The following is a 262,130-nucleotide window of genomic DNA, read 5'->3' as shown; positions in this document are numbered from 1 at the left end:
TGGTGGTCTTCCATCTGAGCAACATCCTTGTTTGGACGGAATTCCACATTGGCTCCAAGCCCCGACCTCTCCTTCGGGAGCCAGTGCCCCACCAACTGAGTCACCTCGCGGAGATGCCCTCCGGCAAAATAGCATTTAGCACAGCTTGGAGGGGTTTATGTATACCCTTCACTTCTCTGCACTCTCCCACTGACCGGACACACCCTGGCGTGTCTTGTCGCCACCCAACGGCGGAGGTCCCCAGTGCAGGACCATCTACGGGGGTGTCCTCTCATTTTCTATTGGGGACCTGGGGTGGAGGGTGTTGCACGCAGCGGTCCCATACAACTGTAGGATGTGTCGGTTCACGGACTCCCAAGATGCCTGTGTTTTTTGCGGCCTTGTGGAGTCCGTGGACCACGTGTATGTTCGTTGTTGTAGGCTGTACTCCCTTTTAGTTACTTGAAAAGCCTTTTGCTTCTGTTTTGTTTGCACTTCAGTCCCACGCTCCTGATCTATGGGCACCTGGTGCGGAGAGGGGCCGGGATGACGGAGGACCTCCTGGTGAACCTGCTCCTGGGCCTGGCCAAGTTGGCCATTAACAGGCCCAGGCAGCGGGTGATCGAGGGGGTCGACAGACCTGACTGTTTGCCCCTCTTCTGTGGCTATGTCCATGGCCGGGTGTCCCTGGAGAGGGAGTACACTGTGTCTGCCGACACCGTTGAGGCCTTCCATGCTCGGTGGGCATTGCAGGGAATGGGGCGCTTTATTGACCCCTTTAATCACATTTTGGTTTGTTGTTTGTAAGTTTCCTTTACATTTTGTCTTTGTTTTTACAGTTTCCCTTTAAGGGGCTGCTTTTTAAATTAGTTTACTTGGCTGACTCAAAAGAGTTACTGTGCGATTAAGGGGTGTGGCCCTTCATTTTGTGAACGTGTGCGCTCTGCTGGGCGCGAAGCAGCAAGTGAGCTTCTTTGATGAAGTGTCCACTCATCTTGGCTTCATTGCGTGGGTGAGTGCATCGTCCTCAAGGGGGGTTTCAACTGTAACCTTGAGGCCAGGGACCGTCTCGGTGCCTAGCACCGCACGCTAGGTGTGCGTAAGTTAAGGGACTTGGTTGGGTCCTTCGACTTGATGGATGTCTGGCAACATCTCCACCCTGACCCTAGCGTTTTCACTTTTGTGTCACCTGGAGTTGGAGCGTGCAGACTCTACCGCCTTAACGCTTCCAAATCGCTCATGTCCTGCGTTCTGTCGGCTTCTGTGCGGCAGATGCCGTGCTCGGACCACCGTCCACCACCCAGCATGTCCCTGATCCTGGTCACCTTGGCAGCCACAGCCCTCCTCTCCACCAGCCACGGGAAAGGGCGGAACTCATTCTGTTCTGCACTTGGATGGGATCCGCGTCTGACACTTTAACAACCTGCTGCTGTTGGAGGATGAGCGGTTCCTGGACTCGTTCCACCGTTTCTGGGCCAGCTGGAGAAGGAAGCGGGGAGGCTTCCCCTCCTTGAGGCTATGGTGGGATATGTGCAAGGCTTACGTCCACTTATTGTGTCAGGAGCACGCGAGGGGGTTGACCAAGAGGAGGAAATCTAGGGTTGAGAAGTTGGGGAAGGAGGTGCTCGACCTGGAGGCACGTCTCCATCAGTCCAATGTGGACCGGGCCTTGCGGTCATTGTACGATGAGAAAAAGGGTGCGCTGCGGGACCTGCAACTTGTCGGGTCTCGCGGCGTACATGAGGTAGCGGATCCAGTTCCTCAAGGACCTGGTCCACGGCTCCCTCTTCTTCTACTCGCTGGAAAAAAGGCACGGGGTCCATCAGCAGCTCCTTACGCTGCTGACAGACGACAGAGCCCTTCTCTCAAATCCGGAGGGCATCAGGGCCATTGCTAAATCCTACTACACTACCATGATCTCTCCAGATCCGTCCAGCGAGGATGCTCGCAGAGTTTTGTGGGAGGACCTGTCGCAGGCCGGCCTGGAGGGCGCTGGAAAGCTTGACTCCCCTATAAGTCTGTGGGAGCTGACTGGCACCCCCAACAGCCTCTCCAGGGGCAAGTTCCCAGGGCTGGACGAGCTGACCGTGGAGTTCTTCAGGAAATTCTGGGGTGCCCTGGGGAACAACTACGCGGGGGTTCTGAGGGAGAGTATCGCGACCGGGGAGATGCCCCTCTCATGGCGCAGGGTGGTTATTGCCTTGCTGCCTAAGAAAGGTGATCTCCGCTAACTTAAGAATTGGCGCCCGGTCTCCCTCCTTAGCACGGATTACAAGATCTTTGTCAGGGCCTTATCTTCTTGCCTTAGCACCGTGCTGGACCACATGATCCACCCTGACCAGTCCTACATGGTCCTGGGCCACTTTATTTTTGATAACATCCATCTAGGCCAGGACATAATTTTTCCCAGAGGACTGGTCTGTCGAGCGCGTTCCTGTCTCTTGACCAGGAGAAGACATTCAACAAGGTGGATCATGAATATTTATTCGGGACTCTGTGAGCATTCAGGTTCGGGATGCATTTCATCGCCCGGATCCGACTTCTGTACGCTGCTGCAGAGTGTTTAGTTAAGGTTAACGGGTCCTTGATGGCGCCCCTTCGCTTTGGGAGAGGGGTATGTCAGGGCTGCCTCCTGTCTGGCCAATTGTATTCTATCTGCGTGGAGCCTTTCCTGTGCCTCTTGTGGAGGAGGTTGTTGGGATTGGTTCTGTGTGGGCCGGGCATCGGGGTGGTCCTCTCGGCTTACTCTGATGACATGCTCCTCATGTTTAGTGACCCCACTGACCTGCGGAGAATGCGCGAGTACCAGGAGGTCTACTCTGCCGTGTCCTCTGCCAGGATCAACTGGGGTAAGTGTTCTGGACTCCTGGTCGGTCCGTGGCAGATGGATCCCCTACCTGAGGAGCTCAGGCCTTTCACCTGGAGCAGGACCAGCCTCCTGTACCTGGGGGTCCATCTCTGCCCTGCTGAGGAATCCTGGCCAGTGAACTGGCAGGAGCTGGAGGCCAAAATCACCACTCGCCTGCAGCGCTGGACAGGACTGCTCCGAGTGCTGTCTTCCCGGGGTCAAGCGCTGGTTATAAACCACCAATTGCCGCCATGTTGTGGTACCGGCTGGTCACTTTGACCCCTCCCCGGGATTTTGTCACAAAAATCCTGAGAATGCTCGTTGGCTTCTTCTGGGATAAAAGGCTGCACTGGGTCGCTGCTGAGGTTCTGAGTCTCCCGCTTGTGGAGGGCGGTCAGGCGCTGGTGTGCCTACGCACCCAGGTTGGTGACATTCCACCTTCAGGCCCTGCAGCGATACCATTACGTCGAGCCCCCTCTGAGATGGTGTGCCCTGGCGATGTATTGCTTCCGCCAGGCGCACGGCCTGAATTATGACGTGCAGCTCCTGTTTATCGACCTGAGGGGCTTTTGTGGCTCCTTGCAGGCTTTGCCCGTCTTTTACCAGGGACTGATTAGAGTGTGGAACATTGTCGCCTCGCGACACAGCTCTCCACCGTCAGGTGTAGCGGCTATCGTCAGAGCTGCTGTTCAAGAATCTGCACCTCCACCCTTTTCAGTGGCTTGCGGAGAGGAGGGCAGTGGGTGCCGGGGTGACCAGGATCGGGGAAATGCTGGGTGGTGGAGGAGTGGGCTGGATGTTTCCCCAAGAGTTGGTGCAACATGTGCTGGTGGACATCCGGCTCGCTGCCAATGCCATTCAAGACCTTAGGATGGACGTGCTCGGCCCCGACGTCATACTGGGACTCAAGGTGGCACAGGTGGTCTCCTTTCTGAGCGTACCCCTGTTCGGACGGAATTCCACATTGGCCCCAAGCCCCAAACCCTCCCTCAGGAGCTGGTGCCCTGCAACCTCAGTCACCGTGCGGAAATGCCCTCCACGTCCTTTAGCACAGTGCGGAGGGGTTTCCTGTATGGGCTCCTGCTGCACACCCTTCTATTCCCTGCTCTGCCCACCGACTGGACGTGCCCTGGTGTGCCTTGTTGCCGTCTGGCAGCGGAGGTCCCTAGTAGGGTCCCTCTATGGAGGTGTCCTCCCACTTTCCATCGGGGACCTGGGGTGGAGGGTGTTGCACGCAGCAGTCCCATACAACCACAGGATGTGTTGGTTCATGTACTCCCAAGATGCCTGCGCCTTTTGCGGTCTTGTGGGGCCTGTGGATCATGTTTATATTGGGTGTTGTAGGCTGCACTCCATTTTCAGTTATTTGAAAAACCTTGTACTGTTATTTGTTCCCACGCTCCTGATCTACAGGCACCAGGTGCGGAGGGGGGCTGGGAGGGAGGAGGACCTCCTCATGAACCTGCTCCTGGGCCTGGCCAAGTTGGCCATTAACAGGTCCGGGCAGTGGGCGATCGAAGGGGTCTTCCAACCTGACTGTCTGCCACTCTTCTGTGGCTATGTTCGCGGCCAGGTGTCCCTGAAGAGGAAGCATGCGATGTCTGCTGGCACCATCGAGGCATTCCGTGCTCGGTGGGCACTGTGGGGACTGGGGTGTTTTATTGACCCCTTTGATCGCATTTTGGTTTAATGTTGGTAAGTTTCCTTTAAACTTTGTCTTTTCTTTCTGCAGTTCCCCTTTAAGGGGCTGCTTTTTACTTTGTCCCTGACTTTGTTAATTTAGTTTATTTACTTGACTCAAAAGAGTTACATCTTCTTAGCATTCCTAAACCTGCAGCTACGACTTGGTGCTTCCCTGACATTCATAGCAGAGGTGGAGGTAGTCTGCTGACTGCTATGCCCTGTCTGTGATGACCTTAATGGGGCGTACTCTGGAGGGCTGAGACTTGTGCCCCGGCCTGCTTTCGGGATCCTGCTGTGTGGCAGTGGCACCCTCCTCGACTTGTGGAGCTTGGAGCTGCTGAGGTCACAGGAAGAGGGAATTAAGATGGGCTGGGCACTCCCAGCGTCACCTGGTTCAATGGCCCCGGGGTGTGCACTTGCTGATCCTCTTCCCTATGGGTTTCCAAGGGCCCCTGGCTGGCTCCTTCAGGAGAAGGGGTAGCTGGAGTGAGATTGAGCTGCGCTGCACCCCTCTCGCATTGACACTATTGGAGCCCAACTATGGCATCAGCGATGGAACTCAGCCTACGCAGCAGTGCAGGAGCAAAGTCCTAGACCAAGGTCTCCATGGTGGCTGCCATCCTACCAGTGTTGACCTTGGTGCGTTGGCATCGCTATTACCTCAGGCTGAAGGCAAACGAGCTCCTCCATCGTGCCTTGCAATCTGAGGAGTGCAGTGGACATCCCTTCCTGATTTTCCTGAGCTTGCCTTTGCAGCTCCAGCAACTGTGACGTGACTGAGTCCAGAGGCTCGCCATCCGACTCAGACTCAACAAAGTTCTGGCCTCCAGCAGCCCTCCGAGTGCCGGACACCTGGGAAGTCCCTGCTGCCTCCTGCTGTGAATCAGAAAGTGTGATGTGCTCACCGGATTGTGATCCCAAGGCTACTCTGTAGCTGGTCACACCGAGGTGTGTGTCTCTGCGCTGGTGGAGGGTGTGGGTGAGCGCTGTGATGGAACTTCAAGGAAGGTACCTTCAGATTCATCTTCAGAGGTTTCTTCGGGGCTTGTTTGGAGGTCCTGGGTCATGGACTCGGTCAGCTGTTTCCCAGATGTACCTGCGGAAGCAAGGGGAGATAATTAGTGCATGGCAGTGACCTGTGAAACAGGACACATCACTCACAGCATGGTTTTCTGATGGATGTTGCACTGCTGGATCTTCACTTGGTAGAGCACCACTGACCTCACCATCAGCACAGGGCTGGTCCAGATCCTCGCCGGCCAGCTGGATGGCTCTGTTTTCAAAGTCCGTGAGAACCTTGATTTCAGGCATTCCTCCACCGGGCTGCAACCTCTCTGCCTTGTTGAGTGCCAGTTCGTTCCGAATCAATAGAGATGGAGAGAGTGTAAGCAGGACACCTGCCAGGCCAGATGATAAGTATGCCAGGCATGTGTGGGTGGTGAGTGGTCCCTTGAACTGGATGAGGACAATGAAGGTGTGTGTGAGAGAGTGAATGGTGATGTCCCTTGAACTGGCAGAGTGAGGGCCCAGTGGATGTGAGATGGGTTTGTGAGTGTGTGAGTTGATAGTGATGAAAGGAGTGACTTACCCTGGTGGAACGGAGATCATCATTCATCCTCTTGTGGCACTGGGTGGCTGTCCTCTTTTGCAGGGCGTTGACACTGACCACTGCTGCCACCCCCTCCAAAGCCAGATTGCTGATGTTGCTGCCCATCCTGAAGCCAAAGCGTGGGTAGAGGACATCATGGCGGGCCTGTACTGCGCCCAAACGGCGTCGTGGGACATGTCATTGGACCTGGGGGCTGCAATCTGCTTGCCTTTTGGGGCCATGTCTTCTGTGCAGCAGTCATGGTCTGGAAGCACTGAGAGATGTGTGCGTGGCTGCGTTTTAAATATGGTGCCTAGCGTGATGAAATGGCGTGTTCCCCAGGAGTGCATAATTAATGCAGTGGGATTGGGACGATACAGCGTGAGAAGCCGCCATTGCGGCCGGCGAGTAAAACGTCGCTTTTCCCACCCACTACCACAGTTAATGTAAATCTGGGATGATTCCACCTACTGATTACTTTTCCAAGTTTTCAATCATCCGACAATTGAAGGGTACCTCACGTTCATCCACGGTGGACACAATGAGTGCAATATTCACTTTGATCAGGACACTTGAAGAGATCATATCCGACAATGAGCCACAATATACTGGCAGACCTTTAAGGGACAGACATTTTAGTTTGCTAAATGGGGCATAAACCATGTGACAGCCTCGCCATGCTATCCCAGGTCCAATCGTCTTGCCAAGTGAATGGTTTGCCCTGTTAAGTTATTAATCAGGAAGTGCAGGGAAAGAAAACAAGATCTCCGTATTGCCATGCTTGCCACACTTGAGAGCCAAACCTCTAGATGTGGGCTTACCGTCACCAGCGGAAGTCATGTTCGGAAGGCAGGTCAGGACAACCTTGCCAAGCTATCACCTGTCCAATTTCTCAGAAATAAAGGATAAACTTCTCAAAGCAAGGTAGATGAAGATGGCACACGGCCAACATGCAGGAGCCTAGTCTGAGCGAAGGACAAAAGGTTTGTGTCATGCATTCTACCCAGGGAACCTGATCATCTGAAGAAGTATCCAAAGTTTGCAGTGAGCCTAGATCCTATGAGCTCACAACACCGAATGAGGCAATGTTAAAGAGAAACAGAAACCAGCTATAGAAATTGTACAACTATACAATACCCAGCAGTCCAATTGCATCTAAAACACATCCAAAGATGAACTCAAAGTAAAATTGCGGAATATCACCATGAAAACAACCAACACTCCATTAATATACAGGATGCCAATGCACCTACAAGTCAAAAACACCTAAGTGGCAAGTCAGATCTTAGGAAGGTCATACCATCATGAGATCCAGAAGGATTAGTAAACCACCTACACGCCATACAAGCTCTTAAACCGAGATCTATCTTCTGTGGGAATATTTTTTGCTAACACTCTACTGTGCATGTATTTTCTCTCAACGGATGTAATGTTTTCTTGGAAAACGGGGGTTGTTGTGATATCACTTTAAGGGAATATGCAAATGAGCAAGTAACCAGGATGTAAAACAGCATGTGACCAGCTAGTAGGAATTGTGCATGTCGGATTTTGCAGCCGTGCTGTCCCTGTGTGCAATGGTTGCTAAATTTCTAAAGTAGATCTGTCTGCTGAGCCATCTGTAATGTATCTTCAAATAAAGTGAATCTATGTATAGTTTACTAGTCCTAGTGTAAATTTGATGAATTTGTGTAAAGCAAACATAGAAATACACCAAAACTGACAGCTTGTAGTTGCTATGACTATCCTTACACCCTTTCTTGAATAAGGGTACCACATTTCCCACATCCCCAATCCTCTAGCACCTTTTCTTTACCTAGAGAAGACTGAAAGATTCTGAAGAACCCTTCCACGATCTCCAACCTTCCTTTAGCAACTTGGGATGCAAGCCATACAGATCCAACAACATATCTACTCTGAGCATAGCCAGCCTTGCTAGTACTGCCTAGATCTCAATTTTCACTCCATCCATTAAGTCTATTATCTCTACTTCTACCAATATTTTGTAAGACTCCTCTTCCTTAGTAAGCACCTATACAAAGTACTTTTTAGGTATTCTAGATTTGCTCTTCACTTCTAAGCATATATCACTCTCTTTTTGGACCACAGTTGGAGTGGCACCTCTCCCCGAACTTGTCATCTTGGGTGGCCCTACCAGGAGCAAGGAGCTCCTGACAGCATTGCTCAAAGGATCATCAGAACATACAAGCCTCTCCACAATGTCAAGGTGGTTATCCATGGAGGGGGTGTCTTTCATTTATAGAATTGGGGGGTTCTAGCAGCGCATCCAAGATCCTACTTTAAATGGCAAAACCAACTCCATGGAGTTGGGAGATGGTGGCTTCATGGTAATGTCATTGGACTAATAACCCAGAGCCCCAGGCTAATGTTCAGAGTTCAAATCCTACCATGGCAGCTGGTGGAATTTCAATTCAATTAATAAAAAAACTGGAATACAAAGTCAGTATCAATAATGGTGACCATGGAACTATCATCAATTGTCACAAAAACCCACTTGGTTAAATAATGTCCTTTAGGGAAGGAAATCGGCCATCCTTATCTGGTCTGGCCTATGTGTGACTCCAATACACAGCAATGTGGCTGACTCTTACTGTCCTCTGAAATGGCCTAGCAAGCCATTCAGTTCAAAGGCAATTAGGGATGGGCAACAAATGCTGGCCTCGCCAGCAATACTCGCATCTCATTTCTTGTGAAAGAATAAAAAATGGCTATTGCCATCTGGAAAAGGATCTTGAACGCATTGCCAGAACTCCCCAATTATATATGAAAGACTCATGATGCCTCACCTACCGCTCAGCTGTAACCAATAAGCCACCATCATCAGCATTTATGTCCCAACCCTTAAGTCCAATGAAGATATTAAGGAAAAGTTCTACTCTGACCTTGATGCAGTTGTCACTGCCATCCCAAAAGAAGAAAAGATCATCCTTCAGGGGGACTTTAATGCCGGGTTGGCCATGACTCCGATGTCTGGAGCGGAACCATTGGGAAAATGGGGTGGGAGAAACCAATGTCCTCCTGTTGACAAAGTGTGCTCAGCATAGCCTCATTAAAATAAACAACCTCTCCTGTCAGAAGGACAACTACAAAACCACAGGGAGGCATCCTAGATCAAAGCACTGGCACCTCCTGGATTACATAATTCTTCTGGTTAAAGATCTAAGTGATATCTATATCACTCAATCCATGAAGGGATCTGATGCTTGTTGGACAGATTGTATACTTGGTGATGAACATCCACCTAACACTAAGTCATTGCAAAGCCCAAAGTCCAAGAGGAAGAAGATCAATATCTCTGTAAAACAGTTTGACCAAAGAAAGGAATTCCAAGTGCAGCTCACAACCAATCTGGAAAATCTTTGCACATACAACTCAATTCCAGTACAGTAAGATCAAATAGAGTTAGCTGTACCAGACTCCTGTCCCCAGATCACTGGGCTCAAGCACTGTCATCACCAGGACAGGTTCAATGAAAAACAATGCTGAAATATGTGACCTCCTACAACAAAATCGAGCATTCTTCATTGTCTGGCAAATAACCCAAGGTCACAAGTCAAGAAGGCAGCATTCCAACAGCTCAAGACTGACGCCGAAAGACAAATCCAGAATAGAAAGAACATGTGTTGGAAAGAGCCTGAGATATCCAACAATATGCTGACCTCATGACAGGTGAAGCTTTTTTGAAACCACCAGGGCCATCTATAGAGCAAGATCAAATGGACAAAATCCCCATCGCCCACAGGATGGTGTTTCTCTTCTTAAAGATGGCAATGCCATTTGTCAACGCTGGAAAGAACATTTTCAATAACTGCTCTCTCGTGAATCCGCAGTGGCAGCTGATACTCTTCAGGCTATCCCCCTGTACCCTGTGGTAGAATCCGTGGGTGAACCACCATCGATGGGAGAGCTGTAGCAAGCAATCAAATGGATGAAAAATATTAAAGCTTGTGGCCCCAAAGGTATTGTGGCTGAGGTCTTCAAAGGTTTTGCTCACATCCAGACACCATGCACTCATTTACGGATTTGGGAGGAAAAAGAACTCCCCTGGCTTCAGGTATATAGCAATTGTCACTATCTTCAAGAAGGGAGTTAAATCATGCATAAAACACACGTGCTCCTGAATCGTCTACTTCCTATGACTGAGGAAATCCTTCCAGAGATGTAGTGTGCCTTTAGACCTTCCAGAGGAACGTCTGACATGGTCCTTGTTGCCAGACAAATGTCGAGAACAGCATTTGACTCAGTAAATCACAAGGCTCCTTGGATTGTGCTCCAAAGATTTGTTATGTCCAAGAAACTTCATCACAATCCTGCAATTGCTTCAAGGGCTGCAACTGTTTTGAGTGGGAGATCTGAAATAGATGCCTTCAAAATCTGGACTGGGGTCAAGAAAAACAATGTGCTAGCCCCTTTACCACTTACAATCTACCTGACAGTGGCCTCATCAAAGATCAACTGCCCTCTGGTGTCTGTATTAAATATTGTCTCGATGGAAAATTCTTCACCTCAGTCACCTCAGTGCCAAAACTAAATTTGGGCACAATAAATATACATGATCCACAGTTTGCAAATGACTGCAGTGTCGTTACCCACTCAGCACCAAATTTGCAATCCACTCTTGACCTCTTCAATTCTGCGTACAAGAAACTCAGCCTGTCCTTGAATGTTGTCAAAACAAACTTCATATCTCAACTCACACCTGGCCAGCCATATATTCCATCTCCCATATATGTTGAAGGAGAAACTCTGGAATATGTTGAACACTTCCTATACCTTGGTAGACACCTCTCTCAAAGGACCACATTGTGGAAGAAATCCAACAGAGGATCAGCTGTGCAGCTCAGCTGTCTACAAACAATGGCAGCAAGTGTTTGACAAGTCCTCTGCAAGTCATCAGGTGTCCTAGTGTACAGAGCAGTTGTCATCACCACACTTCTGTACTGCAGTGAGACCTGGACTGTGCATCAACGACACATAAGAATGCCAGAGAAATTCCATCAGCAATGCCTCCACCACATCCTCCAGATTCAATGAGAGAACCATTGAACAAACGCCAGTGTCCTTCTTGAAGCCAGCATCTCAAGTATTCAGGCAAAATTCCTGCAAAATCAACTTCGAGTGGACACTGTTTGGGTGGCTGAAAAGGTCACCCCCACCAGGTCCTGTTTTCTCAACTCTCGAATGGGCAACATTCCAGGGGAGGACAAAGAAAATGCTTCAAAGACACACTGAAGCTTTCCTTGAAGCATGGCAGCATTGACATTAGTGTCAGGAGGGCTAAAAGGGGTCATGAAAAGTCACTGGCAACCAGGATTAAGGAAAATCCCAAGGCCTTTTATACATATGTAAAAAGCAAGAGCCAGGGAAAGCCCACTCAGGGACAGAGGTGGGAATCTGTGTGTGGAGCCAGAAGAAATGGGAGAGATACTAAATGAATACTTCTCATCAGTATTCAACAAAGAGAAGGACTTAGCGGTTGATTTGTCTAGGGAAGAGTGTGTAGATAGCCTGGATCATGTTGAGATCAAAAAAGAGGTGTTAGGCGTCTTGAAGAATATTAAGGTGGATAAGTCCCCAGAGCCAGATGGTATCTAACCCAGAGTACTGAGGGAGGCAAGGGATGAGATTGCTGGGGCCTTGACAGAAATCTTTGTATCCTCAGTGGCTATGGGTGAGGTCCCAGAGGACTGGAGAATGGCCAATGTTGTTCCATTGTTTAAGAAGGGTGGCAGGGATAATCCAGGAAATTACAGGCTGGTGAGCCTTACGTCAGTGGTAGGGAAATTATTGGAGAAGATGCTTCGTGACAGGATTTACTACCATTTGGAAGAAAATGGGCGTATTAGTGAGCGGCAGCATGGTTTTGTGAAGGGGAGGTCGTGTCTCACTAACTTGATCGAGTTTTTCGAGGAAGTGACAAAGATGATCGACGATGGAAGGGCAGTGGATGTTATATACGTGGATTTCAGTAAGGCCTTTGACAAGGTCCCTCATGGCAGACTGGTACAGAAGGTAAAGTCGCACGGGATCAGGGGTGAGCTGGCAGGATGGATACAGAATTGGCTTGGACATAGAAGACAGAGGGTAGCAGTGGAAGGGTGCTTTTCTGAATGGAGAGCTGTGACTAGTGGAGTTCCACAGGGATCAGTGCTGGGACCTTTGCTGTTTGTGGTATACATAAACGATTTGGAGGAAAATGTAACAGGGCTAATTAGTAAGTTTGCAGATGACACTAAGGTTGGAGGAGTTGCAGATAGTGAAGATTGTCAAAGGATACAACGGGATATAGATCAGTTGGAGACTTGGGCGGAGAAATGGCAGATGGAGTTTAATCCGAACAAATGTGAGGTAATGCATTTTGGAAGGTCTAATACAGGCAGGAATTATACAGTAAATGGCAGAACCCTTAAGTGCATCGACGGGCAGAGGGATCTGGGTGTACAGGTCCACAGGTCACTGAAAGTGGCAACGCAGGTGGATAAGGTAGTCAGGAAGGCATATGGCATGCTTGCCTTCATTGGCAGGGGTATTGAGTATAAAAGCTGGGAAGTCATGCTGCAGTTGTATAGAACCTTGGTTAGGCCACACTTGGAATATTGCGTGCAATTCTGGTCACCACATTATCAGAAGGATATGGAGGCGTTGGAGAGGGCGCAGAGGAGGTTTACCAGGATGCTGCCAGGTCTGGAGATTATTAGCTATGAGGAGAGGTTGGAGAAACTTGGATTGTTCTCACTAGAGTGACGGAGATTGAGGGGAGACTTGATAGAAGTTTACAAAATTATGAGTGGCATGGACAGAGTAGATTGTCAGAAGCTTTTTCCCAGGGTGGAAGAGTCAATTACTAGGGGACATAGATTTAAAGTGAGAGGAGAAAACTATAAAGGAGATGTGCGGGGCAAGTTTTTTACGCAGAGGGTAGTGAGTGTCTGGAATTCGCTGCCAGAGGAGGTGGTGGAAGCAGTTACGATAGTGGTGTTTAAGAGGCAGCTTGATAAATACATGAATAGGATGGGAATAGAGGGATACGGACCCTGGAAGTGCAAAATGTTTTAGTTGACGGGCAATATGATCGGCTCAGGCTTGGAGGGCCGAAGGGCCTGTTCCTGTGCTGTACTTTTCTTTGTTCTTTGTTTGTTTGGAGGGGGCTTGCCATGGATTGTTCAAAATGGCAACAACTTGTCCATCAAGCTGCGTCATGCTTTGAGCCACAAGGTCTTAATGATAAAAGGCAATGAGATGGCAGAGAAGGAAAGAAAATGAAGCAATATCCTGAACTTGGACTACCTCATGGGACATCCTGCCAAAGATTGTGGGTCAAGAATCAGCCTGTTCAATCACATGAAGACCCATGGCAGAAACGCACAACCCTGAGCAGACATCATCCTCGAGTCAAGGAGTGGCCGCTGCCGACGATATCATCCTTTTTGTTCTTATAGATCCCACTCTATCTCTTCCTACCCACTTACTATTTACATGCGGGTAGAAGATTTTTGGGATCCCTTTTATGTTGACATCCATTCTATTCTCATACTCTTTGCCAGTCTTATTTTCCTCTTCACTTCCCCTCTCAACGTATTTTATTTGACTCGATTAAAGAATTCACCTGACATGTATCACTCACCCTCTATTTATGTTTCATCATACTCTCTATTTCCCTTGTAGCCTGGGAGCCCAGCTTTGATTCCCCTACCTTGCCCCTTTGGAATGTATGTAGCCTGTACCTGAAATATCTCTTCCCTTAAAGATCACCCATTGTTCTGTTACAGTTCTTCCTGTGGGTCTTTGGTTCCATTTTACCCTGGCTAGATCCCTTCTCATTCCATTGAAATTAGCCCTCTTTCAATTTTGACATTCTACTTTAGATCAGCATTGCAGAAGAGCAAGAAACAGTCTAAAACTTAAGGCATGAAGATCTCTCTTACCCAAGCGTTCACCCAGATACTTGGTCCACTTGGCCCATCTCATTTCCCGGCCCCAGATCTAGCAATGCCTCCTTCCTAGTTGAGCAGTGAACATATTAATCAAGGAAGTTCTCCTAAATACATTTCAGAAATTCCTCCCCTTCCTTACAGTTTATTCTAACATTGTCCCAATCAATATCCCCAGATATCACCATTCTAGCATATCTCTGTGATTTCCCTGCAGATTTGCTCCTCTATCTCTGTCGCACCATTTGGAGGCCTATAGAATGCCTCCAGTAGTGTGATCATACCCTTTTTGTTTCTCATCTCTAACCAAATAGATTCAGTTCTTGTCCCCTCAAGTACATCCCCTCTTTCCAACAATATAATACCTTCCCTAATCAGGACTGCCACCTACCACCATTTTACCTTCCCCATCTTTTCTGAGCACTTTGTAAGCTTGAATATAAAGCACGTAGTCCTCTTCATTTTTCAACCACAATTCCGTTATGTCACTACATCACATTCCCACACCGCTATTTATCACCATCCTTAATAAAAGATTAGTGCAGTATTGAACATTGTCACTAGATGACAGTATGCCTTTAGTAAAACGTGATACTTGGACCGTTATGAAAATGTAAAGATAATCCAGATATCACTTGCTTTGAAACCTTTGTATTCAAAGCTGACATCCTGAGCATTGAACATGAGTGTTTGTATGAATAAATCAGTTGGCCTCTCTTATAGTGTGAAGTTGTAAATCACAGACTGCAAATAATTGAGCTAAGCAAAACACTTTTTTTTATAACACCATATGAAATAACAGAAAAATTTCCTCATTAATATGGCCAAAATAACATAAAACAGAACTCACATTCAAACTACAAGTGTTTCAAGAGAACAATATTGGTTGACAGCAAGTCAACAATTCTTCCGATAACTTTAAAGAAAAGTGCTATTTACCAATCAATATGGCTTTTCTATTTTTGGAGAGATTACTTAGTCCAGTTTCTAAATCTACCTCCACTCCACCATGTAATCTTCCCTTTGGCACGGCAGCCAGAATCCCAGCTATATTTATGGCATATAAAGCAAGTCTGAAATAAAAGCAAAATACTGCAGATGCTGGAAATCTGAAATAAAAACAGAAAGTGCTGGAAGAACTCAGCAGGTCTGGCAGCATTTGTGGAGAGAGAAACAGAGTTAACATTTCAAGTCAAATATAACTCTTGTTTCCGAAGAAGAGTCACATTCAACTTGGAAACATTGGGTGGAATTTTCCATTTTTGTGACTAAAGGCGGAGTCTTCCCAGATTTGCACAAAGTGCGGTAGCGGGCGGGAAAAAGAATGTTTTACTTGCCGGCCATAATGATGGGGTTCGCGCTGTATCATCCCAATCCCCGCCTCATTAATCATGCATTCCCAGGAAACATACCGTTTCACTGGCAGGGGCCTCCGGTTTGCCCGCCACGCCATCACCTCGCCATTTCCTCACGCCGGGCGCCATATTTTAAGTGCAGCTGCGCGCACACCTCTCAGTGCTTCTCACCCAGGATTGCTGCACAGATGACATGGCCCCAAAAGGCAAGAAGACTGCAACCCCCCAATTCAGTGAAGCATAGCTGGCACACTTCCTGGACACCGTTGGAGCCCGCCACAATGTCTCTACCCCCGTCCTCGCCGCAGGAGGCCTATCAGTGTCACCACTCCGGTTTGGGGGGCAGTGGCAGTGGTGGTCAGTGCCAACGCTACAAAGAAGAGGTTCGCCATCCAATACAGAAAGAGGATGAATGATTTCATCCGTGCCATCAGGGTAAGGCAACCATCTCATCACTCTAATCCCACACACTCACAAGACCATCACACATTCACTGGCATCTCACTCACTGCCAACTCAAGGGACATCACCACTCAATCTCACACACATACCCTCACATCTCCATCTGGCCTCGTCTCCTCTGGAGACTACCTTGTCAGCCCTCACCCTCCTGAGACCACTTGCACAGATCAACACGTGTCCCCACAGACATCCTGGGATACATCCCTTCCCCAGTAATGCCCTAGCCCTGCAGCCATTGAAAACCTACCCTGCCTTACGGCTGCAGTGCTAGGGCATTACTGGGGAAGGGGGGTATCCCAGGCTGTGTGTTGATCTGTGCAAGCTGATCTTAGGTAAAGACCTGCCATGAGCCCCCCTCTAAAAGTGATGTGGCGCTGCCTGTGAAGCCTGGCACTGATGATTGCGAGTGTTGCCCTAAGCAAGGTAGGCAAACAGGCCTCAAAGTCCTGAGTGAAGTGCAGCTCGCCAGGTGCAAGTTGCTTATGTTCAGTTGTGAAACACACCGGCGTGCCTGGATGATCCAGCGTGTGGGGATGATTCCGGCGAGCAGGGCTCATAATGATATGCAGACATACTACAATGATGTTCCCGACATCCGGTGGCGGAAAACACGGCCCACCATTGACGAGCGGTGCGGACGATTGCAAACTGGTTTCATGACATCTTGGAACTGAATTTATGCCATCCCACCATATTGTCTGCTCACACCAGCCATAACACTCGACCCCAACAAGCATGGAAAATTCTGCCCTAAGTGCTGTGGCGGGCAGGTTCCGTGGTGCGTTTCTCGCTGGGCAACGTGGCAAGAATCGTGACAATTTTGCGCTCGGAATTAATTATGCTTGGCAAGTTTCTCTCCGAATCACATGGAGGGTCGGGAACTGATTTGTCCACCCTGCCATCGCCTAATGGAGTCGCAGGCTCGGGTGCCGTATTTAAACACCACCCTCACTCTTTCCAGCCCAGCTTTGAGAAGAGGACATTTCAAAATGGCTGCATCAAAGGAGAGCAGCAATACAGGGATGTTCCCTATAGATGGCTCAAGGAAGCCCACCAGCCTCACCTCACTGGCCTGGGAGGCCATTTCAAATGCAGTCAGCACATTGGCAACCACCCTAGAAACGCAATCCAGTGAATGATCTCATCTGCTCCATTAGGGTAAGTCAACCTTCAGTTCACTCCAATCTCGCATTCTCATTATGGCATCATGCACTCAAAGGGTTACACTGCTGGGGGATCTCACACAATATTTGTGGGGGACTCATCACTACTAACTGCCTCACAGACACTTTAACATCACCAGCATCTCATCTATCATGCTGCACACACTTCATCCTCAGCCCTTACTGGGAAGGGTTCAGCACACACAGTAGGCATGCATGCTTCCCAACCTCTCCTCCATCTCTTCTCATCACATTCCATCCACTTGTCTTCATCCAGGCCAAGCTTGCGCAAAACAAGAGGAAGAGATCCCAGTCCAGAGGAGGGAGGGCCGATATGGTGGAGCTCATGAAATTTGAGGAGGATGCAGCCGAGTTGTCAGGGGGAGACATGGACTGCTCCTGTGGGGAAGGTGAGATCGGCCTTTCCCAGCAAGTCATTGCAGATGAGCCCCCCATGAGTTGATCACATCCTGACATTCTCAGTGAGTGACATGCAACGTTGTATTCAGTCTGCTCATGAACAAAATCTATCTGCTCTCTCTTACAGGCACCAGTAGGTCTGGACACAGCTCCGCACCCAACATAAGCCCGAGCCCCTAGCTTGCTCAGTTTTGCAGCCATGGTCTTCAAATGGATTCACAATTCTATCTTTCAGGATAATGGGTCAAAGAGTTCTCATATTCAAAAGCTCAGGTCTGTGGAAACTACTCAGGTCTGTGGAAGCTGCTCAGGTCTCTTTCAGCTTGTTGACTTTAACATTTACATCTGCTGCTTTCTTTGCCTCTGCTTGTAACTGGAGCTTTAGCACAGCCCTCACCACTTGTGCACAGATTGGAGAGTACTGTATGTAGCTCAGGCCGGCCTGCCTCCAGAACGCCACCATCTTCACTTCGCTCCTTTCAGCGCCTCGGCCAAGGAAGCAAACAGTTAAAGGAGTTAATTGCTAGTTATTAGTTAACAACCTAAGTACCCATTTTGTTGTATAAAGGGGATAACAGGTGAGATAAGTTCTCTTGGTAGAGAGTTTTATGGACTAGAAATAAAACTCTATCCGAAGGTCTTGATTGCCTAATTGCTATTGGAGCTTAACAGTGATAGCAGAGGATGGTTGCTGCTTGTAAGTAAAAGGTTGGAAACTAAGCTTTCTTCAGACAAAAGACTGTATTTGGAGTTAACTTTAAGAGCAGAGTGATTTGGAATCACTCAAAAACGGCTGAATCAAAATGTAGAGTATCGGGGTATGACTACCCACCAATGTTTTTTGAGCATCAACCATATGACCAATGGAAAAATTAAGTATTTATGTGGACACAGGTTACAGCCTTGCCAAAGAAAGGACAGGGAATGGCCCTGGCACTTTCGCTACCATATGAAAACAAAATAAAATGCAAGTTGGAGCCTGAGCATTTGGACACAGATGAAGGTTTGGAAACGTTATTAGATTTTATGGATAAGATCTATCAGAAGTATATGTGCTTACAAAGCATGGTCAGACTTTGACAAATTTAGAAAGTTGGAGGATAGTTCCATAAAACATTACATAATGGAATTCAGTAGACTATATGCAAGATTGCAAAAATTCCATCTGGAAATTCCTCAATCAGTGCTGTCATTTAAGTTACTAGACTGTGCCAAAGTATTGAATATGGATAGACTTCTAGTTTTGACAGGAGTTAAATTTGCAGAAAGACACACACTGCTAAAACAGATGTCAAAAGCTCTTAAAAAAAAATTCCTCAGAAAATATTCCTTTCCGGCAGCGTTCATGGCACAAATGGGTCATTCAGCGGTAAAACAGAAAAAGGAGGATAAATTGTTAATGGGAAGGCAAGATTGTCTAGAAATATGATGCAGGCGTTGGTATGAAAGGAGGTTTGTAACTAGAAACAATGAGGACAGAAACACCTTTGACAATTACGGCAGGAGAAAAGAATTAGGGATTTACAACAAAGGATGAACCCCAAAAAAGCCCAGGGTTTGGTCAATCGATGTTTTAGATGCGATTCAAAATAACATTATGCAATGAACTGTCCTAACTGATATAAAAAGGTGTCTGAAATTAAACATGAGACAGAAGACTCAGGAGAAGAAGATGGAGATATTGACCAAAGAGAGGGCATTGTATTAGTTACAAGACGTTTCAGCCCGGTGATGAATGTCTTGGCTGCAGAGTCCTTCAATTGAACGGCGCTAGATAGTCTACAGTCTGTGGAATAGGCTGGTTAAAATGCAACCTGGACTCCTTAAATGACGAGGACTGGAATAATGTTAAGGAATTTGAGAGTTCCACCAGCTTTAGATTTGGAGATGATAATACCCTAAAATCTTTAAAAAGGGTAATGATTCCCTGTAAGATAACTGGAGTCGATCATTTCATCAGCACAGGCACAGTGTCCAGCGAAATACCATTACTGTTGAGCAGGCCATCGATGAAGAAAGCGCAAATGAAGCCGGACATGGAGAACGACAAGGTTATTGTATTTGGAAAATCTGTGGATTTGCAAATTATGCAATCTGGACACTATTATATTCCTTTAATGAAACCTAACTTTTCTACTAAGGAGATTACAGAAATGTTATTAGCATCAGAAGATAGGAATTTAGAAGACAAAAAGTTTAATTATGTTAAAATTGCAGCAGCAGTTTGCCCACCCTTCACAAAGATTAAAACTTTTGCTAAGGGATGGAGAATACACTAAACTTAGAAGATGAGCGATAGATGTGATATGTGAAAGAAATACAGGAGGACACTGTCGCAGCCCATAGTGAGTCTACCCTTGGCAAGGGATTTCAATGAAGTTGTGGCGATGGATTTAAAGGTGTGGGATAAAGAAAGGAACATTTTTATTTTACATTTCATAGACTTGGCCACAAGGTTTAGCCAGTCGACAATCATACACAGTAAAGAAAAGAAAATAATTGTGGATTAAGTAATGGAAAAGTGGATAGGGACCGGATTGGGACCACCGGCAAAATTCCTCACTGATAATGGGGAATTTGCTAATGATGAGTTTTGGGATATATGCGAAAACATGAATATAATCGTTATGAATACAGCAGAAAGTCCTTTTAGTAACGGAGTGTGTGAAAAGATTTATGCGATGATAGATATGCTTCGTAAAATTTTGGCAGATAGACCAAACTGTAAATTAACATCTGCTCTAGCAAAGGCTATCCATGGCAAGAATTCACAGCAGATGGTTGAGGGTTATAGTCTATATCAGTTGGATTTTGGTAGAAACCCTAAAATTCCTTCAGTCCTGAGTGATCATCCCCCAACTTGGGAGGGAACTATGATTGGCTCTACTTTTCTGAGCATTTAAACATGCAAAACACGTGGGGGGGAGAGTTTTCTTAAAGCCAAAGTTTCAGAATTCAAATGATCAACTCCAGCTATCTTACAGGGAATCACTACCCTTTTTAAAGATTTTAGGGTATTATCATCTCCAAATCTAAAGCTGGTGGAACTCTCAAATTCCTTAACCTTATTCCCAGTCCTTGTAATTTAAGGAGTCCAAGTAGCATTTTAACCAGTCTATTCCACAGACTGTAGACGTGCATCCGCTATCTCGTGCTGCACAATTGAAGGACTCTGCAACCAAGACATTCATTCTGACCTGCTGAGGTTGACAGGGTATCCGAAAATGGACACAGTAATTCGGACGAACGAGATGAAGTGATTCCTCCCAGAGGACAACTGCCAAAAGCTGGCACCAAAAATACATGCTTGCCAAAAGGGGCTAGCCAATGGAGGGATATGACGATTGTAGGCAGAGCAGGGAAGGCAACTGGAAAATATAAAAACTGGTTAAATGTATGAGATAAAGGACAGGGGGTTAGGCCTATGGATTAGGAACATGGAAGTACAAAAATGGAACAGAAACGCAGTACCAGTTCAGACAGTGGGTTTGGGAGTGAACATGCCTCTAGGAAGAGATCGAGAACTGTTGTAACAGTCTGGAGCAGGATAGAGGATGCAGCAAGGTCAAGGAATATGGCACAGGCTGGTAATGCTACAAGGAGCAGAAGCCCATGTGATCGGGAAGTCTTGGAAGCTTTAAACAAATTAGATGATAAATTAATAAAGGAAGCTAAACAACAAGAAATACATAGTTGGAAAGAATTTAGGGTATACACAGATGTGCCAGATAGGGGACAACCGCTCTATCTCATAGATGGATATGCATGGAAAAGGTGCTGCCCAATGGGACTTATAAAGCTAAAGCCAAGCTGGTGGCACGAATTTTTGAAGAAAAATTGGGTGGCCAGGATATGAGTAGATTCACCTATAGCAGGAAAGTTATTCTGAAGATCATCTTGGCTCTGTTAGCTACAAATGCTTGGGAATGCAAGTCCATTGATATTAAAGCTGCATTTTTTTTGCAAGGACACCAACTTCAAAGGAAAGTTTTTCTCCAGCAACCGAAAGAGGTGCCAAATGCTGAAGGGACACCCTGGAAGCTAAATAAATGCATATGTGGTTTAAATGACGCCTCCAGAGTTTGGTATTTCTCAGTGAGGTCAGTTTTGTTAAAGTTGGGCTGTCTTCAGTTGGAAGCAGACCTGGCAATGTTTCATTGGCACCACGGAGGGAAACTTGCAGACATCTTTATGATGCATGGAGATGATCTTTTTGTGGGGTGGTCGTAGTGAATTTGAAATGGTTGTCATTAATGGGCTCAGATCAGAGCTTAAAATTGGAAGTCGGGCTTCTGGGGGGTTTAAATACAATGGATTGGAAATCAGGCAGAGTGGATCACACATCAGCGATCCTACTTGGAGAACATCAATCTCATTGTAATTAGTTGTAGGGCCTCCCAGAAAGATACAGTGGCTTCTGAAATGTAAAAAGAGGAACTCGAAAGTCTAATTGGGCAACTCAATTGGCTAGGCATCGATTTTGACATTTTGGAATCAAGCACTAAAGTGAATAATCCCAAGGTTGAAGAAATCATTCGAGCGAGCAAAACATTGACAACATTAAAAATGGAGCAAGGTGTTTTGAAATTCCCATCTTTGGGCGATCTTAGAAAAATGAAATTGATTTGTGTTTAGTGATGCGTCTTATGCAAATCTTTGTGATGGATTTTCGAGTGCGGGACAATTTATAATATTTCTCATGGGGGAAAAAGGTAAATGTTGCCCTTTGGCATGGGAATCTAAAAAGATATGAAGAGTTGTACAAAGTACGTTGGTGGTGGAGACTCTCGCCCTTGTTGAAGTGGTAGATATGGCATTATTTATATCAAAGATGCTGGCAGAAATTTTAAATGGAGAGGGGTATTCAGGAACGGTACCTATCGAATGTCTTATAGACAATAAGTCACTTTGGGGAAAATGTTTACTCTGCGAAGTGTGTTAATGAAAAGAAATTGCGAATTGACATTGCAAGCTTAAAACAGATGCGTGAGAATAAGGAGGTTGCCAAGATCAAATGGGTTGATAGCAGCTACCAATTATCTGACTGCTTCACAAAGAGGAGTGAGCTCCAAAAAGTTATTAGAGGTCCTTAAAGAGGGATGTCTTTCTTTAAGAAGACAAAAGAGGAAAACTCATTTTGTGTGGACATATCTATACAGGTGTTCTTTTTTCCAAGGAGGAGGTGTGTTCATTGAATGAAAAATATATATTGATGTTTGTTTTTTTTTTGTGATTTTATAAACTTAAGGACTACTTTATTTTTAAGAGGGGACGCCGTTGGGGAAGGAAACAGTTAAAGGTGTTCAATTGCTAATTATTAGTTAACAACCTAAGTACCCATTTAGTTGTATAAAAGAGATAACTGCTTTATTGACCCCTTGAATCACATTTTAATTTGATGTTGTTAAGTTTCCTTTGAGATTAGTTTTTCCTTTTGCAGTACCCCTTTAAGGGGCTGCTTCTTACTTTGTTTATTTGACTGCTCAAAAGAGTAAAAGGGATAACAGGTGAGACAAATTCTCTTGGTAGAGAGTTTTATGGACTAGAAATAAAACTCTATCTGAAGGAGTCAGTCTTAGTCTCTGTCTTTATTGCCTAAAAGCTATTGGAGCTTAATACAGCCCACCTCAGAAGAGGACACCAAGGAGCCATTACAAGAAGACCCATCAATGCATTCAACTGCAACCTCTACCAGCTTAAACACATTCCCCAGTGGATCCTAGTTATAGAGTAGGCTCAGGGTCACGTTCTGAGGAACACCTCACTGACATTTTCACTGCAGTTGGGGGCAGTGATAGCCCAGGTCTCTGGAGGACTGCTGGAGAACAGGCACCCACTGAGTCTGTGATGATGTGCCTCTGCAAACGACCATGTCACACATGTTGGAGATGCAATGACAGGCAGGGGAAACATCAGGTAGAGTCGTGAGAGGCAGTCAACAGACTAGGGTGAAAGATGGAGGAGTCCGTCCACATTCTCTGATGCCATGGCTCTGATGTGCAAGCATCATGACGTCTCCATGGAAAGGGTGGTGTCCACCTTGGAGACCTTGATCAAGCAGGCTTGCCAGATTTGTACTCAGACCTACACTCCATCACTATAGGCTTTGGTGGGATCCATCAGTGGCTAGGCAAGAGTTGAGGGAGGGGCACCTTGACCTCCCTCCAGGTACCCCTTCTCCTCTGAGTCAGGCAGGGGCCCTTGGGCACTCACAGGGAGGAGGACAAGCAGATGGACACCCTGGGGCTATCCATCCAGGTGACTCCAAGAGTGTCCAGCTGATCTCAATCCCCTCTGCCTGTATTTCCATCATCTCAGGCATAGGAGGATGCAGGAGACCCAAAGCAGGCCTGGGCCCTCCAGGTCTCTGCCCTTGGATGACCACCAAAATCATCAAAGACAACAGGGTGTAACAGTTAGCAGATTGCCTCCCCTCTGCTGCGGAAGTTGGGGAAGCACCAAGATGTAGCAGTAGGGTTAGAAAAATTAAGAAGCTTTGGAATCACTTCTGGGTCATGGGTGTTCAATCACTGTCTATATCACGCACCTTTGTAAATACATTTGTCATTCATGAGAAATGTCTTGTCATTTGAAAGCATCTTGCATTTGCACCTATGTGCCCTCTTATTGTGAAGGTGATCCATGCTCCCAATCAGTGTTTGCCTCATTCATATGATTTGTAGCTGCCTCATGATTGTTATTCTACCCTTGTTACGTCATGGGGATGTGTGAAGTGTCTGTAAAATGCTCGCAACCATACTGCTTACAAGACAGCATGGAGTCAGGCGTCCTCACTAGCCTTGGAGGGGTAGCTATAATTGTCTCTGCAAATGAGAAAGCTGCCTTCATTGGTAATGCCAAAGCACAGGGTCTGCAGCCATGATGCTCCCTCCAACCATGCACGCATCTCAGCGTCCGCAAAAAGCTCCTCATAAAGGTGGCGACCACTGCGTCAAGACTTTTGACACAGCGTCTGTGTTGTTGTGGCGACTAGCACTTCCCAGAGTGCACCAATGGCAGGTTCACCACTGACCTTTCCAATAAATAAGGCCGAGTGAATCATGAGGTTTGAAGGTGCAAGGCTGAATGCTGAGATTGCTCTCGATGTCACTGCCACTGGTTGTAAAGGCCTTTCAGTTCACTGGCATGGCAGCAAGGGACAGGAGGAATGTGGATGTGTCCCCGTTGCCTGTACCTTAATCATCCAGGAATGGCTATCAGTGTGTCATAGGCACATCTTCCTTGTCGTGCTTCTTCGGGGCAACCACAGTGGAAGCAGACCCTCATCTCCCAATTCAGGTTCCTGCCCATCTGCTCTTCAACGTCCAAGGAGCTGTCAGGCTAATCCCCCCACCCCCCCTCCATGTCTCATTTCCTGCACAAGCCCCCCACCCTACCAACCCCACCATTGCCCATTGTACCACGTGCCTCTTTTCTCCTTCCTCCCCACCCCCCTGGTCGCAATGCTGGTCTATGTCTCGTTTGCTGCCCTGCCCCCAGATAACACCCTTCTGGACAACGGAGGAAGCCAGTGAGAGGAGCAACACTACACCACCACCAGTGTGGCATCTCACTGGCTTTGGTGAGAAGCTGGAGCGAATGTTGCACTCACCTCAAAGTCAGGAGCGAAGTGAGGGCTACTTATATCCAAATGTGTTTCAAAGTGGTCTAAGTTCCCGCTGGTGTGGCGCTAGATTGGGAGGGGCTATGTAATTCCAGCAAGTGGCATTTTTAATGAGCGTTCATGCGATGGGAATGGATGCAAATGGCATTCCCGACATCGATAAGCAGGAAACTGGACCTGCTATCAGCCCACCATGAAAGTGGTGAGTTTTCTCTGAAATCACGCTGCTTTCCTTGCTGTTTTTATAGCTTCTCTGCTCTCTGAAATTTGTTTGCTTTTAGAACCTCTCTGTTCTCCTATATCTCGCCGTACCTCTTACTGTTTTTATAACCTCTCTGCTCTCCGAAATCTTGCCGTTTCTCTCGTTGTTTTTATATCCCTTCTGTTTTCTCCACTTCTTTCGCTGTTTTTAGAATGTTTCTGTTGTCCGAAATCTCGCTGTCTTGCTCCCTGTTTTTCTAGATTCTCTGCTCTCCAAAATCTCACCACTTCTTTTGCTATTTTTATAGCCTCTCTGTTCTCTGAAAACTCACTGTTTCTCTCGCTGTTTTTGTGACTCCTTTGCTCTCCCTATTAGAGGGATATATAGCAACCTCTGCAGCTAAGAATGAGAATGCCGAACTACATGTTGACTACACAGTGCCAGGGTAAGGATTACCTCGTGGTGGCTGGAGAGTAACTTGGAAAGGGAGGGGTGTAAATCTACTTGTCATGGTCCATGTTGGAACAAACAGCAAAGATACGTGCAGGGAAAAGGTCCTTACGCAAGTGCATCAGGAGTTAGGTTCTAAATTAAAAGTCCCGACCTTGTAATAATCTCTGGATTATTATCTGAGCCATGTGCAAATTGGTATAGAAGCAGACAGATCAGGAGAATTAACACATAGCTAATTTGTGAAAGATGGGTTCTTTTTCATGGGATACTGGTACTTGTTCTGTGACAGGAAGGAGTTCCACCAATGAAATGGTCTCCACCTGAACTGGGATGGGATCTGTCTAGCAGAAAAGGTAAATAGGCAGGTGGCAGTGACTTTAAACTAGTAAGGAGTAGGGAGAGATCTGCAAGAAACCTGAGCTGCCTAAATGTAAAAGAACAGGGCAGGAGAACATAAGAAATAATAAAGCAAAGGAGGTCATTGATGGCAAGGGAACAAACAGTTCTAGAACAGGAGTGTAAAAAGATGGCTAGTCATAAAGTGAGAAGTCCTATTGAAAAAGTGAGAGGCAATTCTATTAAAAAATGAATTAAAATGCGTCTGCAACAATGCACACGGTGGTGGTGGTGGTGTGTTACAGCTCACTTAGGGAGTCCAAATTGCTGTGGCAACCTACACTTTTACATGCAGGTTGAAGTATGGAGCTATGGATAGTGATGGTAGAGGCCCAAACTTTCTTTCCATCACATTGATACTCAACCTGTTTGGTTATGTTACAAACACACCTTCCTTGGCTATCAAGTCCCGGGATGGGATTCAAATTTGAAGCGTCTGGCTCAGAGACAGGGATGCTACCCACTGCACCACAAAGTCTTCCAATGCACACAGTATTCATAGTAAAACATGGAAGTTAGAGGCACTCATGCATGGAGTGGGGTTGGGGGGGGTAGGGGGTTGATGGCAATCAAACGTAGTAGGGATTATTGAAACATGGTTACAGAAAAATCACGACTTTGAATGAAACATTGCGGGATAAAGCACATGCATAAAAGATAGAGGTAAAATGGGTAGGTGAACAGCTGTACTTATTCAGATTAACATAATGGCAATAGAAAAAAGGGACACAACTATCAGCAAGACAAAAATAGAACCATATAGATAGAAATAAAAGATAATAATCAGACTAATAGGTAAAGTCTATGGACCACCTAACAGTGAAAGGGAGGAGGAGGATGAAATATGCAGACGACTTAAGAAATTGAGTAAAAAAAGATAGGCCAAAATTTTTCCCATGACGGGCGGGAGCAGGTGGGTGTGGTCGGGAAGCCAACCGGCACCCACAATTGGCTCCGCTACGCAAGGCCCACCCTGCGTGTATCGCGAGCAGCAGCGCTGACCGCTACCTGTGCAGGTGGGGGGAGGAGGGAGACCGGGCCTGGTGCGCAGTTCATGCATGCACGCAAAAGAGCACTTCAATCTCCCTGAGACTGAGACTGGGCAGTGTTAATTTGATTTTAATTAGCTTGTTAATGGCCTTAATAGGCCTTTCAATTATCGGTGGGCGCGCGGCTGACTCCAGCGCGTGCCTGCCAAACGACATATCGCACGTCATATTACGCTCGGGAGTGTCGGGCATATGCCCACACACCAAACGTAAAATTCTGCCCATTGAATAATAATCATGGGGGATTTCAACTGCCCTGTTATTAACAGAACAGGTAGGTAAAGGGATGAGGGAACCATGTTCCTACTTGTGTACAGTCTCCTTTCTCACCCAATATAGGAACATAGGAACTTGGAAGAAGGAGTAGACCATTCAGCCAGTTGAGCCAAATGTAAAAAATATGTAAAAAAATAAGAAAAAAGGGAAGACTCACTATTGGATATAGTATGGGGAATGAACCAGAGCAGACAGGAGAAGTAAAAGTAGAGGAACATCTAAGCAATAGTGACCATAACATAACACACTTTAAGATGATGATAGAGAAGGACATAGGTATGATGACAACATTAACAAATAGCAATATAGAACAACAATGGCAAACATTTAAAATGATGTTCAACAGAGTGCAGAAAAATATATTCCTCCAAAAGGAAAGAGGAAATTAAATACTAGTGAAATTCCATGAATGATAAAAAGGCAGAGGAAAAATTGAAGGTTAGGAAAGAAGGATACATTAAGTACATAGACAGCCGGAAGAGTGCACGACAAGAGAACATACAAAGAGATTAGGAGAGAAGTCAAAAAACAATTAGGAAGGCAAAGAGGAGCTACGAAATTAAATTAGCAAGGAATATTAAACAAAATAGTAAATTATCCCACTTGTCCCAAAATTGGAAATTATCCCATTAAAGGATAATAAGATAATAGCAGAGGATACGATAGAGGGCTGAAATATTGAAGAATTATTTTGCTTTGGTATTTACCATGGAGATAGAACGGGTAGACATGACATTGAATGATGGATGAGTAATGAAATAAGTGCATTTAAAATTTTAAAAAGGGGATGTATTGAATAAACTAATTGAACTTAAAGGGGATAAATACCCTGGTCCAAATTGATTGCATACACATATTTTAAAGGAATCTAAGGAAGAAGTAGCAGAGGCATTACTATTCATATTTAATAATCCATTAGAAAAAGGTGTAGTGCCAAATGACTGGCAGATAACTAACTTAATTTCTATTTTTAAGAAGGGGGAACGAATATGTCCAGTGAGTTATAGACCAGTCTGCTTAACATCAGTGGTAGGAAAAGTAATGGAACCCTTATTAAAGGAGTGAACAAAAGAAATCTAGAAATGAGAAATAGAATGATGAATAGTCAGCAGGGATTTCAAAGGGGAAGATCTTGCTTTACCAATCTTATTGATTTTTTTGAGGATGTAACAGAGTGGGAGACCTTGTGGTACAGTGGGTAGCATTCCTGCCTCTGAGCCAAGAATGCTGGCTTCAAGTCCTACTCTGGGATTTAATGGCCATGGAAATGTGTTCATGGCATGGCCAAACAGATTATCAACCTGCAAATCCTTCCAATAGGCCTTTGGCAGGTGATAAGAGTGGGAGAGTGTCCTGGTCAGCCCCAGAACCTGGCAATGGCAAACCACTTCAGTTCCTTGCCAAGCATAACCATATACCAACACGTGGAAGTCCATTGTCCTCTTAGAGCATGGTATCTGAAGAATAAGAACAGAGAGAACAGATAATGGTAATGTAGTGGATGTAATTTATCTGGATTTTCAAAAGGCCTTCAATAAGGTATCACCTAATAGCCTAATGTGTAAGGTCAGAGAATATGCAGTCATGTGCCAGATTGCTAGCTGGGTTCAAGACAGTGGAGAAAAAAGTAGTAGTTATTCAGACTGGTAGAAGGTGGTAAGTGGTGTTTCACAAGGATCAATGCTGGAACCATTGCTGTTCAGGATTTGCTTGAATGATTTGGGCTTTGTAATCAAAAGTACAACATCTAAATTTGCAGAAGACACCAAACTGGGGCAGGGGATAGTCAATACTGAGAACAACTGCAATAAATTACAGGAGAATATTAACAAACTTGCAGAATGGGCAAATAATTGGCAAATGAAGTTCAGCACATATACATGTGAGGTAGTACATTTTGGAAAGAAGAATAGGAAGTTGCAAGTCTAGGTGAAGTGGAGGAACAAAGGGATCTCGGAGTACAAATACTTCAATCACTAAAAGTTGCTTTACAGGTTAGCAAGGCCATAACAAAAGTAAACAAAACACTGGCTTCATTTCTAGAGAGATAGAATTGAAAAGTAGATAAGTTATACTAAACCTGTATTAGACCTTGGTTAGACCACACTTAGAGTAACGTGCGCAGTTCTGATTGTCATTTTATTAAGAGGAAATAGAAGCGCTGGAGAGGGTGCAAAGAAGATTTACAAGGATGATACCAGAAAGGCATGAGTATACATATCAGGTAAGGACTGACAGGCTTGGTTTTTTCCCTCTTGAAAAAGAAGGCTGAGGGGTGACCTAATAGAGGTCTTCAAAATTATGAAAGATTTTGATAGAATAGATACAGATAGAATGTTTTCTCTTGTGGTGAATAGCATGTCTAGAAACCATGAACATAATCACCAAGTAATCCAATAGGGAATTCAGAAGAACCTTCTTTATTCAAAGAGTGGTAAGAATAAGGAACTCGGTGCCACAAAAAGCGGTTGAAGCGATTAGTCCAGATGTATATACGGAGAAGTTAGATAAGGGTATGAGGGAGAAGGGAATAGAGGGTTACGATGATAGATCTAAATAAGGAAAGATGGGAGGAGGCTCCAGTGGAACATACACACTGGCATGGACTGGTTGGGCCAAATAGTCTATATGTATATGGCCATACATCCTACATAATCATATGCAATTCTATAGCATTCGGTGTCCATGTAAATAGATCATTAAAATGTCATGAACAGGCACATAAAATAATCTAAAAAGTTAATGGAATGCTGGCCTTTATATTTAGAGGACTAGAATACAGGGGGTAGAAGCCATGCTTCAGCTATACAAGGCCCTGGTTAGACTTCACCTGGAATACTGTGAGCAGTTGTGGCCAACACACCTTAGGAGAGATATATTGACCTTGGATGGAGTGGAGTTTAGATGTGCCAGGTGATACCTAGGCACCAATGGTGTTATGAGATAGCCTTTTGGTAAACCTGAGTTATTTAAAAATCACAGAAACTTTAAACAACTGTCATAACCTATATTTTTAAGTGGTATGTTTGAGATGCAATTCTAAATTCAGGAATCAGACCACCAGTTCTCAAGAGGTTTTTTCTTAAACTAAATGAAACATTTTATTAATTTACACAAGTTAAATACATATGTATGGCTACAAATTACTGCTATCATAACTTTTAACAAGTTCCTGAACTAATCTCCAATAAGGCAATAGAAACCCATAGATTTTTGAGCAGACACCAGGCAAAGCATTTTCACCTTACAAATTCAAAATGGGATTCCTTTCACTTTGGTTCCTGTGGAGTCAGTTGGAGGCTTACAGCTGCTTTGATTTTACATTGCCTCTACTCTGCACACACGAAAACCGCTGACGTTATACCTAGCACAGCTCATTGAACGTAAATTCTCATTGTATCGCCAGCCTCTTTGAACCGACCTCTTCTAACAATAAAACCCCTTTCACAGTACCAATGTTGTTAGCAATATAAAGATATTGCTTGGTCTGTACTCACTAGGTGCCAGATTTCACCCCACTTCTTGAATGCTCTATTCAAAAAATGCAAATGCACTCTATCTCTCTTACAACTCAAAACTAGTGCACATCAAAATGCCCAGACTAACTGGCTTTAATCTAATTAAGACACACCCACAGACCAAATCTCTATTTTAAAAGAAAAATATTTTCCAATAATAGTATATACATTAATAGCTTCATGGCAAAGGGTTAAATTTTGAGGGCAGATAACACAAATTAGGATTGTATTCCCTGGAATTTAGAAGGCTAATGAGTGATTTGATTAATGTTCTCAAGATATTAAGAGCATCAGATAGAGTAGAAAGAAATAACTTAATTCTGCTTTTGAGAGTCTAGGACTAGGGGGAATAGTATAAAATTTAGGGCTTTCAGGAGTGAAATTAGGAAGCTTCTCCACACAAAGGGTTGTAGAAGTTTTGAATTCTCTTCTGCAAACAATAATTGATGCCAGATTAATTGTTAATTTTAAATCTGGCATTGATAGACTTTTGTTAATTGAAGGCATTATGACATTCGGGGCAAAGAAAGGGACATAGAGTTAGGTCACCAATTAGCCATGCTTTCATTGAATTGATAAACAGGTCTGAGCAGTTAGCCAGGAACTCCTGTTCCTATGATCTTCAGCCTCTCACCTGATCGGTAGCAAGGCTGTTCTCTCAATGTTGAGGATGTGCAGCATATTATCATAAACCTAGATACCAACTCAGTTGAGTAGTGTAAGGTATTGGAACTGCTTGTTTTTTTGAGACTTTAAAAATGAGACTACACAGTTGTAAATTATTGTAACCCCCAAATCGGGTCTTCAACAAGCTCATGGTACATTATCCATCATGCCTACTCAAGTATACAACATGATTTCAATGAGTACATGATTCTTCATTAAGCTCACAATTCACTATGAGAACTCAGGTACATCACACTCCACAATCCCATGTGACTACAGCACACTGTGGCGCACCCAAAACTCTTACACCAATTCTACCTTGATTTCTACATTTCATGAAGACTACCAAATCACAATACATCAAAAGACACAAATTGTGACATGGAATGTGTCAGCGTGGAGCCAAAAAGATGCACTTAGCCCATTTCAATCTCTCTCGATCATTTTGTTAGCATGGTTATATGGCCTACTAAAACTTTTCAATTGTTTTATTACCACAAACATAGTGACCAGATCAACTTGTCTCAAACCATCAAGAAATGGATAAATGCCATCACACATTCCTTCAGCTCTTCAGCCTTGCCTTAGGCTCACTACCTTGGTCATCAAAAAATTATTTTAACTCATCATATGCTGATTGTCCGAACAGTCCAAGATATTGATATACATGGGTGGTGTAAACCCACATTCTCACACAGGACTCCTTCATTGTGGTCCAAGCAGCGAAATATTGTTTGAGGGCACCGATGATGTGATCTATGGCATTCCTTGTAGCAACAAGGCTCTCATTGTATGCCTGCATGCACATGTGCATTGTTTTCAGACCAAATTCATAAGTCATGGCATGAGTGGAATACTCTTGTAGCCCAGTATCCAGCCTTTTACTTGCCATAATAGGTCAAATACAGGTGGCACAAAGGAATTCTGCAGAAGGAAGGAACTGTGACTTCTGCCAAGATAATGGGCATTTGCTGTGTAATCCATTGCCTATGGTCAGACACCAGATGGTCATTGAGAGAGTGGGATTCCCTTTGATTCATGAAAATGATTAAGTTCACATGAGGTTCATGCAAGGCATATACGAATACAAGAGATAGGAGCAGAAGTAGACCAGACTGCTCATCGAGCCAGCTCCACCATTTTATATGACCATGGCTGATCTTGGGCTTCAACTCTATTTTCCTGCCCACTCCCCACATCCTTTGATTCCCTGAGAGACCAAAAATGTGTCTACCCTAGCCTTAAATATAGTTAAAGATGGAACATCTGCAATCTTCTGGGGTAGAGAATTCCAAAGATTCACAAGGCTTTGAGTGAAAAAAAGCTTTCCTCACCTCAGTCTTAATCACTGTATCCTGAGACTGTGCCCCCATGTTCTAGATTCCCCAACCAGTGGAAAGAACCTCTGTGTCTACCCTGTCAAACCTCTTTAGAATCTTGTATGTTTCAACAAGATCACCTTTCATTCTTCTAAACTCCAGAGAATATAGACCCAATTTACTCAGCGTCTCATCATAAGACAACTCTCATCCTGGGGAACAAATGCATCCAGGAAAGCTTTTTAAGCCAGTACGTAGAAGGTCATATAAGAGAGAGGGCAGCCTTGGACTTAATTTTAGGGAATGAAGCCGGGCAAGTGGTAGAGGTATCAGTGGGGGAGCATTTTGCAGATTGTGATCATAACTCTGTTAGATTCAAGATTGTTATGGAAAAGGACAAGGATGGGCCAGAAATCAGAGTTCTAAATTGGGGGAAGGCCGATTTTAATAAGATCAGATATGATTTGGCCAGAGTGGACTGGGATTAGCTACTTTTAGGTAAATCTGCGTCAGAGCAGTGGGACTCATTCAAGAAGGAAATAGGGAGAGTACAGGGCCAACGTATTCCAGTAAAGACAAAGGGTGGGGCCAACATATTCCAGTAAAGACAAAGGGTGGGACCAACAAATCCAGGGAACCCTGGATGTCGAGGGATATACAGGATTGGAGAAAGAGAAAAAGGGAGATTTATGGCAGATACCGAGGGCTCAAAACAGCAGAAGCCCTAGAGGAGTATAGGATGTGTAGGGGGGAACTTAAGAAGAGCAAAAAGGGGGCATGAAAAAACATTGGCAGGTAAAATAAAAGAAAATCAAGTTATTTTACAAGTACATTAAGAGTAAGAGGATAGTTAAGGAAAAAGTAGGGCCCATTAAGGACCATAGTGGTAATTTGTGTGTGGAGCTGGAAGACGTAGGTAGGGTTCAAAATGAATACTTTGTGTTGGTGTTTACAAGTGAGAGGGATGACGTAGGTATGGAAATCAGGCAGAAGGACTGTGATATAATTAAAGAAATTAGCATAGAAAGGGAGGAGGTTCTAAGTGGTCTGGCAGGCTTAAAAGTAGATAAATCTCCAGGCCCGGATGAAATGTATCCCAGGCTGTTGAGTGAGGCAAGGGAGGAGATAGCAGGGTTGCTGGCAATAATTTTCAATACCTCTCTGGCCAAAGGAGAGGTGCCAGAGGACTGGAGGACAGCCAATTACCGTTATTCAAGAAGGGAGGAAGGGATAAACCAGGGAACTACACGCCAGTCAGTCTAACCTCAGTGGTGGGGAAACTATTGGAAGCAATTCTGAGGGACAGAATTAATCTACACTTGGAAAGGCAGAGATTAATCAAGGACAGTCAGCATGGTTTTGTTAAGGGGCGGTCATATCTGACCAATTTGATTGAATTTTTCGAAGAGGTGACCAGGTGTGTAGATGAAGGCAATGCATTTGACGTAGTATACTTGGACTTCAGCAAGGCTTTTGATAAGGTCCCACATAGGAGACTGATAATGAAGGTAAAAGCCCATGGGATCCAAGGCAATTTGGCAAATTGGATCCTGAATTGGCTGAGTGGCAGGAAGCAGAGAGTGATGGTTGAGGGGTGTTTTTGTGACTGGATACCTGTGTCCAGTGGGGTTCCACAGGGATCGGTGTTGGGTCCCTTGCTGTTTGTGGTATATATAAACGATTTAGGCTTGAATGTAGGAGGGTTGATCAGTAAATTCGCAGAGGACACAAAAATTGGTGGGGTCGTAAATAGTGAGGAGGATAGCCTTAGATTACAGGAGGATATAGACCGGCTGATGAGTGGCAAATGGAATTTAATCCGGATAGTGTGAGGTGATGCACTTGGGCAGGACAAACAAGGCATGGGAATACACAATGAATGGTGGGACCCTGGGAAGTACTGAGGATCAGAAGGACCTTGGGGTGCATGTCCACCGGTCCCTTAAGGTAGTGGGACAGGTAGATAAGGTGGTTAAGAAGGCATACGGGATACTTACCTTTATTAGCCGGGGAATAGAATATAAGAGCAGGGCCGTTATGCTGGAACTGTATAAAACACAGGTTAGGCCACAGCTAGAGTACTGTGTGCAGTTCTGGAATCCGCATTATAGGAAGGATGTGATTGCACTAGAGAGCATGCAGAGGAGATTTACCAGGATGTTGCCTGGGCTGGAGAGTTTTAGTTATGAGGAGAGAGTGGATACACTGGGTTATGAGGGGCATAGATAGGGTAGACAGGAAGGAACTTTTCCCCTTGGTGGAGGGATTAATAACCAAGGGGCATAGATTTAAGTTAAGGGGAAGGAGGTTTAGAGGGGAAGTGAGGAAGAATTTTTTCACCCAGAGGGTGGTGGGAATCTGGAACTCACTGCCTGAAAGGGTGGTAGAGGCAGAAACCCTCATAACATTTAAGAAGTATTTGGATGTACACTTGCGCTGCCATGGCATACAAGGCTATGGGCCTAGTGCTGGAAAATGGGATTAGAATAGTTAGGTTACTTGTTTGACCGGTGCAGACTTGATGGGCCAAAGGGCCTTTTTTTGTGCTGTAGACCTCTATGACTCTATGGGCTGAATTTTTCCGTCGGCGAGCTAGGGGCGGGGCCCGCTCGCCGACACGAATATGACACGGGATGACGTCGGGGGGAACCCCCGATATCATCCTGCCCCATTTATATATTCAGGAAGGCGGGTGGACAGCGTGATTAGCTGTCCGCCCACCGACCTGTCAATGGCCAATTGAGGTCATTGACAGGATAATTAAGCCAATTAAAGGCCCAGCCCATCCAACTTTAAGGCAGGCCAGGAGCCCCAGCGGGCTTCTGAAAAAACATGAAACCTCATCCACCGGCGGGATGAGGTTTCATGTCTATTTTAAAAAACTTTAATAAAGTTTATGTGATATTTATTAACATGTCCCATCTCGTGTGACATTGTCACATGAGGGGGACATGTCAATAATTTTTTCATTTTTCAACTTTCAAAAGCAGTCAGCGCTCTCCCTGAGGCAGTACTTAGTCTCAGGGAGATGTGCGCTCTTTCGCGCGAAAGAGTGCACTCTGACAGTTGGGGAATCCCCCCCTCCGCCTGCACAGGAAGCGCATAGCACTTTCCGTCGGGCGGCCCGCTGGGCGGGCCTTAATTGGCTTGCCCACTCAAAATGGTGGCGGGGCCCGTTTCGGCGGCGATCAGCTGCCTGCCCGCCGCCGAGCCAGTGGGGCCCGCCTGCTTATCAACTGCTTTATGACTCTAATCTAATGAATCTTTGCTGTACTGCCTCCAAATCAAATTACTTCCTTAAATATGGAGACCAAAATTACACACAGTACTCCAGGTGTGGTCTCACCAAAGACCCTCAGAAGTTTAACGAGGCTTCCTTATTCTTGTACCCGAATCCCCATGCAATAAAGACCAACATGCCATTTGCCTTCCTAATCGCTTGATGTATTTGCATGCTAACTTTAAGTTCCTTGTACAAGCACACCCAAATCTTTTAGAACATCAACACTTACAAGTTCATGCCTTCTGTTTTTCAACTCTTAGGGCAGAATTTTCTGCTGGGTGGGCCGGCCTGACCCAATCTCCAGCGGGCAGGGAGCCGATCCCTGCCGGAGAAGCGGGCCCCGCCGCCATTTTACGTGGGCAGGCCGATTAAGGCCCGCCCAGCGTGACGTCCAGCGGGAAGCGCTATGCGCTTCCTGTGCGGGCGTTGGGGGGGGAATTCCTCAAAAGCGAGAGTGAGCTCTTTCGTGCATGTGCACGAAAGAGCGCACATCTCCCTGAGGCAAAGTGCTACCTCAGGGAGATCGCTTACACTTTTAAAAATGTTAAAAATAGAAAAAAAAAAATCCCTGACATGTCCCCCTCATGTGACAATATCACACGAGATGGGACATGTTCATAATTTACATAATAAGTTTATTAAACTTTTTAAAACCCTACATGAAACCTCATCCCGCCGGTGGATGAGGTTTCATGTTTTATCTCCTGGCCGGCTCCTGGCCTGCCCGCCAACCTTAAGGTTGGATGGGCAGGTCCTTTAATTGTATAATTGATCCTGTCAATGGCCTCAATTGGCCATTGACAGGTCGGCAGGCACGCCGATTTTGCTGCGGGCCCACCTTCCTGAAAATTTAAATGGGCCGGGATGACGTCGGGGGTTCCACCTGACGTCATTTTACGCGTTGGCGAGCAGGCCCCGCCCCCTGCTCGCTGACGGCAAAATTCTGCCCTTAAAATCAAAGTGAATAACCTCATACTATCCCACATTATACTCCATCATCTTGTTACCCATTCACTTAACCTGTGTATATATCTTTGCAGCCTCACTGTGACCTCCTCACATCTTATGCTTCCACCTAGCTTTGTATCATCAGTAAACTTAAATATATTACTCCCTGTGTCTTTGTCTAAGTCATTAATCTAGATTGTAAATAGCTGAGGCCCCAGCACTGATCCTTGCAGCACTCCACTCATCACAGTGCCATGAGAATGCCCCATTTATGCCTGCTTTTTGCTTCTTGTCCATTAACGAATCCTCTATCCATGCCAATATGTTTCCCCCAACATCACGAGCCTTTACCTTGCCTATTAAAACTTTGTGTGGCACCTTATCGAATGCCTTTTGGAAATCTAGATATACTACATCTACTGGTTGCCCTTTATCTACCCTACTAGTTACACACTGAAAAAGCTCTAATAAATTTGTCAAACACAATTTCCCTTTCCTAGAACCATGTTGATTTTGTCTGATGATACGATGATTTTCTAAGTGTATTGTTATAGCTTCCTTAATAATAGAATCCAGCAGTTTCCTGATGACTCATGGCAGGCAAAATGGCATCCAGTTCCCCATGTTCTCTCTTTCACCTTTCTTGAATAACAATGTCAAATTTGCTAATTTCCAATCTGCTGGGATTCCAAAATCAAAGGAATTTTGGAAAAGCATAGCCAGAGCATCCACTATCTCAGCAGCTATCTCTTTTAGACCCTTATCATGGAGGCCATCAGGCCCTGCGTATTTTTCAGATTTTAGTCCCTTAAGTTTCTTCAGTACTTTTGCTCTGCTGATGTTAATTCCTTTAATTTCTTCACTCCTTTTAGCACCTAGGTTACCCATTATTTCTGGTATGTAAATTGTGTCATCTACTGTGAAAACAGACAAAATATTTGTTCAATGTCTCTGCCATTTCCATTTTCCCCATAATAATTTCGCCTGTCTCTGCTTCTAGGGATATATGTTTACTTTAGCAACTCTCTTCCTTATTATACACTTGTAAAAGCTCTAACAACCTGTTTTTATATTCCTGGCTAGTTTGCTCTAATGTTCAATGTTTTGGTGGCCCTTTGCTGGTTTCTTAGACAATCCCAAATCTTCAGACTTGCTACTATTCTTTGTAGCCTTATAAGCCTCTTCCTTTAATCTAATACTATCCTTAACTTCCTGAGTATGCCAGGGACAGATTTTTCTTGATAAGCTTTTATTTTTCAATGGAATATATTTTTGTTGAATATTTTAAATTGTTTCTTTAAATGTTTCGCACTCTTTATTAACAACCATACCATTTAGTCTATATCCGCAATCAACCTTAGACAGTTCTCCCCTCATACTTATTTAACTGGCTTTGTTTAAATTTGAGATTCCTGGTTGTGATTGGAGTATTTCCCCTTTGTGGCCCTCCCTCACCATCCCCCCCCCACTCTAAGGCTGATGCTCCTGTTGGCCATGAGGCACAACTGTCTATTGCTGCGCTCTCCCTCTCAATTTCTCCTCCTCACTAGAGGACCCACCTCCTGAGTGCATGATGCCTGTGGCAGGTGGGTACCCTCTCTCTCCAGGGCCTCTCACCCACAAACCTCTTCCCTTTAAATCCAGGCAAGCACCAGTGGCCAGATGGCATTTCGGCAACATGCCTCCAAGGAGCTGGCACCTTACTCCCCATTCCTCACAACAAGGCATGAAGCCCGTACATCTCTACCCTTTGGGTGAAGGCCACTGCCTCGCCCAAAGGAAGAGAATTCCAAAGTCCAACGGCCCTCGAAGAGAAAAAGAAATTCTCCTCATCCCTGTCTCAAATGGGAGACCCCTTATTTTTGAACTGTACCCCTAGTTCTAGACTCCCCCACAAGGCAAAACATCCTCCTAGTATCCACCCTGTAAAGTGCCCCCACAATCTTCACATGTTTCAGCTAGATCATCTCCCACTCAAGTAAACTCCTATGAGTATAGGCCTAACCTGCTCAACCTTTCCTCATAAGACAAGGTCTTCATCCCAAGAATCAATCAAGTCAACCCGTCTCTGAACTACTTCTAATGTAATTATATCCTAAAGTAAGGAGGCCAAAACTGTACATAGTACTCCAGATGCAGTCTCATTAGGCCCAGCTGTAGTTAGACTTCCCTACTTACATATTCCATTCCCCTTACAATAAAAGCCAACATTCCATTTGCCAACCCAATCACTTGCTGTACTTGCATGCTAGCTTTTTCTGATTCATGTACCAGGACACACACATCTCTCTGTACCACAGATTTCTCTATTTAAATAATATTCTACTTTTCTATTCTTTCCCACTGAGTGGACACCCTCACATTTTCCCACATTATACTCCAACTGCCAGATGTTTGATCACTCACTTAACCTATCTATATTCCTTGTGTCTACTTCACAACTTGCTTTCCTATCTATATTTCTGTCATCAGCAAATTTAACTACCATACACTCAGTCAATTCATCCAAGTCATTAGATCGTAAATAATTGAGGCTCAACCACTGATCTCTGTGGCACTCCACTAGTTACAGTTTGCCAACCTGTAAATATCCCATTTATCCTGACTGTCTGCTTCCTGTTAGCTAACCAATCTCCTATCCATGACAATATGTCACCCCAACACCAATTTACCTTTCTAATTGTTTGCTGTACCTGCAGGCTAACTTTCAGTGTTCCTTGCGTTACAGACACTGGCTTTTACAAGATGGTTATGTTTTAAAATGTCTCCTTTAACTCAAAGTGAAATTGGGAATTCTGGAAGCACCCCTACTCAGAGGTATGCCTATGTGGATTAGTTGCAATAGTGATGAAACTCGAACAGAAACCTATTGAAATCAAGTGACAGTTTTCACACAGTAATTCACAGAAAGGGCACAGGTTCTTTTTGAGACACAGGGAGATATAGATAAGGCAAATACTGCTGTGTGGAGGAACAAAGCAGATCCTGCTTTGAAGAACAGAGAAGGACTGTTTTGTGTTAACAGACAAGCAGAATGCTTGTAAGAGTTGGTGTTCTGTTTGAAAGGAAGGGGACAGAATCAATTGGGTTTTTGGAGATTTAAGAAACAAGGATTTGCTGAGGTAGGCCTTGCTGCTGATAGACAGCTCTGGAAGACTCAAGCTGAGTAAAATGACTTTTGAAGGACACTGGAAGTTTCGACCTAGTGTGACAGAGAAAAGTGAGCCTGCTGGAGAGCCAAGAGTAACTTCGAACTTGTTCTTGTAATGCGACACATCTGCCAGAAGTGCAGTGCTCAGTGAAAATGTTGTAAGATGTACCTTAATTGCCATGGTTAATGCGCAAGTATCTTTTCTTTAGTTTGGTGTATTAGTTGCCTATTAATTAATGTTGGCTCTTTGTTGATTTTAGCTTTCTTGTTACAGTTAAAACCTCAAAATGTGAAATCTTATCCTTCAGTTATTTCCATTCGTCATTCGGGAAATTAATCTCTTTATAAAAGTTATCGGTCTTTATGGGAATTGTAACACTTATACGTGTACGCCCAAGCCCCTCTCAATATCAACATTCACAAGTTTCATGCCTTTTCAAAAGTATTCAGCTTTTCTATTCTTACTACCAAAGTGAATAACCTCACATTTCCCGACATCCTATTCCACCTGTTACCTTGTTGCCCATTCACCTAACCTGACTATATCTTTTTGTAGCCTTTTCGTGTCCTCCTCAGAGCTTACATTCCCACTTAGCTTCGTATCATCAGCAAATTTAGATACATTACTCTCTGGGCGGAATTTTCCGAGCCCACTGTCGTCAGGCGTGATCGATGGCATCAGCAGACAATATGGCACGATCGGTTTCACGATGGCGTGAAACCAGTTCGCGATTGTCTGCTCAGCCTGCCGATGGTGGGCGCGTTTCCCACTATCGGACGTCGGGAGCCACAAAGTAATACATCAACATATTATTATCAGGCCAGTCTACTGGAATTGGTCCCCTCACCCCACTGAATCACCCATCCACGTTGCTGGGAAAGCACGTCGATGTGTTTCACAACAGCACATAAAAGGCGTGCACTTGGTGGCCTGCACTTTGAGGGGAACTTGGAGGTGACTACACAGTAACGTTGTGCAGCACTCGCCAGGGTCACCTGTTGGACTTCAAGCTTGAGGGGTATTAGGGGGTCAGGGTTAAGGGCAGACCAGCCGTTGAATATAGCACACACGCATTTGGGGTGAGGGGTAGGGTGGGTGAGGGAAGTGGCCACGCATTAGGGAAATCTGTATAAAATGACCATTCCTCTGAAACTGAGACAGTTCAAGTGCAGCCACATTGATATGATTGGAGTCGGGCTTCTAACTTATCTGCCCACTCAGGCAACGCAGAGGCATCAAAGTGCCACCAAGTACTCCAGAGCTTTTCACACCACCCACCCCCTGACAAAGACTGCAAAGTTATAAGCATTTTAGTTGACTGCAGAACAGTTGGACGACTGTACACATTGTACAATCTCCTCGCTAAAGCTTGCCATGGAGCAGCCACTGCTGGAGGGGCTCACAGCCTCTTACAATGGGCGCATCCTGATTTGGACCAGTGTCCCCCATGATTCAAGCTAACAGTGCAGCCTTGCAGCGCAGGTTAGGAGAATGCCTGTGCCTGAGCTGAAATCACAGCATGCAGTTCAATGGGCAAATGTGCCGCCAATCAGTTAGGTGGAGTGGGGCGGAGATGGTGGGGTTTCGGGCAGCCATGCAGCGCACTAATCTCTGGTCAGTCAAGTGGTGGCCAGCACTTTCCGGGAAGCGTTAAGGGGCTGTCACACTTAACCAGGACAGGTTCTTAGTACACCCATTCTAACCACATGTCTCTCTCTTTCATCCTGCAGGAGGAGGACATCAGGATCATGGAGCCTGGTGAACTAGCTGTATGCCTGATGGCCTATAGAGGATGAAGACGACTGAGGAAAGAGCGACTGAGGCTCCTGGATATGCAGAGGCAGAAGCAGCAACCTCAGGAAGAAGGGGCGGCTGGGGCTCCCGCACACACCGCCCAAGAGCCACAGCGAGCCATCGCAGGCTAGCGCCTAGCGACACCCAGAGTCTATAGACTTAGCTTTTCATTCCTGCAGATGACCAAGAGCCGGTGTTGCCGAAGACTGCACATGTCAGGGGAACTGGCCGGTCACATCTGCCAGCTACTGCAGGATTTGGGGCCATGAGGACATGGAGGGCATCCACTGCTAGTGGTCGTGAAAGTGACCGTGGCTCTCAATTTCAATGCCAGTGGCTCCTTTCAGGGCTCCACAGGTGATCTCTGTAGGCTATCACAAGCTTCCACCCACAAATGCATCCATGAGGTCACGGATGCCATCTTTGCAAGGGCACACAACTTTGTGCATTTCGCCTGGGACCAGGACAGCCAGGATTAGATTCGCCCAGACCTCAGGTTTCCCACAGTGCACTGCACTCATATCCCTGTTGCAACACACAGTGAACTACATCAACCACGAGGGGTTCCATTAGCTGAATGTGCAGTTGGTGTGCGACCACCAGAAACACATCCTGCAGGTGTGCGCATGGTTTCCAGGGAGTGTGCACGACGCCTATATCCTCAGTCGATCACAGATCCCTGGAGTTTTCTAGGGTGCACAGAAGCTGCAGGGATGGCTCCTCGCGGACAAGGGCTACCTGCAGAGGCTGTGGCTGATGACACCCGTGCGGCGGACTTAGACTGCAGCAGAGCGACGGTATAATGAGGCTTATGTTGCAACTCGCAACTTGGTGGAGCTGACCATCAGGATGCTGAAAATGAGATTCCAGTGCCTGGACTGGTCTGGTGGAACCCTGCAATACAGTCCACAGAGTATGTCCCGCATCATTGTTGTCTGCTGCAACCTTTATAACCTGGTGCTCCAACAGGGAGACGAGGTGGCTGAGGAGGAGATGGAGGAGCTGCACGTCTCCTCCGATGAGGAGGATGCCGATGAGGGTGAGGTGCTCTTTGGAGGCGATGATGATGGGGATGAGGCCCTCGTACTGGCTAGACGTGGCAGGTGCGCTTGGGAGGCCCTCATAGCTGTTAGATTTGTGGAGGATGATGACGACATGCAGTGAGGTGACCCCATAGTTCCTCACATCGCATCTGTGAATGTTTGACTCCAGTCTGGCTTATGGCAGTGTGAATACCCTCTGTGAAAATGCTCCTGTCATGGAGATGCAGTGGAGGCCCTAACAGTTACTCAATTGCAGGAGGATGGTGATGACATGCAGTGAGGACACTCCAAAAATCTTTACATAGCCTTTGAGAATGTCTGGCCGAGGGCAGATCAGTTGCTCTCTGTGATCAGGGTCATACCATGAAGACGCAACCATGAAACTTTAGATGAATCTGACCCTAGGAACTTTAGATGAATCGGATGCCTGAGAAGTCCCTGCCTCCACTGCTGTGGATCGGATGGTGCAATGTGCTCACCCGAGACTATTCTAAAGCTAGGTCTCACTGAGGTGTGTGTCTCTGTGCTGGTGGAGGGTGTGGGTGAACGCTGTGATGGGACTTCAGGGAGGGTGCCTCCAGGTTCCTCATCAGAGGTTTCTTCGGGGCTTGATTGGAGGCCCTGACTCTGTCGGCTGTTTGGAAGATGTGCCTGCGAAAGCAAGGAGAGATAATTAGTGCATGGCAGTGGCCTGTGAAAGAGGTCACATCAGTCATAGCATGGTTGTCTGATGGATGTTTCACTGCTGGAGCCTCACTTGATAGAGCCCGACCTCACCGTCAGCACAGGACCAGTCCAAATCCTCACCAGCCAGCTGGATGGCTCTGTTTTCAAAGTCCGTGAGGGCCTTGATTTCGGGCATTCCACCACCGGTCTGCGACCTCTCGCTCTTGTTGTGTGCCAGCTTGTCCTGCATGAATAGAGATGGAGAAAGTGTAAGCATGGCATCTGCCAGGACAGATAAGTAAAGCTAGCCTGTGAGGGTGGTGAGTGGCCCTACAGAACCTGGCGGAACGGAGGAGATCATTCATCCTCTTGAGGCACTGGGTGGCTGTCCGCTTTTGAAGGGCGTTGGCGCTGATCACTGCTCCCAAGCCAGTTAGTGCTGTTGCTGCCCATCCTGTGGCCAGAGCTGGGGTAAAGGACATCCCGGCGGACCTCCACGGCATCCAAAAGGTGCTTGAGGGATGCGTCGTTGAACCTAGGTGCTGCAGTCTTCTTCCATGCAGTAGTGGTGGTCTGGAAGCACTGAGATGTCAGCTTGCAGCTAAACTTTAAATATGGCACCCAGCGTGATGCAGCGGTGGAGTGATAGCGGGCGGGTGAATGAGAGCCCGCCTGCCATGGTAACGGCATGTTTCCCGGGAGTGCATAAATAATGCGGTAGGTTTGGGACAATAGGGCATGAAAACCCGCTATCATGGTTGGCGGGTAAAACGTCATTTTACCTGCCCGCTACTGCACTAAGTGCAAATCTAGGAAAATTCCGCCTTCTGTCTCTTCAATTAGGACATTAATATAGATTGTAAATAGCTGAGCCTCCAGCACTGATGCTTGCGTCCATTCCACTATTCATAGCCTGCCAACTTGAAAACACCCTTTTTATCCCTGTTCTTTGTTTTCTGTCCATTAACAATCCTCTATCCATATATTACCTCCAACTCCATGAGCCTTTATCTTGTTTAGTAACCTTTTGTGTCACATCTTATCAAAAGTTTTTGTTACTCAAAGTAAAATGGGAAAGGATAGAATTTAAAATCTCTCTCCTTTAGATACCAGAGAAAATAGTTTCCAGTGTTGTAAGTTCAATAGATTTTGAATAATGAATCATATATTTTGAAAGTTAAAAAACAGTCACTCACAAATCTCTTTGTATACAAATTGTCTAGAATGTCAATGGCTGACGCAATGGTTATGGAATGTGTTGCAGCAATTTCCAACCGTTTGCTTTGTAGATCGTGAACAAGCAAAAAAACATTGATTGCTAGGGGCTGTATGCAATTCTCCCAAAATACCTACTTGGAGTCATTGCCATGGTTTTGTTAGCCATGGGGTTGGTTGGAGATATATTTTAGTAGATTTTTCACTGAGTGTACAAGCTACGTAGTTTCTGATGAACTCCTCTATATGGCAATTTATTGTTGACCACCTGACTGCTTCAAGGATCATTTTTTCATCTTAACGACGCCCAAATGTCCTTCATGGGCAAGATGCAATACCCGTTGCTGTCGTGCTTTCGGCATAACTGCTCGAGTTCCACATGCAATACAATTGTCATCAAACAATGCGAGCTCATTGTGTAGTGTGTAGTACAGGACCAGTTCTTCCTCTATTTTGCAAAGACACTTAGTTTTTAGGTACTGATGCATTTACTGGAGCACGTTGTCTGCTGCTGACTCTGCCTTCAATCATCTTGTTTTGCTAGCTTCGTGCTCATGTGCAAAATCGCTGCAATCACATGCTCTTCAATGTCATAAGTCACTTCACTATCGAAAATGCTGTCTGTGATAGCAGTGCAGCTAAGCAAGTCAGCTACTTGATTGCTGGAACCTGCGAGATTCTCAACTCAAAGTTTGTACTGATGAAGATGATTAGACCATCTGTAGATGTGTAGATTTGTATTGTCTCCAAATATAACTTAAATGAAACAAATTAAGTATCAGAAAGAAAAACAAGTGAAATATGAAAAGAAGTTGTGGATTTATGACAAATTCATTGTGTTCTTTCTGGGAATGTATGGTCATGTTGTTTAAAGCTTGTCTGAGTTACAGTGTCAGTGGGGCCACAATGTAGGCAGGGCTATAGGATCCCCTGCTAGGAGGTTAAAGCCCCGCTGGTAAGGTGTGGTTAGATGTTAACTTGCCTACGACATGCCCCTTGGTCCATGATATCATCCCACCAAATTTGGTTGCGATTGGCCCAAGGACCTTGGAGGGATTTGCCAACAAACAGCCAGCCAGATATTTCACTCCCTCCTAGGCGGGGCCAGCACAGGCTCCACTGGCGAGAGGATGCCCGCCAATGTCATCAAAGCCAACAGGACAGCAGAGTGGGCAGGCTGTCTCCAATGCTGGTGCCAGCGAGGGGGGAGCACCTAGACGTAGCACCCGCAAACGAAAACTTAAAGCACCTCTATTCTTGGATGACGGAGAGGCGTCATGAGCCACCTTTTAAGGGGATAGCCCTTGTCACCCAGCAGCCATCCATCCAGCCAGGTTGAAGCACTGAAGAGCCTCGGCACCTGGGAGTATCTGAAGATGTAAGCATTGTGGGAGCTGCCTGGGTACCTTGCACAGACTTGCAGAATGTGCATCTTGTAATCACACACTATCTGCACGTTCATGGAATGGGAGCCCTTCCTGTTGACGAAGGCACCAGGCTCACCTGCTGGCACCTTGATGGCCACAAGTGTGCAGTCTATTGCACCCTGGACGCGGGGGAAGCCAGCAATGGCTGCGAAGCCTCTGGCTCGCTCTGCCTGGCTGGCCTCGTCCGTACGGTAATGAACGAAAGTCAATGCATGCCTGAACAGAATGTCTGTCACCAGTTTGACGCAACTATGGACAGCTGATTGGGAGACTCCATGAAGATCCCCCACTGACCCCGGAAAGAGCTGGAGGCATAGAAGTTGAGGGCCACTGTGACCTTCAGCGCCACTGGCATGGGGTGTGCACTCACACAGTCGGAGCTGATCTCAGGGCCGATCCTCTGACAGATGGAGGTCACTGTCTCCCTTGAGAGACAGAGCCTCCTTCGGCATTGTACCTCAGACATATTGAGGTAGCTGCATCGCTGCCTGTAAATCCAGGCAGCAGGATAGTGCCGCCTTCTGTGTCCCCTTCTACCTTGGACTGCCTATTGGCCCTGTGCCCTATGTGCCTGCGCCTCTCCCACAGGTTGCTCCCCTGGAAGCTGAATAGGGACACCTGGCCTCCTCCCCCTTCTGCCCCTCTCTTCCTCCTCAGAGGAGGTGCCTCCAGCAGAGACCACAATCCCCATTATCAGGGTAAGGGAAGGCTGTCTGATACCTGAAAGGCCCCACGCGGTGTGAATCTTCCGGGGGCCTGGAAAACAACAGAGTCCTGAACTGAAGTCTCTAAATTTTCTGAATATAGCTCTGAAGCAAAATGAACTTGTCCTGTTCACAGAAGCAACCAGCAACAAGTGATATCCTAAACTCCTCACTAATCGCATTGACAAGGTCACTGACCCCTCTTATGCCGCCCATGGATGAGGTTTTGCAAATTGTGGCCTGCTGGCCTGCCCTAAAAATTGCACGGGCTACGTAAAGTCAGACAATTGGTGACTCAAGGGCCTTAACTGGCCACTTAATTAATGGCGGGTTTCGCCTCCGTCTCCATCGTGCGCAAAATATCGCGAGAGTGCACGTTGACGTCGGCACGCTCGGCTGACATCAATGCGCTTTATTTAATGATCGAGTGGGTTGGGCGCGCCCCCGCACGCCAAGCTTAAAACTCTGCCCTTGAAGTTCATCAAGTTCTAATTTTTCATTAGCAAACTCATCTTCCTTGTGTGAAAGTTGATTTGCTATACTGAACAGTTTCTCTTTAGCAGAGCCTAATTCCGCTTTGCTTTCCTTCAAGCTCACATCCTGTAATTTTACTTCCGTTAATTGTTTCTGAGAATATTCACGCTCCTTTGTGAGAACTTCTACTTTCTTATGCAACTGTCAAACTTTCTCTTTACATTCTAGGTTCTTGATTTTCATTTCAGCCATTTCATTTTTCAATAGCTCAATGGTTCTTATTTATTTTGAGGCATCCAGCACTTTTTCTTCTCGTTCCTTGATATTCAGCTTCAGATTTGCATTTTCTGATCTTATTTCTATCTTTTCTTTCTCCACCTGTAGCGGAGCTTTGTCCTTGTCCTTTGATTTGGTTTCACTGTTGGCCAAGTCTATCTTGTGTTACTTGTGGCTTCATTATCCGCTTTGCAGCTTTCCCATTCAATGGCGCCTCTTTTTCAATCAGCCAGTTCTTCAGTCTCCTTCTTGTACCTCTTGGCTTCCTCCTGGAATATAGAACAGTGCTGAGTCTTCTCTGCCAACTGATTCTTCAGCTCTTTCAGAGTGACGTTAAATTCAATATGCTTTTCTTTGCAATTTTCCATAGGAACAAACTTTGACTTCAGGGATCCTTGTAACGTGTGAAGATCCTTCACCAGGTTTTTCTTTTCTTTGCGAAGTCAGTTGTTTCTTCTTGAGTTTTCTTGTAATTCAACAGAGTCTCCTTGACTTTGTTTTATGGTTCCTCCATTTTGCTATTCAAGGCAATCTTCATTTCTACATGCTGCTGAAGGATTATGTACTCCTTTTGCATTTGACCTTGAAGGACAATTAGCTGCTTCTTTACCTATTTATTTTCTTGTTCAGTTCTTGCCCTCTCACCCTGCACTTCAGCGCATTGCTTTGTTGCTGATAGTTCCAAAGCATCTTTTTTCTGAAATAGCATTCAAAATCATTTTTAACTCTCCTGTTTTTCCAGGCGAATTGATTCTTCAAAGGGTCTTCCAGGGCAGCAACTTCTTTAGAGTACATTTTCTGCCTGTTGTTGTGCCTGGCTGTACTTCTGGTTGACTTCTTCCAACTCCCTCTTTGATTTTCCAACAATGGAATTCAGAGTCGTTATTTCCTCCTTGTGCTTTTATGGAGATACGTATTGTGTCAACACATGATTGAGATTTTCACTTATTGCATTCTTCTCAACATTCAACCTTTCTGTTTCTTTTAAAGCCTCCTTGTACCTTTGTGACATCTCAGAAATTTCTTTGTTCAGATCTTGAACAGTTTGGTTCATTGAAGACTTTAGCTTATTATATGTTTTCAAAGGTACATACGCAGCTTGAATCTTGTGCTTCAAATCTTCCAATTCAGCTTTGATATGAAAATTTTCTTATGGAATAGCTTAATTTTCCGTTTGCAAGTTTTGTTGCTTTTGGCTTACATCAGGTAGCTTTTCCTTCATTCAGAGCCAGCTACTCACTCAGGTTCTTGCAGTTTGGGCAATGTTTCAGTCTTTCAAAAAAGTTCAATTTTTAAGCCTTTCATCTGCTTGTCAGCCTCTTTTTTCCTCTGCATTAAACTCTTCAGCTTGTGCACTTCATTGCACTGACATGTTCTGCCAACATTCTGTGGTGTACTTGGATATTGTCTCCATCACCCTGGGTCTCCTTGCCCTTTGGTGCTTTATTGGGGGTATTCCATACCTTTTTTAATGTTTGCGCTCTCCACAACCTGGAGTTAAAAATATTTGTCAAAGGCTTTTAATACCTCATCAAAACTAGCTGATGATTCATCAATGCATTGCATTAGCATTATTTCATCAGCAATTGTCACCAAACAAGTATAAAAACATATTAATTTGTACTGCCGCAGATTTCCTACGTAATCCTGATGTACACCTGTAATCTATGGCTAGAATATTGCTGTTGGCGTGCGGAGGCGGGCTCGACATGCTGATGCGCAATATGACGCGAGATGACGTTGGGAATGCGTCCCGACGTCGTCACGCATCGTTTAGATCTTTCGTTCGGCGGGCACACGCTGGAGGCAGCTGTGCGCCCATTGAACTATCAATGGCCTATTAAGGCTATTCAAAAAGTAATCAAGCTTATTAACAACATTGCCCGTTCAACTTTAAGGTTGGCGGGCAGGCGAAAAGGCCAAGCGGCCTTTACGTTTTTCAGGAAACCTCATCCACAGGCGGGATGAGGTTTCCTGAAGGTTTTATTAAATAAATTAAAAATTTTCCTGAAATATAAAAACATGTCCCATCTCATGTGACACAGTCACATAAGGGGACATGTTTAGATAACTTTTTTAATGCTTTATTTAATTATTTTAGTATCAACTTAATCTCCCTGATCAGGGAGATTGCTGTGCTCTTTCGTTCGCATGCGTGAAAGAGCACAGGCCCTGACGCTCCCTCCTCTTCCTGCCCGCACAGGTAGTGCTGAGCGCTACTGCCTGTGCATCACGCTGGGTAGGCCTTAATTGGCTTGTGCACGTAAAACGGCGGCACTCCTGCCCAGCCCGCCTGACGTAGGTAAGTTTCTGGCCTTTAAGTTTCTCCTCCATGTCACCCATTTTTTGTGTCTGGTTTGGTTCTTGCATCAGCCTAAATTGGATTGATTTTGTTAATTTATTATACATGGCTGTTTTTCAGCACAGTGGAGTACAGCTTTAATTTATTTTTTCCTTTCAAGGTGGCCCTGCGGTAACCATTTTTTCTCTTCGGAGTCATGCACAGGTGGGTGTTGGGACTTCTTCCACGATTTTTTGAGAAAGAGCCAATTAGGGACCAGCAGGCTGGGAAGCCGAACAATAAAGGGTTGTGGGAAAGTCATAGCGCCGGAAACTCACTGTGAGCCACCAGTTTTAAAGGCATAAGTGCAGCGCTCAGGCAGACTGGAGATACAGGCAAAAAGGAGAGGGTCAACAGCAGCAGAAGCATGGCTTCAGAATGAGGAAGGGTCACTCCACAATTCAGCGACACCACCCTGGAGATGCTCCTGTGCAGGACGAGAAAGTAGAGATGTCCTGTTTCCAGCAGATGGGGAGAGGAGGCCAGCAAGTCTAACAGGCGTGGATGGAAGTAGCAAACATAGTGAGCAGCCAAGGGGTTGTGAACATGATCCAGTGCAGGGTTTGATTTAATGATCTGTTTGGTCTGAAAAGGTGAGTGGCATTTAGAATTGCCAATTGGAAGGCCAGCACGAATTAAAAAGCGACCATGAAATCTGAAACCAGGTGGTAGACCCATGCATGGGGCAACACCAAGCACCAATGTCCACATTGAGATGCCAGTTCACATGAAGCTGAACTCCATGGTCAGTGCTGGGTGATTGTTGCATTTAGATGGCTGAATGGCCGCCCCAAAATGCCACCCCGGTGGTGCAGTGCTGCACATTTACATTGCCTGAGTGACCAGCACAGAGGCGGCATGAGACAGGAATGACATTGCAAATGTCTACCCCTATAAGAAAACACACTCAGAATGCCTGGGAGTATCAACAAATGGGAGTTGAAGTGGCTTTCATCACCATGATGGCACTGATGGAGGAGGAGGCCATGGAAATTGTGTGGGTCTCAACAGGTCTGTGTGTCACTGAGGATGATGCAGGTTTGGAAACCATGGTGAGTGAATAAAATGATGGGTGTGTCCATCGTTCCCTAAACCATGTGTGACCTGCGGTACCTGTATGAACCTTTAACACCACTGGAAGCTCCTGACCAAGGGGAGGCACCAGCTCTTGAAGGAAAGAGCAGCTGTTTCACTTAAATCATGTCCCTCCAGCAGGTATAACAGTAGATGAGGAACAGACTGGGACTCCTGCTACAATGGAAAGCTCAGAGGTTGCACTGCAAGCTCAGGACACTGCATCACTTTATTGCAACGCACCCTGCACCAGCACAGATCCACTCCCATCAGTTGGCTTTGTTGCATGTGTAGAATGGGTGGCACAATCTGATGAGTACTGCATAGACACATAGGAAGAAGTAATTGGGGCAGTGACAGCTGCAACCACTTCACCTTGGAGAAGTGAGTAGAGGCCCAGTAAAGTTTAATTCCATGCAGATGGCGAGCCTCAGGTGTCATCAGCAAAGAAGCAGATGATTCAGCAGCAGTGGCAAATGTTTAAACATCTTGTATAAGACACTAGGCTTCATCTGGAGTACTGTGTCCAGTTCTGGGCGCCATACTTGAGGAAGGATGTGAAAGCACTGGGAACAGTACAGAGGAGATTCACAAGAAGGATTGGTGGAGTGGACAGACAGGTGGCAGGTGAAGTTCAATGCAGAGAAGTGTGAGGTGATGCATTTTGGTAGGAAGAACATGGACAGACAATATGAAAAAAGGGGTGACATTCTGAATGGGGTGCAGGAGCAGAAAGACCTGGGTGTATATGTGCATAAATCATTGAAAGTGGCAGGACAGGTGGAGAGAGCAGTTAATAAAGCATATAGTATCCTGGGCTTTACTAATAGGGGCATAGAGTACAAGAGCAAGGAGGTAATGCTGAATTTATATAAGACACTCATTAGACCTCAGCTGGAATATTGTGTACTGTTCTGGGCACCACATTTTAGGAAGGATGTGAACACATTGGCAAGAGTGCAGAAGAGGTTTACAAGGATGGTTCTTGGGATGAGAATCTTCAGTTATGACGATAGATTGGAGAGGTTGGGACTGTTCTCCTTGGAGAGAAGAAGGCTAAGAGGAGATTTGATAGAGATGTTCAAAATCATGAGGGGGCTGGACAGAGTAGATAAAGAGGTGTTCTCACTCGTAAAAGGATCAAGACTGAGAGGGCACAGATTTAAAGCGATTGAAAAAGAAGCAAATGTGATGTGATGTGAGAAAAAACTTTTTCACATGAGTGGTTCGGGTCTGGAATGCACTGCCTGGAGTGTGGTGAAGGCAGGTTCAATCAAGGCATTCAAGAAGGCATTGGATGATTATTTGAATAGAAACCATGTGCAGGGGTACAGGGAAAAGACAGGGCACTAGGTCAAAATGCTCATTTGGAGAGCTGGTGCAGACACGATGGGCTGAATGGCCTCCTTCTGTGCCGTTAAAATTCTGTGATTCCCGGGATGAAGAACTGTAGTTATGAGGATAGATTGGAGGGGTTGGGACTGCTTTCCTTGGAGAAAAGAAGGCTGAGAGGAGATTTGGTAGAGCTATTTAAGATCCTGAGGGGTATGAACAGGGTAAATAATGAGAAACTGTTCCCACTCAAAAGAACATCAAGTACTAAAGAGCACAGATTCAAAATAGTTGGTAAAAGGAGTAAATGTGATGTGAGGAAATATTTTTTCACCTAGAGGGTGGTTGGTGTATGGATAAAACTTCCTGAAAGGGTGGTGGAGGCAGGTTCGATTGAGGTATTCAAAAGGGAATTGGATTGCTACCTGAAAAGAGAGAATGTGCAAAGTTACAGGAATAAGGCAGAGGAGTGGGACGAGGTGGAATGCTCTTTCAGAGAGCCAGTGCAGACTCGATGGCCGAATGGCATCCTTCTGCATTGTAAAGATACTGTGATACTTGTGATACTGTGATCTGCTGGAGTTTCCAGAGTCAGTGCAGTCCCATTTCCAATGATGGAGGAGTCCATCCATGCCATGAGTGACATCATTTCTCTGGCAGGTGATTGCATGGCCGCCTCCACTGAGAAGTTGCTGATCCCCATGGAGAGATGCATAGAGCATATCACCGAGTGGATGCAATGAGTGCACACAGACCTCCACAGCTCTACCTCATTTGTGCAATCAATGAAGTGATGGATGCACAGGATAGGTCAGCCACGTATCTCCCTGTTGCCAGGGTCTGAACTGCTCCAGGCAACCATGGACAGAGAAGAAGCAGGCCGAGGACAATGGGGGCTCCTCTCAAGGCACTTTGATAGCTGAAGACAGATTCTCAGTCCTTTTCATGATGACACCAATGGTACATGATGGATTGGTGACTGAACCAGCCTCTGCACAGATGTAGGTATTCTCTAATGTGCTGGACCCCAGCAGGGCTCAGGCATCCAGAGAACACAGGTCATGGCCATCTAATGCACTGGAGCAAGAAAGGCAGCAGCCAGGCCCGGGGGAAAACCCCATAGAAATGACTATAGTGAGCGCATAAATGCATAGACCAGAACTTGGGGTTTCACTGTGAGGTAATTTGTTAACTGCAGAGACCTTTAATGTTTTACAAGAGTTAAAGATCTTGACATTCAATGTATAATGACTCAGTATTTATTTTATACAACTGTTGCAAGTGACCAGATGTGGAATCACATAGCCCAGCTCCGCTACCACCTCCCTTGAGAGATGCAGTCTTCATAGACATGGTGCTTTACCATCTCAGTGAAGCTGAGCCTCTGATGGTACACCCTTTGAGCTGGGTAATGCTTTCTGCGACCATGAGGCTGCCCACTTGCCCCCATATACCCTCCTTGTCCATGTCCATTGGCTTCCTCAATCCACTGGAGCTCCCCTGGCTGCTGCCTAACCACTCTATGTAGTTACCTTTTCTGCCTCTCTGCCAGTCTCCTCCTTACTGGATGAGTCAAAGACTGAAAGCATTGGGCCTAGAGGCAGATAAAGCCTCCACTGTGATGAGCCTCTCAAAAACCTTGTCATGCATTCAATGGCTGCCATGGAACTTGGATACACCTTTCCACCAGCAGCACTTCACTTTGGCTGCACCTTCTGCATTGTCTCCAGATTTGATAGTGTCGCTTCTTGAAGACCCAGCCTGAAGACACAATGGCTGCCAGTTCACTCCACAACTCAGCTGTCACTCATCTCGCCTCGTTTGAGTAGACGAGGCCCTGAGTCTCAGTGCATCCCTTGCACCATTGGTAAAATCAGAAAAAGGTAAGAATATACCTGACAATTGACTGTTTAACGTCCTTAATAACTTACCCACCGCCGATGTGTCTGATCCACCCTGCCACCTGCATCTGGTAAAATTGGTCAGTGCCAGTAAAATTCTGCACATAGTTTCAACACTTATAGTTAGATGGTAGAATAAAACTTAGATTGAAATTGTTCATTTTCCTGGCTTCCAAACAGTCTCTTAGCCATAATCTCTGGTGTCAATTTTTAAAGTCCTCCCAATGAAGTAAAAGCCATACTTGTAACAGTGAAAGAATTTAATATTACATATATGGAATTTTACATTCTGATTGAAAGAAAACACATTATTATATTTTTGATTGTTACACTAAGTTATATCTTTCTTAACCATGCCTTATAGTATTTTTAATCCAGTCAATAAAAAACGAAACTCGAACATAAACTCCCGGCTTCTGTTGCTTTGCATAGCCAAGGCCCCAAGACGTTACACCTTGGAGAACATATCTGCCTTCAGAGTTTGGGCATACCAAAGGGCCTCCACCATCATTCTAAAAAACAGCACAATCGAGAGGTCAACTGACAATAAAGAAACAGTCAAAGTTTAAAGCCATTACATAGCACTCGTATCAGATAAATGGTTGACAGGCATTTAATTACTGTGACTTTGAATAAACGTTTGGTTGAAAGAGGTACTTTCTTTTTAAATTAAGAAACTTAGGCTTTGGGCCAAGTATAATTGTTTTTAATTAATTTTCAAGATTTGTGCATTTATTGCTTACCCCTGGTTGTCCTTAGAAGGCTTTCTTATTGAACCTTTGGCTGTTTGATACAACTTAGTGGTTTAATAGACTAAAACAAACTGGAGAAACTCAGCAGTCAGGTAGCATCTGTGGAGAGGAACAGTTAATGTTCTTGATCGCTGACCTTTCATCAGAACATCAGAAGTTCTGACAGGGTTGCCAATCCTCCAGGATTGGCCTGGAGCCTTCAGGAATTGAAGATCAATCCACAGGACCTTGATTGTGTACAACCCTGGAGAAATATCATAGGGACATTAAAAAAGATTGTTTTTTGTCATTTTCTTTGAACATTTCTCTTTACAAGATATAAAAATATTGAAAATTGGGAAAAAAAAAAGGCTGTTTGGCTTACAGTCAAGCATCATCCAATTGGGCAATGAGCCATTTTGCTTTTCAATTGGTGTAGCAAGGCAATGCGTCACAAGGATGTATTGGCCAACTAATGGCTGGAGCGTGGGGGCAAGTCATGTGATGAAACCTTCAGGATTAAATCAATCACAGTTGGCAACTCTAGGTTCTGATGAAGGATTACCAGCCTGAAATGATAATTCTGTTTCTCTCCACAGATGCTGTTGCCTGCCTGTAGTGACTGTAGGTATAACCTTCCCTACTGCCTTTAGGGGTCATGTGATTGTTCTGACGAATGAGCCCCAAGCGCAGGTAACCTGAGGGGTGGAGCTTTCTAGTCGTGAACCTGGTTCAAGCATGTTGCTTCTAAAAGAGCTCTGTAATAAAGTTATCTGTTTCAAGTAAGAAACCTGTCTGGTACATCAAGTTCATTACACTGCCCTGCTGAGTTTCTCCAGCTTTGTTCTGATTTCAGATTTCCACTATCTGCAGTATTTTGCTTTTGGCTTAATAGACTACTTCAGTTAAGAGTCAAACTTGTTGGTGTGGGCCTGGAGTCATACATAGGTCAAACTGGGTAAGGGTGATAGGCTTCCTTCCTTAATGGATATGAGTGAATCAGTTGGATTTTTACAACAATCGACAGCTTCATGGTCAGCTTTTCATTCCCAGAGTTTTAAAAACTGAGTTCAAACTCTCAAACTGCCACAGTGAGATTTGAAACTCGTGTTCTCTGAAATATCAGTGACTCTAATTCCAGCTGGCTGTGTTCCCACCTTCCTACTATTAGAAGAGAAACATAGAATGGTTAGAACACAGGAAGAAGCCATTCAGTCCCTTGAGTCCATTGTAAGAGCACTTTAGCTAGTCCCACACCCCTGACCTTTCCCTGTAACCTTACCAATTTTCTCTCTTCAAGGTTCTATCCAATTCCCTATTGGTGACCAAGCTCTCAACTGCTTTGGTCTGGCTCTTTGAAACTCTCTCCCTCAACTTCTCCACTCTTAATCCGCCTTTTAAAACCCTCAGTACCCCTGGAATTGACAACTTTAGTCACCTCCTTTCCTAGCTTGCAGTCAGTTTTTTGTACATCTACTTGTGAAGAGTTTAAGAACATTTCTTTATGTTCATGGTACCATATAAATGGCAAGTTGTTTAATAACAACAACACCTTAATGTTAATAATTACATCTCAACATAATGACCAGACTTTTGAATATCTTGGCATACTGGGAGTGAAATCCATCTTGGGTGGTAGCACATTGGTAACCTGTTACACATTCAGCCAAATTTTATTTTGCTTGGAACTGTTCCCTCACATGTAATCCTAATCCAATACTTACATAGATATTGCTGCCATCACTAACTTCAGCTGAACTGCACCTAGCCTTTTGAACGTAGCAATCAATTGACTTTCCGTCAACCCCTTCTCTTATACTAAAAGTCATTGTATGATTATCTGTTTATTCAAATTTCTAAGTCCTGCACACACAACAATAAAGTCACAATTGGCGGGAGTTACTAAGACTGCCGACTACTATTTGTGCAACATTGCCAATCTTGCCTCAGTTTATCTGCTCCTATCACCCTCATCCATGCCTTTGTTATCTCTAGTCTTGATGATTTCAGTGCTTTCTTGGCCGCCTTGCCCTTTTGTGGGATACATAGACTATTCTTTATTGCAGTTCTACTAAGGTTTCTCCCTTGTGATGACTATTAGTGTCGCTTCCTGCTCTTGCTCCAAGCTGGGTAATTTAACCAAATTTGCTTCAAATTTCAAACCCTCCCTTGCCTTCACATGGTCCATCACCAACTCTTTCCTGATTTCTCATTTCTGGGCATAGGTATGCGTAAAATCAGAGTATGTGGCATAGAAAGAGTTAATGTGTCACATGACCTGAGTCTAGAAGGAGCCTTGGACTGAACCTGTGTAGAAGTAAGCACGAAGTTGACTCCTAGCTTGGGCTATATTCTGTATAAATGCACATTGTTACACATTACCAATAAATACTTAGGCTGGAATTTTACGGCCCCTCCCTCCAGGCGCGATTTTCCGGTCCTGCAGAAGTCAATCAATTTTGAACGGTTCGCCATGTTTTACGGCCCTCCTCCCGCCGCTACAGGGCCGTAAAATTCTGCCCTTGATGTTAAACCATATAAGACTCAGAACCTCTTTGTCAGACCCGCTGAATATACGACATACAACATGGTGGCCGCCCATGGCAAAACCCAGAACCCCAGAGAAGCTGGAGCAGAAAATCAAAAGCTGGAAAATTAAAGGCGCAGCATTCTGATCTGCCTGAAAGCACCTGAAGTGAAGACACAGAGGGAGATCTGACAGAAGCAACATAGCAGCATTGGAAGCAGTATGGAGAAGCAAAAACTCTACTGTGCATCAGAACACACCATCAGACCTTGCGGAGGTCCAGTTTGAATGCCGATAGAGTGCAGAGTCAAAGGACCTAGCAGGGGTGAGCTAAAAAATTAAGTTCTTGTGAGAATTAGTTTAAAAAAAGTTTTCAGTCTTCTAAAAGTCAGAGCAGCTTATTTCTGAAAGCACCACCATCAGCCTGAGCTCAGAGTACGTGCACTACTTCTCCCTATGGATTGAGGTGAAGCACTAAACATCACCACCACAGAGGCGGTTGAGAGGGCACTATAGGAAACGTTTGCAAGCCATGGCATCCCGGACCAGGTGGTGTATGATAATGGCCTGCAAATTGCAAATTGATTCTTCACTCAATTTGCCATTAGTCATGAGTTTTAACACCGTACCAGTCCCTCAAGATATCTACAATTGAATGGGGAGGCAGAAAGGGGAGGCTGCACCATTGAAGCTCTCCTGTGAAAAAAACTATGACCTCCCAACACCGTTTTTAATTTATAGATCCACCCCTGCTACAATGTGGATTAGCCCCTTCAAGGCTCCTCATGGGAAGAAAACTCCACACTCAGCTCCCAATGCTGCCAAAGAAACTAATTTCGGGGATGGCAGTCAACAACCACCAAAACATTCAGGACCAAGAACAGTCCTACGGAAACAGAATTACCTGGAAAAACTCAGCAGGTCTGGCAGCATTGGTGGAGAAGAAAAGAGTCAACGTTTCGAGTCCACATGACCCTTCATGTGGACTCGAAACGTCGACTCTTTTCTTCTCCACCGATGTTGCCAGACCTGCTGAGTTTTTCCAGGTAATTCTGTTTTTGTTTTGGAGTTCCAGCATCCGCAGTAGATTTTTGTTTTTATAGCAGTCCTACGGAGGCAGGCTCCCACCTACAATTGAAGATATCGCACTAGAAACCAAATCAGCAGAGCCTACCACTCCTCCAAACATTATCAGGACACGATCTTGAAGAATTGTCAAGCCTCCAGACCTTTTGAATCTGTAAAGTCAGGGACTTGAGGGGGGAGAAGGGGTAGCATACTGGCAGTGTAAATACATTTGGTAAACACGATTTTAATGTAAATACACTGGGTAAAGACTTGGGGGAATGGTGTAGTATAAGGGTAGCTGGCATTTAAAGAGTTAATGTTACAGTACTGCCCACAGTGTGATTATAAAGGGTCACATAACCTGATCCTAGAAGGAGTCTTGGACTAAACAGAGAGACTTGTAAAAAAGCAAGCATGGAGTTAGCTCCTAGCTTGGACTATACCCTTCATATATGTACATAGTTACATGTTACTAATAACCACTTGATGTTAAACCACATAATACTCAGAACCTCTTGAGACCTACTGAATATAAAGCATGCAACAGTATGTGTTATAAGCCCACTAACTCCACGACTATTTTGACTACATTTCCTCACACCCTAGTTTTGATAAGGACTCTATTCCATTCTCCCAGCTTCTCCGTCTCTGTCATACCTATTCATAGATGCCATTTTTCACACCAGTGCTTCCAATATGACTCTTTCTTCCTCAGCTGAGGATTGCCCCGACCATGCTTGACAGGATCCTTGATGTGTCTGTCTCATTTCCCGCACTTCTGCTCTCACTTCTTTTCCTCATTCCCAGAACCATGACAGGGTACCCTTGTTCTCACTCACTACCTCATCAGCCTCCACAAATAGCAGATCATTCACCGCCATTTCCATCACCTTCGGCATGATGCCAACATCTTTCCATTAACTCTGCTGTCTGCAGTCCAAAGAGATTGTTTCCTCTGCAATGCCCTGACCAACAACAACCCATCCCCTTTCTGTGCAAGCACAGGAGATGCACACCTGCTCTTTCACCTCCTCCCCTTCCACCATCTAAGGTCCCAAATAATCCTTCCAGGTGAAAGTGATTTATCTGTACATTCAATTTAATTTAATGATATTCAGCTCATGATGCAGCCCCTTCAACATTGCAGAAGTCAAACACAGTTTGAGTGATCACATTGCTGAACATTTCCATTTTGTCTGCAAGCAAGATCCCAAGCTTCCAGTTGCTTACCTTTTAATTCTCTGCCCCTATTCCAATCTGACCTCTCTGTCCTTGGCCTTCAATACTGTTCCAATGAAGCATGTTGGAACCTTAATGAACAACACCTCATCTTTCAATTAGGCACTTTACAAACTTCTGAATCAATATTGAGTTTAACAATTTCAGATTTTAACTACTGCTCCTATTTTTTCAGACAGCAGATGCTGGTAATGTCTCTGCTGTACAGCTCCTCTAGAACCATCTTTGGTTCTTTATTTGTCCCATTATTACTCTCCTTTTCCCTTGCACCATCATCTCTTTTGTCATTTAATCTCTCTTGCCTTCCACCCCATCACAGGCCCTCCCTTTTGCTCTTTCCTCCCCTCCCTCCTAGAAGGAGGTGATGGCTTAGTGGTTTTGTTGCTGGACTAGTAATCCAGAGACCCAGATTAATGCTCTGGTTTGAATGCCACCATGGCAGATGGTGGAATTTGAATTCAATAAAAATCTGGAATTAAAAGTCTAATGATGATCATGAAACCATTGTTGATTGTTGTAAAAACCCATCTGGCTCACTAATGCCCTTCAGGAAGGAAATGTGACTCCAGACCCTCACCAGTTGACTCTGAAATGGTCGAGCAAGCCACTCAGTTATATCAAACCGGACGGACCAGTTGGCATTGACCTACGCACCAGAAACAACAGCTAGCTCAGCCCTGTCGACCCTGCAAAATCCTCCTTACTAACATCTGGGGGCTAGTCTGTCTCACAGACTATGCCAGCAACAATCTTACATAGTCATCCTCATGGAATCATATCTTACAGGTAATATCCCAGACACCACCATCACCATCCCAGCAGAGGTGGTGGCACAGTGGCATACAGCTGGGAGGGAGCTGCCCTGTGAGTCCTCAACATTGACTCCGGACCCCATGAAGACTCAGGTCAAACATGGGCAAGGGAACCTCCTGCTGTTACCATGTTCTACACTCCCTCAGCTGATAAATCAGCACTTTTCCACTAATTGGAGGAAGCACTGAGGATGCGCTGTGCGGGGGGCTTCAATGTCCATCACCAAGTGTGGCTTGGTAGCACCACTATTGGTAGCACCGAGCTGGCCGAGTCCTAAAGGACATAGCTGCTGGACTGCAGCAGGTAGTGAGGGAATCAACAAGAGGGACAAACATACTTGACCTCATCCTCACCAACCTGCCTGCCGCTGATGCATCTGTCCATGACGATATCGGTAGGAGTGACCACCGCACAGTCATTGTGGATACCATCCATCGTGTTATGTGGCACTACCACCATGCTAAATGGGATAGATTTCGAAAAGATCTAGCAACTCAAGACTGGGAATCCATGAGGCACTGTGGGCCATCAGCAGCAGCAGAATTGTACTCGAGCACAATCTGTAACCTCATGGCCTGCCATATCCCGCACTCTACCATTACCATCAAGCCAGGGGATCAACCCTGGTTCAATGAAGAGTGCAGGAGGGCATGCCAAGAGCAGCATCAGGCATACCTAAAAATGAGTTGTCAACCTGGTGTAGCTGTTCTGATGAAGAGTCATACGGACTCGAAACGTTAACTCTGTCTTCCTCTCCACAGATGCTGTCAGACCTGCTGAGTTTTTCCAACTATTTTTGTTTTTGTTTCAAGCTATAACCCAGGGCTGCTTGCATGCCAAACAGCATAAGCAGCAAGTGATGGACAGAGCTAAGCAATCCCACAAATTAACGGATCAGATCTAAGCTCTGCAGTCCTGTCACATCCAGTCGTGAATGGTGGTGGACAATTAAACAACTCACTGGAGGAGGAGGCTCCACAAATATTCCCAACCTCAATGATGGGGGAACCCAGCAAATCAGAGCAAAAGATAAGGTTGAAGCATTTGATCCATCTCAGCCTCCTCCGGAGATCCCCAGAATCACAGATGTCAGTCTTCAGTTCAGAATTCAATTCACTACACTTGATATCAAGAAGTGGCTGAAGGCACTGGATGGTGCAAAGGCTATGGACCCTGACAATATTCCGGCAATAGTACTGAGGACTTGTGTGCCAGAACTTGCTGTGCCCCTATCCAAACTGTTCCAGTACAGCTACAACACTGGCATCTACCCGACTATGTGGAAAATTGCACAGGTATGTCCTGTACAAAATAAGCAGGACAAATCCAACCCGGCCAATTACCGCCCCATCAGACTACTCTCGATCATCAGTAAAGTAATGGAAGGGGTCATCAATAGTGCTATCAAGCAACACTTGCTTAGCAATAACCTGCTCACTGACACCCAGTTTGGGTTCTGCCGGGGCCACTCAGCTCCTGACCTCATTACAGCCTTGGTTCAAACATGGACAGAAGGGCTGAACTCCAGAGGTGAGATGAGAGTGACTGCCCTTGACAACAAGGCCGCATCTGACCGAGCATCAAGGAGCCCTAAGAAAACTGGAGTCAATGGGAATAAGGGGGAAAATTCTTTGCTAGTTGGAGTCATACCTAGCACAATGGTTCATCACCATTCCCAACTCCTCGGGTACTGAAGCAACCCATGTCTAAATGCAGCAAGACCTGGACAACATCCAGGCTTGGGCTGACAAGTGGCATGTGACATTCATGTCACACAAGTATCAGGCAATGGCCATCTCCAATAAGAGAGAATCTAACTATCGCCCCTTGGCATTCAATGGCATTACCATTACTGAATTCCCCCATGATCGGCATCCTGGGGGGTTACCATTGGCCAGAAACTGAACTGAACTAGCCATATAATACTGTGGCTACAAGAGCAGTCAGAGGCTAGGAATCGTGCGACGAGTAACTCACCTCCTGACTCCCCAAAGCCTATCCACCATCTACAAGGCACAAGTAAAGAGTGTGATGGAATACTCCCCACTTGCTTGGTTGAGTGTAGCTCCCACAAACTCAAGTAGCTTGACACAGTCCAGGACAAAACAGCCCACTTGATTGGCCCCACATCCACAAACTTTCACTCCCTCCACCACCAACACACAGTAGTAGCAGTGTGCACCGTCTATAAGATGCACTACAGGAATTTACCAAATCTCCTTAGGCAGCAACTTCCAAACCCACAACCACTACCATCTAGAAGAACAAGGGCAGCAGATAGATGGGAACACCACCACCTGGAGTTCTTCTCCAAGTCACTCACCATCCTGACTTGGAAATATATCACTGTTTCTTCACTGGGTTAAAATCCTGGAACTCCCTTTCTAACAGCACTGTGGGTCTACCTATACCACATGGACTGCAGCAGTTCAAGGCGGCAGCTCACCACCACCTTCTCAAGGGCAACTAGGGATGGGCAACAAATGCTGGCCTAGCCAGCGAAGCCCACATCCCATGAATGAATTTTTAAAAATGTACATGATTAAAACCTTTTACATCTCAACTTTTCCCAGTCCTGATGAAAGGTCAAAGACCTGAAGTGTTAACTCTATTTCTCTCTCCAAAGATGCTGCCAGGACTGCTGAACGTTTCCAGAATTTTCTACTGCTCTTTCAGCATTCCAGCACCCAGTGTGTTTTGCATTTGCTGTTTTATTAGATAAGGATATCAATGGATATGGATCAAAGCTGGATAAATAAAGTGAGGTACAAATTAGCTGTGCTCTAATTGAATGGCAGAACAGGCTCCAGAGGCTGAATGGTCTTCTCCTGTTCCTTTGTTTCTAAGTTTATATTTCAATGCTACTGGTCAGAAGGTAATGATGAAATTATGAAGCAATCAATCTGAAGACTGAATTTTAGCATTAAAGCAAAATGATTGCCTCCCTCAATTCATGAAGTTGCATGTTAATCTCCCATTTATGTGACTCAGTGTCCCATCCATTATTTTCAGCTATCCTATACATTTGTCATGCACCAGTATATTCTGAACTTCAATCTAATTTTTATATTTTAAAAATGGACCATGAGAGGCTGCAAAAAGATGGCCACCTGAGGATCACCTGATTTCTTTTGTGGATTGAAAAAGTTCCCTCTGCAGAGGAAACAAAAGGAGACATTCAGACTGAAGTTGACTCAATGCCTTTTCCTGAAAGGCATTCAAAAGGGTAATTTCAAATTGAATGCACATTCTGACACAAAGACCCTTGCTGTCTCAAACTCTCAAGGTGTGAATGTCACAACACAGGATGTTTAATGCCCTAGTCACCCATTTTATTTGAAAAAGCATTTTGAACTGGTGGAGGTCACATGATGAGAGGGCCATACTTTATCTTTGCATTTAAAATTCAACAAGAAGCTGCTTGCAGAGACAGAATTCCATCAGAGATCCATTAGACAGCCATCAAATCAACTGCAAGTCAGCTAAGCAGCCAAGGTAATAAACATCCATACCTTGCAATCTGCCCCAACTTCAATTTCACCTGAGAACCAACCTCCTAAAAATTTGACTACACGAAGCCTTACAACCTACTGAGATTTCTCTGCTCTACAAGACCTTCACTTTAATCAAAGCATCAACTCATCTAAGAAACTACAACCCTGCTATAAAAGAGACTAAAATAATGCCAAGTTGTATATTTTTTTCTTCATCTGTATCTAACCTTTGTGTGTCTGATGGTTTGTGAGTTGAGTGAGTGACACATTGCGTTTTTGAACCTCCAGGGCAAATGTGTGATAATAAATAACTTTCCTTATTTTCAAATCTAGAAAAAGTTTGCCGCTAGAATTATTTAAATTGGGACAATCACTCTGAGGTAAGAAAACACACGAATCTCACATGCAAAACTCATTGAGAACGGGCAATAAGTAAACACATAGGGCACAATTGTCTATGCCAGCTGGCATCCGGCGTGTCGGTGAATGAATATGGACAATATAGTGAGAAGGCCAAAACTCGGTTTCACAATGTTATGAAACCAGTTTGCAATCATCCGCTCTGCCTGCCAATGGCAGGCCGCGTTTTCTGCCATCAGACATCGGGAACCTCATTGTAATACATCTGCATACCATTATAAGCCCAGCCTACTAGAATCATCCTCCCCCGTCCACTGGATCGTCCACCCACATCAGCGTGATTGCATGCTGACGTGTTTCACAACAGCATATAAAAGGCGTGCATTTGGCGGGCTGCACTTTGACGGGACCTCAGAGGTGAGCACGCAGTAACGTTGCAGAGTGCTCTCCCAGGTGGTCTGTTGGACTTCAAGGTTGAGGCGTGTTGGCGAGGGCCAAGGGTTGCCCTGCGGTTAGAGGTAGGGCATCAAGCGTGTGCGGAGTTGAAGGAGGGGGGGTGGTGGCAGTGGGGAGGGAAGCTCCATGCATTAGGGAAACTTTGTATAAAGTGACCATTCCTCTGCAGCTGAGACAGTTCAGGTGCAGCCACATTGATATGGTTGGAGTTGAGCCTGTAGCTTCTCTGCCCAGTCAAGCAATGTAGAGGCATCAAAGTGCCACCAAGTGCTCCAGAGCTTCTCGCGCCCGAGGCACAGACTGCAAAGTAATCAGCGTTTTAGTGGACTGCAGAACAGTTAGACGACTGGGCACATGGTACAATCTCCTTGCTAAAGCTGGCCATGGAGCAGTCATTGGTGGAGCTCACAGCCCCTTGCAATGTCATCATCCCGGGTTAGACCAGTCTCCTCCAAGGTTCAACAGTTTAGCCTTGCAGTGCAGTTTAGGAAAATACCCGCGCCTGAGCTGAGAGCACAGCATGCAGTCCAATGGGAAAATCTGCTGCTATTCGGTTGGGTGGAGTGGGGTGGAGGTGGATGGGGTTTCAGGCAGCCATGCAGCGCACTAATCTCTGGCCATCCAAGTGGTGGCCAGCATGCTCCTCGATGTGTTAAGGGGCCTTCAGATTTAACCAAGAGAGGTTCTTAGTACAGCCATGCTAACCCACACGTCTCTCTCTTTCATCCTGCAGGAATACAACATCAGGAGCATGGAGCCTAGTGAACTAGTTCCATGCCTCGTGGCTTACAGAGAGCGAAGACAACTGAGAAGAGAGCGACTGAGGTGCCTGGCTGCACAGAGGGAGGAGCAGCACCCTGAAGAAAGGGTGGCTGAGGCTCCCGCACATGCCTCCGAAGAGCCACAGCAAGCTGTCGCTGGTCAGTGCCTAGCAATACCCAGGGACTATAGTCGCCATCTTTCATTCCTGCAGATGACCAAGAACCAGTGTCGCTGGAGACTCTGCATGTCTATGGAACTGGTTGGTCACATCTCCCAGCTGCTGCAGGACTTGGCGCCACGGGGACATGAAGAGCATCCACTGCCAGTGGCTGTGAAAGTGACCGTGGCTCTCAATTTCTATGCCAGTGGCTCCTTTCAGGGCTCCACAGGTGACCTCTGTGGGATATCACAAGCCTCCACTCACAAATGCATCCATAAGGTCACGGATGCCATCTTTGCGAGGGCACACATCTTTGTGCAATTCGCCCCGGAGCAGAAAAGCCAGGATGCAAGAGCGGTGGGATTTGCCCAGATCTCGGGTTTCCGACAGGAGCAGCGTGTCATCGACTGCACCCACGTGGCACTCAGATCTCCATTGCAACACGCGGTCAATTATGTCAACCGCAAGGGATTCCATTCGCTGAATATACAGCTGGTGTGCGACAACAGCAAACATATCCGGCAGGTCTGCGCATGGTTTCCAGGGAGTGAACACGACCCCCTACATTCTCAGTTGGTCACAGATCCCGTTAGTCTTCCAGGATCCACAAAAGCTGCAGGGATGGCTCCTCGGGGACAACGGCTACCCACAGGTAGTCCCGCGATGAGTTCCTCACACTGGCCAGACAAGGTAGGTGCACTCAGAAGGCCCTCATGGCTGCTGATTTGTGGAGGATGATAATGACATGCAATGAGGAGACACCATAGATCCTCACATTGCATCTGTGAATGTTTGACTCCAGCCTGGCTTATGGCAATGCACATACCCTCTATGATAATGCTCCTGTCATGGAGACGCAGTGGAGGCCCTAATAGTCACTCGATTGCAGGAGGATGATGACGACATGCAGTGAGGACACTACATACATCTTCACATAGCCTCTGAGAATGTCTGACTGCTGTCTGGCTGAGGGCAACTTGCTTATGCTCTGTGATCAGGGTCATATCATAGAGACCCAGCCATGCAACTTTAAAACATCTGCTCCTTTGTCCGCCTTCAGCACCTGACCCCTTCAGGAGCACAGCGTCACTGGTCACAGACGCTGAAGAGATGGGGGCCAGTCCCATCTTAAAGGTGCTGAGAGCATACAGAGAGAATGACAGAACTCTGTGATGCCTGCCCACATCATTCTGGCAGAAATGACAAGCATGGTCAAGGTTTAGGCTTCAGTAATGTGTCCAGAGTGTGAGGCCAGATCATCACTTTGCTCTGAAGGCTGCACAAAGCACAAGGAAGAGGTCCTGGACTGAGACACCTGCCTTTATCTTGTGCAGAAAGGTTTCACATATGAGTGACACGAACACTGCTCATCAGAACAAGGAGCAATAGGCAGGGAGACATTCTTGGGAGTCTACTGACAATAGTGAACAGTATGTACAAGTGATTAACACCCATTCTCAGGCTGTGCAACTACATCTTCTTAACTTCCCTAATCCTGCCACTAGTTCATCCACAGCAGAGATGCTGACTGCTACGCCCTGTCTGTGATGACCTTGAGGGCATCCTCTGCTTTGTTGAGACCTGGAGGGCCCCGGCTTGCTTTCAGGGTCCTCCTGTGTGGCAGTGGTACCCTCCTCAGCCTGTGGAGCTGGAGCTGCTGAGGTCATAGGAAGAGGGGATTCGGATGGGCTGGACATTCCGGGAGTCAACTGTGTGGATGACCCTGGGGGGTACACCTGCTGATCCTCCTCCCTATGGATGTCCAAGCGCCCCTGGCTGACTCTTTGAGGAGAAGGGGACGCTGGAGTGAGATCGAGCTGCCCTGCGCCCCTCTCGTGGACACACTGTTGGAGGCCAACTATAGTGTCAGTTTTGGAGTTGAGCCCGTGGAGCATTGCAGGAGCGACCTCCTGGACTAAGGTCTCCATGGCAGCTGCCATCCTACCAGTGTTGACCTTGGTGCGTTGGCATGCGAGCGCTATCACCTCAGACTGAAGGCGGACCGCCTCCTCCATTGTGCCTTGCAATCTGAGGAGTGCAGCAGGCATCCCTTCCTGATGTTCCCGAGCTTGCCTTTGCAGCTCCAGCAACTGAGGTAATACTGAGTCCAGAGGCTTGTCATCTGACTCAGACTCAGCAAATCTCTGGCCTCCAGCAGCCCTCTGAGTGCCAGACACCTGGAAAGCCCCTGCTGCTGCCTGCTGCGGATCAGACAGTGCAATGTGCTCACCAGATTGTGATCCTGAGGCTACTGTAGAGCTCGGTCCCAATGAGGTTTCTCTGCACTGGTGGAGAGTGTGGGTGAGTGCTGTGACAAGACTTCAGGGAGGGTGCCTCCAGATTCCTCTTCTGAGGTTTCTTCGGGGCTTGATTGGAGGCTCTGGGTTGTGGACTCTGTCGGCTATTTCCCAGATGTGCCTGTGGAAGCAAGGGGAGATAACTAGTGCATAGGAGTGGCCTGTGAAACAGGACACATCACTCACAGCATGGTTGTCTGATGGATGTTGCACTGCTGGATCCTCACTTGGTAGAGCACCGCCGACCTCACCTTCAGCACAGGACCAGTCCAGATCCTCGCTGGCAAGCTGGATGGCTCAGTTCTCAAAGTCCGGGAGGACCTTGGTTTCAGATATTCCTCCATTAGTTGCGACCTCTCCCCCTTGTTCTGTGCCAGCTTGTCCTGCATGAACAGAGATGGAGAGAGTGTAAGCAGGATGCCTACCAGGCCAGATGATAAGTATGCCTGGCATATGTGGGTGGTGAGTGGTCCCACGGATGGGATGAGGACAATGAAGGTATGTGTGGGAGAGTGAATGGTGTGTCCCTTGAACCAGCAGTGAGTGAGGTCCCTGTGGATGTGTGATGGGTTTGTGAGTGTGAGAGTTTAGAGTGATGAAGAGAATGACTTACCCTGGTGGAACGGAAGTCACTCATCCTCTTGCGGCACTAGGTACCTCTTTTGATGGTGGTTGGCACTGACCAGCACTGCCACTGCCTCCCAAGCTGGATTAGTGAGGCTGCTGCCCAACCTGCAGCCAGAGCAGGGGTAGCAGACATCACGGCAGGCCTCCACTGCGTCCAAAAGGCACTTGAGGGATGCATCATTGAACCTGGGGGCTGCAGTCTTTTTGCCTTTCAGGGCCATGTCTTCTTTGCAGCAGTCGTGGGCTGGAAACACTGAGAGGTGTGCGCTCGGCTGGACTTTAAACATGGCGCCAGGTGTGCTGAAATGGTGAGGTAATGGTGTGGCGGGTGAATGAGAGCCCGCCCACCATGAAAACGGCGTGTTTCCCGGGAATGCATAATTAATGCGGTGGGTTTGGGACGATATGGACAATATGGCATGAAAAGCTGCCACTGCAGCCAGCGGGTAAAACGTCATTTTACCTGCCTACTACTGTGCTTAGTGCAAATCTGCCCCTCAACCACAGGGCAGCCCTTGCCCCCCCACAACACACCTCACCCGCAGGGCAGCCCTTGCACCCCCACCCCCCTCCCACGCAAAGCACCCTCAGGGTGGCCCTTGTCCACCCCACCCCCTGACAACACGCCTCAACCTTGAAGTCCAACAGGCGATCTGGCCGAGTGCTCCACAACGTTGCTGTGTATTCACCTCCGAGTTCCCCTCGAAGTTCAGCCCACCAAATGCATGCCTTTATATGCCGTTGTGAAACACGTGGGTGGACGGTCCAGCTGGGGCGGAGGGATCAATTCTGGCAGGGGAATCAATTCTGGCGGGCTGGGCTTATAATGATATGCAGATGTATTACAATGGGGTTCCTGATGTCCCATGGCAGGAAAGGCGTCCGCCATCAGTGGGCAGAGCGGACATTCGCAATCTGGTTTCATGACATCGTGAAACCGATTTTTGGCCTTCTTGCCATATTGTTCACTGATGCCACTGCCCAACGCCAGTGGGCACGGACGATTCTGCCCATAGATTCTGTCCATGACACTTTCTATCCAGCTAAATGTTCACATACCGGGCATCCAACATAATTTTGTGCACACAGTTCGCTGTTTTTTACTGTTCCATTCAAATACTCAGGGCGATTGCAGACATTATTTCCTATCACTGGAAGACCTGCTTCTTTTAAAATAGTGCCACGTCCAGTTCCTAAAAGCAAATGGGATATATGAAAAAATTAATGTTCAGGAATCAACAATAACTTGCATTTATATAGCACCTTTAACATTATAAACATTCCAAGACACTTCATAGAGGCATTATCAAATAAAATCAGACACCAAGCCACATAAGGAGATATTAGGATAGGTCACCTGAAGCTTGGTCAAAGAGTTAGGCTTTAAGGAGTGACTTGAATAAGGAGAGAGAGATAGAGGTGTGGAGAGGCTTAAGGAGGAAATTCCTGAGCTTAAGGTCAAGGCAGCTGAAGGCATGGCCATCAATGGTGTAACAATGAAAATTGGATTTCTGTTTATGAAGGACTGTCCTTATTTCCCCTCTCATGTAAAACACTCAAATTTACACATACAGGAAAATGCAAAGTTAATAGTTTGGGATTTTCTGCTCGTCCCCTGCCCCTTCTTCATTGTGGAAACAGCACATCCACCCACCACAAAGATGTCATCCTGACTTTAGCTGACCTTCCAGCCTTTGAGCTGCTTGAATTCAGGAGTTCTGTAAACTCCAAGGCCTATGGCAGGGGCAATCTATGGTTCCATTGACCTATGAAACTGAAAGATGTTATGTAAATACAAGTTATTTCTTTTAATGAACACAGCGACCACTATACGCAGAGCCAGGAATATTACTGGTGCAGCACTATTTGGGTGAAATACTCAGCATTATATTTTAGAACCAAAATTTATCCTTATTTTCATGAAATTAAAATGTGATAAGTATAAAATAGACACACTGCTAGATAGCTCTCTAGTTCTAGGTAGCACTCTGAATATCATGATTCAAAAATGTTTAATTTGCATACTTGTGTTGGTAGGGAAGGGGTTCCCAGTAGAGGAGGTACACCTTGCATTTAGCAGTGACAGTATGGTTCAGTCCTCCAGGATTACCCTGGAATCTCCAGAAATTAAGGACTGAATAGGGGAAAATTGGGCTTGGTGCTTTGGGAAACAGTATTTTCAGAAGGTCAAATGGCTATTCCACTTCCAAATTATTTTGTAATATCACTTCACAACTATTAGCCATGGCTTAGATGGCACCATTCTCATCCTGAGGCAGATGGCTGTAGGTACAACTCCCAACCCAGAGATTTGAGCACAAAATCTCAGCTGACACTTCATCATATTACTGAGGGAGTACAGCACTGACTGAGGTGCTGTCTTTTGGATGAGTATTAAACCATGGCCTGCCTGACCTCTCAGGCGGATTCGAAAGATCCCATGGTGTTATTTTGAAGAACAGGATATTACTTCTTGACGTCCAGGCCAATATTTTTCCATTAACCAACATCACGAAAACAGATTATCTGCTCATTATCACATTGCTGTTTGTGGAGCTTGCTGTGTGCAAATTTCTGGCTGTGTTTCCTACAACAGAACACTTCAAAAGTACTTCACTGGCTGCATATTGCTTTGGGATGTATTGGGGTCATGAAAGACTCTGGCTGGAATCTTCCAAACCCCCTGCAGTGGGAAGTTTGGCAGGCGGGGGAACTTAATTTGGTGGGAAACCAAAAATCAGTTTCCCGACGGCAGGGTGAACTTCTGCAATTAAGTTCTCTGGACTTTAAAGACAGTTGAGCTTCTCGACGAACAATCTCAGGAAGTCCTTTTGCATGTATTTGAATGTCATGCATGCTCAATTAGAGGTCAGTTCACCAGAATTAAGCTCCCCCTCCAAATTAAGTTCCCTGCCAGTGAGAAATTAGAACATTTGCATTTACGACTGCCTATAAGTGGCATGTACCTGGCCAGATAGATTTCTTCCAGGACTTTGAAGTGAGTGTGAAGTCACTGCTTTGGCCTTCTTGGGGACCACTAGAAATGTCAGCCTCTTGATTGAGATTGGGTACCGGTAGGCCAAGCTGCGCGAAGGCTAGACAAGGGAGGAAGGACCAGCGGGGAAGGATGGACCAGCAGGGAAGGGAGGAGCAGCGGGAAAGAGTGGGAGGGTGTCTGGGTCATGTTAGGAGGGTGTCCAGGGGAGAAAGCCAAGCTGCCAGGGGCTTGTTAGGCGAGTATTCGGGAAGAAGGCCAAACTGTCCAGGGCTTATTTAGAAGGGTAAGCATGTCAGACATGTCTTGGTCCTGTTGTAGTGTGGTGGAAGGCTTCTCTGGACAGTGAGCGTTATAGAGAGATGGGTCTAAAAGGCATGTTCCATGAGTTCAAGAATTTTGTCCTAAGGGTTTTAATGAGGGTACTAGGAGACAGAGGGCACAGTCATAGTCAGAGAAGGGAGTTGGATCAGGTAGGGTGGAAGTGCTAATCTCATGGGCAGGTAGTGGATTGTCCCACAGGGATGCTGCAGAGAGTCAGGGTACAGCTGACGGTATGGGTCAGGGTCAGGGGGGAATGGGCACATCAACAGTTATGGGAACAGTGGGGATAACAGGAATGTCTACAAAACTGATAACTGGGTCCAGGGTAACGGGGAGAAGCTGAATGGTTATAGGGGGGAGAGAAATGACAAGGCATTGATTGTGCAGGAGGATGAGGGAACTTGGTGGGTAACAGAGGGAGGGGAGAAGGTGCTTGACGCAAGGGCAAATCTCACATGCTCCATGCTGAAGGTCTCAATGTTGCTGCGCAGCTCGTAAAACCTTCAAGTATTTGATATGATTCTCCGGTATTACCTTGAAGGGGTGGGGTGGGGATGCCCTGTCTAGATGGAAGCCAAACACAGGGCTTAGTATTGGCTTTGTGGCTCAGAGATGGAGGCTAATCGACAAAGAATATGCCCACTAGATGGATGACTGCAATTTGTTCACTGATCCACTGAGGCCTAGATGATGCAGGCTCCAGGCAACCCTACCTTTCTACTGGCTCTCGTCCAGATGAGGAGGAACCAGTGCAGGTTAGCCCAGGGCCAGGAGGAGCAACAGACTAAGCAGCAAGAGGGAGCAGGGCCTCAAGGAGGTCAGGATGCTAGTGGACAGGGCCCCAGTGCGATAGTGAGCATTGGCCCACCAACAGATATATTGCAGGTGCTGCGGCTATCTACAGATGGGGGAAAGTCAATGCCCGAGCCACCTTAGGATGTACCAGAATGAGGTTGCTCATATCTGCCAGCTTCTCCATGAAAATATGCAACCGCAAGGACTTGGGGGCAATCCCATGCTGGTGACATTAAAGCTAACCGCGTCCCTAAACTTTTTTGCCAGTGGCTCTCCAGGGCTCCACTGGGGACCAGTGTGGCATTTCCCAGTCAACGATGCACAAATGCATCTGGGAGTTAACAGATGCTCTCTTCAGGGCAGCGCAACAATTCTCACATTCTGCCTGGAACCCAAAAGTCAGGCTGCCAGAGCGTTGGGTTTTGCAGCAACTGCAGGTTTCCCGCAAATGCAGAGGCTATTGACTGCACACATGTGGCCTTGAGAGCTCCGCGGCAACAGCCAGTCACATTCATCAATATGTGCAGCTGATATGGGATCACAGAAGACAAATCCTGCATGTTTGTGCTTGTTTCCCTGGGAGCTCTCACCATACCTGCATTCTAAACCACATCCACAAGTTTTTGAAGGACCTCGATGATTGCAGGGTTGGCTCCTTGGGGACAAGGGATGTCCCCAGAAGACCTGGCTGATGACGCCAGTTCACCATCTGCAGATTGCCGCCGAGGAGAGCTACAATGCCACACATGTCTCCACAAGGGCCACGACTGAGCAAACGATAGGCCTCCTAAAGATGAGGTTCAAATGTTTGGACCATTCAAGCAGGACACTCCAATATTCCCCACAGAATGTGTGACACATTCATCATTGTCTGCTGGACCCTGCATGATCTTGCATTACAAAGGGGGGGTGGCTTGGCTGAGGGAGAGATGGAGGACTAAGGTGTCTCTCCCAATGATGAGGACAGAGAAGAGGATGATGATGATGAGGGCCAGGATGTGGCGGAAGCACATGCAGAGGCCACTGCAAGTGTACGATGTAGCAGACAGGCCCGTGACAATCTGATAGGAGCTGACCTCATTGTAGCCTTGGTTCAAACATTAACAAAAGAGTTGAACTCCAGAAGTGAGGTGAGAGTGACTGCCCTTGACATCAAGGCAGCATTTGACCGAGTATGGCATCAAGGAGCCCTAGCAAGACTGGAGTCAATGGGAATCAGGGGGAAAACTCTCCGCTGGTTGGAGTCATACCTAGCACAAAGGAAGATGGTTGTGGTTGTGGATGTCAATCATCTCAGTTCCAGGACATCACTGCAGGGGTAGTGTCCTAGGCCCAACCATCTTCAGTAGCTTCATCAATGACCCTCCTTCCATCATAAGATCAGAAGTGGGGATGTTCGCTGATTGCACAATATTCAGCACCATTCATGACTCCTCAGGTACTGAAGGAGTCCATGTCCAAATGCAGCAAGACCTGGACAACATCCAGGCTTGGGCTGATAAGTGGCAAGTAGCAGTTGCGCCACACAAGTGCCAGACAATGATCATCTCCAACAAGAGAGAATCTAACATCGCCCTTGATGTTCAATGGCATTACCATCACTGAATCCCCCATGATCAACATCCTGCATGTAACCATTGACCAGAAACTGAACTGGACTAGCCATATAAATACTGTGGCTGAAAGAACAGGTCAGAGGCTAGGAATCCTGCAGTGGGGTAACTCATCTCCAGACTCCCCAAAGCCTGCCACCATCTACAAGGCACAAATCAGGAGTGTGATGGAATACTCCCCACTTGCCTGGATGAGTGCAGCTCCAACAACACTCAAGAAGCATGACACTATCCAGAACAAAGCAACCCTCTTGATTGGCACCCCATCCAAAAACATTCACTCCCTCCACCACCAAACTAGGAATAAAAGGCAATAATCTGGTCTTCCCTTGATTTTTTTATTGAGACCAGATATACTCAAGTAACGTACAAAATGCTTCTCAAGGATGCTAAATGTCCTGCTGGATTTAGCCCTGGGGTTGGTCCAAACTGATCTGGTAAATTGGATCTTTGATCCATGGTCATTTAATTGGGATTAGTGACAAGTTTTGTTCAAATGGTGCTTCTGACTGAATTAGTAAAAGGGGCTTCTCAGGGCTGGCTGAAGCCTGGAAGTTAAAAAGATTTAGCTCACCCTTACAGGATATGGATTCTGAGTGCTGAAAGTGAACTTCCAAGGGAGATTCCACGGAGTCTTCTCTACAGTGAAACTTCTGCCTTTAGCTTCCAGACTCTCCTGTCAGAAGCTTTATCTGGTGAACTTTCTCAGTTTCTGTAGCTTCAGTTGGGAGCTACTTTCAGTTCAGAATCCATTGAAGTTTTTCTTTTTCTTCATTTTCAACATTCTTGTGAGGGTGACGGTTTTTGATCCCCAGCTGCCACCATGTCATAATGGCTGATTACAGAACATGTTTGTTAAGGAAGTCTTCATAGTCTTCTGAATGTTCACAACAAGTCTTTCTTAACTACTTGTAACTATATACATATATATGCAATAAAGGGTACAGGCAAGGAGCTATCTCCATGTCTAGATCTTAATATGTCTCAGTACAAAAGCACACTGCCTCTAGATCTGGGTCATGAGTCTTCTTACATCACTGCGTGGGCAGTACTGTGCTCAGTCCCACATTAACCCTGTATATACCAGACCCTTAGACTACCACAAGTAGGTATCTTTGGGAAGTTAATCCGATCTCCTCCCTGGTAAATGTTTGGGGCCTTCAACATGATTCATGCCAGTTCTTAGATGGTAGGAGCTGTATCCTAACTCAAACCAAGTCCTGTTCACCCATCGCCCCTGTTCTCACTGACCTACATTTGGTTCCAGTCCAGCAATGCCTCAATTTCTAAATTCTTATCCTTGTTTTCAAAATCCTTCACTGGCTTGCCCCTCCCCACCTCTGTAATCTTCTTCAAATTTGCAACTCTCCGAGATCTCTGCACTTCTCCAATTCAGACTGATTGTGCAGCCTCGATTTTCATCGCTCTACCAATGGAGGCCGTGCCTCCAGCTGGCTGGCCTAAGCTCTGGAATTCACTCACTAAACCTCTCTGCCTCTCTACCTTTCCTCTTTTAAGATGGTCTTTAAAACCCACTTTGTTCAAGCTTTTGCTCACCTGCCTTAATATCTCCTTATGGCTTGATATCAAATTCTGTTTGCTACCGCTCCTATGAAGCAACCTGGATGCTTTACTACATTTTACTACTTTAAAAACACTATGTAAATGCATGTTATTTTGGAGTGTGAGCTCCCTGAGAACTTATCAGGACAGAATAAGTTTAACTTCTCAGCAGGCCTGAGAACAGTCCTCCCGCACCCATTGCACATCCCTGACATAATGGCCAGAAGTTTTCCCGGATTGGGCGGGCTCGGCAGGAGTGGTCACGGATTGGCTCCATGCCACCATTTCATGCGGGCAGGCCAGTTAAGGCCTGCCCAGCATAAGACACGAGCAGTAGCCGATCAGCGCTACCTGTGCGGGTGGGGGGAGGAGAAAGGGTCGGGGCCAGCTCTCTTCCACTCATGTGCACGAAAGAGTGCTTCTATCTCCCTGAAGCACAGAGCTGCCTCAGGGAGATTGAAGCGGTTTGTAAAAGCATTTTTACAGGCATTAAAAATGCGACATGTCCCCTCATGTGACTGTGTCATGTTTTTATTTTTCATATAAAATTTTTATTTCAGTAATAAAATCTTTAGGAAACCTCAACCCGCTCATGGATGAGGTTTCCTAAAAAACGTGAAGGCCGCTTGGCCTTTTCGCCTGCCTGCCAACCTTAAGGTTGGATGGGCAGCATAAACAATGACATTAATTAATTTGTTAATGGCCTATCTTTTATCAGCAGGCCTGCAGCCAACTCCAGCGCACGCCCGTTGAACGAAGCATCACGAGACAGCACAATGGCGTTGGGACGCACGCCTGACATCATTGTGCGTCATTTTACGGCCTGGCCCCGCATGCTGACTGAAAAATGCTGGCCAATGTGTTTATATAAACAACTCCCTTCCCAGAATTTACGGGCCATTGTAAACAGGGCAGAACCATGACATGATCAGATTTCTCTTCAACCACCTGGACCCCACCCTCCTCTGGTAGTGATCCTTCATATCTGCCCTCTCAAAGTTTAAGAATTCCGCTCCTGATTCCACAATGACGTTTGAAAATCTTTATGGGCAGAATTTTCTGGCTGGTGGGTGGTGGAGGGGGAGCGGGCGGGCACGGACCCAATCGCCGCCTGTGATCAGGTCTGTGCTACCATTTTATGCGGGCGGGTCAATTAAGGCCCGCCCAGTGTGAATCACGGCTCCCGAGGACAGTAGGAGTGGGTGGGCAGCAGCGGGACTGCAATGACCGCCAGGTATAATGGCGACCGGGCAGCCTGTTTAAAAAAGCTGCTGCAGCTTTTTAAAGGCTGTCAAACATGGCTACTGGAAGGGCTCCCCAGAGCGCTGCTGGTGAGCAGGCCATGCAGGAGGGTAGGGCAGGGGGGCACTGTGCCCCTCGTTTTTCGGATGATTGCCTTTCTGCCCTCCTCGAGAAGGCAGCAGCACAGCGGGAGATCCTTGTACCCCAGGACAGGAGGAGGAGGCCACCCCACATGCCTGGGAAGAGGTGGCGGAGACAATGAGCTCCCACAATGTGGTGCAACGCATGTGGATCCAGTGCCGCAAGCGCTTCAACGACCTCTTGCGCTCGGGAAGGGTGAATACCATGTTGGCATTGGTCACTTAGCCCAGCAGGTAGGCTTTCCCGCCTGGCGCCGTCGCTCCCCACCCCCCAAGTCTGAGTGTAGTGAATGAATTGAATCATTGACGGCATGTGTCCTTCACTGGGTGGGCCAGCAGATATTGCCCATGCCGAGGTCACCCTGAGAGGATGGTGAAGAGATGGGTTCTGCACCCACAGCATGTGGTACACTGAGACCCACATTACTGTTTTGGGGGCAACCTGGATGATCGGCACCGAGGCGCAGTGCTGGAATTCCAGGATATATCAAAGTCAGGGTGCTGACATGCTGGGAGGGAAGCTTCAAGGTGGTGTGGCACCGATCGATCTGCTGTCCTCTGCATTCCACGTGCTTGCACGTCCTTGCTATGGAAGGTTAGACCATGTGGTGCCAAATGTGATCTAGGCAGAATTTGGCCAAGGTGGGGGCGGGGTGCGGGTGCGGGCGGAGGACAGGCCTGGCATCTTTGTGTGAGTGTTCAGCACCAGCGGGGTGAGAAGACACTGGAGCCCTGCAGTGTCCCACTCTGGTTGGGGTGGGCTGGCCGCGAAGAGAATCCAGGTACAAGTAGCACTAATCAATGCTCTTCTCTCCTTTTCAGGAGAAGAATGCACATAATGCCGCTGATCAGGTGAGGACTGGCTCGGGGCCAGCCCAGGTGGCGATGCTTAGCCGGTTCGAGCAGGAGGCCCTAGATCTGCAGAGGCGCCATGTGCCCAGATCCACCGGCGTCGGTGAGGCTGGAGTGCCACGGGCAGGTATGTTTGTCCAGCACTGAGGTCACCATTGTTCTCCCAACAGCCATGGCAGTGCTGAATGTTCAGTGATTGAAGTTTGCAACATGGTTTGACCATTGCTTATGGAAGAATGAGTGCATAATGATCCGGGGGACAGGGATACACATTGACATTGTCTCCATGTTAACTAATCAAATGTCCTTGTTCTTGCTTCCAGCAACAGCGGAGCAGGGCTGGGAGGAGGAGCAGCAGGGGCCCCCTCTCACACCTGAGGGCCCAGATGTCTCGGACTCACCAGCGTCACACCATCTCTGCCAGGCAGGCACCAGCGCAGATACTAGCACCTTGGTGGGAGTTAGGTCATCAGTTGATGTACCGGGGCACAGTGGTGACGGCACTTCACAGTTGCTGGAGGAGCTGGCAGAGACAGAGAATACCCATGGTGCCAGCATTTGGAGGACTGCAAGAGACCAGGCACATGCTCAGTCGGTGGCTGATGATGTGCTTCTGGAGTCACCTGTGATGCAGCAAATGCAGAAAATGCAGCAGGGTCTGCAGGAGTATCTGGGGGAGATACATGAGGCTATGCTTGGCTTGGTCTCTGTGGTGGGGGAGTCTACGCAGACCATCGCCGATGCAATGAGCCTCAGGGGCGAGCGCCATGTGTCCTCCATGGAGAGAATGGCGACTCGCGTGGAGAGGCTCCTCCAGGGGACCAATCAGGGCTTCCTGGGGATGCGCTCAGACCAGCAAGCCCTCACATCAGCATTGACCAGTGCCACATCGTCAGTGCCAGTGTGGGAGATGGTCTGGGCACCAAGTTTCTCAGCTCGGTGCCCATCCTTTCACGGTGAGCAGTGAGGTCTGAACTGACCTCACGTCGGCACAGCAGCTGCCTGTCATCTCTCCGGGCTCCTCTCAGGGTGCTCCGGCTGAGGGCAGCAGCTCCTCTGCCCCTCTGCCAGTGACCGTTGCATCCGATGAGGCTGCGGCGACTGGGGAGATGCCAGCTAGGGAACTGTCAGCTCCCTCCTAGACTGGGCCAGCACAGGCTTCACAGGCCAGGGGACAGCCGCCAAGGCCATCGAGGCCAACAGGACAGCAGACTGTCTCAGATGCCAGTCCCAGTGAGGGGGCAGCACCAAGAAGTAGCGACCGAAAGCGTAAACATAAGGCACCTTAGGCACACCACAGGTTTATCACTGGTGCTTTTGTGTTGGCCCACAATGAGGTCTTTATGAGTTGGTGTGAAGTTGAACACCTTTGTCATTTTGTTCTCTTAAGTTCCTTTTGTTATACCATTAAATTCAGACATGTCATAATGGCTGAGGGTGCCTCTCTTCGTCTGCTTTATTGACAAGGCCCTTAGTTAATGCTCCTATCCAGGCAGATTTTGCACTCAGGAATCGAGTGTAGAGCCTGCAACCACTATCAGTGACACATGATCTAGGGGGTACTGGAGTGTGCCAGGCATCGGAAGCGCATCTTGAGAAGACTGATGGCTCTCTCCAGCACAGCCCTTCTGGAGGCGTGGCTCCTATTGTACCGCTGCTCAGCCTCTGTATTTGGATGGCGAAGAAGCGTCATGAGCCACCTTCTGAGGGGATAGCCCTTGTCACCCAGCAGCCATCCATCCAGCCAGGCTGGAGCACTGAAGAGCCCCAGCACCTGGGAGTATTAGAGGATGTAGGCATCATGGGAGCTGCCTGGGCACCTTGCACAAACTTGCAAAATCAGCATCCTGTGGTCACACACTATCTGCACGTTCCTGGAGTGGAAGCCCTTCCTGTTGACGAAGGCACCAGGCTCACCTGCTGGCGCCTTGATGGCCACATGTGTGCAGTCTATAGTACCCTGGATGCGGGGGAAGCCAGCAATGGCTGCAAAGCCTCTGGCTCGTTGTGTCTGGCTTGCCTGGTCCCAACGGAAGTGGATGAAGGTCAGTGCATGCCTGACCAGAGCGTCTGTAACCTGTTTCACACAAGTGTGGACAGCTGATTGGGAGACACTGCAAAGATTACCCACCGACCCCTGGAAGGAGCCAGAGACATAGAAGTTGAGGGCAGCTGTGACCTTTACAGCCACTGGCATGGGGTGTCTACCCACACAGTTAGGGGAGATCTCAGGCCCAATCATCTGACAGGTAGAGTTGACTGTCTCCCTTGAGAGATGGAGCCTCCTTCAGCACTGCACCTCAGACATATTGAGGTAGCTGCTTCGCTGCCTGCATACCCTGGCAGCAGGATAGTGGCATCTTCTGCAGCCCCTTCCACCTTAGACCAACTCATGGCCCTGCACCCCTTGTGCCTGCGCCTCTCCTCCCAAAGGTAGCTCCCCTGGAGGCTGAATGTGCACTCCTGGCCTCTTCATCCTTCTAGCCCTCCCATCCTCCTCAGAGGAGGTGCCTCCAGTGGAGAGTTCAACTCCCATTCCCAGGCTAAGGGTAGGCTTCCTGAAACCTGCAGGCCCAAAAACAATTCTTCACTGCAGAGTGCTGACCTGAAGATTATGAGTCCAGTCCAAGCAGCTGGTGTGCGTTTTGAAGTATTGCAGCTCATACAGGCAAGTATCAGTAACTTTGCAAATTAAATATTTGACAGAGCACACATGCGACCCCACTGAGTCCTCTTATCCTGCCTGTGGATGAGGTTTATACAAATGTCTCCTACCCGCCTGCCTGTTGCGCCCATGCGATGACCCGAAGATTGCACGGGAAATCGCTGTCAATTGGCGCCTCAAGGGCTTTAAGTGGCCTGCTAATTAATGGTGGGTGCGCATCGGATATCATCACGCACCCGCCCAACGAAATATTGCGATGGCGTGCAGTGACGTCGGGACACTCACCCAATGTCACCACACGTCATTTTAGGTGTTGGCGTGCAGGTCCCACCCCAATGGGAAAATTCTGCCCTATATGTGGTTAACCCAGACAGAATTAGAAGTTATCTGTGATGCACTCATGGTAAAATAGCAAATAAATTATCTTTGTCTAGGCTCATACCTTGGTAGCCTTCCATTTCGTGAGAGAGCGTTTTGCGCTGTGGTGGGCAACTCTGTGTTAAGCATCGCATGGTGTGGTTCAGGAGCTCCACTCTGGCATAGCAGTCTCTGCAGCATTTGCCGCAGAGGAAGACTGTGGGCTGAGAAGGTGTAGGATTTATCGGCCTCTATTTTCTCTGGGCCCTCTTCTTGGCTAACAGAGCTTTCCATTTCTGCTCATTTGTTCCAATGCTCTTCCAAACAGCTTCTAGAAGTCACAGCTGTTGGCGACTATCTCTCAGTTCCAGTTGTCAATGTCTGCCATCTTCATATTTCTCTTGCAGGTGTCCACGTAGCAGAGGTATGGATGCCCAGGAGGTCATGACCCAGTAGCCAGTTTACCGTACAGAAGGTCCTTGGGTATACAGCTGTCACGGACATGGACGAGCCAGCTCAGGCATCATTTACTCAGTAATAAGTGTATACTGACAAAATTAGCGTGCTTCAGGACCTCTGAGTTGGTGGCTTTGTCCTGTCAAGAGATACCAAGGATACGTCTGAGACAGAGAAGATGAAAATTGTTCAGGCTTTTCTCCTGTAGAGAATATGTTGTTAACTGTAGAGGAGAGCACTGAGGACATAGGCTTGGCAGACTTGCAGTTTGGTGTTCTCAGTCAGGTTGCTGACTCTCTTAATCAGCTTGGTCATAACAGCTGCAGCTTTTGCAATGCATCATGTGACAGGTTGCTGGTGATTGTAGAGTTTAGATATGTGAAGCCATCAACAACCTCCAGCGTCACACTGTCAATGCTGACAGATTGCTTTAGGGCAATGTCCTACACCATGACATTTTTCTTCCTGATACTGATGGTCAAACCAAACTCTTTACAAGCATGAGAATGTCTGTCCATTTACCGCTGAAGGTATTTCTCTGTATGGAATATTAGTGCGACATTGGTTCTCAGGCGGACAAGGCCCAACAGCTTTCCATCCATTCAGATATGCAAGTAGGCATCCTCTGTAGATGAAATGAAGGATATGACAGCAGCAAAGAGAAGAATATGCCAAAGGGTATCGGTGCCAGAACATAGCCCTTTTTGACCACAATGCAGATCTTAAAGGGTTCCAATGTTGCCCCATCATGGCTGATCTTACCCATCATGTTGTTATGGAAAGAGATCACATTGAGCAACTTCAGAGGGCAGCCAGTTTTCTCCAGCAGCTAGATCAATGAAGGCAATGTATCATGGAATTTCACAGCATTTCTCTTGTAGCTGCCGGACTGAGAAGATCATGTGAATTGTGGATCTTCCAGTTCTGAAACCACACTGGGATTTGGGATGGATTCATTCAGCCAGTATCTGCAGTTTGACAAGCACAACACAGGCAAATACTTTTCCCATCATACTCTGCAGGGAGATGCCTTGATAATTATTGCAATCGCTCCAGTCACCCTTGTTCTTGTACAGGGTCACAATCCTTGCGTCTTGAATATCCTGGGGTACTGCCTCCTCCCTCCAGCAGAGACAGAGAAGTTTGTGCAGAAGCTGTAGGAGTGCTGGTTTCCCGAGCTTAATGAGTTCAGGTGGGATAGCATCAGCACATTGAGCTTTGCCCGTGGCAAGCAAGTCAATAGCTTTGCTAAATTTCTCCACCGTAGGTTTAATATCTAGCTCTTCCATGGCAGACAGGCTCTTTATGATGTCTAGAGCCTTCTTGGTGACAGTGCTATCTCTAGAGTTCAACTCAAAGTAGCATCTCACACATCTCTCCAACTGTTTTTGCAGTCAGTGATGACCTTCCCTTGCCTTTGTTCTCAATGGGGCTGTTTTCTCTGTTGATGACCTGTTGCCTTTTTGATCCCATCATACATCCCCCTGGCATTCCTTATGTTGAAGGGCATCTAAATATGCTTGCAAAGTTGTAACCAATAGTCATTGGCACACTGTCTAGCAGTCTGTAGGACTTTACTTCGAGTGGCTCTTAGAGTCTTCTGTATCAGATCTTTCTTGTAATTAATGAGAGCAGATCGTTTGGCTTCCTTAGTAAATTCCAACAGAGTGATATCAGCCTTGAATCTGTCAGGGTTTTTCCACTCTTGCTTCCCAAATGGTGAGAGTGCAGTTTTGTAAGTGGCATTTCGAAGTATGTTCCATTTCGTTTCTGCACTTTGTGTGGGAATGCCAGAGAGCAGCTGTTCAATTGAGTTGGGAACTGTTAGTTCTTATCTGGGTATGCAGTGTGGCTGATGTTGATACAAGGACAGCATTTCTGCTTTGAATGAACAAGTTTCAAGGGTTTCATCCGAACCTTGGTGGACACTGGGGAATGATCTGTATCACAGTCAGCACTGTGGCAGCTGCATGTGTTGAGAATGCGCTTGAGAGAGTCATATCTGGTGATGATCAGGCCAGCCGGTGCCAATGCCCTGACCTTAGATGTTTCCAGGACACCTAGAGGCTTCCTCTGAAAGAAAGTGCTTCTTCTGAAAGGAAGTGTTAGTTACAAAAAGCTCCAGGTAGCAGCAAAGCTCAAGTAATCTCTGTTCATTCTCATTTATCTTTCCCAAGCTATGACATCCGAGGAATATCCTGCCTCATGGCCTGTGCCCGCTCTTGTATTGAAATCCCCAAATAGGTAAAGATGTTCTGACTTAGAGATTCTGCTGATGGCAGTGTTAAGTTCCTTGTAGAACTGGTCTTTCGCTTCTGTAGTGGAACACAGCATTGGAGATACTCGAGGTTAATGGGTGTTGTTTGAGTTGAGAGGCAAAGAGAGAGGTCACATTCTGAACCTTTTGAGGGGAACCATTTGATCAACAAGAGTAATAAGTTCTCTACAGCGAACCTACACCCTGCTCACATATTTCCTCTGAATTCTTCCTCTGCCAGATAAACATGTAATGTTTTTCTTTTAGTGATCCACTCTCAGCAAGACTGGTCTCTTGTATGTCTCTTTCTGTCTATGTCAATGTCCAGCCTAACATTTCCATGTTGATCACGGCTGTCTTGCACGTTATAAACCAGCTACAAGTCATCTGCCACGCACATGGTCCTGACGTTCCAGCTTGCCAATCAAAGAGTTGGCATCTTCTTTCTTTGTATTTGTTTTGTTTGTGTTGTGCTACGCCTTTAAGTATGTGTGGTTATGATTTCTGTATACGATACCAGAGGGGAAATCATGCAATGTACCATGCGATTCTGACTTAGTCTGAGTTTGTTCTGAGGAAGCTACCAACTCGGACATGTATACAGGTTCTCCGGCTGCGTAATACTGCTACTAGCTTCTCAAATCCTTAATAAATGAACCTAGGTATTTTTGTGTTAACCAATCTCTCATATGTGGTTGGTGCTTTGATGTTTATCTACTAAATAAGCACAAGGAGAAGAAAAACAGTTTGTTTGCCTAGTGCGATAGATTTGGTCCATTTGTTGAGCAGGGGCTCTAAGCTCCAAGCACCCAATGAAGCAGAGAGACCTTGACGGGTTAGCAACTTACTAGTTGGAACTGCCTGACTTGAGGTGGGTGATGGCTGACCAGTGGGACATGAGGGTCCCTCCCACCGCTGGAGACAGCCCATCGCACCTGTTCTCTATGAAAATCAAGTTGGGCTTAAGACATGTAACTGCTGTCTCCCGTGTTGTGTTAACATTCTGCAGAGAAACTGAATTGTTCTTGCCGGGGCACAAGCCTGGGCAAAATCTATGGAGGCCTTGGGCTATCCGAACACCAGGGCCCACCTCACAACCTCTCCAGTTGTATCCAAAAGAATGCAAAGCACTGCATTTAGCAACAGCTTGATTGCAGAAGTTGCTGGAAAGATGACATATTTAGACATTAGTACTCCTTTGGGCTTCACTCCAGATTCGTCAGGGTTTATTCTGGATGCCACACTGCATGTCTAGGGGCCAAATCTCCTCCAAGTTCCTCTGAAACATTAGACTGGGTCTGTGAGGGACCCTGTTTCCATGTGCTACCATGAGGAGGCACAGCTGAGGACATGTCAATGGAGAGGCTGTGTACTGACAGATAGAGACTTACACATTTGACTCTCCGTTTCACATTGCTGCCAGCCAGTGGTGTATGGGTTGAAAATGAGAAGCAAACTAGCACACAAGAAGTGGGAAACATGCTAACTCTCTTCACCGACACATTAGATGCATCACATCGACCTGTTGGATACACAGGGTCATACCACCTCAGCATGTTATCAGCATCCATGAACAATGAGCAGCCCTGGAATCGATGCCTTCAGGAGAGTACAGGTGAAGGGGGAGGCAAATTAGTGGAGAAAAGAGAGGGAAAAGCAAACAATTAAGGACATGTAACTTTACTTCGGGCAATATTTGGATTAATATGTACCTTGTGTTTCACCCCAGCCTGTAACGTAGCAGTCATCTCCATTTGGTAGTATATAGCCTTCCGTTGGCAAACAGATTATAGTGACTTTGTCATTCAGCACTGCTGGCCTAAAATCAAAGGTGTGTTTTAAATCATTTTTATTTTAATTTAATTTGCATAAAATGGTTACTTCTTAACTATCAGATATGTCCTTTTTTTACCTTGAGCTTGAAAACTGATGATTGTTCACTGATTGGCAATGCTACATGGAATAACTTTATTCAGGTAAAATTATGTCAAGGGCTTTTTGAAAAACAACAAATCAGCTGCATGTAAGAGTGAATGATAAAAATGACTACTTGAATTATAGCCCTGCTGTACCTTTTATTGAGTGCTTTATAAGTACCAGAAAATGAACTATGTTAATGGACAGAGAAAGGTGACAGTCAGAGAGAAGCTGATGGAGAGACAGAGGAAGACTGGGGTCAGAGGCAGGAAGAAAAGTGACTGTCTTTTTTCATGTCAATAGTTCAGTTTTCAATAAAAATTTCCGGCTGAATTTTAAAGACAACTAGTTTCCTCTCCTGCTTGGCTGACAGTTAAAAAAGGCAAATATTGATTACGCACTGTGCTGAGAAAGAGATTGGTAACAAGAAAGGAGAAGTAAAGACTTTGGCAGTCCATATATGCTTCAATTTGTAGGAGTAGTGGTGATGGGTTGAGCTCTGTTGCAGGTGAGTTTTGTTTCAGTCACAAATACCAGACTTGTGCACCAGAACTTCTCCATCTTATTCATTATATGGCTTTTCTGTCATGAAATTGGGTTCAGTTTTAATGTGCCCTTTGCAGAACAGTAGGGCCATTGAGGAAGTAACACTTCCAGAGGTCATTCCAGTGGTTGCTAATTGAAGCCGAAGGTGAACCCTGCCCCACTTGCTGGTAACTACTAGACACTTATTATGGGTGTCAGTGGTCCTCGGGCCACAAGTATCTGTATGTCTCTCAACAATAATTGCAGTGAACATTGTACTTGATTTACAGCTTTTATAGCCAAAGCAAAAAGACAATGGCTGTGATATTGTACACTCGTATATGAAAATAGAATGTTTAACATAGTCATCTGAAATTCTTCTCTCTATTCATTAAGCAGAGGTGTTAACTCATTTAACTTAAATCTGTTGACATCTTTGCTAAAGGGAGGGAATTTAAGGAAAGACATGGAACCAGATCTGGTTGGAGAGAGATATATATACATTTTCTTTTCATTTACGGGATGTGGGCTTCGCTAGCTGGGCCAGCATTTATTGCCATCATCAGCACAAGCCTAGATGTTGTACAGGTCTTGCTGCATTTGGACATGGACTGCTTCAGTACCTGAGGAGTTGCAAATGGTGCTGAACATTGTGCAATCATCAGCGAACATCCCCACTTCTGACCTTATGATGGAAGGAAGGTCATTGATGAAGCAACTGAAGATGGTTGGGCATGGGACAATACCCTGAGGAAATCCTGAAGTGATGCCCTGGAGCTGAGATGACTGACTTCCAACAACCACAACAATCTTCCTTTATGCTAGGTATGACTCCAACCAGTGAGAGTTTTCCTCTTTAATCCCACTGACTCCCGTTTTGCTAGGGCTCCTTGATGCCACAATCGGTCAAATGCGGCCTTGATGTCACCCCTGTCCCCATCTCCCTTGCTGGGTGCTGCCAGCCTGACCTCTCATCTCACAGATTGGGCTTCATCGCTGAAAGCCTTCCTCAGGGACTGCTATAATCCCAGCAGTGGCCATTGCTCCCAGTGGCGTTGCTGGGACAAGAGTGGTGCTGGTCATTTGATTGCCTGGCAGCTCTCGGAGGTAGGACCTCCTCTCCAATAGGAGCAGAAAGCCAGGCTCAAGCCAATTAAAGGCCCAATGGCCGTTAATATGCTGCGGGACATTCCTGCCAAGCGGAGGTGAGCTCACCCCTGACTTTAACAACTTGGGGTGGGGACCCCATAAGATTAGCCCAATGCCTGACCATTTTGCTCATCTCATCCTGTGTGGTTGAAAGGGTAAATTAGGGGCAAATGAAGATTGCTTCAATCCTGATTCATATGCCACACATTATCTTAGAAGCAAGAGTATTATTCTTAGTGTATGTAAAACTCTTATGTGCATCCTTCACAAGCAATGCATTAACCTGAACACGGGGGAACTGCCTCATTTAAATCAAAGGCAAATATAAAAAAATTAAAATAAATACCTTTCAAGCTTTAATAAAGCAATGTCATTCCTACTGGGTTCGAGAACTATTTTGGCAATGTCTATTATCTGCCTTGATGATTCGTATGCAGCCTGTCTGTGTATTCCAAGATAGACTTTGTAGGCTGAAGGTTTCAAGGATCTGCGACAGATGCAGTGAATAATTTAGCTACCTGGAATTGTCACATTTGTCTTTACAAGAACAACAGCTTCATTTAAATAGTGCCTTTATGGTAATAAAATGCCTCCTGGTGCTTCACAGGAGCATTACCCAACAAAGTTTGACACTGAGCCATGTAAGAAGGTGTTAGGACAGATGGCCAAAAGTTTGGTCAAAGAGAGCGGTATTAAGGAGCATCTTAGGTATTAAGGAGAGACAGAGAGGTTTAGGGAGGGAATTCCAGAGCTTAGGCTTTAGGAAGCTGAAAGCATTACTGTCAATGCTGGAGTGAGGTTTGAGGACTGGGGAGGGGCGAGGCCATGGAGGGATGTGGAAGCAAGGTTGAGAAACTTAAAGTCAAGGTGTTGTCCAACCAGGATTCAATGTTGGTCAGTGAAAACAAGGGTCTTTAAGGTTACGAGCATCCAGTGCAGCATTCTCTTACCTTTCTAAACAATGTTTAGCTGTGAGTACCCACTTGGTATCGATAAGAGTCCCTCCACAGAAGTGAACACCAAAACTGTGATACACAAGACAGTTTTAATCATATAACATCAACTGATTGAAAAGCTTTAACAGTATGGCTTCAGATGTCTGGAACAAGTATAATTAATATAAATAATGCAATGCGTAAAAAAATCTTGTCATCTCCCCTGGCCTTTTTGCCAATTATTAAAAAAATTGAGCCCTGTTTATCGACCCTCCTGCCAGTCAAAACAGCTCATTTATTCTTTCACCCTCCTTCATCATTTTGAACATCTTTATTAAACCTCCCCAGAACTTCCTCTGCTTCCAGGAAAGCAATCATAGCTTCTCTAGTTTCACCAGCTAACTGAAATCCCACATCTCAGTTACCATTCTGGTATATTTTCTCTGCTCCCACTCCATGGCCAGTCTCCTCTTCTGTACTAGATCATTTCTGCCATTCCAGATTTGTTCATGGGATGTGGGCATCACTGGCAAGACCATCATCTACTGTCCATTCCTAACTGCCCTTGAGAAAGTGGCCACGAGCAGCCTACTTGAGCCAGTGCAGCCTGCTTAGTGAACGTACAACCACGGAGAAGTTAGGGAGTTCCAGGTTTTTGACCCAGTGACAATGAAGGAAGGGTGATAATCCAAGTCAGGATGATGTGTTATTCGGAGGGGAACGTGCAGATGGTGGCATTCCCATGCATCTGATGGCTGTGTCCTAGGCAGTGGAGGTCAAGGGTTTGGGAGGTGTTGTTGAAGAAGCCTTGGTAAGTTGCTGCAGTGCAACTTATAGATGGTACACACCACTGCCACTGTAATGGCGGAGGGGGTGAATGTTTAAGGTGGTGGATGGGGTGCCAATCAAGTGGTCTGCCTTGCCCTTGATGGTGTCAAGCATTTTGAGCATTGTTGGAGCAGGCCACATCCATGCAAGTGGAGAGTATTCCATTACACTCTTGATTTGTGCCTTGTAGATGGTGGAGAGGCTTTGTAGAGTCAAGAAGATGTTTGTAGCAAGTACCCAGTCTTTGATGTGCTCTTGAAGACACAGTATTTATGTGGCTGGTCTAACTTAATTTTCTAGTGTGTAACAGAGACTGGCTGCATGACTTCACTTGTAACTTATCTAGGAAAGATTTCTTACCATGTGTCTTCTGAGGCAAGTCACTTACTTGGTGCAAAGACTAATTTGCCAAGGCCAGGAGTGTGGTTTGGATACACAGCCACCAACAATTCTTCCAAAACATTTCTTGGGCTTAACAGTAGACCTTCCACACTCATTAGGTTGTTGTCCTAGCATCACAAAAAGATAAATTAGCTCATTTGTTTATGTGATACCTTTTCTGCTTTCAAACCCTCTCACCATTTTCAGGTTCCTAGTGCTAACTTTTGGTCAACTTGATGTCACGTGATTTTGGAAAAGGAATGGTCACCTTTATTGTGGTTTTATAATGATATAAAAAGCAGCAATTTCTCATAAGGGATTGTGCAAACACACTGTGGGTTCATTTATTGAGACTAGGCACATGGGAACATTTATACAAAGGTATAAAGCTTGAAGACACCAACAACTGAGCTGTCTGTGCTGTGCTCTGCTTAAAAGCAAAAGTGAAATTAGGGCTGGATCGCATGACACATTTCCTTTCTAGTGATGTCATGCTGCAATCACTTAACGGCATAATGCAACACCACCCTTTATTTTTAAAGATATTTTCCTCCCTTCCAAAGAAGTATAACTATTTACAATACATATTCATGTTTAGTTACCATTACATAAGTATATAGAACAGAAATGTCTATGAGTCTCTAAAGCATAGAAGGAATCTGCTGGTACACCCAGAACTTGTAATGGTAAACTTGTCTGGAGGTTTCTTTAATTGCTCACAGCGATCTGTGGGGTTGTCATTCTTGGGTGTTGTTCCTGGTTGCATTTGGGATCTTGTCCTCGATGCAATAGGTCTGCGTGGTGGTTGAGGAGCTGGAATGGATCTCATTTATCCTAGGTTATGCCTCACCATTGCACCTCTACGTGTAATGACTTCATAGGACCTTCGTTCTGAACAATTCCTTGTCACCTTGGCTGGTTGCCATGTACCTTATGTGGGATTCTGAATGCAAACTTGGCAAATTCTGTGCCTGCATTTTTATCGTGCACATTGGTCATCTTCTCTTGCAGATTTAAAAGTTGCTCTCTAGTTTCTGAGAAAGTAGAATGGGTAAGGGTAGGTAGATTGGTATACGCACTGCTCAGCCAGACATGAGCTCTGCCAGTGATGGAACAGTTACACTTAAAGGTGTCACTCTCAGATGTAACATTGTGGAATGTGTAGATATTGCTTGACCTGCCTACATTTGAGAATTAGAGATTTCACTGTGGGAATCATCCGTTCAGCTAGGCCATTAGATTTAAGATAATGAGGAGAAGTGGCATGATCGATCCACTTCTCACACATACCCTGAAATAGCTTATCAATAAATTAAAAGGCCATTATCTGTAATGATCTATCTAGGCACACCAGATAAACTGAAAATAGCACTTAGGGCGTGCGCAACAGCTGTGCTTGACACATTGTGCATTAATGGAGTATTTGATAAAGTAGTCGCGATGACAATGAAGTCAATGCCATGGACATGAAAGAGGTCAGATACGATTTTGGACCAAGCTGAGTAGGAACTTCCTGTGGAACCACTTGTTCTTTGTGCTGGCTTGGAATATGCTCTTGACATGCCTCGCACTTTCTGACGGTGACTTCAATATCATTATTCAGATTTCGTCAATAGACTTATTCGCTTGCGCGTCTTCTCATCTGATCTATGCCCAGCTGTGAGCGATGAAGTTGTTGACGAATTTCAGGTAGCAAGGAGTCTGGTATGATGACCTGCCTACCTTTAAAAATGACTCCCAGGGAGATGCCTAGCTTGTCCCAGTGAGGCCAAAATGGTCTTACGTGTCTATGGACATGCTGAATTGAATCAGGCCATCTATCTTTCAATTATGGCTTTCCACAGTTTCTGTAGTGTAAACTCTTGCACCATTTTTTCTTGTTGGCATTTGTGTTGTGCAAAATGTACCAGATCAATGGATGGATTAGCAAGTGTAATGTTGCAGCTCCCTTAAAAGTGCCAATTTTGTCAAAACATTCTGGATATTTTGATGTTAGATCATGAATTGAGGTGGTAGGAGTAGTTTCTGAGGTTGTCTGCCATATGATGTCTGACTGATTCCATGTACTGTTGCTACTGTGAGGTCACGGCATGCCAGTAGACCTCTGATCACTGGGCCTTTAGTATCCGCAATGTAGAACTTCTGTGACACCCAGGAGGATTGATTCTGCTTGCACTCCAGAAGTATGGAATCTGCACATGGAATTCATGGACAGTTGTATGCTGAAAGTTGCACAGCAGTGGGTTTTGTCATGGCCTTCCATGTCTGTGGATACATGTCTTTTAGAATTTGCAGGGGTAGTATGTTAGCACTTGCTCCCATGTCAATCTTGGCCAATAATGAGTAGTTACCTATTTTCTTAGGATAGATAATTTTAATCTTGGTAAATACTTCAGACAATGAGATGGAACCTGTGTTTTCCACGAGATTGACTGTGTGCAGCATGTGTTCACTGCTCCTCGTCTCATCGTGCACATAATTGTCATTTTCCGGTATGTCAAACATCCTATGTATATGTTTCTGATGGGATACCAGTTGGTCGTTCTTATTGCTTGAAGGTACTGATTATATCTGGTCTGTTTGGATCAATGTACGGGTCTTTGTAGCTGCATCACGCCTTTACTCTTGCGCACTTACACTGACAATGACCTTTTCTGCCACGTGCCTTACAGAATTAATGGAAAGCTGGGCATTTCCTTGGTGCATGCAGAAGACCACACCTTCCACATATCTTACTAAGTTTGGTGCTCTAGTAAGTGTATCAACATTTGGGGTCATACTTAGGACCTGTAAGCTTCGCTGACCTGCGAGGATCGCTTCATATTTATGTCCATCCTTGAGTAGGTCTTCAATGCTATACGTTTTAGGCTTGTCTAGCAGATTTTTCTGGAACGCTTCCATGGGAGTGGATATGATCACCAACTCAACAATTCTGTCTGCTAGTTCTGCATTTGAAAAATCAGAGTATGTATCCTTTTCTCTGCATCTGCTGACAAAGTGGATTCTAGTGTGTTGTTGAACTGATATGAACTCTGGTTTTTGAATACGAAAGTTTAACCTGATTCTGAAATGGTCTTCCAATGTAGTACATATCTTTTGGGGGCCCTTTGTGGGGCCTGATGTGTTCAGCCTGTGTAGGCCTTCATTCTTAGTTGCTAGGTGAATTTTTATGGCTTGCTTATCTGGTTCAGATACACCTGAATCAAGAAACCATAGCTCTGGACACTGTTTGAACATTTTGAATTCAGATAGGAGGTCAGCTGCATCCCAATTTAAATGAGAATTTTGTGACATTCTGACAATATCAGCTCTTAGCTATTTTTAGCTCTCCCAATCTGTAAATGACATCAGAAATTCTGCATTGAAACCTCCTGATGGACCTTCACCATTCTTTATTTCTTCTGTTCTGTGGATTAGATTCAATTCCATACATGCCTTTCTATTTAAAAGTGAACAGCTCTGATCTTGAATTATATACAGTACTTCAGTAATTACTTTCTCTATGCGCTTTAAAGTAGCTGTTAATTCTCCCAGAAACTTCAGCTGAGTTCCTCCTGGTCCTTGTAGCTTTTTGTAGGATGTTTGAAGAACTCTATTGTCTAACCATAGTTCAGCTTCTGAAAGAAATAAAACTGTTGCTCCAGCACATAATTTAAAGTGTTTCCTGGGACCTTCTACCAAGATCTCTGTACTCCAATAGTTCCTGCTTAATTCTTTAATCTCTCCTAAGAAGGGTATCTCAATGTCTTGTGAATCTTCAACTTCATGGTCTCTGTTTCCTTTTAAAACCTTTTCTTTTTCAATCTTCTGCCCGTTTTTCTACTGCGACATACTGCCTGAAAATGTCCCATCTTTTTGCACTGATGGCATTGTGCGTCTTTGGCAGAACAATTCCTGCACCATGCCTTTCTTTACCGCACCAGCAACAGCTAGTATGGGCTGCTGCTATTAATTGCTTTACATTCTGTAAGTCTCTCCTTCTCTCTATTTTCCATTTTTTATGTCTCTCAAATTCAACTGCATCTGTTACTTTGGGATTTGGGCTGTCTCTCTGACTACTGATTGGTTCTGCTTCCTCATCTTGGCTTGTCTACTTAATTGAATCACCTTCCCCAGCGCCAAGTCTTCTCGGGACTGCAAATTATCTGATAATGCGTCATCCACTACTGCAACAACTATTCTGTCACAGGGATTAACTCCTCTTTCAGATTACAGTACTCACAGGCTTCTGCTAATCAGTACAAATCATTAATAAATGCATTAATGCTTTCCCCGTGTCTCTGGGTATATTTATTGGGCTTTGTGAATTCCACGATAGTGTTCTTGTGGAGATTTAACTATGTCTCCAATGCATCAGTGACTTTGGCATATCTGGCTTTACCCATCGATTCCCAGGTGACTAGGATGTTGTCCACTCAGTCACCTATTACATACAATAGTGTACTGACCTGCTACAGTGCGGTTTGGCTGAGAGACCCCGTGGTATCTCACACAGTTACATGTGGGGAAATGGTCATAAGGGAATCAACAGGGAAATTGGAGGAATTAAAAATTTGAGAGTTACTGGGGCAGATCAGCAATTGATGGTGGCAGATGATACAATTTGTGTTCCAGGTAGTTTGAAGGAAAAGGTATTAATGGGAGATATTCATGGAATTTATTTGCCTGTTTCTTTGTGTAAAGTCAATTTACGAAGTGACTTAGTAAACAGAATTGATACAGTGGGAATTGTTCCTAGGTTACCTATTGAAGGAGTAGATTTTATTCTGGGTAATAATTTGGCTAGCAGAGACAGTAACATAGCAACAATTGTATTGCAGCAGGAATTTGATCATGCTGATCTTATTAAACTCCAAAAATTTACTGTGGATAGTCACATGAAGCTTATTGCCAGTAATGAGCACTTGAAGGAAAACCTGATCCGTGTAGAGAATCGACTTTCATGCACGAAAGATGTGTTTGCTAATCAAAAATGAGAACTGATGAGAACAATTGAGCTATCAGTCACAGGAAGTAGATCACTTGACTGAGGACTTGAGATGTCTAAATGATAAAGCTTGTAGAAGCAAACTCAACAAAGATAGATCTTCAGTTAAAACTTGACGAACTTCAAGCATCAGAAGACTCTATGAAGTATTGTGAAAAACGCCTTGAACGGGAAAAGGAATTGCTGGTAAATCAGAGCAATTAGCAGACTTGTCCAGTATTAATATCAGCTGGGATCATAACAAGGTGATGAAAGCCATCACACAAATAAAGAACAACAAAGCATCAGGGGGTGATGGAATCCCCACTGAAATCTTTAAGCATGAAGGAAAGAAGCTAACATTACAGCTCCATGCCCTTATCCTACAGATTCCGAATGAAGAGGATGTCCCAAATGATCTCAAAGAAATCATGATTATGACAATCTTCAATAAACGGGACAAATCCAACTGTGGAAATTACAGATGCATTTCCCTGCTTTCCATCGCAAGACGGATCATTATAAGAATCCTTCTGAATTGACTTATTACACTTGCTGAAGATCTACTTCGCAAATCTCAACGTGGGTTCAGCCATCAAGAGGCACGGCCGACATGATTTTACAGCTCACTAACTATAAGAAAAATGTTGCGAACAAAATCAACCTCACTATCTAGCGTTCTTTGACTTTACATTGGCCTTCAACTCTGTAAATTGTGAAGCACTCTGGAAGATTCTGCTGATGTATGGATGTCTTCCAAAATTTGTTACCATCCTTCGCCTGCTCCATGATGATACGCCAGCAGTGATCCATAACAATGGGTCCATTACAGGCCCTTTTGAGGTTAAGACAGGGGTCAAACAAGGTTGTGTCATTGTATCATTTCTGATGTTCCTTGCTGCCAAGCTCCATCTGATTAGACACAAGCTCCCTGCTGGAGTACAGCTTTTTTATCAAATGGACAGTAAACTATTTAATCTCAGATGGCTCCAATCAAAAACTAAGATCACACCGACCTCAGTCGTTGAGCTCCAATACGCTGATTATGCTGCAGTGAGTGCTGTGTTGGAAGTGGATCTCCAGAGAATTGCTAACGTATTTAGTGAGGCATACAACAAGATGTAACTTACACTCGATATTCAGAAGACCAAAGTCTCCTACCAGCAAGCTCCAAATCACACGCTCCAGCCCATGGATTAGCATTCGTGGTGAGTGCCTGGAAATTGTGGAACACTTCCAGTACCTTAGAAGTTATCTTTCACAGAAGGTTGACATTGATGAAGAAATCCAGCATCACTTGAAACCTGCTGTTGGCCGATGAAATGAGTATTTGAAAATCGTGACATCAAAACTGAAACTAAGCTCATGGTTTACCTTGCAGTGGTGATCCTTTCCTTATTGTACAGAGCTGAGACATGAACAATGTATTGGAGGAACCTCAAAGCACTGGAGTCATACCATCAATGCTGCCTGAAGAATATCTTACATATTAAGTGGGAGGACCAACATCAGAGTCCTCTCACAAGCAGGCAACACAAGCATCAAGGCTTTGGTCATCCACCATCAGCTTCATTGGGTTGGTCATATAGTTCGGATGTGAGATAACAGGTTCCCAAAGCAGGTCTTCTTCCCCCAGCTCAGTCAGGGCAGGCGCACCAGAGGAGGAGAGAAGAAGCGGTTCAAGGATGTGCTAAAAGCCAACATGAAGAAATGCAACATTGACATCAACTCCAGGGAGACCATCACCTTGGACTGAACCAGATGGCGGCAGAGTCTGTGGGAAGAATCCCAGCATGTTGAGACCCAATTATGCCAAAATGAAGAGGGAAAGCGAAAGAGGCAAAAAGAACACGCCATGACTCAAACGAATAATACACAACCAGACATTCCATATGACAACAAATGCCCTACACGACATAAAGTCTGCAGATCCCAAATCAGCCTCATCAGCCATCTTTGGACAGATGGAAGACAATTATCCCTGCTGGCGAGGGATATCCTACAATAATAATAATAATAATAATAATTTGTCCATACAAACACTTTGCCCTGTCCCCACCCTGTTGTTGCATCAAATTGGTTTTAGGCTTTTAACGATCTACCAACCTGCTTGCAAGTCTGTTCCAAGTGTTGTTCATCGTCGACATGAAGAACCTCCTGATATCAGCCCTCATGTTGCTTTTTTACTAGTTTAAACCTCTGCCCCTAGTTCTACTCCCATTGTTTAAGTTAAAGTATTACTCCGCATTAAACTTTTCCATACAGTTTACTATAAATATATCTCTACAGGATCACCTCACAGGTGTCTAATTTCCAGGATAAATAGCCTGTTTCTTCAGTCTTCTCTCAGAATTCACATCCCTGACTCTAGGGGGCAGAATTTTCTGGCTGACGGGCAGGTGGCAGAGCCCGCACGTTAGCGCTTAAAATGTCACGTGCTGATGTCGCGCGAGTGTCCTGACGTCAGTGCACGGCATCGTGATATTTAGGTCGGTGGGCGCGCTATCCAGCGCGATGCGCGCCCGCCATTAATTAAAGGCCTTGTTAAGGCATTAAGTTGCCAATCGACGAGGATTTTGAGGGGCCCATGCGAACTTCAGCTCAGTGCACGGGCCTAACGGCCAGGCGGGTAAGTGATTTTTTTATCAAAACTCATGCACTGGCGGGATATGTGGGCTCAGAGGGGTTGTTCGTGTTTTTCCTGAAGTATTTAATGCAGAAAGTGTTTTAAACTTGCCTGTGTGATTGTTAGCAGTTCAGATCAATTTCCAACAGCTTTCTCTGTACTTTGAAGCTTCAGCTCACCAGTCTGCAGGCAGTAATCTTTATCGGGCCTGCAGCTTTCTGGAGGCCTACATTTAGTCTGGGAATGGGTTTTGACATCTCCACTGGAGGCAGCTCCTCTGAGGAGGAAGGGAAGGATAGAATAAGGAGGAGGCCAGGAGTGGACAATCAGCCTCCAGGGGAGCCACCTTTGGGAGGCCAGGCGCAGGCACAAGGGGCGCAGTGCCAAGAGGTTGTCCAAGGTGGAAGGGGCCACAGAAGACGCCACTATCCTGCTGCCAGGGTATACAGGTGGCAAAGCAGCTACCTCAATATGACTGAGCTGCAGTGCCAAAGGAGGCACACACAATTGCAGCACAGAGGAAACACCCTCAGCCATGGTAAGAAAACTGGACTTTAATCAATCCAACATTAAACAGAAACATCGCTCTTGCATACATAACTATTTTTTCCCTAATCTAGGGCCAACACAAAATCACCAGTGACATACCCGTGCCTAACATGCCTTATGCTTTTGTTTGCGGGTGCTACGTCTAGGTGCCTCCCCATTGCTCGGAGTGGCTTGTGAGACAGCCTGCTGACTCTACTGTCCTGTTGGCGTCGATGACCTTGGTGGGCGTCCACTGGCCCGTGGAGCCTCTGGGGAGACAGAGTGGATGGGACTGTGGACCTCAAATACCTGGCCACTGCACCCCAGCCTCGCCAACACCTGCCGACCTGGCTGCCTCCCCAGCTCCATGGCCTGCTCCTCGTTGGTGGTGAGGTGCTGCAGCATGGCGTGCCCACCACCACTTCGCTGGCGCTCCCTGAAATTGTGTTTGGTTTTTGCCTGCAGAACAGAGAAGTGGATTTATTGGGGCTGATCGCTCATGTACTCTGCACGCGCACGCCGTACCCCAACCACTGTGGCCCATCTGAGGCCTCCAGCAGCTCCTGTCCACACTACTGATGATCAGTCCCGAGAATATAGTATGGCTGGTCCCAACCCCCTCTCCCAACAGCCACCTTGGACACATTCGGCATCCATCACTTTGAATAACACACTGGGCTTAGCGCCCATGGCAAGGAGGCGAAACTAGGTGCGGCACTGAGGCCAGCAGATGGCTCTTGGCCACGAAACCTTGAGGCTCCCCTTCCACAATCTCATCACCATCAATATGACATGTGTTGGGGTGCTGAGTATGTGTCTAGCTGCCTTCCCTGCAGGTTGCCCCCAGACTACTCAAATGTGACAAACACCAACATATGCTGCGGGGAGAACCCATCTTCTCCTCAACCACTAAGGCTGATGTAAGCATAGTCACTATCTGTTTGCCCACCCAGCGTGCGCTAAATGCCCAATGCAGTAACGACACTAAGGGGGGCGCTCAAAGGCTAAGGCTACCTGCTGGGTCAAATGGCCACGGCTGACATGGTACTCACCCTTCCAGAGCACAACAAATCATTGAATCGCTTGCGGCACCTTATTCCTGTGCGCCGCACATCGTCATGGACGCTTACTGCCTCCACCACCTCCTGCCTCGCCTGCCTGGTGACGTGGGGAGCCCTCCTCCTCCCATCCTCTGGATACAAAATATCGTGACGGTTGGACACCTCTTCGAGGAGGACAGCAAGGCATGCATCTGGGAAGCGAGGGGCACAGTGGCCCCCCCCACTGGCCTATCCTGCAGTCTGCCCCCTCCTCCTCCTCCTGTGCCCCGAAAGCAGCATGTCGCTCTCTGTCAGTGGCCATGGTGCACTGCCTCAACGAGGCTGTCTAGCCACTCTTTATACAAACTGTGGTATGAACACGCCCGCCGCCGCAACAATTTTCCCGTTGTACACGGGAGTCGCTAACCCGCTGGGCGGGCCTTAATTGGCCCGCCTGCGCAAAATGGCAGCGGCAATTGGCTGCCTGCCCGCCACCAAGTCGGTCAGGCCCGCCCGCCCATCAAGGGCAAAATCCTGCCCTAGGGGTTAGCCTCATGGCTCTTCTCTACACTCCCTTGTATTTTAGTGCCTAGAACTATACAGTATTCAAAACCTGGTCTACACAGCACAGTATAATTTAATCACTACTTCATCTGATGTATTCTATTGTTCTGGCAATGTAGTTCAAAGATTCTATTGGTTTTGTCCATTGCTGCTCTGTATTGGTTAGCCCTATTGAATGTTGAGTTTCAGTATCATTCATGGAGTACATGTGTCATGGATTTTTCCTTCCTGTGTGCAGTAACTTATTTGTATTAAATTTCATCTGCCACTTTTTGTCCCATTCATGTTTTGTTTATGTTATATTGTTATATTATTGGTAAAGAGCTGGGGACCAATTGTTATCTGAATACATATCTCAGGGTGCTACATTCACCGTTGCATTGCAGTCAATGCCAAGTAACAATGTATCAGTCCACCAGCCACATGGAGAGCTGAAAGAAATTGATGAAGCTCCACCATTTTGAGTCATAAGTGTGATTATTTTGAATTCTGGGAATCAATGGTTCTTTTATTTCAGTGAGTCCAGGAAACCTGATCTCAGGAGCTTAGTTTCCAAAAGAAAGGTGATTATGGAGCATCAATCTCATGTGCTGGAAAAGGAGATGCCCTTCTCTCCCATCTTATTGAGGATAAGCTGCAGGAGTCTATGACCTGCAGGACAATGTAGGAAGTATGTTAGGGCATGCAGCTCTAACTGGTGACAGTGTCAGTCCAGGGAAGTCTTTCGGCATCATGACATCTGGAGGAAGTTTGTAGGGTGATGGTTGACTCCAGACTGTCGGTCACGACTGGTTCATTGTTTTTTTTAGGCTGCGTTTGCTGCCAATATGGTATATGCGTAGTTGTACCATTTCATTCCGTGATGTCATTATCCTTTCCATTTAATTTCTTGGTATCTTAGGATTTTGGAACGAAAAAAGGTTATTTTGTTCAGAAGAAAATACAATAGCCATTTTCGCCTAGGTAATTTCCTTTAGCTTTATCTTTTTCTATGGCAATGACCCATTTCAAACAAGCAAGCATGTACAGAGAAGCTGGAGACTTCAAACTCCCTTGAAAATGCAATAGAACAGATTTTTATGTTCCTGCTTCTGAAGCTACTGAAACACCTGGACACAGCCACAAAGATTAAAAATTGGTTGGGAAATTGGCTGGCTCCCTTATGGGTATTTTTTAAAAATTCAATGAGAATACTAAATATATTGATCATGTTTTGTCTAACTTCAAATTGTGAATGGCAAATTAAATTGCACCTGTTTTCCACTGTCAGCAAGATTCAGCTTTAGGTTCTCTGCACATGTGCCGACAAGGGCACATGCACAGATGGATGTCAATGGCCATCTTGAGTTTGTGGAGACACAATATTTTTTAATGTATTTGTTCATGGGATGTGAGTGTTACTGGCAAGAGCAGCATTTATTGCCAATCCCTAACTGTCCTTGGGAAGGTAGTGGTGGACCACCTTCTTGAACTGCTGCAGTTCTTGCAGTATAAGTAAACCCACCGTGTTGTGAGGAAGGGAGTTCCAGCTTTTTTACCCAGCCACAGTGAAAGAATAGCAATATATGTCCAAGTCAGGATGGTATGTGGCTTAGAGGGGAACTTGCAAGTGGTGGTGTTCCCATGCTTCTGTCCTTGCTCTTCTAGGTGGTAGATGTTGTGGGTTTGTAAGGTACCGTCAAAAGAGGATTGGCTATATGCTGCAGTTCATCTTGTGGATGGTACACACTGTTGCCACTGTTAGCTGGTGGTGGAGGAAGTGAATGTTTAAGTTTGTGGATGGGATGTCAATTAAGTGGACAACAGTTTCCTGGGTGGTGTTGACCTTCTTGAGTGCTATGAGATATGCATTCATCCAGGCAAGTGGAGAGTATTCCATCATATTCCTGATTTGTGCCTTGTAGATGATGGACAGGCTTTGGGGAGTCAAAGGTTTGCAAATTTCCCAGCTATGACCTGCTAATGTAGTCACAGTATTTATATGGCTGGTTTAGTTAGGGTTCTGGTCAATAAAACTCCACAGGATATTGATGATGCTGGATTCAGTGATGGCAATGCCATTGAACACAAAGGGAGGTGGATAGATTCTCTCTTGTTAAAGATGGTCATTGCCTGGCACTCATATGGCACAAACTGATGCCTCCAAGGAAGTTTCAAATTTTCAAACAGCTGGCAGGGGAGAGGGAGTGGGGAACATGCTTGCCACCAATTAATGTCCCCCTAAGCTCCTTAAGAAACTTGTTAAGGGGTCTGTCTGTTACCGAATGTGATTTGCAAATGTTTTTCCAGCGAACCTGAACTGTCTTGTGTATCTCAGTTCACAGCTGTCTGGTTCACCACAGGGCGCAAATGAATCTCTCTGCAGTTGTCTTGGTAACAAATCTGTGGGGCCAACTATCACCGACAGGAGCACTAGTCCTCACCTTGTTGCGCAAGTGCTGTCTGCCTTGTTCCACCTCCATGGCCTTCCCAGGAGCTGCCTGCTCTAATCGGCAAGGCTGTGGCAGCTCCCAACACGGCTGCCAGCTGCCTTTGCCGCTGACATCAGGCAGGCAATTCCCACCTCCTGAAGCCACTCACTGCCTCTAATTGGGCGCTGAGCATCTCCTGGTCAATTAGGCAATTTACATTTAAAAATTGCATCACAAGCGGGCATGGAGTTTGGACCCGGAATTCATCCAGATGTTGGGTCCCCAACGCCGCATTGAAAATCTGGCTCCATAATTCTTTCTTTAAATATGTTGATCAGTTTTGGTATTTCATTTCTCTTGGGCAATCAATGTAATTAATCAAAGCTTCATGGGACATATATATCTGACATTTTAAGAAAAATTTATGGTCAATCAATTATTCCCTTCAATAGGAAGGAAGCATGCTTTGAGTAAAATATAATCCTCTCAACTTCCTTTTCCCATTAAAATCAACTATAAGACAACATGGGGCAATACATATATTGAGCTAATCGTTATAACAAAGTCATGTGCACTATTAAACTTAACTATTTTGTAACAATTCTGTCCTTAGATGGTCAGTCTAGTTCTAACATATGAGACCTTGCTTCTCCCATGAGTTCGTCTTCAGGTCAGTCCCCAAGGCGAGTGACTAACCTGCTTCTACCAGGCAACTCAGTTATTTCAATATGCTAATCGGACTTGTAGATTTAATGGTTATGGGCGAGGTTTCCGAGGGAGGCAAGAACAGTCAGATCCAGCAGTACTGTTGACCCAGGAGGACTCCCCCTCCCATCAAGCAAACCTGCTTCCCTCCCCGTGATCGGAGCCCTTCCACATGATCCAAAGCCCCCAATCCACCCCACCCAAATTTGTTATCTCAGCAACCTGCAATCTGAAGCCCCCCTCCGGTCGTGATTCAAAGTTCTTCAATCTATGGTAGCACCCCAACCTCGCAGTCTTTCCACGACCCTACAATCTTTCCATGACCCTGTGATCTCCCTCTCTACCCAGCCATCTCCCCACAACCTGCACTCTCCTCCACAACCCTGTGATATCCCTATGACACTGAAATTTCCCCTCAGCCTCGATATCTCCCCATGAGCTCCACTTCCCGATCCGTGATTTCCCAAAACTCTGCAATCTCCTCACAACCCTGTGATCTCTCCATGACCCCATCATCTCACAGCCTGCACTCTTCGCCCCGACCATGCAATCTCCCCACAATCTGCACTCTCCCCCTCAACCTTGTGATTCCCCCACAATCCTGCCATCTCCCCATGATCTACTCTCTCCGGATCCATGACCTCCTCTAAAACCCTGTGATCTCTCCATGACCCCATCATCTCACAGCCTGCACACTTCGCCCCGACCATGCAATCTCCCCACAATCTGCACTCTCCCCCTCAACCTTGTGATTCCCCCACAATCCTGCCATCTCCCCATGATCTACTCTCTCCAGATCCATGACCTCCTCTAAAACCCTGTGATCTCCCTTTAGGCCTGCAATCTTTGCCCAACCCTCCCCACTATTACCAGCCGCTATCTGACCAACCCACTTCCCCATTATGATTTGCCTCCTGTGCACTCCCCTCCCCCACCACAGCCATAAGATCATATAATCATAAGAAATAGAAGAAAGAGTATGACAATTGAGCCTGGTCCGCCATTCAATAAGATCATGGCTGATCTGATTGTGATCTCAGCTCCACTTTGCTGCCAGTCCCCCTATAACCTTTGACTCCCTTGTAGATCAACCATCTGTCTAACTTGGACCCTCTCCATTCCCGCATTCCAGTAAATCTCAGGGCCAACGTGAATGAAAATGGATACCTTCAAGCTTTCCTACTTATGAGAAGAGCAATGGCCTGAGCTACTAGGGCCTGAATTTCATGCTCGGCTTGCTTGCCAAGTCGGCGGGAGCGGAAGCGGATGTGGAATCTGCTCCTGGCCACGGTTGTGTTGCAAATGTGATTTCATGCTGGATGGCCAATTAAGGTCTGCCTGGTGTGAAACGCGTCTTCTCAATGGTTGGGAAGGGCTGGGCGGGGGCGAGAGCCTGTCGGGCGCTTTAAAACTGGCAGAGCAGCTCCTTGAAGGCTGCCAGAGGAGAATCTTTGGAGTCTGTCCAGGAAACCATTTCATTTGAACAATGGCCTCACCAGCAGCTGGAGACGTCAGGCAGGAGGGCAAGTTGGTTGGGCACTCTGCCTCCCATTTCTCGTACGAGTGCCTCGCGGTTCTTGTGGAGGAGGTCAGTGTCTGCCGGGACACTCTAGTACCCAGGGATGGAAGGAGGAGGCCACTGCGCCTTACCAAAAAAGCCTGGGTAGAGGTGGCAGCCGAGGTCAGTGGCCACAACATTGTGCGGTGCACATGGGTGCAGTGCCGCAAAAGGTTCAATGATCTGCTGTGCTCTGCAAGGGTGAGTACCGAGTTGGCATGGATCAGTGTGGGGAAGTGTTAAGGACTGGCCGACCCCTTGTGGAGCTCAAGGGTGTTAGAGTCTGAGTGTCAACTGTCACTGACACCAGTACCGGCCAAGGGGGTAAGCCTTGGCTGCTTGGCCTTACTGCCTTGCGGGTCGATGTCCACGACTCAGATGTGCCCTCCTGTGTCCACAACTCAGATGTGCCCTACAAGGTGTCCCAGAGGAGAGGGGTTTGCCAGGATGCAATGGCACTCCAGGTAGAGAGTGAACAAATCAATGCTTCTCTGCCATTTCAGGAGAAAAGAAGCCATAACACCAATGAAAGAACTAAGACAGACGGAGGCCCCCCGCCACCAAAAGCATGAGTTGACCCTCATGGCTGAGCGCACTACCTCCTCCATTGGGACAGTGGCAACCCTCATGGAGTGTCAACTCCAGGGACAGAATCAAGGGGCCTTGGAGTTACGTTTGGACCTGCAAGCCCTTACATAGGCAATAACCTCAGGAGGTTAGTGCCAGTGTGAGAGATGGATGAGGCACCCAGCATCTCAGTAAGGTGTTCGTCCATCAATGGTGAGCAGGGAGGTCCAGAGCAACCTCACATTGGCGCATGAGCTGCTTGTCATCTCTGTGGGCTCCTCTCAGGGTGCTCTGGATGACGGCAGCAGCTCCTCTGCCCCTCTGCCAGTGACCATGGCATCTGATGAAGCTGCGATGACTGGGAAGAGGCCAGCCGTGGCACTGGCTGTTCCCTCCTAGGTGGAGCCAGAACAGGCTCCACTGGCCAGAGGACGACCACCAAGGTCATCAAGGCCAACAGGACAGCATAGTCAGCAGGCTGCCTCCAATGCTGGTGCCAGCGAGGGGGGTGGGGGGCAACAAGGCTCAGCACTCGCAAACATAAGTTTAAGGCCCTGAGCACAAGAGGGTTCCTGGGTGATATGTTCTGTCATGTTTTGTTAATATATTTACTGGCATGACCATTAACACCATATATTGTTATGTTCATTTGATGTGAGTGCCAGCATGATGTAAATTTTGCTTTTGTCTTCATGGCCTGAGTATGCTTCACTTGTTTTGTAGGTGCAGGGTGTGTCAGTATCACATGCTTGAGATGAGTGGCTCTAAACTTAATTGCACAGGCACTGAGTGGACTTTGGGTTCAAAGGAAAGGGTCATTTCAAACATCTGGGATGGAGGTGTGGCAGCCCTGGCATGAGGTGAAAGCAGGTCTTTGGCAGCCTAGCTGAAGGAGCATTCGATCAAGGCATCCCTGGTGTCCCTGCCTCCCTAAAGGATCCAGAAGTCTGCCTCCACGTCCTCACCAGGCTCCTCTTCTGACTCAGCACTGGATTCATCCTCTGTGGCCTGTGGAGCTGTCTCAAGATCCTTTTCCTCCATTGGGTCCCCCCTTGCCAGAGCCAGATTGTAGAGAGCACAGCATGCTAATAATCTGGACGTTCATTGAGTGGAATCCCTTCCTATTGACAAAGGCACCCAGTTGACCCACTGGCGCCTTCATGGCTATGTGTGTGCAGTCGATTGCACCCTGGATGCGGGGGAATCCAGCAATCGCTGCAAACCCTCTGGCTTGCTCAGTCTAGCTGGTTGGCGCGTCTGTATGGAAATTATAAATGTCATTACCTGCTTGAACAGAGCATCAGTCACCAGCTTGACACAACCGTGGTCAGCTGATTGGGACACGCCACACAGATCCCCCGCCTGACCCCTGGAAAGAGCCAGAGGCATAGAAATTGAGGGCCACTGTGACCTTCAGAGCCGCTGGCATGGGGATCCACACACAGGGTTGGAGGTGGTCTCAGGCCCAATCATCTGGTAAATGGAGGTCACAGTCTCCCTGGAAAGATGGAGCCTCCTTCGGCATTGCACCTTGGACATGTTGAGGTAGCTGCATTGCTGCCTGTAAACGCTGGCAGCAGGATAGTAGCGTCTTCTTCTGCCCCTTCCACCTTGGACTACCTGCTGGCCCTGTGCCCCTTGTGCCTGCGCCTCTCCTCCCACAGGCCGCTCCCTTGGAAGCTTCATAGAGACACCTGGCCTCCTCTCCCTTCTGCCTCTCTCTTCCTCCTCAGAGGAAGTGCCACCAGCGGAGAGCGCGATTCCCATTACCAGGGTAACAGAAGGTTGTCTGGTGCCTGGAAGGGTTCACACGGTCAAAATTCTCCAGGGGCCTTGGAAACACCAATGAGTCCTGAAATGAAGGCTAGAAGTGCTAAGACTAAAGGTCAGAACAGAGACTAAGCTTTCAAATTCAAATAAGCAACCAGCAGCAAACTATCTCCTAAATTCCTCAATACTCAATGCTGCAGGCCCTTTTTTATCCCGCCCTTGCTGAGGTTTTGTCAAAGTAGGCTGCCCGTCTGCCTGTTTTGCCTATACGACGAGTGCGCAATCGCACGGCAACATAAAATTGGAATCAATTGCCTTTTTAATGGCCTTGAGTGGCCCTTTAATTGTTGGCGGGCGTGGCTCCAGCGCGAGCCCGCCGACCTGAAGATTGCTTGGATAAGGGACGACGTCGAGACGCTCGCCCGACGCCATCTTGTGCTATTTCACGTCCGTTTGGGTTGGGCGCATGCCCAACCGCGAGGTGTAAAATTCCGGCCTATAACATTTAAATACTGTGAGCAGAAAATGCAGTTACAGTTATTAGTCTGCAAGGGAAAGTATAACACATGCATCATCTATTTACTGCTTTGATACTTAAACTAAGGAAACAGTGTCATGCAGAGGTAAATTGTCAAGATTAACAAAGATATTTTATGAAGTGTACACAGAGTTAATGCAAAAGTAGAACTTACCACATGAGGGAATATCATTGCAGTAATCAAATTGTTTGCTGGGATCTGTTGTGTAACACCATGGGCCACCGATATCTGCATCTGGATTTCTGCAATACTTAATTCAACGAGAAAGAATTGGACCAAGAACAATAAATTGTATTTATATAGCATTCTTAATGCAGCAAAAACATCCCTCAGTGCTTCACAGGAGCGTAATCAGACAAAATTTAGCACCAAGCTATATAAAGATAGGTGATGATCAAAGAGGTGGTTTTAAGGTGTGTCTTAAAGGAAATGGGGGAGGTGAACCGGTTCAGAAAGGGAATGCTAGAGATTAGGGCCTAGGCACCTCAGTCAAGAGTAACCAACCACATATGCCTGTCAGGTCTATTGACCATCAGCAGTCGGTCAGAATGTTGTTTCTACTTATGCTATTCTTTTTCTCCTTGGTTTTGTACCTTCCTTTCTTTATCATTTCATTGTTAGGGTGACAATAGGACAGCAGGCAGTGATGGGAAGCATCGATGGTTATTGTTTCCAAGTAAGTGATTGTAAACTACATGTTATTGAGATTTTTGAATTCCATCCTTATTTTCTTTTTTTAAAGATGCCTTTGAGTATTTACTGAAGTCAAGCATTGAATAGAATTGTAAACCAAAATAACCTGTGTGACAATGGTGGGTTGTACAAAGTGTTAATTGTATATTAATTACGTTTAATTGTATGCAGGTGGTGGACATTAACTGGGCATTCTGTGGCTCAGTTCATAGCACCCTCGCCTTTGAATCAGAGGGTTGTGGGTTCATGTCCCACTCCCGGAAAACCAAGAACTGTGATTGTACTCAAAGAGTTGCAATCTGTGACTGTTGATAACCCGAAAGAGTATAAATACAAAATTTGTTAGGTTAGGAGGTGTATGCCTGTAATGTATAACGCTATAAATAAAAAAAAAGTAAAGGTTGGTTCCAGTTCTATCCTTCACCACTGGCTTTCTGGAATAGAACATGGTAGCAGAGGGTAGTTGGCTAAAGGTGAGGGTTGGAAGCTAACAAAAAAGACAGGGAAAAAGGCAGAAATCAAGTGTAAGTTGTTGGGTATGATTACTCTTTGATGTTCTTGGAATTCGAATCAAAAGACCAGTGGAAGAATGAAATGGATAGTGGACACAGGTTATGTTCCTACCAAAGAAGAAACGAGGTATGGCCTTGACCTTGTCATTTCCTACAAGAGGTAAAATCAGGAGTATATTATTTTGTGAGTTGGATGCCCATCGGTTCATGAATGAAATTTACAAAACAAATGATTTGTTACATGCCTATGAGGGATGATAAGGTTTTGATAGATTTCGAAAAACATAATCGTTAACATAGGAAATAGAGCTGGGGTAGATGATTTGACCTTTCAGCCTGCTCCACCATTCAATACAATCATGGCTGATCCTCAGCCTCACATCCGCTTTCCCACCCCTTAGTCATTGATTCCCTGAGACACTAAAAATATATCTATCTTAATTTTATTTAACGATGGAGCATCCACAACCCTCTGGGGTAAATAATTCCAAAGATTCACAATCCTTTGAGTTGCTTTTTATTCTTTCATGGGATGTGGGCATCACTGGCAAGGCCAACATTTGCTGCCCATCCCTAATTGCTGCAACAGAGTGGCTTGCTAGGCCATTTCGGAGGGCAACTAAGAGTCAGCACATTGCTGTGGGTGTGGAGTCACATGTAGGCCAGACCAGGTGAGAACAGCAGATTTTCTCCCCGAAAGGACAGATGGGTTTTTACAACAATCAATGGTAGTTTCAGTGTTATTATTACTAACCACAAATTCAAGCTATTTTTTAATGAAGTAGTTGATTTTAAATTCCACCACCAGTTGCCGTGGTGGGATTTGAACCTATCGCTCCCAGAGCTTTGGCCTAGGCCTCTGGATTAACAGTCTAGTGATAGTACCACTATGCCACCACCTCTCCACATCTGAGTGAAATGTTTGACTGAATGATTGAACTCTTATCCTGAGACTGTGTCCCCCATGTTCTAGATTCCCCAGCCAGGGGAAACAACCTCTGTGTCTACCCTGTCAAACCCCTTCAGAATCCTGTATGTTCACATGTGATCACATCTCATTCTTCAAAACACCAGAGGTACAGACCCAATTTACTCAGCATTATAGGACAACCCTCTCATCCCAAGAATCAAACTAGCAGACCTTTGCTGTACAGCCTCCAAGGCAAGGATATTTGTCTTTAAATATGGAGACCAAAACTGCACACAGTACTCTAGGTGTGGTCTCACAGAATCCCTGTACAATTGTAGCAAGGCTTTCTTGTTCTTATCCTCCAATTTCCTTACAATAAAAGCTAACATGTCATTTGCCTTCTTAATTGCTTGCTGTACCTGTAGGCTAACTTTCTGTGTTCCCTGTACGAGTACACCCAAGACTCTCCAAACATCAACATTTACAGGTTTAACACCTTTTAAAAATATTCTACTTTTCTGTTCTTGTGACCAAAATGAATAACCTCAAACATCCCCATATTATACTCCACCTTGTACTCATTCACTTAACCTGCCTGTATCTCTTTGCAGCCTCTTTGTGTCCTCCTCACAGCTCACATTCCCATTCCCGCCTTGCTTTATATCATCAGCACACTTAAATACATTACTCTCGGTCTCTTCGTTTAAGTTAATATAGATTGTAAATAGCTGAGGCCCCAGCACTGATCCTTACACCACTCCACCAGTTCTTGCCTGCCAAATTGAAAATGCCCCACTTATTCCTACTTCCTGTTTGTTAGCTAATCCTCTATCCATGCTAATATATTGCCACTAACTCCATGTGTGTATAAGCCTTTTATGTGGTACCTTATTTATGTCTTTTGGAAATCCCCTTTATCTCCTTTACTAGTTAACATTCCAGCATTTTCCTAACAACTAACGTCAGACTAACTGGTCTGCAGTTTTCTGTTTTCTCTTTCCCTCCTTTATGAATAGCGGAGTTACCTTTGCTAACTTCCAATCTTCTGGGACCATTCTAGAATTTGGGAAATTCTGGAAAATCATAACCTATGCATCAATTGTCTCTGCAGCGACCTCTTTTAAAACCCTTGGATGTAGATCATCAGGTACTGAGGATTTGTTGAATTTTAGTCCCTTATATTTCCCTAATACTTTTCCCCTGTTGATACTAATCACCTTATCTTCTTCACTTGTGTTGGTCTCTTGGTTGCACCCTATTTCTGGTAAGTAATTTGTGCCTTCCACTGTGAAGACAGACACAAATGGTTTGTTCAATGGCTCTGCATTTTCTTAATCCGCATGATAATTTCTCTTCTCTGCCTCTAAGGGACCAACGCTTATTTTAGCCATTCCCCTTTTTATATACTTGTAAAAACTCTTACAGTCTGTTTTCATATTCCTGGCTAGTTTACTCTCCTATTCTGTTTTTCCTTTTCTATCACCTTTTTGGTCACTCTTTGCTAGTTTCTAAAACACTCCCATTCCTCACAATTACTGCGATTCTTTGCAACATTATAAGTCTCTTCTTCAAACCAATATGATCCTTAACTTAGCTAGTAAGCCATGGATGGATCTGTGTTGATGATTTTTTGTTTTTTATTGGAACTTATTTTTGTTGAACATTTTGAATTGTTTCTTTTTATGTTTCCCACTGTTTATTTACTTCCTAAACTTTTAGTATGTTTACCTAATAAATCTTAGCCAGCTCTCCCTTCTTCCCAAGTAATTGGCTTTGTTTATGTTCAAGGTTCTTATTTTGGGCTGGAGTAATAGATCACCACTTTGGTTGCAATTCGGCATCTGCTCCCTATGTGTTGAAGTTAATAGAGCAGACCTTCATGGAGACTTTGAGACTGTCTGTGAAGTGTTTCCTTTGGTTCTTTGGGAATGGGCTCCCTGGCATAGCTCTGAGTAGAGCACCTGTTTGGGCAGTCCTGAGTAGGGCATTCTGACAACTTATCCGCTTTATCTCAGCTGATGTGAGATTTTCATGGCCTCTATACTTGGCATGTCTGTGCTTTGAAGGGAGCTCAAGTTTGTAGCTTTTGTCTTCCCACTTGATTTGCATGATCCTTCTAATTCAACATTGATGATGTTGTTCTAGAGCCTTGATATGGCATCTATAAGTTGTCCAAGTTTTCAACACTGTAGAGAAGCTTGAGGCAAACCACTGTCTGTTAGACCTTGAGTTTAGTTTTGGAGTTGATATCACAAAGCTCGATAACTTGAGCACATGATATACCAATTGCACAATACTAAATCTAACATAACTTCATCCCTAGTTGGTTTCACAACGTATTGTTCCAGGAAATTGTTACAAATGCATTCTACAAATTCATCTTCCAGACTACTTTTGTCAATTTGATTTGTCCAGTCTATATGAAAATTAAGGTTCCCCACAATTATTATATTGCCTTTGTTACAATCTCCAATTATTTCTTGCCTAATGCTCTGTTCAACGGACCATTGTTGGGCAGGCTTAAATTGTTCCCACCCACATTTTCTGAACATTTTTATTCCCAATCTCCACCCATACTGATTCTTCTTCCTCATCTTCTGAGCCAAGATCCTTTCTCACTACTGTCCTTGTGTCTTCCTTTATTGTGATGGCTATCCTTCCTCCTTTTCCATTCAGCCTGTCTTTTCGAAATGTTGTGCACCCTGGAATATTAAAAATCCTTTAATTTTATTTTTTACTATCATTCTTTGCATGGAACTTACTCGCTGATGCACTATTACCATTAAACTCTCAGACACCCTCCTGTTCCATTCTGCTTGTCTTTACCCAAGTTACTACATTGCTCTGTTGCCTTGACTTTTGTCTTTAGGTTTCTATATCTCCTTTCGCCTGACTCATCCGTGCTCCCTCCCCCACTTTTAGTTTAAAACCCTATCCACAGCCCTAGTTGTACAATTCACCAGGACACTGATCCCCACCCAGTTTAAATGGAGTCCACCCCAATCGAACAGATTCTTCTTTCTCCTGTACTGTTGTCAGTGCCCCATTCATTGAAATGTCTTCTTCCCACGCCACTCCTTAAGCATTAGTTCTCTAATTTGTTTGATTCGATGACAACTGGCATGTGGCTCATCTAACAATCCAGAGATTATTATCTTTGAAGTCAGTTTTTTAATTTGGACCCTAACTCCTTAAACTCTTCTCTCAGAACACCATTCTTAGTTTTACCTATATTGTTGATTCCTATGTGGACCATGAGAACTGGATCCTCACCCACCCAATCCAAGTTCATCTCCAGCCGCAAGGAAATGATGTTGAACCTGGCACCAGGCAGCCAGCATAACTTTCAGAACTACCGGTTGCAGTTGCAGAGAACAGGATCCACCCCCCAGACCATACTGTCCCCTATCACTAACACATTACTTTTCACTCCTCCCACATGTTTGGGATTCTGCACCATGATGCTATGGTCCATTTCCTCATCCACCCTGCAGTCCTTTTTTCTTGTCCACACAGCTATCAAGTACATTATACCTGTTGCTTAAAGTCAAGAGCCAAGACTCCTCCATTATTGCATGCTGGATTCATATACCTGCCTGACTCAGTCACATTCGCCTATCCCTTACCATTGACCAACTCTAAAGTCCTACCTAACCTAAGAGTTATTTCTGCCACCTGGAACAAAACGTCTAGGTAACTCTGCCCCTCCCTGATGTCCCGCAATGTCTGCAGCTCGGTCTCCAGCTCAACAACTCTGAGCCAAAGATGCTCAAGCTGCAGACATGTCCATGGAAGAATGTAAAACTACTATTTGCTTTAGGTTTGCTGATGACAGCATGTTGAAGTCTCCAAAGAAAATTCCATGTAAAATAGCTGGAATAAGCCATACTATAAATGCTGATGTAGTCTCTGGTGCATTGTTTATGTAGAAATGCTGTTGATTAAACCTTCCATGAAATAAATACAAATGGAGCACGATAAAACAATTACTTTTGGAACATCAGTGAATCTGCAGTTTACCCAGTCAGGATTTTATTGTCTCTCCTTAACAAAACCTGATGTTTCTCATCAGAGTGTGAGACAAGTATTAATGGCATCAGGTGATAAGAATCAGAGGGGAAAAAAATAATTGTCTTAAAGTTCTATCGACAATTTGCTCATCCTACATGTCCAAGATTAAAAACCCTGCTAAAAGGTGCAGGTGTGTTTGATGGAGAGTATACGAGGCTAATAGAAGAGATTAGTGAAAAATGTGAAAACAGTAAAAAGAATTGGAGGACCCTGTCATATTCTATTGTAAGCCTCCCATTGGCACATGACTTTAACGAGGTAGTTGGCATGGATCTAAAGGTGTGAGATGAAGCCATAAATATTTTCATGCTTCATTTTGTAGACCTGGCGATCAGATTTAGTCTTTCTACAATAATACTTTTGAAGGAAAAAGTTATATGGGCAAAATCATGGAACCGTATTTTACAGGCCATTTGTGGGTGGGAAAACAATCGGGTGGACCGGTAAATAATGGCACTGTGCCATCAGCAGTATGCCCGCCACTGGCCCAGGCTTTCCCCACCGCAATTTTATGGGTGGCGTGGGGGGCGTCAGGTGGGATGCTGTCTGTGGCCCAATTGGTGCCCATATATGGGCAATTAATGCCCAGATAAGGGTTCCATCCTGCCGTCACTGATTTAATGGGTGGTGATAAGAATGTACCATGTCCTGTCCAAAATGCCCCCCAAACCCTCGGCAGTGCCTGCCAATCCAGCCCTGTGAGATCCTAGACTTACCTGGGTTTCAGGGTTCCTCTTCCTCCCAAGCCTCCTGTAGTACCGGCAGTGGCCACTAATCCTGATTGGCCAACAGCTCTATGAGGCAGGACTTCCTCCTGGAGGTGGCCAGAAGTCCTGCCACATACTATTTAAAGAATGGTTACCCAAAGAATTAAAGTGGGCGAGCCAACCAAGCGGAGGCAAACTTGTTCTTGACATTTATTCTTGAGTGCGGGGAGCACACACTCAGTGTTCAATCCAGCCCATGGGGAAAGGGATAGGGGCCAGACTTGGGGCACCGGCAAAGTTACTACTGATAATGGAGGGGAATTTGTCAAATGACTATAGTTCAAAGAGAAGTGTGAAAACATGAACACCATAGTTATGAATACCGCAATTGCAAGTCCTTTCAGCAATAGGCTCTGCGAAAGGAATCATGCGGTGCTCAATGAAATGCTGTACAAAATTTTGGCTGATCAACCAGAATGTAAGTTCACAACTGCTCTGGTAAGGGCGGTCCATGCAAAGAACTCATTGCAGATGGCTGAAGGATATAGTCCCAATCATTTTGTCTATGTGTGAAATCCCAACCTGCCTTCCAGGCTATGCAATAGCACTCTTGCTCTAGAAGGTGTTACAATTAATTCCACTTTATCTGCACATTTGAATGCTTTAAATAAGGAGACAGGTTTTCATCAAAGCAGAGATCTCTGAGAAAATTCGAAAAGCACTAAGGCACCAAACAGGATCAGCCAAGACAGGAACAAAAACAAAAATAGATGGAAAAACTCAGCAGGTCTGACAGCATCTGCGGAGAGGAAGACAGTTAACTTTTCGAGTCCATGTGACTCTTCATCAGAACGTTCTGATGAAGAGTCATATGCACTCGAAACGTTAACTGTGTTCCTCTCCACAGATGCTGTCAGACATGCTGAGTTTTTCCAGTTATTTTTGTTTTTGTTTCAGATTTTCAGCATCCGCAGTATTTTGCTTTTATCAGCCAAGACAGGATTTGATACAGTAAATTTGGTGTCTTATAAAAGAGAGGGGCTGAAACCTTGTGATGTTAAGATGCTGCTTATCAAACATGGCAATCAAACAGTAAAGATTCATTCCTTGCGATTAATTGAAATTAATTACAAATTCTCAGACTCTGAGCAGCTGGTGCAGGTAAATGAGGCACCTTGTACCTCAAATGCTCATGTGTTTTGTGGTGAAAATCCTGAGGATCAGATCAAGGGGTGAGTAACCATGGGCAGAATTTTCAGGTCAGCGGACGGGCGTGATCGGCAAGACGGGCGTGATCAGCCGGGAAACAGGCCGCCACCCATGATTGGCCAATGACGGCGATTTCACATGGGCGGGCCAATTAAGGACTGCCCAGGGTGAAGCGCAGCTCCCCAGTGGTCAGGAAGGAGCGGGTGCCTGTTGGCTGCCAGGTCCAAAGGCAACCCGGCGTCCAGTTTAAAAACGGCGTAGGCAGCCTCTTGAAGGCTGCCATGGAAGAACGTCTCCTCTGAGTTCTCAACATTCCAAGTGATGGAGTCGAGTGCCAGACGAAGGTAAGAGTGCAGTGCACAGAGGTGAGAGTTTTGGATTGTGCAACCGTTCTAGTGTACATAAGAACTAGGAGCAGGAGTAGGCAATTCAGCCCCTTGAGCCTGCCCTGCCATTCAATATGATCATGGCTGATCTCATTTCGGCCTCAACACCAATTTCCCGCCTTCTCCCCATAACCTTTCAACTCATTACTAATTAAAAATCTGTCTAACTCCTCCTTAAATTTATTCAGCGGCCTGGCGTTAACCGCACTCTGAGGTAGTGAATTCCACAGATTCACGACCCTTTGAGAAAAGTAATTCCTCCTCATCTCTGATTTAAATCTACCACCCCTTAGCCTAAAACTATGGCCTCTCATTCTAGAATGCCCCACAAGGGGAAACATCCGCTCCACGTCTACTTTGTCTATCCCCTTTAGCACCTTATATACCTCAATTAGATCTCCTCTCAGCCTTCTAAACTCTAGCAAGTATAAGCTGAAACTGCTCAATCTCTCCTCATAAGTCACGCCCCGCATGTCTGGAATCAATCTAGTGAACCTCCTCTGAACCACCTCCATTGCAACTACATCCTTCCTCAAGTAAAAGGCCCAAAAATGTGCACAGTACTCCAGGTGCGGTCTCACCAATGCCTTGTACAGTTGCAACAACACTTCCCTATTTTTATACTCTATTCCTTTAGCAATAAATGCTAAAATTCCATTTGCCTTCCTTATTACCTGCTGTACCTGCATACTAGCTTTCAGCGATTCATGCATGAGGACACCCAGATCCCTCTGCACTGAAGCATTCTGAACTTTCTCTCCATTTAAATAATAAGTCGCCTTTTTATTCTTCTGACCAAAATGGATAACCTCACACTTATCCACTTTAAACTCCATCTGCCAAATTTTGACCCATTTACCTAACCTGTCCATATTCATTTGTAAGTTTCTTATTTCTTCATTGCAACTTACTTTCCCACCTATTTTGGTGTCATCTGCAAATTTAGCTATAGTACCTTCTATCCCTGAATCCAAGTCATTAATATAGATTGTAAATAGTTGGGGCCCAAGGACCGAACCCTGTGGCACCCCACTAGCTACAGCTTGCCATCTAGAAAAAGACCCATTTATCCTGACTCTCTGCCTTCTGTTGGTTAGCTAATCCTCTATCCAAGCCGATGTATTACCCCAAACTCCGTGTGATCTTATCTTGTGTATTAATCTTTTGTGCAGCACCTTTTGGAAGTCCAGATATACTACATCTACAGGACCCCGTTATCCACTTTGCTTGTCACATCTTCAAAGAACTCTAGCAAATTAGTCAAACACGATTTACTCTTCATAAAACCATGCTGACTCTGATGGATTGCATTTTGACTTTCCAAATGCCCCATTACTACTCCCTTAATAATGGATTCCAACAATTTCCCAATGACAGACGTTAAACTAACTGGTCTATAATTTCCTACTTTCCGCGTCCCCCCGTTTTTGAATTAGGTCGTCATTTTAGCATTTTTCCAATCCACTGGAACCTTTCCAGAATCCAGGGAATTTTGGGGAATCCAGGGAATATTATTACCAATGCATCCACTATCTCCGCTGCCACTTCCTTTAAGACCCTGGGATGTAGGCCATCAGGTCCCGGGGACTTGTCACCCTTTAATCCCAATAGTTTGCTCAGTACTTTTTCTCAAGTGATGGTGATTGTTCTAAGTTCCTCCTTCTCTATGCCCCCTGCACCACCTGTTAATATTGGGGGGTACTAGTGTCCTCCACCATGAAAACTGAGGCAAAATATTGATTAAGCGTCTCTGCCATTTCTGCATTCCCCACTATTAACTCCCCAGTCTCATCCTCCAAGGGACCAACGTTCATTTTAGCTACTCTCTTTCCTTTTATATATTTGTAGAAGCTTTTGCTATCAGTTTTTACATTTTGCGCTAGTTTTCTTTCATAATTTACCTTTGCTCTTTTTATAATTTTTTAGTAACCCTTTGTTGATCTTTAAAAGTTTCCCAATCTTCCAGCCTGCCACTGACATTTGCAATTTGGTATGCCTTAGTCTCTTCATTGATGGGAGCCTCAAACCCGGAGTTCCCATTGACCATTGAAAGACGATGGCACCATGATGCAGATCTCCATTGTCTCACCAGGGTGCCTGGCATGCACAGTGACAGTGTGATGACTTTAACTAATGACATGTCCTTACTCTCCCTTAGATTCGCCAGCACACACTCCCTCTCTGGACCCTGAAGGGCCACTCCTGACACTGAAGGACCACTAGGCTTCATTTGCACCTTCGTGACACCCGCTCTCTGAACCAGGCACAAGCGCAGATACCAGCACCTCGGTGGACATTAGGTCAGCAGCCAGAATATCGGTGCACAATGGTGAGGGCACTTCACACTCGCTTGAGGTGCAGGCGGAGGCAGAGATTTCCCAGGGCGCAGGTAGTTGGAGGACTGCTGGGGACCTGCACGATGCTGGGTCGAAGGCAGATGATGAGCCTCCGGAGTTGTCCATTAGGCGGGAGAGGCTGAATGTCCACCGGGATGTGCAGGAGGGTCTGTCAGAGATCTATGAAGGTCTGAGTGCTATGGTCTCTGTTGTGGAGGAGGATGGGGGGGGGGGTGCGCGGAGAGGCGGCATGTATTAATAGGCAGGGGGTTTCCTTGCCAATGTTTGACCTGATGCCATAAGACTTCATGGGGGCCGGAGTCGATGTTGAGGACTCCCAGGGCAATTCCCTCCTGACTGCATACCACTGTGCTGCCACCTTTGCTTAGTCCGTCTTAGTTTTATGACTTTAAGCTAAGTTAAACAAACAAGAGTGGAGAAACTGGGCTGTTGACTAGCAACAAAGGACCAGAGAGACAGGTGTCACCCACAGACACACACAGAAGAAACTAGAAACAACAGTTTGAATTGGAAGTTGTTTTGAAACAACAGCCAGGAGAGACCGGAGCAAAGGGGATAGATAGCAAGTCCCAAGCAAAAGAAAAGACCCCAAAATTCAGAGGAGTGGAACAGGAGAAAGTCCCAAGCAGACCTTCTAGACAAAGGAAGGGTAGGAAAAGGAAAAGGCCCTGTTAACTGAAGTTAAGAGTGATTGACAGCAAGTCTCCTAGCTTTAAGCTTAAAAAGATAAATGCTTATGAAAAGTCAGAAGGTCCAAAGAGGCAACTGAAGGTCTGCAACTCCTTGCTATGTGATGTGGTGGTGTACTGTTGACAGCTGAGTCAGTAAGAAAGTGCATGGAGGAAAGCTTGAATGCATGTGGTGACCCAGGGAAGGGGAACATCAGAAGCAGAGTTCGAAACCCTGGAGGTGAACATTTGCAGAAGGCATCTGAGAGAAAGCACCGGTTTGAGAGAAGATTCCAAAGTGAGTTCTTGGAAAGTGGAGATTGAAAACTTATGTGTGAAAGGCAGAGTTCAATGAGACTGGTTGGCTCACAGTGTAACAAGTTTCTGGGGAGAGTTGAGGAGAGATCCATAGATCCATCTGTCTGGGGCGGCATCTGTCACTTGGTTTTAGAGTATGGTGTGTCTGACCACAGGTCGCCAAATGGTTTACATGGACTGTACTTATTGTGAACATTAGAGTATAAGATAGTTTTAGTAACTTGTGCTATCCTTACAAATCTGTATAGTCTGTAAAGGTATAGTTGTGGGTGAAGGAGTATTCTAATACAATTCATCCTTTCTTGTTTAATAAATGTTTGTGTTAAAAGTTCGTTAGCTGACTTTGTTCAGTAGCCTCTCTCCACGTATCTAAAGAATCTAATAAAAATTAGAATCTATCAAGATGGGTTCCATCCTGGGATCAGGCTTGTCCAGTGGTAACCTCAGCTGGGGATCATAACATTAATTTAATTTGTTTTGCAATTTTAGTTGGCATATTAACTCTATTTTTGAGCAAGTGAGAGAAGGGAATTTGTTCATTGCATGTTAATTATATTCAGGTGGTGGGTATGGACATATTAAAACTGTAGTTTTTGGGTTGGGAGGCGCATGCTTGGAATGTGTAACTCTAAATATAGAAGTATGTAAAGCTTAGCTCCAGTTCTATTTTTCACCATGTAGTTTTTTGGAATGGAACAGAAGAAGCTGAAATTGGACATGGGCTAAACAGCCGGAATTGCTTTTGGCGACCATTATAGGATACTCCCAATAATCAGTTTTATTAAAGTCAATGGAACCAAAATGGCAACCAATGTGATTCTACCTATGTTGCATCCCCATCCTTTTACAATTTCACCCCATCCCCCACCCCCAGCTAATCTGCATGAATCCGATCCTGCTGACATACAGTTTCTAGGAAATAGCTCATTCCCGGTCATTTAGTTGCTGTATCTTTGGGATTCTTGGACATTTTACAGTAGTGCATCTTATGCTCTCTGTCGATTTTGGTGCTTTATGCAGTCTGAAGGGAAAAGAAGAGTTCTCTATTGTGTTGGGTCCATTTAACATGAAAAGAAATCCAAAACTTTATTCTGTTGCCATGTTTAAAAAAATGGACTTTCAGCTGAAGCAAAAAAGATGGCTACAAGTCACATGTCCACAGGACTAGTCCTTTGTTCTGAGAGCTACAACCAGGAGTTACAAGAACAAAGGAATTCCTCGCTCAGCCTCAAAGCAGAGGAAGTGCAAACGAACTAATGCGAACTAATGTTCAGAAATGCAGTAGGGAATTGACATTACCCCTGCGAGCTGTGTGTTTGGCTTTCCAGTATGAATGAGAGAATAACTGCATACCTCTTGGTTTTCTTTTGCAAAACACAAACAATTAAATAGAATTCATTTTTTTCCCCAAAGAGAAAAGTTACATGTTTGATCCATGTAACATGAAAAGAAATCCAAAACTTTATTATTTTGCCATATTTAAAAAAACAGACTTCTGCTGAACCAAAAAGATGGGTACTACAAATCACATGACCACAGTATGGCCCTTTGTTCTGGGAGCTACCACCAGGAGTTACCACAAAAGAATTCTTTGCTCAGCTTGTGGAATTTCACACCTCATTGTACAGACCCCTTGTAATCAACGAAAACAGAGGAAGTGCAGGCGAACTGGCTCCCCAACCTGAACTATCACAAAAGAAAGATCGACACTCATTATACTGGAAGAAATGCTAATAACCACTTTGTCTCTCTCCTAAGGTGAAACAATGAACTTCTGGCCAGAAGCACAGAAACTGATTGTTAAACTGTAATTAACCATTAATGGGCCAAGTCAGATGACTCAAGCCTCTGGCCTCTTGGACAGTTTTAACTTTACATCTTTGGCTTCACAGGCAGTCAGCTATTTAACATCCAACCAGGCAAACACAAAGAATTCCAGGCAGAACAACAGTCTGCTCCTTAAAGCCTGCCTCTGCTGGAAGATTTCCTACCATCGCCTGTAGAACCAACCCAGTCTCTGTGTACACATTTCATCTTGCAGTATCAGCACTAACTGTAAAGCAAACTCTACAGCTCTGGTCTTCAGCCGGTTGAAACTTGAGCTCCTACATGAAAGAATTCCTCACTGGACACTGATTCTGGAAATCACATGAACTAATATTAATTTCTGTGATTCTTGTACTGTTACTATACATAGTTGTAAAACTCCTTTTTTCTATTCCTCCCTATAGTGAGTACGTGTGTGTGTGTAATGGAGCGAGAACTTGTGTACACTCCGCCCCCAGGATTTGAATGTGAAATAAACTAACCTTCTGAATTAATCATAATGTAAATTTGCTGCAAGTTATTAATAACTTGGATCACACAAACCAAGGGTCTGGGGAAACATGCTACCACATACTTTAATACTAATTAAAAATGCTTTTGGCTTACAGACAGTTGGTGATAGGAAATAACTACAGTTTGCCTGTCACTCTCTGTCCATAACAATTGGCAATCTAGGGCCTTTAATGTTTCTATCCAATTCCTTGTGCATCTTTGCAGGGGTTACTGACTGCCAGTAAAAGGAATGTGCTAGCAGCCTGACAGCAGAGGATAAGACATCCCGTCCCCAGTAGCAAAAATATACTCAATTCATGTCACTTTGCAACCACGTTTAGATCATATGGTGTGTTCCAAAACTTATAATTGGAATGATTGCATTATAGTCATGCGCTTCTAGAAAAGATGAAGACATCTTCTGGGTGTATCAATAACAACAACAACTAGCATTTATATAATGCCTTTAGCATAGCAAAACATCTTAAGACAATTCACAGGAGTGATTATCAAACAAAATTTGATACTGAGACAAACAAAGACAGGTGGCCAAAAGCATGGTCAATTAAATAAGTTTTTGGGAGCATCTTAAAAGATGACAGAGAGGTGAAAAGTTTAGAAAGGAATTTCAGAGATTAAGGCCTTCGCAGTTGAAGCATGGCAGCCAAAGATGGGATGGAAGAAATTGGGAAGTGCAAGGGCCAGAATTGAAGGAACGTCTTGCAGTAGGCACTTCAATTTTTATATAACTTGATTGAATTTTTTTAATAAGGTAACAGAGGGTAATGCAGCTGATGTGGTGTACAGGGACTTCCAAAAGGCATTTTATAAAGTGCCACGTAACAGGCTTGTCAGCAAAGTTTAAGCCCAAGAATAAAAGAGACATGGGCAACATGGATGCACAGTTGGCTGAAGTGCAGAAAACATAAGAACAGAAGAACATAAGGTGTAGGAGCAGGAATAGGCCATTTGACTCCTTGAGCCTGCTCCACCATTCAATAAGGTTTTGGCTGAGTTGATTTTCACCTGAGTTGATTAACTCCACTTTGCTGCCTGCTCTCCATAATCCTTATTCCCTTGTCAATCAACAGTCTGCATAACTCAACCTTGAATATATTCAGTGACCCAGCCGCCACTGATTGCTGGGGAAGAGAATTCCAAACACTAATGCCCCTCTCAGAAAAGAAATTCCTCCTCATCTCCATCTTAAATGGGAGGCCCTTTATTTTTAAACTGTGTTTCCCAACCCTAGATTCCCCCATGAGGGGAAACAGCCTCTCAGCATCTAACCGGTCAAGCCCCCTCAGAATCTTATATGTTTCAATAAGATCACCTCTCCTTTTTCTAAATTCTAATGAGTACAGACCCAATCTATTCAACCATTCCTCATAAGACAAATCCCTCATCCCAGGAATCAGACTAGTAAAATTCTTCTGAACAGTTTTCAATTAAATTATGTCCCCCTTTAAGTAGGGTGGCCAAAACTGTACACACTACTCAGATAGTGGTGGTGAACAATTATTTTTCAGACTGGAGGGAGGTTACATGGTGTAGGTCCCCAGGTGTTGGGGGTTAGGATCACTACTTTTCTATATATATATATTAAGGACCTAGACTTGAGTGTAGAAGAGACAATTTCAAAATTTGCAGATGACACAAACCTGGGAGGTATTGTGAAACCATGGTCAGGATTTTCCCTGAAATGATCGAAGTCCGTTAGCGAGTGGGAAAAATGGCGCTCCACCTGCCATCTGCAATGGCAGCTTTTTGCAGAATAACGTCCGCATCGTAGCGGATTCATTATTCGTTCCATGGGAAACACGTAGTTCCACTGGCGTGTGGCATCTGATTCGCCCGCCCCGCCATGACCTTAGTGCTCCCTAACTCCAGGCGCCATTTTTAAACGGCGTCCCTGCACAGTGTTCGCACTTTCTGCAGCAGCTGTAGTGAAGACATGGCTCCCAAAGGCAGAAAGTATGCTGCGCCCAAATTCCATGATGCCTCACTGGAGCACCTATTGAACACAGTTGAGGCCCATCACGATGTCCTCTACCCCCTGCTCTGGCCACAGGCCTTCCACCAAGTTGACCAATCAGGCTTGGGAAGCGTTCGCAGCGGTGATCAGTGCAAATGCCCTATAGAAAAGGTCAGTCACACAGTGCAGGAAGAGGGTGAATGATCTCTTCTGTTCCGCCATGGTAAGTCAACTATCTCATCACTTTCAACTCACACACTCTCAAGCCCATCACACATTCACAAGGATCTCACTTGCTGCCACCTCAAGGGACATCACCATTCATTCTCACACACACTTACATCTCCATCTGGCCTCATCTCCTCTTAAGTTTAGATACTAATCCTGTCCAGGGCTCCACTCACGACCCATACATGTCAGGCAACCTTATCGTCTGTCATCACAAGCGTCTTGCTCACACTCTCCCCATCTGTCTTCATGCAGGACAAGCTGGCTCACAATAAGAAGGAGGTGTCCCATACCAAGGATGGGGTTCCCGAGATCAAAGTTCTCACGGACTTCGAGAGCAGAGCCATAGTGCTGGCCGCAGAGGACATAGGCCGTGCCTGCACTGACAGTGAGGTCGGCGGCACACACCCAAGTGAGGATCCTGCACCAGAACATCCATCTGACAACCATACTGAGAGTGATTTCTTCTGTTTCAGAGTCACCTGCCACGCACTAATTGCCTCTCCTTTCTTTTGTAGGCACCTCTGGGAAGCTGCTGAGGGCATCCAAGAGCCAGGCCCTGAACTGCAGCCCCAACACCTTGGATGAGAAACCTGAGGACCTTTGAAGACCCATCGCAGCACTCACCCACACCCTCCACCAGCTCAGAGACACACACCTCGGTGGGACCTAGTTCCAGAGTAGCCTCAGGGTCACAACCTGGTGAGCACAGTGCACCATCTACTCCACAACAGGCAGAAGCACGGACATCATTGGTCACCAGCACTCAGAGGACTGAGAGAGGCCACGATTTTTCAGACTCAAAGTCTGATGATGGGCCTCCAGGCTCAGTCCTAAATCGGTTGCTGGAGCTGCAAAGACAAGTACAGGAACATCAGGAAGGGATGTCAGCTACACTCTTCAGATTGCAACACTTGATGATGGAGTCTGCACGCCTTCAGTCTGAGGTGATAGCGCCAGCATGCTAACACACCGAGGTCAACAGGTTGGCAGCCACTGTGGAGACCCTGGTCCTGGACGTTGGTCCTGCACTGCTGCAGGAGCTGCACTTCATCACTGTAGCCATTGGTGACATCTACCAATGTCAATGCAAGAAGGCTGCAGAGCACCTCGATCTCACTCCAGCTGCCCCTTCTTATGGAGTCAGCCAAGGGTCCTTGACCACCGATAGGGAGGACGACCAGCAGCTCGACACCCTAGAGCCATGCACCCAGGTGACTCCAGAAGTGTCCGGCCAATCCAAATCCGCACTGTGACCCCATCAGCTCCAGCTCCACAGGCCGAGGAGGGTACACCTGTCCCCCAGCAGGACACCCAAAGCAGGCCGGAGCCCTCCAGGTCTCAGCCCTCCAAGGTCATCACAGGCAACAGAGCGTAGCAGTCAGCAGGCTACTTCCGCCTCTGCTGTGGATGTCAAGGGAGCACCAAGATATAACAGTAGGGTAAGGAAAGTGAAAAAGATGCAGTTGCACAATGTTGGCACAGGTGTTAACCCCATGTATGTAATTTTCAAATGTAAATAGACTCGTAATCATTTCATATCTCCTCTTGTCTATGCCTCCTTCTTATGATGAGTTATGATGAGATGTGTTACTGTCAATCACATGTGATACCTTGGTTCCTGCAACCACTTATGGCAATTGTCTCTAACCTGGGCCTCTCTTCTGTGTAATGTGCTACCATCTCACTACAGTGAGTATCCCATTCCAACATAATGCTCCATATCAGGCATGCCTGCACCTGCATGTTAAGTGTGCTTGTGGAACGAACCTCGTTCCCATTCCTTGTAGGAACATGCCATGCGCGTACTTGGCTCTGAACAACTGAAGCAGAGGTGTGCCCCTATCTTGTCTGCATTCTTGACAGGTGAAGGTGTGGTGTTTAAGGTGAGATGTGCTAAGACATAGAGTAGGCTCATGTACCGTCCAACTCTATGCGCCTGCTGTCTCTCGGCAGGGTTATAATGATATGAGTCTAGACTCAGAGCTTATGTGCACTGCCCTCAGCCAAACAGATTTCTGATGTTCCCAGTGTCAATCTGCTGAGCTCAGCAAACACCAGTTCAATCCTGCCGCCAAGATGATGAAGCAATGGCACATTTGTGAGCAGGCGCTGAGACATCCAACCTGAAGCATTTCTCATCCTGTAGTTATGACTATTGCGGGGAGAAGGGTCTGGTCACAAAGCTGGTGCACAGTGGTGTGCATCCCATTGCACCAATACTCCAAGAGGTTACTGGTACTACTTCCAAAAAGTGATTTCTGGAGGCCAAAACAGCCTTTAGGCATGTTCTGGAATCGTATATTGTTGCTTCAGACAAGGTGGAGGGGTGCAAAGGGATAGGAGTGAGTATGTGTTGAAGCAGAACAGTGCTCCTCATTAGCAATGGCGCATGCCCTTGGGGGCTTCATGTTCTCTCATCATGTTGGACTTTGCTAGGGCCAGGGCTGGCCATGAGGGCACACTGGTTGTGTGTAAGAGGAGACATCTCAATATCAGGCAGCCAAGTGTCTGACCTCGTCATGCCCAGGTGCTCCGCCTCCATCGTAGGGTTAGGAGAAATGCAGCTCTGGATCCCTAACTTTAATTGCTGGATGTCACCGTTGTTTTGGGGAGTGTACCACAGCCGGCTGAATTGCCTAAGTGCAGAAACAGCAGCCGTATTTCACCGGCTGTCTTGTCCCAAGTGTTATGTTTCTGTGTCACCATCGATATAACACATCATGCATGGCTGCATTGGTTCTGATGGATCTCCACGACGAGCCTTTCCAGATTAAAGGCATGCAGGCACAGGGCCACTGAGGATTGTGCAAGTGCCTCTGCGTCTTGAAGGATGCTATTGCAATCAGGATGCTGGATGGACGCATAAGAGGCAGCACTTTTGGATGGCTGATGCTGGAACTCCCTCCTCCAGGTAGCACCTCATCTCAGACTTGACACATGCCCTCGAGGCTTGCTCATCCTTCACAGCATCAGGGCTATGTGAGTGTCTGTGCAGTGATGTGCTGTCATCTGGAAGTTCATGGGTGAAATTAGAGTAGCAGCTATGTTGGTGGTCATGCTGGCCCATGATGGAGGAGAGCTGTCCAGGAAGATCCTCAGTACATCTCATCATCCTCCTCCTGAAATCTGCCTGAACGAGGACCTCACATGTACACTTGCCTCATTTGGCCATGCAATGGCCACTCCGCCTCCATCCTCGGCTTCCAAGACCTCATCACCATCCACTCCTTCAAGTTCCTCCATCTCGTCATCTGCTAAGTCCTTCCCCCTTTGTAGCGCCACATTGTATAGCGTGCAGCAAGCCATGCTGAAATGTAAGACCCTCTGGAGAGTGTATTGGAGAGCTCTGCCAGAACCGCCAGATCTGTCCAGACATTGGAATTGCACTTGCAGGGTTCCTATGGTGTCTTCCACCAATGTCTGGACTGTACCTTCTCTCTACAGGAGTCTGAGGCCGCCACACGGGCTTCATCAGCCATGGCCTTTGCAGGTAGCCCTTGTCCCTGAAGAGCCAACCCTGCATCCTGTATGGTCCCTCGAAGATGTCAGGTATCTGAGATACTCAGGATGTGCGAGTCTGGGGCACACCTGCATGATGAGTTTGTTATGGCTGCACACCAGCTGCACATTGAGCGAATGGTAGCCTTTCCGGTTGACGTACTGGACTGCCTGTTGCCAGGGAGCTTTTATAGCTACAAGTGCAGTTGATGGCCCCTGCACCAGTGGGAGATTGGAAAGTTCTGCAAAGCCCAGTGCTCTTGGGTCCTGGCTTGCTTTATTTCTGTCGAAGTGGACCAAGTTGTGGGCCTTTGCAAAAACGGCGTCTGTGCCTTCCTGGGTGCCTTTGTGTGCAGACGCTTGGCAGATCCCACAGAGGTCCCCAGTGGAGCTCTGGAAGGAGCCACTGGTATAGAAGTTGAGTGTGGCCGTTACTTTCACAGCGACTGGCAATGGATACCCTCCAAGTCCCCGTGGCACCAAATTCTGCAAAATGTGAGTCACCAGATCCCTTGACATGCAGAGGTTTCTACAACACTGGTTCTCACTCATCTGGAGATAACACATGCGCCGTCTATACACCCTGGGTCTAGAGAGGTGCCTATGAATTACGGCTGTCTGAGGATCATCCTCTGTGTCCGGAGGAGGACCTGCTGCTCCTTGATCTTGAGGGTTCTGCTCCTCGCTTTTGTGAGCCAGGCGCCTCCATCACCGTCTTCTCATTCTTCTCTCCTGTCTATAAGCAATAATGCAGACAGTGATAACATCAGGCTCTGTCTTCCTGATGGTCTCCTCACTGCAGTATCAATGAGAAACACACAAGAGTCAGCATTTGTTTCCAAAATCCACTTTCTCTCTGTGACTATGGGCTCGAGGCCTTTTCACAAATGCCAGGGAGTACTGGCTCCTGAAATAATGCACAGTGCAGGGAGCACATGAACATTCACCACAAACCCATCACCCACCACCCCCAGCCCACATGACCAACTGGTGGCAGCTTCAGCCAAGCGACTGGATGTTTTGCTTTCAGCCCAGGCGCTGGGATCATCATTACCTGACGTACTCGAAGACTACGTTATTTGGACTAAACATGAGGGTTAATATTCAGTTTCACTATACAACAACCCCCCCATACTACGACAGGTTCAACACCTTCAGAGTTACTTATGAAGCGACGCCTTTGAACGAGATTAAGCCTGGTGCTTCCCAGTTTGGCAGGAAAGGTGGGGAAAAGTTACGGAAATCAAAATTAATTTGCATGATTTGCATAGTCATGAGCAAGAGTTTATTGTTGGTGAAGCAGTATACATACAAAACTTCGCTGGTGGATTGAATTGATTTACCTGGTGTAATAGTTTCTGTGACTGGACCATTGTCGTATTACGTAGAAGTGGAGGGCCAGATCACCCACAAACATATGAATCATTTGAGAAGAAGGGAGAAACCCCAACAAAATGATGTTTCACCATTGTAGAACCCATGTTGAAACTGTTCAACCAAGGATAGACATACCCCATGTCTCTGTTAGAGTAGGTAACACTGAACTGCCTGTGCCTAAAGAGGTACCTGATGTTGCTGCAGTTCCAGATAATGTAGATCGTGTAAGAGATTTGAAAGTCATGGCACTACAATGTTCCACCCAGATCAGAAAACCACCTGAGAGACTGAACTTATATTTCCATGATCCGTGTTATAGGGTGCATAGCCACAATTGTACTCTCTGTTGGCAGTGCTGCATCACAGCACATTCCTCTGGGGCTCCTGTATTTGCATTTTAAGTATAGTTCATGAACCATGCAATTAAAGCACACCACTTTCTTCAGCATTCCACTGGCTCTCTATCCCAACGAAAAACTCATGGAACAGGAAATGCAAATTGAAGGGCAAAAACTCAGAGGCCTATAATTAGGTGGTATGCTTCAAGCTTAGACTCAGCGATCTGAAGTGTTTTTACCAACAAAAAAGCTAACATTGCAAAGTTTACCAAATGCCACAGTTTGCCTCCATTGTTGCAGCAAAAAAGAGGGTTGTAAATTCATGATTAATGCTGGATGCATAAAGAGAAAGGTTGCAAGTATTTAATTTCATGCACAGAGTTATTAGGATATGGACTGCTGTACCATATTGAAACGTAAATAACATGACTATCAAGGAAGAATGAGGCAATTTGTCAGAGAAGAATGTTAAAAGATATGGAGAGAGCAGGGAGGTGGGGCACAGGCAATTTGCTCTAACATGGAGCTAACAGACACAATGGGTCGAATGTATTGACATTTCTATAATTAGGTGACCTGCTTTCCAGTCTCCTATTATCCCTACATTTCGCAATTTCTTCTCTGGTGTCCTCTTGCCCCTTTGTAAAATCCTCCAGCAGGAAGGGTGTTCTACAAGTACAAGGTGGCTTTTGTGATGAAAAGGATAGGCCAGTTTAGAACAAATTAAATGCATTCTTTGAAACATTACAGATGAGGACTTGTTTCAGCAGGCCATAGTCAACTCACATTTCCCTCCAGTCCAGCCTTAGGGTGTGTCTCAGGAGTGAGGTATCTATGAGAATGGGGGAACATCACTGACCAATTTTGGCATGTCCTGCCACTCGATGTGGTTGATCTTGTCCCGCGATACGTCACTCCATTACCTACTTTGCAATCTGGCAAAATATAATTAACAGAGGAAAAAATGACTTGTCATGAAGCTATTAATGTATATAGTATTATTGGAAAATGTTTTTCTTTTAAAGAGAAGGTTTTAAAGGTTTAGTCTGTGGGTGTGTCTTAATTGGATTAAAGTTAGCTAGTCTGGGTGTTTTGGTGTGTACTAGTTTTGAGGTGCATTTGCATTTTGCTGAATAGAGCTTCAACAACTGGGGTGAAATCTGGCACCTAACTAGCAGAGGCAATATGTTTATATTACTAATAAAATTGGTACTACGAAAAGGGTTTTATTGTTCGAAGAGTGGAGTTCAAAGAGGCTGGTGCTATGAAGATAACTTACATTCAATGAGATGTGCTGGATATAACCGATAGCAGTTTTGTGTGTGCAGGGCATAGGCAATGTAAGATCAAAGCAGCTGTAAGCCTACAACTGTTTCCATAGGAACTAAGGTGAAGAGAATTCGTAAGGTGAACATGCTTTGCTTGGTGTCTGGTTATGTCTATGGGTGCTGTTGCCTTAATGGAGATTAGTTTGGGAATTTGTTAGAAGTTATGATAGTAGTAATTTGTAGCCATGTGTATATATTTAACTTGTGTAAATTAATAAAATGTTTCATTTAGTTTAATATAAAGCCTCTTCAGAACTGGTGGTCTGATTCCTGAATTTAGAGTTGCATCTCAAACATACCACTTAAAATATAAGTTAAGACAGTTATTTAAAGTTTCCCTCTGGGATTTTTAAATAAATCAGCTTTACCAACTGCTGGGTCATAACAATGACTTCCATCTCTTTCATTGCAGCATCTCTGAGACAATGGGGACTTTTATTGTGCTGAGAGACCCAGTGCACATATAACAAAACTATAATGATTTTTTCATTTAAAAGAGTTTAAATCAGGGCAATGTGGAACAGTAGGATGTAGGTTTACATAGTCCCAGATCAAGCTCAGATGCCAAGCTAGTCTGTCATACGGAGGGAAGCGAAAATCAGAGCACAAGTCATGAAGGACCAGTTTTGTTCACTTATGGCAGACAATGCAGGATGGTCAATGGTAGAGGCCCACCAACTAGTAACACAGAATATGAGTGAAATATGACTGTTTGCACAAGCACCGCTGTTATTTTATTATTCCAGGTTATGCTTGTAAACATGGTGCACTTGCTATAAGATGTACACTCTTCTGGTTAATTGCAATCTGCTTTAATTTTACTGTAATTGCATTATGTTTACAACAATCAATATTATTCCATTCATCATGTAAATAGAAAGATAGGCACAGATAGGTACTGCTGTCAATTTAAAAACAAATTTGGCCTTATCTCTCTAAATAGATTATCAATATTTAAATCATTTGAGAACTACACACAACGATATGTATGAGAAACTGTAATATTCATTTTGTACGCCGGTGGGGGGTCTCATTGTTATGTTCCCAGGTCATGCCATTATATAACTGCTATTGGGCCATTCGGGTAAACTCCTGATTCTAAAGGAGACAGGAGCACTTCTGGGAATGTCGATTGATGCCAAACGAGAGGGAATATTTGGAGTAGGTCTAATATTAAAGCAATCAGACACTTATTGATGGTTTAATTTCAAAAGTGCTTGCTATGTATGCCTACTTATCTCTATGTTTATTATTGTGATATCTGCAATGTTAGTTTATGCAGTATTTACTTCTTAAAGTGTATTTCCCCTGAAATATTCTCAATTCTAGCTGTACCTTTAAGCACATTTAATATTATACAGTATCAGTTCTAAGCTCTAATTGTTACACTAGTTAACAGACAAGTCCCCCAAGGTTCACAAACTGATTTACCTGGCGGGGTCCCCACAGGCTTCAGGAACCCACCTGCCTCTATGCAAATACCATGAGAAAGGAAATTTGGATTTCCAGCAGGAATTTAAATTGTGAACCCAATGCTACTTTAAATGAACTTTAGGTCACAATCCGCCATGATTCCCGACCTGCTGAAAAAGGCGCATTGTAGGGGAAATTTTAAAAAGCAGCCCCACACGCTTCCCATTTCATCCTCCCAACATGGATTTAAACCCTTCAAGTACTTAATCCTTTATGAAAGCAAATATTTGTATTCATTGCCCCAAAGATAGCTAATCTGCTAATGACCACTTGGAGCTGTCAATCAAACATGTAAATTTACCCTTTGTGGTAATGATAGATTGTGGATGCAGTCAAGAAGAAATAATAGCATAATGATAGTCATCAGGCTTATGTCAATAAACAGCTATTGAAATTGATTTTTTTCAACTGCAGGCTACATTTTTCAAAATTTAATGCTCAGGGGATTTAAATGATTTGACAGCTTCACACACCTTGCGTGGAATTTTCCGGTCCTGCCTGCCACTGGGATAATCCGGTCCCGCTAAAAGTCAATGGACTTTTTGCTGGGCTGCCGAATCTCCTGCGGTGGGTCCTGCCACGAAGGGGCTGGAAAATCCTGGCCCTTATCCACTTCTTATGCACATTCATGTCTACTCTTAACTATCCTAAGGGTACCTGACATCTCTCAAAGAGGGCGAGCCTTCTCCAAAAGGGGTACCTTACCTGTCAAAATAACTCCATTAGGTTTACGCCTTCCAATTAAATTCGCGAAGCTCACGAGTAATGTTTCAGAAGTCTGGATGACCAAAATTGTTTCTGTTTGAAGGCAGCTGCACTTTTAAATGTGCTACTTCCTCCATGAACCGCGGATGTGTGAATTATATCCTGCACTCTCCCACGATGAAAATGGTCAGTGCCGGATTCTGGGCTCGGGCACCATTTTAGCTAAGGCTCAGAGCCCTTCTGGTTTTGCAAAAATTAGAACTTAGATGTCTGACTTCCTAAATAAGTTACTTCTAATTACCTAGTTGACTATCAGGTGCTTGCGATGCCTCACCGCCTCCTCCATGTACAGGGATGATAGTGGGGAGTTGTGGTTGTACGGTGTTGCACTTTGAAATCCTGCAGTATTCCCATCGGACTGAAGGATCAGTTGAGTAGCACCAAGGTGCCCTATCCTGATCAGGATTTCTACAATAATTGTCAACCAGGCCCCTGTAGATTGAAAGTAAAAATATCAACAATCACTCAGGGCTATGTTTCGGGCAAATCTAATTTCATTTCTTGTCTTATCCTGGAGAGAAACCTTTCAAGCTTGTAATGTTGTTTATCTTGAAAGATTCTGTACTTCTTAAGGTATGGTGTTTTATTTTGAGGCATACTTACCAGGGCCTGATTTTCACACTTGGCGTGCACGCAAAGTAAGCAGGCCTGGAAGCAGATGTACAATTTGCTCCTGGGCCATATCACATTTTCAAAGCGATCTCACACTGGGTGGCCAATTAAGGCCTGCCCAGTATGAAAGGCGCCTTTTCATTGGTCGGAAGGGCCAAGCTGGGGCAGGAGCCTGTCGGGCGCCAGGTCCAATGGCGACCCGGTAGGAGATTCAAAAGCAGCAGAGGCAGTTCCCTGAAGGCTGCCAGGGGGCACCAAATTTGAGGAAGAAAAATTTGTGTGGAATAGCAATGGTATCTGCACCTGCTGGGCACGCCAGGCAGGAGGGCAAGTCCAGTGGGCACTTGCCCCCCGGTTCTCTGATGAGTGCCTGGGAATCCTTGTGGAGGATGTCAGTGCTAGGTGGGACATCTTGATACCCAGGGGTGGCAAGAGGAGGCCACTGCATCTCACCAAGGAGGCATGGGCAGAGGTGGAAGCCCAGGTCAGCGGACATGATGTTGTACGGCGCACATGGGTGCAGTGCTGTAAAAGGTTCAATGATCTGCTGCGCTCGGCAAAGGTGAGTTCCGAGCTGGCATGGATCTGTGTGGAGAAGTATTAATGGCTGGCCATCCCCCTGTGGTGCTCAGGGGTGTAAGCGTTTGAGTGCCAACTGCCACTAATATTGGCGCTGGCCAAGGGGGTGACCTCTAGCTGCTTGGCCTGATTGCTTTGAGGGTTGAGGGCCGCGACTCGGATGTGCCCTGCAAGGTGTTCCTCAGGTGGGGTAGGCTAGACTGAAAAGGTGGTGCAGGTAGAGAGTGGACAAATCAATGCTCCTGTATCTTTTCAGGAGAACAGAAGCCAAAACACCATCAAGAGGTCAAGGTCAGGTGGAGGGCTCCCAAACCTAATGATTCTGATGAGGTACGAGATGGATGCCCTGGACATGGAGTGCCGATAACCAGCTCGGTCCACCGGTCATGGAAAGGCAGGGGTCTCTGACGATGGTAAGAGTGCAGTGCACAGATGCAAAAGTGTTGGAGTGTGTAAATATAGTTGTGTTGTCTCATCTGAAATGGAAACCTCAAACCTTCAGTCCCGCTTGTTCATTGAAAGGTGATGGCACCATGATGCAGATCTCCATTGTCTCACCAGCTCGCCTAGCATGCACAGTGACAGTGTGATGACTGATACTACTGACATGTTGTTTTTCTCCCCTAGAATCGCCATCCAGCAAACAACTGCAGGACCCTCAGGAGCCATACTTGACACTGGAGGACCAGTGTCCGTCAGATGCACTTGTGTCGTACCCCCTCTCTGCATCAGGCACCAGCGCAGAAGCAAGCAACTTGGTGGTCATTAGATTGTCAGCTATAATGTCAATGCACAGCGGGGAAGGCACAGCACACTCGCATGAGGAGCTGGTGGAGGAAGAGAGTGCCTAGGGCGCCGGCAGTCGGAGGACAGCTGGAGACCAGGACCATGCTGAGTCCGAGGCAGGTGGCAAGCCTCTGGAGTCGTCTATTAGGTGGCAGATGCTGGATGTCCAGTGGGATGCACGGGAAGATCTGGCGGACTTTCCTGATGGTTTGCGTGCTGTGGCCTCTGACATGGAGGAGTCCTTGGTAGTGTGAGAGATGGATGAGGCAACTAGTATTTCTGCTAGGTGCCAGTCCATCAATGATGAGCAGGGAGGTCCAGACTGGCATCACATTGGCGGCCGATCTTTGTGCCCTCTCTGCGGGCTCCTCTCTCGGTGCTCTGGATGGCAGCAGAATCTCCTCCGCCCCCCTGCCAGTGACTGTGCCATCTGATGAGGCCGTGACAACTGAGGAATGCCCAGCCATGGCACTGGACGCACCCTCACAGGCAGTGGCCGCCAAGGCTCTGCCGGCCAGATGACGACCGCCAAAGTCATCATGGCCAACACAACACCTGAGTCAGCATGCTGCCTCCAATGCCACTGCCAGCAAGGTGGGGGGGGCACCAAACACCAATACGCAGCACTCACAAATGTTCGTTTAAATCACCGTGAGCACAAGAATGACTTTTCATGGGTACTCTTCCGTTCTGCCATTATTTGTTAAGTTGTTTACTGGTGTGACAGTTAACACCTTATAATGTTATGTTCATTGTCTGTAAGTGCCAAGAGCATACAAATTTTGCTTTTGTGTTAATGGCCTGAGTATGCTTCACTTATTTTATAGGTGTAGAGCACGCCAGTATCTCATGCTGGACGTGAGGGGCTCTAAATTTCATTGCACAAAGCTGAGTGGACTTTGGGTTCAATGGAACAGGTCATTGCAAACATCTGGAAAGGAAGCATGAGGTGGAAGCAGAGCCTTGGCAGCCTAGCTGAAGATATGCGTTGAATCAAGGCCTCCCTGAAGGTTCCACATGTCTGCCTCCACATCCTCACCGTGTTCTTCCCTGGGATCCTCTTCTGATCCACTACTGGAGTTATCAACTGTGGCCTATAGAGCTGCCTCAAAATCCTCATCCTCCAGTGTGTCTCCCCTTGCCAGAGCCAGATTGTGGAGTGCAGCATGAAACTAGTATAAAAGACACACACTCTGGAGGATATTGCAATGCTCCCACTGAACGGTCCAGTCATCTGAATCTCATCTTCTGCAGATCAATGGTCTTCTCTATCACCGTCCTTGTGGAGGCATAACTCCTATTATACCTCTGCTCTACTTGTGTCCTTGACAGCTGGAGAGGCATCATAAGCCACCTTTTCAATAGATAGCCCTTGTCACCCAGCAGCCATCCATCCAGCCAAGCTGTAGAGACAAACAACCTTAGCACCTGTGAGTGTCTGAGGATGTAAGTGTTATGGGAGCTGCCAGGGTACCTTGCACAGATTTGCAGAATCTGCATCTTGTGGTCACAAACTATCTACATGTTCATGGAGTGGAAGCCCTTCCTGTTCATGAAGGCACCCAGCTCACCCACTGTTGCCTTGATGGCCACATGAGTGCAGTCGATGACACCATAGATGCGGGGGAACCTAGCAATCGCATCAAAGTCTCTGGCTCACTCAGCCTCACTGGCCTCATCCATCCAGTGAGGAATAAATATCATGACCCGCCTGAACAGAGCATCAGTGACCAGTTTGATGCAACTGTGGACAGCTGATTGGAACACTCCACACAGATCCCTGGAAAGAGCCGGAGGCATAGAAGTAGAGGGCCACTGTGACCTATAGAGCCACTGGCATGGGGTGGCTACCCAAATAGTTGGAGGTAATCTCCGGCCCAATCATCTGACATATGGAGGTCACAGTCTCCCCGGAGAGGCGGAGCCTCCTTCGGCACTGCACTTCTGACACGTTGAGGTAGCTGCATCGCTGCCTGTACACTCCAGCAGCAGGATAGTGGCATCTTCAGCAGTCTGTTCCACCTTGGACTCCCTACTGGCCCTGCACCCCCTTGTGCCTGTGCTTCTCCTCCCACAGGTCACCCCCTTGGTCGCTGCTTGCCGACACGTAGCCTCCTCTCCCTCTGCTTCTCTCTTCTTCCTCAGAGGAGGTCCCACCAGTGGAGTAGACAATCCCCATTACCACAGAAACAGAAAGTTGTCTGGTGACCAGAAGGGCCTACATGGTATAAATCCTCCAGAGGCCTTGGAGACACCAATGAGTCCTAAAATGAAGGCTAGCAATGCAAAGACTGAAGATAAAAAGAGAGATTAAAACTGTCAAGTTTCACAAAACAACCAGCAGCAAACCATCTCCGAAACTCACAACTCACAATGGAAATGCGCCAGACCCATTTTATCCTGCACTTGGATGACAATTTGATAAAAATGTGCTGCCCGCTTCCCCATTTTGCCCCTGCGACGAGCATGAAATTGCACGGGCAGTGTAAAATCTTGGTCAATAGGCTTCTTAATGGCCTTAATTGGCTCCTTACTTGTCGATGGGCACAGCTCCAACTCCCGCACATGCCTGCCAACGTCAATATTGCACGTGTCTGCAATGACGCCGGGAAATGATAGTTGCCTCATCCATCTCTCACACAGGTAGTCACCTTCTGAGGTTAATGCCTGTGTGAGGGCTTACAGGTCCGAGCGCAAACCCAGAGACCCCTGTCTTTGTCCCTGGAGCTGCCTCTCCATGAGGTTGTCACTTTCAATGGAGGAGGTAGTGCGCTCAGTGCTCAAGGTCAACGCAGTATTCATGCTCCACATGGACTCCTCCATGACAGAAGCAAATCCTCAGGAATCTCTGCCAGATCGTCCCATGCATCCCGCTGGACATTCTGCATCTGCCGCCTAATAGATGGCTCCAGAGGCTCGTCATCTGCGTTAGAATCAGCATGGTCCTGGTCTCCAGCTGACCTCCGAGTGCCGGCACTCTCTACCTCCACCAGCTCCTCATGTGAGTATGTTGTGCCCTCCCCACTGTGCACTGGCATTGTAGCCGACGATCTAATGATCACCAAGGTGCTTGTCAGGCACGCGCCCGACCTTGGAACATAAAATTCAGGTCCAGATCTAATAAGGACTTACATATAACATTTATCCATTAAAAATAGAACTCTGCCACAATGGATATATTTTGCATTTGAATGGATAGCAAATGTAGAACAAAATGAAGTGAGGATGAGACATTGACTGTGTTATCATCTCACAGGCCTGCATTTTCATTCTCAGTGCAGATGCAGCCATATGCTGCATTGCGGAAAGGCTACCCTACTTCCCCAAGCGGCGGCCTGGCTGCAAGAATCTTTTAATTAAAGTTTTAAAAAACTTGCTGAGAGGACATCTCCATGTTGAAGTGCCCTCTCACCCATCCATTGCAGGCTGCTGCACCTCTCAAGCTCAAAGGTATCTGATTGACCCTCCAGCTTCAAAAGTCCAGCCACCGCCCTTAAAAACACAGGGAACAACCCGTCTCTCCATGCTAATTGAAGGAGTCCCTCCATGAAAATACCAATAAGTGACCATTTCAGGACCCAGAAACAATCCTAATTCTGGTTTCCAACCCCGTAGAGAAAATCCGGCTCATAGAATAAGGAAATATTACCTATACCTAGAAAATGCCTTGATCCCACAATTTCCCCAAATATTTATTCACTTATCACAGTCACCCCATGGTTTGAGACCATTCAGTGAGTCACCAGGAACAAAACTCTGGCTTTCCGATGCAGCCTGAAATTAAATTATCAGTAGTTACTTATATTTTGTATTAACCATTTATTGGGATGTGGGCATCAAAGACCAGGCCAGCATTTATTGCCCAACTCATTTGCCCTTAGGAGGTCTTCTTCTTGAACCATTTCAATCCATGTGGTGAAGGTATGCCCACAGTACTGTTAAAGTAGGAAGCTTCTGGATTATGACCCAATGGGAATGACAGAACATCAATGTATGTCCAAGTCATGACAATGTATCACTTGGAGATGACTTTGTTCCCATGCGCCCATTCCTTTTGTCCTTCTAGGTAGTGGACGTTGCGGGTTTGGGAGATACTGTACTGATGGAATTGTAAATGTATTTCAACGGTATCCAGTCACTCTGTTTGATAATGCGAGCATTGCAAATTGTAAAAAAGATTTTCAGCAACATCTATTCACTCATCTCGTTTATTCAAGATGTTTGTTATTAATGACTCATTAATTAGTCCCAAAACCACAAAGTGTCATTGACCATGAACGAACATTCAAGGGGAATTGTGGCACCATTAGCAAGGAACTGTGGTCTGAGAGTAAGCAATCGAGGGATAAAATAATTACTGAACTAATAATCATGGAAAAAATATCACATTGAGGGGGAAAATGGACGATGATCATGACCAGTTTTGAGAAATTATACAGTGAGAGTTCAACTGATTGTGCAGAATTGCAGAATGAGATTAAAATCTTGCAGCAAATACAAGATGAGGACAAATCAGTAAATAACCATTAACGAAGAGCTCTATGTCCACATCAATGGAATTGTCATATATAATAAGAGGTCCCAGCAACCAGTTGCATAGCTGAATGAAATATTAACCTGTGGCATTGCACATTGCTGTTAGTTCCTCCTGTTTTCCATCTTCTTCTTGTTCAGTTTTCTGCCTGAAGGCAGGTCCATCCACAGCGCCATGATCTCCACCACTGGTAGGGCAAGGAGGCAGGTCCCAAATCTACCCCAGCCAGAACAGGTGTCAAACCCCATGGTATTGGCACCAATCTGAACCACACCAGCTGTCCCCAAGGATTCCGAGTTGTTGTTTCAAGATGCATTTTTACATGATGTTGTAGTCCTAGAGCTATGAAAGGTGATGTTAGAGGCCCCAATTTTCTTTTCATCATATGACTGACCATCTCCCTCTTTCACCACTTGCCATTAGTGTATGTTGGAAGGATTTACAGGTTGATAATCAACCTGTTTGGCTGCATTGTGAACGTACCCTTCCTTGGCCACCAAGTCCTGGGGCAGAATTTTTAGGTCAGCGGACGGGCACACACCTAACCTGATCGGACGTGAAATCGTGCGAGATGACGTCGGGCGAGCAATCATCCTGCGCTTGTGCGATATTTCGGTCAGCAGACGCACGTGAGTGTCAGAGCCATGCCCGCCATCAATTAAGAGGCCAGTTAAGGCAATCGACCACAATTTCACAGTGCCTGTGCGAATTCACGCTCGTCGCACAGGCAGCCGACTATTTGCAAAACCTCATCCAAGGGCCGGATAAAAAGGGTCAGCAGCATTGCCAGTGTGAATAGTGAGGAGTTTTGGAGATCGTTTGCTGCTGGTTGCTTACTGGTATTTGGCTTGCTCATGTCTGTTCAGGGCTTCATTCTTAGCATTTCCAGGTTTAATTTCATGACTCACTGGTTTCTCCAAGGCCCCGAGAGGATTCAGACTGTGTGGACCCTTCCAGGTATCATACAGCCTTCCCTTACCCTGGTAATGGGGATTGTGGTCTCTGCTAGTGGCACTTCCTCTGAAGAGGAACAGAGGGGAAAGATCAGGTGTCCCAATGCAGCTTCCAGGAGAGCGACCTGTGGGAGGAGAGGTGCAGGCACAAGGGGTGCAGGGCCAGCAGGTAGTCCAATGCATTAGGGGCCGCAGAAGACGACACTGTCGTGCTGCCTGGGTTTACACGTGGTGATGCAGTTACCTCAATATGTCCGAGGTGCAATGCCGAAGGAGGCTCCACCTCTCCAGGGAGAGTGTGCTCTCCATTTGTCAGGTGATTGGGCCTGAGATCACATCCGACTGTGTGGGTGGACACCCCATGCCAGTGGCACTGAAGGTCACAGTGGCTCTCAACCTCTATGCCTCCAGCTCTTTCCAGGGGTCAATGGGGGATCTGTGTGGCGTCTCCCAATCAGCTGTCCATAGTTGCGTCATGCAGGCGAGTATTGACTTTAATTCATTTCCGTACAGGTGAGGCAGCCAGGCTGAGCAATCCAGAGGCTTTGCAGCGATTGCTGGGTTACCCCACATCCAGTGTGCCATTGATTGCACACATGACCATCAAGGCGCCAGTGGGTCAGCCGGGTGCCTTCATCAACAGGAAGGGCTTCCATTCCATGAACGTTCAGATAGTGTGTGACCATAGGATGCATATTCTGCAAGTCTGTGCAAGTACCCCGGCAGCTCCCATGACGCCTACATCCTCAGTCACTCCCAGGTGCCAAGGCTCTTCAGTGCTCTAGCCCAACTGGATGGATGGCTGCTGGGTGAGCGTGGACTTCATTTAAAACAGAGAGTGGGTGAGCTGTGGACTTCATTTAAAAAGAGCGCGGCGGGCAGCTGATTGGTGAGTTGGACTGGTGAGTATTTTTAGTTTTTCTAGTCTTTAAGGTAAAATTAAGGTCTATAGTTAGTGTTTAGATTTCTAGTTTTTATTGTCTTTCTTAAAAATAGCCTGTTGAGCATAAGATCAAGACTGGTGTAAATAATTAAATTCAATAAAGTGTAAAGAGCAGGGGTGCTAGAGTAATTAATTAATTAAATAAATAAATAAAATGAGATAGCAATGGCAGGACGGGTTATGTGTTGCTGCTGTGGCATGTGGGAGCTGCTGAACACCAAGGTGATCCGGAGCAAACACGTCTGTAGTAAGTGTTTGCAGCTCGAGGAACTTTGGATCCGAGTTAAGGAGCTGGAGTCTGAGCTGCAGACATTGCGCCACATCAGGGAGGGAGAAAGTTACCTGGACAGTTTGCTCCAGGAGGCGGTCACACCCCACAGTTAGATAATTCGAATTTGGTCTGTGATCAGGGTCAAAGGGGGAAAAATGGTAAAAAGGCAAAATTAATAGCTCTTTACTTAAGTGCACATAGTATTCAGAACAAAATAAATGAATTAGCGGCACAAATCGAGATTAATGGGTATGATCTTATAGCCATTACAGAGACATTGTTACAAGGAGATCAAAGCTGGGAACTAAATATTCAGGGGTATGTGACTTTTCGAAAGGACAGGCAGGAAGGAAAGGGTGGTGGGGTAGCTTTGTTAGTACGAGATGGAATAAGTACGATTGCAAGAAATGATCTTGGATCGGAGGATGTGGAATCCATATGGATGAAAGTAAGAAATAACAAGGGGAAGAAGACATTGGTGGGAGTAGTCCATAGGCCCCCTAACAGTAGCTATGCTGTCGGACAGAGGATAAATCAGCAAATAATGAGGGCATGTAAAAAAGGCAGTATATTAATCACAGATGACTTTAATCTCCATGTAGGTTGGGAAAATCAAATTGGCAGAGGTAGCCAAGAGCAAGAATTCACAGAGTGTATTTGGGACAGTTTCCTAGAACAATATGTTGTGGATCCAACCAGGAATCAGGATATTTTGGATTTGGTAATGTGTTATGAGGCAGGTTTAATAAATGATCTCGGAGTAAAAGATCTCCTGGGAAACTGACCATAATATGGTGGAATTTAGCATTCAGTTTGACAGTGAGAAACTTAGTTCAGAAACATCTGTGCAAAACTTAAATAAGGGTAATTACAAAGAAATGAGGACATAGTTGGCTGGAGTGGACTGGGAAAGAGGTTTAACAGAAAAGACGGTTGATGAACAAGGGCAGTTGTTTAAGAAAATAGTTAATGACTTACAACAAAGATATATCCCAGTGAGGAAGGAGGATTGTAAGAAGGGGATAAACCAACCACGGTTAACCAAGGAAGTTAAGGATAGTTTCAAAGTGAAAGAAAAAACATACAATGTGGCAAAGATTAGTAGTAAGCCAGTGGTAAACCAACAGAAGATGACCAAAAAAATAATAAAGAGGGAGAAATTAAACTTTGAGGGTAAACTAGCAAGTAATATAAAAATGGACAGTAAGAGCTTGTTTAAATATATAAAAAGGAAGAGAGGGGCCAAAGTCAAAAAGGCCCCTTGGAGAATGAGGCTGGGGAACCAGGAAATGGCAGAGGAGTTGAATAAATACTTTGCAACAGTCCTCACGGTAGAAGACACTAATAACATACCAAAAATACTAAATAACCATGGGGCAAAAGTGGGGGAGGAAATAAATACAATAACTATCACTAGAGAAAAAGTACTAGGGAAACTAATGGGGCTAAAGGCCAATAAGTCCCCTGGACCTGATGGGTTGCATCCTAGAATATTAAAGGAAATAGCTACAGAGATAGTGGGTACACTAGTAATCTTCCAACAGTCCTTAGATTCTGGAAAAGTCCCAGAGGATTGGAAAACTGCCAATGTAACACCCTTATTCTAAAATTGGGGGGAGACAAAAATAATAAGGTAACTATAGGCCAGTTAGCTTAACATCTGTCATTGGGAAAATGTTGGAGTCTATTATTGAGGATGTAATAGCAGAGCATTTAGAAATGCATAATCTAATCAAGCAGAGTCAGCATGGCTTTATGAAAGGGAAATCATACCTAACAATTTATTAAAATTCTTTGAGGAAGTAACAAGCAGGATAGACAAAGGGGAACCAGTAAATGTAATATATTTGGGTTTCCAAAAGGCATTCGATAAGGTACCATACATAAGGTTACTTAATAAGACAAGAGCCCATGGTGTTAGGGGTAGTATATGAGCATGGATAGAGGACTGGCTAGCTAATAGAAGACAGAGAGTTTGGATACAAGGGGCATTTTCAGAAAGGCAACATATAACTACTGGAGTGCCACAGGGATCAGTGCTGGGGCCACAATTATTCACAATATATATTAATGACTTGGATGTGGGAAATGAATGTACTATCGCCAAGTTTGCAGATGACACAAAAATAGGTGGGAAGGCAAGTGATGAAGATGACACAAAGAGTCTACAGAGGGATACAGACAGGTTATGAGAGTGGACAAAACATAGCAGATGGAATATAATGTGGGAAAGTGTGAGATTATGCACTTTGGCAGGAAGAATAGAGGAGCTGAATATTATTTAAATGGAGAAAGACTGAGAAAGTTGCAGCACAGAGGGATTTGGGGGTCCCAAAAGTGAGCACACACGTCCAGTAGATAATAGATAAGGCAAATGGAATGTTGGCCTTTATTTCAAAGGGAACGGAGTATAAAAATAGAGAAGTCTTGCTAAAACTATTGAAGGCTCTAGTTAGACCACACCTAGTATACCGTGAACAGTTTTGGTCCCCTTATCTAAGATACACTGGCATTGGAGGTAGTTCAGAGAAGGTTCACTAGGTTGATCCCGGGGATGGAGGGATTTTCTTATGAGGAGAGGTTGAGTCGGTTAGGCCTGCACTTGTTGGAGCTTAGAAGAATGAGGGGCGAACTTATTGAAACATAAGATTCTTAGGAGGATTGACAGAGTAGATGCTGAGAGGTTGTTTCCCCTTGTGGGAGAGTCTAGGACCAGAAGGCGTAATCTCAGAGTAAGGGGGCGTCCACTTAAAACAGAGATGTGGAGGAATTTCTCCTCTCAAGATGGTAGTGAATCTGTGGAATTCTTTACCCCAAAGGGCTGCAGAGGCTGGTTCGTTAAGTATATTCATGGCTGTGATAGACAGATTTTTAATCAGTAAGGGAACCAAGGGTTACAGGGAAAAGGCAGGAAAGTGAAATTGAGGGTTATCAGATCAGCCATGATCTCATTGAATCGTGGAGCAGACTCGATGGGTCGAATGGACTACTTCTGCTCCTACATCTTATGGTCTTTCCTGTGAAAAGGGTTATCTGTTGACAAGGTGGTTTATGACACCTCTCCGCCACCCAAGAGCAGAGGCAGAGCAGTGTTATAATAGGGATCACGCTTCCACAAGGGCGGTGATAGAGAGGACCTTAGGTCTTCTGAAGATGAGCTTCCGATGCCTGGACTGTTCAGAGGGAGCACTCCCCAGAGCGGGTGTCACTGATCGTGGTAGCATGCTGTGCTCTCCACAATCTGGCACTGGCAAGGGGGGACCCACTGGAGGAAGAGGATCTTGCCGCAGCTCCACAGGCCACAGAGGATGAATCCAGTGGTGAGTCAGAAGAGGAACATGGTGAGGACAATGCTGAGGGCGTGGAGACAAACCTCTGTAACGTCCAGGGAGGCAGGGACACCAGGGACACTTTGATCCAACGCTCCTTCAGCTAGGCTGCCAAATAACCGCGCCCATCTCATGCCAGGGCTGCCGCCTCCGTCCAGGATGTTCGAAATGCCCAGTCATGTGAACCCCAAGTCTACTCAGTGCCTGTGCAATAAGATTTTTGTACTGGCATACCCTGTACCAAAAATTAAAGTTGAATTATACTCAGGCCATCACAAAATAAGCAAATTTAATGTTATTGTCACATTGAAATCACACTGACATGACCATTATTGGTGTTGATGTCCACTCCAGTAGCCATATATATCAAACATAACTGAACAGAAGATCATCCATGAACAGTCCCTCTTGTGCTCATGGTACCTTAAACTTTCATTTGCGAGTGTAACATCTTGGTGCACCCCCCCACCACCCCCCACCCCTCGCTGGCAGCGGCATTGGAGGCAGCCTGCTGACTCTGCTGTCTTGTTGGCCTTGGTTACCTTGGCGGTCATCCTTTGGCCAGTGGAGCCTGTTCTGGCCCCATCTGGGAGGGAGCAGCCAGTGCCAGGGCTGGCATCTCCCCAGTCATCGCAGCCTCATCAGATGCGACGGCCACTGGCAGAGTGGCGGAGGAGTTGCTGCTGTCATCTGGAGTGCCCTGAGAGGAGCCCGCAGAGACGACAAGCAGCTCATGAGCCAACATGAGGTCACTCTGGATCTCCCTGCTCGCCATTGATGGATTGGCACCTCGCTGGGATACTGGGTGCCTCATCCATCTCCCACACTGGCACTGACCACCTGAGGTCATTGCCTGTGTGAGGGCTTTCAGGTCTGAGCACAACCCCAGTCACCCCTGATTTTGCTCCTGCAGCAGCCTCTCCATAAGAGTCACCACTCTCTCAATGGAGGAGGCAGTGCGCTTGTCAATGAGGGTCAAACGCAGTGCTCATGCTCCGCATGGACTCCTCCACAACAGAGACCATAGAAACATAGAAAATAGGAGCAGGAGTAGACCATTCAGCCCTTCGAGCCTGTTCTGCCATTCACTATGATCATCCAACTCAATAGCCTGCTCCCGCTTTCTCCCCATATCCTTTGATCCCTTTCGCCCCAAGAGCTATATCTAACTCCTTCTTGAAAACATACAATGTTTTGGCCTCAACTACCTTCTGTGGTAGTGAATTCCATAGGCTCACCACTCTCTGGGTGAAGAAATTTCTCCTCATCTCAGTCCTAAATGGTCTACCCCATATCCTCAGATTGTGGCCCCTGGTTCTGGACTCCCACACCATCAGGAACATCCTTCCTGCATCTACCCTGTCTAGCCCTGTTAGAATTTTATAGGTTTCTATAAGATCCCCCCACATTCTTTCATTCTTCTAAACTCCAGCGAATATAATCCTAACTGACTCAATCTCTCCTCATAGCACGCATGCCCTTATGGATCTCCGCCAGGTCCTCCCGCACATCCTGTTGGACGTCCAGCATCTGCCACCTATTGGACGACTCCAGAGGCTCATCATCTGCCTTGGACTGAGCACCGTCATGGTCCCCAGCAGTGCTCCAACTGCCGGCGCCCTGGGCACTCTTTGCCTCCGCCTGCACCTCAACAAGTATGAAGTGACCTCACCAATGTGTACCAACAATGTTGCCGACGATCTAACGCCCACCAAGATGCTGGTATCTATGCTGGTGCCTGGTTCAGAGTGCGGGCGTGATGCAGGTGCTGATGAAGCCTGGTGATCCTCTGGCATCAAGGGTGGCCCTTCTGGGTCCTAAGAATGAGTGCCTACTGGCGAATCTAAGGGAGAACAAGGACATGTCATGAGTTAAAGTCATCACACTGTCACTGTGCATGCCAGGCACCCTTGAGACAATGGAGATCTGCATCACAGTGCCAACGTCTTTCAATGATCAATGGAGACTCCAAGCTTGAGGCTCCCATCAATTAAGAGATTACAGAAGAATGTTTGCACAACCCGAAACTCTCACCTCTGTGCACTGCACTCTTACCTTCGTCTGACATCCCTACCTCTCCAGGACCATTTGTTTGGGGAGCATGCCAGCTCTCCAGCTCCAGGATGCCCTGCTCGAACCTGGTCAGCAGCAGCAGGTTGGGCGGGCCTCCACCTGTCCGTGACCTCTCCAATTGGTTATGGCTCGTCTTCTCCTGGAAAGATAGAGGAGCATTGATTCGTCTACTATCTGCCTGCAGTGCCATTGCAGCCTGACCGACCCACCTGAACAACACCTTGGAGGGCACAGCCAAGTCAGTCCAAACTGCTAGGGCTCAACCGCTTGGCCATCTCGGGCGTTACTGACAGTTGACACTCAGACTCTAACACCCCTGAGCTCCACAGGGGGGCGGCCAGCCCTTAACACCTCACTACACTGATCCATGCCAACATGGTACTCATCCTTCCTGAGCGCAGCAGGTCACTGAACCTCTTGCAGCACTGCACCCATGTGGGCCGCACCACATCATGGCTGCTGACCTGCCCTGCCACCTCCTCCCATGCTTTCTTCGTGAGGTGCGTTGGCCTCCTCCTCCCATCTCAGGGGACGAGGGTGTCCCTCCTGTCACCAACCTCCTTCAGGAGCACGGCGAGGCACTCAACCGAAAAGTGGGGGGCCGAGTGCCCACCCGACCTGCCCTCCCACCTGGTGTCTCTAGCCGCACTTGATTCCATAACTCGAATGCTGAAAATGCAGAAGAGACTTTCTTCCATGGCAGCCTTCAAGCGGCTGCCTGTGCAGTTTTTAAACCAGCCACCGGGTCGCCATTGGACCTGGCCCCCGCCTTCCTGACCATTGGGGAGCCGCATTTCACGCTGGGTGGGCCTTAATTGGCCCGCCAGTGTGAAATCGTGGTTGTGGGCCTATCGCAGGTGGCGGCCTGTTTCCCGGCTGGTCCTGCACCTGCCGATCGCGCCTGCCAACCTGAAAATTCTGCCCCTAGGGCCCCATTTTAAGCAGCTATTAAGAAATAAAGTAGAAAGCTAGAGAGGAAATAAGAGGGAGTAAAACAAAAAGAACACAGAGATGAGGGGAAAAGACAGCAGAATGTAAGAAACCAGAGGGTTTTGGGATAATGGATGGGGGAAAGCAAGAAAGCAGAAACAAAAACACAAGAATGGAGATAATGAGACCACGGGGGAAATGAAAATGTACAGGAGACAGAAAGTAAGAGAACACAGTGAGTTGTTGAGAAAACAGGCATTGAAATTCCTTCGAACACTCAATATAACGATCATAGTGATGGACTGTTAATGTGTGGTCATTTGCTACACAAGTATTATTGGAGTCTTAGCCCAATTTTTCAATGCTCATGAAGTTTCTTCGAGTACTCTGGACTAACACATTAATACACAGTGCCAGCTATACTGATTTTGGCTTGTTAACAATTAAGTACCATTAAAGACAAATAAGCACATTTGTAGCATTCTCGTCTCTGACTCAGCAGGTTATGGGTTCAAATCCCACTTCAATTATTTGCGCACAAAATTTTGGTGGATCCTCGGCAGAAGTTTTGAGGGACCACTGTCAGAGATACCATTGTTTGGATGAGGCAAAAAAAGCCAAGGCCCCTTCTCCCTCTCAGGTAGACCTATAATAAAAGAAGAACAGAGGAGATATCCCCACTGAGCTGGCCAATATTTATCCCTTAACCAATATCACTAAAACAGATTATCTGGTCATTGTCTTATTGTGGGACCTCACTGAACAAATTAGCTGGTTTTTGATATTAAGGCAGTGACTACACTTCAGAAGTACTTTATTGGCTATAAATTGCTTTTAAGGTTTCTTGAGGCCATGAAAGGAGCTTATTAATTGCAAGTCTTTCTTTCTTTGGGTCTGTATAGGTACAAAAATATGTACATATTGTACATACACATTAGGAAAATTGTGCGATGTTTTCTCATGTCTATGTGGTGTCATGGAATCCCATTCCTGGCATCTTTTTCCTGATAGTGTCACCGCTGTAGTCCCGCGATAGTTATAACCATTTCCATTAAAGCAATCAGTAGATCCACCTTCATTCGCCGGCACTGAAAAGTAAACAGTGTAGATTATTTGAGGAACATCTTGATATAAAAAACTCACAATCTTGTAATATTTACCAGTATTCCTAGTTAATTTTCTCTATGCATAGAGTCATAGAGGTCTACAGCACAGAAAAAGGCCCTTCGGCCCATTGAGCCTGTGCCGGTCAAATAAGTACCTAACTATTCTAATCCCATTTTCCAGCACTAGGCCCATAACCTTGTATGCCATGGCATCGCAAGTGCACATCCAAATACTTCTTAAATGTTATGAGGGTTTCTGCCTCTACCACCCTTTCAGGCAGTGAGTTCCAGATTCCCACCACCCTCTTGGCGAAAAAATTCTTCCTCACATACCCTCTAAACCTCCTGCCCCTTACCTTAAATCTATGCCCCCTGGTTATTGATTCCTCCACCAAGGGGAAAAGTTCCTTCCTGTCTACCCTATCTATGCACCTCATAATTTTATACACCTCAATCATGTCCCCCCTCAATCTCCTCTGCTCCAAGGAAAATAACCCCAGTCTATCCAATCTCTCCTCATAACTAAAACTCTCCAGCCCAGGCAACATCCTGGTAAATCTCCCCTGCACTCTCCCTAGTGCAATCACATCCTGTGCATTAAAGGATAGTAATTCTGTGGTTTGTTGTTAATCGATCAATTATTATTCTTTGCCCACTCTCCTAGCCTTGCTCTTAGCAGTAAATATATCCAATGCATTTTGATTAGAAACCTAACATTAAATGTACATTTTAATTTGTTCAGCATCAATTTACATTGAATGTTTAGCTTTACTCCAGATTTACTTCATTCCCATGTTGCATGAGTTCCTTCCATTTGAGGATTTATTAAAATCACCAACAGAGAGCAGAGCAGCAGATTTGGTTGAAGATGGGGACTTTCATGCGAACATACGAACAAGGAGCAGGAATCGGCCATTCGACCCCTCGAGCCTTTCCGCCATTTAATAAGATCATGGCTGATCTGATAGTAACCTCAAATCTGCATCCCGCCTACCCCCCCACCCCCCGCGATAACCTATCACCCCCTTGCTTACCAAGAATCTATCCACCTCTGCCCTAAAAATATTCAAAGACTCTGCTTCCACCACCTTTTCAGGAAGAGAATTCTAAAGACTCATGACACTCAAAGAAAAAATTTCGCCTCATCTGTGTTTTAAATGGGCGACCCCTTAATTTTAAACAGTGACCCCTAGTTCTATATTCTCCCACAAGATCCTCTCTACATCCACCCTGTCAAGTCTTCTCAAGATCAGGTTTCAATCAAGTCACCTCTTACTCTTCTAAACTCCAGCAGATATAAACCTAGCCTGTCCAGCCTTTCCTCATAAGACAACCCGCCCATTCCAGGTATTAGTCTGGTAAGCCTTCTCTGAACTGCTTCTAATGCATTTACATCCTTCCTTAAATAAGGTGACCAGTATTGTGCATAGTACTCCAGATGTGGTGTCACTAGTGCTCTGTATAACTGAAGCATAACCTTCCTACTTTTGCATTCAATTCCCCTTACAATAAATGATAACATTCTATTAGCTTTCCTAATTACTTGCTGCATCCGCATCCTGGCCTTTTGTGATTCATGCACTAAGACACCCAGATCCCTCTGCATCTCAGAGCTCTGCAATCTCTCACCATTTAGATAATATGCCTCTCCTTTATACCTCCTGCCAAAATGGATAATTTCACATTTTTCCACATTATACTCCATTTGCAAGATCTCTGCCCACTCACTTAACCTATCTATATCTTTTTTGTAGCCTCCTTATGTCCTCTCCACAAATTACTTTCCTACCTATCTTTGCGTCATCGGCAAATTTGGCAACCATCCCATCCATCCTGTCAACCAAGTAATTTATATAAATTGTAAACAGTTGAGGTCCCAGCACAAATCCCTGTGGCATACCACTCGTTACATCTTGCCAAACAGAAAAGGACCTATTTATGCCTACCCTCTGCTTCCTGTTAGCCAGCCAATCTTCTATCCATGCCAATATGTTACCCCCTATGCCACGAGCTTTTATTTTCTGCAATAACCTTTGATGTGGCACTTTATCACATGCCTTCTAGAAATCTAAGTACAGTACACTTCCTCAAAAAACTCTAATAAGTCAGTTAAACATGAGTTGCCTTGAACAAAACCATATTGAATCTGCTTGATTATTTTGAACTTATCCAAGTGCCCTGCTATAGTTTCTTTAATAATAGCTTCCAACATTTTCCCTATGACAGATTTAAGCTAACTGGCTTGTAGGTTCCCGCTTTCTGTCTCCCTCCCTTTTTGAATAATGGAGTAAGATTTGCTATCTTCCAATGTAATGGAATCTTTCCTGAATCTAGGGAGTTTCGGAAAATTAAAACAAATGCATCAACTATCTCACTAGCCACTTCTTTTAAGACCCTAGGATGATATCCATCAGGACTCGGGCATTTGTCAGCCCGCAGCTCCAACGATTTACTCAATACCACTTACTTCTCTGATGATTGTATTTTCCTGAGTTCCTCCCTCCCTTCCATTTCCTGATTTATAGCTGCTTCTGGGATGTTACTTGTACCCTCTATACTGAAGACTGATGCAAAATATCTGTTCAATTCATCTGCCACCTCCTTATTTTCCATTATCAATTCTCCAGACTCACTTTCTATAGGACCAACGCTCATTTTGTTAACTCGTTTCTTTACTAAATATTGATAGAAACTCTTACTATCTATTTTTATATTTCTGACTAGCTTTCTCTTGTACTCTAATTTTTTCCTCATTATTAATTTTTAGTCATCTTTTCCTATTCCTTATATTCGGTCCAATCTTCTGGCCTTTCTGAGACTTTCAGTGGGCCTCGTATCAATTCTTTTCATGACAAATACTTTGGAGGAGGAACAGCAGAGCAGTAGCTGCATACAGAGTCCAGAAAATTTGAAAACCACAAGGTAGACATGAATTCACTTGAAAACCTAGACTAAACTAAACTGGAAAGAATTCCATTGTATCATTCCAGGATGTCAGTCTTGGCTCAATGGTAGCATGCTTGCCCAAGTTAGATGGTTTTGGGTTCAATTTGTACATAATCCAGACTACCACTCCAGTTCAACATTGAGGGAGTGCTGCACTACTGGAAGTGTCTTCCTTCGGATGTGATATTAAACCTAGACTACTCTCTTCGGTGGTTTTAAAAGATCACTTGGCTCTATTTAAAGAAAATAAGTTCTCTCTTGGGCCCTGGTTAAAATTTATCCCTCGACCAACATCATTAAAGCAAATTTTATGATCTCTATCATATTGCTGTTTGTGTGAGCTTGCAGTGATCAAGTTGGCTGCTATGTTTCTTACATTACAGCGCTTCATTTGCTGTAAAAGTGAAATACAAATGTATCCATAATAATATGTTCTTGTGATCCTCTGGTGTCTAATTGAATTTACCTAGAATTTAAGTTGACAAAACTATTAAAGCACATGGGATCCTTGGCTTTATAAATAAAAGCATACAGTACAGGAGCAAGGAAGTGATGAACAACCTTTAGAAGTCACAGTTGAAGCCTCAGCTGAAGGCTTGAGTGAAATTTTAATTCACCTGAAAGCTTTTGCACAGAATTAAAATTGGGCCCATTGTGTCTAATTCTAGGTACCACATTTTGAAAGGATGTCAAGCCCGTGGAGATAGTGCAGAGCAGATTCACCAGAATGGTACCAGGGATGAGGGAATTCCACTATGTGGAAAGACTACAGAAAATGGAATTGTTTTCCTTAAAGCAAAGAGGTTAAGGGACCCAGATTTTAAGATAATTGGCAAAAAGGCCAGAGGAGACTGGAGGAGGTTGTTTTTTCTCTTAGTGAGTTTTAATAATCTGGGATGCACTGCCTGAAAGGGTGGTGGAAACAGATTCAATAGTAACTTTCAAAGGGGATGTGGATCTATACGTGAAAAGAAAAAAATTAGCAGGGCTATGGGGAAAGACTGGGGAAATGGGATTAACTGAATAGCTCTTTCAAAGAGCCAGGACAAGCACGATAGACTGAATGGCCTCTTTCTGTGCTATATGATTGTACAGTTCTATATTTGGACAGGTGAAAATGTTTTGTGACACCAGGAGCTCAATCACAAGACTAGTCTAAGGCATGTGGAGTATAAAGGTACACATGCAAGTCACACAGACACTAAAGACATCCAAAAGAGTGGGCAGATTGAAGGGATCTGTGAGAAGAATGTGTCACAGCCATAAAGAGGTAGGATGAGACAGAGAACAGTACAAAAAGCTGGAATCAGAAAGGAGAGACAATTACAAAAACAGAATTAAGTCTAATTTTTGTCTTTAATAATATCTTGGGAGATCAACCATATGCCGTAATGCTGCCGTTATGAGAAAACAACACATCTGACTCTATGTAACATGATGGGAAATCTGCTAATAATATATAGACCAATTGACAAAGCAACAAACAGCTTAGTGGAGATTTAATATAGGGCTCAATAAAAAGAAGCAGAGCACTATCTGGAAACCATGGAATTCTCACCTGGAGACGCAAGGCCACACTTTTGTACTTGGCAATATTCCCATCTTATATCTGGGTCGGTGGTGTAACACCAGGGCTCCTTTTCATTATCCGGGTTCCTGCAGTGATTATCTTCTAGTCCTCTGAAAAACAGCAGGTTGGATGTCGATCAGAAAGGAATATTACGTAGTTTTGAATGTGTGGCTAGCTTCATCTCATGAATAGAAGATATGGAAATATGGATGGTCTGAATCCTGATTGGAATTGGCTTGGCTCCACACAACTTGGAACAAGTCTGCAATCGTACTCAGGCAGCTCGCAGGAGTGACTTAAGTCTGTCCCCCTCATCAGGGATGATGGTGGAAAGCACTTCACACAAGGGCTACTGACATTTACTTACTTGCATGGGTAGTTGTCCGGAGTTCTTGAGTGCAGGTGCGGAACCTGAGCATCCCATCTTTGACAGACTCTACCAGAAATGGTTGTTGATACAGTTCCACGATACCTCTGACCCTTGCCTGTGTAACACTCTGTCTCTCCTTCAAAAGCAGGGGGCTCCCCATCTTCAACAGACATAAACAATATTGTCAAGTTTATTATTGAGGGCTTGTACAGTTGTGTTAGTATTTGTGTTACATGAAGGAACCATGGATAAACCTGGTTCCAATTTTCTGAAAGAGGGGATAGTAAATCAGAAATGAAGGAGTGGGAGCAGAACAGTTGTATTGGATTATACCTTCCAATGCCTTGTTCAGGCAGCCGTTTTTCTCGGAGAAGCCTAGACAGTGAATGTAGAAAAGTTGCTTGCCCATAATGTGTGGGAAGGGGTGAGGAGACTGAAAACTTTTAATATAAATTGCAGTGACCCTATTTTTTCTACTGCTAACACTGAGCAGTAGATCAAATCTAGATTATCAGAAATGAAAAGTGCAGGGTTCAAGAATAGTGTAGTGCTGCAGAACACTCTCGCGCAGTGCGATAATGGAGGAAAGGGGGCTTCTATCCTTCCACTCTCAGATATAGTATTTGGAAAGTTCTGGTGATTGCTCCATATCCTCTATAGAGGAAAATAATTATGAGAGGAAGAGTTGTCTTTGGGCTGTTCCCTGCTTTGATGAAGGCTACGTAGCAGGTCATGCACCAGTTCTCTTGGCCACACCAAAGCACATCCTATCAAGACTGGTATAACAGGAAGATGGCTGAAGCTAGAGGAGTCTCATAAAGAATAAGATCTCTCAAAAGGAATAGTGTAATTGACTAGAGCAGTAACTTCAGCAAATAGAATCATAGTATGATAAAGCAGAAAAGGAGGCCTTTCAGCTATCATATGGGCAAAATACCGCAGATGCTGGAAATCTGAAAGGAAAACAGAAAATGCTGGAAAAACCCAGCAAGTCTGATAGCATCTGTGGAGAGAGAAAAACAAATTTAACGTTTCATGTCCGTATGGCCCTTCTTCAGAATTTTTGCTTGTTTTCAGTTCTGAAGAAAGGTCATACAGACTCGAAACGTTAAATTTGTTTTTCTCTCTCCACAGATGCTGTCAGACCTGCTGGGTTTTTCCAGAATTTTCTGTTTTTCTTTCAGCTATCATGTCTGTTCTGGGGCTTCAAAAGAGCTTTCCAATTAGTTTCACTCCCTTGCCCTTTATCCAGAGCCCTGAAAATATTTTCCCTTCAAGTATTTACCCAATTACATTTTGAAAGTTATTATTGAATCCGTTTCCACCACCTTTTCAGACAGTGCATTCCAGAAGATGGTGGCATAGTGGTAATGCCATTGGACTTGTAATTCAAAGACCCAGGCTAACGCTCTGCTGGTGGAATTTAAATACAATTCGTAAAATCTGGAATTGAAAGCTAGTCTCAGTAATGGTGACCATGAAACTATCATAGGTTGTCATAGAAGCCCATCTGGTTCACTAAAGTCCGTTAGGAGAGGAAATCTGTCATCCTTACCTGGTCCGGTTTACATGTGACTCCAGATCCACAGCAATGTGGTTGACTCTTAAATGCCCTCTGAAATGGCCTAGTAAGCCACTCAGTTCAAGGGCAATTAGGAATGGGTAACAAATGCTGGCCTTGTCAGCTATGTCCACATCCCATCAAAGAATTTTTTAAAAAGCTGTGAACAGTCAGATGTCATGGTGCATATCAGTATGAATTAGATAAGCAGAAAGAGGGATGAAGTCCTGCAGGCAGGTTTTAGGGAGGTAGAAAAGTGATTAATAAACAAGACTTCAAAGGTCACAATCTTCAGGTTGTTTCTGGTCTCATAAGCACTGGTGAGTATAGAAATTATGCAGATAAATGTGTGGCTGGAGAGATAGTGCAGTAGTGAGAATTTTAGATTCCAGGGACATTAGGACCAGTTCTAGGCGTGTTGGGACCTGCACAGGTGGGTTGCGCCTCAATAGAACCAGGACCAATTTCCTCAAAGTGGTTTCCTAGTCCTGTGGGAGAAGGTTTCAGCGAATTTAACATGGGAATGGGCAATAGCATTAGAAAAGGAAAACAATGTGCACAAAGGATTGAAAGAGACAGATATCTCTAGAACAAGAAATAGTAAGTTATTAGGTGGAGTCAGACTAAAAAAGGTTTGCAGTGCATGTGCGTAAATGTACAAAGTAAATAAGGTTGGTGAAATGCAGGTGCAGATAGCACGTGGGAATATGAGTCATGCAATAATGGAGAGTTGGCTGAAAAAAGGGAAGGATTGGGTACTTAATATTCCTGGATACAAAGTGTTCAGGAATGAAAGGGAGGGAAAGAGAGGTGGCAGCATTGATTAAAGAGAACTTTACAGTGCAGGAGAGAGAGGATGTCCTGGAACATTCAAGGACAGAATCTATTTGGTTAAGAAACAATTGAGGTACTACTGTGTGTAATCTATAGACTAACTAGTGGAAAGGATATAAAGGTTGAAATTGCAGGGAAATTACAGAAAGGTGCAAAAACTACAGAGTAAAGAAAATAGGGACTTCAGTTATCCTAATATAGACTGGAATGGTAATAGTGTAAAGGGCAGAGAAGGGGAAGAGTTTCTGAAATGCATTCAGGAGAAATTTCTAGATTATGTTTCTGACCCAATGAGGAAGGAGGCATTGCTGGATGTGGTTCTGGGAAATGAGATGGATCAGTGATCATAGTATCAAAAACTTTAGGTTGGCTATGGAAAAGAACCAGGAACAATCTAGAGCAAGGTTACTTAATTGCAAGAGGGTCAATTTCAGTATTTTGAAAACAGATCTGGCCAAGGTAAGTTGGAATCACAGACTGACAGGCAGAAAATGCAATAGAACAATGAGCAGACTTTAAAGAGGGTGTGGAGCACAAAGTGGTTGTGAAAGTGCTTCATTAACATTCAGGAATTTGGTGCAAGTGGGGGTTCTCTGCGGAGAGGGAAGTACCATTTTTTTTTACCTCCAGTAGAGCTGGTCTATGTTTTTTATTGATCTCTAAGCTAGGAAATTATAACTTGCTATTGATTTATTTTACGAAATTAGTAACTTAAACTAGATAAACCAATTAATTAGTGAACTAAAATAATTGATTCAACTAAAATTAATTAACCAATCAAATAAACAGGTAAGTTTAGACAGGACAGGTGGTATGCTATAAGTGCAGCATGTGGGAATTTGTGGAAAGCATTGTGAACCCTGACAAACATACCTGCGGTAAATGTCTGTAGCTCAGGACTGCGGTTCAGATTTGTGAACTGGAGTCTAAGCTGTAGACATTGTGGCCCATCAGAGTGGGAAGAGTGTCCTGCAGTCAGCATCGTGGTGAAGCAGTCTGGGAAGAGTGTCCTGCAGTCAGCATTGTGGTGAAGCAGTCTGGGAAGAGTGTCCTGCAGTCAGCATTGCGGTGAAGCAGTCTGGGAAGAGAGTCCTGCAGTCAGTTCTTGTTGGAAATAAACAAGAGTGACATCACAAGATAGCGCAAGAGAGCGGTGGAGAGATCAGAACCAGCGCAAGTGTGGGGAAGCTTCAAAAGTGACATCAGCACAAAGGTGAGAGCTGATTGGTGAGTAGTGGGTAAGTGTTTTTCTCCAGTTTTTTTTCTCCAGTTTAAAATAGATTAAGCTAAAGAAAGGTAAGAGTTCTAGTTTTTATTTAAAGTACATAAATAACTTAACGTTTTTTTACTGTATTTAACTTAAAGTAAGGTTTTTTTTCAACTAGAGGCATGGCAGGACAGCTCAGTACCGTGATATGCACAGCCTGCAGCATGTGGGAAGTCCTAGACGCTCTTTGTGCTCTGACTGACCATGTGTGCAGGAAGTGCCACCAGCTGCAGCTACTTGAGCTCCGACCTTCGGAGATTGAGTGGCACCTGGAGGCACTGAGGTGCATCTGCGAGGCTGAGAGTTTCATGGACAGCACGTTTTTAGACGTGATCACCCCACAGTTTACGGAAGTGCAGACAGAGAGGGAATGGGTGACCATCAGTCAAAAGAAAGGTGGCACGCAGGTAGACAGGAAATCCCCAGGGTGAATCTCGCTTGAGAACCGCTTTTCTGTGTTGGAAAACGGTGAGAGTGATGGTTCCTCTGAGGAATGCAGCCATGCTCATGGCATTGTGAGTGGCTCAGCTGCACAGGGATGGAGGAAAAAGAGAGGAAGAGCAATAGTGGTAGGAGGCTCGATAGTATGGGGAACAGACAGGCGTTTCTGCGGCTGTAGACGTGACTCCAGGGTGGTATGTTGCCTCCCTGGTGCCAGGGTCAAGGATGTTACTGAATGGCTGCAGGGCATTCTAAAGGGGGCGGGAAAACAGACAGAGTCGTGGTACATATTGGTACCAACGACATAGGTAGAAAGAGGGATGAAGTCCTGCAAGCAAAATTTAGCGAGCTAGGAAACAGATTAAACAACAGGATCTCAAAGGTAGTAATTTCTGGATTACTTCCGGTGCCACGCACTAGTGAGTATCGAAATAGGAGGTTAGTCCAAATGAATGCGTGGCTGGAGAGATGGTAAAGGAGGGAGGGCTTTAGGTTTCTGGGGCATTGGGACCATTTCTGGGGGCGGTGGGGCCTGTACAAGGCGGGTTGCACCTGAACCGGAATGGGACCAACATCCTTGCGGGGAGGTTTGCTAGTGCTGTTGGGGAGGGTTTAAACTAACTTGGCAGGGGGATGGGATCCTGAGAGGAGGCTCAGCAGGGAGAGATGCACAGCCAAAATTAGAAGAGAGAGCAAGTGAGTCTGGAAAGCATAGAAATTATAGGCCAGTTAAGGCACAAGGGAGTTTGGCAAAGTTGGATGGTATTTATTTTAATGCAAAGAGTCTGACGAATAAGGCAGATGAGTTGAGGGCACAAATTAACACATGGAAGTATGATGTAATTGCTGTCACAGAGACATGGCTGGGAGAGGGGCAGGATTGGCAGCTCAATATTCCAGGATATGGGGTCTTCAGGCGAGACAGGGAAGGAGGTAAAAGAGGAGGGGGTATTGCAATATTGATCAAGGGATCAATTACAGCAATAAGGAGGGATGACATCTTAGAAGGCTCCTCAAATGAATCCATATCGGTAGAACTGAAAAACAAAAAAGGAGCAATCACATTGCTGGGAGTGTACTATAGGCCCCCAAACAGTAGAGAGAAATAGAAGAGTAGATATGTAGGCAAACTTCAGAGAAGTGTAAAAATAATAGGGTAGGTAATAGTGGGGGATTTCAACTTCCCCTACATTTACTGGGTTAGCCATAGAGTTTAGAGAGAGCAGAATTCTTAAAATGGATCCAGGAGAGCTTATTAAGCCAGTACATAGAAGGTCCTACAAGAGAGGGGGCGGTCCTGGACTTAATTTTAGGGGATGAAGCTGGGCAAGTGGTAGAGGTATCAGTGGGGGTGCATTTTGCAGATAGTGATCATAACTCTGTTAAAGGGTGGGACCAACAAATCCAGGGAACCCTGGATGTCGAGGGATATACAGGATTGGAGAAAGAGAAAAAGGGAGGCTTGTGGCAGATACCGAGGGCTCAAAACAGTGGAAGCCCTAGAGGAGTATAGAATGTGTAGGGGGGAACTTAAAAAGGAAATTAGGAGAGCAAAAAACGGGCACGAAAAAACATTGGCAGGTAAAATAAAGGAAAATCAAAAATTATTTTACAAGTACATTAAGAGTTAGAGGATAACTAGGAAAGAGCAGGGCCCATTAAAAACCATAATGGTAATTTGTGTGTGGAGCCGGAAGACAAGTAGGATTCTAAATCAATACTTTGTGTCGGTGTTCACAAGTGAGATGGACGACGTGGGTATGGAAATCAGGCAGAAGGACTGTGATATAATTCAAGAAATTAGCATAGAAAGGGAGGAGGTTCTAAGTGGTCTGGCAGGCTTAAAAGTAGATAAATCTCCAGGCCCGGATGAAATGTATCCCAGGCTCTTGATTGAGGCAAGGGAGGAGATACAGGGGGTGCTGGCAATAATTTTCAATACCTCTCTGGCCACAGGAGTGGTGCCAGAAGACTGGAGGACAGCCAATGTGGAACTCTTATTCAAGAAGGGAGGAAGGGATAAACCAGGGAACTACATGCCAGTCAGTCTAACCTCAGTGGTGGGGAAGCTATTGGAAGCAATTCTGAGGGACAGAATTAATTTACACTTGGAGGGGCAGGGATGAATCAAGGACAGTCAGCATGGTTTTGTTAAGGGGAGGTCATGTCTGACCAATTTGATTGAATTTTTCGAAGAGGAGACCAGGTGCGTAGATGAGGGCAATGCATTTGACGTAGTCTACTTGGACTTCAGCAAGGCTTTTGATAAGGTCCTGCATGGGAGATTGATACGAAGGTAAGAGCCAATGGGATCCAAGGCAACATGGCAAATTGGATCCAGAATTGGCTGAGTGGCAGGAAGCAGAGGGTGATGGTTGAGGGGTGTTTTTGTGACTGGATGCCTGTGGGGTTCCACAGGGATCGGTGTTGGGTCCCTTGCTGTTTGTGTTATATATAAACGATTTAGACTTGAATGTAGGAGGGTTGATCAGTAAGTTTGCGGATGACACGAAAATTGTTGGGGTGGTAAATAGTGAGGAGGATAACTTTAGATTACAGGAGGATATAGACAGGCTGGTCAGATGGGCTGATCAGTGGCAAATAGAATTTAATCCGGAAAAGTGTGAGGTGATGCACTTGGGTAGGACAAACAAGGCACGGGAACACACGATGAATGGTAGGACCCTGGGAAGTACCGAGGATCAGAGGGACCTTGGGGTGCATGTCCACTGGTCCCTTAAGGTAGCAGGACAAGTAGATAAGGTGGTTAATAAAGCAAATGGGATACTTGCCTTTATTAAACGAGGTATAGAATATAAGAGCAGGGAGGTTATGCTGGAACTGTATAAAATGCTGGTTAGGCCACAGCGAGAGTATTGCAAGCAGTTCTGGAGTCCACATTATACGAAGGATGTGATTACACTCGGGAGAGTGCAGAGGAGATTTATCAGGATGCCTGGGCTGGGGAGCTTTAGTTATGAGGAGGGATTGAATAGACTGGGGTTATTTTCCTTGGAGCAGAGGAGATTGAGTTAGAAGGAAGATTGAGTAAACAACAAGCCTGTTGTGGCTGCAGTTACTGCCAGACTGGGGTGCATTGGGTAAGAAAGGGTATCAGTACAGTCATCATGATGACAGGCGGGATCCATGGGTCCCTCCCGAAGGCTGTGAGTGTGGTTGTCGAGATTCAAAACTTAAATCTAATAGGGATCAGGTAACTTCCAGAGACAGGAGCCAGGATTTTCTGTGCCTGCCGGTGTTGGGCGTGTTCAGTGGCATGAGAGGTCAATATGGTGCGATCGGTTTCCTCAATGGTGTGAAACCATTCACGATCGTCCACTCAGCCCGCCAATGGCGGGCCGTGTTTCCTGCCATCGGGAACCTCATTGTCACTGTAATACATCCGCATACCATTATTAGGCCAACCCACCGAAATTGTCCTCCTATACCCCGCTGGATCGTCCATCCACTTCGGCAGGAAAGCACGCCGACCTGTTTCACATCAGCATATAAAAGGCGTGCACTTGGAAGGCTGCACTTTGAGGGGAACTCAGAGGTGAGTGCACAGCAATGATGTGCAGTGCTTGCCAGGGTCGCCTGCCAGTCTTCAAGCTTGAGGAGCATTGGAGAGGGGCAGTCATGGGCAGCCGTGCCTTTGAGGCGACTTGTGGGGGAGGGCGCCGTGCTGTTGAATATAGCGTACAAGCATTCGGGATGGGGGGGTAGGGTGGGTGAGGGAAGCGGCCACGCATTAGGGACACCTTATATAAAGTGACCATTCCTCTGCAACTGAGACAGTCCAGGCGCAGCCATTGATATGACTGAAGTTGGGCTTCTAGCTTATCTGCCCACTCAAGCAACGCAGGAGCATCGAAGTGCCACCAAGTGCTCCAGACCTTTTCACCTACCCCCTGCACAGACTGCAAAGTCATGAGCATTTTAGTCGACAGCAGAACAGTTGGACGACTGCAGAACAGTTAGACAACTGCACACATTGTACAATCTCCTCGCTAAAGCTGGCCATGGAACAGTCACTGCTGGAGGTGCTCACAGACCCTTGCAATGTTAGCATCCGGTTTGGACCAGTCTCACCGATAGTTCAAGTTAACAGTGCAGCCTTGCAGTGCGAGTTAGAAGAATGCCTGCACCTCAGCTGAGAGCACAGCATGCAGTGCAAAGGGCAAAGCTGCTGCCAATCGGTCAGGTGGAGTGGGGCGGAGGTGGGTGGGTTTTCAGGCAACCATGCAGCACACTAATCTCTGGCCATCCAAGTGGTGGCCAGCACTCTCCGGGAAGCATTAAGGGGCCTTCACACTTAGCCAGGATATGTTCTTAGTACACCCATGCTAACCCATGTGTCCCTTTCTTTCATCCTGTAGGAGTATAACATCAGGATCATGGAGCCTGGTGAACTAACTGTATGCCTGATGGCCTACAGAGAACGAAGACAATGGAGGAGAGAGCGACTGAGGCACCTGGCTGCTCAGAGGGAAGAGCAGCAGCCTCAGGAAGAAGAGGCGACTGGGGCTCCCGTTCATGCTGCTGAAGAGCCACAACGATCCAACACTGGTCGGCACCTAGTGACACCCAGGGTTTATAGACATTTCCTTTCATTCCTGCAGATGACTGAGAACCAGTGCCACCGAAGACTGCGCATGTCTAGGGACTGATTGGTCATATGTACCAGTTGCTGCAGGATTTAGCGGCATGGGGACATGGAGGGCATCCACCGCCTGCGGCTGTGAAAGTGACCGCGACACTCAATTTCTATGCCAGTTGCTCCTTTCAGGGCTCCACAGGTGACATCTATTCAGCATCTGTGACCAGTAGCGCTGTGCTCCATGAGGTTACGGATGCCATCTTTGCAAGGGCACACAACTTCGGGCATTTCGCCTGGGACCAGGACAACCAGGATGTAAGAGCAATTGAATTCGCCCAGATCTTGGGTTTCTCATAGATGCAGGGTGCACTCACGTGGTGCTCAGATCTCCTCCGTAACACACAATGAACTACGTCAACCGAAAGGGGTTCCACTCGCTGAATGTTCCAAGGACTGTGCACGGCTCCTATATCCTCAGTCGGTCATAGAGCCCTGAAGTCTTCCAGGGCTACCCGCAGAGGCCGTGACTGATGACACCCGTGTAGCAGCCTCAGACTGCAGCAAAGCGATGGTATAATGAGGCTCATGCTGCAACTCGCAATTTGGTGGAGCAGACCATTGGGATGCTGAAGATGAGGTTCTGGTGCCTGGGCCAGTCTGGTGGAGCCCTGTGGTACCGTCCGCAGAGAATGTCACGCACTGTCGTCGACTGATGCACCCTTTACAACCTGTCGCTGCAATGGGGAGACGAGCTGGCTGAGGAGGAGACGGAGAAGCTGGAGGTCTCCTCCAATGAGGAGGACATCGACAGGGATGAGGGTGAGGGGGTCCTCGAAGGTGGCGATGCCAGGGATGAGGCCCTCGCACTGGCTAGACAAGGCAGGATCGCTTGGGAGGCCTCATAGCTGCTCGAATTATGGAGGATGATGACAACATGCAGTGAGGTGACCCCATAGATCCTCACATTGCATCTGTGAATGTTTGACTCCAGTCTGGCTTATGGTAGTGCGAATACGCTCTGTGAAAATGCTCCTATCATGGAGACGCAATGGAGGTCCTAATACTCGCTCGATTGGAGAAGGATGACGACAACATGCAGTGAGGACATTCCATAGATCTTCACACAGCCTCTTAGAATGTCCGACTGCTGTCTGGCCGAGGGCAGCTCACTTGCGCTCTGTGATCAGAGTCACATCATAAAGATGTGAAACTTTAGAGGCATCTGGTCCTTTGTCTGCCTTCAGTGCCTGAGCCCTTCAAGAGCACAGCGTCACTGGTCACAGATGCTGAAGAGATGGGAGCCAGCCCCGCCTTATAGGTGCTGAAAGCACACAGAGAGAATGACGGAACTCTGTGGCGCCTGCCCACTTCATTCTGGCAGCAATGACAAGCACCGTCAAGGTGCAGGCATCAGTAATGTGTACAGGGAGTGTGAGGCCGCACAGAGCACAGGGAAGAGGCCCTGGACTGAGACACCTGCCTTTATCTTGTGCAGAAAGGTTTCACATCTCAATGACAAAAATAACTGCTCATCAGAACAAGGAGCCATAGGCAGGGAGACATTCTTGGGACTTTAATGACAACAGTGAACAGCATGTACAAGTGATTAACACCCATTCCCAAGCTGTGCAACTAATTTTTCTTAACTTTCCTAACCCTGCCGTTACGTCTTGGTGTTCCCCGGACATCCACAGGCAGCCTGTTGACTGCAATGTGCAGTCTGTGATGACCTAGGCGGGCATACTCTGGAAGGCCGAGACCTGGTGGGCCCTGGCCTGCTTCCAGGATCCTGTTGTGTGGTAGTGGCACCCTCCTCGGCCTGTAGAGCTGGAGCTGCTGAGGTCACAGGAAGAGGGGAGTCGGATGGGCTGCGCACTCACGGAGTCACCTGAGTGGATGGCCTCGGTGTGTGCATTTGCTGATTCTCCTCCCTATGAGTGCCCGAGGGCCCCTGGCTGACTCACTGAGGAGAAGGGGAAGCTGAAATGAGATTGAGCTGCCCAGCATCCCTCTCGTGTACACACTGTTGGAGGCCAACTATGGCATCAGCAATGGACTTCAGCCCACACAGCAGTGCAGGAGTGATGACCTGGACCAAGGTCTCCATGAGAGCCACATCCTACTAGTGTTGACCTCAGTGCGTTGGCATTCCGGCACTATCACCTTAGCCTGAAGGTGGACGGACTCCACCATTGTGCCTTGCAATCTGAGAAATGCAGTGGACATCCCTTCCTGATGTTCCCGAGCTTGCCTTTGCAGCTCCAGCAACTGTGACATGACCGAGTCCAGAGGCTCGTCATCTGACTCAGACTCAGCAAATTTCTGGCATCCAGCAATCTTCCAAGTGTTGGACACCAGGGAAGTCCCTGCACCGCCTGCTGTGGATCAGACAGCATGATGTGCTCACCAGGTTGTGGTCCGGAGGCTATTCTAGGTCCCACTGAGGTGTGTGTCTTTTTTTTTGTTATTCATTCACGTGATGTGGGCATTGCTGGCTACGCTAGCATTTATTGCCCATCCCGAGTTGCCATTGAGAGGGAGGTGATGAGCTGCCTTCTTGATCTGCTGCAGTCCATGTGGCGTAGGTACACCTACAGTGCTGTTAGGAAGGTAGTTCCAGAATTTTGACCCAGCGACAGTGAAGGAACGGCGATATATTTCCAAGTTAGGATGGTGAGTGACTTAGTGGGGAACTTCCAGATGGTGGTGTTCCCATGTGTCTGCTGCCCTCGTCCTTCTAGATGGTAGTGGTCGTGGATTTGGAAAGCGCTGTTAAAGGAGTCTTGGTGAATTCCTGCAGTGCATCTTGTAGATGATACACACTACTGCTACTGTGCATCAGTGGTGGAGGGAGTGAATGTTTGTGGATGTGGTGCCAATCAAGCGGGCTGAATGGTGTCAAGCTTCTTGAGTGTTGTGGGAGTACTCCATCATACTCCTGACTTGTACCTTGTGGATGGTGGACAGGCTTTGGGGAATCAGAAGGTGAGTTACTCATTGCAGGATTCCTAGTCTCTGACTTGCTGTTGTGGCCACAGTATTTATATGGCTAGTCCAGTTCAGTTGCTGGTCAATGGTAATCCCCAGGATGTTGATAGCGGGTGATTCAGTGATGGTAATATTACCGAACGTCAAGGGGCGATGGTTTGATTCTCTCTTGCTGGAGATGGTCATTGCCTAGCACTTGTGTGGCATGAATGTTACTTGCCACTTGTCAGCCCAAGTCTGGATATTGTCCAGGTCTTGCTGCTTTTGGACATGGACTGCTTCAGTACCTGAGGAGTCGCGAATATGCCGATCATTGTGCAATTATCAGGGAACATCCCCACTTCTGACCTTATGATGGAAGGAAGGTCATTGATGAAGCAGCTGAAGATGGTCGGGCCTAGGACACTACCCTGAGGAACTCCTGCAGTGATGTCCTGGAGCTAAGATGACTGACCTCCAATAACCACAACCACCTTCCTTTGTGCTAGTGGAGGTTGTGGGTCAGCGCTGTGATGGTGGGTCTTCAAGGAGGGTGCCTCCACATTCCTCTTCAGAGTTTTCTTTGGGGTTTATTAGAGGCCCTGGGTCATGGACTCCATTGGCTGTTTCCCAGATGTGCCTGCGGAAGCAAGGATAATAAATGCATGGCAGTGGCCTGTGAAACAGGACACATCACTCACAGCATGGTTGTCTGATGGATGTTGCATTGCTGGACCCTCACATGGTAGAGCACTGCTGACCTCACCATCAGCTCAGGACCAGTTCAGATCGTAGCCAGCCAGCTGGATGGCTCTGTTTTCAAAGTCTGTGAGGACCTTTATTTCAAGGTTTCTCTGCAGGTCAACGACCTTTCCTTCTTATAAAAGCAAAATACTACAGATGATGGAAATCTGAAATAAAAACACAAAATGCTGGAAAAACTCAGCAGGCCTGGCAGCATCTGTGGAGAAAGAAACAGAGTCAACTTTTCAAGTCGTATGACCATTCTTCAGAGCTGACCCTTCTTCAGACCTCTCCCTCTTGTTTTGTGCCAGTTTGTCCTGCATGAATAGAGATGGAGATAGTGTAAGCGGGATGCCTGCCAGACCAGATGATAAGTATGCCTGGCATGTGTGGGTGGTGAATGATCCCATGGACGGGATGAGGACAATGACGGTGAGTGTGAGTGAGTGTGATGTCCCTTGAACCGGCAGTGAGGACCCTGTGGATGTATGATGGGTTTGTGAGTGTGTGAGTTGAGAGTGATGAGAAGAGTGACTTACCCTGGTGGAACGGAGGAGATCATTCATCCCCTTGCGGCACTGGGTGGCTGACCACTGTTGCCACCGCCTCTGAAGCCTGGTTAGTGACGCCGCTGCCCATCCTTCAGCCAGAGCGGGGATAGAGGACATCACGGCGGGCCTCCAAAGCATCCAAAAGGCATTCCAGTGATGCATCACTAAATCTGGGGGCTGCAGTCTTCTTGCCTTTCGTGGACATCTTCCCTGCAGCAGTTGTGGGCTGGAAGCACTGAGTTGTGGTGTGCGAGGCTGGACTTTAAATATGGTGCCCGGCGTGATGAAGCGGCGAGGTGATGGTGGGTGGATGAATGAGAGCGCACCTGCCATGGAAACGGAAATAATGTGGCAGGTTTGGGACGATATGGCGTGAAAACGCGCTATTGCGACCCATGGGTAAAACGTTGTTTTACCCACCTGCTACTGCACTTAGTGCAAATCTGGTGTGATTCCGCCCAGCCACTCCGTCCCTCTTAACTCTACTGAATTGCAAGTGTGTGTGTTAATGAACTAGGTCTCATAATCCCCTCTGACTGCCCCATTGACGTGATGATTTAGCGGAATACCTGGAAACAGTGCCGTGCAGAATTAGAGGATGCAGATTTAAAGTGTGTCCTCTTGGTAGCCACCAACCTGATTGCTGTAATGGATTCAAAATGCCTGAAGTCTGTGTCATATTATTATTTCCGAGCCCAAAGAACACGAGGTTTCAACCAATTCACTTGACACAGGTTCCTCACAAGAATGTACACATGTATAAATAAAACAAGTAATAGGCTCAAGCTTTCAACATTCACAGAATTTTAACGGCACATCAACCCATCATGTCTGCACTGGCTCTCCAAATGATCATTATGACCTAATGCCATTGCCCTGCCTTTTCCCCGTACCCTTGCACATTGTTCCAATAATCATCTAATGCCCTCTTGAATGCCTCGATTGAACCTGCCTCCACCACACTTCCAGGTAGTGCATTCCAGACCTGAATCACTCGTTGTGTGAAAAAAGAAAAACAATAAAGCAATAAAGGGTTAGAACATGAAATCCTCTCCCACAGCAGGTCGCTGTGGACTTATAACTTATTTCCTTTCCTGACGTTTTCCAATCATCACAATCTAAAAAGGATTTTCTCAGAAGAGAGGCTGACAGCATTTGCTATCAGCCTAAGTGAAGGTTTCCACTCGAGTTTTTTTTGCTTTTTGAACTGTAAAATAAAACGCAGTCGCCATTCTCATAAAAACGCACAATGACACATTTCTTTTTTCTCGCAGAAATTCTTGACATTGTAGACGATTCAAGAGCTGCTTTTTAATGGCTTGTGGTCTTTCCCTGCCTTTTCACCCTCAAGCTGGACTCCTTGACAGTGTACAGCCTCTCACTATGTACAGTAGATCATCGACAGAGCCTTGGACATTTTGATAGGACATTTTAACCATGTCCATGTTATTACTACCTAACTGATCCTGGGTACTTTCCATTAACTGAATTGGAGTAGTGCCTGGTCAAAAGCAATGATGGAAAGAATTTGCCCAAAAGAATTTGCTCATAATTTACGGGCAAGTTGTTTGGAATTAAGGAAGTATGAATGTGACTGTTAAGTCTGTTCATTTCACTTTAAGATCATGCATCCACAATCAGGAAAATATAAAAGTCAATTATATTTTAGATTAAGGTTACTTGGTGTGTGTTGATTTTCTAATTTATACATGAAGTTTTGTAAAAGCACCGAGCAGAAATAAGCTTCAGTCTCACAGTCAGTTTGAACCATTAAGGGACTGCGGGGTTGTGGTGTTCGCTCTTTAAGAAGCTGGTGTTAAGCGTTTTGCTGTAAGAATGTTGAAGATTTTATTTAACTGTGAATGCTAACATTTTCTTTCGTTTTATTAGTCATTTGGAAAGGCAGCTGAGGAAAGAACAACACAAGTGACATAATTTAGCTTTTTTAAAAAAAATAAGCATATGCTATTTTGTTGTGTGTGTGGCTAATAAGTATTAGTCTGAATTAAGTTCAAGCTATTAAGGTTAACAAGCCTGTTAAGTTGGGGAAACTGGAATTTAATTTGTGGCCACAATGAACTTTCAAGTTATCATGTCAAGGTATGAGAGTGTCTTTAATTCTGGATATGAGGCCTGCTCATATAACATTGACAGTTTTGAATGTTAAATATTTATTGGTACGAACTGGAATTTGAAATCATTCTGGTTGTACAATAAAAAAAGTAATAGTCTTGGGCTAGAAACCTTTTTTTTAAACAAAGCTAAATTTAAAACGAAAAAGGTATAGGAAACAATTGGAGTTTAGTCTAAAATGCTGGCTTTTCTGTTGAGAATATTCGTCCTTTGAAATTTGGCCATAGTCAAAGAAAACCATAGAGCCATAGAAAAGTTATGGCACAGAAAGAGGACATCCAGCCCATCATGTCTGAGCCAGCCAGGAAAAGATGAAAAAGAAGCTAGCCGCTCATCTTAATCCCACTTTCCAGCACCTGGAAGCTACAGCGTTTCAGATGCAGATCCAAGTACCTTTCAAATGAGTTGACCGTTTTAGCCTCAACCACTGATTTAGGCAGTGAATTCCAAATGCCTACCACCCTCTAAGTGAAAAAGTTTTTCCTCATATCCCCTCTAATCCTTCTACCAATCACCTTAAATCTATGTCCCCTGGTAATCAGCTTGGGGAAACAAGTATTTCCTGTCTGCCGTATCTAGGCCCCTCATAATTTTGTATACCTCAATTAGGTCACCCCTCAGCCTCCTCTGTTCTAAGGGAAACAGCCCTTATATCCAATCTCTCCTCACAGCTGCAATTTTCAAGCCCTGGCAGCATTCTTGTAAATCTTCTCTGTAGTCTCTGCAGAGCAATTATGTCCTTCCTGTAATGTGGTGACCAGAACTGTACACGAAATTCCAGCTGTGGCCTAACCAGTGTTTTATACAGTGCCATCATTACATCCCTGCTTTTATATTCAATGCCTCATCCAATAAAGGAAAGCATTCCATATGCTTTCTTGACCAACTTGTCTACCTGTCCTGTCACCTTCAGGAGCCTGTGGACATGCACTCCAAGGTCCCTCACTTCCCCAACCTCTCTCAATATCTTCCCATTTATTGAGTATTCCCTTGCTTTGTTTGCCCTCCCCAAATGCATTACCTCACACTTTACCAGATTGAATTCCATTTGCCACTTTTCCACCCACTCAGCCAAACCATCGATATAGTTCTGGAGACAACAGCTATCCTCTTCACTATCAACTACATGGCCAATTTTTGTGTCACCTGCGAATTTCCCAATCATATTTCCCACATTTATGTCCAAGTCATCTTCCTGTGTATCCCATGGAATCTCATTTTTCTGACCAGTCTGCCATGTGGGGCCTTGTCAAATGCCTTACTAAAATCCATATAGACAACAACTACTGCACTACCCTCATCAATCCTCCTTGTTACTTCCTCAAAATTCTATTAAGTTAGTAAGACACGATCTTCCCCAAACAAAACCATGCTGACTATCCCTGATCAACCCGTGCCAATTTAAATGACAGTTCATCCTGTCTCTCAAAATGATTCCAATAATTTGCCCACCACTGAAGTCAGACTGAGCAGTCTATAATTTTCTGGCCTATCCCTTGAACGCTTTTTAAATAATGGTACAACATTTGCAGACCTCTAATCTTCTGGTACCTCACCTGTATTTAGTGAGGAATGGAAAATGATCCTCAGAGCATCTGCTATTTCCTCCCTGGCTTCCTATAACAGCCTGGGATACAATCCATCTGGCCCTGCTGACTTATCCTCCTTCAAGGATGTCAGTCGCTCCAGTACTTCCTCTCTCAAAATGCTTATTGTATCTAATGTTTCACACTCTTTCTCATCAACTAGAATGTCTGCATCATCCCTCTTCTTAGTGAAGACAGAGACAAAGTACTCATTGAGAATCCTGCCCACATCTTCAGCATGAACATACAAGTTACCATGTACAACTCTGATAGGCCCTAACCTTTCTTTCGTTATTCTCTTGCTCTTAATGTACTTGTAAAACAGCTCTAGGTTTTCTTTGACTTCACCTGCTAATACAGCTTTTATTGTTAGTTCAGTACTACTTTTAGATGCTTGAACAAAAATATTGAGCATTATGAAATGTTATGTTTCTAAAATGGCAGAAATGTTTAGACAAATTAACCCATTGGGCCCTTGGGCAGGGTTTGGCTGGGTTTTCATGCTGGAGGTGAGTAGGGGGAGTCAGGAAAAATTCCCGGCTTAGCCCACCCGCCTTGGGAGAAAGTGCCCACAAAGGTGGGATCTTCACTGCTGGGGCTTGGTGTGAAGTGGAGTCAAGCTAGTTGACCCGGGAAGAAGTGCGGAGGCAGTGACAGGGACTGCTGAGTGCAGAGGCGAGCTGTTTAAAAGGCTCACCTTGGTGCTGTGGGACTTAGCCCCAGTGAGAAAAAAAACAAAGGTCCTCCAGCCCTCACCCTTCACACCCCATTCAACCTTGAAATTCTCCATGCCCTATCCTTGCCACATTATGACCCCCACACAACTCCTATGTCCTCTAATGCCCCCTATGCCAAGCTTTGCCCTTCCACCCACCCCCGTGCCCCTCATTCCCTATGCTAAGTTCTGCCCTTCCGCCAATTCCCTATGTCCCTTTATGCATTATATGCTAAGCTCTGGCACTTCCATACTCATTGATCCACTGTACACTTTCTGGAACCGATGAACACCATAGTGTATAGTGGTATGTTTAAAAAAGCTTTGAAAAAATGTAATCCATTGGTAACTTGAGAAAAAAGGTCGGGAGCAAGCTAATAAGAGTGTCAATCATCCAGGCCCTTTGAAGTTTCAAGAACACAAACCACAAACCCTTGAAAACACTTAACTTGTGTCAACAAACATTGTGAAATTGACAGCAGAGATCAGAGAGCCTGAGTTGTCAATCAAACAATGTTTCCTCTGGCGAGCAGCTATTCTAGTACTTTAATAGCTGTCTGGGGTCTCAGCATACATAATTGAGACTTGACTGAGAAATCAGAGTATTACATTGCAAGAACACTAATGCCCCAGTGGAAACATTGTTTGATTAACAGCTCAGGATCTCTGATGTGAACAGTCAATTTCACAATTCCTGTTGACACAAAAATAGGTGAGAAGGCAAGTGGTGAGGATGACACAAAGAGTCTACAGAGGGGTATGGACAGGTTAAGTGAGTGGTCAAAAACCTGGCAGATGGAATATAATGTGGGAAGATGTTAGGTTATGCCTTTTGGCAGGAAGAATAGAAGTGCTGAATATTATTTAAATGGAGGAAGACTGCAGAAAGCTGCATCACAGAGGGATTTGGGAATCCTTGTGCATGAATCCAAAAAGCTAACACATAAATTCAGCAGGCAATAGGGAAGGCAAATGGAATTGGCCTTTATTTCAAAGGGAATGGAGTATAAACATAGGGAAGTCTTGCTAAAACTGTAGAAGGCACTAGTTAGACCACACCTAGAATATTGTGAACAGTTTTGGTCCCCTTATCTAAGGAAAGGTACACTGGCATTGGAGGCAGTCCAGAGAAGGTTCACTAGGTTGATCCCGGGTTTGGAGGGATTTTCTTATGAGGAGAAGTTGAGTAGGCTGGGCCTGTACTCATTGGAGTTTAGAAGAACAAGAGACGACCTTATTGAAACATATAAGATTCTTATGGGGCTTGACAGCATAGATGCTGAGAGGTTGTTTCCCTTTGTGGGAGAGTCTAGGATCAGAGGGCATAATCTTAGAGTAAGGGGTCGCCCATTCAAGACAGAGATGAGGGGGAATTTCTTCTCTCAAAGGGTAGTAAATTTGTGGAATTCTTTACCACAGAGCACTGTAGAGGCTAGGCCGTTAAGTAGATTGAAGGCTGAGATAGAGAGATCTTTAATCAGTAAGTGAATCAAGGGTTATGGGGAAAAGGCAGGAAAGTGGAGTTGAGGATTATCAGATCAGCCATGATCTCATTGAACGGCGGAGCAGACTAAGTGGGCCGAATGGCCTACTTCTGCTCCTACGTCTTATGTTGTTATGGAGGTGGGCTCCTCCATCGTTGAGGGTGGGGATATTTGTGGAGCCTCCTCCTCCATTGAGTTGTTTAATTGTCCACCACCGTTCACGACTGGATGTGGCAGGACTGCAGAACTTAGATCTGATCCATTGGTTGTGGGATCGCTTAGCTCTGTCTATCATTTACTGCTTATGCTGTTTGGCATGCAAGTAGTTCTATGTTATAGCTTCACCTCATTTTTAGGTATGCCTGGTGCTGCTCCTGCCATGCCCTCCTGTACTCTTCATTGAACCATGGTTGATCCCCTAGATTGATGGAAATGGTAGAAAGGGGGATATGTCGGGCCATGAGGTTACAGACTGTGTTCGAGTACAATTCTGCTGCTGCTGATAGCCCACAGCACCTCATAGATGCCCAGTCTTGAGTTGCTAGATCTGTTCGAAATCTATCCCATTTAGCACGGTGGTAGTGTCACACAACACGATGGAGGGAATCCTCAATGTGAAGACAGGACTTCGTTTCCACAACAACTGTGCAGTGGTCACTCTTACCAATACTGTCATGGACAGATGCAGCTGCGGCAGGCAGGTAGGTGAGGATGAGGTCGAGTATGATTGTCCCTCTTGTTGGTTCCCTCACACCTGCCGCAGGTCCAGTCTAGCAGCTATGTCATTTAGGACTCGGCCAGCTCAGTCAGTAGTGGTGCTACCAAGCCACTCTTGGTAGCACCACTACTTGGTGATGGACATTAAAGTCTGCCACCCAGAGTACATTCTGCACCCTTCTCACCCTCATCAACTGAGGGAGGGCGGTACATGGTAATCAGCAGGAGATTTCCTTGCCCATGTTTTATCTGGTGCCATGAGACTTCATGGGGACCAGAGCCGATGTTGAGGACTCCCAGGGCAACTCCCTCCTGACTGTATACCACTTTGTGCCACTTCTGCTGGGTCTGTCCTGCCGGTGGGACAGGATATACCCAGAGATGGTGATGGTGGTATCTGGTACATTATCTGTAAGATATGATTTCATGAGGACTATGTCATGCTGTTGTTTGACTAGTCTATGAGACAGCTCTCCCAATTTTGGCACCAGCCCCAGGTGTTAGTAAGGAGGACTTTGCAGGGTTGTTGTCATTTCCAGTGCCAAGGTTGATGCCGGGTGTTTTCCTGTTTTGTGACTTTGTGGCGGTTTGATACAACTGAGTGGCTTGCTAGGCCATTTCAGAGGGCATTTAAGAGTCAACCACATTGGTGTGGATCTGGAGTAGGCCAGACATTACAAGGAAGACAGATTTCCTTCCCTAAAGGACATTAGCAAACCAGATGGGTTTTTACAGCAATCAGCAATGGTTTCATGGTCATCATTAGACTTTTAATTCCTGATTTTTTTTTAATTCAAATTCCATCATCTGCCAATGCAGGATTCAAACCCGGATCCCCAGAGAATTACCCTGGGTTTCTGAATTACTAGTCCAGCGACAATACCACTATGCCACAACCCGAAGCATCAGGGCCACAGCAGGCCCACAGAGATCTCCAGACACCTTGATCTTGTGATAAGATCACCTCAAAGTCCAGAAATGGCTTATATCAGATGGCATGTGTGGCATGAGCCTAGGACATAGGTGTAAGTGTGCAAATGTGATGTGTTACATGTGAAGTAACTAACATGCAAAATGCATATGAAATACACCTGAAGAATGAGTCTCAGACATGCTCAGCTACTTGACAACAGCACAACAGGAAATGGTTAATATTGCCAGTAGTGTGAGACAAGAGACAACATATTCCATAAGAAAACTGACTTTACAATATTTAGGATAAATTAAATACGCTGTTAAAAATAAATCTCAAAGGGACAGTTGAGGGACTAGGCAAATAATGATACTTAGCAAGAATTACCCATAAGATGGATACAGGTAAAGAGAGAGCTGAAGAATCTTTTAAGTCCATCCATGATCAGTTGTTTGAATGTTATTGAGCAAAATGATAAGGGTTACAACATTATGGGATTAAGGGCAGAACTCTCTGTAGAATGAAGCCCTTAAAGCTCTTACACAATTCAGGCACCCTACACCACCTTTGTGCCTGAGCCTTAATTCAATGATAGAAAGAACATCCACCTCGTAGATAAATTTGACAGAGATGAAGCAGGATAATTCTAGGATAAGAGAGGAAATACAACATTTAGGAGAGGCTCCTAATTGGTGAGAAGCAACGTAAAGAGCGGAATTTTATGTCCTGCGGGCAAGCACACATCCAACCTGATCGGGTGTAAAATCGCATGAGAAGACGTCGAATAAATGTCCCAACGTCATCGCGCACTCGCGCAATATTTCACTTGGCGGGCTTCGCGCAAAAGTCAGAAGCAATTAAGAGGGCAATTAAGCCCATTAACGGCGCAATTGTCTCTGATTTTTCGTGGCCCGTCCAACTTTATGGTTGGCGGAAAGGCGGCCTTTGCATTTTTCGTCAAACCTCATCCAAGGGCGGGATGAAATTTCCGTTATGAAATAAAATAAAAATAAATACCTGTGGACAGCACTTTTATCAGCTATATTTTCAGGTGATTGATTGTGATGCAGGAACATTTTTATGCAGCTTTTTTAACCTTTATTTGATCATTTTCAGGTCTGCAGCTCCCTGAGGCAGCTGTACATTTCATCTGGCCCTGGTGATTTATCCACCTTCAAGAATACTAATCCCTTGAATACTTCCTCTCTCCCGATGTTCATCATATCCAATACTTCATACTCCTCCTCCTTAACTACAATGTCTACATTGTCCCTCTCTTTGTGAAGACAGATGCAAAGTAAGAAGCATACCCACATCCTCTGCTTCTATACATCGCTTACCTTTCTGGTCTTTTATAGGCCCTACTCTTTCCTTAGTTATCCTCTTACTCTTAGTGTATTGATTAAACATCTTTGGGTTCTCCTTGATTATGCTTGCCAATATTCTTTCAAGTCCTCTCTTTGCTTTCTTAATTTCCTTTTTGATCTCACCCCTCCACTTTCTATACTTCTCTCAGCTTTCTGTAGTATTGAGTTTTTGGTGTCTGGCATCAGCTTTCCTTTTCTGCCTTATCTTACCCTATAATCTCCTTGACATCTTGGAGGCTCCAGGTTTGGCCATCTTACCCTTTTCCTTTTTGGGAACATGTTTACTCTGAACCCCTTGAATGCCTCCCACTACCCTGACACCTTCAAGTAGCTGTTTCCAGGCAACTTTCGCTAAATCATTCCTCAGTTTAGCAAAATTAGCTTTGCCCCAATTTAGAACTTTAACTCCCATTTTATCTTTGTCCTTCTCCATAATTATGTTAAAACTAACTGAATTATCATCACCACCACCAAAATGCTCTCCCACTGTCACTCCTCCTACCTGCTCAGCTTCATTTTCTAAAACTATGTCCAGAAGCGTATCCTCTTTTGATGGACTTACTACATACTTGCCAAAAAAGTTCTCCAGAATGCACCTTAAGAATTCTGTTCGCTCCATTCCTTTTACACTGAAACTATCCCAGTTAACATTGAGGTAGTTAAAATCCCCTACTATTGCCCTACTGTTTTGCACTTCTCAGAGATTTGCCTACCTATTTGCTCTTTTATTTCTCTCTGACTGTTTGGGGGGGGTCTTTGTACACTCCCAGTAGCGTGACTGCCTCATTTTTGTTCATGAACTCAATCCATATGGCCTCAATTGATGATTCTTCTAACATATCATCCCTCCTCACAGCTGTAATTGCTTTTCTAACCAAAATTGCCAACACGCCCTCCCTTTTTATCCTCCGTCTATCTCATCTGAAAACCTTGTAATCAGGAATATTGAGCTGCCATTCATGTCCTGTTTTAAGTCATGTTTTTGTATTAGCTATGATATCATGCTGGCATGTTTTTATCTGTGCCCTCAGCTCATCTGCTTCATTTGCTATACTTCTTGCATTGAAGTATTGTCATGAAGCTATTAATATGTATATTATTATTGGAAAATATATATTTTTTAAATAGAGGTTTAGTCTGTGGGTGTGTCTTAAATTGGATTAAAACCAGCTAGTCTGGGTGCTTTGACGTGTACTAGTTTTGATATGTAAGAGATAGCGTGTATTTGCATTTTTTTGAAAAGAGCATTCAAGAAGTGGGGTGAAAACTACTGCCTAGCTAGCAGATACCAAGCAATATGTTTATATTACTAATAAAATTGGTACTATGAAAGGAGTTTTATTGTTAAAAGGTGGAATTCAAAGAGGCTGGTGATACAATGCGAATTTACATTCAAAAAGCAGTGATAGGTATAACTCCAACAGTTTTGTGTGTGCAGAGCAGAGGCAATGTGAGATCAAAAGCAGCTGTAAGCCTCCATCTGTCTCCACAGGAACCAAAGTGAAACGGACCTCATTTTGAATTCATACGGTGAAAATGCTTTGCCTGGTGTCTGGTTAAGTCTATGGGTTGCTGTTGCCTTAATGGAGATTAGTTTGAGAATTTGTTAAAAGTTATGATAGTAGTAATTTGTAGCCATGTGTATATATATTTAACTTGTGTAAATTAATAAAATGTTTCATTTAGCTTAATATAAAACCTCTCAAGAACTGGTGGTATGATTCCTGAATTTAGAGTTGCATCGCAAATATAACACTTAAAATTATAGGTTACAGTTGTTTAAAGTTTCCCCGTGGGGTTTTTTTTAAATGACTCAGCTTTACCAATTGCTTAGTCATAACAAGTATATACTCCAAACTCTCTCTTTTATTTTCTATCTTTTGGTTCCTATCTTCCAGACTCACTCACTGATTTTCTGCTTTCCATTACCATTTCTGATTTTGCCCCATCTGAGTCTACCCTCAGGTTCCCACCCTCCAGCCAAACTAGTTTAAACCTACCCCAACAGTACTAGCAAACCTCCCAGCAAGGATATTGGTCCGAGCCCCATTGAGGTTTGTGGGGAGACTGCTAGATGCTTCATGGCGGCCTAGCGGCAGCTTCGCAACAGGAAGCCTTCCTTTCTGGCTGCTCCATGGCCCATGGAGGACCCGCCCGGCAGCAATGGCCAGCCCTGTGGCTCCAACAACGCCACTGGAAAGTTCACCCCTCTGATCATCAGGACGTGCCTGCCTGCCTAGCCTCAGTACACTGAAACATCTCTTACCCACCCTTTGAGGGTGCCTCAACATCGACTCTCTCAGTTGTCCTCTGACTGGGCCGCAGCTCTGAGAGGTAGATTCCTGTCTTTAATTGGGCAGTGGCCCAGATGGTGGATTCTTAATCAGCCACTGCCAGTAAAATTGGCCCTGCCATCTCGACATCCATCCGGACAGACACGCCATCTGTTTTCGGTTCCAGCTGTGGAATTTGCTTCCTTTGGGTAAAATTCCAGCCTATGATTCTATATGCTTTTGCAAAAGCCATCTGAACTTGTCCTACCACTTTCAAAGACTTTTGTATGTACATCCACATTACAATTGTGCCGTTCCGTTTATATTCTTCCTATGAATATGTCACACTTCATACTTCTCTGCATTAAATTTAAACCTGTCATATGTTTGCTCATTTCACCAATCTGTTTATGTCCTCTTGAAGTCTGTTACTATCCTCCTCAATGTTTTAGAGTTTTGTGTCATCTTAAAATTTTCAAATAATGTCCTGTATAGCCAAATTGAGGTCAAAAGAGCAGGGTCCTAACACTGATCTCTGGGAAACATCACTGTATACTTCCCTCTAGTCTGAAAGACAATTTCATATCCACTCTGCCACGCTTTCTTTAACCTCACAGGCTTCAATTTTACTAACAAGTCTATTATGTGATACTTTATCAGATGCCATTTGGAAACAACATCAACCCTGTCTGGTACTTCATCAAAAAACTCAGTCAAGTTAGTCAAACATGATTTGTCTTTAGCCAAATGCATGCTGACTTGCATCTGTAAACCCAGATTTTTCCAAATGACAATTAATTTTATTTCAGACCATTGCTTCTAAAAGTTTCCCCACCATTGTCATTAGACTGACTGGGTTGTATTTGTGTGGTTGGCTCAGTGGTAGCCTTCCCACCTCTGAGTTAGAAGGTTGAATGAAGACCCAATCTAGAGACTTGAACTTCTATTCCAGGCTGAACAAAGTGCAGTACTGAAGGAGTGTTGCATTGTCCCACATGCCCTTTTTTCCAGTTCTGTTCTGGTGAACATTCATCCTTCAATTGACACTACTGAAACATATTAACTTATTATTTGTGGTTTATGTGGACTTTCTGTTTGCAAATTACCTGCTGTATTTGTCTATATAATAAGTATTTAAACTACAAAAGTAGTTCATTACCTGTACAGTGCTTTGGGACAATTGTAGGACAAGGCATGGAGCCATACAAAAGCTCTATCTTTCATTTTCTATCCTTATTTCTATCTTTCTCATATCTGATTTTTCCTAACTGTGTAATGAAGGATAAAGTATAGAGCAATAATGGTAACTAACACAGCTTGGAAAAGCAAAATGTGGAAAATCTACAAAAAATTCCTTTAAATAATAATTGCCTAGATTTTGTGCTCAGCAGCAAAACAACAGTACTCGCCATTGACTTAGATCTGGCTTTTCCCAATATTTATTTGAACCTGGCACAAGTCAAGGAAACCTCCAAGCACCCAGCAACAGTGATGACATCAAACAGGATACAACTTCATTGAGGAATTCACATTGATAGAATTCAGAAATCTTCAACATTTTGCTGACTTGGTTTCTAGTGCAACACACTGCGAAGAAAATGTCTCTTACAAAGGTATTAGCCACTTCATTATCATTTCTTTTAGAGTATCATATTAGTAGTAACAAAAAGCAACAAAAAATTGCAGATGCTGGAAATCTCAGACAAAAACAGATTTGCCGGAAACAGTTAATAAATCAGGTAGTGTCTGAGGATGGACAGAGGAGTCAATAGCTCTGATATTTACTGGAGTGAGTCTGGGAGCAGAGGAGAGGAAATATATCGAGAAAACTCGAGTTTTTAACTATGTGCTGGGCATGGTCTTTTTTGGTACAGATTGCCTGCCTGGAACTGTACTGCATTTTTCAAAATACTGCCATAGAATCCTTTATGTTCACTGAGAGGGCCAGGTTTTAACATCTCATCTAACAAACTGCACCTCCTACAGTGCAGCACTTCCTTTAGTATTGCAGTGAATGTAAAACACTTGAAGCCAATAGAAGAAGACTTTCACTCATTAGACTGGCTCGGATCAAATAACCAAGTCCTAAAAGTGAAATGGAAGTGTGCCAACCCAAACCCTAAAGGACACATGTGGAGAAACTGAAAACTTACGACAACGTGGAACATTGCAGAATGCCCATCGATTTTTGGAGTCAGTTGTGAAACACCATGGCCTGGGTTCTCCATCTGGATTCCGACAGTAGTTCTCCTCGAGATATTTATCTGGAAAACTGAAGGTCATTAGTTTTACTTCTGGCCAAAAAATTTTGCTATTGAGTATTGATGTGTCCGTGAGGCTTGCAGAGTGTGATTGGGAAAATGCTGTTTACAGAAACATGTCCATTTTTAAGTATAGCTCTGGGACAACAACCACAATTTGTATTTATACAGGGCCCTTAACATAGTAAAATGTCCTACTTCTGCTTCACAGAAGTGTTTTCAGATAAGAATTGACACTGAGCCACAAAAAGATACACTATCAGGGCATGTGACCAAAAGCTTGGTCTAAATGGTAGGATTAATGGGGTATCATAAAGGAAGACAGAGAGGTAAAGAGGCGAAGAAATTTAGGGTGGGAATTCCAGAGATTAAAGCCCAAAGGCATGGCTGCCAATGAAAGATGGAGTCAGGATTATGCAAGAGGCCAGAATTGGATGAGCACACAGATCTTGAAGAGTTGTAAGGCTGGATGATGCAACAGGGAAAGGGGGAGGTTAGAACATGGAAGGATTTGAATGCAAGGATGAGGATTTTAAAACGTTACCAGGTAATGAAACAGTATTGACACAAGTAGTGTAAGGCAATGCCCAGCATCTGCATTTATAGACAGGATGGACTAATTTGCAATTGTAGCCATGCTTTCGAGTAAAGACCTCACACAATAGTATTTCTGACCATTAAAAACTAATTGAATAAGCATTCCTTTTTTCCAAGAGTGGATATTGCAAAGAACCTTGACCCAGAAACAGGGCGGTAAGGAAAATTTGTAATTTCTTTAAAATATCTGTGGATTCTGCAATTGCTTTAAGAGTGTTTGAAAAGGACTTTTAAGAGTTTGCATCAATTGTAAAGGGATCAATTGTAATTTTCTTGTACAATAGGGAATATGGTCCATGTGACATGGTGGCCCTTGACCTGGAAGTATTACCAACAGGGAGGATGTTAAGACCTGAAGCTGTGTGGCTGGAAAACACAGAGGAAAGCTGGAGGTAGAAGGTGATCAGCACACAGATGCAGACACAAAGAATAGCTGCAGCAGGAGACAGTTACCAAACTCCTGGTGGATTTAGGAGCAAGCCAAGATCTATACAAAAGGGTCAGTTTTCTGTTTGGCAGTAAGAATAAAAATAGAATTCAAAAAGCTATTAAGGAAGTGATGTATGACCGAGCTTAAAAGGACTGATTTATAAAAGTGGTGTGAATTGCTCAGACATGCAAAAGAACTGAGAGTTTGTATCAGAGAACCAGATCGTGAACCGGGTATTGTTAGTTGGTTGATTGAAAAGGAACTCTGTAAAGCCTCGTCATCAGATTTATGTGATCCAAGTGAGAGAGGGTTCATAGATGTGTTCCTTGTTGTTGTTCATTGCATCCGGGGATGGAATACAGTTGTCAGTGAACACAGCTCGAGGGCTGAATCAATGAGTTGGGAAGACTGTGAGATCACACATGGTGCAACATTTGTGTGGGGAGTGATGTGGGTGCTTCTAGTTACATAAAACATATCTGCTGTATTGGCTTTTTGAAGTGAAATTCACCTTTCTATTTGAAGTATTATTTGTCTGTTAATTCATGTGTAACTGGCATTGGTTTTAATCTGTGTTAAAGTAAAAGCTACAAAAAGTGGAATCTTGTTGGTGATTTCTTCATTTGATGGTCAAATAAGTAATGTAGTTATTTTGGTTTACAGTTCCCCCACAGGGATCATAACAAAATTGGGGGATTGAGTCCAGGATCTGACCCAGAGACTGTAACAAAGGTTTACTGGAACTTTCTAGCTTTTAATTCAATAAGATTTCATGTTCTCTTTTGCTATATCAGAATGGTATCTTTGAGGCTCAAGCCTTTGTTGAGAGAGATGATCTGACTCTCAGAGACTTGAAACAGTTGTGAAAAGATGTTTTATAGGCTGTAGCAGAGCACGTGGGGATTAGTGTAAGATCAGGAGCTAAGATAGATGGAAACCTTAAAGAATCTGCTAGCCACCTGGGGCTCGGGGAAGAGAGGATCAGTTCCGTTAGCGGTTGCGACAACTTGCCAGAATTGAAAAAGGAACAAAACTAAGAAAGATTGACTTAAAAAGAGAGAAATTAGCAATAGAGGAAAGAGATAGGGAAAGAGAGAGGGAGATGAAAAAACCCGAAATGGAGCTTGAGTTCTCATTGTGTGAACTTGAGTTGACGAGGAAAAGTGAGGCTGACTAAGAGAGAGAGCTCCTCTTAATTTTGACTTGGCAAAGAATTTTAGTTTAGCACCTAAAGTTAGTGAAGGAGTAGAGATGCACTTTGTGTTGAACAGTGGGCTATGCTCCTACAAAGTATTTTGGTAGAGAAAGCTTTGGAGGTGTACTTATCTCTTTCAGCAGAAGACTCGTGTGGTTATGAGGAAGTAAAGACTGCTGTAGTCAACACTTACGGGTTGGTACCAGAGACCTACAGGTAGAGATTTAGAAATTTGAGAAAGAAAATGGTCAGACCTTTGTAGAATTTGCCAGGGAAAAGGAAGTAGCATTTGATAGGCGGTGTAGGTCAATGAAGGCAGAACAGAAATTCAAAAACCTAAGGGAGGTAATGTTGCTGGAGGAAATCTAAAATGGTGCCCCTTTGGGGTTAAGGTCTCACCTGGAACACCACAAATTTTGCAAAATAAGGGAAGCCTCAATAATGGCAGATGATTATAAGTTTAGCTCATAAGATGATTAGTAACTTTGAGAACCTCACCCCATTTTGGAACCTTCCAGAGACAGTGAAATATGAGGAAGGTTGATGATGAGAAGAAGTCAGATCCTGCTGAGAAAGGGGGAGAATGTAAAGATGCAGGCCCTTTTAGTGTTCATAGGAGTGAAAGTTCGGAGAACAGGTTTAGTTCAAAGGGACCGACATGCTACTTTTGTTAAAAGAAAGGTCACATGAAGGCTGAATGTTACAAGTTAAAAACCAAGCTTGTCACGTTTGTCCAGTTAAGGGGTGTTCCCGCAAGTGATAATGGGCAGAACTATTTCCTTGTCGGGCGGGCTTGGCGGGGGCGGGCCAGGATGGTCGGGAAGCCAGCCGCTACCCGCATTCGGGGCCGGACCACGATTTCACACGGGCAGGCAAATTAAGGCCTGCCCAGCGTGAAACGTGTACTGCAGCGCTTAGCGCTGCCTGTGCTGGGGGGGAGAGGAGGGCAAGCAGGGAACTTCGCGCATGCGCATGGGTGTGTGCTGGAAAAGCTCTCTGAGGTTCAGAGCTGCCTCAGGGAGATAAAGAGTTCTAAAAAACAAAAATAAAGAATTTTTAAATGTTAAAAATCATGTCCCCTCATGTGACTCTGTCACATGAACAGGGACATGTTATGAACGAGATGCAAAATTTTTTTTTTTATTTGTTGTTGGAAACCTCATCCTGCCCATGGATGAAGTTTCCTAGAAGGTGCAAAGGCAGCTTGGCCTTTTCACCTGTCCGCCAACTGTAAGGTTGGATGGACAGCGAAAAATTTAAGTTAATTAATACTTTAGTGGCCTTAATAGGCCTTCTAATTGTCGGCGGGCACGCTGCCGATTCCCATGCGTGCCCGCCAACTGAACTATTGCACGACTGCGCGTTGATGTCGGGACGCTCGCCTGATATCATCGTGCTTCATTTCATGCTCGAGCAGGTCAGGCATGCGCCTGCCCACCAGGGTGAAAATTCTGCCCAATGTCTTGACCGGTAAAATTCACAAAAAGCAGGCAGTCTCTCCTCTCCTTCACATTCACTGAGAGAATGCATCAGGTGATAGAAAGTTGGAGATTCTTTTCTTGAGGGTAAAGTGTCTCCTTGTTCATCTGGTCAGGCAAGCAAATCCTTAGAGATACAGGGTCAGCACAGTCACTGATGTTGGCAGGTTTTATGAAGCTCTGTCCAAAATGTTCACTGAATAAAAAGGTATTGATTCAGGCTATTGATGGAAATTGTTTACCCATTCTTTTGTATAAGGTTAATTTGAAATGTTGCTTAGTTGTTAGTTCTGTTGCTGTGGTGTCAGTCCTGTTTGATCCAATGAAGATCGATTTCTTGTTAGGAAATGACTTGGCTGAGGATAAGGTATCTAATGGTTTTGGGAAAGCCCATTGAGGCTGTTGAAACTGAAATTCCACAGTAAAAGCTGGGGTGACATAAAAGACCCAACAATTTTTTATAAGTCTGATTATAAAATTAATGTTTCAAATGAAGTGCATCCACGGAGTGAGGAACTCAGCCTGCTAATTTAATAAATGACACCGGGGCATCAGGCTGAAAAGGAAAGGTTTATGGCAATGGAGACAATGTAAAGCCATCTGAATTAAAAATGTAGAAAAAGTATGAACAAGATGAGGCAAAGCAGCTATAGCAAAAGTGCTCAAAGCTAATAATGAAAAAGGAAAACATGCTTTGAAATAAAATGGAAAAGCTGAGTCCAATGTTGAAACTGTAGAGCTGCGAAGAAGGTTCCGTGTTCTTGAATAAAAGTTCAAACTTCAAAACAGAGACAATCGCTCTTGGCAGAAAGAAATTAGTTCGAACACAATGGAAGGGTGAAAAGCAAAATGAAATTAAGATTATTTGTAAACTAAATAAAAAGGAGTATCAAACTTTCTTGGCTGAACATCGACATAACTTGAACAACGTTCTTAAAGCAGCTAAAGGGGGTTTTACTTGACAGAAGAATGAACCGTTTGAACAAATGGAGGGAGTGTTAAACTTGCCATCTGCTGGAAAAGAAAACTAAAGGATTAAATCATGGTAAAGAACTTAAAAGTTAAAAATAATCCTGAATTTAAAGCTGATGAGTTTAATTCAATTGTTATGAAGGATGATTCAGGTGTTTCGCTGGTTAAAATGTTTTTCAAACACTTGGACATTAAAAAACACACAGACACAGAAGAAAATGGAGATCAGGAGTTCAAATCTGAAGAGAGTAGTTCAGAGTCAGTTTTAAAAAGAACCCTGATGACAAGTTAGTTTCTGGTTTTAAGGGAGATCAAAGGAAATTGCTGTATCTAAAGGGTAAGAAGTGATATGAAAGGTGATTTTTTCCTTGGATTCCAATACCCAACTGCCCATAACCAGAAGCCAGACGGTTTGCCAGCAATCAGCAATGTTGTTCTTGACATCTGTACCTTCATAAAATTCTAATCCAGGGTCCTGACTGTATAAAGTCCAATACAGATGGTTTTTAAAAAATAGCAACATGAACAGTGCAAAACAAAGGTACTAGTCTATTCAAATCACAACCCTGGTGTTTCTAGAAAAGTTTTAAATCAAGAGCCAAGTACTGCTTCAGTGGTGTTTGATGCTCCAGCTATTTACATTAAAAATGTTGCAAGCTGCAGGCGGAAACATGGTGATTGCAAGGGCCCTGTCGAGTGTTTAAAGAACAAGGAACAGTGACAATATCTTAAAGCCAGGTAAACATATTAGGTTTTATAAGATTATAAAATAGCACTGTATGTTTGTAATTAACTTTGCTTTGTAAAATATGATGTATCATTGTTGCTATCTGCATAACGTGTAATGCACTAGTTGTTAAAGTGCATATGATTTTATGAACTTGCTGTATTTCGAACATAGTTGTAAAGAAAACTTTTCTATGGTAAAGCCTTCTTTTTTCCCAAGGGGGACGTGTGACCTGGAAGAAGTATAGTAAGAAGTATTTGTAATTGCTTTAAAATATCTGTGTAATCAGCGATTGTTTTTAAGAATGTTTATGAAGGATTTTTAGGAGTTTCCATCAATTATAATGGGATCAATGTAATTTTCTTGGATAAGAAGAAATATCAGCCATGTGATCTTGCAGCCCTTGACCTAGAAGCAGTACCAACAGGAAGGAAGTTAAGACCAAAAGCCATATGGTTGGCAGACACAAAGGAGAGCTGGAGGTAGAAGGCAATCAGCATACAGATGCAGCCACATATAAGTGCTGCAGCAGGACACAGTTATCCTAAAACTTTATGAATAGCTCAGGAATGTGAAAGAGCTTAGAGTTTGTCTCAGAGGGCCAGATTGTGAACTGGATATTGTTGGATGGACAGTTGAAAAGGAACTCTGGAAAACTACGTCACCAGGACTGACGTGATCAGAGTGAGGGAAGGTTAATGGATACGTGCTTTGTCAGCGTTAACCACATCCAAAGACCTCAGATGGAATACAGCAAATGGTGAAGGGCTGAATCGATTGAGTGGGAAAGTGAGAGATCCTACATACCAGAGGCCAAGCTGTTAAGACTGTGAGATTGCACATGACGCCATATTTGTGCAGGGAGTGGTGTGGGTGCCTATGGTTGCGTAAGACGAATCTTTGTCGTATCAACTATTTAAAATTGAATTCAGTTTTTTGATTTGAAGTGTCATTTCTCTTTTAATTCATGTGTAATTTGCATTTGTTCTGATCTGTGTTGAAGTAAATCCACAAAAAACAGAGTCTTATTGATAATTTCTTAGGGGGATCATTCAGTAAATTTGGTTATTTTAGTTTACAGTTCCCCCAAGGAGATCGTAACAAAATCTTGTCAGAAATTCACTTTTTTCTCTAATTTGCAATACTGAAATGCTAAATGTAGAACAGAGTAATTTAGATTGATGCAGTTATTGGGAATGGGGCTGGCCTTGGTCAAGTCAGCCAGCAATCAAAGAAAGCCCTTCCCACCATCCCCAGATCCTTTCCCGTCCTCAAATTTCCTGTGGAACCATGCTGAATTGTGGGAGGGGCTTTGGTGACACAGCTGCAGCAAAGAGCTATCAGTCTGCTCCCTCTCTCATTCTTATTGATACATTCCCACATTTGTCTCATTGCTTCCAAATCCCATCCCCAGCCTGCTCCATCCTTATCCCACTGCTGCAGCTGTCCAGTTGCACCACTCTGCCGCCACAATGGTCTCCAGGAGCACCCATATACCTACACCCCTAACTGCTCCATTGCCCCACCCTCCAGGGTGACCTTAGCAAATCTTTTGCTACTTAAGGGACAGTACTACTCCTCCTATCACTTCTACTTTTGTTTGGCAGGGAAAGCATTTAATGGGACGTCTGGTTTGGCTATCCATTCGATGGCCTGATGTGCTGAGAAATTAGGTGCCTCACACAACAGATCTTAGTGGACAGATTGATGTGATGTGTTCCACGCTCCGGGACTCATAGTCACAACTGCACTTCAGGTCATCCCTCATTTTCCATTTGTGGAGCATGTGGCCACGTGGTCCATGCCCTGAGCAGATTTGGTTGAGTGCTGTCCAGTCTTTGAGAGGTCAAGCCAGGGACCTCAAGGGTTGGGTCTGTGAAGAAGTGTTGGTTCTTTTATGTTGCATAGGATGCCGAATTGAGCTGCATGAATAGTAGCTGCTGTTCCCTTGAATATCCAGCACATTTTTAAGCACTTTCTCGGTGGGTTTTTCTAAGTTCTCGTATTGCTTATGGCCTTTTCCATCTTGTGGAGCACAACAGCTCTGGTTAAGAAACATTACATCGAGTTTACAGCGCCGAAACAGGCGATTTGGCCCAACTGCTCTAAGCCAGCATTTATGCTGCACGCAAACATTCTCCAACACTTTTCCATCTAACCCTATCAGTATACCCTTCTATTTCTTTCTCCTTTATTTTATCTAGCTTCCTCTTAAATGCATTTATGGTATTCGCCTCAACTACTCCTTGTGGTTGTGCGTTTTGCATTCTTACCACTCTTTAGGTAAACAAGATCTCTTCTGAATTCCTATTGGATTTATTACTTAATATTTTATATTTATGACATAATTGTTCTGGTCTGCTCCACAAGTGGAAACATTTTCTCTACATCTATCCATGCCAAACCCTTTAATAATCTTAAAGACATCAATCAGGTCATCCCTCAGCCATTTCCTTTCTAGAGAAAAGAATCCCAGCCAGTTCATCCTTTTCTGAGGGGTATGACCTCTCTGCTCTGGTATCATCCTTGTGAATTTTTTTGCCACCTCCTCCAGCGTCTCTATGGGCAGGATTTTTCAGTCGGCATGTGGGGGCGGGCCCAACACACTGACACGTAAAATGACACGCGATGACGTCAGGCATGCGTCCTGACGTCATCGCATTGTCTCGCGATGTTTCGTTCCGCAGGCGCACACCAGATTCGGCTGCGCGCCCGCCGATATTTAAAGGGCCTATTAAGGCCATTAAGGAAGTAACTAATGTAATTGTTAATGCTGCCTGTCCAACCTTAATGTTGGCGGGCAAGCATTAAGACCAAGCGGCCTTCACTTTTTTTAGGAAACCTCATCCACAGCAAGATGAGGTTTCCTAAAGCTTTTATTAATTAAATTACAAAAAATTTCCTAAAAATAAAAACATGTCCCATCTTATGTGACATTGTCACATGAGGGGATATGCTTAATTAAATTTTTAATCTATTTATTTAATAATTTCAATACCGATTCAATCTCCGTGCCTCAGGGAGATTGAAGCGCGAAAGTGCGCTGGCCCTGATTCTCTCTCCTCCCCCCACCCGCACAGGTAGCAATAAGCGTTACGGCTCATGTCTTATGCTGGTTGGGCCTTAAACGCCCGCCCACATAAAATGGCGGTGTGGAGCCAACTGCGGGCGGTGATTGGCTCCGCGGCGACCACTGCCCACTTCTGCCGAGCCCGCCCGACGACTGAAAAATTCAGGCCTATATCTTTTCTATAATATAGAGACCAGGATTGTTTACAGTTTGCCATGTGTAGCCTAACCAAGGTTCTATAGAAGTTTAGCATGACTTCCCTGCTTTTCAATTCAATCCCTCTGGAGCTGAACACCAGTGCTGGGTTTGATTTTTTGGTCTGGCCTTATTAACCTGCGTCACTACTTTAAGTGATCTGTATATCTGCACACTTAGCTAACTTTGTTCCTCTATTCCCATTTAGGTTCTTACTTTCCAAGCAAGTCTATTGCCTCCTACTTCTTTTACCAAAATGCACCATGTCACATATCACAGAATCACAGAATCTTTACAGTGCGAAAGGAGGCCATTACATCCATCGAATCTGCACTGGCTCACTGAAAGAGCAATCTACCTAATCCCACTCCCCTGCCTTATCCCCGTAACCTTGCACATTCTTTCTTTTCAGGTAGCAATCCAATTCCCTTTTGGATACCACAATCAAACCTGCCTCCACCACCCTTTCAGGAAGTTTGTTCCAGACTCCAACCAACCTCTGGTGAAAAATTTTTTTCCTCACATCACTTCTACTCCTTTAGCCCATCATTTTGAATCTGTGTCCTCTAGTTCTTGTTGTACTCTTGAGAGAGAACAGCTTCTCACTATTTACCCTGTTCATGCTCCTCAGGATCTTGAATACCTCTATCAAGTGTCCGCTCAGCCTTCTTTTCTCCAAGGAAAACAGACCCAACCTCTCCAATCTATCCTCATATCTACAACTGTTTATCTCTGGAATCATTCTTGTGAACCTCCTATGTACTCTCTCCAACGCCTTCACAATGCCTTCAATTATGGCACCCAGAACTGGACGCAGTACTCTAAATGAGGCCTAACTAGTGTCTTATACAAGTTCAACATGACCTCCTTACTCTTGGACTCAATGCCCCTATTAATAAAACCTAGGATATCATATGCTTTATTAACTGCTCTCCCAACATGCCCTGCCACCTTCAATGACTTATGTACATATACACCGAGGTTCCTTTGTTCCTGCACCTCCTTTAGAGTTTCTCCCTTTATTTTATACTGTCTTTCCACATTCTTCCTGCAAAAGAATCACCCATCTTGAAATTCACTTGCCAATTATAAGCCCTTTCTGTAAGTTTATTAAAATCTTGATGGAATTTATTGCATTGCTCCTTTGGATTAACTATACCAAACAACTTGGTGTTATCCAAAAATTTAGAATTTGTACTCAGACTCCCAAGTCCATATTGTCTACGTGAGCAGCAGTAACTTCAGCACCGATCCTTGTGGAATACAACTTCCTGTGTTTTGCCAATCTGAGTAGCTACTCTTAACTATGCTTTCTGTTTTGTAATGTGATTGTGATTCATTTCCACCCACAGCTTGTTCTGTGAAAAGCTTATCAGGAAAGTGAGGTAAGTATTAGGAAAGAGAAAGACAAAGAGGAGAAGAAAGAAGGGATAGAGAGGAGGCAGAAGAGAAAGGGGGCTGAGCAAACAAGAAAAGGAGAGGAGAGACAGAATGAAAACCAGATTATGAGAGAAAAATGGAGTGAGCAATTGGTTTCAGAATGGGACCGTTGAAATTTTGACCACTATGAACTTTTGGGAAGTGGAACCAGTCAACTAGGTTGCTAGGCCCAAGAAGCCCCTCACATTTTTGTTAAATCAACCTTACCTACCCACAGTTTCACCATACTCTTCAATCGCTTCTCTCTCAAGTATTGACACTGCCAAACATTATATATGCCTAATGTCATAGTTCATATGTTTTAGAGGTAATGTTTTTTAGTTTTAGATATCAAATTTTAAATGTTAGTTCAGTGGGAAAAAAAAACTGGTAAACATCCAGGGGCTGGCAAACCACGGATTTAAGATAATTACAATTCAAAAGGTAACTTGTGTTTACTGGATAAAGTCAGAGTAAGAGGATAAGAATGATGAAACGGCAGATCGCACTTAGCCAAAGAACTGGAGACTTGATGTCTGCAGTTATTCCAGTAAAATAGATGTTATTCATGTGGCTTCCCAGAATTAAGGAAAGCTTTGGAATTAAAAGGTAGTTAATTTGCTTTTCTACCTGGGACAGGCTGTTTGTATCACATTGCCATGGAGATGGGTGGAGCTTAAGGGAATTCTTTGTTTTGCATTTATCTTTGTGAATTCAGTTGAGGCATAGCCAGCAGGCAGTACTGGTTAATATTTGGAAAAGCAGCTAAGAGACTGTGTCAGCTTGGGTCTTGTGTAGCTTGTAGCTCCTTGGAAGTCAAGGAATAAGGCCAGACCTACACCTGAAATAGAGTAAATGATAGCTCTGTCATCCATGCACAGCCAGCAATTGGGAGCTGGTATTCAGAATAAGACAAAGTTGGAAAAAGGAAAACAGCTCGATGATTTGTTTATCTAGAAGCTAAAGGAAGAAATCTGTAGTAATCCTCTCAATAAAAAGGCAATTAACATTGTTGCAGTTGGGGTTCTGGAAGTAATCGTTTATTTGCAGCCTGAAACCATACCAGTGAGCTATTGGAAACCAAGGTGTTTTCTGAAGTTTTAGGCCACTGCACAGGAGTCGCAGGGAGGCCCATGCTGGAGCTGTGAAAGCTAGAGGAGTGAGGTCGGTAAAAAAATTGGAGGGTCACTTAGCCAAAAGATAACGGATGGGTCCCCATTAAATCTTGTACCTTGGTGAATAACTGGAACACTGAAAAGAAATCAACGTGAATTCTGGAGAGCAGTGATATACCTTTTGAGTTGGTTCCAGGAAAAGTGAATGAACCTTAGAGATTTCATAAAATAATGGAACTTTGATGGGGGAAATAGAAAGTAGAACTGAGTTTATAGCATAAGTCTTTACAAGCTTTAGTGTTAAGTTAACAGTGCTGATATCTGATATTGGTTAAATCTTTTTTATATACAATAAAATTGTTCTTTTTTATCTAAAAATGTGAAATCTTGTGGCATAGTTCTATTGGTTAAAACGAGGTTCAGATTTCTCTTTAAATGTTAATGGTCCCTAACAGGATTGTGACACAATCAAAGTTTGATTAATTAGCAGGCCCGGACTTCGTATTCAACAAATATTTATGTCCTTCATTCAAACTGAGGTAAGGAGATTTACTCCAAATGATGGTACCAAATAATCAAAGAACAAGAAATGAAAATACAGATAATGAATTAGCTGCCTCATTCTCTTACTTACAAGGTTTGGTTGTATTCATGAAAGTGAGGTGTTTGTGAATCCCAGCGCTGACATGTGACACCATCCTCCGTTTGGGAAATTTTCCCACGATAATTCTCACCACTGCAGTACATGCATCCATCTGTAATCAAAATGCAAAACTGACACATGGTACTACTGTAATACGGCAAAAGAGTACATTTGAGCAAAAGCGGAATTCAATTAGAATCGGATCATGGCAGGTCTGTATCTTGATTCGATTGACCTGCCTTGGTTCCACATCCCTTGCATGACACAATCTATTAATCTATTTTGAATATTTCAATTAACCCAGTGTCCACAGCTTTTTCGCGGAAGAGAGATCCAGATTTCTATGACCTTGAAACCAACCCTTTGGTTTTAGTGACCCAATTTTCTATTAATAAACCCACAGCAAATGAGAGATCGGGTAAACTCAGAAGGTTAGTTTATTTACATGCACTCAAATACATGAGGAGGACAGCAATGTGGCCTCCATTTCACTCTTACAATAAAAAGGGGAGAGAGAAAGAAAGGTTTACAGGGCAAAGACCACAGAGTAAAGAATTATTGTTTCATGTGTGTCCAGAGTCCAGAATCAAAATCCAATGGTGTATTCCTTCACAGAGGTCAGCAGGCTGAACTGATGCGAGATCATTTACTTTCCCAGCAGAATTGACTTCCACGATGAGATAGGCACGCAGAGATGAATTAGTCTTGAAGACGATGGTACAGAGGTTCAGAAGTTCCAGTGGAAGCAGTGTGGATTGGGCCAGGCATTCAAACCTGGACAGAGCCCCTTTTCTGTGCCGCTTGGCAAATGGAAAGATGGCAAACTGAGCTTTGCAGCTCCACAAGGCAATATTACAGGTTCTACCAGCTAGGTGGGGGGAGGGGTGGGGGGGTCATGCCATATGACTCCCAGCTCTCCACTTTGGCTTTGACAAAGAGTGTATATCCTTTTGTCTGGGTTCCTGAGATTGTTAATGTTCCAACCATTAAGCCTAAATGGGAGGTTGCAGGGTCCTTTGTCCTAGCACCCAAATTGGCCCCTGTTGGCCAGGCCTGGCTTGTGAAATGTAGATGGCCTTTGTATAATTCCCTTTGAATTTGGTCTCTGCAGCCCACAGTGGTTGTTAGTACCTCTTCGGAGATAACAAGGTGCAACTTTCTGCGGTACTGCCAGATAGCTCTTATTGTTCGAAGTTCACAGCCAGACACAGTTTCGACCATTTTAAAAAATCATTGTCTAGTTTTAAAATTTTAGAAATTGGCCATGAGGATATACATATATACTTTACAAAAATAGAGAGTGTGGGGTCTTAGCCCTGCTACACAAAAAAAGGGGGAAAAAAAGTTTGTAATTGTTTTTTCATAGAGGTGATGTCCATTAAAAAATTTCAATTTTGACTTGGTAGTGTGAAGGTCTGCTGAGCCTCAGCCATGGGAAATAATAGTCTGTCATTCTGGCTTAAAATCTAATCCACGTTGCTGCAAGTTATGCACTAAAAAATTAGCACAATTGTATTTGTTTTAAGAGGACTACACTCCATCTCACTCATCTTGATCATAAATATACCTCTCAATGTTGACAATCCTGGTGAAGAATGTGGTCAGGTCAATTTTCTGCTCCCACCTGTCAAAGGAAATGCTAAACTTTTGGAGACTGACCTCTGACCTGCACTTCCTTCCAGCACCACTCCCAAGTAGGAGCATGGGATCGATAGTTATTTAGAATCATAGGCCCGGATTTTCATGATTCTTTGCATGTCGGAGAGGAGTTTGGTGGGATTAAAAATATGGGAAGGATCTTATTCCAGGATTCCTGGCCCCATTCCAGTCATGTGGGATTTTTATATATCTGGGATAAGGATGCTGTTAGTGAGCCTGCACACAGCAATCATGCCCCGGCCTCCTCCATTGCAGGGGTGGGCATTTTAGGCCCCGGGCTTTTGCATGGAGTCAGGCCCATTTTGATAGGGGAGATGGCTCATGGCACTTCAGAGGTCTCATGAACAATGGGGAAAGCTTAGACTGGAGTCAGAAACCTTTTATAAGAAGTTCAAAAGATGGTGACAACTTCACAGGTCATAATGCAATTGTGTATAAATATGTGTTTTTAATTACAATCTCAAGATTACCGACAGTATAGGGAACAGCCTGTGACTCTAGGCTGCCCCTTTACTATTGGTAATATTGCAATCTGTCCTGATGAGTGCAAGACATTGAGCTTAGACAGCATGACTCTTTTTTCAGCAATACTCAAGTTCTGTACTACCAGGAGACTTCCAAATGTTATTATAGGGCTCATGAATTCTGTTCAAAGTGGTTACTGGGAGAGTAGGAATAGAGGTGGTGGTGGTGTGGAGGGGCCAAGGGAAGAAATGAGGGAGAATTAGGAGATATGAGGGGGTATATGAGAGGGAATGGGGGGCTGATGGGGTATGGAGTGGGCCTGGGGTATGGGTGATATGAGGGGACATGGTGTGGGAGGGGTTGGGTGGGACTGAGGGCTAGGGTGCTTAACACTCATCTACAGAACTGGGCTGATGTCCCAATGAATGGAGGCAAGCCTTCCACCTGGACCAACTTGGCATCCAGCTGCCTCTATTCCCACCTCAGGCCTGCTTCTGGAGGTGGCAACTCTGCCTCTACCACCCCATTATGAAAATAGCGCGGCCGTATACTGCCGGGCAGAGGCAGAACTGCAAGAAAATGGCCTGACTCATGACTCCCACCTCAAAGATGGAAATCTGGGCCATAGAAACATCTGGACACAGAAGGAGACCATCTGGCCCCTGGATTTCATGCCGGCTATGCATAACTTTTACAATCCTCCTCATCGACAGTAGTCCTGTGCTGAGTAGGTAAAACCATACTGCTTTTCCAATATGTTGGATAGAACTGGGATTATCTGTTAATTTTTAAAAAAAATTTTCACAGGATGTGTGCATCACTGGCTAGGCCAGCATTTTTTTTTAATTACCCTTGAGAAGGTGGTGGTGAGCCACTTTCTTGAACCGCTGTAGTCCATGTGGTGTAGGTACACCCATAGTGTTGTTAGGAAGGGAATTCCAGGATTTTGACCCAGCAACAATGAAGGAACAGCGAAATAGTTCCAAGTCAGGATGGTGTGTTGGTTGGAGGGTAACATGCAGGTTGTGGCAGTCTAATTCATCTACTGCCCTTGCCATGTAAAAGAGGTTGCGGATTTGGAATTTGCTGTTGAATGAGCCTTGGTGAGTTGCTGCAGTACATCTTGTAGACGATACACACTGCTGCCACTGTACGTTGGTGGTGGAGGAAGTGGATTTTGAAGATGGTGGATGGGGTGCCAATCAAGCATGCTACTTTGTCCTGAATGGTCTAGAGGGTTGTTGGAGATGCATTCATCTAAGCAAGGGGCGAGTATTCCATCACATTCTTGACTCATGCCTTGTATATGGCGGACAGGCTTTGGGGAATCAGGAGGTGAGTTACTTGCGTTATGACCACAGCAGATGTTAATTGCTAAGCAAACCAAATCCCAGAGGGAAATTTGGCTTACAGGCCATACCCTTTTTGTATTCTGAAAACGAAGCGAAAGTGGACTGATCTCAGCAGCAAGAAGTCCACTGACACTTTTGGGATTTTAAAAATTAAAAGTAAAAGTTTAATTAACAAGAGGAAAAGAAAACTTAGGCACACAAGATTACAGTAACACAGTTAAAATTAGTCTAACAAAACATCCCCCCAAAAAACTCCCCACTTGTCAGACACGCAAGTAAACACCTTCCAAGCAACACTCGCTTATAGACGTTTAACTATAAAAGTCCAGTAATATTACCCAAGGAAAACTGCTGTAGCTCTAATAAAGGTATACCACATGACTTCCTAAACTCTCTTCCAGTCTGCTGTGGAAATCCAGGACTTCAGAACAAGACTGCTTTTTGCAGCCCAAGACTTTTCTGGCTTGACTGGATGGCGGATTCAAACTGCATCTTTTCCCAGTTTAGAGTTGTTTCCAGGAAATCATCCTCACATAGCCAACAGCTGAGCTCTCCATAGTAACTCTAAAATACCTTATCCCCACTTTCATCTCAGGTTCCATTGTTCCCACACTTCTTCGAAGAACCTCAAATCATTCCAAATATAAAATTGTTCATGTTTCTATTTTGTCTCTGCTTTTGGGTCAATAAAATGCAATGTTCCCTCTTCTGTTTACCCATGGAACTTGTGTAAGATGCAAAAATGTTTCTTGTCACCTCTGACTTTCCTTTGATATCAAACGCACTCTCAACTTATCTAGAAATGAAAATGTTAGATCCAACCTATTTACTTGTACCTCAAACCCACCATAATACCTTATTGAAATTGCACAACCTAACGCATCTATCTTTTCATGTCTTAAACCTCCCAATCTGTCTGTCATAATCTTTCCCCAGCTTAATTAAATCATTTAAACACACATGCAGACACACAACCTTCTTCACAGAATAGCATATTCCCCAAAAATATTTTTAAAAATAACATCCATTCTCACACTTGCCACAGAATTCCCAGCCTCTGAACAGCTCTTGTAGTCACAGTATTTACATGGCTGGTCCAGTTGAATTTCTGATCAATGGTGGCCCCCAGGATGTTGATAGTGGAGGATTCGGCGATCATAATACCATTGAATATCAAGAGGAGATGGTTGGATTGTCTCTTGTTGGGCATGGTCATTGCCTGGCACTTATGTTACTTGCCACATATCAGCCCTAGCCTGAATGTTGTCCAGGTCTTGCTGCATATGGGCACGGACTGCTTCAATATCTGAAGGGTTGCGAATGGTGCTGAACATTGTGCAAACATCAGCGAACATTCTCACTTCTGACCTTATGATGGAGGAAAGGTCATTGATGAAGCAGCTGAAGATGGTTGGGCCTAGGGCACTGCTCTGAGGAACTCATGAAATGATGTCCTGGGACTGAGATGATTGATCTCCAACAATCACAACCATCTTCCCTTGTTCAAGGTACAACTCCAAACAGTAGAGAGTTTTTCCCTGATTCTATTGAATCCAGTTTTGCTAGGGCTCCTTGTTGCCACATTTGGTCAAATGCTACCTTGATTCCAAGGGCAGTCACTCTCACCTCACTTCTTGAGTCCATCTCTTTTGTCCATGGACAGAATCATCCCAGATTTGCACTAAGTGAGGTAGCAGGCGGATAAAATGAGGTTTTGCCCATCAGCTGCGATGGCAGCTTTTCATGCCATATCATCCCAATCCCAACATACTATTTATGCATTCCCAGGAAACACGCCACTTCGATGGCAAGCAGGCTCTCATACACCCGCCCGCCATTACTTCGCCACTTTATCACGCCAGGCACCATATTTAAACTCCAACCGCGCACACAAATCTCAGAGCTTCCAGGCCACAACTACTGCAGGGAAGAAGTCCACGAAAGGCAAAAAGACTACAGCTCCCAGGTTTAATGATGCGTCACTCAAATGCCTTTTGGATGCCATGGAGGTCTGCCACGATGTCCTCTACCCCCACTCTGGCCACAGGATGGGCAGTGGTGTTACCAACCATGCTTGGGAGGCGGCAGTTGGCGCCAATGCCCTGCAAAAGAGGGCAGCCACCCAGTGCCACAACAGGATGAATGGTCTCATCTGTACCGTCAGGTTATCTCACTCTTCTCATTACTCTCAACTCACACTCACAAACCCATCACACATCCACAGGGATCTTATACCTCAAGGGACACCACCACTAACTCTCACACACACCCTCACATCTCCATCAGGCTCATAACCTCTGGAGCTCACATCCTCATCCTGTCCATGGCACCGCTCACTACACAAACATTCCTGCAGTGCCATGTGTCCTGCTCATACTCTCTCCATGTTTTCATACAGGCAAAGCCTGCTCAAATCAGCAGGGAGAGGTCCCAGACCTGGGGTAGAGTGGCCCACATTAGGCCCATCACTCACTCTGGTGAGCACGTCATCTTGCTGACTGGTAAGGAAGTGGACCCTGCCTGCAGCTACGGTGACAAATACCCATGAGGATTCTGCACCAGGTCATCCTTCCCTCAACGCAACTGTGAGTGCTCTCTCTCCTGCTTTTGACTCGGCTGCCATGCACTAATTATCTCTACTTTGGTTCACAGAGAGCTCTGCCAAGGGACCAACACCCTCAGCCAGCCAGTCCATCAGCTTCATCCACGTCCTCGTCGGCAGCCAAGAGGACTCCTCCTTCAGTGAAGAGGTGGGAATAAGCAGCCTGGAAGACCCGTTACCGCAGAGGGAGCAGCCTGCCCGCGAGTGATGCGGGAGGGAAGAATGTGTGTGTGGCAGGGCCTTTTGGAGACTCGTGTAAGCACTCTCACATGCACACAGATCCTTCACATTTCAGACTTATCTCAATGTCCTGAGCACTTTCAATGCTGCCTGCTGGGATTCACTTTCAGTTGTACATTTGAGCTGACCCGTATCTCCGTCCACCCAATGATCATAACCCCATGCAGCACCTGATCTTGCCCACTACGACTTTTGTTTCACTTTCGATTTGGACAGCATGGTGCTAATTTGGTTTTACTATCACTTCCCCGTCCTTTACCCACCCCAGTCACCCATATCTGCTCCCCGATCAGAGTTGACCCCGACCCTTGCATCACCTTCCAACTTCCACCTCCCCTCAGATACCTACGAGGCACACCCCTTTGCTTTCGGGGATGTCCAGGTGAACGTGCACATTCCCTTCCTTCCTGAAAATCCCACGCCCATCCACATTCACCTCCCTGGCCTTCTCCTTCCCACCCCTAGGGCAGAACTTCCCCCCATCGGGGAGGGTTGTACGGGGCCGGGCGCAACCCGGTCAGCGCCCCCGATCGGGTCTGCGCCGCCATTTTACGTGTGCGGGCCAATTAAGGCCCGCCCAGCATGATGCGCACCCGGAAGCACTGACCACTCCCTGTGCGGGCCGGGGCGGGGGGGATTCCCTGAGTCGGGGCCTGCACTCTTTCGCGCATGCGCGTGAAAGAGCACAGAAATCTCCCTGAGGCACCTCTGTTAAGGTTGGACGGGCAGCTCATTTAACTATTTTAAGAGGCCTTTGACAGTTTGGCGGGTGTGCTGAAAATCTAAATGAAGCGTGGTGACGCTGAGACACCCGCCTGACGGCACCGCGCTTCATTTTACACGTCAGTGAGTGGGCCCCACCCCGATCGCCAACCAGAAAATTCTTCCCCAAGGGTCCATGTTTGCCTCTGGGTCCCCACCAACCACCCCACCATCCCTTCTGTTGCTACCATCGAACACTCACCCTACCACCTCACTCTGCCCTCGGTCATTCTCACCCTTCCTCCATACCAAGCCCACCTCAGCTCGCTCACCAGGAGGCAGACATGGGCCCATCAGATCCCTCCAGTGCACGTTCACCTGCACATGCCCCCCTCCACGCCCCTTCTCACCCCAGAACCCCTTGCCCCCACAGAACTCAAAATTTTAAAACTTTAAAATTAAAATCAAACAATAAAGATAAAAAAGCAATAAAAATAAAGTAATTTAAACAAACATCTAAAACACATACCTTGGAGTTAAGAAGCATATAACCTTTTGTTGTCAGTGGTACGAGCATTCAATAAACAGAGTAAATTGTAGCATACATTGGGAGAAAAGTAATTAAAGCAAATTAACTAAATAACATAAGTTAAAATGGCGGAACAGGTGTTATGTTGCAGCTGTGAGATGTGGGTACTTTTGGATGCCAAGGCAATCCATGACAAACACATCTGCAGGAAGTGTAAGCAGCTTGAGGAATTCCAGATCAGGATTATTGATCTGGAAGCCGAAATACAGACACTGCACAACATAAGGGAGGGGGAGAAATAACTGGATACTTTGTTCCAGAAGACAGTCACACCTCTTAGAAGAGGGTCATCTGTTTTGGTCAGCAGTGAGGGACAGGAGGATGTGACTGTCAGTGAGGCAGGTAATGGGACCGAGCAGACCGTAGGGGAGGAGTCTCAGGCTTTGCAATTGTCAAACAGGTTTGAGGTGCTCACAACCTGTGTGGATTAAAGCGAAGTCTGCAAGGTGGATGAGCTGGCTCGCCATGGCACTGTGGTACAGGAAGCCGTTCAAGTGGGGGAAGCAAAAAGGAATGTAGTTGTAGTAGGGGATAGTATAGGGAGGGGGATTGATACCATTCTCTCCAGCAAAGAGCGAGAGTCCAGACAGCTATGCTACCTGCCCAGTGCCAGGGTTTGGGACATCTGCTCAGGGCTGGAGAGGACGTTGTCGTGGTCCATATAATACCAATGGCATTGGTAGAACTAGGGAAGAGGTTCTACAAAGTCAGTATGGGGAGTTAAGTACCAAATTAAGAAGCAGAACCTCAAAAGGTAATACTCTCTGATTATTATCTGAGCCATGTGCAAATTGGCATAGGGCAAATAAGATTAGAGACGAATGCATGGCTAAAAGACGGTTGAGGGAGAGGTGGGTTCCGGTTTGTGGGGCGCTGGCATCAGTACAGGGGAAAATGGCGGCTGTACCATTGGGACAGTTTACACCTAAGCCGTGCTGGGACGACTGTCCTCACAAATCACATAACTAGGGAAGTAGAGAGGGCTTTAAATTAAACAAGAGGGGTAGAGGTAGCAATTCAAGGTGTAGAGTCAAGACAAGAGAGCAAAATAGTAATATGAGAAAGGAGAGTCAGAGAATGGCAGGAAGGGACAGAGAGAAAAAAACCTAAGAATACATCAACAGTCAAGACTAGATGTTACAAAGGTAACAAAAAGACAAAACTGAATGTATGTAGCATTCATAACAAAGTAAATGAATTGATGGCCCACATTGAAGTAAGTAAATATGGTCTGACAGTAATTACGGAGACGTGGCTGCAGGATGACAAAGATTGGGCCCTTAATATTGAAGGGTACATGACATTCAAGAAGAACAGGGAGCTAGATAAAGGTGGAGGGGTAGCACTGTTAATCATTGGTGCAGTGTGAGTTGACCTGGTTCAGGAGATCTGGATGTAGAATCGGTTTGGGTGGAGATGAGGAATAGCAGGGGAAAAAAGACATTAGTGGGAGTGGTCTTTAGGCCTCCCAACAATAACCACAGTGTAGGACAAAACATTCAAGAGAAAATATTGTGTGCTTGTGATAAATGGACGGCAATAATCATGGGTGATTTTAATCTACATATAAACTGGAAAAATCAGATTAGCAGTAGTAGCTCGAATGAGGAGTTCTTAGAATGCTTTCGAGATAGTTTCTTAGAGCAGCATGTTCTGGAACCAACCAGAGAGCAGGTTATATTAATTTGGTATTGTGTAACATGACAGGATTAATTAATGACCTCAGAGTAAAGGTACCCCTAGGTAGCAGCGACCACAATATGATTGAATTTTACATCCAGTTTGAAAGGGAGAATAATGGGTCCAAGATTAGTATCTTAAATTTAAATAAGGGCAACTATGTGGGGATGAAAGCTGAGCTAGCTCAAGTGAACTGGGAAACTAGGCTAGAGGATAGATCAATAGAGAAGCAGTGGCAGACATTTAAGGGGATATTTCAGAGTATTCAGAATAAGTACATTCCTACTGTAAAGAAAAATTCTAAGGGGAGGACCCACCAACCGTGGTTAACTGAGATGTTAAGGAAAGCATCAAACTTAAGGAAAAAGCATACAACTCCACAAAGATGTGTGTCAGGATAAATGATTGGACAGAATATAAAGAACGGCAGAGAATGACTAAAAGGAGAAAGAAATTAGAGTATGAGAGGAAGCAAGCTAGAAATGTAAAAACGGATAGCAAGAGTTTCTACAGATGCTTAAAAAGGAAAAGAGTAAGTACAGTGAGTGTTGGTCCTCTACAGAACGACAGTGGGGAGTTAAAAGTAGATTAATAAGGAAATGGAGGAAGAAATGAAAAATATTTTGCTTGTGTTCACTATACAGGATACAAAAAACATTCCAGTAATAGCTGCAAATCAGGAGGTGAACGGGAGAAAGGAACTTGGTGGAATTGAAATCACTAGGGAAACGGTATTGAGCAAATTGATGGAGCAGCAGGCTGGCAAGTCTCCGGGTCCCAAGGGACTACATCCTAGGGTCTTAAAAGAGGTGGCTAATGAGGTAGTTGATATGCTGGTGTTAATTTTCCAAAATTCGCTAGATTCTGGAAAAGTTCCATCAGCTTGGAAAGTAGCAAATATTACCCCTCCATTCAACAATGGCGGGGGACAGAAAACAGGAAACTATAGGCCAGTTAGCTTGATGTCTGTCCTGGGGAAGGTATTAAAATCAATCATTAAGGAGGTTATAGTTGGGCATTCAGAAGAGCTCAAGGCAACTGGGAAGAATCAGCATGGTTTTGTGAAAGGAAAATCATATTTAACCAATTTATTGGAGTTTTTTGAAGAGGTAACATGTGCTGTGGATAAAGGGGAGCCTGTAGACATGCTGTACTTGGATTTCCAGAAGGCATTTGATAAGGTACCACATCAAACATTGTTACAGAAAATAAAAGTGCACAGTGTAGGGGGTAATATATTAACATGAATAGAAGCTTGTCTGGCTGGCTGGCAGGCAGAAAGTAGAGTATGCATAAATGGGTCTTTTTCTGATTGGCAGGATGTGATGAGTAGCGTCCCATAGGGGTCAATATTGGGGCCTCAACTTTTTACGATTTACATCAATGACTTAGATTAGGGGAGTGAAGATATGGTAGCTAAATTTGCAGATGACACAAAGATAGGTAGAAAAGTATGTTGTGAAGGGGACATGAGGAGGTTGCAAATGGATATAGATAGGTTGAGTGAGTGGGCAAATATCAGGCAAATGGAGTTTAATGTGGGAAAATGTGAAGTTGTTCACTTTGGCAGGAAGAACAAAAAAGCAGAGTACTACTTAAATGGAGAACAGCTGCAAAATTCTGAGGTGCAGAGATTTCTAGGTGTTCCTAGTACAAGTCACAAAAAATTAGTATGCAGGTACAGCAAGTAATTAATAAGGCTAATGGAATGCTAATCTTTATTACAGGAGGGATTGAACATAAAAGTAAGGATGTTATGCTTCAGTTATAAAGGGCTTTGGTGAGACCGCAATCAAATACCGTGTGCAGTTTTGGTTTCCTTATTTAAGGAAGGATGTAATGCATTGGAGGCAGTTCAAAGGAGGTTTACTAGATTGATACCTGGAATGAGTGGGTTGTCTATGAGGAAAGGTCGGACAGACTGGGCTTGATTCCAAGAGGATTGAGGGGTGATTTGATTGAAATATACAAGATCCTGAACGGCCTTGACAAGGTGAACGTCGAAAGGATGTTTCCTCTTTTGGGTGAGTCCAGAACTAGGGGCAGTGTTTTAAAATTAGGGGTCATCCTTTTAGGACAGAGATGAGGAGAAATTTTTTCTCTGAGGGTTGTGCAACTTTGGAATTCTCTGCCTCAGAAGGTGGTGGTGGTGGAGGCAGGGTCATTAAATATTTTTAAGGCAGAGGTAGATAGATTCTTGTTAGGCAAGGGAATCAAACGTTATCGGGGTTAGATGGCAACGTGGAACTTGAAACACAAAATGATCAGCTATGATCTTATTGAATGGCGGAGCAGGCTTGGGGGGCCGAATGGTCTACTCCTGTTCCTGTTTCTTATGTTCTCAACCCCATCCCCCCTCCATACCCCATTTCCCGGAACCCCGGTACACTTATCCCCTTAGTCCACCCAACCTCCCAGACTCGCCCCCACTTAGTCACTCCCCCTTCTTATCTCCTTTCTCCAGCCTTACACATTCCTCCAGCCTCACACCTACCCCCTTCCTGATTCCTTCCTCCACTCTTACTTCTTCCTTAACACTAACACCCTCCCCTCTCCATGCCCTTACCTCCCCCTGGACACCCTCCCCTCTCTGTGCCCTTAACCTCCCCCCGGACACTCTCCCCTCCCCTCTCTGTGCACATTCCTTCCCCCCCCCCGACACCCTCCCCTCTCCGTACCCCTTCCTCCCTCCAGACACCCTCTCCTCTCCGCACTCTTTCCCTTGCACCTTCCACCCCCCTTATACCTACCTCCCCAGTTGCAGTCTTTTCCTCCGTTAACCCCTCCTCCCCCCAGTTCTCTCCCTCCGCCCACTCCCAACCTCCCCCTGACAGCTTAACCCCCTCAACATCCCCCCCATCCTGACACCTTCATTCCCCCACCCCAACCGACACCTTCAATCCCCCACCCCAACCTCACCCCCCCGACACCATCATTCCCCCCTCTCAACCTCAGCCCCCCGACACCTTCGGTCCATTCCCCCCCCTCCCAACCTCACCCCAACCGACACCTTCATTCCCCCCTCCCAACCTCACCTCCCCGACACCTTCAATCCCCCCTCTCAACCTCAACCCCAACACCTTCAATCCCCCCTCAACCTCACCCCGACACCTTCATTCACCCCTTTCTACCTTACCCCCGACACCTTCGTTCACCCCTTCTCAACCTTCCCCCACCGACACCTTCATTTACCCCTCCCAACCTCCCCCCAACACCTTCATTCCCCCCCCTCAACCTCCCCCCATCCTGACACTTTCATTCCCCTCCTCTCAACCTTGCCCCCCCCCGGACACCTCTTCCTCTCCCAGCCATTCCTCTCCCACCCCGTCAACCATCACCCGTTGTGAGAATCAACAGTGATTATCCAACTTCCGTGAGCTATTTCTCAGCAGAACCATGTTCATAAAAATCAACCCAGCATGCCATGGATGCGCCTCCAGTGTGCCGTTGCTGTTGGGCTCCAGCATCTTCTGCTCTTTGGATGTCCATGACGTGAGCAAAGCCATGACGGGTAAGTCCCGACTTCTGCACGTCACACTTGTCAAGACGTGTTCTACACCGGCATGCTTTCCCACTGATGTGGGCGGACGATCCAGCAGCGGGGCGGACGATTCTGCCGGGCATGTCTAATAATGATATGCTGATGTATTACAATGAGGTTCCCAATGTCCGATGGCAGGCTGAGCAGACGATCGCAAACTGACTTCACACTGTTGTGAAACTGATCATGCCATGTTGTCCACTCACGCCACCGAACACACCTGAAGCCAGCAGGCATGGAAAATCCCGTCCCATGTTTCGACCAAAACTGTAATGAAGTCAGGAACTGAGTGGCCCTAGCGGAACCCGAACTGAGCAGGTTATTGTTGAGTAAGTACCATTTGCTAGCACTGTAGATGACCCCTTCCATCACTTTGCTGATAATCAAATGTACACCAATGGGACGGTAATTGGCCGGTTCGATTTGTCCTACTTTTTGTGGACAGGACATACCTGGGCGATTTTACACATTGCCGGGTAGATGCCAGTGTTGTAGCTGTACTGGAGCAGCTTAGCTAAGGGTACAGCTAGTTCTGGAGCACAAGTCTTCGGTGCTATTTATGGAATGTTGTCAGGGCCCATAGTCTTTGCAGTATCCAATGCCTTCAACCATCTCTCGATATCGCATGGTGTAAATCGAATTGGCTGAAGATTGGCATCTGTGATGCTGGGAACTGCAGGAGGTGGCCGAGATGGATCATCCACTCAACATTTCTGGCTGAAGACTGTTGCAAATGCTTCAGCCTTGTCTTTTTCACTGAAGAGCTGGGCTCCCCCATCATTGAGGACGGGGTTAATGGACTACTCACATGCTGCTTTTGCTGTTTAGCATACGAGTAGTCCAGTCTTGTAGCTTCACCAGGTTGACACCTTATTTTTAGGTAGCCTGGTGCTGCTCCTGACATGCCCTTCTGCACTCTTCATTGAACCAGAGTTGATCCCCTGGGTTGATGTTAATGGTAGAGTGGGGGATATGCCAGGTAGGGCCAGGGAGAGCAATCATGGACCCGGGTGTTTCTCCTCTTTCCAGTCCCCTTATTCCCCACACCCTCCCCACTTAACCTTCCCTCTCAATCATATATGATACCTTTCCCCCTTTCAAGATTCAACAAACAATTCACCAATCACAGAAAGGTCCTAGTAAAATGTTAACACCCATTGTTGGCATTTGCTTAAAATATCGCTTGCTATATATGCAGCATGGGTCATTAATATTACAATGATATAATGTAGTGTTAGTTTGTGTGCATCCTATAGTTGATCCCACAACCACTATTAAACAAACGAGAGAGTACAAACTTTACTTTGCCAGCATCATGCAATATTGTTAACTTCACAGGAAAATATCCTCTTAGTTATTTATAACACTGTACAGATGATAACAGTGATTTCGTTGACTGCCTCAGCCCTCATTAACAAGTTCTGCACATTGCACCATATGAACACGTTGACAGTAAATTCATATTTGGAGGTAAAATTCAATATTTGCAGCCCAGATAAACTGCACAAGATCCTTTCCATTCTGTAGAAGAACTAGAATATTTTCTCCTGCCTGCTGCATGATATAATTCAACATAATTACTTCATGGAAGGGGTATAATTGGATTCTATTTTACCAGTAATCTCACAGGGTAGAAAGATGAATTGACTCCTGAGCAACAAAGTGGAGTGATTGAACAACATAGGTCTTCACTGTCAGTGAGAAGCATTGGAGTCCTTAGATGTCTGTATGACACAGCTTTTAAAAGGCTAAGCAACAATGACTGAATGGTTCACAATTAGATGTGTTTTCTTGATCAGCAAGTCTGCCGATTGCTGCTTTTCATTGCAATACATTTCCAATATCTACTAAGCAACACATCTTTATCATGATATTTCAAGACCTCAAAAATCACATAAAAACACCAAGATAGAGTGGGATAATAGTTAAGTAGATAAAAGGACACGATTGAGGTCAATGGAAAAGACTCTTGAGAATCATTTGCAGCATAAAACAAGCTACTGATTTACGCACTCCTGCTCTTGCAATTACACACTCCTGTCCTGGCAATTTCACCCCACAAAGCCCGCTCACAGTAAACTTTCATTAACAACAAAATAAACAGAACTCTAGCCATGATTTCACCCTGTGTTCGCAAAATAATTATGGGTGACAAAGGCCATCTAGCCCAGCTCTACTCATCGATCCAGAATGACATCCAAACATAAGTATTGTGAGCAGAAATAAGCCATTCAGCCCCTTGAGCTTGCTCCATTTGATAACATTGCCTACAGTATACCATGTGACTACAACACAAAAGTATTTCATTGGCTGCCAAGTGATTTGAGACATCATGAAAGGTGCTGCATAAATGTAGGTTTTGTCTTTCTTTCATTATATTTACATGCAGTAGGCAGCATGACTGTAGCAATGGTGAAATTGGAGGCCCAATGCTGATTGATTCTCTAAGGATAATTACTCACAGAGCAATCAACTGATGTTACGGAAGTGGCTACAAAGAAATCACCACCTTTACAAAACAATTCAATGCTGTGGCTAATACAGCCTTACCATTCCAACTTCTCTGGCGCCAGCCCACAATATACCACAAATGGCATCTGCTCCGTTTACACATTTTAGCCCACACCTAGAATACTGTGAACAGTTTTGGGCCCCTTATCTAAGGAAGGATATACTGCCATTGGAGGCAGTCCAGAGAAGGTTCACTAGGTTGATCCCAGGTATGGAGGGATTTTCTTATGAGGAGAGGTTGAGTAAGTTGTGCTTGTACTCATTGGAGTTTAGAAGAATTAGAGGCAACCTTATTGAAATATATAAGATTCTCAGGGGGCTTGACAAGGTAGATGCTGAGAGGTTGTTTTCCCTTGTGGGAGAGTCTAGGACCAGAGGGCATAAAGCCCATTTAAGACAGAGATGAGGAGGAATTTCTTCTCTCAGAGTGTAGTGAATCTGTGGAATTTTACCACAGAGGGCTGTAGAGGCTGGGTGGTTAATTATATTCAAGGCTGAGATAGACAGATTTTTAATCAATGAGGGAATCAAGGATTATGGGCAAAAGGCAGGAAAGTGGGATGGAGGATTATCAGATCAGCCATGATTTTATTGAATGCCAGAGCAGACTCGATGGGCCGAATGGCCTATGTCTTATGGTCACTAATGACACTATCCCCAGGATTTGTGAATCAGACACCTACCAGCAGCTTAAGAAAATGTAGACTGAATTATTGATCTGAATTTTTCAGAGAAGAATGATACATAAATTCAGTACGGCCTTAACTCAAGAACTGGATTGTTTTCCCTTCCCCCAGAAACTGTTATACAAATTGTATTGTACACTGTGAACTTACAGCCTAAAATGGAAAAATGTCATTTATAAATAAAAAGCTCCAACAACAAACAAAGGACCGGGAATGACGGTTCCAATTTTTGATCTGCAGCTCTGCCTCTGGCAGCTCAGGCTGGGAGACAGCAAGAAACTCCTTTTAGGGCGATGGTCCTGGGCCTCGGTGTTTGACACCGTCTGCACCCACTCTCCCGGACCCTCATGCTGGGCCATGAGGTTACAGATTGTATGCAATTCTGCTACTGCTGATGGCCCACAGTGCCTCATGAATGCCCAGTTTTGAGTTGCTGGATTTGTTCAAAATCTCTCACATTGCGCACAGTGGTAGTGCCACACACGATGGAAGGTATCCCCAACGTGAAGACGGGACTTTGTCTCCACAAGTGTGCTGTGGTCACTCCTACCAATACTATCATGGACAGATGCATCTGCGACAGGTAGATTGGTGAGGATAAGGTCAATTAGGTTTTTCCCTTTTGTTTATTTGCTCACCACCTGTCACAAACCCAATCTAGCAGCTATGTCCTTTAGGACCCGGCCAGCTCAGTCAGTAGTGGTGCGACTGAGCCACTATTGGTGAGAGGCATTGATGCCCCCACCCAAAGTACATTCTGTGCCCTAGCCACCCTCAGTGCTTCCTCCAAGTGGTGTTCAATATGGAGGAGTACTGATTCATCAGCTGAGGGGGTGGGGGGGTGGGGGGTGGTAGTAGGTGGTAACCAGCAGGAGGTTTCCATGTTCATGTTTGACCTGGTGCCATGAGACTTCATGGGGCCCAGAGTTGATGTTGAGAACACCTATGGCAACTCCCTCCCGACTGTATTGTGCTGCCACCACCTCTGGTAGGTCTGTCTTGATGGGCCAGATCATACCCAGGGAAAGTAATGGTAGTGTCTGGGACATTGTCTGTAAGGTGTGATTCTGTGAGTATGACGATGTCAGGCTATTGCTTCAATAGTCTATGGGACAGCTCTTCCAATTTTGGGCCAAGCTCCCAGATGTTAGTAAGGAGGACTTTGCTGTTTGCCATTGTTGTTTCTGGTGTCTAGGTCAATACTGGGTGATCCATCGATTTCATTCCTTTTTGTAGGCTTTGTAGCGGTTTGATGCAACTGTGTTACTTGCTAGGCCATTTCAGAGGGCAGTTAAAAGTTAACTACATTGCTGTGGATCTGGAGTCACATGTAGGCCAGGCCAGTTAAGGATGGCAGATTTCCTTCCCTAAAGGGCATTCGTGAACCAGATAGGTTTTTAACGGCAATTATTTCATGGTTGCTATTACAAGACTAGATTTTAATTCCAGATTGATTAATTGAATTTAAATTCCACCAGCTGCCATGGTGGGATTCAAGCCTGTGTCCCCAGATCATTAGCCTGGGCCTCTGGATTACTAGTCCGGTGACATTATCACCGCCACTGCCTCTGACCCCCTCACCCTCTGTTAAATGGAAATCAATGGATAACTAAAGAGTGTCAACTGGAATTTAGTAGGAGTGGGAAATCGGTGTAGTGGGAAAGCAAGTACTAAATACTATAATGCAAGGGGCAACTCAAGGTAATATTAAAGGCCATATCATCTTCAGCTGCATCATAAATGGCCTTCCCCCCATTGTAAGTGGGATATTCACTGATGATTGCACAGCGTTCGGTACGATGTGCGACTCCTCAGTTACTGAAGCTGTCCATCTCCATATGCAGCATGACCTGGACAATATCCAGGTTTGGGCTGATAACTGGCAAGTAACATTCGTGCCACACAAGTGTCAGGCAATGACCATCTCCAACAAGAGAGAATCTAACCATTCGACGTCCCTTCGACGTCCAACAGAATTACCATCATTGAATTCCCCCATCATCATCATCCTCTGGGTAACCATTTACCAGAAATTTAACTGGGCCAGCCAAATAAATACTGTGGCTAGAAGAGCAAGTCAGAGGCTGGGAATTCTGCAGCGAGTAACTCACCTCGTAACTCCCCAACACCTCTCCACAATCTGCAAGGCACAATTCAGGTGTGTAATAGAATACTCTCCAATTGACTGGATGAGTGCGGCTCCAACAACAATTAAGAAGCTCAACACCAAACAGGACAAAGCCATCTGCTTGATTGGCACCCTATTGACTGCCTTATGAGGGGCACAGGCAGGGTGGATAGGGAGCAGCTGTTCCCCTTAGTTGAAGGGTCAGTCACGAGGGACATAAGTTCAAGGTGAGGGGCAGGAGGTTTAGGGGGGATATGAGGAAAATTTTACCCAGAGGGTGATGATGGTCTGGAATGCGCTGCCTGGGAGGGTGGTGGAGGCGGGTTGCCTCACATCCTTTAAAAAGTACCTGGATGAGCACTTGGCACGTCATAACATTCAAGGCTGGGCCAAGTGCTGGTAAATGGGATTAGGTAGGTCAGGTATTTCTCACATGTCGGTGCAGACTCGATAGGCCGAAGGGCCTCTTCTGCACAGTGATTCTGTGATTAAGCATTCACTCCCTCTATCACCGCTATGCGTACTATATACAAGATGCAGTGCAGCAACTCAGCAAGCCATCTTCAGCAGCACCTTCCAAACCTGCAACTTCCACCACTGAGAAGGACAAGGGCAACAGACACATAGGAACAAGACCACTTGCATGTTCCCCTCCAAGCCATAGTGACTTGGAACAATATATCTGTTCCTTCGCTATCACTGGATCAAAATCCTGGAACTCCCTTCTAACTGCATTGTGGGTGCATCTGCACCAGATGGGTTGCAGCAGTTCATGAAGGCAGCTCACCACCACTTCTTCAAGGACAATTAGGGATGGGCAACAAATGCTTGCTCAATTAACACAGTAATTTATTTAGCATCAAGCTAAATCCACCTATTTGATAAATCTAGACCTCAAGTGACTAAATAGTTCAAGAATTCAACCAAATATAACTAACAAATAAATTAATTAATAAAGACATAGCTGTGGCGAAAGTGTATCTCGGAGTTTATCTGCATTAGATTTAATCAATTAAACATTACTCTATTCTCCTATCATTAAGTTTTATATTAAATATCACTCCAATTAAATTTCCCTAAAAGGGCTCTAAAAGAGGTACCTGCGGAGAGAGTGGATCCTCTGGTTATGAAATTCCAAAATTCCTTAGATTCTGGGGTGATTCTAGAATTCACAAATGTAATACCACTATTCAAAAAAGGAAGGAGAGAAGAAACAGGGAACTGACAGGCCAGCTATTCTAATCTCAGTCAACAGTAAAATGCTGGGATCCATTATTAAGGAATTATTAACAGAGATACAGAATATGATTTTATGAAAGGGAAATTCTGTTTGACAAATTTCTTATATGGAGCTTTTGAGGGTAACAAGCATGGTAGATAAAGGGGAATCAGTGGATATAGTATATTTAGATTTTCAAAGGTATTAGATATGGTGCCACATGAAAGTTTGTTGGATAAGATGAGGGCTCACAGGGCTGGTGGTAATGTATTAGCCTGGACAAAGGATCGACTGAAGGACGGAATACAGTAGGAACAAACGGGTCATTTTCAGGCTGGCAGGCTGTAACAAACGGGGTGGCTGAAGGATCAGTGCAGGGGCTCCGCTATTTAAAAACACTTGGACTGAGAGTAATGTATCTAAATTTGTTAATGATACAAGCTAGGTGGGAAAGTGAGGAGGGCAAAGGGGTAGAATTTTCCCAGCCCCATGAAGGCAGCTTTGGAGGCTGGATTAGTGGGACGGAGGTGAGGAAATTGCACTAACAGCATCAGACCGGCACCCTGATATGCTCCTGCCCCTTGCGCTTTTCCTAGAGATGAACACACAGCGGTGACAGCAGCCCGACAGCAATGGCAGGAATGCCATATAACCCATTAAGGAGCCACTTAACAGCAATTATTGCAGAAGCACAATAATTTTCCTGCATTGCACGGACCCCTGATGTTTCCACACCTCAAGTGAGAGGAGGCAGCTGGACAAGAGGTTGAAGATGCGATACAACTGAAGGAGATCTAAATGTTTCTGGAAGAAAATGGCAAGGCTCCTGCTTTCCCATGCCATAGCCTTGTCATTCGGCGTGGAATTCCTGGAGAGTGCCATCCCCGATTGTCATGGGCCTAATCAGCTGCTTCCCTGTAATTGATGGCAGCTCCAGTGAAACGTACAAGATTCTGAGAGGGTTTGATAGAATAAATGCTGAGAGCTTCATTTCATTGGCTTGAGAATCTAGAACTCAAAGGGCGGGATTTTCCAGTCCCGCCCGCTGCCGGTATCCTCCGGTCCTGCTGAAAGTCAATGGACTTTTGGCTGGCCTGCTGCACACCCCACGGCGAGGTACGTCACAACGGAGCCAGAAAATCCCAGCCATGGTCTCAGGATAAGGGGTCAGCCATTTTGGACTGAAATGAGAAATTTCTTCACTCCAAGAGGGTTGTGGATCTTTGGAATTCTCTACCCCATAGGGCCATGGATGTTCAGTTGTTAAGGATGTTCAAAGCTGAGATCGATATAATTTTGGAATCTCAGGGAATCGAAGGCTATGGCAATTGGGTAGGAACAGGATGACTAACCATTCCAGATTTTCAGGGATTATCCCGGAATTTGGCTTGATGTCCTACATCGCGGGGGTGGGCTTCCTGCCACGCTATTTGTCCTGGAATTCTCCAGGCAGCGAGAGAGGAAACTGCTCAAGGGCTCCTCTTGCCACAGCCTGGTCACTGTTGGTGGCTGCGTTTGTGTGCTGTGCTGATGCACGCACACAATCCAGAGCTGACACAGTGCGCATCTGCAGACACACAGGAAGTGCAGCAGTAGTGGCCAGTACCACTCTCCTATCGACTTTGTCAGGTAGGTGACTGCAGTTGGGCCTGGCGCATCCAGCGAGGGGCGGGCGGGGGGTCCAGTCCCCAGTGGCAGCACTCAGGCTCCACTCAGGGCAGGGGGGGGGGGGGGGGGGGGGGGTAGTAGTCCAACGTTGGGTCTGGCAGCATCGGCAACCCTCTCAGGCCCAAGTCTGGGGGCTTGAGACAGCACAACCCAGGGAGGTATCTGGCAGGCCTGAAGAGGATTGGTTGTCAGGAAAGGCCCAAAGGCAAGGTAGTGGGGGGAGGTGTTCTGGGAATCCTGAGGGGAAAGGGAGATTCCAGGGAAGGGAAGAAAGGTCCGGGCAGGAGAAGGTGGGTCCAGGGCAGCCTGAGGGGAAAGGGGGGCAGCGAGGGGAAAGAGGACATTGAGGTTTGGGGTCATCCGAGCACACTCCCCCAGCTCTACCAGCAGCCCTCTCTCTCACTCTCTAGTGAATTGTCCCGTATTTGTTTGCCAAGAGTTGGTCTCCCTTGGCAGGAAAATAGAGTTAAAGCCGAGGATTGGCATCGATCTTAATAAATGGAGTAACAGGCTCAAAGGTCATATGACCTATTCCTGTTCCTATTCCTTATGTTCTTATAAGCATATGAGGGAGAAGGGAATGGCAAATTATGCCGATACGAGTTAGATGATAGGAGGCTTTAGTGGAGCATAAATGTGGGCATGATAGGCTGGGCCGAATGGCCTGTTTCTCTGCTGTATATTCTAATTCTCTGGATGTTATATGGATTTTCAAAAGGCTTTTGATAAAGTACCACACCGTAGGCTCATTGGGGAGAAATATGTGAATTTATAGCAAACTGGTGAAAAGATAGAAAACAGGGAAATAGGAAATAGTTATTCAGATTGGAGGGAGGTAGAAAGAAATATTCCACTGGGGACAGTTCTGGGATGTCTGTTATTCATAATTTTCATTCATGATTTGGACTGGAGATCAGGTAACTCAATATCAGAATTTGCAGATGAATCAAACTGGGGGTATAGCTAATACTGAGCAAGGATGCACTATGATACAAGACGACATTAGGAAACTTACAGCATAGACAGTTAAGTGGCAAATGAACCTTAACATAGATAAATGTGAGGTGATGCACTTTGTTAGGTAAAATAGAAATAGAAAACCTTAGAAAATAAGAAACAGAATAGGGTAGAAGAGTAAATGAATCCAGGAATACAGGTGAAGAAATCATTAAAAACAGCATCACAGGCTAGCAAATCAATTAAGAAATGTTAACAAAGCACTGGCTTTATTTCTGAAGGTATAGAATTCAAAAGTAGTGAAATTATGTTAAACCTGAATAGGACCCTGGTTAGGGTGCACTTAGAGTACTCTGCACAGTTCTGATCACCATACTATAGAAAGGACAATGAAGCACTGGAGTTAACTTGTGAAAAAGATGAAGTCCAGAAAGATTAAAAAGGTTTGGTCCTTTTCCTTTACAAAAGAGAAGATTTAGAAGTCTTTAACATTATGAGTGGATTGGTCAGGGGAGATGTGGAGAGAATATTTACACTTGTGGGAGAATCCAATATTACGGATCATAAATACAAGACAATTACTAAAAAGTCCAATAGAGAAATAAGGAGAAAGTCCTTTACTCAGAATGGGGAAATCACTACCCCAGAAAGTGATTGAAGCAAATAGCTTAGATGTTTTCAAAGGTAAGTATTTGAGAGAAAAGAGAATGGTCATGGTGTATGGCTGAGATAAGGTAGATGGAATGGGAAGAGACTTGTCTGGAGTACAAACACCAGGACAGACTAGTTGGGCTGAATGCTCTATATCTTAAATAATTCTATTGTCTTTCATGTAACATCAAATATGCCCCTTCTGCTCTCTCAGTAGGACACGAACAATCTAATGGTGCTATTTTGAAGAATAGCAGAGGCTACCTCTATGGTATACAGGATCAATAATTATTCCCTCAACTAAAATTAGTGAAACAGAATTCTGCTGGTCGGACCTGGCTGTGCATAATTTAGCAGCCATGTTTCCTACCTTACAACAGTGACTATACTTCAAGAGTACTTCATTGGCAGTAGACCACTTTGCAATGTCCTGAAGGATTGAAAATTGCTGTATAAATGCAAGTATTTATTTCAAATCTTTCAAGCCCTTCCGTCTTCAAATATTCTGGTGGGAGTGGTGGAAAATCCAACCCATAGTGTTACATATTCTACACAGGCACACAGTAATGTCACCTCCTCCACATTTCCTCCAAGTTCCACACTATCCTGAAATGGAAATGTATCGTTGTTCCTTCATCATTGCTGGGTCAAAATCCTGGAAGTCCCTACTTAGCTGGTGAGTACCTTCACCACACAGATTGCAGCCGTTTACGAAGTCAGCTTACCATCATCTCAAAGGGCAATTAGGGATGGGCAATAAACACTGGCCATGCAAGCAACGACAAAATTCCAAGAACAGAAACAGGGCATTCAGCCCAACTGGTCTATGCCAGTGTTTATATTCCACATAAGCCTCCTGCCACCCACTTCATCTAATCCTATCAGTATATTCTTCAATTCCTTTCTCCACCATGTATTTGTCTAGCTTCCCCTTAAATGTACCTATACGATTTGCTTCAACAATTCCATGTGGCAGCGAGTTCCATGTTCTCACCGCTCTTTGAGCAAAGAGGTATTTCCTGAATTCCCTATTTATTTGTCACTATGTTATACTTATGACCAGATAATGCTGGAAATACTCAAAAGGCCATGCAGCAGTTGTGGAGATAGAAACAGAGTCAATGGGAAGTACTCCTACCCAATTGACCTGATCACTGTGCCGGGGGTTGGGATGGGGTGGTGGTGAAGATGTTTTGGTGCAGGCAGCAGTGGGTTGGGGACCCAATAGTTCTAGGAGCATGCTTTGCCATGGCTTTTTGGTTCAGCCATGATATTACCATCACATTTCTGGGCAAGAGTTTACAGACTCTCAAACGAGAGAGCATGGGAACACCTACCTATGCACCTCCCTCCCCATCATCCATGGCCTCAAGTACTCTTTCCTTCCTTGGGTTATTTCAATTTAGTATACTGCATTCACTGCTCACACTGTAGTTTGCAGTATACTATGGAGACCAAACACAGATTAGATGATCACATTGCTGAACATCTCTGTTCAGTCCGCAAGTGTGACCCTGAGCTTCTGGTCCTGTCATTTAATTCTCTGTCCCACTTCCATTCTGGCTCCTACAATGTTTTAATGAAGCTCAACAGAAGCTCGAAGAACACTTTAGGCACTTTATAGCCTTCCAAACTCTACATCAAATTCAACAATTGCAGATCATAACCACAGAAGTGCGAGTAATGATTCTGCTGTTTCTTAAATTGCCTTATTATAAATCTTTCCTTTCATTCTTCTCCCACTCCTTTCCCCGTGCCTGTGTTTTTTTTAAAAAACATGTTACATGTACAAAGTTCCAGTTCTAGTAAATAACTAGAGACCTGAAACCTTAATAGCTTTGTTTCTCTTTCCACAGATACTGCCTGACCTGCTGAGTATTCACAGCATTTTTTGTTTAGATTTCAGATTTCCAGTTTCCACAGTATTTTGTCTCTTACCTTTATGACCTCTAGTTTTGATCTTCCTCACAAGTGGAAACATTTTCTCAATATTCACCCTATAAAATTTAATCATTATCTTGATGGCCTCTATCAACTCGCCGCTCAGCAAAAGTCCTGAGTCTATTCAGTCTTCCCTAATTAGTATAACCTCTCTGTTTTGGTATCAAGTTTCTGAATATTTTATGCACCTTCTCCAGTTCTTTGTTCCTTCTTATCTTTTCAATAAGATGGAGAACAGCACTGTTCACAGTACTCCAAGTGTAGTCTAACCAAGGTTCCATACAAGTGTGACATAACCTCACTGCTTTTCAATATTATCCCTGTGGAAATAAACTCCAGTATTCAGTTTAATAGAGTTCTGAAAAAGAGTCATATTGGACTCAAAACACGTTAACTGTTTCTCTCTCCACAGATGCTGCCAGACCTCGGAGTTCTTCCTGCACTTTCTATTTTTATTTCAGATCTCCAGCATCCACAGTATTTTGCTTTTATCCCAGTATTCAGTTTACTCTGTATATAGCTTTATTAAACTGTGTCACTACTTTTAGTGATTTGTGCATCTATATCCCTTGGTCCTCTATCCCATTTGGACTTTAAATACCCAGTGTGTGGCCTCTTGATTCTTCTCAGCAAAATGCATTACCTCACACAGATCTATATTGAAATTAATTTGCCAAATACATGTCCATTCTGCAAGTTTATTAGTCTCTTCCTGTAATTTGTCATATTCTTCCTCAACATTTACCATTCTTAAATTTGGTGCCATCTGCAAAGTTAGAAATTGTACTTCGGTTCCCAAGTCCGCATTGTTAATGGAAATGGTGAACAACTGATGCACGTGCAACATCACTTCTCAACTTCTGCCACTCTGTGTAGCCTTAACCCTGTTAACCCTGAAAACTCTGTTTTCTTTTGTTTAGTCATAGCTGAGCCTTTAGACATTCATTCAATTGTTGTGTTCCACAAGACAATACCTTCACAATTTTGTATCTGACAGTATTCCCATCGTTTGTTTGCATCTCGAGTGTAGCACCAGGGCCCTGTGGTATCATTATCGGGATTTCTGCAATAGTTTTCTTCCAGGTCAGCATGTGGGCTACTTTCCGGTGTGTAACTGCTCAAAACATAACATGTTAATTCACTAAACATTCACTTTAGAAGGATATGTTCATTTGAAGACAATATATATTTGGCAATATACAACTGGAGTGTTGAAAATTTGAACAAAAAGCAAGAAAGAACTTGTGCATTTATATAGCACCTTTCACAACTGTAGTATGTGCCAAAATGATTTACATCCAATCAAGTCCTTTTGAAGTGTAGTCATAGCTATGATATATGAAACACAGGGGCCAATTTGTGCATAGTAAGCTCCCACAAACAGTAATGAAGTAAATGGTCAGATAATCCTTTTTTAAGTTAAAAGCAAAATACTGCAGATGCTGGAAATCTGAAATAAAAATAGAAAATGCTGGAAAAACTCAGCAAGTCTGGCAGCATCTGGTGGAGAGAGAAACAGAGTTAATGTTGAATACAGAGTAATCTGTTTTAAATGTTGGTTGAGGGATACATATTGGTTACGACAGCAGAAGAACTTCCCTCCTCTTTTTTAAAAAAGTGCCATTGGGTCTTTTACATCTACCTGAGAGGGGAAATAGGGCCTTCAATTAAAAGTTTTTCTGAAAGCCAGTACCTCTTGACAGTGCAGCGTTCCTTTAGTACTGAAAGGGAGTGTCAGCCTGGATTATATGCTCAAATTGCTGGAGTGCTTCAACCTACAACCTTCTGATTCAGAGGAGAGGGTACTACCACTGAGCTGAGGCTAATACTTTGCTGTGCAATATAAATGTTCCTATGAAGTTAATTCAACACACTACATGAATGGAGGTGTTAACCTGCTGACTTTTACAGCACCAAGTACCCTTACCTTGACAGTAAACAGCATAATTTCACCCCATTGGTTTGAATTTTTTCTCGTAAGCATGACAGCATGGAACATTTGGATTTATCGGCATTTCCAGTTAGGAGTCAGCTTTGGATGATCAGTGATTCAAAATCCCTGAGGCTGAACTACAAACTGAAGTACATTGAGCTAAAATGGCTTGTTATCCCTACCCCTTGACCTGGATTGTAACCGGAGGTGGATTCTATGCCAGGGAAATAGGGGCCGTTCTGAATCGAGTTCAGGAAATCCCGAAAAACAGGTTTCCTGAATATCCTGCAGAATTTAACTGCAGGGTTCTTTAATTTTCTCCCCCCTTTGGGTACCCAACACAAGCAGCCTGATTGACAGTCACTCATTTGAGCTATATGTCGGTCAATGGGTGATGAATGCCAGACCTTTCACTTTTGAGCCATGGACCAGGTGTGTTTATTAACAAGAGTTCATGTTCCTCTTAGACTGAAAAGGAACTGGAGGAGGTCTGTTACCATTTCAATACCTCTTCCCCAACCTCCCCCTCCAGGCCCAAGAGCTATTTCCTACTTCAGTTGTATCAAAGGTTGGGCATAGAAATTTATAACAATAATCAGAAACTAAAAGTCCCCCCATCAATGCTGCAGTATTCAACTGTTCTCTGTTTCATTACGTGTGTCTGTTGCCTCTTCATTGTGTGCTTTAGCCTAACCTGCATGTGTGTAGTTACAGAGTGAAACGGGAACTAAACTGAAGAAAGAAGCAGTAAGTACCAGAGCAGACATTTTAAAAGCAATGTAAAGAAAGCTCCTGTTTAGACATAGAAGCTAGTGAGTCATCCCTCTGTGTATCTCCAACACGACAAATATCTCTCGTGTTCCAATCCGCCTAGCCCCTCCTTAATTTCATAACCTAATACATATGATCTAGTCTTTGCTGTTTGTGGGAGCCTGTTGAGTTTGAGTTGGCTGCTATGTTTCCTAAATTACAAGTGACTAATGTCAGAAGCTATTCATTGGCTATCAAGTGCTTTTGAATATGCTGAGGTCATGAAAGGTGATGTATAAATTCAAGTTTGCTTTCTCTATAATTAGTTCTGCACATTCCCAGTTATGACAGCAGTGCCATATTGAGGGCATTATGATGCCTTTAAAGTCACAACTGTGACATTTCTATCTACAATGACTGGCAGGAACCACACTCCCTGTTTTGCCCTCCTTGTATACATGCACTTTAGTTTCAGCACTCTGTTAAGACTGATGCAGTTGGTAAAGCGGAGTTATTTAAAAGTCCCAGAGGGAAACTTTAAAAAACTGTCATAACCTATAATTTTAAGTGTTATGTTTGAGATGTGACTCTAAATTCAGGAATCAGACCACCAGTTCTCGAGGTTTTACATTAAACTAAATGAAACATTTTATTAAATGACACAGGTTAAAATATATGTACACATGGCTACAAATTACTACTATCATAACTTTTAACAAATTCCCAAACTAAACTCCATTAAGGCAACAGCAACCTATAAACTTAACCAGACAAAGCATTTTCACCGTACGAATTCAAAATGAGGTTCTTTTCACTTTGGTTCCTGTGGAGACAGTTGGAGGCTTACAGCTGCCTTTTGATTTCACATTGCCTCTGCTCTGCACACCAAAAACTGCTGAAGTTATACCTACCACCACCCACTGAATGTAAATTCTCATTGTATCGCCAACTTCTGAACTAAACCTTTCTAACAATAAAACCCCTTTCATAGTACCAATTTTATTGGTAATATAAACATATTGCTTGGTATCTGCTAGATGGGCGAAAGTTTTCATGCTCTATTCAAAAAATGCAAATGCACGCTATCTCTCTTACATATCAAAACTAGTACACGTCAAAGCACCCAGACTAGCTTCTTTAATCCAATTAAGACACCCCCACAGACTAAACCTCTAATTTAAAAGAAAAATATTTTCCAATAATATTATACATTCATAGCTTCATGACAACTCCCTCAATGCAGTAAGTATTTGGGGCCATAACTGGTTTGTGATTTCAGTATTTCTTGCTGCTCTGTTGTCCCAGGGGGCTCATCGTGTTTATGGGAAAGCATAGTATCATACAGCACAGAAAAAGGCCATTTGGTTCATCGTATTAGTGCTGGTCCTTTGAAAGGGTTATCCAATGAGTGACATTCCCCTGCTCCTTTTCCCATGGCCCTGCAAACTTTTCCTTTTCAAATGTATATCCAATTCCTATTTGAAAACGATTGAGTACTTCCACCACTCTTTCGCGTGGTGCATACAGATTATAGCAACTCACTGCATAAAAACATTTCTTCCTATCTCCCCTCTGGTTCTTTTGCCAATTATCTTAAATCTTTGTCTTCTGGTTACTGACCATCCCACCAATGAAATCATTTTCTTTCTTTTTATTCTATCAAAACACTTAATACTTTGAACACCTCTATTAAATTACCCCTTAATCTTCTCTGCCTCTAACAATCCTAGCTTCTCCAGTCTCTCCACATAATTGAATGTCCTCACTCAGGTACCATTTGAGTGAATCCTCGCTTCACCTGCTCCAAGACATTGGTATCCTTTCTAAAGTGTGATGCCAAGAATTCAAAGTGTGAGGCAGTTTACCTTAAATTCATGAAGGTTAGCAAATGTACCTTCAACTGACATTTTTATTTAGTTTACTATTAATAAGTAATATTTTCCAATTTCTATATAGGTGGAAAGAATACGTTATTTCCAATCATTGTTTAAAATGTATAGTCAATGACAGGCAAGAGTGAAAATATATCTGTTTCTAATGCTAATTTTAGAATTATATAAGACTGCGGATGTTATAGTGGCATTATTTTGTCACTAAACAGTGCCATTTCACTGCATACGTAGTTGCCAAACAAAACAGGAGGAGCTTAACTGATCCTCTTAGTTCTCAAAGTACTTGGTGCTTTTTTTTATTCACTCACGGGATATGGGCTTTGCTGGCTGGGCCAGCATTTATTGCCCATCCCTAGCTGCAGGTGGTGAGCTGCTGCCTTGAACTGCTACAGTCCATGTGGTGTAAGTACACCCACAGTGTTGTTAGGAATGGAGTTCCAGGATTTTGACCCAGCGACAGTGAAGGAACGGCGGTATATTTCCAAGTCAGGATAATGAGTGACTTGGAGGGGAACTTGCAGGTGGTGGTGTTCCCATCTATCTGCTGCCCTTGTCCTTCTAGATGGTAGTGACTGTATGTTTGGAAGGTGCTGCCTAAGTGAATTCCTGCAGTGCATCTTGTAAATGGTACACACTGCTGCTACTGTGTGTCGGTGGTGGAGGGAGTGAATGTTTGTGGATGTGGTGCCAATCCAGCGGGCTGCTTTGTCCTGGGCGGTGTCAAGCTTCTTGAGTGTTTTGGGAGCTGCACTCATCCAGGCAAGTGGGGAGTATTCCATCACACTCCTGACTTGTGCCTTGTAGATGTTGGACAGGCCTTGGGGAGTCAGGAGGTGAGTTGCTCATCACAAAATTCCTAGCATCTGACCTGCTCTTGTAGCCACAGTACTTATATGGCTTGTCCAGTTCAGTTTCTGGTCAATGGTAACCCCCAGAATGTTCATAGTGCAGGATTCAGTGATGGTAATGCCATTGAACGGCATGGGGTGATGGTTAGATTCTCTCTTGCTGGAGATGGTCATTGCCAGGCACTTGTGCGGCACAAATGTTACTTGCCACTTGTCAGCCCAAGTCTGGATATTGTCCAGGTCTTGCTGCATTTGGACATGGACTACTTCAGTATCTGAGTCGTCGCGAATGGTGCTGAACATTGTGCAATCATCAGCAAACATGCCGACTTCTGACTTAATGATGGAAAGAAGGTGATTGATGAAGCAGCTGAAGATGGTTGGGTCGAGGACACTACCCTGAGTAACTCCTGCAGTGATGTCCTTGGAGCTGAGATGACTGACCTCCAACGACAACAACCATCTTCCATTATGCTAGGTATGACTCCAACCAGTGGAGTTTTCCCCCTGCTCCCAGTGACTCCAGTTTTTCTAGGGCTCCTTGATGCCACACTCTGTCAAATGCAGCCTTGATGTCAAGGGCAGTTACTCTCACCTCACCTCAGGAATTCAGCTCTTTTGCCCATGTTTGAACTAAGGCTGTAATGAGGTCAGGAGCTGACTGGCCCTTGCGGAACCCAAACTGGGCATCAGTGAGCAGGTTATTGCTAAGCAAGTGCTGCTTGATAGCACTGTTGATGATCCTTTCCATCACTTTACTAATGATCAAGAGTAGACTGATGGGGCAGTAATTGGCTGGGTTGGATTTGCCCTGCTTTTAGTACAGGACATACCTGGGCAATTATCCACATAGCCAGGTAGATGCCAGTGTTGTAGCTGGACTGGAACAACTTGGCTAAGGGCATGGCAAGTTCTGGAGCACAAGTCTTCAGTACTATTGCTGGAATATTGTCAGGGCCCATAGCCTTTGCACTATACAGTGTCTTCAGCCGTTTCTTAATATCACGTGGAGTGAATCGAATTGGCTGAAGACTGGCATCTGTGGTGCTGGGGACCTCTGGAGGAGGCAGAGATGGATCATCCACTCGGCACCTTGGCTGAAGATTGTAGCAAATGCTTCAGCCTTATCAACTGCACTGATGTGCTGGGCTCCCCTATCATTGAGGATGGGGATATTTGTGGAGCCTCCTCCAGTGAGTTGTTTAATTGTCCACCACCATTCACAGCTGGATGTGTCAGGACTGCAGAGCTTAGATCTGATCCACTGGTTGTGGGATCACTTAGCTGTGTCTATCACTTGCTGCTAATGCTGTTTGGCATGCCAGTAGTCCAGTGTTATAACTTCACCAGGTTGACACCTCATTTTTAGGTATGCCAGGTGCTGCTCCTGCCATGCCCTCCTGCACTCTTACTTGAACCAGGATTGATCCCCTTGCTTGATGGTAATGGTAGTGGGAGATATGCCAGGCCACGAGGTTACAGATTGTGTTCAAATACAGTTCTGCTGCTGCTGCTGATGGCCCACAGCACCTCATGGATGCCCAGTCTTGAGTTGCTAGATCTGTTTGAAATCTATCCCATTTAGCACGGTGGTAGTGCCACACAACACAATGGAGGGTATCCTCAATGTGAAGGCAGGACTTCATCTTCATAACAACTGTGCAGTGGTCACTCCTACTGATACAGTCATAGGCAGATGCATCTGCGACAGGCAAGTTGGTGAGGATGAGGTAAAGTATGTTTTTCCCTCTTGTTGGTTCCCTCACCACCTGCCGCAGACCCAGTCTAGCAGCTATATCCTTTAGGACTCAGCCAGCTCGGTCACTACTGAGCCACTCTTGGTGATGGACATTGAATTCCCCCACCCAGAATACATTTTGTGCCCTTGCCACCCTCAGTATTTCCTCCAAATGGTGTTCAACATGGAGGAGCACTGAATCATCAGCTGAGGGAGGACAGTATATGGTGATTAGCAAGAGGTTTCCTTGCCCAAGTTAGACCTGATGCCATGAGACTTCACGGGGCCCAGAATCGATGTTAGTGACTCCCAGGGCAATTCCCTCCTGACAGTATACCACTGTGCTGCCGCCTCTGCTCGGTCTGTCCTGCCAGTGGGACAGGACATACCCAGGGATGGTGGTGTCTGGGACATTATCTGTAAGATATGATTCCGTGAGGATGACTATGCCAGCCTGTGGCTTGACTAGTTTATGAGACAGCTCTTCCAATTTTGGCACTAGCCCCCAGACGTTAGTAAGGAGGACTTTGCAGGGTCGACAGGGCTGAGTTTGCTGATGTCGTTTCCGGCGCTGAGATCACTGCCGGGTGGTCCTTCCGGTTTCATTCCTTTTTTGAGACTTTGTAGCGGTTTGTAGTGGCTTGCTAGGCCATTTCAGGGGGTATTTAAGAGTCAACTGCCTTGCTGTGGGTCTGGAGTCACATGTAGGCCAGACCAAGTAAGGACAACAGATTTCCTTCCCTTAAGGGCATTAGTGACCCAGATGGATTTTTACAACAATTGACAATGGTTTCATGGTTATCATTAGACTTTTAATTCCAAGGGTAGAATTTTTTGTCCTGCAGGCAGGTGCAGGCCCGACTCGAATGGGAGTGAAATAGTGCGTAATGATATCGGGTGAGCGTCTCGATGTCATCATGCACTCCCGCGATATTTCGCTCGGTCTGCGCGCTGCCGCCTCTCACGCGCGCCCACCAACAATTAAGGGGCCTATTAAGGCCCTTAATCAATTAATTAAATTGAATTTTTCGCTGCCCATTCAACCGTTCGGTTGGTGGGTGGGCGAATAGGCCAGGTGGCCTTTGCATTTTTAACGAAACCTCATCCATAGGCGGGAATAGGTTTCGGACAGTAAATTAAAAAACAATAAAAATGTTAAAACTCATTTATAACATATCCCTACTCATGTGACAGAGTCACATGAGGGGAAACGGTTTCCTCATTTATGAAATCTCTTTTTAATGGTAAAAATCTTCATCTCCCTGAGGCAGTTCTGTGCCTTCAGGGAGTTCTCAGTGCTCACCCCTCCCGCACATGCGCATGCTTCAGCACTCACGCTCCTCCCGCCCCCACTCCCGCAGCGCTGAGGCTCTGAGCGCACCTTTCACGCTGGCTGGTTGTTAATTAGTCAAATAAGTCAAATAGTCGGCCCACCCGCCGAGGTAAAAATCCTGCCCCAGATTTTTATTGAATTCAAATTCCACCATCTGCCATGGTGGGATTCGAACCTGGGTCCCCAGAGCATTACCCTAGGTCTCTGGATTACTAGTCCGGTGACAATATCATTACGCCACTGCTTCCCTCCCCGCAACCTGTTAATATAAACGATCTTTAAAATAAGTTGTAATAACCAAAAACTGACCACCTCAGCTCTTTTCAGTCATTGAAAATAACATTGGTCACTGAGTAGCTTTCCTTGGTTGTGTTCGACTATTCCTATATGAAGCTTTGCGTTTTCCCCATCTTTATCATTTAGAACAGTGGTAATACTGCTTTCCATTGACAGAGCTGTGAAAGTAGAACCAAATGTTTAATGCACTAAAAGTGCCATACAAAATGATTGGTGCCATTCTAGATTCAGATCCCTTGCCAGAAGTTTAGCTTAAGAAGTTTGTTTACTGGGCCACAAAGGATTATAAAAACGAGTGCTTAGGCTTGAGTTTGCACACAAAGCCAAAAACAAAATGATTATTTGGACCTTAATTATCATGCATTGTGTCTGTACAGTAATGGGTTGGATTAGGGTGGCCGGGATTTTCTGCTCTGGACCTAATACCCATGGTGGGGGTGGGAAGGGGGAATATTTCCCTCTGCGGAGCCCAGCGGGAAATCATGCCGAATCACACGATGCTGGTGTCATTAATTGTGCAGCCAGACATTTCCTGACCTTGTTAGCGGCGGGGCAGGCTGGAAGTCACACGTTCTGCCATCATATCTGGGTGCTATATTTAAAAGGTGCCCAGACAGCTGCAGCTTTATCCAACTCTGAACTGCGGTCCAGAAAATGGCTCGGCAACCCCAAGCAACACTGGCTCCAAGATTCAGTGACGCATCCTGGATGCAGTGGAGGACAGCAGGGACGTCCTCTACCCCAGGGATGGAAGGAGGCGGCCCATCCAACTCACTAAGCCGCATGGGAGGCAGTCGCCAGGGTGGTGAGTGCGAACAGTACCAACCAGAGGACAGCCTGCAGTGCAGGAAAAGAATGAATGATCTCATCCATACCAGAATAAGTGAACCCTCTTACTGCTCAAACTCACCTACAGAGTGGGAACTGGGACAAGGGCCTCAGTGACCAGGCCACCATCTGTGCAGCCCATACATAGAGGGTTTCTCAACATGATGCGTTGATGCCTCATAGTCATACTGTAGTCCATGTAGTCTGCAGGTAGAGAGGCTACTGCGGGTCATTGACCCTGCCACACAGACAGCTCATATTGTGGAAGCGGTGGGTGTTGGGTATAGAGGACACCAGCAAGCACAGCTGATGCCTCCGCGTCCCTTATCCTTTTATCTAAATATATGTTCACTTGCTCTTTTAGAAGGTTTGATGTCTTTTCATTGCATTTCCTAGTCATTAGGCCTGTGCACACCCGCTATATTCAGGTGGACAACCCAGGTTGCGTCTATGTCCGCTGGAAGCATGCATGCGCAGGGATGCATTGATCTTTGCCATGGCATCACCAGCCATCTGCAAGAAGCCTCCCGCACATGCTGCTCCTTTGCCATTCACACCCTCCTTGATTCCCAAGTCTTTGCTTCGGCAGAACTACATGCTGGGCTTCCCATTCAGTTGTCCAGTTGAGCTGACCCACCCAATGACCCAACTCCCACCCAGTATCTCAACATCTCCACCACGAGGCACCAGATAGTTGTGAGCGGCCATGGTGCAGGTGACTTTTGAGGTGCAGTCCAATGCCTTTCACCCTGCCCCTGTTACCCACACCCTTCCCACCATAACCATTGACTTTCCTGGTGATACCTTTGGCCTCCCCACAGTCACCCTAGAAACCCCTCCATCACCCTTCGAATAGTGCAGGTTAACGTTATCATCCCCTTTCTTCCCGAGGAGCCCACCCAAGTAACTGTTGAGATGCCCCCTCATCCTGTCGACCCCCCAGAGTCAGCGTCTATTCCTGTCTGCCCTCCAGCAACCCTTAGCGCCCCTTCATCCGCCATCGCAGGAGCCTCACCTTCCCACCCTACAGGATCCCGCTGCCCCTTTTAACACTTACCATCCCTTCATATCATCAATTCCCCAGTTTGCGCCCCGCCCCTCGGACTCAGCAGTGGACAGCATAGACCCCTCCCTCTGAGCCTCTTCATCCCGCCCCCCACCCCCCTGTTCACACCGGTTCACCTCCCCCATCTTCCCCGCCCCCCACCCCCCACTGCCCGTTCACACCTGCACACCCTAACCCCGATGCCCATCCCTCCATCAGGGCCCTTCCCACACTCCCATTCCATAAACCAGCTCACCCATCCCGGACCCCCACTGCTTTTCATTCTTTCCCCCAATTACAACACCCAACGTTCCCCGCCCCACCTCTTCTTCCCTCTCCTCTCATCTTCTTGCCCCCACAACAGGAAGACCATCGCCACCCCACACAACCTCTTGTTGCCGCTCACCTGTTAGTAGGGTCGACCCGGCCGGTGCGAGTGCCACTGGCGAGTCTAATCGAGGCGCCGCGTGGTACTCAGGAAACCACCAGCTTCAGCGTTCACCATCTTTTCCAGCGTCCGCGGGCTCTTCCTTGGCTTCCATCCATATGAGTCTCAACAAGTGTCGGTCTGGACATGTTCCAGACCAGCGCCATTTCACACCGAGGGGGTGGGGGGGTGGAATTCCAGTCGGGGGCTAAGTTGAATCCCGTCAAGGGGGATGTAGAGGGGCTTCCCAATGCGCACGCGCCTTTATCCCGCCACGACGGTTGGGACCGCAAGTTCCCGCCATTGGGAAACCGATTTTCATATCCCCCCACGAGGCTTGTCTGCTCCCACAAGTGGCAGGGTAAGATTCCGCCATGTGTGTCTTGATTTATCATAATTAATATAATAATAATTAATGTTCGGGGTGTCATTACTACATCTTTATCAAGAAACAATCTGCAGTTGAATGGAGGCAAGTTCTACGTCCTAACGAAGTGTTTTCATTTGACCATCTTAAGTTTTTTTAACATAATCTATTGACTGTGGCTTGTTAGTATATTGGCCTGATTTAAATACTTTTGTGGCAGTTTACACATTGTGAAAATGTAGATTAAGTATTGCAAAAAACCCTGGTAACCAACAATCTACAGGACAAGCACCTAATACACATAGCAGAAAAATCTGACAATCTGGTTCAAGCTATATTTATCATTCATTTGTGTTGTTTTTACTTTTATCCTGCAAGAAGTTAGATATTTTTAACAAAGAATATTAAAGACTAACTTAGGTTTGTGTGGGGTGTTGCTGGCCCATCTTTGACAGGTTCTTCCAGAAGCTGTTTTTGTTGCTGTTCCTCTGTAGCTGACACCATTGCCTGACTTGCATTGGAGAAGGAAAGCTATGCAAGCAGAAAATAAAGGTATTGGTGAATTTTGCAGCTGTTAAATAATGTTATACATTGGAAATAAAGCAGCAACAATGACCTGGAACAATTCTATTTTTTCCACTATCCTTTGTTTCCTCTCCCTTCAGTGTTACTACCTCCATTCATGGAGCTACATAGCTCATATCTGACTAAAAGGACCTCGTCCAAGTGTTAACCTAGGTTTTGCTTTGATTGCTGGATTCCCCTAAATGCAGGACATTATCGATTGCACCCATGTGAACATTAAGGCACTCAGCATCCACCCAATCACATTCATCAAAGGAAAAGTATTCTACTCCCTCAATGTTCAACTGGTCTGCAACCCCAGGAGCTTCCTTGATGTTTGCACTTGCCTTCCTGGAACCTCCCATGATTCCTTCATCCTCAGCCGGTCCAGGGTGCTTCAGATCTTCACACCAACCCCCAAAGTGTTTGGATGGATAAAAAGGGACAAGGGATAGCCCTTGAGGACTTGACTACTCACCCCTCTGTGGAAGTACAGAGGCAATATAGCTAATTCCATTTATTCATTAGAAGAACCATTGAGCAGGCTATTGAGATTCTGAAGATACGATTCTGATACATGCACCAGTTGGGCAGCATCCTCCAATACCCTTCTGCAAGAGTCGCAGTCATTCTGGTGATCTACTGCCCTCTCCATAACATGGCCCTCCAGAAAAGTGTGGACCTTGAGAGCGGTGAGGTCCTAAAAGGGGACAGCTTATCAGGGGAGGAGAAGGTTGAGGTAAGAGAGGAGGTGGTGGGGGGACATGACGCTGAACAGAGGGTGCACCTGATGCACGACGAGGTGGCTTTCTCCTGCTACTCTCCAGGAAGAGGATCTCCATCCTCTCTTTCATAACCTGAACCATTAGCTCCTTGATGAAGTAAGGTGCAGCCCTGCCCTGGGTGCAGGCTGCCTGCTCCTCTGTGACATCTCACTTCCCTCTGGTAATGTGGAAAGCTTTGGCAAAAAAACTGCAGATCTCTCCTTTAGGACAGCCAGCAGCCTCAGTGATGGCTGCTGTGGGGTGTCCAAATGCATCCCACATTTCATCTGACCCACTCTGTTCCCACCCCCACCGGCTCTAATTGGACAGGAAGCCTGTCTCCATACCAATTAAGGGCTTCCACATGTGAAAATCTTAACCTGAATCGGTTTCCCATTGCAGGCAGGTTTCTGACTCAAAAACAGACCTGGCACCTGCCTCCCACCTCTTTGGTGAAAATTCAGCCCAACATATCATCCCAAATTCCTGGGGTAGAGCAGTGCCATGACTGACACCATGGAATGAAGAGAAATTTAAGTAAGACCTTAAAGGTTTCTCAACTCTGGTGAGTGGGGATCTGCAAGACAGGGAGGAAACAAATGTCTTCCATGATACCTCACTCTAGGTGTCTCCATCCTAACCCTTCCTAATCTTCATCATTCTGTGCCTCTTCAAAACACAGAAATAATGAGATTCCTGTTTGGAAGACCAAATCCCCAGTCTCTACTTTCTGTTGACTTTATTATTGCAGAAGAAATGTTGACATAGCACCAAAAAGCTAAAATCCATACAGAAGCACAATAAGGTAAACCTTCAGTTCCTACAGACAAAATTAACTCCTCAATGTATTGAGACGGTAACAGTTTTAATTAGGGTCAGGCTTGGAATGCTAACCAGTGCTGACCTGATCCCATTTAGACATGACAGGGCAGGCGGGTGGACATCAAAGGGCAGTGGCATATTTTTTTAGTTGCTAACTCAGTTTTTTTTTAAGCGATGGATGTAAATGGAAAAAGCTGTTCTCTGACAGCTTTATTACACTGTTAAAGTTTCCAGGCCAATGTCAACATTTCAATGATTATGTGTGTAAAATCAAGAAAACCTTACAGACATTTGAACTAGTCTTGAGTACTGTATTGAGAATTCTGACAGAACCACAATTACTGCTGCATAATGAATAGAAGAGAGAATCCAACCATGAGTCTTGGTGTCCTGTTCCATGAAAATAAAGCGTTTCAAATGCGTGGTGCTGACTAAACAATTTGTTAATTTTTACATTTCAGTTTCATCTTTGTTTAACCTTTCTTATCTTTCCGGCACTGCATGCAAATAGTCAACTTGTGGTCAAATAACAATTTTCCCCTGGTTAAAAATTTATAATCAATTGTACATTTGTGAGTAGTGGGAGGGGGCTGGGGAGAAAGGAGGGAGGAATAGGTGGGGGATGAAGAGTGCCCTCTGTATGGACTGTTTAATTTCTTTATAGGTTATTATTCCTACATGGAGCCTCGCAGAGAAATCCTCTGGATGATAACTCACAAAAAATGCTAAGACGTGTAACGGGGCTAAGACCTCACACTATATTTTTTATGAAATATATATACATATCTCATCAAGGCTAACTTCTCAAATTAAAAAAAAACTGAACGAAGACTTTAAAATGACTGAAGCCATGTCTGAGTGTGCCTTTCAAACAAAAGGAATTTTCTGGTAGTATCAGAGAAATGGACACCTTGTCATCTCTGGGGAGACACTAATGAGTCTGTGGGCGGCAGAGACCAAATTCAAAGGGAATTATACAAAGGCCATCTACATTTCATAAGCCAGGCCTGTCCACCAGAGCGGAGTAGTCTGCTAGTACAAAGGACTCTGCAACCTCCTCTCAAATTTTTAATGGTTGGAACATTAACAATCTCACGAACCCAGGCAAAAAAAATACATCCTTTGGTCAAAGCCCAATGTGGGGTCATGTGACATGACCCCCTAGCTGGGGGAACCAGTTATACTGTCTTGCTGTACTGCAAATCAGTCTGCCATCTTACATCTACCAAACAGCAGCACAAAAAAAGAGCTCTGTCCAGGTTTAAATGCCTGGCCCCATCTACACCATTTCTACTGGAACTTCAGAACTTCAGTACCATCATTTACAAGACTAATTCATCCCTGCATGCCCATCTCATTGTGGAAGTCATCTCAACTGGAAAAGTGAATTATCCAGCATCAGTCTTCAACCTGCCAACCTCTGTGAAGGAGTACACCATTGGACTTTGATTCTGGACTCAAGTAAACAATAATTCTTTATTCTGTAGTCTTTGCCCTGTAAACATTTTTTTCTTTATTCCCCTCCTTTATTGTATGAGTGAAAAGGAGGCAACATTGCTACCCTCCTATGTTTGAGTGTGTGCAAATAAACTAACACCCTGAGTTTACCATATCTCCAATTTGCTATTAATAGAGATTGGATCGCACCAAAACTAAGGGGTTGGAAAATATGCCACCGGTTATAAAGGGGGAAATCAAAATCAAAAACACCGTTCTGTTTAAGGATGGGTGGTGAGAGGAGAAATCAAGGCTGGTTTAACTTAACAGAAATTGGGAGCACAAATCCGGAATAACCCATTTGAATATGACCAGAGTCTAAGTTAAGAGACAAGTCAAATCTGATATAAAAGAGCCAATTGGAATCTAAGAGGAAAGCTCTATTGCTGAATAAATTTGATATGACAGTAACTTAACACAGCAAATTCCTTTTCCCGAACACCAAAGAAATGGCAATGTTTGGTGCCCAAATGTTTGTCCAACATGGAGATTTGAATGGTGAAACTTTGGTGGCCCTTAGCACAGAACAAATGAAAGTTGTAGCCATGGAGATACAGTTAAAATTGCCCAATAAAGTGAAGAGAAGTGAACTGATCCAGCTGTTGGTAGAACTTGTGGATCTCACTTTACTGGTAGAGCAGTTAGATGCAGAGCACAACCATGACTCCACATCCTCTCCCCTGGCCAATTTCGAGCTGGAAAAGCTCAAATTGCAGCTAGAATTTCAGGAAGGGGGAAGCAAAAGGGATAGGGAAAAAGAGAGAGAAAGCAAGGGAACAGGAGAGAGAAAGGGAGAGAGAAGAATTCCAGCTCTGAAAATTGGAAATAGAGCTATGAGCTCAAAGGGATTGAGAGACCCAACAATTGGAAGTTCCGAGGGAGAATCTCTCTGTAACCATTAGCACCCCCTATCTCCTAACCCGGAATCACTCTATAAGGCCCTCAAGTATGCTAAATTCATCCCAAATTTGAAGCAAGTAATATGGAGTCATTTTTTTCCACTTTGAGAAAATAGCAGGACAACTAAAATGGCATCAGAGATCTGGACACTTTTAATTCAGCTGTTAGGGAGAGCCCAAGAGGTCTACTCCATGCTGCCTCCTGATGTGTCCCTGAATTATGAGCAGACCAAGGCTGCCATCCTAAGTGCCTACGAGTTCGTCCCTGAGGCATATCACCAGCAATTCTGGAACGCTCGTGAGAAACCTACACAAACCAACATCGAGTTTGAACGGCTGATGAGTAAGATCCCTAAGGATCCCACACACCTATGAGGCGTTGTGTGAGTTGGTATTGCTGGAGGAATTCAAAAATTGCTTACCCTCCAACCTGCGCATGCACTTAAGAGGAACAGAGAATCCTCACAGCCAGGGATACAGTCATCACAGCAGACAATTATGATCTCACCCATAGGCCTGGAAAATCAGGTAGACCCTTTCCAAACCATTCCCATGAGCATTGGAAAGATAAGCAGGGCGATATAGATTGGAAAGGTAACCCCCCGCCCCCCGATCCAGAAACAAAAACACAAAAAAGTGTGTGAGAAGCCCTCCAGCAGCCGAAAAGGAGAATCCCCAGAGACCAGTGTGTTCCCTTTGTAATAAAATAGGCCATTCCAAGTCTGAATGCTGGAGATTGTGAGGGAAGCCGGTCAGTCTAATGGGCCTCCATATGAGGAGTCCCCTGAAGGATGCCCCAATGGGTGGTGCAGCAGAGCAAGTAGAGACTCTCGCTACAGAAACTTACCCTTTGGTGGGCATGGCACCGTGCGTGTCTGAGCCGGACAAACTCCCAGAGAGCCTCCGGAGTTTTGTTTTTTCAGGAACAGTATCTCCCTAACCATCCCAAAAATGTGAGCAAGTCCATTGTACTGCTCCTGGATACAGGGGCCATTCAATCCTTAATGTTGGAGGGAAACTTGAACCTACCCCCCCCCCCCCCCAACAACGAGGCCTCCCTGAAAACCAAAGCACTGATCAATGGAGTGGGAGGAGGATCTGTGTTGCACCCCTCCAGAAGGTCTACTGAGAGTGTGACCTTGTTTCAGGCCCTGTTACAGTAAGAATTGTCTCTGAACCTGTAGCAGGAATCGGTTTCCTCCTTGGGAATGATTTGGCTGGCAGAAAAGCAAGTTGTTAGCCAGTGAAAGAAAAGAAGCTAATGCCAACCAGCAGAAACCTGGTAGAGCAGAAAGGTGGAGAAGGCTCCAAGGCCCAAAAAAGTGAATTAGCACCCATAAGCCTTGAGTGCGGGCTGCTCAAATGTAGCAAAGCTGAAGCCAGGCCAGTAAAATTAAAAGAGGTCATGAAAGACCACCAGAATCTGAAATAGATGCACAGCATATCCCAGAATTAAATAGGGACAAGTCCCAGAGCAGGGAAAGAGATAGTGAGATGCCCACATAATTGAAGGCCCTGAAGGAAGGTAGGATGTTAAACCAGGAAAGGAAAAGGTTAAGTACGTGCCTGAAGCATGACTAGCAGAAACCTCCTTTCCAATATTAAATAGGGACAAAGGGAGTTCCCAAACTTCTGATCAGATAGGGAGTGAGACGCCTTCCCAGTCAAAAAGCCACAGGGAGTGTAGTCGGAGCTGCACCCCCACTTGAAGATAGTGGTGTTCCGGGGGACATGGAACAAGTCGGGAGAGCACCACTCCAAAGCCAAAGGCCCCAGCTGGGAAGCTATTGATTGGTCTGCTTTCTGGCAAAATTACATGGAGGTCAGGAAAGTTCCCAAATTGGCCCAGAAAGCGAGGGTGGCAGTTGAAAAGCCAGCAGGAGGTACATCAAGAGCTGACCATTCACCAGAGGGCAGTAGTGTCCCAAACAAACCCACCAACCAACTGACCAGCAGCGGAATCTCAACCAGATTGGTCCCCATATTCGCCCACCTTAATGCAGAATCACAAGGCGACCTGATTGGGTTGCCCCCTGCAGTCAAAATACTCCATAACAACCCACCAGGCTACAGCACTGTATCCCCACCTGATATAGATGCAGGAGAGGCCCCCATCTAGAAGGCCATCTTCCTATCATCCGGTCACAGAAAAGCTGGCACAAGTTCAGAAGCCCACTACTGGCCAAGTCCTAAATGACATAGCTCCTAGACTGGGTCTGCAACAGGTGGTGAGGGAACCAACAAGAGGGAATAACATACTTGACCTCATCCTGCCTCAGATGCATCTGTCCATGACAGTATCAGTAGGAGATACTGAGGAGTGACACCGCACTGTCATGAAGTCCTGCCTCCACATTGAGGATACCCTCCATTGTGTTGTGTGGCACAACCACTGTGCTAAATGGGATAGATTTCAAACAGATTTAGCAACTCAAGACTGGGCATCCATGAGGCACTGTGGGCCAGCAGCAGCAGAATTGTACTCGAACACAACCAGTAACCTCATGGCCTGGCGTGTCCCCCACTCTACCATTACCAATGAAGAGTGCAGGAGGGCATGCCAGGAGCAACACCAGGCATACCTAAAAATGAGGTGTCAACCTGGTGAAGCTATAACACGGGACTACTTGCGTGCCAAACAGCATAAGCAGCAAGCAATGAACAGGGCTAAGCGATCCCACAACCAACGGATCAGATCTAAGCTCTGCAGTCCTGCCACATCTTATGGACAATTAAACAACTCACTGGAGGAGGAGGCTCCACAACTATACCCGGACAAAGAGCCCAGCACATCAGTGCAAAAAATAGGGCTGAAGCATTTGCTACAATCTTCAGCCAGAGGTGCCGAGTGGATGATCCATCTCTGCCTCCTCTGGAGGTCCCCAGCATCACAGATGCCATTAATACAGGTTGTATTTTCAAGAAATTTGCAGCAGGATAGTCTTGTCATTATCACATTGTTGTTTGTGGGAGCTTGCTGTGCTCAGATTGGCTGCCATTTCCCAAGTTATTACAGCGACTATACTCAAAATGTTCGCTGTAAAGCACTTTGGGACATCTTGTTGTAATGTGGGGAAACATGGCAGCCAATTTGCACACAGCAAGTGCACTGGGATCTTTTACATCCACCTGAGAGGATAGACAGGGCTTTGTTTTAATGTCTCATCTGTAAGACAGCACCACCATCATTGCTTCAGTAAAGCACTAGAGTGCCAGCCTATGTTGTGTGCTTAAGATTCTGAAGTGAGACTTGAACCTATGACCTTCCAACTCAAGAGTTCAAATCAGAGTTTCATCACTGAACCATAGCTAACATTGAGCTGTGGATGTGTTTCCACCTTGAAGTGATTCAAACTACTGCAGTGCCCATTTATCGACGTGCACAGAGCACTACTGTTCACAATCTTTTTTTGAAATGTTTGCATTTCTATTGGATATAACATCCAACAAAATTGTCTGGATCATTGTCCCTATCCTTTAGTGGAAACTAATTTAAACCTTCAATTACCTTGTTTCTCATAAAGAGCGACATTTGTTCTTCTCATCACCAATTGCGTGTGACTATTATCGGCTGTAGTGAAGCACTCGTGATTCTTTTGAGTGAAGAGGAAAGCTCTGAAAAATAAAATGCACAACGAAGAATATTATTAGATAAAGTAAAACAGGAGTAATTTTCACTTTGATCAATATTGTAAAAGGGACAATATTGGATCAGCGCCCATTATACATCTCTTCTGATTTTCAGTTCAAAATGAAGAGAAATGTATAATGGGCGATTGGTCCGATAACGGCCTCAATCAATGCCGCTCCCAAGGATATAGATTAGGCTGAACTAATCTATGCCAATATCATTAACCAGGTAAAGTTGCTTTATTAAGTTTCCTTCATTAACACTGTTTTGTAGCCAAAATCAAAAATGCATGTTAAATCATTTCTACACAAAATGAGCACTTGTTAGTTCAGAGTACTGATTTCCACAAGATACGTTCAAAGACTAGATCTTCACAATCGCTTAGCATCTATTTGACAATGCATTTCCACTGTTTTAAAGTTAGTGTTAACTGGTTTGAAATGAATAGTTCAGTGGCTCCATTAAAGGACAAGGTAATGTTACACAGTTGTGGTAAGTGTTAGTCAACTTATATTGGCACGTCATTTTATCCTTTGATGCTCAGCTTTCGACCACACCACATTTCCGTGTGCTTTCTGCTGTGCTGTGCTTCTCTAACTTTGGCAGAAAACCCATTTTCATGTGATGCAGTAACAGCAACTGAAAGTCCCATGGATTTTAGGGTAATTTTGTCTTTTGTTCCGTGATAAAAATCTCTGAAAATTGGAACCAAAATAACTAAACTTTCCGATCAGCTTTTGTTTGAAGACTGCAAACACAATTAACCTATAGGCCAGGATTTCCCGGTCAGTGAGCAGGGTGGGGGGTGGGGGGGGGGGTTGCGGGGTCTGCTTGCTGACGTGGGATGACGTCGAGCGAAACTCCCGATGTCACCCCGACTCATTTCAATTTTCAGGTCGGCGGGGCTCAGCAGAATCAGCTGTGCGTCCACCGACCTGTCAATGGCCAATTGAGGCCATTGACAAAGTAGTTAAAGTAATTAATGGAACTGCCCGCCCAACCTTAAGAAGAAGCATGAAACCTCATCCACGGGTGGGATGAGGTGTCATGTAGGTTTTAAAATTTTTAATAAAATTTAATAAAAGCGATGGACCGTGTCACATGGGGGGACATGTCAGGGACATTTATTTCTTCTGTTTTTTAAATTTTGTCAGACAGGAGCCGATCTCCCCTGAGGCAGCACTTAGCCTCAGGGAGATGAGTGTGCTCTTTCGCGCACATGTGTGAAACAGCGCACTCTCAGCTCAGGGAATCCACCCCCCCCCCCCCCCCCCCCCCGGCCCACACAGGGAGCATATAGTGCACATAATTGGCCCACCCACATAAAATGGCAGCACGCCCCCAATTGGGGGCACCGATCGGAGGCAGGCCTCCACGCGCCCGCTCCTAAACTTTCCCCCCAACTGGGGTGGGGGGGGGACATTCTGCCCATAGAAGTTACCGGATGAAAACAGGTCATTGAGCAAAGGGCCTGAGTAACATTTACTCACCTGTTCCAAAGACCAATCTAAATTCCATGTGTTGTAGAACTTTTAAATCTGAGTTATCATTAGTCAAAAACTGCAAGTGTGGGAAATGCCCAGTGGACTAGTCTGCATTGTCTTAGTTCTGGCAGGGGATTTAGAATCTAATCATGAACCTGTCTTCTCCCTTAAAGAAATTATTGTATTTGTGTTGTGTCTTTCATGACATCAGACATACCAAAGTGCTTTACAGCCAATGATGTATTTTTTAAGTGTAGGTGCAGTTGCATACAACTAGCTCCTGCAAACAGCAATAAATGGCCAGATAATCCATTTTAGTGGTGTTCTTCAAGGGAATTTGCCAGGACAGTTGGGAAGAACTCTCTTGCTCCACTTCAAAATTAGTGGCAAGGAATCCTTTATCCACCCGAGAGGGATGACGGGGCCTTAGTTTAATATCTCATCAGAAAGACAACACGTCTGACAGTATAGCACTCCCTAAGTACTGCACTGGAGTTTCTGCCTAGATTTTGTGCTTAGCCCTGGAGTGAACCCAGAACAATCTGAGTCACAGCTAATATCGTTGCTATGCTATGTATTTCCAGCATTTTCTACTTTTTATTCAATAAAGTGAAAAATTTACCTGCAAAGAAATTGGGTTTCTAAGTTACATTTTGCTGCACATTTTTCAACACTGACTCCTGGGTATCTTGATTCGCGTACAGAATAAATCCAGGCTCCTTCTGTTTTTACATAACCATCTGGTATATCGTTTCTTACTGTACAAAAAATAGACATTACGTTAGTATGCTTTGTTTATAACAATGTGCTTGACACAAAACCATCAAACCAGTTATTAGTTTCACTTACCGAAACATGGCAAAATCAGAAAAAGGAGCCCTGGGTAAGCAAGCATTTTAGTCCTGGATTAAATCACTTTAGAAGCCCCTGCTTTGCCAATGGGTCTTATTTACTGATTGAGGACTTTGCATTACCAAACAAAGAAGCCTGGGCAGAAAGCGCAACTTTGCATTCGGAGATAGTAAATCATTCTCCAAAGAAAGATGACACACGCTTGCTAACATTAACCGAGAGATTCAGAAATCTTTCAGCATTTTTTAAGAGAAAATGTCAATGTTTTAGCATGATTGTTTAGTCACTTTCATTTGACTTTTATTAACCCAACAACACCTGCAGCTTTTTCACACTTTCTAGAAGCAAATACAGACAATTGGTCATAATTTTTTTTATAATTCATTCAAGGGATGTGGGCTTCGCTGGCTAGGCGAGCATTTATTGCCCATCCCTAATTGCCCTTGAAAAGGTGATAGTGAGCTGCCTTCTTGAACCATTGCAGTCCCTGTGCTGTAGGTACACCCATGGTGCTGTTAGGGAGGGAGTTCCAGGATTTTGACCCAGCGACAGGCAAACAGAGATTGGACTGGACCCAAAGTACCACCTTCCTTTCTCAAAGGAAAGAAACAAAATTGGACTCTATGTGCCACTGGTGCTGGTGCTACAGACATTCTAAAGGCCTAAAATGGCATCAGCGTGCTCTTAGCCACTTTCGACAAAGCCCATGCGGCACCCCATTCTGTGAAGTGCACTAGTGCATGGAGTGCTGCCCATGCATCAGAAGAGGTCCTATCATGACAGCACACAGCTGATTTGATGCTAATTTCCCTAACTTGGTCTGCGCATGTTCACTGAATATCAGGGCTAATCACTCGCGACTAAACATGAGTTCAGCAGCATCAAGAATCCACCAGTAGCATTATTTGTAATACAAGCCATCAACTTGTAGGCAAAGAACTTTTGACTTATGGATGCTTAGGCATATGTAATGGAAGTATTGTGCATTGCATTTGGGGTTTGTTGGTGAGCTGCTGCATACATTCAGGCGAGGCAGCAGGATTTGGTTGTCCAACTCTGCATGAGATATGGGGGCTGTAGTTGCAGCGACTCTGGATCTGCAACACAGCAATGTGCTTGACTCTTAGCTTCCCTCTCAAATTACCTAAAAGCCTCTCAGTTCAAGGGCAATTAGGGATGGGCAACAAATGCTGATCTTGCCAGTGTCACCCACATCCCATCAAAGAATAAAAAATATTAACGCCTTTATCTCACAACACTTCTAACAGAAATGAACTGGTGCATTCCCTTAGTATCTGTTTTACAGGTGCCTTTGCCTGACCTACACAGCAACATAGCTGTTGGAAGGCTGATGACTTTCACTGGGGAGACTGCAGATGGCCTTAGAGGATCCGGTACCAGTTGGGTGACTACAGTCCAAGTTGGCTGAGAGTATACAGCATTGGCACTGGCTGAGTGGCAGTGATGGGAGAATGAATGCTGTCACTCTGAGAGAGGTTTAAGCTCCATGGTGTCACTGTCACTACCACGGGACAGCACCTCACCAATCGTAGTAATCTGTTGGAGGACAGATTGCTGGACTGTAGTGAGAGTTTGCAATCCCCTTTGAACACCAAGATCTGCAACCGTGCAGTGTGAGCCTTCGCTGAATTGTTGGGTGGTTTCTGCCTGTGCTGCAGTGGAAGCTGAGACATCAGCCACCAGATTCTACATCACAGATGGGTTGCAAGTGCTGCCATGGAGTAGACCACCACTTCCACGCTAGAAAGGATGGACTCCAAGCTCTGTGCAATTCCCTGTACCACATTGAAGCCGGTTTCCTCCAGGCTCTTTGAAATTCAAAGACACTCTGCAGCAGGCCAGCCAATGCACCAATCATCACAGTGTGTACGTTAATTAATGTCCTTTAGGGAAGGAAATCTGCTGTCCTTACCTGACCTAGCCTCCATGTGACTCCAGACCCACAGCAATGTGGTTGACTCTTAACTGCCCTCTGAAATGGCCTAGCAAGCCACTCGGTTCTATCAAATCCTTACAAAGTCTATCAGGAATAAAACCGGAATGAACACCACTCAGCGTGGACTTAGGCACCGGAAACGACAACAGCAAACTTAGCCCTGTCAACCCTGCAAAGTCCTCCTTACTAACACCTGGGGGCTTGTGGCAAATTTGGAAGAGCTGTCCCCACAGACTAGCCAAGCAGCAGCCTGACATAGTAATACTCATGGAATCATATCTTACAGATAATGTCCCAGACACCATCATTGCCAGCCCTGGGTATGACCTGTCTCCCCAGCATGACAGACCCAGCAGAGGTGGAGGCACAGTGGTATACAGTAGGGAGGGAAATACCCTGGGTGTCCTCAACATCAAGTCCGGACCCCATGAAGTCTCATGGCATCAGGTCAAACATGGGCAAGGAAGCCTCCTCATTACAACATATCGTTCCCCCCTTCAGTTGATAAATCAGTACTCCTCCATGTTGAACACCACTTGGAGGAAGCACTGAGGGTGGCAAGGTTGCAGAATGTACTCTGGGTGGGGGACTTCATTGTCCATCACCAAGAGTGGCTTGGTAGGACCACTACTGACCGAGCTGGCCAAGTCCTAATGGACATAGCTGCTAGACTGGGTCTGTGTTAGGTAGTGAGGGAACCAACAAGACGGAAAAACATACATGACCTCATCCTCACTAACCTGCCACAGATGCATCTGTCCATGACAGTATTAGTAGGAGTGACCACCGCACAGTCCTCGTGGAGACGAAATCCCATCTTCACACTGAGGATACCCTCCATCGTGTTGTGTGGCACTACCATCGTGCTAAATGGAATAGATTTCAAACAGAGCTAGCAACTCAAGACTGGAAAAGTGGGCACTGTGGGCCATCAGCAGCAGCAGAACTGTACTTGAACACAATGTGTAAATCTCATGGCCTGGTATATCCTCCACTCTACCATTACCACTAAGCCAGGTAATGAACCCTGGTTCAATGAAGAGTGCAGGAGGGCATGCCAGGAGCAACACCAGGCATACCTAAAAATGAGGTGTCGACCTGGTGAAGCTACAACTCAGGACTACTTACATGCCAAACAGCATGAGATAGACAAAGCGAAGCGTTCCCATGACCAATGGATCAGAACTAAGCTCTGCAGTCCTGCCACATCCTGTCATGAATGGTGGTAGATAATTAAACAACTCACTGGAGGAGGTGACTGCACAAATATCCCGATTCTCAATGATGGGAGAGCCCAGCACGTCAGTGCAAAAAATAAGGCTGAAGTATATGCAATAATCTTCAGCCAGAAGTGCTGAGTGGATGATCCATCTCACCTCCTCTGGAGGTCCCCAGCATCACAGATGCCAGTCTTTAGCCAATTCGATTCATTCCACGTGATATCAAGAAACAGCTGAAGATACTGGACACTGAAAAGGTTATAGGCCCTGACAAAATTCCGGCAATAGTACTGAAGACTTGTGCTCCAGAATTTGCCACGCCCCCTAACCAAACTGTTCCAGCACAGCTACAACACTGGCATCTACCCGGCTATGTGGAAAATTGCCCAGGTATGTCCTGCACACAAAAAGCAGGACAAATCCAACCCAGCCAATTACTGCCCCATCAATCTACTCTCCATCATCAGTAAAGTAATGGAGGGGTCATCAACAGTGCTATCAAGTGGCACTTGCTTAGCAATAACCTGCTCACTGACATCCAGTTTGGGTTCCACCAGGGCCACTCAGCTCCTGACCTCATTACAGCTTTGGTTCAAACATGGACAAAAGAGCTGAACTCCTGAGCTGAGGTGAGAGTGACTGCCTTTGACATCAAGGCAGCATTTGATGGAGTGTGGCATCAAGAAGCCCTAGCAAAACTGGAGTCAATGGGAATCAAGGGGAAAACTCTCCACTGGTTGGAGTCATACCTAGCACAAAGGAAGATGGCTGTGGTTGTTGGAGGTCAGTCATCTCAGCTCCAGGACATCACTGCAGGAGTTCCTCAGGGTAGTGTCCTCAGCCAAATCATCTTCAGCTGCTTCATCGATGACCTTCCATCATAAAGTCAGAAGTGTTCGCTAATGGTTGCACAATGTTCAGCACCATTCGTGACTCCTCAGATACTAAAGCAGTCCATTTTCAAATGTAGGAAGACTTTGACAATATCCAGGCTTGGGCTGATAAGAGGCAAGTAACAGTCGAACTACACAAGTGCCAGGCAATGACCATCTCCAACAATAGAGAATCTAACCATCGCACTTTACATTCAAAGGCATTACCATCGCTGAATCCCCCACTATCAACAACCTGAGGGTTACCATTGACTAGAAACTGAACTGGACTAGCCATACAAATACTGTGGCTTCAAGGGCAGGTCAGATGTAGGAATCCTGTGGTGAGTAACTCACCTCATTACTCCCCAAAGCCTGACCACCATCTTCAAGGCACCATTCAGAAATGCGATGGAATCCTCTCCACTTGCCTGGATAAATGCAACTCTAACAACACTCAAGAAGCTTGACACCACCCAGGAGAAAGCAGCCCACTTGATTGTCACCCCATCCACAAACATTCAGCCCCTCCAACCAACGACGCACAGTGGCAGCAGTGTATACCATCTACAAAATTCACTGCAGCAACTCACCAAGCCTCCTTAGACAGCACCTTCCAAACCCATGACCGCTACCACCTATAAGGACAAGGGCAGCAGACATATGGGAACACCAACACCTGGAAGTTCCCCTCCAAGTCACACACCGTTCTGACATGGAAATATATAGCCTTTCCTTCATTGTCACTAGGTCAAAATCCTGGAACTCCCTCCCTAACAGCACTGTGGGTGTACCTACACCACATGGACTGCAGCAATTCAAGAAGGCAGCTCACCACCGCCTTCTCAAGGGCAATTGGAATGAGTAATAAATGCTGGCCTAGCAGCGATGCCCACATCCCATGAATGAATAAAAAAAATTAGTGTTCTCCAATATACTCCATTGAATTCCTCATCTGATTCCCCTGATGCAGAACCTGTCTGCGATCTCACCCTCCAAAGAGTCAGCAGATGAACTGTCCTTTCCCCTAACCTGGGTACGGACTATTTGTGTCTGGTGACCACACCACATACAGACCATGAATCTGTACTAGCCTCTAAAATGCATAGTGCCAATATCTAGGCTGACGGCTGCATGTGTCAAATCAAGTGATGCCACTTCTTATTCAGAGATTTGGTGCACCTTTCTCTTCTTCTTGATGCAGCAGTTCTCCTGTGTCTAAAAGCATAAAATTTGAAAGCGAGCATTGGGGTGGAAGGCAGGGAGGGTATTGTGCCATCTTGTCCTGCTCGAGAGAGGGCAGAATATAAGTGATTGTCTTGAATAGTGTTTGGCTGATATGCCTGCCAATGCTAAATAGCTGCAAGCATGTGGAGACAGTAAGAAGTGGATGACAGGCTAGCATCATTGGGAGGTGAGAGTGAGGTGGAGTATCTGTATGTTAGGTGTGAACCCTGAGTGCTAAGAGGCTGTGACTCAGTTGATGGCACTCTTGCTACTCAGCCTGAAGGTCGTGGGTTCAATTGTCACTCCAATACTTGAGCACAAAAAGTAAGGTTGACACACAAGTGCAGTACTGAGGGAATGCTGCACTGTTGGAAGTGCTATCTTTCAGATAAGATGTTAAACTGAGGCTCTCTCTGCCCTCAAAGCTGGATATACAAGATCCCATGATGTTATTTTGAAGGGATCTGTAATGACCTGGTCAATATTTATTTGTTAATCAACATCATAAAAGCAGATTTTCTTGACATTTTCACATTCTTTTTTGGGGGACTTTCTGTGCACATTGGCTGCCATGTTTCCTATATTATAGCAGTGACTATACTTCAGAAGTACTTCATTGACTGTAAAGAGCTTTGGGAGGTCCTGTGTATATGAAATGTGCTATATAAATTCAAGTCGTTTTTTCTTTTGACTGTTGCTGGGTGAATGATGGGGTTGTGATGCACTGAACAGCATGAGAGGTTGGTGGTGTAGTAGCTCTGAGATGTCATGTGATAATGCAGTCATTGACCTTGGCTTCACATGTGAGTTCCTTAAGCTTCTGGCACTGCTGTCAGGTACTTGCAGCTGGACTCTGCGCTTTAAACTCCCTGGCTCATTCCCTTCAAAGGGTGGTCTTTGAGGGTTTCCTGATTCCACGCACAAATATAACATTTCTCTTCTGTCCTCCTCCATGACTAAAGCCTTTTATAATGTTGAGTCTGTGAACCATGCAACCTAGCTCTTTGCCTTTTGCATTCTCTTGATTTTCAGCAGTAACAGTTAGCAGCAGACTCTTTTCATTCAAAACAGCTTCCCTTTAAGAGGGACAGACTGCCTTTAACAGCTGGAGGCTAGCTGGAACACATGCTAGCCTCGAATACTATTAGGCCTCCAGTATGTGTGCAGCCAGACCAGCAGTATGGTTCACACTGAAATCATGGAAATGAGCAGGCAGCACAAAGGTTGTGCTGTGCCTCAGGGAGCTTTTCTTGCATGCACCTGCATAAACTTGCGTGCTTGCCCTCCCTCCTCCACCCCACCCCAACACACTGCCAGCGTGAAATCACGGTTGGGCCTGGATTGTGGGCGGCAGTCGGCTTCCCGACCGCTCCCACTTGCCCCTGCTGAGCCCGCCCGACAAGGGCAAAACCCTGGCCCAGAAGTAATAAGTCCACCAAGACGTCTGAGATTTTTTAGACAATTAAGTTAAATATGTATTAACAAAAGAAAAGATTTCAAGCACATACATAGGTCTACAACTTACTACTATAATAACTCCTAAAGCCCCTAATTAATCTGGCTTCCAGTTACACCCCTGTGAAGGCAGTGGTAAAAAAAATAGATTTTAAACAGATCCAGGCCAGTGAACACAATACATTGGACAGTAGAATTCAAAGTGCCTTTTCTCAGCTTCAGTTTCTGTCGACAGCAGGCTTAATGCACAAATACTGTTGGCTTCTCACACCTCTGTTAGATTTTACAATGCCTTCCCTGACACACAGCCTCATTCTCCTTTACATATGTTTCTCCCTTTTAATGTAAATGCCATTATTCCCATATGTCTTTGGAACTTTACCTTTCTCATAATATAAATCTTTTCGTGGTGCTAATATTGTCATTAACCTTTGGGAAAAATAAACACACGACTTGGCTTAGCTTCGCTGGCTAGGTATGAACATCCTACCATCTCTTTGAAATTCAAACTGCCCTGATTTATCTAAAAATGCAAATTCTTCTCACCTTACATTTTAAGACTTCAGCCATCTTACGTATTTAGCATTTCAAACCTGGCTTCTTTTGATGAATCAAAGCCTCCAAACCAGCTGTCTCCAATTCAATTAAATTCCCCACACACACATACACAGAGAAACTATCCAAATCCCACTATTAACCTACTTTTACAATAAATCGCAATAATATTATGAGAATTATTATAGTGTCATGACAAGTACAGGCAGGGTAAAGAAGACAGAGACTAGACCCAGAAGCTGAGACTAAGCAAAGATATAGTTGCTGCAATTGTTTCTTTTATTTGAATATAACATTGGTGGATCTATACCATCGAGACCATTGTAAAAAGAGTTGAGGAGGTTCTGTAGATGTGTGCCATTTTCGGTGAAGATCATGCCCATGGAACCTGGGTTGGTTGTGCGCTGCTGTCGGCTTGGGATCAGACTAAATCCTAGAAGGAGAGGAGCTGAAAGTCTTTGTGAAGAAGACAGAGTTTGAAGGACTTTTGGGCTGAGATTGATAACCTGAGTGGAATGCCAAGGCAATTCATAAGATCTGTCGTTGTTGTATCTGCCATTTAATTTATAGTTTATAATTGACTGCAATTTGTCTGAGAGTTCATGTTCAACTTACGTTGGTTCTAGGTTTTAGAGTATAGGAGAGTACCTTTTTGAATACAGGAAAGTACCTAAGATAGTATTTCGTGTTTGATTTGTTTGACTCTTGTATGGTAAAAATTCTTTTGTTTTAAACTGTGGAATCTTGTGGCTTCATTCTTTTAGTAAATAGCTGGGGTTTTAGATCTTTTTTTTAGAAAAAAAGTTACTGGTCTCTATAAACATCATATCATGTGCAAAACAGTAGAAGTAACATGATACAGACATAGTTAAGTGATTTCACAACCAAAGGATCACATCAAACCTCTTCAAAGTCCTACTTCATCCAGTCATGAATGGCGATCGACAATTAAACAACTAACCAGAGGAACAGGCTCCGCAAACATCTCCATCCTCGATGATAGGGGAGCCCAGAACGTCAGTGCAAAAGACAAGGCTAAAGTATTTTCAGTCGTCTTCAGCAAGAAGTGTCAAATGAATGATCCATCTCAGCCTCCTTCTAAGGTCCCCAGCATCACAAATGCCAGTCTTTAGCCAAACCAGTTCACTCTACACGATATGAAGAAAGCACCAGATACAGGCAAGGCCCTGGGACCTGTCAATGTCCCAGCTGTAGTACTGAAGAATCCACAACTAGCTGTGTCCTTAACCAAGCTGTTCCAGTACAGCTACAACACTGGCAATGTAGAAAATTGCCCAGGTATGTTCTGTCCACAAAAAGCAGGACAATTTCAATTCAGACAATTAGCCCCACATCAGTCAACTCTCAGTCATCAGCAAAGTGATAGAAGGTGTCAATAACAGTGCTAACAAACGACACTTACTCAGCAGCAACCTACTCACAGATATTCAGTTTGAGTTTCGCCAGGGTCATTCAGCTTCAGATCTTGTTTCGACCTTGGTTCAAACAGAGAAAAAAGAGCTGATTCCTGGAGGCAACCTTTGTGCTGCCTCAGGGAGATGAAGATTTTGAAAAATAAAGAAGAAAGAATTTTAAAATGTTAAAATATGTCCCCTCATGTGATTTTGTCATATGAGCAGGGACATGTTAGAAACTAATTTGAAATTTAAAATTTTTTTAAATGACAGATCAAAACGTCACCCCGCCAGTGGATGATGTTTCGCAAAAAATCCAAAGGCCGCTTGGCCTTTTTGCCTGCCTGCCGTCCAAGGTTGGACGAGCAATGAAAAATTTAATTCAATTAGATTTTTATTGGCCTTAATAGGCCTGTTAATTGTCGACGGGTACGCTGCCGACTCCCACACGTGGCTGCCGACCGAAATATCGCGCGAGTGCACAATGACGTCAGGATGCTCACCCGATATCATCGCGCGTCATTTCCGCTTGTTTGGGTTGGGTGAGCGGAAAATTCTGCCCCTGAATTCAGGGCATGCATCTCAAAATAAATACAAATTGCAAAACCGTTGTTATAGCGTGATCGAGTTTCCCTCATGGATTTGATCTGCATGGCACACATCATCTGCCACATCATAACAGTACTGCACCACTAGAATCATCAACTGCTTGAATGGCTCTGCGTCCTTTTATATGTTTTAACCATTATCAATCTCCCCAGAAGTCTTGGTTTCCAACCTCAGTTTCATCTTTGGTTTCCTCATAAACTGGGAGTGTCAGTTTCCCTTTTAAGATTCCCTTTTCAGTGAGGATCTGCATCAAAAAATACAAGCTTTGAAACCATGGGGCAGAATTTTCTCTTCAGTGTGCGGGGGCGGGCCTCGCACGCCAACGTGTAAAATGGTGCATGGTGACGTCAGGCGTGCGTCCCAACGTCACTGCGCATCATTCCGATCTTTCATTCGGTGGGCGTGCACTGGAGCTGGCTGCCTGCCCGCCGAACCGTCAAAGGCCTGTTAATTCCATTAATAAACCAGTTAAACAAATTGATAGGGCTGCCCGTCCAACCTAAAGGTTGGTGGGCAGGCGAAGAGCTCAAGCGGCCTTTGCGTTTTGTATGAAACCTCATCCACGGGCTGGATGAGGTTTCATGAAGGTTTTATTGAATAAATAAAATTTTTTAAACATTTCATAAACATGTCCCAGCTCATGTGACACTGTCACATGAGGGGACATGTGTAAATGGTTTTCAACTTTCTTTATTTTGAACTTTAAATCTGAACTTAATCTCCCTGAGGCAGTTCCTTGCCTCAGGGAGATTTCTGCGCTTTTTTGCGCGCAGCACAGGCCCTGACTCTCCCTCCTCCCCTCACCCGCACAGGTCGCTGAGCATTACCGGGTGTGCTGGGCAGACCTTACTTGGCCCGTCCACGTAAAATGGCAGCGTGGAGCCTGCTGCCAACTGGCCCGCCCGACGGAGAAAATTCTCTCCATGGATTCCATCACACATGTCTGTAGTACTGTGTTGAGGGCAACAAAAGGAATATTTTACATCATGATCTGTCAGGCTTTCTGTCACCTGCGAATACTTCTAAATGCTACATCCAACTTCCTGTCACCCAAATTTCCAAAGCCTGCATCGAATAACAATGATGGAAGGTATAGCAACATGACAAGAAGTTCTTGTTGTAGCTTCACCAGAATGACACCTTTTTTAGGTATGCCAGGTGCTGTTCCTGGCATGCTCTCCTGCAATCCTCATTGAACCAATGTTGTTCCACTGGCGTGATGGGAATGGTAAAATGAGAGGTATGCTGGGCCATGAGGTTACAGATTGTGGTTGAATTCAACTCTGCTTTTGTTGATGTTCCACAGAGTCTCATGGATGCCTAGTTTTGAGCTGCAAGGTCTGTTCTGAATCCAACCCATTTAGCACAATGGCAATGCAGTACAACACGATGGAGAGTTTCCTCAGTGTGATGATGGGACTTTGTCCCCTACCAATACTGTCATTGACAGATGCATCTGCAACAGATAGAGGCTGAGGTCAGGTAGGTTTTTCTCTCTTGTTGATTCTTCCACCATTTACCACAGGGCCAGTCAAGCAGATCTGTCCTGCAGGACTCAGCCAGCTTGGTCAGTAATGGTGCTATCAAGGCACTCTTGGTGATGGACATTAAAGTCCCACAGCCAGAGTACATTCTGTGCCCTTGACACCCTCAATGCTTCTCTAAAGAGGTGTTCAACATGGAGGACTAGTGATCCATCAGCTGAGGGAGGATGGTAGGTGGTAATCAGCCCATGTTTGTCCTGATGCCATGAGAGACTTCATAAGGTCTGAAGTCAATGTTGAGAATTCCCAGAGCCATTCCCTCCTGACTTAATACCACTGTGCCACTACCTCTGGTGGGTCTGCCATTCGGTTAGGCACGACATACCCAGGGATAGTGATAGAGGACAAAAGAATGCTGGAAATTGGAAATAAAAACAAAAAATGCTCGATACACTCAGTAAGTCTCACAGCATCTGTGGAGACAGAAACAGAGTTAATGGCCTGGATTTTCACTCCCGAGGTAGGTGTGTCAAGTTGGGAAACTTTCAGTTCGCCACACCCACCTCAGGAAAAAATGCCCCAAATGGCGGGATCTTCGTTCCGGGTGACCAGATGTGAGTTGGACACAGGCCCATTGCCCCCAGACGCAGATCGGAGGTGGCCAAAGGGACTTTGTCCCAGTTATTTTCTTAAACATTAGGCCCTCCATCACTCAACCCTCAAACCCCCTCATTCTCCCAACCACACCCCATTTCCATACATGCCATCTCATCCCAACCCATCCCCCCCCCCCACCCCCATGATCCCTTATAGCCCCTATGCCAACTTAGTGCCAATTTGTGACCCTCACCCATCCCATGACCCCTTACAGGCCCAATACCAACTTAGCGCAAGCTCAGACCAACTCATGGCCCCCACCCCACCCACCAATATTTGCTCTTACACTCTCCATGTCAAGTCGTGCAGTTTCCACCATGGGAAGACCACAGGAGCCACACTGGGAAGAAATAAAATTAAATTCTAAGTATTTAATACAGACTTCACTATATAAAAAGGAACACTTTCATTCGCAAAAGCCATTCAATATATTTAAACCCCCTTAAGTCTTTAATCCCTTATAAAAAGAAACATTTGTATTCATAACCTCACATCAAAGATGGCTAATCCAAATCTCTTTAAGCTGCTGATCAAACTGTGAACTTACGCACCCCCACGGTGGTAAAGATAGGTTGTGAAAAGCAGTCAAGCATTGGTTTGGGTTATGTCAACAATTGGGTAATGAAACTGTTAGAACAGATATTTTTGAACTCTCAAAGACACAGGCTGGCACTTTTTTCAATTTTTAAAGGGTTGGCCATTTATAAATAACTTGACAGTTCTACGAACCTTATCTGGCCTTCAAGAGCATTTACGACTTTTCTAAATATTTGCAACTCCCACAATGCTCAATAAGGCCCTTGCTGCTGCAAAAATGGGGTCTGTTTGAACTCAGAACTGAATTTAAATGGCCCAGCTGAAAAGGGGTTTCCCACATGTGGGAGTCATGTTCCACCCCATTTTCATGGTCACTAATTTGCATGCCCGCAGAGGGCAGACGTTCCTGGGTTTGTATCCCGGCATGCTGGATCACCTGGGTACAGCAAACATTCAAGAGAGAAGCACATTCCTTTACAGGTGCCAGCCATGGCCAGTGAATTGAGCACAAGGTTTAAGCTTACACGTCAGAGCAGTATTGACAGAATGCTACACTCTCAGAGTTGCCATCGGTCAAATGAGACAGTAAACCAGGAATCACTTTCAGTTGTCAGTTGATTTCTACTGGCTCCTACTGCAAATGTAGAAGCATTGAATGGTTTCTAAAGTTGTTCAAAGTCCCTTGGGCAGAATTTTACATCCTGTGGGTGGGCACGCGCCCGACCCGATCGGGTATAAAATAGTGCACGATGACGTCGGATGAGCGTCCTGACACTTGCGCGATATTTTGATCGGCTGGTGCAAGTGGGTGCTGGAGCCGCACCTACCATTAATTAAGGCCATTGAAAAGCCAGTTGATGCATAACTTTTCATTGCCTGTGTGATTTCGCGCTCATCGCACAGGCAAAGCGGGCAAGCGGCTAGCCGACATTTTCAAAAGCCTCTTCCATGGGTGGGATAAAAGGGGTGAGCAGCATTGCCAGTGTCAGTGGTGAAGAGTTTGGTACATAGTTTACTGCTGGTGACTTATTGGTACTTGGCAGCTTCATCTCTGTTTGTGGATTAATTCTTAGAATTTCCAGGCTTCATTTCAGAGCTCCTTGGTGTCTCCAAGGCCCCTGGAGGACTCAGACCATGTGGACTCTTCCAGATATCAGACAGCCTTCCGTTACCCTGGCAGTGAGGATTGTAGTCTCCGCTGGTGGCACCTCCTCTCAGGAGGAAGAGAGAGGCAGAAAGGAGAGGAGCCAGGTGTTCCAATGCAACTTCCAAGGGAGCGAACGGTGGAAGGAGAGGCGCAGGCACATGGGGCGCAGGGCCAGCAGGAAGTCCAAGGTGGAGGGGCCAGCAGAAGACGCCACTATCCTGTTGCCAGGGTTTACAGACGCCGATGCAGCTACCTCAAAATGTCCAAGGTGCAAAGCCGAAGGAGGCTCTGCCTCCAGAGAGAGTGTGACCTCCATTTGTCAAGTGATTGGGCCTGAGATCACCTCCAATTTGTGTGTGGGCACTCCATGCCAGAGGCTCTGAAGGTCACAGAGGCCCTCAACTTCTATGCATCCGGCGCTTTCCAGGGGTCAGTGGGGGACCTGTGTGGAGTCTCCCAATCAGCTGTCCACTGTTGTGTGAAGCTGTTTACAGAAGCTCTGTTTAGTTGGGTACTGACCTTTATTCTGCACCGTACGGACAAGGCCAGCCAGGCTGAGTGAGCCAGAGGCTGTTCAGCGATTGCTGGGTTCCCCTGCGTCCAGGGTGCAATCGATTGCACATGTGTAGCCATCAAGGTGCCAGCGGGTCAGCTGGGTGCCTTCATCAAAATGAAGTGATTCCACTCTATGAACGTGCAGATAGTGTGTGACCACAGGATGCTGATTCTGCAGGTCTGTGCAAGGTACCCTGGCAGCTCCCATGACGCTTATACCCTGAGACACTCCCAGGTGCCGAGGCTGTTCAGTGCTCCAGCCCGACTGGATGGATGGTTGCTGGGCGACAAAGACTATCTGTTGAAGAGGTGATTCATGACGCCTCTCTGCCACCCAAGAACAGAGGCAGAAAAGCATTACAATATGAGTCATGCCTCCATAAGGGCGGTGGTAGAGAGGACCATAGGTCTTCTCAAGATGCGCTTCCGATACCTGGACCGTTCAGGGGGTGCACTACAATACCCCCCCAGGACGGGTGTCACTGATAGTGGTTGCATGCTGCACTCTCCACAATCTGGCATTGGCAAGGGGGACCCACTGGAGGAAGAGGATCTTGACGGAGCTACAGAGGCCACAGATGATGAGTCCAGTAGTGAGTCCGAAGAGGAGCATGGTGAAGAGAGCGCTGAGCGTGTGGAGGCAGACCTCGGTGACCTCCAGGGAGGCAGGAACACCAGGGACGCCTTGATCCAACACTCCTTCAGCTAGGCTACCAGAGATCAGCTTCCACCTCATGCCAGGACCGTATGTCTGAAAGGACCTTTTTATTTGCACCCAAAGTCCACTCAGTGCCTGTGCAATAAAGTTTAGAGCCACTCATGTCCAGCATTACATACTGGCGTACCCTGCACCAAGAAAATAAAAAGGTGAAGCATACTCAGGCCATTATGACAAAACAAAGTTTACCTCATTTTGGCAATCCAAAAAAATTTGCATAACCTTCTTTGGTCTTCATTCCCAGACCAGTAAAGATAAACCAAACATAAATGAACAGAAAATCACCCCTGGCCTGCTCTCCTTGTGCTCATGGTGCCTTTAACTTAGGTTTCTGAGTGCTATGTCTTGTTCACCACCACCACCCCCCAGCACCCCGCCCCCAACCCTCGCTGGCACTGGCATTAGAGACAGCCTGCTGACTCTGCTGTCTTGTTGGCCTTGATGACCTTGGCGCTTGTCCTCTGGCCAGTGGAGCCTGTGCTGGCCCCGCCTGGGAGGGAGCAGCCAATTTCACGGCAGGCATCTCCCCAGTCATCGCAGCCTCATCAGGCGCGACGGTCACTGGCAGAGGGCGGAGAAGCTGCTGCCGTCATCCAGAGCATCCTCAGAGACGACAAGCAGTTCGTGCGCCAATGTGAGGTTGCTCTGGACCTCCCTGCTCACCATTGATGGACGGGCACCTAGCTGGCTTACTGGGTGCCTCATCCTGAGGTCAGTCCCTGAGTGAGGACTTGCGGGTCCGAGCACAACCCTGGGAACCCCTCATTCTGTCACTGGAGCTGCCTCTCCTTGAGAGTCGCCACTCTCTTAATGGAGGAAGCAGTACGCTCAGCCATGAGGGTCAACACCGTCCTCACGCTGCGCATGGACTCCTCCACAACAGAGACCATGCCACACAGACCCTCATGGGTCTCTGCCAGACCCTCCCACACATCCTGCTGGACATCCAGCATCTGCTGCCTAATAGACGACTCCAGAGGTTCATCATCTGCCTTCGACTGAGCATCGTCCTGGTCCCCAGCAGCGCTCTGACTGCCGGCGCCCTGGGCATTCTCTGCCTCTGCCTGCACCTCAAGCGAGTGTGAAGTGCTCTCACCAATGTGCACCAACATTCTAGCCGCAGATCTAATGCCCACTGAGATGCTGATATCTGCGCTGGTGCCTGTTTCAGAGACCGGGTGTGACGCAGGTGCAAGTGAAGCCCAGTGGTCCTCCAGCATCAGGGGTGTCCCTTCGGGGTCCCCAGAGCGATTACGTGCTGGCGAACCTAAAAGGGAGAACAAGGATATGTCATTAGGTAAAGTCACCACACTGTCACTGTGCATGCCAGGCACCCTGGTGAGATAATGGAGATCTGCAACATGGTGCCATTGTCTTCCAATGATCAATGGGGACTTTAGGTTTGAGGCTCCCATTAATGAAGGGACTGCACTAGAAAGGTTGCACAATCCAAAACTCTCACCTCTGTGCACTGCATTCTTACCTTTGTCTGGCTTCCCTGGCTCTCCACGCCCGGTTGCACGGGAAACGTGCCAACTCTGGAGCTTGAGGGCGTGCTGCATGAACCTGTTGAGCAGCAGGAGGTTGGGTGGGCTTCCGCCTGTACGTGCCCTCTCTGCCGGTTATGGCTTGTCTTCTCCTGAAAGGACAGATGAGCATTGATTAGTCCACTGTCTACCTTCAGCGCCATTGTGGCCTGGCCAACCCCAGCTGAGGAACACCTCGCAGGGCACATTCAAGCTGTGGCCCTCGAGCCGCAAGGCACTCAGTCCAAGCAGCCAGGACTCAACCCCTTGGCCAGCTCCGGCATCATTGACAATTGGCACTCAGACTCCAGCACCCCTGATGTCCACAGGAGGGTGACCACCCTTAACACTTCTGCACATTGACCCATGCCAACACGGTATTCAACCATTCTGAACGCAGCAGGTCATTGAATTGCTTCTGGCACTGCACCCATGTGCACCGCACCACGTCATGGCTGCTCACCAGCGCTGCCACTTCCTCCCATGCCCTCTTGGTGAGGTGTGGTGGCCTCCTCCTCCCATCTCTGGGGACAAGGGTGTTCCTCTTGGCAGCCACCTCCTCCAGCAGGACGGCGAGGTACTCATCCGAAAAGTGGGGAGGCCGAGTGCCCACCTGACCTACCCTCCCTCCTGGCATCTCCAGCCACATTCAACTCCATAACTTGAATGTTGAAGATGCAGAGGAGATGTTCTTCCGTGGCAGCCTTCCAGTGGCTGTCTGGGCCATTTCTAAACTGGCCACTGGGTTGCCATTGGACCCAGTGGCCGACAGGCACCCGCCCCCTCACGGCCCTTCCCGACCAGTGACGAGCCGCGTTTCACGCTGGGCGTGCCTTAATTGGCCCGCCAGCATGAAATTGCGGTCGGGGGCTGATTGCAGGCGATGGACTGTTTCCCAACCGCTCCCAGGCCCGCCCACTGACCTCAAAATCCTACCCCTTAAGTCTATATGGACTGGTGTGGCATGTGCTGAAAGATTTTGTCCTGACTTCACGGATTCTGCACAAACCACTTATTCCTAGTCATGGCTGCAAGAGGATGCATCTCCCTTAGACTACAGCATGACAACAAGAATGAGCAAAGGTGACACAGAACAGGATGAGTAGTTGAAAGAGGGAGGAATGGGAGGAGGCATATATGTCCAGGGTGTTCAGGAAGCAATTCTCCTACCTGAACCTCAATGAGGAATGGTGTATCAGATGTCTCCACTTCACTAAGGAGGTGTGTACTGAAATTTGCCACATGCTGCAGCCACAACTGCAGAGCAAGGTAAGGACAGCATTGCCAGTAGTTGTGAAGGTGATGTGGCACTGACCTTTTATGCATCTGGCTCCTTCTAATCTGTAGCTGGTGATATTTATAATAATTCCCAGTTTGCTACCCAATATTGCATAAGGTATGCAAAGAGAGCTGACTATGCTTTATTTTCTCTTAGCAAAGAGAGGCAAGCAGAGTGATGTTTGCAGGGTGCCATTGACTGCACACACATTACTTTGGAGGCACTTCAGATCAACTATGAGATCTACAGAAGGGATTCCACACACTCCACGTTCATCTGGTGTGCAACCATACACAGCGAACTATACAGGTCAACGCCTGGAATTCTGGCAGCTGTAATGATGCCTTCATTGTGCAGCAATCTCCTGTACCATCTGCATTTGAGCCACTACGGAAAATCAGAGTGTGGCTACTGGGCGACAAGAACTATCCCCTGGTCACATGGCTTATGATTTCAGTGCAACCCACACGTGAGCAGCATGTATATAACAAAAACCATGTTGCCACACAAAATGTGCTTCAGCTGCCTGTATTGGTTTGGAGGAGGGCAGCAGAGCATGTATTAAGGTTTGTGGTGGCCTGCTGCTCGCTGCATAACCTCACCATCATGAGGGCACAATCCTTGCTAATAACTTTATGACAAACAGCTGAGGAGGAGAAGAGGAAAGGGGAAGAGGCAACCAAAGCAGCCCCTTTCTGGACGGTCTTTTTGTGATCAACTTATCTGACTGTGATAGGTGTAAACACAACCTCAATTCCCCATTCACCAATAGTCCCACATCTTATCTTCCTCTGTTACTGATCATCACAGTATATACCCTCTTGCCAAATTGCTAAAATAAAAGCCAGCACAAAATAAACATTCCAAAACAAATTCATAAATGAAACCATGCAATATTGCATTAAAATATCACTCTTATGCATTCCCATCATGCCTGTCTTTCATTCGTGCCTTTGTTACCTCTAGAATTGACTATTCCAATTCACTCCTTGCGCTGGCCTCCCACATGCAATCCTCGATAAACTTGAGATCATCTAAAACTCTGCTGCCCATGTCTTAGCTCACACCTTGTCCCATTCACCAATAACCCCAGGGCTCACTGACCTACTTTAGCTCCAGGTTAAGCAATATCTTGATTTTAAAATTCTCATCCTTGTTTTCAAATTCATCTATTGCCTTGCCCCTATTTTTGTAATCTCCTCCAACCCCACAAATCTCCAAGACGACTGCACTCACCTGGCCCCTTGAACATCCCTGATTTTAATTGCCCCTTGGTGAAATAGTGTAGGTCATAAGTTTCGTAGTTTGAAATCCTCATGTGGTCATTAATTGCGTCAAAGTTACTTGGGTTAGCTGGAACAATATGGCCACAGAAACTCTATCTTATTGATTGAATTTTATAATTGTTAATTGGGTTAGCTGGAATAACATGTTCATAGAAACTCTGTCTTATGATGCATAGCTTCCTCTAAGGGGAAGTATAAATGTGGCTACTGCAACCATTGATTAGAAAAGAAGGACTCTCCCTTGCATGCATGCTTAAATAAACCAGCTTAACTCTACTCCCTCTGGACTCTAGATGGTGACTGAAATAGCCCACAACAGTGGCCATGTCTTCAACTGCCTAAGACCTAAACTCGAATTCAATCCGGACACCTCTCTGCAGCTCTACCTCACTTTCCTCCTTTAAGACCCTCCTTAAAACCTATTTCTTTAACCCAGCTTTTGGTTATCTGACCTAATATTTCCTTGTGTAGCTCAAAGACATTTTTTTGTAATGCTCCTATTAAATGCCTTGAGACATTTTATTACATTAAAGGTAACATATCAATGTAAGTAGTAGTTATTGTCTTTGCCTGTCCTAGTTCTCCTAGACAGAGCTACTCTAGTGGCTGCAACATTGCTGACTTTCAGTGACTGCAGATGGCCTTGGCGGACAATTTCAAGCAACTTTGGTCCAAGAAGGCATGATATTGGACTGCATCACCTTGACATGGATGGCAGCAATTGGGGCTGGCTGGTTGACAGGCAATAGCAAGGAAACGGCTTGCAGAGATCCTGCAAGTTCCTTTGAACACTGGTATCCATTGCCATGATGGCAGCAGTTTGAACTTGCATGGCTTCAGTCTGGGTTTCCACTGTAGCACCCAGCACCAAAAAAATAGTGCAAGTTGGTTTAGGAAGTACAATTAATTTTTTGCCTGCTAGAGTTCAAATCTTTTTGTAGTTTATGATGACAATAAATTTTACAACCCATTTTCAGAGACTGCACATCAATACAATTGTTCTGAGCACCTCAGCTGTTGTGAAATGTTAACCTTTAGATTAAGCTGGTTTACTGTAATTCCCTATGAAAAAGAAGTTAATGGTTGATTAATTAACTCTCTTCTATCTAGATGCATTACGAATATATCTGTACGGACTGACCATGAAACTACAAATGGCTTTCTGTGTTACACTGTGTTTCTTTTTAACCAAGTGAGGATTCGACAATTCAACAAATTCAGTAATTATTTAGAGGTGTGCAATTGCATATTTGTGTCACATATGCGAATACATAGGAAGGCCATTCAGCCTTTGGGCCTGTTCTGTCTGTCAATTATGTCACAGCTGATCCCTATTTAACCACCTTTTCCCCATGTCCCTTGATATCCTAACCTAACAAAAATCTTTTGATCTGTCTTGAAAGCTCCAGTTGGCCCAGCATCCATAGCCTTTTGCGCAGAGAGAATTCCAGATTTCCACCACACTGACTGCAAAAGTGCTTCCTGATCTCCTTCCTAAATGGTCTAGCAATAATTTTTTATGATCAGCCACCTCAGAAATAGTTTCTCCATATATAGCCTATCAAATCCATTCAACATTTTAAACAACTCAAATATCCTTCTTAATTCTCTTTTCATGCCTAGAGAGGCATGAGGCACATTCGTACATCTGTTTCTGTAGCTAGTTTTTCCTGGAACAGGTCACTAGCCTGTCGCCAGAGGCTATAGCTTGAGGGGTGCCACTCCACATCAAGCATGGCTGACTAAGAGACTCCCCAGCTCTTACTACCTGTCATGGGAGTATTGGAAGGATTTACAGGTTGATAATCAACCTGTTTGGCCATGTTATGAATGCACCTTCCTTGGCCATCAAGTCCTAGATTCAATTTCTGGGATTCAAACCCAGAATTAGCAATGCTACCCAACACTCAATCAGATCACCCTTTAACCTACTATCTTCTTCAGGTGTCAGGTTTTGCAATGATTTCACGGTCTTTGATAATGGCCAACATCTTGGTGGTATTCTCAAATCTAGTACATGCTCTGCTTCTTAAGCTGCCAGGGTCCTTCCTCCTTTGTCTCCATCTTGCTCTGCTGTCCTCAATTTTGCCAGTCACTATAATATCTTCTAGTTTCTCTCCTAAATAAGTGTCAAGCAATTGTGGTTGCCTCTTGGTGAACATTTGTAGAAGTTTTTTTTAAAATTCATTCATGGGATGTGGGCATCACTGGCTAGCTAGGCCAGTGTTTGTTGCCCATTCTACATTTGAGAGTTAACCACATTGCTGAGGGTCACATGTAGGTAAGACCAGGTAAGGACAGCAGATTTCCTTCCCTAAAGGACATTAGTGAACCAGATGTGTTTTTACATGGTCATCATTAGACTTTTAATTCTAGATTATTGAATTGAAATTCCACCATCTGCCATGGCGGGATTCGAACCCAGGTCCACAGAGCAGTACACTGGGTCTCTGGATTACTAGTCCAGTGACAATACCACTACGCCAACACCTCCCCCCTTGTGTGCCTGCTTTTTTCAAAACTTCCTCACTAGTTGTGTGTGCTGTCCAATTAATCCTCATCATACATCTCAGAAACCACATTTCTTTTGCCTTTATCTTCCATTATCTTGATAATATCCCAACTTTGCATTCATATAGTGTAGTGATTGTAGGTAAAACCTTTCCTACTGTTTTAGGGGTTATGTGATTGTACTGACGAATCAGCCCTAAGTGCAGGTAATCTTAGGGACAGAGCTTTCTAGACATGGACCTGGTTCAAGCATGTAGCTTTTTCAAGAGCTCTGTAAATAAAGTTATCTATTTCAAGTAAGAAACCTGTCTGGTACAACAAGTTTATTATAATTGGTGACAAGGATAAATAGCTCTGACGCTGCACCTCACCTTGTGAATGTGAGTACATCAGTTCTTAAGAAAGAAAAATACACTCACCAGACATGACACTCTTCGGCAGAATCGACCCTTATGACTCATCCATGGAAGACTGGAGCCAGTACGTAGAGCACCTAGGTTTTTATTTCATGGCGAATGAAATAACAGCAGAGGAGAAGTTGAATCAATTCTTTTAAGTGTCTGTGGGAGCAAGACATATAAACTCATCTGTAATCTGATGGCCCTGAATGCGCCCAATTCTAAATCTTTTAACAAATTAGTAGACCTCATGAAGACACATTTTCAGCTGGAGCCACCGGTAATTATGCAGAAATTTAACTTCAACTCCAGAGTAAGGGCTCCGGGCAAGTCAATCGCAACTTATTTCACGAAGTTAAAACTGTTTGACGGAGCACTGCAACTTCGGAGGTACACTCAGTGACATGTTGCGAGATCCCGTTTGGTTTGTGGTGTACACGACGATGCCATTCAGCACCGTTTACTTGCAGAAGTTAATTTTGATCTGAACTGCGCCATGGAAATAGCGCTAGCAAGGGAGAGTGCTGAGAGGGACTTGCAGGCTTTGCAGGGTGTGTAACATGATGCTGTTCTTCAGTTGTGGCGGGAACCTACCACCAGGCATGGTGCAAAAACCAGAGAGACAGCCACGAAGCGGGATACAGTCTCTACTGTTCAAAAAATGAAAAGGCATACTGGAAGCATCTCACCAGGGATTCCGAAATTAACTTGTTCCTGATGTGGGTGTAACCGTGTACCGGAAACCTGTAGATTTAAAGAGGCAGAATGCCACCACTGTCACAAAAAAAGAGCATGTAATGAAGCAATGCAGGGTGAAATCAAGACAGCCAGACAGCAAGCCAAGATGATTGAAGTGCCCAATATAACTGAACCAGAAGCTGCTGATACTGATATCTATTCCCTATACAATGTTAAAGCAGTAAAAACTGAATCAGTCACCATCACCTTTCAAGTGAATGGGAAGCCTCTAGTCATGGAGGTAGACACAGGAGCATCGACCACAACGGTGGGAGAATACACATTTAAATACCTAAGCGCAGGTACCCAGCCACTGAATCTGGAGCAAACCACGGCTCAACTGAAGACGTACACTGGAGAGGCAATACAGGTAAAAGGCATTGCCACTGTACCTGTGTACTATAGGCAATAGACTGCCCATCTTCCAGTGATCATTGTAACAGGTGAAGGACCTAGTCTTTTGGGCCACGATTGGTAACAAAATATTAAGCTCAACTGGTCAGAAATTTTTCAAGTTAGAACGGGAGGAATTCGAGCTGTTAAGGAAGTACCACAGCGTATTTCGTGATGAATTTGGAAAGATAGAAGTCCTACAAACAAAAATATATGTAGATTCGGAGGCAACAGCCAGGTTCTTTAAGACCAGACCTGTGCCTTATGCCCTAAAGCAAAAGGTGGATGCAGAATTGTGCCGCTTGGAGGAGTTAGGAATAATCCAGCCAGTTCAATTTTCAGAATGGGCAGCGCCCATAGTCTGTGTAATAAAGCCAGATCAAACTATTCGCATTTGCGGAGACTATAAACTAACTGTGAACAACTGCTAAATTTGATAAATATCCTATCCCGAGGATTGAAGATTTGTGCATTAAGCTTGCTGGAGGAAAATCCTACATCAAACTGTATATGAACCATGTATACCAATAGCTAGAGCTGAACAGCACATCTATAGAGTATGTAACAAACACACACAAGGGCCTGTACCAATATACACACCTACCCTTTTGTGTATCATCTGCCTGCACAGTCTTGCAAAGGACCATGGAAAGCCTATTGCAAGGGTTTCCCCGAGTAGTAGCGTACCTGGATGATGTCCTGATCACAGGATCAACAGAAGCTGAACACTTGGCCAACCTAGAAGAGGTTTTAAGGAGATTTTTGGAAGCTGCTGTTTGATTGAGGAAAGGGAAGTGTAGTTTCCAAGTGACTGAAGTCACTTACTTGAATCATTGAGTGGATGCCCAGGGGTTGCATCCAGTAGAGAAGAAAGTCAGGGCAATCAAAGAAGTGCCCTCTCCTAACAGTGTCACTGAACTCAAGTCATTTTTGGGCATGATGAATTATTATGGTCACTTCTTGCCAAACTTGTGAAGTGTTAGCTCCTTAACACGTATTATTGAAAAAGAACCATTGATGGTCATGGAAGATGCAACAAGAAGCAGCCTTTGGAAAAATCAAGAAGCTATTACACTCATCATGCCTACTAGTACATTATGACCCATCAAAAGAATTAATATTAACAGGTGATGCATCTCCCAACAGTGTGGGAGTGGTGTTGTCACACAGATTGGAAGATGGTTCTGAAAGGCTAATAGGCTATGTCTCCAGAACCCTCTCTGCAGCTGAGAAGGGTTACTCACAACTTGAAAAA

General features: G+C 45.3%; 1 protein-coding gene and 1 pseudogene across 3 annotated transcripts; both read right to left on the bottom strand.

Annotated features, from left to right (window-relative positions):
• Nucleotides 1-17,730: 17,730 nt before the first annotated feature.
• On the bottom strand, nt 17,731-17,910 carry LOC144689565 (ATP synthase subunit epsilon-like protein, mitochondrial pseudogene; annotated as a pseudogene).
• Nucleotides 17,911-54,822: 36,912 nt separating this feature from the next.
• Nucleotides 54,823-238,470, bottom strand: LOC144689556 (plasminogen-like). Of its 3 annotated transcripts, XM_078556731.1 has the most exons (20): nt 238,334-238,470; nt 238,107-238,242; nt 235,878-235,984; nt 228,240-228,354; nt 217,340-217,479; nt 191,766-191,886; nt 179,826-179,944; nt 153,517-153,679; nt 153,138-153,259; nt 148,459-148,615; nt 132,759-132,949; nt 129,738-129,886; nt 107,536-107,632; nt 98,538-98,687; nt 90,116-90,236; nt 88,915-88,989; nt 88,311-88,451; nt 86,086-86,192; nt 70,174-70,307; nt 54,823-55,092 (listed from the first exon to the last, which is right to left on the bottom strand). In XM_078556731.1, the coding sequence occupies exons 1-20, from the start codon at nt 238,377-238,379 to the stop codon at nt 54,928-54,930; spliced, it is 2,556 nt and encodes an 851-aa protein (XP_078412857.1). In that variant the 5' UTR covers nt 238,380-238,470; the 3' UTR covers nt 54,823-54,927. The 3 variants fall into 3 exon arrangements, with proteins under 3 accessions (XP_078412857.1, XP_078412859.1, XP_078412858.1); XM_078556733.1 differs by lacking the exon at nt 70,174-70,307; XM_078556732.1 differs by lacking the exon at nt 98,538-98,687.
• Nucleotides 238,471-262,130: the final 23,660 nt, after the last annotated feature.

Source organism: Cetorhinus maximus, chromosome 14 (assembly GCF_964194155.1).
Source record: "Cetorhinus maximus chromosome 14, sCetMax3.hap1.1, whole genome shotgun sequence".
Classification (NCBI taxonomy): domain Eukaryota; kingdom Metazoa; phylum Chordata; class Chondrichthyes; order Lamniformes; family Cetorhinidae; genus Cetorhinus; species Cetorhinus maximus.
The sequence above is the reverse complement of the archived record's forward strand: the minus strand, read 5'-3'. Positions and strand labels throughout refer to the sequence as shown.

Excerpts from the sequence above, each read along its gene's own strand:
- LOC144689556 (XM_078556731.1), bottom strand. The coding sequence starts at position 238,379 with ATGCTTGCTTACCCAGGGCTCCTTTTTCTGATTTTGCCATGTTTCG. Across the intron at positions 153,680-179,825 it reads CTGCAATGTTCCACGTTGTC|ATGGGGAGCCCCCTGCTTTT; the intron begins GTAAGTTTTCAG and ends TGTCTGTTGAAG. Across the intron at positions 55,093-70,173 it reads AAAATTATGTTGGATGCCCG|AATGATGGTGGAGGCCCTTT; the intron begins GTATGTGAACAT and ends GCTGTTTTTTAG.